This window comes from Calonectris borealis, chromosome 1 (assembly GCF_964195595.1).
Source record: "Calonectris borealis chromosome 1, bCalBor7.hap1.2, whole genome shotgun sequence".
Classification (NCBI taxonomy): Eukaryota; Metazoa; Chordata; class Aves; order Procellariiformes; family Procellariidae; genus Calonectris; species Calonectris borealis.
This window is the reverse complement of record NC_134312.1, coordinates 73,520,808-73,809,165: the sequence shown is the minus strand read 5'-3', so window position 1 is coordinate 73,809,165 and position 288,358 is coordinate 73,520,808. Positions and strand designations below refer to the sequence as shown.

At 40.9% G+C, this 288,358-nt stretch overlaps 5 protein-coding genes across 16 annotated transcripts in view; 1 reads left to right on the top strand and 4 right to left on the bottom strand.

The window, feature by feature from the left end:
- SOX5 (SRY-box transcription factor 5) overlaps positions 1 to 44,833 on the bottom strand; it is a 651,312-nt gene extending 606,479 nt beyond the window's left edge. The window contains exon 1 of one of the 3 annotated variants that reach the window (XM_075160498.1): positions 44,758 to 44,833. The gene's annotated coding sequence lies outside the window, so the exon portion shown is untranslated. Of the gene's footprint in view, positions 1 to 43,072; positions 43,198 to 44,757 lie in introns of those variants that run through there. The other 2 variants (XM_075160507.1, XM_075160488.1) reach the window with 2 other exon arrangements.
- Positions 44,834 to 144,617: 99,784 nt separating this feature from the next.
- Positions 144,618 to 236,761, bottom strand: BCAT1 (branched chain amino acid transaminase 1). Of its 3 annotated transcripts, none has more exons than XM_075160413.1 (11): positions 236,692 to 236,761; positions 193,973 to 194,044; positions 175,516 to 175,716; positions 172,096 to 172,206; positions 171,030 to 171,149; positions 168,579 to 168,742; positions 166,760 to 166,902; positions 159,967 to 160,052; positions 157,904 to 158,044; positions 156,675 to 156,749; positions 144,618 to 152,113 (listed from the first exon to the last, which is right to left on the bottom strand). In XM_075160413.1, exons 2-11 carry the CDS (start codon positions 193,988 to 193,990, stop codon positions 152,072 to 152,074), a joined length of 1,101 nt encoding a protein of 366 aa, XP_075016514.1. In that variant the 5' UTR covers positions 193,991 to 194,044; positions 236,692 to 236,761; the 3' UTR covers positions 144,618 to 152,071. The 3 variants fall into 3 exon arrangements, with proteins under 3 accessions (XP_075016514.1, XP_075016496.1, XP_075016504.1); XM_075160395.1 differs by lacking the exon at positions 236,692 to 236,761 and adding an exon at positions 212,848 to 213,173; XM_075160403.1 differs by lacking the exons at positions 193,973 to 194,044; positions 236,692 to 236,761 and adding an exon at positions 188,624 to 188,698.
- On the bottom strand, positions 222,563 to 236,824 carry GOLT1B (golgi transport 1B). 3 transcript variants are annotated; one of them, XM_075160426.1, is made up of 6 exons: positions 236,692 to 236,824; positions 232,051 to 232,142; positions 230,040 to 230,218; positions 226,671 to 226,752; positions 226,362 to 226,518; positions 222,563 to 225,313 (listed from the first exon to the last, which is right to left on the bottom strand). In XM_075160426.1, the coding sequence occupies exons 1-6, from the start codon at positions 236,714 to 236,716 to the stop codon at positions 225,303 to 225,305; spliced, it is 546 nt and encodes a 181-aa protein (XP_075016527.1). In that variant the 5' UTR covers positions 236,717 to 236,824; the 3' UTR covers positions 222,563 to 225,302. The 3 variants fall into 3 exon arrangements, with proteins under 3 accessions (XP_075016527.1, XP_075016536.1, XP_075016546.1); XM_075160435.1 differs by lacking the exon at positions 226,362 to 226,518; XM_075160445.1 differs by lacking the exon at positions 222,563 to 225,313 and having other exon boundaries at positions 226,406 to 226,534.
- A 176-nt stretch (positions 236,825 to 237,000) lies between these two features.
- RECQL (RecQ like helicase) lies at positions 237,001 to 265,383 on the top strand. Of its 4 annotated transcripts, none has more exons than XM_075160327.1 (16): positions 237,001 to 237,086; positions 239,275 to 239,341; positions 240,729 to 240,926; positions 242,389 to 242,568; positions 243,458 to 243,564; positions 244,518 to 244,716; positions 245,864 to 246,030; positions 246,581 to 246,662; positions 247,699 to 247,847; positions 247,933 to 248,050; positions 249,584 to 249,722; positions 250,564 to 250,655; positions 252,424 to 252,643; positions 253,532 to 253,661; positions 253,868 to 254,115; positions 264,822 to 265,383. In XM_075160327.1, the coding sequence occupies exons 2-15, from the start codon at positions 239,326 to 239,328 to the stop codon at positions 254,054 to 254,056; spliced, it is 1,986 nt and encodes a 661-aa protein (XP_075016428.1). In that variant the 5' UTR covers positions 237,001 to 237,086; positions 239,275 to 239,325; the 3' UTR covers positions 254,057 to 254,115; positions 264,822 to 265,383. The 4 variants fall into 4 exon arrangements, with proteins under 4 accessions (XP_075016428.1, XP_075016438.1, XP_075016419.1 ...); XM_075160337.1 differs by lacking the exon at positions 264,822 to 265,383 and adding an exon at positions 256,902 to 257,776; XM_075160318.1 differs by lacking the exon at positions 264,822 to 265,383 and adding an exon at positions 256,636 to 257,776.
- PYROXD1 (pyridine nucleotide-disulphide oxidoreductase domain 1) lies at positions 260,138 to 280,685 on the bottom strand. 3 transcript variants are annotated; one of them, XM_075160362.1, is made up of 12 exons: positions 280,413 to 280,685; positions 275,856 to 275,936; positions 273,509 to 273,628; positions 271,986 to 272,114; positions 270,089 to 270,162; positions 268,995 to 269,155; positions 267,902 to 268,002; positions 266,454 to 266,583; positions 265,443 to 265,555; positions 263,115 to 263,237; positions 262,684 to 262,821; positions 260,138 to 262,155 (listed from the first exon to the last, which is right to left on the bottom strand). In XM_075160362.1, the coding sequence occupies exons 1-12, from the start codon at positions 280,491 to 280,493 to the stop codon at positions 261,907 to 261,909; spliced, it is 1,500 nt and encodes a 499-aa protein (XP_075016463.1). In that variant the 5' UTR covers positions 280,494 to 280,685; the 3' UTR covers positions 260,138 to 261,906. The 3 variants fall into 3 exon arrangements, with proteins under 3 accessions (XP_075016463.1, XP_075016473.1, XP_075016482.1); XM_075160372.1 differs by lacking the exon at positions 280,413 to 280,685 and adding an exon at positions 280,036 to 280,335; XM_075160381.1 differs by lacking the exon at positions 280,413 to 280,685 and adding an exon at positions 280,190 to 280,301.
- Positions 280,686 to 288,358: the final 7,673 nt, after the last annotated feature.

Below are 288,358 nucleotides of genomic sequence, written 5' to 3'. Positions count from 1 at the left end.
CTCAAACCAATCAGCAAATTGAAAAATCTACTTTTGTGTAGTGTTCTGGATCCCTTTGGGATGAAGAGCAGTGTAACAGCCCTAGAAATAATCAACCAACATTTAAGGAATGCAAAATGAGCCTCTGCATCACACATTAGGCCTTCCTACCTTCCAAACACTATTAATGTTAAAGAAACTGTATCTGTGACTCCAACGGATGACAAATCACTGTCCTATTTCTAAATATTTCCTGGCCACTGTGCCATCCCTTGATCTACTATCTTCCCACCACCAACACCCTCTCCCTTCTTCCAGGCGTTTATTACTTCTGTGACGGTGACATCTTTTCCATCATCCCCTTGACAAAACTTTACCCAACTCTCTGGAAGCATCTCCTAATGCCCACCTCCTTTCTCCACCCTTTTAGGAAGCCACAGCACTGCATGGAGGAGAGCTGGTGCATCCCTACTCACCATTTTCTCCTCTCCTCCCTCAGGTGTCCTCCCCTCCCACACCAGCACACTGTACACTTCCCTTTCTTCCACCACGTTGTCTGAGCATGGGGCTGAGATCGGCAGCTGGCTGAGCCACAGCCTGAGCATCCCCAGCAGAAATCCTGGTGTTCCCACCCTCGTACAACCGGTGACGCACTTTCAGGTCCTTCAACAAGTTTGTGCTTTGGCAGCTGGCTTAGTAACAACCCAGCCTGGAAACCTTAACTGAAATAAAACATGCGCACAGAGAAGAGTGCCGGCCCTCCATTTCCCTGACAGAAGTCAACATGCCAACATCCATACCTCCTACCTTTACTGATGTAAATTGAAATAATTTCACATTTAATTTCCAGTCTCATTTCTCACTTTACGTGCTACCAAAGCTCAGTTAAACAAACGGCATCCTTACCAGCTCTTAACTGTTTGTCCCTTCGACTCCCTTTCCTCTGCTCTTGCAGCAGACATGTCTGGTGATGCTCATTAACTATCCCCTTCTTCCCTCACAGACACCCTCCACCCAGCCCACTTTGAGCAGGTGAGTACAAAATGCTGTCCCTGAACAGAAGGAAATTTACTGTATAGCCAGTAATTATCAGTGAATATTACCAATCCCACAGAGGGCAAAAAAATCTCTCTTACAAAATCAAAGCATGAAAGTGCAGTCCTTTGTGTAAAAGGGAGAAGGAAAGGTAACATTTCTAATTGAAAATTAAAGCAAGAAGCACGATACTAGCAAATATATTTATTGTGTTAACGTACCATTTGTCTTCTGGGCAAGTTACTAAAGGTCATGTGTTCTTCATGGCAAGTGTTGAAAATAGTTTATGTTGAGGGTCTAACTTAAAGGAACAATGTCAAAACCCTCAGGCCCAAAATGACCTTTTTATGCCAACACAGAGATCTAAATCTCTTACTGAGGATAGTGGTGATGTTTGCATTTCACTCTCTCCCCCTCCCTTCTCCTTCTAACCCCCCCTCCCTTTCACATGAAATACCTCACCACAGAAGACAGCACGGACCACAAAGTTAACGTGCCCACGCCACACCTCATGCTGCTCATCCCTTGCCCTGCCCACCCTGCCAGACACCCCAGACAAGCAGCTTGCTGATGCGCGTGGTTCCCAAACCGCCCTCCAACCAAGTGAAAGGTAGTGCATTTGTGAGAGAGAGAAAAGGGAGGGGAAGGTATCAGACCTACTCTCGCCTCCCGGAAGAAAAAGGAGCATATGCTGCCATGTGCTCTAGAAGGTAGGACATGGTGACATGGTCGGTTCTTGTTTCAAAAACCTACGACGATGCTGTTTTCCTGCCTAAACAGAGCCTCCTGGGGTCACATCTAGCTGCTTCTCTCAGAAGGGCCTGGCCGCAACAGGGGGAGGATCAGTGTTGCTAAGGTGCTGCCAAGGAAATAAAAAAATACACGCACATATGATAGACACACAGAGAGGAAGACAGATAGATAGATGGATTTGAATATGAAGTTCAAGGCTCTGAATGGTTGCAGACTGGTAAAACACCTTGAGCCTGTGATAATTTAAAACACAGCCCATTTTTACTAGCACAGATGTAGCTAGCTCTTTTAAGTGTTAGCGTAAGATCAATGTGGTGGCCTCGTCCTCCTGCTCGGTGTTGTCGTATTATCCTCAAGTCTCTTCAGTCTGAGCATATTGCGAGCTCCTGCAGATGTGGGACACAAAAAGACACTAAACAGCGCTTTAGAAGAAGGAACTATGATATACGCATCGTGGAACTGTAAACACCTTGTCACTTCCAAGGAGACAATCCTGCTACACTGGGTGAGGCTGCACCACTGCTGCCTGCGTTGCTGTCGCGCTCTTCTGCGGGTGAAGACTTTCTGTCTCCACAGCCATCATTCCCATGCTTGTGAGCCACACCTGTGATTTCTGACGTACGATACATCACATACATGAGACATATGACAGTACAGGCAACATGTCATGTTCTCCTACCCCACACATTCCCCATCTGCCTCCATGTAGGAGATATGCCTTTTCCAGGCTGAATCCCGCAAGGTGAACACCTCCCGTGAACTAACGCTGAGCAGGCTTAGCATAACCTTTCAGAAGGCACTCAGCACTTTGCAGGATCTAAATGCAAAAGCCTCAAAAAGGCAAAGCTCATTTTCCTGAATTCCCAGCTCTGGCTGCCATTTGTGACAGACTTCACACATTTATGTGCTGCCCTGTCACATTTGGGTGGCAAAAAAATGGCAAAGTATAGATGCCGTGACAAGTAGATGAGACATGTTTTTCCTCTTTAGTGTTCTTAGGCTCAGATTTCCCTTCAACACATAGAGGAAGAGAAGAAAAACCCTTGGGGCAGACAGAAACAGCTTAAGAGTTTAGTTACTTGGTAATTGTGAAAAGGATTTTAAAAAATTAAAAATTAAAAGATTATGAAATACAGAGCAACCTCGGCCTTTCTGAAATTCTAAGTGGAAACTTTCGTATCTGTAGACTAATATAATAAATAAAAATATGCACAGGCATATATTCTAATACATATTTTTATACACAGATCTTATGAGTGAATTTCTATATTAGATGCATGAACTACATTAACAAGTTTCCTGGATACCTTTATTTTTTTTCAGTTGGTTGGAAAGACTTGTAGAGAAAAATATAGTAACAATTCAGACAAGATTATGGTTCCTGATTATGGTTCCTACGAAATCCAGTATTTATTTTCCTTAATTTGCTCCAAGAGCAAACTAGTTACCTGGCTATCTAATAGGTCCTCTTGGAAGGCGATGGGAAATCCTACTATATTTAATACTAGCCATACACTTTAAAAAACAAAAAAAAGGTGCTATAGTTGAGGGTGGGAGATTTAAGCAGGATACCGTACCCGCATCAAGTCCTAAATAGTTGTGATTCTTGTTTTGATTTTGCACTTGATGGTGGGTATTAATGTTACAAGAGAAATACTCGGCTCACAGATGGAAAATCTCTCAGGGCCCCCGGGAAGCCGCTACAAGAGCAGTCATCATCAGACTTTTTAGGGTTCATTGGTTGGCTCACAGATGTATGAAATATTGCCCCGTAAAATACATATAAATAAATAAACCTACAATTAGATTTACCCCCCCACACACTGTTTGTTTCCTTTTTGCAATGAGTATATGCACTTTTATTAGTCAAAAGCAAGTATTGACACACAACAAGATTTAAAGTCAGAGTTACCACTTGGGTGGTATCCCCTTGATTCAAACGTGTCGCAGTACTGCCTTTAATGGGCAAATTACAGACTTCAGTAAATTCTGTCCTACACAGCTGTAGTTAACACCAAGTATCTAATAGTAACTCTGATGTTAATCAATCTTCAGTATGGAAATTTTATTTCACCTCAATCTCCTGTCTGTTTCAAACCAGAATGACCTAGTCAAATCCAAGGGCTGAAAACAGGTTATTTTAAATTGTGAGATATTAAATATTCTAGCTGAAATCCTCGCTCCTTGGAATTCCACAGCAAATATCCCATTCACTTCAATACTGCCAAGATTTTTACCATGGAGAATCGCCTGGAATTCAGTTTGTAAAGGTGAAGCAATAAAGAGTCTGAATCAACTCCCACTGAAGTTGATGGACAGACTCCTATTCATAGCAATGGAGTGGATCAGACTCTAAGCCTGTCTTGGCAGAGCTAGGAGCCATACCCTCACAGATAGTGAAAGAATTGTTGTAAATGCCAGACAGAATTAGGAAGTACAAGAACACCAAGTACTTTATACGGTGTTTTACAAGAAGTTCAAAGCTCTCAACTGGACATAAAGTTAAACAAATTGCAATTAGATTAAGAATCGGTCATTTCAATGTATTAAAAACCCAAGCTAAGTTTTCCTGTAATGCTTGAAGTAGGCAGAGCAGAATAACAATTTACTTAAATGTAGAAGTAAACCCCTAAGAGAGAGAGAGACAGAGAGAAAGACAGAAAATAGAATAATCTCAGGGGAGAAAAAAAACAAAACCGTAAATTAAATAAGAAACTCCAGCTTTCAGTGATGGCTCTACGATTTCATCTATGTTTTTGGCTTCTATGTGCATTGTAGTGAACCATTCTGTATTGAAAGACGAAAAATACTGGATTAGAAAGAACAATTCATAATTGACATTGCCATGAAAAATGTTTGCAACACAGAACTAGGTTTCCAACCTTGGCCTACTAATTTAATCTAAAGCATAGAAACAGCTATCGAGAATATTTCAATAGATTGGCTTTGCTTGCAAGGTTTCCCTGTGGCAAAGTAGACTCTGCTGTTGTGTGATTTTGTGGGACTTGCCCTTTCATGATATTGATAGGACTGCATTCAACCCTGACCAAGCAAGTGGCCACACACTTGGAATTTGTTTATTGCTTTTTATCCTACTCTCCATTACAAGTTAATTGCTTTGAAACAATGCATTATAGACAGCAATAGCTACAGTATGCAGTTTAGACATGATAGCAATGAAATGAAAGGAAAAGAGACGTGTGAAAGGAGGATGGATTGAAGAAAGGCAGAGGGGCAAAACACTACGAGTACCAAGTCTATCATTTGTATCGTATTAGGAAATACACGATCCCTATAAAGATCTAACATGTACATGCAAAGAATACTTCTTCTGGAACGTGCTGTAAATGGCACGTAAACTCTTCCAGCTGGGATCAGTGTGCTGGTTAAAGACCACAGAGGGACCATAAAGTCAAAGCAGCCTGCAGGACAGGGAAAGCAGAGATCCCACTCACTCCTGCTGCACTGAACAGCAACGTGACCCACGCAGAGCCCTCTGCAGAAAGACTGGTGAAAGCCCATCCCATCTGAGTGAAGGCAGAACAAAGATGTAGTACAAGAGGATTTTTCAGGGCTAGCGGTATAGGTGGGGGTTAGGCTGTCAGTCCTCACATCAGCTTCGGAACTATTCGTGGAATCATAGAATATCTCAAGTTGGAAGGGACCCATAAGGATCATCAAGTCTAACTTCCCACTCCTCACAGGACTACCTAAAACTAAACCGTATGACTAAGAGCATTATCCAGACACTCGTTGAACTCTGACAGGCTTGGTGCCGTGACCACTTCCATGGAGAGCCTGTTCCAGTGACCGACCACCCTCTCAGTGAAGAACCTTTTCCTAATGTCCAATCTGAACTTCCCCTGATACATTGCAACAAAAGAGGAGGCTGTGAATACAATCTAGAGGTTTATTTTATTGTTTCACCCTTTTTGCTCGTAGCTTGGTTTCCAGTTTTGTAATCAAGAACGTTACCCATCGCTGCATTAGATTAAAAGGACACGTTCTTCCTGTTAAGCTCATCCAACATTTTAAAGCAAGTGTTGGTCAACCTGATAATTTGGATACTCCCACTTTCCTTAAAGGTAGGAAGTGCATACAGAAGCACCATTGCAGACAAAACTTTTGAGAGCCTGAAGCACGCGACAAGTGTAGAATCTCAGGAACCCGGTACATCACCCACTCAGCTGAGAAATTCAAATAAATGCCCAGCACTATCAAGTACCACAACATAGAAAGAAGTCTCCTCTGGCACGCTTTCATCAGCAGCCCTGGTTAAGGCAAGGGACAACTTTGTACCTTGATTCTCCACGTTGACTCCCTACAGGAAGAAGGACGCAAGCACAATTTCCCATGAAAGAGATGATAGTACACACTGGTACCCAGAGTGAGATAGATGTAGGCGGCCAAGAATCCCGTCTGAAGAATCCACTGAAGGACAAAAAATGAAAAATGTAGAACTCCATAAAAGGAATGTACCACGCTAACAAAGTCAACCAGAAAGGGCATAGGGGAACTTTAGACAGCTAAGAAGGAATCTGAAAAGTACATGTTTGGAGAGGTTAAAAAAGGAAAGAAAAAGGGTAAGCCAGTCTTCAATTAGGTTTAAATATTGAAAACATTTCCTTTTCCCAGTGACAAAACAATTTTCAAGAAACATGTTAGTCTAACAATTTTGAATTAAAAAATGGCAAGAGGAAAAAGGTAAACTTAATTCAAAATGTAAGCACGATTTTCAATTACAGTTATTCAAAATTCCAACCTCTGGACCTGAAAGAGAGTCCGAATGCATTTTGTGTTCATTTTTCAGAATGCTGATATCCAGCGAAGGCAAGGAAGGGTACTCTCTCAGCTGCTAAGTATACTTGGCAAAAACAAATGAAGACACATAAAAGAAAACAGAAAACTCCTCCCTGTGCATAATTAAAGAGGAAATGGTGAAGGAATAAGTTGTTTATTTGGGGACCTGCATCTTCTGAGCAGCAATCTGGCAGCTGTTGTACTCAGTGCTTATATTTGAGACTAACTTCTACTGTGGCAGTGGTGGCTTGCATATGGGGCTCATCATTAGACTTCTAGGCTGGGGATTTCCAGGCATTCAGCCTGCGGCACAGTTCATCTGCCTCTGAGGTAAACGAGAGCGTTAGCATTTAATTCCATAGCAGCAGAGATAAATCATGAGTGCTTTTAAATCACTACCCCCTACTACAAAACAAGACCAAAAAAAGCCTCCAATAACTGCTCTAAAAAAATTGCAGAAAAAAGATGCCTGCATAAAACCGCCCAAAGGGACTGGTCCAAGGTTCGGACTATTTCTTTGATGAAATAGATGTCTAATCTGTCTTTAACAGCTCTGGGAGGACATTTCTATAGACCTTTCAGACTTCCAGCACTATCTACGGTGGGATCCTATTATCAGACATGGCTGGGAGAAATGAAAATGATGAAAAAATATGAAATGCAATAGAGAGGAAATAAATGTGAGCTATGCAGGCTCTCTCCACATGTAGTCACTACACATTATTTAGAAATAGAATATTTGAAATAGATCAGATTACTGGCTATCAGGACCTATTGACTGAGCATCTGCTGAACGACCAATGATATATCTGGAAGAAAGATCTAGCTGAAGGATGCTGATTTTAAATTTCATTGGCCAACTTTGCTGCTTTTACATAATAGGGAAGGGAAAAGGGAAGAGGACTGTGCTTTACATGAGGACCCCATCACACAGAATTGTTTTCTTAGGTCAAAACCAAAAGGAAATGAGGATAGATTCCAGCATCGATACCCGTTATGTATCTCTTTCAGCCGTACATATTTTCTGTTATCAGTCCTATTTTCAAAACATACTTTTGCCATAACTAATGGGGGCAGAATGTATTTTTAATTAATTAGGGGTAAGAAAGTAAATTCTAGGATGATGTTATCAAAAGCAGTCACAGCCGATTTAGTTTTGCTAGCATGGAAGTTAATGGAGATTTCAACACTGACTGCAGACACAGCGGAATTCAATTAATGGCAAGGACTTTTGAACAGTACATGAAATACATTCAATAGCACCCACCCTCCTTCGTAAGCAGTCCTACAGCAGTTAGTGGAGCTAACAGCAGTGTATGGTGCTACTCAGTCTGTATTTCGGTAGCACAGCCTGGCCCTGAGTTAATAGTAATAAACAATAATTCTTCGTTAAGAATTCATTATACGGAAGGTTCCAAATAAAAAAGGGAAAGAAAAAGAAGCCTCTAAAACATAGCCATTCACAGTTGTGCGCCGTTAAAATCACACCTGGTAAAACTGCATGAGTTAAAGCAAATAATAATAATCATAATCTGGATTAAACAAAATTTGTCACAATGGAAAGAAAACAAATCCAAAGCCTTGAAAGCAACATAAAACCAGAATTCTGTCCATTCCCTTCATAATGGCTTTTCTATTGAGCTTCGTTCTGACCTTTTATTACTTTCCCAACATCGAAGAATATTGCTTTTCAAAATTCTTTATGTCTTTGCTACCCCTGCCATTATTCCCGCTCCTATTGTTAAAAGCTGTTAGCCACTGTTGTTCCAAGGTGCACAGTAGTGTTGTACCTTAAAAAAGAGGCAAGAACATAAGTATTTTTTGAGGGGAAAAAAAAATCGCAATGTTTCCCACTCTTCCTTCTAGAGACCAAAGCCACATTTTGGTATAAAATTAAATAATACAGTAACTAAATGAATAAATAATAGTTTAATAAATATGCTGGGAGATTGAAAAGCATGAAATCAATTTCCTGCTGGAAGGGAGGGAAAAAAGACACTTTTATATGACTTGACTGAACTTAAATAGACATTGTCCTGATCCTGTAATTGTTCCATGCTCAGAACATCTATTGAATTCAATGGGAGCTCAAAACCAGATCAATTAGAGGATCAGAATTGTTTGGGAAAGGCCTGCCCATCACTTTGAGAAAACAAACCAGACAGACATTGAAAAAGAATGTAAGCCCATAACTAGTCCACAAGATTAAACAAATGAAGCTATGCAAATCCTACAGCCCATAAAGAAGCACACATGATGCCTCTTAAAAGGAGGTCTTGCTCACAGTGAAGAAGGGCTTTCTCACTAACTTCAGTGTGAGTATGAACTTTAACACGAGTATGACCAGGCTTCAGGAGGAGAAGTCAAAGCGCTGACAGTAAGTTAGGGATACTAATTTAATTTGCACTATATGTTTAAAACCTACTGGATCAGCATACAGCCCAGCAGTTCTTTGCACCAGCAGAAGGCCCCTCAGAGTACAATCTTGCCCTTAAGCAGAGGCAAAACTCTGGCTCTGGTCCAGAGCAACTAAGACCAACACACAAACAAAGCCTGCTTCCAGGCTTGCAGCTGGATCCTAGTGGACAAAGCCCCGTGCTGCTGTGGAGTCCTGCTGATTTTAGTCCTGCAAAAGCACAGAGACCTACTGCAAGATTTGGACCCTTAATTCCTATGAAATACTGTAAGAGCTATTTTTAAATGGGGATCATAAAGAAGATTTATAAAAATATTTAGTTTAGCTTTTTTTCCTGTTGTTTACAAGTGGCATAATCAGTAATCCCTTGTCAGTATTTCCATGCTGCACAGTCAGTCTTGTGGATCAGTTTTACACAGCAGGAGAGTCTCATAAAGTCTCACCTAGTTTTTTGTTAAGGTCTCAAGAGGAACAGTACTCATACCCAAGCATACTTCAGTACGACAGTAAGCAGCCTGATGTAGGATATTCAGTCTTTAGCCCATTTTAATGGCCTCTAATTTAAGCAGTCAAGATCTCGATTTGCTTTACAATGACAACTGGTTCTGCAAACATAAGTCTAATAACAAAAGATAACGATGATATTTAGCATATTGGGTTTTTTTAAAAAATGGTAGTACAAGTCATCAAGTAGTTCAAAGCTATTTCAACTCCAAGTAGCAAATTCTCACCATGAATAGTATCACCAGTTTGGCTACATTCCCCAATTCTCACATATAAAACAGATTTCAAAAGGACTTCAGGGGGTGGTACAAAGAGTCATATGCGATCAGGAAAAAGGCCCATCCATTCCCTTCTCTGGCAATAATGAGGAACATACACCCAGGGAGAGACTATAGAAGAGAGCCAGATATAGAGTGATTCTTTCTCCGGTATATCTTCCCAACTCCTTGCAACCTATAGCTCATAGACTTCCCAAGTGCCCCAAGATAGAGCCTCCAGGCTGTAGGTACATCTTTGTATTCAACAGCCCCAATGGACTTTTCTTCCATCCACTTGTCTGATTGCTTTCTAACACAGTTATACTTTAGACCATCCATAACCTCCTGTGGCAAAGAGTTTCACAGTTGCATAAAGAAATACCAGTCCATACTTGGCCCGAAAGTGGATCCAACTACACCTGTGCCATTCAGGACAGAATAAACCCCCACAATGGGGCTCCCCCAATGTCTTTGCCTTGTATGTCAATGCAAAGCGGGCATTCATGGCTCCTGCTGGGCAGCTCCAACCACCGCCACTACCTACAGTCTCAGTATATTCCCCATATACCACCAAGCTGCGGTGAGGGCAGTGATGTAGCAGACATGAAGCCACGTCACGTATACGCAGGACAGCCGCCTTCTCCAAGAAGCAAATTGTGCAAGCAGAATCCATGGTTTTATCCAACTGACTGCCAAACAGAAAATTCCCTCCTCCAGCTACTTTAGACACTGCAGCTAGAAAAAGAAACCAAACAACTGAGGTATTTAAAAGAGACGCTGCAGTTCCACAATCACTTCCATAGGATCATAGAAAAATTCAGGTTCAGAGGGACCTCAGCAGGCCTCTGGTCTAACCCCCTGCTCAAAGCAGGGTCAGCTGTGATCAAAGCAAGGTCAGCCAGGAGCCAATGCAAAAGCCAGCGTCTGCTACAAGAGACTTTTCTCTTTTTCCCCTTGCCCTTCAACCTGATGTTCCTGCTACATCATTAGGACAGCTGCTGATGCTTATGTGACAGGGTCATTAAAAACTAACTAAACATTAGTTTGCAGCCAGATCAGTCCCTTGCTCTGGCTCCCCGCACAACTGCCAAGCACTTAGAAAGGATGTGTGACCAGCCTGTACTGTGACATCCCATTCTGGTGCCACTTTAAAGTGGTTATACAGGTACAGTTCGAGTCTTTCACTTTTAGTCCATTGATTCTAAGACAGATTAGTAGTTAGCAAAATATGTTATGACCTTCATTACTTTGTAGAAACCTTACAACTTCCCAGTAAAAACTCAGGCCCCTGGACAACAAATTCAAACCTATTGAGAACCACTTGCTTTTCCCAGCTACCATTCACAGGCGCTTTGAAGTGGTCCACAATCATTCAGCATTTGTTGAAAAGGCTGGAAAAAGGACTCCAGTAACAAGATTGTACCTTGCTGAAATAAAAGAATTGCCAGAACTTCCCATCAAATCCTCTGTGGACTGAGCCCTCTATTTTAAAAACAGTGGTGCTAGTTCTGATTATTCTGTCTTAAAACAGACACATTGGGAAGAATCTCTTTCCTCTTACTCCCATACTTAGAAGCATGGGATACGTTTACATGACATCCTGAAAAAAATACTCTGCGGTTCATAGAGGGCATTAATGCGAAATGGTAAATGGTGCAGAGATCATTTTCTCTTATTTACCTCTTTCCTTAACACGAGACACAGAGTTAAATGGCATACAATATATTTAAAATTAAAACACTTTTTCAAGAAATATAAAAAGATCCAGACACTCTGTAACATATAATTAACTTGAGAAACTAGCTAAAAGAGCTTGGCAGGACTCGAAAAGATTAATGCATGTGTGGATGAAAACATTCGTATTTGCATTCAAAATAAAGTCTCCTCCTACAAGTAAGTTAGACCCTACATTTCAGCTGTAGAGTCTCTACTCCACAAAGTCGCCACTGAAGAGCCTGGTTCCGCTTGCCATCAGCCGCAGAGCGCTTGTGAGACCAGATGCAGAAGCCCTTGGTCCTCGAGCCCTCGCAGCCCTTGCAGGGAGCAGAGAGAGAGCGTGCCAGCGTGTCTCTGGCAACTGAGGAGCCCCCCTTCAGGGTGCCCATCTGAGGTGTGGGTGCTGGAGTTCACACAGCCGGGCTGTGTGGAGAAATCTGTACAACCATACTTTTATGTGTTTGGTGCCTAATCCTCAGCGGTGCTTGGCATGATTGGTGACCCGAGCAACCTGATTTAACTTTAAAATAGGACCTAATTTCAAAGCTGGCCTTGTTTTTAGTGTGGGGTTAAGCCATACGCCCTCCGCAGGTCCCTAAAATATTCTGTGATCCTATAAGCATCAAGAAGCCAGCAAAAAAAAAAGATTATTAAAACCAAGAAACAGAATGCACTGTACATGTTAAAGCAGGGTAATAGAGGATTAATGACCGAAATGTTTGTGACTCACTATTTTATTTCCACCAAAATACTTATTTCCAGAAGAGGTATAATCTTACGAAACGTTCACAGGTATTCTCAGATATGTTACAGAGACATAACACAGGAGGGATAATAAGAGGTCACACAAGCCTGCTTTGTAGCTCTTAAAAGCAAGTAACGTTCACTGAGAAGTAAAAAAGAATAACCTTTATTGTTTAAATAAGCATATTGGACAAAAATTCTTTTCAATACTACCAGACACAGAGAAGTGGAAGAATGAAAATTCATCTAAAAATATGCACACAGTTTAAAAAGGGAGCAGCTTCTCTTCTCCCCTCTCCCATCACCACTGCTTAATGGTGTGAATTTCGTTCCAATACAAAAAGAGAAGAGCAAAATCCCTTCAAAAAACACAGTTGGCGTTTCATTTCTCTGAGTTGGTATCCACCTTGATGAGTGGATTACAAACCCAAGCGAACTGAGCCTAAGGCTAATCAAAATGCAGTGGAATTGCAATATAGCTAACCAGCACTGCTGTTCCTCTCACTTCTTTTCATTCTGCACTGAAGATAGGATTAAGTGCAGGTGAGAAAGGGGAAAAAACCCAAACCTGTGACTGTTTAAAGTATTAACTTCCAGCACAGCAACTTGCAGAATATCTGTGCTCCAGAGGATGATTTATATTACCACCAGCAAGAGGGGGGATGAAAAAGAGGGGGGAAGAAAAGAATGGAAGCAGAGTATCAGAAGTAAAAAACTGGCATGCAATTGGGTCATCTGAAGTGGTAATCAGGCACTTTAGAATTTGAATTTACTAATGTTTATTGTGCACATTTCTGGGGAAAAAAGCACATTAAAATAGTAAAAATAATTTCTCAGAGTATTAGCTCAGATCAATAGTTGCATACTATCTGTAGCAGGCTAGACCTCAGCTGAAAGATCAGAACGAGGAAAACTTGAGGTATATGTGGCACAAGGAGACACCACAGAAGAAGACACAGTAAGGTGTGGGCTGGTTAGGTGGGCTGGAGGGTGCGATAGAAACTCACACATTATGTCAACGGTGGTCCAGGAAAGTTTTCCAGCCCTGACCGGAGTAACACTCAAGCTCCTTCAAAAATCTGATCCTTCATTCCTTTCTTTGGAGAAATGCTACAAAATTTTAATTATCTATCATCATCTCTAAGTATATAAGGCAGGATGTTTAGAAAATAATAATTGGCCTGACCACACACTGTTTTCACAGCTACCAGTGTTTTCCTTTAATTTGCCTCACAAATTGGGCCCTTGGTCTGAGAGCCCATATTGAACTCATCCCACTCATAGTGGCATCAATTGTAAAGCAACACGTGCTCTTGGAAGAGTAGACGTAAAAACTGGCCAAAAAATTGAGCACTCGTCTTCCCCACAGGCTCCATCATTGCCCACCTCCAACCTACTCGCCTTACTCCAGCTCCACTGAGCTCTGCAAGAGGCACACAGCTCAAGTCCTCCCATGACTACAAGGATGAGGAGCAAAGAAGCTGTGAGGAGAAGGCTACAACTCTTCCAGGCCTGTTGGTTTTATCAACCAAGAGATGTCCCCTTCGTCTGGTGCTCTGACATGAGTCCCACACATGCTGCTTGCTTCCAGCCCCACTGCTCTTGCTACTGCCACAGCCAACACTGGGCACCCCCTGGCACCTCCCAGTGAGACAAGTTTTAACTTCCTTTAAAAAGGAAGTGCATTGTTTTTCTCCACTCATGATTTACTAAAAAATTAATTTGAACACCATTTACCCACCGGTGACGCATCCTGGCCCAAACACATTTTTGTGTGAGAGATGACAAAAAGATCAACAGCAGCAGACCTCCCCCTTTCCTTACGTGACCTTTCTTTACGTGCGGTTTAGAAACAACCAGGACGCAATCCTGCAGCTATGCAGGTGGTGATCTGAGACGAGGAAATTGTTGTTGCCAGCGTTATTGTGAAGCCAGCTGCCACCACGGAGATCTCGGACAAAATGCAAGCGCTGTCGCCTTCATGGCAACCCAGTGGTGACCAGCACACCAAACGCTCCCAGGATCCACACACAACAGAGTGTGCACCAAGCGCCTTCCCCCGGACATTTGCCTCTCTTCACTTGCTATGCCTCTGCATATCACAACCATTTACGTGGTGCAAAGCAAAAGGTAATACAGGAAATTACAGCAGTTGTCCACATTCTGCCGAAGTACAGTATCATGAAATATTCTGCATGATGGCAAAGAAAGGGTGAACAAGGTTCAGAAAGATATGCAAGTCCATAACGAAGTTTCAGTCCATGAGCTGTCCTACGGATTCAAAGATGTGTACTTACATACTGGAAGTTGGATGTCTATCTCTGCTTCACTGCATCAGTGCCAACAACCCAGTAAAACCTGGTATATGAAAATCTACCGTGTGGTGTACTGGAGCTATATATGGTCAAGACTTGTTAGGACCTGCTAAGTTCCAGTGATATACAATATGCACACTTCGAATTTCATCCTTTTTCAAAAATAAATTCTTTTTAGCTCTCCCTTGTTTAGTAACAATCAGTGCTTATGCTAAATTTAAGTCAGACCAGAAAAAGACTATCTATTAGCCAAATTTTACTTTTAATGGTAAACTTATTGACTTGAAAATTTTAAAAGAGCCTTGAACTGCAGCAACGTGCCTCATTTTTGCTTTGGTTTGTGTGGTACCTTTCAAGTGATACAACTTTTTTTTTTAAATAAGGCTCATTAAATCATTATGAAATATAATTATATAGTACCAAAAAGCTCTTTACCACCATAAAGTATCCACAGTGGTGTTAAATATTTTATCTTATTGTCAGCTTACTATAAAAAGATTTTAACTTTCAGCTGATCTGTCCTCACATTTGATTGTTATCCACTGCGGTGCATCGCAAGGAGCCAGGGTTTCCCTCTGCAGTACTTTCCTTTCTAAGCAACGCGCCTCAGACTCCACCTTAGTTCCTCTGCTGTTTTCCATGAAACAGATGTGTGAAGCTATTCTAATATCCTCCAAAGTCAACAGCCAACACAGAGGAATATGAGCCCCATCACTGTAAGGCTTTAGCTCCAACATTTTTAGTGTGTTTTTTTGTTTAAATTGGGCGTTTTGGTTTAAATCCTACTTTCTGACTGATGAATTTTTCAATTAATGCAACTCATTTTCAGCTTGGTATTTTGCCTAGTTCCCTTCAAATTGAAGCAATTATAGAAAAAATTAAGTGCTCCAATAATTTTAAACCTCTCTACACTCTGCAATATTTTCAGTGTACTTCACTTTTTTTTTTAAAGGTGCAAGCTCTTCAGGAGTGCTTACTATTCAAGCACGCACAGTCTATGAACTGATTAAAAATTATCAGACAATTTAAAATCTTTATGAGAGCTTTGGCTTTCCAACATTGAAAGCAAATGCTGTGCTAACCTCAGATGATGCTATGACATGGTATGCTCCAAACAAAAGAAATACCAAAATTATTTTCAAACAAAGACAATCTCAGGCTTTATATTTACAACAGCAGAAAAAACAGCCTCTTCACAATTGAAGGGTGAACTCTTTCTTCTCAGATCACGAGCCAGAGAACTTCGGCCAAAGTCCTGCCAGACATATGTGTAGACCGCTGCATGCAAAGCCTCATCGACTTCCACGCTGCTACAAGAGTACCAGAAAAGGTCCTTCTCTTGCAAAACAATTTGTATGACTGGGGCTTTAATGAACACATACTTTGCTGTGAAGAAAAACCCACCATAGGTAGACAGAAACACTCATCTGAGAGGCTGCAGAGGTTTGAAATTACTACCGTCTTCGCAGTACAGCAGTCAGATTTCTGCCACTCTTCTTATGTCAGGAGTTCATACGTATGATTAAATGAGCTCTGGAGCAGGAAGTTATCTCATCTTACACACTTAAATGCTATCTTAAAGAGTCCACTTTTACAGATCTACTGCACTTAATCATAATTTTAGTGCTCTTTTCATGTAAGGTTTTCAGAGTAGATATAGAGGTGATAAACCTACACACGGAAACATTATTATTTCTTTCTACTAGATGAAACTGAGACAAAGAAAGAGTTTGTTTTGGCTAATATTGTTAAAAGAATAAAACCCAAAGAAATACACAGAACATCGACCAATGAAATCAGTGCTTTCGGTGCAAGGTTTGGCCTTTTCCCATAGGTTACACTGCATTTATAATTTCAAAAAATACTGTATTACATATGATGGTACATGACTACTGAAAAATAGGCTTACTGCATCCTCTAACTTACCTGTACTAAGACTATCCCTCACATGATTTTTTAAACCACTCAGTTAAAAACTGTAACATAACCTCAATATGACAGACTCCTGCCAGTGTCAAACATCCATTGTTCCTTGCTTAAAGAGAGGGGAAAAAGCAACACAGGTTATCTTTTTTTTTTTTGGTCCTGTTAAATACCACAAAAGCAGTTTGTAGGCTCAAGGGTAAGTTTTTGATTGCTCAACAAATGCCATTACATTCCACACAGATTTATCCTGATTGACCTAAAAAGCAGTCCCCTGGAGATGGGGCAAAGGCTGATCGGCCTAATCAGTTTTTTGTCCCACATACCACAATTTTTTCCCCACATACCATGAGAACACCACTCTATTGCAGTATGTGAGAATACGTACTGTCAGGCGGACAAAGTTTGCAGAGGTAACTTCTGACCCCACCCGCAGGCATCTGTCTGAATATGAATTCTCCAAATTTAAACCCATCACCTATTGCCTAGTTCAAAATCAGCACTTCAACTGTTAGACAAATTCTTTTTACCATGTATTTCAATAAATACTTAATGAATAACCTGCGACAGGGAGAGGAAAAAGGATGGCAAGAGAGGAAGGGAGAGATTACAAATCAGCATTTACAGTGGCATATTTTGTGTGTTCTCCCTGTAACCATTTTCAAACCTGTCTTCCCTTTCTTTGCTCTTTGGAGTCATCTTTCAACCTTGACCTTAGCAGAGTGAAAGAGATTAGCTTCAGTGCTAGGATAAGCAAGTCTTAGGTCTAAATAGCCCTTCTACACACACGTGTATCCGCCATTCATGTTAGTGAATGTCAGACACGGATCAAGGGAGAGCAGACATCACAGTGTAAAGGTCTCACCACGGATCAGCCTGTCAAAATGCTGTAGGAAAGTAAGTGTTCTTTCTACATCCCATGCCAAATGCATGAACTTATGAGGGGTATCAGCCTTCAGGTGGACAACACAAACGGGAATCCAAAGAGCCAAATTCTTCTTATTTGCAGCAAATCATGAGCTCATCAGTAGAACCACTCTGGATTTTCTTGTGTCAGAGAGGGTGGACTTTACTGATGATGTCTTCTGGGAAGGAAAGGTGCTCAAAGTCATAGTGTCATACCAAAATCTAGTCAAATCTGTAACATACATTAACAGCAGTCCCAAGCCCCACAGCTGCCCCCCAGAGCCTCTCTGACAGTTGTGTGGTTTCACAATCACAACTTGTCTTTCTTAAGTACTATTTTCTCCTTCTTGATCTATGTAACACCCACAAAAATATCAGGGAAAACAATGAAACTGACTGTACACTAGGGACAGGGTTATAAAAAAAGCACTTAACATCAGTCTCATTCTGCTCCCATTGACGTCAGCTATAAAATTCCCATTGCCTTCCTGGAAGCCAAGAGATGCCACTGCGGATCACTTTTGAAAATAGCAATCCAAGAGCAGTCAAATGCAAAAAGATAGCAGACTGACAGATTTTTCTTTTCCCTCCTGTTGCTTCTAATTATAGTTTTATTTAACTGTACCCCATCATCTGCATACTATTTCAGGGAGGGGGTCCCCAGGACCAAATGGTCAGGTCAAGGCCCTCTGCAAGTATGCGTAAATTGATGCTGTCTCTCCAACCCAGCTTTCTCGTTTAGCCTTCAACTGGAAGGGTGGGTGTGTGCACATGGTTTATTTAGTTCGCTTCCTATTTCATGCCTGTACTGAGGTGCCCTGATCGTCCACACTGCAAAACAATCTAGTTTTCTCCCTGGCTCCCTTCTGGAACAAACTGTGAGGACCCTCCAAGGGGAAACAGTCTGACAGGAGAGTTCATCCCAGCATGCATGCTACACAAGGGGTATGTCTACTTGTAATGCCAAATTTGGCTCCTTCAACCTTTCTGGCAGACCTCTCATCCTCTAACGCCCTCAAACCAACAACCCAGAACATGAAACACACAACCCAATGGTATGTTATAGAAAAATCACCCCCCACCATCACTCTGCCATGCTATCTGCTCAGTATTTCTGCCATTTTGAATTGCCAGAATTCAAAAGGTGCCACAAAACCATCCCAGGGCCACCACAAAGACTAAGAAAAAATACAGGCCCAGAGCTTTGCAATACGGAGGTGGCTAGTTCAATGCAGAAGGCGTTAGCCCTAAGCATAATGGACCTACGCCAACCCACAAAGCTGGTGTCAGGGCCAGGGCTTTCTGCCTGGTACAGCCCACGCTGCAGTGCAGACGCAGTCGGGTGGGGAAAAAGCTGCAATCTTGATATGGCAAAGTCTAGTCAATAATTACAGGTGGTGGTAAGAAGAACACAGTAATAGCCAAGTTGAAAACAGGAGAAAATAGTTCTTAACCACATATAAATTAGTGGCCCAAGTAGGTACTGAGCATTTTAATTGGTATTTTAGATAGAGGACTTCATATTCATCCTTCCATCCCTCCCACAACTACAAAGGCAGAGGAGCTTTACAAATGAAGCTATTTCATAGTATTTTTTACTAGCCATCACATCCTCTTCATTGAGTCCTCAGCTACCTCAAACAAATGGTAGCTCTAAGATACTAACAGTGTGAAAATATGACGACATACAGACACACACTCTAAACCTACGAAATAGAATTTTAAGAAGGAAGGAAAAGGGGGCGTAACATCTTAAAATGCCACACTGGTACCTTGATTGGATCCGATTATGAAGAGGAGGTAAAGATGATGAAGGAACAAATGCAAGAACTTCAAACAGGAGTGTAGTAGAGGAAATTAAGCCTGAAGTCCAGATCCCCTGAACCCCAGAGCTCTGTGGCACTTGAATCTAGCCAGGACCACAGAAGTGCTCAGTAATGAAAAAGAGAAAAAAGATTGCAAGTGCCAATGTCAATGGATGCTTTCTGAAATAAACAAGTCAAATCCCAAGGGTCAAAGAATCCATAGGTAATACGCACATGAATTTACTTGCATTGTTTAAACCACACACCTGCTTTTATAAGACCAAGATGCTTCTTTCCCTCCAGAAACATGATTCTTTGGGTCAAAGCAGCCAGGGCATGCCTGATTTTAGAAGCTTTTTTCAGTGTAATTAACAGCTGATGTTAAGAACTGACATCTAAGTCAGCTCTTAATGTTGACTTTCTAATTTACTGTCACAAAGCTTACTTAGATGAGACAAATCTTTCTTCCTTAGTTCATGTGTATGCACCAACAAGAGAAGGCACAGACCTAGAATTCTGCATAACGTGGAGAGACCCCGCTGAAGCTGAGCGCCATGTGGAATTACACAGGCAGGACTGCAACTACTGTCATGTACTCATCTCTGTAATTAGCGAACTGATCAGAGCATCTTTCACACAGCCCTGCAGTTTCTCACAGGTTGTCTCTCATGCTCACAATAAAAATATGGATAAATCTTTGGGAACATAAAGGACTAACTTTTATCCAGGCCAAATCTCTTCCCATACTGACAGCTCAAACTTGATTTATTCATCACTAGACCATTGAACTCCAAAACAAACTAAGGGCTAAAAAACTTTCTGTAAGTACTTTTGTAATACACTTCCCCTCTTCTCTCTCTCTCTTCCCTTCCCTTAAAAACAGGTAGAAAAATGCTTGGAGAGATCACACATTATTTACATGCAGTATTATTTTATGGAATTTTTCAAGGTGTTAATTGAAAGTTTTAATGAATGTTAATCATCTGTCATTTTCATTGGCAATCTCCGCTCTGCCATATGCTTAACTTTTACACCTGTACAGATTTTCCAACCAGTTCTTTTAAATTGTTTTACTTTTTCAGTGTAGTATTAGTATTAATATTTAGGAAACAGGCCAGCTGCAACCAAGACTGCAATTGTCTGCAGTTTATTTACTACATATAATCCCTAGTCCTGGTGAACTAGAGTAATACATCATCACTGTACTAGCACTAGTTTTGAAATATTTGTATTAATCCAGTACTTAAAGGAGATGCTGGACTGACACCCATGAAGACCAAAGTACTACACAGCAGGGCAGCACTCACAACATCTGCATAAGCCTCCCAATATATTGTCCCAATTTTTGTCCCTTGGCTTCCTCCTCACTGTCACTCTAGATCACCAGGCAATGGATGCAAACTCCAGCAGTCGTGTTTCAGTTCTGTTCTTTTTAAGTAATGTGGAGATTAGTTTCTGAAGGGACTGGACTGAGGAAGCACAAGCATGCAAGTTATGAGTTCTATTTTTGACTTGACTGCAAATATTCTATGTGAACCAAGTCACCCTCAGCACACATGGCACACATTTAAAATGGACATACCTACCAGCCTCCTCAGCTTTTACCCTTTTCAACGGGGCTCTCATCCCCTCTACTCAGTAAAATAGCCTGATCTTCAAAAGAGGACTCTTTTTCTTGTACATTTTAATCAGCAGTAATATAACAGTAATACTTATCATTGAGATTTAGCATTAAAATAACACAGAGATGAATGAACGTAGCTTTAAACTCTTGTCTTTGCTTTTTCATCCGTCACTACAAAATGGTTTCAGTGCTAAGACAAATCAGTAAGATCGGAGCAGTGTCACTGTTGCAAAACTGGCAAAAGTGAGAAAATGGTGAAAAGCAAGTTTAGGTTTTTAAACTCAGGAACAAGTAACAGGCAGGCTATTGTACATCTTGCTAATTGGGCTGAGGATGAGACGCACAGAGGTGAAGGAACAGCCTGGCAAGGACAGCAAGCCCCAACATGACTTCAAGCTTTACTAGCAATCACCAGAAAAGGGGTGGGGGAAATTTTGGTGTTATTCCTAGGAGAAACTTGTACGCGCACAGAAAATGTTACAGAAAAACAGCAGAGAAAACTATTTCTGAATAGAGTTATATCAGAGACCTGAGTATTTTAGATAGGTAACAAAACCCAGAATACAGACGATGCCTTATCCACACTGGGAGGTGAAGAGTCCCGCTGGCTGAGCACGGCTGACTTCTGCGGCTCCTGTAAGGCAGGAAACAGGGAAGTAGGAGAGAAGGGTCTCTGCTCCCTGCCCTCCTGACGATACAAGCAACGAAGCAAAGACCAGTGGAAGGGGCGAGAGTCAGAGCACTGATGAGGAATACCCCTTTCAAAGGCACAGGTCTTCTGAGTCTGTCAAAGCGGCCGAGCAATGCCCAGTACAGAAGTTTGTGCAAATATGCACCTCTCCTTCAATTAAATTTTGGGGAAAACTATTCCTCTGATCATTTTACCTAAGCAGAAAGAACAATCTGATGGTGTTATCTTCACTAAATGCAGTTCATCGTTCTCAGTATTCCTCCGCTCCCAACTCTACTGTACGGAGAACAGGGATATGAAAGACACAGTCTTACCTTTTTTCTTTGGATATTACGCACCCCATGAAGCACCACAAGGTGCAAGATCTTCTGTGTGGGAGGAACACACAACCTGAGAGTCTTTGCGGCCCCTTTTAATCATGTATTCCAGGAAGTCCAGGTTTGCAAATACCCATGAACTTTTTCTATTGTCTCGGAATACCTGGTGCTTTCCTGAAAGCCTCAATGCTTGTAATCATATGAAAATCTCTGCTTCTTTTTTTAAAGCGCTGAATTTTACTGTTGTAAAGTTAAAGACCCTGAATATAAAGGCTGAGAACCAAGGCTAATAAAAAGGAAATCAGAATCTATTACTTTTAAAACCCCACGATGCACGAGGGTTCTGACAGTAGACTTTTTAATACTATGGATGGACAGAAACACTATGCAAATTATTTTGGACAAAGAGAGAATGCCAAGAGAACAAAGCGTACAACAGTATCAGCTAAGTCTGGCTTTCCTCTGATGAACTGAGTCAGAAGTAAAAACCACAACCTTTCCATCTGTAAAATGGAGTAACAATACAGTAGGCAACCCAGCGAAAGCCCTTCAAAATCTATCCATTCAAACCACTGCTTCTATAGTATAATTATTAATAATGGTAACACAGCACCTGAGGAGTCTTGAATTGAAGCCTGGCATAGAGGTACTCTGTTAGGCCAGATACTCCCATGGAGGTACAGAGATTAGATTCCTTCTCTTACTCTCCCTTGTGAGTCCAGCTAATGTACAATGCTCATTTTCTATGTACCCTCGTTCCTATTTAAACAGCTGTTCATTGAAGAAAGACTGTTTAAAATCATTTAGAAAGAGAAAGCTACCTATTGCAAATATTAAATAAAACTGCTAGCAATTTCCTAGAAATTTCACTAAACAGTAGGAAGTTCTTTATTTTCCACATCATAAGCCTAATAACACTAACAAAAACCATGCTCATTGCACTACTGCACATTTTACAATATGAATTTAGATTGCTGAAAAGAAAAACAGACGGAGCAGAACTGCCGAACGCTCTGGAGATCCAGGTGTCGTACACGTGGCACTGGGGCCTGAACTGAGATGGACTACAGGGCAGGTTCTACTAGCTTTCCAGAAGCAGCTTCCACAGTATCAAAAGTGGAAATGAATTTGCATTTGCTCAAATGTAAATGGTATTCATGAGAATAAAAGAAAATCTCAGAAGTTAAAGCTTATATATAGCATATTCATGAATCTGAAAGGGGTATTTTGACATCTTGGTTTTTTGAGCGTTATGTTCCTGTTCCGTTGATTTGCAATGGGAAAAAATACGTTCTCACTGGTTTCAGATGCTGATGACCAACTAGTGAGGTAGACCAACAATGTAAGTGCTCGTGTAAGTGCATGCAACGTAAGCATGCAGCAGAGACCAAGCTAATGATCTTTGATGCATATATTAGCTTGGGCTTTATGCTGGAGCTTTCAGGGTACAGCAAGGAGGAAAGGGTGCAGCAGAGAAGTGTCTGGGCTGCAGCAAAAGCTGGGGAGGAGAGGGAATAGGAAAGAACAAGGAAGAAAAGCTCAAGATTCAAGGGAGAGAATAAGAAAAAACTTCAGCACAAAGCTGAGAGGAAGCCTGGATCTCAGCCTCATACCTCCCATCTTTCTTTCCTGCCCCCTGGCCCATGTATGGAACAGTAACACAAGCAACTAAGATGGAAAGGTAGCTTTGCTCCACTGGACATAAGGCCACCATGCGACTCGTCCAGTAATGTTTGCTCTCAAAGCCAATACTCGCTGCCTCTACAATGATTACTCTTACTTTACATTACTACACTCTACATAGACTATTACTACACTACACATAGATGAGGACTCCACTACGCTACATCTTATATAAAAAAAAAAGATATATTTTGCTTTTATGCATCAGACTTAAAAATCACAAACTGTCAATTGCTATGTAAGCAAAAGGAACAAGTTACAGCCATGGCATGCTGCAAAATACATGTATTTATAAACAAATCTATAATTCTCAATTCACTTGTGAAAAATTCTCATGAAAAACTGGTCATCTCTTTTAAAAAGAAAGGCAATAAAATGTTTATAATTTAGATGTTACTCTACTGAGAGCTTGACAGTCAGTTTTGGACCAAAGGATAGCATGTTTCCATTTTGCTTAGACCACAGCAAAATCCTTCCTAACTCTCCATTGTATCTTCAGGGCATGTATGTATGAATGCTGCCTAAAGGTAAACTCGAAGAACTAGTGGAAAAAGTTAATATAAATAATCCTTAGGATTTTGAACTCATTTTATACCAACTATTTGCCTCCCGACTCTACTTTGCCAAAACATTCTTCTGTGTTAAGCCTATGATGGGAAAAAACATTTCCATCTTAAATGATATCAAGACTTTTTTTTTATTTTAAGTATTTTGATAAGCATTGAATTTTCATCAAGTATTACAACATTTGCAAAAAAACCTGACATATAGTAAGTCACTTGATATCCTCTGTGTATATTGTGTATATTCAGGCTCAAGGAACCACTGTTGCTCACCGTGAGCCGGGCTCCTGAGACAAGGACATCACCATACTAACAGCTTTTTTGTAACCCGTACAACCTTGTAGCATTTCCCTGAACAAGGAAAGGGATGAAAGGCTGACATTCCCTACGTCTTCCTGAAGATATGCGGGGGCTGCTCCCCAAAGGAAATGGATGCCACAAGATCCTGGATTTTGCCTGTCTGGTGTTTTCATGCGCAGGGACAGGCAACTAGAAATATTTTTATGGTCCCCAAATTGGAAGACACTTCATAAAAATGATCTCTTAACAGATTCTGCACAAGGAAGATAATCCTTATACCTCCCTGACTTTACTGCAGTTTGGCCCCAAAAGAAATCACGTTTTCTCGCAAGAGCAGTATTTCCCACAGGAATGTTCTCTGTCAGCAGTGACGGGGTGCTGAAGGTGTAAATCTCAGTAGACAGCTACTCAGCGGATTTCAAGGAGCATCATTTCTGCTATTTCTGTGTAATAGCTGGGGAAACTGAGGCAGAGGTGTGCTAAGGAACACGTCTGGGCCACCCGGTAGATCAGTGGCAAAGCTGAGATCAGACCAATCACCATGATGGAATGGCAGCTGAGGAAAAGAGAAAACAGGGGAGCTTCAGTGCTTCAGATGACAGGAAGAGAATTAATTTTCTGATGTGGTGTTCTGTTGACTCTTTCGTCCTGTCATGTACAGCAGAAATAATGTTCGAAGGATTAGAGTAAACTCACAGCGAACGACTCTTATGATTATTAAGCATCTCAGCTTCAATTTGATGTTTCATCACCTGCCAACCTTCCACATCAAAAATGATTTTTGTGTGTATTTGAAACAAAAAATTTCCAAAATACCAGCCCAGAATTTAAAACACTTCTTAAACATGTTAGAAAAGTAAATTTAAAATGTCACTGAAGCTAGAAAGAGGAAAAAGCCTGTCCATTGCTCTTATGCAATAATTAATTTTCATCAGGGTCCTTATTATGCATTAGTCTTTATGGAGCGACAAAACACAACTGCATGCTATTGTTTAAACACATTTGCTGCATATGCCAGAACGGTAAAGGCTGGAAATATGTGTAAAGGATAATACACAAAATGTAGCTAGATGTATTCTATATTATGGATCCATAATACAGAATGCAAATGATTCTGACTAAGCATTCACAGGAGACAGTCTTTAGGGTGCATGCTGTGAATGTATATTATGAATAATGCATAAAACTTGGCTAAATCTTAATGAGTCCATTGACATCCTATGGGGTCCACAGGAGCCTCAGATCCCAAAGCATGTCAGTGGCATATTACTCTCCTCCCCCACTTCATTTAAAAAAAATACTTCCTTAAAACAAAGGAAATTAAAACACAAAAGACAAAACCCTTAGCTCTGATTTAACTCCCTTACGACGGCAAATGTGGAGACAGTCACGAAGTCCGACTTCTTTCACCCTACTGTGCCTAGATATTCCACGTTAAACCAGGGCACTGTATGGCATTTCTGTAGGGTTGCATCAGGTGTGGGACACGAGTTACTCCTCCTTCCCAAAGCAATATACTAAGGGGCTTCTCCACACACAGAGGAACGAGGACAAGAGGTGACAAGCATCCCTATTATATTTTGTTTCCATCCTCCTTCCCTAATTCCCAGATTCTTTAAGTGCAATAATTAATGTATAAGGAGACTACAGAACATATGGGAAAAAAAACACGTATAGTTTACTAGTTAGTCAGAGCTACTCCAAAGGAGTAAGTTCACATGCTAAAGGACATTGGCAATGGGTGCAGTCATGAAGACAAAGAATCTGACCAAAGAGAAGCGCCCGGTATTTACAGCTTGTAGGTACAAAAAAGCAGTAAGAAAAAAACTTCCACCTCCTGAGTGAAACTGTAAGGTTGTACCATTCTATCTGAGTGTACAAGTATACCATATTCACTAGGAAAAAAAAGTGTTGGCATCGAGCCCCAGCTCCACTTAGAAGTGTGAAGATAGTTTTTGTGTCATGCGCTTGGAAATAAATTAGTAGATTTTTCCTATAGTATAAATACGAAGAAAATTAACTGATTAGGTTCTTGTTTATTTAGAGTTATAAGTCTTCAAAACCATAGAAATGGTAATTAATTAATTCTTGCAACACCCATGTGTGATGGTAAGTCTGTACATCCTTAAACACAGGAAAACTGAGGAACAAAAGGTCAAGAGACTTACCCAGCACAGCAGAGCACTTCAGCGGCAGAGTGGGGCTGCAGCTCGTGCTCTCCATGCTCTCCGCCATGCACTCATCCACTACACTCGGGATGGCGAATGCCAGTCTGCTTAAGGACCACTTTTATGCTCAGCCAGGCAACTGCGGGCCAAAGCCCATACAACCCTACGTGTGCAGGGCTGAAACCAACTGAACAAATCCCACCAGACCTGACCTGGCTCTGCCCTCTCTATTCCCACAGCACACGAGCCAGTGCACACACACGCACCCGCCCAAGCACGCTCACCGTCCGTCCAACATGGACGGCCTACTGCTGGCCAGCACGCCGAGGCAGACTGCGTCAGGGACTGCGCAGGACTCTTGTCGTCTTCCCACCGGAGCCCACCACTGTGCCCAGCTGGACCTCAGGTGTAAGACATTGTGCCTAGGCTCGTTGGAACTGGCAGACCAGCTGAGCGCTCTTCACCCCACCCACATGTCAGCACCCAAACCTGCCAGAGTAGAGCAACGGGGAACCCCAGGGACCCCTTATTTCCAGAGACCGAGCAACGACAACGGCATCCCCGACAGGAGCTGCTCTCCCACCCAAAGCAGGTGTCGGGGAGAGGAGAAGGGGGCACGTGCCCGCGGGCTGGGCAGGAGGCACGCTGCGAGGCAAGAGCTCCTCCATCCCTGAGGGCATCTGCAGGGGCAGAAGGAGGAGGACAGGTTTGGGACAAATTCAGTATAACCAAGTTTTGTACAAAAGGGCAGGAAAAAATAGTAACTGCCAGGAAATTCAGAAACACAAGTATTTTTTAGGTTTTGTTAAAATCTTCCTTCTCCTCCCACATGTGCTTTCAATGGAAAATCAATACCAGGGAGGAGGAAACTATCTGGGTGTTCAGTAAGCATTTCTGATCTCAAAAAAACCTTCTTATTTAAAATCCAGCTTTTGTTTTCCTTGTTTCTACTTCTTACAACAACAACAACAAAAAATCCAAACACGATTTTTTGTATGCGAAAACATTCAACACAGAGATCCTTGAGGAAAGTAACTTACGAAAACAGTTCAACTGGATCTACAGCAGAATCTGGCATAAAGCGTACACAGAGAGAGCAGGGACGCACGCGTGCCGATCTTTGAGCGTAGCTGCCTGCGTATTTAAGCATGAATACACAATCTCATTTTACTCCGTGACAATATTCTTTTCTTTTAACGATAGGTGAAATTTTTGTGCGGTTACAAAATAAAACTAACTTTTTTTTCTTGTTGATATGTAAATTTGCCCTACATCTGAAAACACATATATTTACACACACACATATATATTCTAACCAAGAGCAAAGGCCAGGCTTTCACAGGAACGATCCTGTCAAACCATTTTACCTTTGCTACCCATCCTGCTACTATTTATACTTACTGCTACAGATACCAGCAATTGTTTCCTTGCCTCCTCACCCCTCCCGGACACCGTGAGAATAACAGAGAACGAAGTCTCTCGGTAGCACTTTCCTTCTCAGCAGGAAGCTCAAGCGTTTGTGATATCCATTTTGATACAAAACCTAAATTAGGCCTCTGGAAATAGGTAATGCATAAAAAGAAGCGTTTTTGTGCCACAAGATTATTATTATAGGTTACTGTTAACCCTCGGGAGATGGAGGTCAGCCCTGCAGCTCCCCACTGGGTTGAATATTTGCTGAGAAATCACAGGCGCTACCTAAGCAGATATTTCAGGTGTGCTTCATGATAAAGAGAACGATCCTGTTGACCCATCATATTCTGATAGCTAGTTTGAGTGCAAGGGCATCACCAGTTAAACAAAAAGGATCAGCACAGCATCCACATGTTGCAACCCTCTTGCGCTAAGAGAAGACTTCAACGAGGCTGGATGCAAGGACAACTGTGATATTACTAATGCAGAGATCGAACAAAAAAACCAGTACTATATTTGGGAACTACCCAAAACACATTCTGCCTCTTAGCTCCCTAAAATTCTTCCTTATTGCAAAGTTTCCACTGGGTCACATATTAGTGAAAAGAATATATCGTTCAAAAAGGAAAAAAAAATCCAAATCTTTAAACAATTTGTAGTTTTCAAGTTTCAAATCACTGCAAATGAAAGTACCAGGGCTGGAAATCTGTGTGATTTACCCCAGCTTTACAATTGTGAAACATAAACTTATACAAATCATAAATGAACTTTTTTTCTTCAGAACCACCATCATCCCTGAAGTTAAGAGAACTGGTCCATAATTCAGATTCAGTAAACCACACCACCTTGCACTAAAGCTACACCACCTCCTCTTGTGATAAAAGTTGGCCCAGCATTAGTCATTGCTTGACTTATTTCCTTAGCAAAACGAGCCATACAGCAAATTCAATCTGTTATCTGCCTACACGATTTAATTCAAGTTCAGCTTATCCTAAGCACTTCTTTTTCCTTCAAACATGCAGACTTCAAAGGGCTATAAACTCTGATCTTAAATGCAAAAGCAACTGCATGTCAGTAAGTTTCCCCTAAATTTAAATAAATATTTTAGTAAACTATGGTAGCTACTTGTTAAGCCTGAGAAAATTGGAGCCATGCAGTAACCTGGAAGACAAATTGGATCTCAGAGCCTCACACATCCTCCCATTCAAATCCCCATGCATTGTATACCTGCGGGAATACAAAGGAGAAGCATTCCAATAACTTCGTGTACTAGGAAGGCAGACTTAGGTTCTCCTAATAAATGTTAAGCTTTATGGCTCCTTCACTCAAGAAGCCACATACTTAGCAATCGCTACACCTCAAAGGGGAAGTCCCGTGGAATAGGTATTATTTCGCAGAGCGGTCTGGCTATTGGACCGATGACCAGAGCACAAACCCTTGCACACGTATGTGGGCAACCATTCCCACAAACATCCTCCTACCAACAGCACGGTTCGCGCGAGCTACAACTCACTACCCAGAATAAGGAGCCTTCCATTTGGCCTAGAGGTTTGCCTACAGCCACGCAGAGGCACGGGGAAGAAAAGGCGGCACAAGTCCTAGCTGCTGCTTCTCCACGCTAGCCATTAGATTTGGCATGGCTTTTCTTAGACAGCCCTCTTTGTTTTAGCTGTTCTGACATCTGCACATTGCATTTGCCCTGTTGTGCAACCACGACTATTTCCTAAGAGATAAACAGAGATCACCAAGCTCACAATGCCTGACACAAACAGAGTTCGGATTCAAGCTTCCCTAGGTAGCCTAGACCCCATCCTTTTCACTTGCAAATGTAAAGCGAACTCTGCAAGATCCGAAGGGAAAAAGAAGGAAATCGTCTCAATAAAGGAATGGGAATGAAAAATCTCCCTCACTCTGTTTTTTTAAAACAGCTATTTGAATCATCCCTGCTTATAGACAGCCCCACTTCTTCAGCAATGGAAAAGCAATACAAGCTTTTTGTCATTTGATCCCCCCAAACATTTTGCAATTTAATGTGAGCAGGCTCCTCACTGGGCTCTCAGACAAAAGTTTGCCCACATGCCTTTTAAAGTACATACCTGATTTTGCCTTTGTCTGCTAAGTTCCTTTTGCAACTGCATTCCCACGAAAATGTTTCTACAGCCACTTTCCCCTGTCGTTTCTATAGTCTGCTCAGAGGTGGATTCATTGCTGGGTTTCGGCAGTTACATTTCTTCCTCAATTGATGCTTCTTTTTATTTATTCCGAAGTTTCCAATGTAAAACAAACAGGAATACCACCTTTCTAAAATTACTACTATCCCACTGCCCTCCAATGTAACATTAACAACAGGCAATATTCTCCAAAGCTATGAAGCATATACTGCCCTAAATTACATTGCAGTTGCTGCCCTGAGCTCGCACATTTTTGAATAGGAAGGCTCCCAGGGATCTCTCTCTCCGTTCTGACTGCATTTACTGCTTTAAAATATTTTTAACCCAGACACTGAAGTGCCAGCCTAGCAGCCCTTCATGCTAATCCTAGCCTGGGTGGCTGTTCTTAAGGGAAAGCATTCAAAAATTGTAGCAGTGCATCAACTTTGACCCTTTTCACTTAAAACATGAGACTTTTTTTTTTAAGGGAAAAAAAATTAGATTCCAGAGGGAATCACTGAACTCTGACCTGCTTAAAATTAGTTTTGTTTTAGTGCCTGTGTGGTGACTCAACAGGCCAATTTTCCAGACACTTAAGACTTCTCTGCTCCTGAAGATTCCAGTTCAAGTCCTGGACTCGCTGCCTGGGGTCGGATCAGAACACTTTGTTCCATGGCTTCAAGCAGTGAATTCCCAGATCGCCGTACCCTTGCCAGATGCTGGCATGCTTGGTAATAATTAGGGCTGTAACCAAGCTAATTATGTATTTTTTTTAAATCTGTGAAGAGTTTTGCTTGCAATACATATGTTAGACCGAAAGAATTTCCCTTCAAAATTCAGCAGTCGAGAAATGTTTATATGGCTCTGATAAACATTTCATGATAAGCCGGATTCTTTTGGGGGGGAGGGGGAAGATGTGTACTTTGGTCTTAACAGTGCAGCAAATAATTCTCAAATAGGGTCTGGCTGAGTGTATCCGTCTCACTGGGAGTAACTGATTTGATTTTTTTTAATCTGTCACAGGCATTACGAACACTAAATGAGTCACCATAGACTCCTATGCTGCAAAAAATAGCATCACAACGCTTCATTTGCTCTTCAACAGGACTTCAAGTGTAGTGCCTGGTATCAAAAAGCCTTGTCAGATAGCAAATGAAAAAAATCCCAGGAAATGAAACCCCAACACAGTCTCGGACCAAATTATTTCCTGCAGAAGGTTAACACTGCCCAGCAAAGCAAAGCTCATCTAGGAGCAATAATTTTCCTCAGTCTCAACGGAATTATTCTATTTAATCTTATCATTAATGCTATTGCATATATTTCATATCTTTCATCAAAGAACCTCAAACGATTTAACAGACAGCCTCAGAAATCTCCTGTAAAGTGAGAGAGTACTATTATCTCCATTTATAAGTAGTGAGGAATTAAAGCATAAAAGATGCTAAGAAACTTTGGCCACGAGGCAATAAAGAGCCAGGCCCAGAAGCAGAACCTAGGTGCTGGTCCATATTAAATGGCATCTGTTACATTTCCATCCCTGTTTCACAGCGATTATGGAAAGAAAAGCTTTGCCAACGTCTATAAGCACTTATTTGACAGCTGCTAACCCAACGAACACGAAGGCAATTTATACACCGTGCCCTAATCTTCCTGAATTTGATCATGTATGAACACAGCACTAGTACTTGTTCCAGTATAATTTCGGGTTTTTCTTAGAAAGAATGTAGCTTTCTTCCTTTTTCGGAAAGAAAACGAGCCACTAAAAGACAGAGTTTTAACACGCAGTCATCAATATGCTGTTCTTACAAATGCAAAAAATGTAAAACAGTAATAACACAAACAACGATGCACACTGTTCTGTGTCAAAAAAATGACTCTGTCTTCTGCCCAGAAAGCCCTTTTTCAACCTATACAAGAAACCTCCCAAGACAGACAGGCCTGGCCTTACACCCCGAGAGACACCGGTCAGGAGAACCAAAGCGAAAGGAAATTCTGTGACAACAGAAAATGACATCGCTTTACGAGCATCCTCCACATATTTAACCTCAGGATCTGCATGCCTCTGGTGATCACAATTGCCACAGGACCTTGAAAATATCCTAGGTTAAAAGTTGCGAGCCTGCTTCACTAGAAGCCAACCTGCTGAGCCACATTAAAGAGTAGTCTCTAGCGTAAAGAAGTAACTACTGCACGGTGGTCCACGGTAGATGGCTGACAGCATGGTTTCTCTGGCTGAGAAAACCTACCAAAGAACCACCAGAGCATCTCCACTGTTGAGCCTGAGCATGGGTATGTTATTACGAATTACCACCGTGCCTTCTCAGAGAACTGTCACTGCATTGAAACAATGTGAGCTAACTAGGTTATTCATCACCTGCAAAAAATTATGCTGCTCAGAGCTTTTTGGATACAATGGTGAAGGTGAAGAAGGCTTTCTTCACCGCCCACGCAGCCTGGGCTCAACTCTGCAAAACAAATTTGAGCCGCAGTCAGACTCGATGTCAGACTTTTGCCAGCTGAGCTCCCTCGCACTTCCTCAGTTTCAGGTCATCTGAACACCGTGACAACCTGTGAGGATAAATCAAGCACAGAAGGTGTTTAGGAACTAAACATACACGTCAGGTGTTTCTATAAAACCTACATAAAGTTATATCAAAGTATCCCAAATTCCAAATCCTTAACAAATGTATCACACATTCTGGAAATGGTGGGCAGTGACTTAAAATACAGCCGCACTGGTTATGAAAAATAAAAGGAGATGGAGTAAATCTGGGAGGAAAGCGGGGGAGAATGCACATGCTGACATTTTTTCCTCTGGAGAACGGATCAGTTGCATGAGGCTTCCACCCACTGGGGCTCACCTGGACGGGGTCCACTCTTCGAGTAGCTCTGATGTTAAAACACCACGTAGCAACACAGTAATACCGGCAATCACTGATCTCTTGCTCTCCAGGCCAGAAAGGACCATTAGGACCTGCCAGTCAGGCCTCCCGCCCAGCACAAGAACCTCACCCAGCAACTCCTGCAAAATGCCTGTAACTTCTGGTACAGCACAAATCGATGGCCAGAGCCCACGCAAAGCCCCTGCTGGAATAAAGGCCCTGGTCCTCATCTTGCATTGAGAGCATTTTTAACCGAATACGTTTTCGCTTCCAGCCTGCCCGTCCTCTCCCAGCCACACCAGCTCAGGACCGACATGCCAGCATCCCAGTGAAGAGACCTGTGGCCATAAGCCATTCCCGCCGATGTCGCATGGTTCTGTCCCCAGAAACATCGCGCTGTATGTTATACGAAAACTGTGCATGTTACTGATTGTTCTTTAAGAAATTATTCACACTGGCTCTTTGATCTTTTTCACCACCAGCAAAAATAAAGCTCCAGTTCGGCAAAGGGCTTAAAGCATGTGCCAAATTTTAAGCCCTGAAGGAGGCCCGCTGGCTACGGTGGGACCAAAGGGCTTAAAGTCAGGCACATTCATAACCACATCAGGGCCAAAATCCCTGCACAGCCATTCAAAATGCATCCAAGACTTACACTTTGCTGCTGGAAACTTTATTCTCACTTTACATATAGTCAAAACCTGACAAGAGCTCACTGTCGGATTATGCAGGAAATCTGCAAGTTTCACCAAGGTGTGATCTTATGCTTTTTCACACATTATTGTATCATGCCGCGCCAGAACACTAACGTATGCACAGTTCTAAAATAGCTTGCATTATTACAGCCCAGCACGAAGAACGGCACTGAAAAGCCAACACACAGACCTCCAGAGATTTGCTCCTCAGTCACTTGCAAACTGATAAGGGGTCACAATTACCTTTCTTGCCAAGGGGAAAAAAATTTTAAAAAAAGAATAAACAAAACAAACCAGACTCGGCATTCCAAAACCTTTTTCCCCATTTCTCTCTCTTTTAAATGAAACTGTCAATTGTCAGATTTGTCTTTGGTCATGTCGGGGTGGGAGAATGGGATTTAATAACATTTAACTGACTTGCTATCAAGAAGGAAACATATTTTTCTTCTCTCAAATTTGAAACTGACACTTTCTTTTTTTTTTTTCCTGTTGGCCTACTTTCTTTTAAGTTGCTTTTCAATTATTTATGAAAATGCTATAATGCATTACTTTGCTGTGCAAATGTTTAGAAGAAGGCGATAGTGTCTTTCAAGTGAAAAAACCCCATACATGGTTATATAGGGGATTATTTAAAAGCACTTTGCAGGTGATACTTTATAAAAAACAATATACTTTCATTTGCCCCTCCCACCCCTTCCCATTTTCTTTAAACTGTGTGTTTGAGTCAATGAAAAGAAGTCCACAGCTCCACAGAAACACCCCACTCATTGCTCTCCAGAGCTGGAGCTGTAACAAACAAACAAAAGCTCTACACGGGAAACTGTACAAGGGGCTGAAGCAAAACCTATTAAGACACTGAAAAGACTCCACACTTTCTGAACAGCAAAAAGAGGGTAAAATCTTGTCCCACTAAATAAAGGAAACTAAGAGCAAAACACTCAATGTTTCACTCAGAGTTTTTGAAAGTTGGTTTTTTTTTTGAAAGAGCTGGATTTGGAAACAGCTGTGTTCCCAAGCCCATCAAACACCAGCGAACACTGACTGCTGAACTTCTTTACACAATTTTGGAAATCCCATGTGGGTGCAGGCTCAAGAGGCTATAGCTGCCGAAGGCTCACCACCCCGAGGTTTTAGCATCAACACACTAAAACAAATAGCAACGTCTGCCCTTATGGTAGCGGATAGAAAACCATAATGCTGACCTCCCATGTCTTAAGCTCCGCTCTCACACAGGCAACTTTGGTCTAGTGAGATGACTCGTCCCTATTACAGTCAATGGTGATACGGAACTTCTTGCTATGCAATACTTTCTACAGAAGCCTCTCTCTCTATATCGACAGAGGAAGCCAAGAAGGATCACCTTCACTAGGTTAAAGCTAGCCTTTGGATGTAAACTACAAACACAGATCCTATACACATTCACATTATTGACCTAGTATCAACCAGGAAAAAAAGACCAGAAAGTATCATAAAATGATCACAGATGTACATAACAGTAACATAACACAAACTGAAATGTAATCAGAGAAAGTCAACACATTAAAACAAACCAAAAGCTGCACAGATAGGTTTTGGCACCTCCATCCATAAAGGTTTTCAAGCCTCAACTAGACAAAACCACGGTTGAGCCAACCTAGCACCTCTCCTGCCCCATGCAGGTGGCCTCGCCAGATGACCACCCTGAGGTCTTACCTGACCAAGATCCCTGGTGCTATGAAAGAAAACAAAACTGTACAAGAACTTAGAGAAGCCAATCTCTGCTACTATTAACCATTTAAAATGCCCTCGATATCATTCCTTAAAACTGCAATCCATGTAAATCCTGCAGTCTCTGGAGCTCCTGGAAGACAACTCTCACACTCAATTGTCACAGTCCCTGCAGGCTTTCAGAACAGACAAGTAATGTTTAACAACACAAGTAGCTTAGGAAACCAACCTTTTCCTTTTTTCCCTTCATTAGAGTGACTTAGGCACCTAAATCACCCTGAAGGTCAGCAGGGCACTGTCTGCCTTCAAAATGGGACTTTGGTTGTATTGAAATCTTTCTTTTCTAACTGAACACTGCAGTGCACTCATGTTTTGCTGAATTCAAATGAACTAAGCCACATTCCTAAAGTTAAGCCTATATTCAAATATTGTTCTTAATCAGGGCTATAAACCACACCTCTACAACTCACATGCCATATTCTGAGTTAATTACAACTGGACAGTGAAGACACAGAAACATTTCTAAGCACTTTAGGCTTAGAAGGAGCAAAACTTACGGTGTTGAGATGAAAATAATTATATAAAGCTGTGTAGTTACACAAGTAAATATTTTCCTTTTTCTCATACATAAAAACACAGAATTTAAAACTAAGCAAAGCAAGAAGAAAAACCTTGCATTCTTAAAACTTCACACTCTTGTGCAACGGCATTCTTCTTCCATGTAGCCTCTTACTGCTACTTCTTTATGCTATATTTCTGTGCATTGCAGAGGTGCTTGGGTATAGAACTGCTGCTGCTATTCATGCTGCTGTACCCACACCTTTACCTCCAATATACCTTTAAGGATTAGAATCTCTTGGTTTCTCCATTTTCTACCCCATTTCAGCTTGTTACTTCTCACTAGGAACCACTTTCTGTACCAACACAACGCATTAGTTATTAAAAGAACAGCAGGACATGTGGTAGAAGGTGCAAGACTGTCTTACTTCCCTCCCCCCATTACTCCTCATAAAAACACACATATTGCTATCATTTAAAGATAACATCTTATATAAAGCGAGATATTGGCCTAATGGCATTTTACGACTGGGGGAGGAGGTAAGCATCCACGTAAAGTTCGCAAGCGTGCATTTTAAACGTGTTAGTAACCTACTACACGCGTGCTTACAGAATCGCATCCCCAAGTGTTTTACTGAGCGGGCCACAAGTGCGTGCAGACCTGACTCCCCTCCTCACCCCGGGAGGGGCTGCCCGCAGAACACACCCCGCGTCACCCTGGGGACGCACCGCACACATTTTTACGGTGCTGCTTTCCTCTACGGCACTTTCCTGGCTGAGAGAGGCCTTTCGTTTCCAGAACTGTCAATTGCCTTTCAGAAGCACTAAATTCACATATACATATTTGTACATATTCATCAGCATTTACTCATTTGTAATCTCTCAGGAGAATTAATATTATTCCTCTACAGTCGCAAAACTTCCATCATCCCATGCAAACTGCTACTTACCTACGGCAACCCTGTTTATAGGAATGCCTCATTATATATAATTTCAGGTTTCAAATGGAAACTGTTTTACAGAAGTGACAAGTACTTCAGTATTTCTACTCCAGCTGTCTTTTCTGACTATCGGCAGGAGGCACGAAACTGATCTCAGCAACAAGTTTCAGCGAGAACTAAAAAGCTCACCCTACATGTACACGTACTGACCGAGTAATCTATGCATGACGTGCAAACCTGAACTAATTAATTGTCCTACATTTGTTAATCTCAACCACAACGCATTTAATGCACCATGGTGCCGCTAAACAAACTCGCATTCCCAGGAATCGGAACAAATCATTTCGTTTTCTCAGAATCAGACTGTCCTGCTTCTGGCGGCCGCCTGCATACAACTACAAATATAAAATCAATCTGAAGCACAGCAAAAAGCACAGTATCTCCTACTAAACACACTCCTCTTCCAGATTTGAATTCGTAAAGTAGAATATTGCATTAACACATGCACTTTTTTGTGACTGCATACGCTTCTTATATATTTTGCATATCCTTCATAGCAGATGCATTCAATTTATTATTAAACAGAAGGGTAATTGACACATATATTGCATTTCTTGTTATTATTTATGCATTTGCCTATATCCTAGCATGAGAAGCATGATCTTTAATACCATGGCATAAGGAGCAATGTCATTTCCATGAAAACACAGTTGTATGTTACTGGATGCACACGTAAGGACAGCCAGATGAGCCACAACGGCTGCCTTTGCCTGGGAACCTCAATGTCCCCAGGCTCCTTCCAGAGTCAGTGAAGAAGAGAGACTCCACCAAGAGAGACTCCACCACAGTGCGATTTGGTGGGTGAATCACTGTTACAGAATAGGTGTTTTCTCTGTGTTTGTAAAGAATTCTTTAATACAGAAGTCAGTATCTGCCTTTAATTCAGTCTGCTCTGAAATCACTTGAAAACCACCCATTTTCCAATTTTCTTCTCTTCTCTAATGGTTTCTGAGTATCAACCTGGTCCATTAGGACTAATCTCCCACTAGAAGGTCAGTTGTGACATTAAAATGGTGTTCCCAGCTGAGAAAAGCAACTCTTCCAATCACTGACCAAAGGCACTGACTTAGCCATATAACCGGTATTTTGCTTTCTTTTTTTAAAATGGACTGTAAAATAACTTTTAGATCCTTACTAATAAGTAAATATTTAATTGGTTAGCTGAGGATTACAGCTGTGTCCCCCAGCCCTTTTCATTACACTGAAAGCTTACTCATACACAAAGATTTTATAGCAGTGTAAAAGGTAGACTCCATAATCCTAGTGTAGAAATTGAACCAGTTTAATTAAATGTGTCTTTAGACTGACTGCCACAAAACACAGCATGGCCCTCAGCTGAATTTAAACCTGTTGTATTCACTTACCCCCTATAGAAACTGCAAAGATACTGCAAGCCATATTTACATCTGTTCCAGAGCCAGCTCAATGCTTCTGAGCAGAGCAAGCTTAACAGAATTTTGTCCCCCAAAAACGTGGGCAAAGCAACTTCTTAGAGCAGGAGGAGCCCTTATTGCCCAGCTATGAGCAGGCAACCTCACCCAGTTCTTTGCTGTACTAGCCAACCTTCTACCTTGCCTAAGCCAAAAGCCAGTGCTGAAAATCTGGTTTCAAATTAAATTAAATATATTAACATCATTGCCACTAAGAGCACGACCTTAAATACAATTTTACTAATACTCCAGTATACCTCAAGCATCTCCCTAGGCTTTGACTAACAAAAGCAAATACCCTATGTAGCAAATCTAAGCCTACTGAATAAGATGTCAGCTTTCCCAAGACCTTTTAGACTCGTCTCAAGTAAAACCGAGACCACCCTGCCAGGGACCAGGAGACTACAATGGAAATCTCTCCTCTACGGAATGTGATTTTATTTGGGCTGTGTTCTGTAAAACTATGCTCCTTGCAGAAGGTACAAAATGTCATCAAATTGCACTTGCCAGTTGAACCTCCTCAGTTTCTCTCAGGACACGCTAACAAACAAAAAAGACAGGTTTAAGTGTTCAGTGTCCTTTATCAGACTAGTACAGTATTAATACAGTACAGACTCTCCCATGTATTTTAATTATAACCATTCAAAAGATCAAATATTCGTACATAAATGTATAATATAAATAGTATGAGATTTTTTTCTTGAGGAGATTTTGCAGTAGTGAAGAATACTATCTTTATAAAATAACTTTGACCTGCAATTTTCAGGCAATTCATTTCCTTGAAATATAGGTAAATACTCTTTCTTCAAACAATAATCACAGAATACACTTTAGCTTTGTCATCAGGATTTCTTTTTATTTAAAAGAACAACAGGAAATGCGGAGAAAAGAAAAAAAAAAGACTTCTGTTAAAGGACAATTCACTGAAGGGTCTTTTAGCTGGCAATTGTCAGCACTGCTCAGGGCCAATGGATCAAATTTAACTCTAAAAAGTGCTGATGGTTGTATGAGTCATCACAGTAGGAGCTGGCGCTCTGGGCCACTCAAGTTCAATTTTTGGCGTTACCATGGGGTGTAGGAACTGGGATCTTGGTGAGCAAAGATTTGCTCCGTAGTTGATGCACTGGGTAAAGTGGCATTCTTAAAATCACCAGCCTCCCAAGCAGCTAGGAAGCCAGCAGGAGGTTAGTAGGAAGAGAAAGTAATTGTCCTTTGTGCCTCTGAAAATAGCCAATATTAAAGGATCCTCTTATGTATTACCCGAGTTTCAATCTACGCTTGCAGCTCAAAGGAAAAGAGAGAGGCTGGAGAAGACAGAAAATAAAGCTGTCAGAAATATTAGCGGAGACCCTCCTCAAGCTGTCATGAAGCATATGGTCTCCTCACCTAGAAATGTGTGCAACTAGAAAGGATGTGTGTTCTGTAAGCAACAAAAACTCGTTCAGATAATGCACTTTACGTATACATATACGTAATGCGCTTACGTAACATACCATGTATGTGCCCGTGCCTCTGTGTGTTCACCACGTGCTTGAAGAGGCCGGAGACATGGGGAAAGGTACTGCAAGAATGATCACCTTACACTTATCTAGGATGTCCACCAGTGGAGCAAGCAGCACACGTGGACTCGAGCTGCTTTAACAGACTGTACGCAAGTCATCAGAAATCCACTTCACCTGTAGCCTCCGCTCTCCACACAATGCCCAAAGAAGGTGTAACTCTAGCCTAACTAGCAGTAGGAAGTGAATCTAACGTTTTGGTCTTGACCTGAATGTTCTTACCTGTTACTAAATTTCACAAAGGGAAACAGATCTGGCTTCAAATTCCCCTAGTCCTACAGTTCGGTCACAAATCTGAAAGGAAATTTTCCTGATTGGGTCTGAGCACACCACGAAAAAGGACGAAAATTCCCAAAAGCCCCAACACTTCAGTGCCAGCGAAGAGGAGCTCATTCTTGTTTCAGGCTTCAATTCGTACGCTGTCTAAACCGAAGCTGGATCTGAACTTGACTACATCATAATATATCGTGAGTGATGAATTGGACCATCTTTAATGTCTTGAAGAAATGGAGAATATAAGCAAAACAGATTATTAAAAACACGAATTTACAGTACAGGAGACTTTAAGGCTTTACAAGGGCCACTCCCAGGGTGTAGGGCCCAGTTGCCCACCTCCTCCCCAGCAACACTCCCGCCGCCTTCAGTGCGAGCACGGCTCTGCCCATTCAGGGCATCCTTATGTAGAAAACGGGAAAAAAACCTTCTTTGCTAATAGGAAAAAAATTCTTGTAATAATACTAATCTATTTATAATGGTCAAAAAATATGACAGCTTACAACAGCGTCACAGCAGTGCTTTGGCAATATTTTAGCATACTGTTGTATTTTTAGAAGGACTGTTCATTTACTTTCTCCTAAATGCCGGAATTCTTATTTTTCAACAAACGCTCTATTTTTTGGTGTATCCATATGCCAACATCACAGTGTTTTGTATCAGGGTAAGTACAAACTGCAGGCAGAAACAAAGCTCCTGTATACACGTTGCATTACAGCAGCACTGTCAGAGATGCCAAGTCTCAATCCCCTCCTATGCTTTATGCAGCGATAGTTAGCTACGCCACTTACAAACCTTCTTGGAACACAGCGGTACGTTTTTACAATGAGTAACAGAAAACTGCTGTTTCTTCATCCTGAACACTGAGGAACTATCCCATTGTAAACAATACATCTGACAGTTTGATGATATTGCTCAACCTAACTGGTTTTGGCAAGCAGCACGTAAGATAAAGGTGCAGCAAGATATATGTTTAAGCACTTTTATATTTTCTCAGCAGAGACCTCAGAAGGGTACCTTACCATTTCAAAATTCATTAGCAAGCTACCTGCATACTTAAGTGAAAAGCAATAAGCTCTCTGTTAACTCTCACCTGGTACTACAAGACCACAACAACAGGATGATCACAGTCCCCAAGAACCCCTACTAGAGCTGGAGCTCCAACACGTATAGACAAAATTCACATGCTTTTATTTTCTTTCTGAAAAGCATGTATTAGCTTCCATCGCTTACAAAAACTTATACTAGGCTAAATTAAATACATGTGTACCCACATGTTAACTGAATTAACTCGGAACAGTCAATACATCTCAAATGTCCATCTGTTTACATAAGACACTTGCAGCTTTCAAGTCTTGTACTCCTTATAGTGTAACTCTCAACCAAAACAGTTTAAGTTCAAGCAGAAAGCTCTGCTGCAAGATTTCCATGCATAATGGCCATGTGTTTATTGGGTTCTCATGTTCAAATCATGTCAGACTAGACATGCTATCCATTCGCAAAACGGAACACATCGATGCCAGCCTTTCCCTCTTCAGCTGGAGCAGCCTCATAAAACAAAGCTGGCTATAACCTTGCCAGATATTACAGCTAAATTAAAAAAAATCTCCCCTTGCAATCCCAGTTTAATAGCTGTAAATAGTGTATTTTGCAAGATGAAGAATTCGCTTCTGAGGCAATAATGTATTTCCCAGTGCTGGGAAGGATTAAGAGGATATAAAAAGCAGATAAAAGTAGCTGTTCTCAGGTAAGTTTCAGGTGATAAAATATTTTCATGAAGGACTTTGTACTAGCTCCTTATGTATAAGATGCTGCTTTTTAGTGAGTGGTTCACTTCAGCAAGGCTGCGGACAGCTAGCTGTATTTAAATTGGGAGGAGAAAAGCCAGGACACATTATCTTACAGTTCCACAGCTGGACTCAAACTTCCTTTTTTAATTTGAACTAAAGTTAATATTCCATTCTTTGACAGAGATGGAGCAAAATGCATCTCTATTAAAAAAACCCAAAAACATTTCCTTTCTAATTTTAGGATATTACTGGCTTTCCTTTTACAAGAATTAAGTGGTAGCAACAATAACAAAAGCTACCTGTACCAGCGAGCGATACCAGCCTCTCAAAGAAAATAGTTCTCATCAGACACCGTCCTCCTGGACGCCCCTACTGTATTGTTGTTGTTGTTGATGATCGCGATGTTGAACGCCTACAAATCTCCCACGTGCCTATTTCGTTGGCCTGCTGGTTTAAAAAAAAAAAAAAAGCTAGAGGCCATTATTCATGAGCAGTAAGAAAACAAATCACTCTTAGACCTACTCCTCTTGCAGATTCCCACACTTATTACCCAAAATCCCACAGCTTGCTATTGGTTCTACCCTTGACCAAAGTACAGGGCTGAGGCAGCATGCCATCCCCAGGGAAAAGCCGAGCACGTTCCTCCCGGCAAGCGGCTCCGGTTATTCTAGGATCGCAGTCGGGCTGGAATAAAGTCCCTTAACTTTTCTGAGAAGGCAGAGCTCGCTCCTAGCTCCAGTGCCTGGGCCAGCCCGACTGGGGGGCGGCGGGGACGAGCGCGGCCGCGCTCCGCACCCCCACCGGGAGATCATTTCCCCCCCCGACCCGCTTTCTTTTTGAGGGCAAAGCATCCGAAACGAGCGAACCGAGAGCCTTCAGCCCCCTCCTGCTCCGGCAGAAGCGAGGAACGTGCCTCGCAGAAATATGTCAACAGCCTCTTCCCGCTGCCCCCCCGCCCCCGCCAACCCCCCGGAGCCGGTGCCCGCCGGTGCCCCCCGCGCCCCACGGCCGCAGCGCAGCCCAGCGCCCGGCTCGCCCCTGCGCGCCTCCCCGGCAGCGGCGCGGCGGCGGCCGCCGCCGCTTTGCACTCACGCACGCACGCACGGAGAGGCAATTACAATAATTTAAAGCTTCCTGTCCGCCGGCTCCGCCGGGATCCCGCGGGCTGAGCCATGCCCGGGCAGGGCGCGGAGCGGCGACTCCCCCGCCACACACGCGCGGGCACCGCGGCCGGCCCGCCCCCGCCCGCCCCCAGCCCCGGCCGCAGCAGCAGCAGCAGCAGCAGCAGCAGCAGCAGCAGCAGGAGGAAGAAGAAGAGGAAGGGGGGGGGCGTGACAAGTTGTGCCAAACTTCGGGAGGTGTGCGAGCGCCCGGGAGGCAGCCGGCCGCGCTGACAGCCGGCCCCGCCGCCTCCCCCGCCCCGCCAGCGGCGCCCACCCCCCGCGCTGCCCCTCGCCAGGGCCCGCCCGCCCGCCCCCGCCGCCCGGGGAGCCCCGCGGGGCGCTGGGCACTGAGCGCCGGCCGGGGAGCAGCCGCCGGCGGCCGCAGCGAGGAAGAAAGTTAAAACGGCGGCGGTCGCGCACCTACCCGCTGTCTGTAATGTCTCCTCCGGGCGCGGGATGCTAAGTGAGACACTGGCGGGGTGGGGAGAGGCAGAGGTGCGGGGAGGGACCGGGAGACGGGTGTTTGGTGATCTCTTCCCTTCTCTCTCCCTTCCTTCCCCCCTTCCCCCTTCTCTCTGTCTCTCAAGGACGAGGTGAAATCCCTTTGCTGGTCATGAGGCGGCTTCAGAGACAAACAACACAATGAGAGTGCAAATAACAAAAGGCAAAAGAAAAAAAAAAAAAAAACAACAGGAGAGGGAGAGGGAGACCGGGAACAATGGGGGAGGAGAGCCTCGTCGCGCCGCGCCGCGCCTGGCCGCCGCCGGCACCCCGGCAGGCAGAAGGAGGAGGAGGAGGAGGCGGCGGCGGAGGAGGAAGGCGAGGTGGCGGCCACGGGGAGGGGGCTGCGCGGGGAGTCCCCCCGGCGCGCCGGGGCTGCCTCAAACCAGCCCCGACCTCCTCCCCGCCGGGTGCCGCCGCCCGCCCCGCCGCGCACCGGGGCGGCCCTGCGCGGCGGCGGGGCGGCCAACGGTAAGTGACGCGCCCGCCGCCCCCCGCGGAGCCCGCGAACGGCCATCGCCGCCACCATCATCATCATCACCGTCCCTCGGGGCGGGGGGGGGGCGGCTGTCCGCCGCTGGAACGAGCGGTGCAAAGCGGCGGGGGGCACCCAGCCCTTCCCGCCTTTCGCCCCCCCCTGCCCGCCCGGGAACTTCTTCACCGAGCGGGGCTGTCGCGGGTGCCGGGGACGTCGCTACCGGGTCCCTTCCCGAGGAGCAGTCCCCCTCCCGCTCTTTGCTAAAAGTAAACACCCGGGAGTTGCGTGTTCGTGGGCGTGTGCGTGTCCGCTGGCACCTCCTGCACCGGCTGCCCCTGTCAACCGGTGCGATCGTGCGATCGCACACAGGCACAGCCGCCCGTGGGGACGCCCGCCGCAGCCCCTCTCCTCAGCTCCCTCTCTTAATTTCCGGGACCTCCGGCCGGGCGCAGCCCCCACGCGTGCGCAGGAACCCGAGGGGGAAGCAGAAGTTTGGGGTCTCCCCGCGCCCTCCCCCTCCGCGCTCTCCCCAGCGGTCGGCGAGGAGAGGCCGCCCCGCGCTCCTCAAAAAGCCGCGGCGGGTTGGAAGATCACCGCTGTGTTCTCCGCGGCCGCGCCGCGAGTGGGGTCCCGCGAGTGGGGCGCGCAGCGGCGGGGTTACCTCAGCGGCGGGCGGCCTGCGGGCTCCCCGCCCGCCCGGGGTGGCCGCCGCGGGGCCGGGAGGGCTGCGGCTCTCCGCTCTCCGCCCGGCGGCCTGAAACCCGTCCCCGGGGCGGAGGGGCAGGGGGAGCCCCCACCGTCTCACCGCTCCCCTAGGCAGGCGGGGAGCGAGCCTTGCGCCTGGCTCAGCAGCCCGCCTCTGCCCCGGACCCCCTGGTTACCTCCTCCTCTCCGCCAGCACCCCCCGCCGCTCCTCGGGTGAGCACGGCCGTGTCCCGGGCTGGCCCCGCGGCCCGGCCGCCGCCAGCGCCCGGGGACCCGCACCCGCCCGCGGGGACCCGGCCGGCCGCTCCCGGGGCTTGGCGTGTGGGTGGGGGTACGTGTGTGGGTGCGGGGGAGTTGTGTTTTCCTCTCAGCAGCCGTTTGTTCTGCCTGTACTTAATACAGCTGTTGGGCAGCAAGTCCCCCTGCCTCGGGGTGCGGCGCGCCCCGCTGCGCGCCCGCCGTGCCCGGGCGCGGGGGGAAGAAGCGGCGCGATCGGGGGCCGCAGGCCGGGGCCGGTGGGAGGGAGCCCGCCTCCGCTGCTAATAAAGTCACGCTCCGCAAGCGAGATGTCTCCTCTCTCTCCCTCGTTCTCTCTCTCTGGTTTACTTACGGGGTCTTTTATTTTTAATTGAGCGTTTTGTACACGTGCGTTTATGAAGCGGTGAAGCCGACTAGACGGGGTTTGAGCCTGAGAGTGGGAAACACAGAACTGCGCACCCTGAGCCAAATTGTTCAAAGAAGAGCAAGTTCAGTTATTATTCATCTCCACGAGGGAAGTCTTATCTTCTACAAATATTTGATACTGGGACAAGTCCAATAATTAACAAGAACAATCAAACAATTTCACTGCCTTCTCGGGGATTTAAAAAGTCATCATCTGGAATTCATGAGCATTACAACCTTTTTTTTTCTGCTTGGATGCATTATTGTATATGATCTTTTCAGTGTGTGTGTGTCCCTAAGTGATTTTACCCTTTGATGCAAAAAGATGCAAACCATTAACAGCACAGATAATGTTCACAACTGCTGATTCAGTGAGACTTCAGACCTCTCCGTAGGAGTGGGGAGGGTGGTAACCCTGACGGGGAAAAAAAAAAAAAAAGAGATAGAGGAATGTTTCTTTCTTGGCTTCCTCCCTACCTCTGTGGCAGGAACTCCCACTGGAGTCCTGTGGGTGGGATGGGAGCAGCGCAGATCTAACGCACCACCGCCTGGCACAAGGCTGGCCAGCACTGCCTAGATGAGAGCATCAGCCCTCACAGCCAGCCCGGTAACTCCTCTTACCAGAGAAAACGTCAGACTGGGAGAGGGATGGGACTCCTGAGCTCTGCAGTGTCATTTCTGACACAGCGCGGGCTTGCAGTGCCGGGGGGCCAGCATGACTTTCAGGACCCATTTGCTGCCTGGCTGCAGTGAGCCAAGCAGGCCGGATGGGTAATGGCCCATGGCCCAGTTGTATCCAAAAAAAAAACCCCTCCCAAACTTGCCTCATCTGGATCAAATTCAGACATTTGAGAAAGGTGCCCACACACCGAATAGCAAAGTTTCACCCTACACTGCCCCAACCACCAAATTCTGCACAAGTTCTCATACTGGTCATCAGAGTCGCAAGTCCTCAGTCCCCACCCGCTCATGCAAACCCCCCTTCTGATGGCTGGCAGCCCCAGGTACTGGCATGGGTAATGAAATATGTTGTATAAAGCTCCACTCTATCTCAGGTAATCTCAAGCCTAGAGACGTACAGCTGGACTTCTCTGGGTTAGGCTGACAGGGGTCTGTGTGTCCTCCCCACATCTTTCAGACCTCTTTTCTGTTGGTACAATTCCCACCCATTTTTTTCCGTAAGCACTGCCCCCCCCCATCACATCTCACTTTATGCCAACTCCTCCTTACAATCATCATGAAGTTCCCTTGCAGTTCAACACAAGAAAGGAATTAGGGTGGTTGGGTCCAAAACTAATCTGGAGCAAAAAGAAAAAGCCAAATGCGGGTGCATTTTATTTAAGATCAAAAGTGCAATGGTGTGAGATTGTATTATGCTCTCCACAGGCGCTGTATTTTTCTACTTCTACAATAGGATTAAGGTGTTCAGTGGAAAAGAGAATTAAAAAAAAAAAGCCCCATTGGACTGCTACTAGCTGCATTTGTGTTTTTCTTAAATAATAAGGACATTTCGTCCCTCAAGGATTCTATCATCCTATTTCCAAACACTTTTTAAAACAATAATTGTGAATACCAATAATCATTTAATTTTTACTATTTATTGCTGAGGATTCATTCTGCTTTTTTTTTTTTATTATTTAAAGGAAGGATGTTACCATTTCTGCATTGACTCATCTCAAAATTTTCAGTCAACCAAATGCTTTTTAGTAGAACCTAAAGACTTCTCCTTATTTAGCTCTGCATATTTGAGAGCACAGGATGTTGAATGTTAGTACACACGGGCTGGACACAGCTGGGAGCACAGCTTCGAGCCACTTTTCCACCCTGAATAACTAAAGAAAGCACAAAAGAAAACTTTTGGCGTGACTTACCCAATGCAAGGTAGGCTACTGTGCAAAGATTGCTACCTATTTGAAATTTGAAATTTGCAAAGCTCTGGCTAGCTTTCAGGTTCCCAACGCCAGGGAAGCATGGCTTGAGTCTGATTCCGTTCTAGCTGAGTTCATGAAACATGACTGTGTCTACATGAAAAGTACCACCCACCTTTAGAGTGAGCAGCGTGCGTCTGGAAATCAATTTGTGCATACTTAGTGAAGGTGGTTTGTAAACAGGTCCACTTTCACTAAATTGCCCCCACCTCTGTACCTACAAGTTCAACAATTATGTTTTTAGGCATGATTCCATAAGAAAAAAACATACGGGTAGATCCCTTTGCTTGCGCAGAGCTGATCTGTCTTCAGTTCTCCCTGACTTCGTCTCTTCACTACCACTCTTCATGAGCCACTGCATGTGTGGCCTTCTTGCCTCATCCTCCTAGAAAATTCAGAGTTTTCTAGTACATTAAGTCTTGGCACACTCATTTTCACAAGAGCTGGTGTAAAATGCTACCTTTCCCATATGGAAATGTTTATTACTACCTTTCAGAGGTATAAATGGCAGCATTGAAGAACAAAGCCCAAGTCCTATATAAAACAACATTATCTTTGGGCCAAAGTAATCCAATTATTGAGGTACTGCGATAACCTTAGAGCCATATCAAAATGAAGAAACCACTTAGGAACTTACAAACATCTGTTTTCGTATCAGAGTGCATCAGCACAAGAACACCCTTATGTGGTCCTAATCAGTCAAAGTATCGCTCTTGTCTTTTACATTCAGCATGGCTTATCTGCTTCTCCATAATAAAATCAGGGTGATACTTGCACTGATTTCTGTTAGCAGGAAAAGCCTCTGTTACTAAAATTGAAGCAATTTGCTTCTATGCAGGTCCTGTCTCCTTTCCCCCAGAGGCAATAGAGAATCCCAGCTATGATATTTCAAAAAGACAAACAAATAACTTCCTAGGGAACATAAAGCATGCTGCTGTTGTGTCCCTGAATAGGGCGCTCTATCCAGTTTCTTGTTAGCTGGTTCCTCAAACTAAATGATAGTCATGTTTCAGCAGAGTAACTGATGGTCTTAAATGCAGTTTGGATCCCACATTTAGGTCCTATTAACTAAATAAGGAATATATTTATTTTTAGTAGGAGGTGGGTACAAAATCTGTAAGAAACAGGAAATGTTGATTAAATTAAATGTTGATTAGGTGTTCTGTAATTTAAACTATTGCAGGCATACGGAACGATAAAAAGAAAAGGAAGCCAGCTGAAAAAGTTAAGATACTTGCTTTTAGTTGTCCATGCTGAGCAAAAATTAAATATTACAAGAATCTGTAAACAGCTTTCAGTTTCCATAATGGATTAAAGGCCCAAGCAACACTCATCTATCATGCTACCATTAGTAACTCTGAGATTTCAATGAGATTACTCACATATATAAAAATAAGCATAATGTATCAGGACACACAGATGAATAAAGACAGTCACAAGGATGGATTTAAGAAGCAGGCTGGAACTTCATTAACACAATATTTTCACATGTCAAGCAGTTAAGTGGGCCCAGTGCAGGGATTACAAAGCTACAATTTAGGGCAGATCCTCCCTAATCTCTCTGTTATAAAGAGCTCACATCTGAAGCCCACCCCTCAATCCTTCCCCAAGAAAAAGAAGGAGCGCCTACCCCTAAAACACTTCATTTAGGTGTTGATTCTTTCCTAGGCACAAATCCAATTGCAAAGTTCCAGATTTCTTTTTAATTTCAGCCTTAGTCCACACTGAACATTATCTAAAATTTTCCATAAATACCAACAGATTAATAAATATGTATATTCTTATCTATTCCATTTCCAAATCCAACTTCTCAGCCTACCTGTGGCTCCATTGTGCTACAAAGGCCATGAAAACATCCTGTGCCTCCCCCAACCATACCCCGGTAGAAGAACATACCTTTCTTGATACCAAAACAACTAATCGAGTGGCAGCATCCCAAGACCATAGTTCATATGCCGTGCCACAGAGGGAGAGGAAATGCTGTAGCTGAAGGCAGAGACCCCCAAACCCTGGCATCACTTACACGCCTACCAAAAGCCAGAGAACCAGTCAAAGATCGCAGCTGGCGGTTTCATGCATATATTCTGGCTGTCCCCTTTCTTTCTTGGCTGTTTACCCCACCACCAGGTTAATTAATAGTGTTTTCCATGGAGCCTCCACTGGAGGCGGAGGAAGCACTTGCAGGATGAGAAACCATGTGGTGATGCTTACTTACGTATGGAGACCACTAGGAATGTGTCTTGCATGGCTCAGTGGGGGTCGCTGAGGACTAATTAGTCAGGGCAGACCATTAGGACAGTGCAAGTGTGGTGCTTCCAGACCCCCAAGTAACGCAGGTATGTCAGCGTGGCGCAGCATTGTGCACAGCGTGCACATTAAACTCAAGCAAGGACTGCAACATAAAGTTTTCAAAGCCATTAGGAGTTTTGGGTGCTCTACGAGTCCAAGAAATTGTGGTGCCTCAGGTGGCACAGAGTTTTCCAAAACCAGGTGTCTTTCATTTTTTAAACCTAGCCCCATTTTCTAAAACTGGTGATCGACTGAAAAAGGGAGGTAATCAAAATCATCTGTGACTTCTGAAAATAGAGACCAGTTCCTGTAAGTAAGTTTTAGCAGGACCGAGCACTCAGTGTCTTATCAGTAGCACAGGAACAGGGATTTGTATATACTGTTTTATTAAGATCCGTATCTCTACAGTGCTCCTTAAATGAAAACAAAAGGAAAAAATGCCGTAAAAGGACAGAAAAAATGACTCAATTTCCCGTCGTTGCCAAAAGTCTCTAATTTTGAATATAATCAACCTTTGTGCTCAGATAGAGTATTTTTTTTATATTAAGGTGCAGTAAATAATATTAAAATAAATCTGAAAAAAATGGTGTGACCCTGTTCAAAATTTAGCACAGTTGCTGTAGGTTTATCATCCAGCGTGTACGCAGTAAATAATACCCTCAAGAAAAGCAAACAAACATAACACCATCAAACAAAAAGTAAGTAAAGAAGTGGCCAAATCCCCAGCCAAAGATACTGTTCCTTACAAGAAAGTTTGTTCTGTTAATTTGTGATCTTAGTTTGAAAAATCATAGAGCCTGTACAGTTTTTGCTACAACATTTTTCATGTAAAGCTGTTTTCTCGAACTACCATCTTTCATGGAGTAACACAGCTCCTAATCTCACTAAATTACTATCATAAAAACAAAGAGGAGAGGAGGTTGCAATGCAACGAGATGTCATTTGTATTTGTAACAGGGCAATCACTGATTTAAAATTGGCATTGGAACTCCTTTTCTGAAATGATTGCTAGGTTCGGAAAACAACACTTTAAACCAACGAGCGACATCTGAATTTCTGAAGAAAGGCTCAGGTTTAGTACTTGTCCTGGTCTGTGTTTTGACTATTAGACCTGCGCATTTTTAAATGTGTGCGTGTTCTGTTGCTCTGCAAGTATCCTATAGTAATGCTCGTAAGAGACTGGCTAGAAGGCTCATACACCTTTATATTTTATGTTTAAAGAAAACAAGGAGTCTTACAATTCCATACGAATAAAATTCTCTTAGGAACTTAAAGCCTGTTTCCCCTCATACATCTGCTCATGTGGTTACAGGTATGCAGTAAAGGATAAGCAGTGCAAAATATTTTATATTCTGCTTTTACAGTGTGTAGGCATTCAGGCTGTTCACTACAAATGACTGCGCAAGGTGAGCGGCACTGGAGAATCAGGCCCCAAAGATTTTCTATACTGGATCAGATCACTGGTGCATTAAGTGTGTCACCTCACAGCTGGATGCTCCAAAATGAACCTCGCTATCTGTGTAGTACTGTGGGAACTACTCTGGCAGTCACGTTGCGTCCAGGAGAGGAGACTGGGTTTTGTCTTTTATTTTCTTAGTGTATCTAATCAGAACTGTCCTCATTTGTGATCAAATGGTTCAGACTTCCTTAACAGTTAAACAAGAGTATCTGACTCTTGTTGTGAAACAGGATGTAAGACATCGCATTAGAAATTATAAATAATAGCATGAGGGGAAAAAAAAAATCAACAAACCCAAACACATTACTTTCTTACTATTTTCATATGCTTCAGTGGTACAAGAAAATAATCCACAATATAAGAAACACATAATAAGTATGCCATAATTTACATTGTGGTATTTTACACTGCAGAGCTATTTTGTGGAACTTTACAGCTCTATATAATGATCCATTTAAGTCAGAAATGTAACTTAATATTATATAAACAATAATTATATACAATATGCAAATATCATCTAGCTATAGGAAGTGCCAGATATCAGCACCATGAAGTAGCAAAAATATATAAACACACAAAGCTGTCTAAATCTTTCAGAGGTTTCATATGCTGAACCTCAGTGAGAATCAGATCGTAGCTAATCAAGTCAAAGGCACAGATATTCCTAAAACATTTCAACATGCTGATTTCAGCATCCAAAAAATCCAAAGCTCGCTCTCTGCAGAAAAGCAAAACTTTTAGTGCACGTGTTAAATACATTGATCCTAATTGTCGCATAACTGATGCAACTATTCAAAAGCAATTACATACCTGCTATCTGACTGAAAGTCAATGGCACTTATACGTGTCCCTAAATAGCTTCTCTGGAGCTGAGAAAAACACAAGGAAAATGTATATGCATACATTCACAAAAAACCTCTTATGCTACTGGTTTGTATACTGTTTTTTAAAAGAGTTTCATTTCAACAATATTTTTAAACATATGCCATATGACTGGTGATCCAGCTTCCCCAGTTCACGTCGCAGCACACAAGAGCTTTCAAGGAGAACATGCGTCCCACCATCCATTCACTCACTCCATTCATTCTGACACATAAGACTTGATTGCAAATCTTTTGCCAAAAAATGAAGGTCATTCAGGAAAGTCTTTTTTTATCTTTTTTGATTCCCATAGAACTACTTTCCTCCAGACAAAATGCAGTAAAGAGATGAGTAAACCAACGATCTATTTCTGAAAACATTTATGTGAAGAACTGTTATTGATAAACTTGAAATGTCACTAGTAAAAAAGATAGCTTTTGTTTTAGGTTGGCTTAAATGGGCTTATTTTCTCTTCTGACCATGTAATTGAAACACCTGATTGTGTGTGGTCTTCTACCGTAGGTGAGGAGCCCAGGGCCCGCGGCATGGCTGAGCATGGGACTGTCCCAGCATTTGCTGGAACAAAGGGCGAGCCCCTGGGCAGTGCTGCGGGGCAGGGAAGCCTGAGGTTTAGCCACCCACTGGCACAGAAAGTCTCCAGTGTGGACTTTTGTTCAGAAAAAAACTACAGTAAAACTCTATTGTATTCATCCTCCAAGCCAGAAGCAGGGCTGGTGTTTGTAAATCCTGAGCAGGGATTAGAAGCCAGGTTAGCAAAGAGCAAATCCAAGAGTTCACAGCAAGGACTCTCCAGCTATAATATTCCTGAAGTCCTTCTCACCCAGACACCAGCTGTTTATATCTGGAATATCGTTTTCCTTTTCTTAGATTCATACTGACACTTTAATAGTAAAGGCCTTCATGCAGCTGATTAATTAAATTTCCTTTTCGGGTGAGGAGGTCTTCAAAGACAAAAGTGACTGAGATAACTAGTAGCCAGAAGGAAGCAGAGACTGAATTTTAATGGTGGGGGAAAGGGTCAACAACAGGCATGGGACAAGAGGAAGAGGCACCAAGACTCACAGGAGCCCTGAACAGCATCAGTCATGAAGTGGCGAGCTTTCACACTGCTTATGGTCCTTAGGCTGCTCCCAGCCTTTTGGGGCTTTGAAAGGCTCACCACTTTCAGGATCATTAAATAATTAGTATTTGGTTTATAGCAGGTAACGGTGTTTTACTCAGGAACGGTTAGCATCTCTTGAGGCACTCAGGAGCTGGAAAAGCGATCTTTTCCTATTTTAGCTTTCTTTGTTCAGAGTTACAATCTATTTAGTCGCTGAATAGTTTGAATGACATTGAAAACTAATCACCATCCTACTCTCATGTTACCTTCCTCTACAACCTGTTTACCCTCCTCACCCGCTGTTTTCCTAAAAAGCAGCTTACTGATAAGTGGCAGGATTACCATTTCTGTGGTGACACAGCTCATCAGAGAAGAATGCACATAGATGAACGTTATTTTTGTAGCAAAAGGAATGACTTTTTTTGGACAGATTTATTCCACAGAGGTGGTAAGCGCGATCCTGCTTGTTACTGTAATTCGCAAGCTCACATCTTCACCCCTCTTGGCGTCATCAATTCCCTGATGATCAATGCCCAGCTGGTGCTTGTGTACGCGTGCGTGCGTGCGTGCCAGGCAACAAGTGTGCAATAGAGAGCTCAAGTTCACCCTGGTCCGTGAAGCATGTGAGCATCCTATGACTAAAAATATGCTCCCTTGCATAATCCCGAGATTAGCAAATTTCTAGTAAAGGATGTCAGACAGAAATGGGAGGAGAAAAAATGCTTAAGGTAAGCGCAGAGGAAAACCCAGCGTAGGAAAGTAACCAACAGGATTCATGCCCAGTTCCAGCTGCGTCTCTGTCACGGATTCCCGTGTGACCTGGAGTGAGGCACGTCAGCTCCTCTGGCTTCAAACCCCTTTCTGAAGAACGAGAACAGAAGTAGGTGAAGCTATTTTAAAGCTCCTTGGCTGGTTAGAAGACGTGTTGTATGAGTGCCAATTGATTATAACCAGCTTCTGACAGATAGGGGGGAGAAGGGTAGCGGATCAAAAAATAGGCTCCTCTCAAACTGTAGCATTCATGAAAAATGTCACTGGCTGAAAGCGATTATCGTCTTGGCAGCTGTGTCCAATGGGACCTGTGATCGCACAGGCAAAACAGCTGAAAGGTGCTAACTGGGCCTTCCTCAGGTATGCTGCTAGCCACTGGTATTTTTAATCCTAAAATGGGAGGAGTTCTTCAGAGATGTCCCTGTAGGAAGGTGCTGTGGGCATTTTTAAGAGCTGCATTTCCACAGCTAGTGTTGCGGCTACCGGGCAGGGTAGCAGCTGGAGTTTCCACGTGCTTCTGCATCTAATAACTCATCCCACATGCTTTGTGCAACTGGGAGGCTTCTAGACAGGATCTAGTCTTCCACTGACACAGTACATAGATAAATTGTACCCACTGTAAACTGAATCCATAGGCCAAATCCTTGTACTGCAGACTGAGGGCCAAAGTTAAGCTATTTGGTTTGGGATTTCTTTTTTAATGGAAGATTCATAAGTTTCAGGGTTACAAAGTAAGTAAATACACATAGTCATGTGATATTTTGCTTTACCATTAGCATACTCTTTTTGACAAAACCAACTGAAATGTCTATATACGAATGAAGCTATGGGGCTTTTGAGTTCAGGTACTGGTAAAATAATTTTCCATTAAACTGTATGTTTCCATGTGTGAGCAGACACTGGATATTTCAATTCGTACAATGAAACCTACTGTCAGAACTGCCCATAGCAGCCTCTGTTAAGTCCAAAAGAGAAAGCAGTGTCTTACAGAATTTGAGCTGAATATTTGAATTGAATAGCAAACCCAGCTCCGGCTCTATGGCCAGCAGGGTTCTTCTGTTGGTTTTATTTCTGAAGGCAAGCCAGTTCACTACTAGAGGTTCTTCTGCTTGTATAAAGAGAGAAAATAATTTCTACTCAGCATGTCTATCTGTCTGTCTAGAATCCATACAGTTTGCTAATGTCTAACTGGACCAATGGTTCTTTCTTGTGTGATGAACCATATTTTTGGTAGGGAGCAGAGGGGAGAGAGGCAAGCAGGCAACCAAGAAAAAGCCTAAGAGAAAGTCTCGGCTGGCGCACACAGAGGCATTTCCCAGAAGGGATGCCCCCTTCCTCCTCCCCAAACCTGTCCCTCTGCCCCCCTGCTCGGCCTCCCCCCGAAGCTTGAGAAGTGGCGGCCGCCCGGCAGCTGTGCGGGCAGCTGGGTACCTGCCCGGGACACCCTGCTGCCGCGTGAGCTCGGTGCACCCTCCCCTGCATACCTGGCAATGGACCAAAAAACCATTCTAGTCTTTAGCAAAGATTTTTTTTTTTTCCACCATGATGTTTTGAATCCTTTCTTCAAGCCTTTATTAGTTGCGCTTGGAAGAACTCCAGGCAGCCCAGAAGACAAAACAATGTAATACTTCAAAAACCACGGTTCATTTGTGTGTCAATAAGGGTTCACACACATACTCACTCCGTGAAGGTACGAGGCCATTTCTTTCAAAGCAATATCGCTTCCCTCCCGTCTCTGCCCTGCTGCTTTGCAGCAAGGTGTAACTGAGATCATCCGCTGAGGTTATGTAAAAACCCAGTGTCCCTAAATTCATTATTAGTATTAGTTAGGCAAGGAACAGAGCCAAAAAGCTAAGAAAGGACTATGTATACATACTGGAGGCTTCAGCCCACCTTTTGTATGGGGATAAAGAACGCTGTACGTTTACAGACAAAAGTAATGAAACCTACAAGATTGTTTAAACCTTCGTTCTTAATAGGTATAATTCTGGTTTCTTTTCAAGCTGAAGTGATTATGACTTGAAATCCACATTATCACAACTGTCTGGGTCCCAGTGATCCCCTTCCTGAAGCAAGTTACTTGTTGCAGAAGTAAATTACTCCATGTCGTTTTCTTAAAAGATTACCAAAAGACTTTCTCGTAGCATTCGGGTTGCCAGTTTGAACTGGGTGACAAATAAGCGGCGGCAAAGTAATTAGCACCTCAGAAATATAACAGATTAAAAGTGAATATTTCTGTCTCATTTTGAACCCACTCAAACACAATGGAGCTGTAAATTCAGCTCAGACTTGGAAGTTGTTGGGAGTGAATTCTGCTGAGAAGAAATTATGTTCAGAGAAGACAGAGAAAGCATTGCAATGAAGAATAAAACACAATACAGAACAGAAATCTGTGAGAATGAAAAATCTAAAAGATTAGATGGAAACTAAACAGAGATAGAAAGCTTTTTCTAAAAAAACCCCGCAACATTACAGGGGCCCAAATTGTTGGAAGTCGTGTTTCCATGCATAGCATAAACTTTAGTTCTCCTAGAAAACGAGCTATGACAAATAATTGTCATTGTATAAAGGAGAGGCTTTCCGTTACTCAGGAAAAAGTCACAAGCCATGTGAATTATTTTCACCCAGTAAGTAATTCACGAAGGATCTGATTCTGCAGAGTAGTTATCTGGGTAGTATTACTGCTACACAAAGTGCCAAAGATATGGTGAGAGTCCGTACGTATGCAGATCACCCCACCCAGGTGCAACCACAAGACGTGGGAGGTGGAAAAAGCGAGGCTGGGTGCAGTCCACACCAGCAACCTTCAAACTTAGAGCCACAAGTGTTCACATATCTGCTAATGGAGATTAGACTGTCCATAGCCTTAGAATTCAGTAAATAAGTAGAAATACTTAAAATACGAAAGAAAGATAAGTTTGTATAGCCATTTTTCCCCTCTCTGTGTGCGAGTTTCCCCATCCGCATAACTCCGCTGGCTTGAACGCCGTTATTTTTAATTTGCCGTACAAGAGGAAAGGCAATCAGGAAAGTTCATGTGCTCACATACACTTATACACATGCGTGCATCGATATATCATACATAATTTCTCAAAGTAAATATGTAGTGATTAATTTAATATAAGAAATAATTGCAAACAGCATACTGGGTCATGGGTGACAAATCTAATCATTTACTGAGAGTAATATATGCAGAAATAAACAAGATATAGCTTATAACCAATGTGTGGGAAGTTAGCTGTGATTCAGGCAAGCGTTTGGATTTCTTGTTTGTGGACAGAAGGTTGCAAATTTAAGCACTTAGCAGACACCGCTCTAATTTCCTGGTAATTAATGATTTTTGTAATGGTTATTAAGGCCTCAAGTCCTAGTACTGTCAGCTCATTATTGTATTTATGAGTTAACTGTATCAGTTAAAAATATAGGTGGACAAGAGGCAGCTCCATCTTACCTTGGGCTGTTGTAGCGCTCTGAACTAGAACATGTAACCCCCTCTAGTGGAAAACGTGGAAAGTGGAAAAGTGGCTCTAAAGAATTGCCCACGGTAAGACACGGCCATCCTCATTGCCTCTGCGATTGATAAATGAAACTTTCCGTGATCACACATCCCTTCAAATGCCCCGGGCTCGAAAAGATGCAGCGTCACTGATATTTTACTGCAGGATGCAGGAAAGTGCTTGTAATAGAACAGAGTGAAATGAAGGAAATAAGGTTTGGGCCAAGCATCCTGTTTCACTCCAACGAGAACACAATTAAGCTGAGCCACCCTAAGAAGTTTCCTTTTAATAAACAGCCACTTCAATTACGAAGTTCTTTAGAAAGTGGATGCTGACACAATGCAATTAACAGAGAAAAAGAAAAAAAAAGATGACTGACAGGTACGAACTTAGCCTACCTTTATTTCTTATGACAGACATTTCAGTGGGATGCATTCCCATTCCAGGGAAGGGGCCTATTTAGTTATTTGAATGGTCTCATTTTCCTCCATAAATGGGAATGAACCGAAACATGCTGTTATTGCAGAGTGCTGTGGCTGCGCGGTGGGAACACGGAACTCTAAGCCTCACAGTCCTGAGCTAGCCAGGACTTCCGTCCTTATACAAGCCATTGGCTTTCTCCCATCTCAGTCCCCCCATCTTCAAACTAGAGAAAATACTTACCCTCGGAGTTCCTCAAAGGTGAAGTGTATACTCAGCAGCAAAGGAAAGTTATTAAGTGTATATACACAGCATGAGTGTGTAAGCACACAGCACGGGCCACCTGGGTTCCCAGAGTCCCCGCCTTTGCATGCAGATGAAAACTGGCCTGGGTACACTAAGCAATGGCATCTTAGTTGTGTGCTCCTTGTCCCGGTCAGGAATTCTTGTATTGCAAAGACAGCCACTCCTTCAACACTATGTCACCTCCATATCTAAATGAAAACAGGCAAAAGCTTTTTAGACACACTACAAAAGGGTCTCTGAGCCTGCAGAAGAGGTCATTTGTATTTGGGTGAGAGCACAAAAATAGATAATTTTTTTCATTAGGCAAAATGATAATTGTGAAAGAAAAGCTTTAATAAAACATTCTCTGCAAAGTTAGGTTAATCATGTTGTGCCTCTGCACAACTCTAATGAAGGTAGATTTGTAGGGTAGATGTAGATTTCCTGGTGGACAGGGAATGCCGCAAACTTGTCACAGCAGGTTTCTTTCAGAAGAAGAAAAGTGAAGCCCCCTCACGGCTGAGCTCAAGTCTCCAGAAAGTTCCTGAACCCCTTCCTATTCCCTCTGCACAGCAGTATGGATTTACTGAATTTTAGGGTGGGGTGATGGATCCATCTTTCAAATGCAAATTGGCAATATGCCATGGTGGCCTGGAGCTGGACAACTGGTTAGATGGGAGGAGCAGAAAGCCCTGTCCTTGTCCATTTTTGGAAAGCTGAGGAGAAGCAGAAAACAATTCTCCTTTCTGTGAATCTCTCTTGCACTTTTTTTTTTTTCCTTCTCCTGGAAACCGAGGGTAGCATTTTCCTTTACATTTTTTTAAATTGTTTTCTCATCTTAGAAGATTAATATCAGTCATCAACTTGGTAGTTGTGTGTATATAATTCTGTATTCTTCACTCAGTGTGTAAGCTCAAAACTCTTCATTGATTTACAGACTTTCCAAGTGCTGTTTGCACCATCCTGTGATACATGAGTATGTACTACACGCTTTTTTTTCATTTAAACGTTCATGTTTACAGGTAATTTTCCAGTATTCAGAAAACATGGTAAAAGTAGAAGTGTGAAACAGTCGTAAGATGCTAGAAAGTGTCATGCCAGATTCTAGAAAAGCTTCTCGGAATCAACACAGCTGGCCAGGAAATACCCCTGCCTGCAAGCCATGTTTGGTTAGCTTTTCAAAAAGGGGGTTTTAAGAGGCTTCATTTTAGTGTTTTAATGTCACAGCAGATTGTGGTGCCTTACAGTAATCAATCCTTAAAACTGATTAATTCCGAGGATGCGCTAAAGGGTGTGCTGTTATATAAAAAGAAGAGAAAAGGGGATTTTACCCATTTATTATTTGCATAATGATTGAGGACTCCCCTCAGTTGAGTGCTTGCTAATTTGCAAGACAAAAAATGAATGCTCACTTTCAACATGCACCTAGTTAAGTCCCAGTGGAAACCCACGGCTGAGACTTCTCTTTGCATGTTTGCATACAGCTGAATCTGTACCTTCAGAGCATTAAAGTGCTACTATTGAGATTTTCAAAGCAGGCTGTGAAATTCAGTGGGATTTTCACATGCGAGCCTCTATTTTGAGAAGTTGAGAGTAAGTGCAGGTGCAAACAAAGATACTAATATAAATTCTAACTCGAAGTTAAGGAGCCAATATAAAATAATTATTTGGAGGTCATAAATCAAATGCTTGTTATCTAGTGTATACATGTTAGCAAAAAGGAGAACTGTATGACTTCCTAAATAACTTAAACAGCACACACAAGAACTCATGCTCTGCTAGTGTCATTCGTTGCCTGCATTAAAAGAAAACTAATCATGTAGGAAATGACCACTTGATCCTAATAGCAGATCCCTGCTCAGTACTCTGTGAAAGATCAAAACAGCAAGGCAGCGCTTACTCCCCTCTCAAGGAATTCCTTCTGGGACTCAAAGCTGGCACCTGACTGCAGAAAATCACCGAGGTTAAATACCCAGCCCCACTTACACATCAGGCACTATCCTGCTTATTCACAGGACAAGCCCGTTTTGTATCCAGATGCATTTTTAGCACGATCAGACCTCCGACGGTTCCCACCACTGTTACTTTAACTAGATTTTCCTGTGCTTGGAAGCTTGAATGTTTTGGCAGGCTTTACAAATGGAAGTGCAGCTTTTGACCTCCGGGCATTATCCAAGTCCGCACCACACATTTATCAGCCTGAATGTAGTGTTAGTTTTATGGACGTTTCCGCTATCAGTTCATGAAAGTTTCTAGTCTGCCCAGTTCTCCTTTCAGATCAGATGAGCACCTGTTAGTCTCAGGACTGGGCAGCCCACATTAACCGTTCACACACCAGTGCAGCCTCCGAGATCGCCACCGACAGCACAGCGCACCTGAGCACTCTCACGTTCCCGTTACAAATCCGGTAGTCACACAAGGCTTATGTCAGCACTGAAAAGCTGAAGAAGCAGGTCCGCAGATGCAAAAGGCACCGTGCTCAGCCAGCCACCAGCCGCCCCGCGTACACCTGAAAGGGGGCAGGTAACATCTGTAAAGGAGCACTTCAGAGCAAACAGGGATTAGAATTCTAACACACCTAGTCAAAAATAGGCTGGCATTACTTATTTTCAGCAAACACCATAGAGGACCTCTGGTGCTGAATGTTCTGCAACAATGTGTACAAAAATATATAGGTTTGTGCAGCTCAGTGCACATTTTATAAGACCTGGCTCTCGGTCCGTCTGTAAAACCCGAGAAGTCTGTGTAAGCCCGAGCGTCAAGAAGCTAGCTGCACGGGCTTGATTAGCATCTGCCCTGCTCCATCGAAGAGCAACAGTTAACTTGCTGCTTCCCTTGTCTAACTACAGATGCACTGATTTGATTGAAAATATATAAATGTAGATTTAACACCTTCCCCATGTCATCGTTACAGCGTTTTGGAATGGCCTCCTTGTACACGCAGCGCGTGACGTGCTCATGGCCACAGCTCTCCAAGGTTTAGTCAGTGAGTCGATTCTATCGTCCGCGCCAGATGAACAGGATACTTCGCTCTGAGGAGAGGTCCCTGGACATTTGCAAGTGAAACATTTCAGTTTACTACATGGGATAATGTCTCTCTCTAGTGGCTAGGTACAGGCAGTATAGCAGCCTGCTTTACTTGCAGTTTTGAAGGCGTTTTCTAGTTAAACAATCACTGCCGGAGTCAAATTCTGTGCTAAAGGTGCCAGCACTGTATTGAGCACATCATCGACATGCAGTCCTGACTTCACTAAATCCAATTAGCAAATGTTTATTTTGCAAGGATTGTTAGCTGTTTAATTTTACAGAAAGAATATTGCTTAGAAAGAGGTGAAAGTTGGTGAAAATACCCAAGGTTTGATAATTTGTTTCTGGCTAAGTATATCTCAACCAAACTCAAGCTTTTGGCACTGGGAGTCTCAGGACACTTCTGAAATCCCAAGGATATATAACGTTTAGACAGAGGGCGAGAGTAAGTTTTTCTCTCAACTCCTGACGTATTTCAACTTCTTGTTCTCCTAAAAGCCAACAGAATGTTCAAGGAGGGGAAATTCTAATAAAAAAGGGTGATATTCAAGTGTTAAGAGGCTGCTAACTTGATATAGGTTCTCTCTTCCTCTCCACTTGCTCACAAACAACAGTTCAGTTCAAGTGATCGGTGACCAAAAGCCAGATTTTTAGAAGTAACTGGATGCAAAAACGATAACAGTTACGCACCTAGAAGGGACTTCTGAAATTCTCCGTTGCACATATGAGAAAATGCCATTGAATGCCTGCCCTTTTGAAAACCCTGTTATACATCCAGTTTTCTCACAACAACGACTGACCTTCACCATTACTGATATGCAACGGTTGTTTGGTAAAAATAAAGTAGGGATTTCAATCCAGCCTTTAGTGTCCAACCACCACCAGGGTCATTGATGTTGACTGGGGTGGGAACTTGTTACAGTAAGACGCTAAGGGGAGGTCAGTACTGCCACTGTCAAGGTTATGTGCGTAATTAGGAGATTTCCATCTCTAAGGCTGCCTGTCTTGCACCAAGAGTCAGTAAAGCCTCAAGACTGAAAATCTCATGATGCTGTTTTTAAGCATGCCTGTCCAGTTATACCAGCACAGAGTGTAAGTGAAACGTAATCCCTTTGCAGATGTCTTGCCAGAGCATCATTCCCTGGAACAGCAGGGCAGCTATGTTGGGGATGGGCACCCAGACTTTCGGACACGTTAAGGTCTCTCTGTTGGGACAGTTGCCCCCCACAGCACTCAGGTGAGGAGGGCAGCGAGGTGGCAGCTGGGAACAAGCCCATGTTCTACCCTTGTTCTTCCCAATGCAGTGCAACTTTGCTGCAGTGAATGGGAGAGACAGGAACTGCAGGAGAGAAAGAAATGCTGGCTAAGAGGGGGAAATGTTCTAGTGCTAGCAAAAAAACCACTGCTCTTGCATATGGCTAAGCCAAGAAGAAGAGAAACTTGGGGACGGGAAACAGCAGGGAAAGCTCTTCCACCAAATTATAAACAAGACAGTAATTGGGGCTGGAGAAATAATATCCTCATGTTCTTCCAAGGCTGCAAACAAATCAGTGGCAGAAAAACAAGATCTAAGACCTCTTTCCAGTTTTCCAGTCCTACCCTGCATTTCCTAGACCATGCTATTTTTTATTTAAGGGAAAACAAACAAACAAAGAAAAAAAAAAGGAAAAAAAAAGGAGATCCTAATCTGAGATGAACTTTGGGCTTGATATTTGAACACATAGCTTGCTGTATCTTGTAGGCTCTGACACTGCATTTATCTGGGGGAAGCAAACATTTTTTCTACTCCGAAGCCCAGTGAAATGGCAGAATTTGAACTTGGGGTAATTTGCAACTGTCTGAAGCCTCCGGTCTATGCTGAAGCATTATCACACATAGGGCAGGTTGCTGCCCCATCTCACCCCAGGTGACAAAGGCAGCCCAAACACTGGAGAAGAATCAGGCCGTCCTCTCCTGGAGCAGGACAGCGGATGCACCTAGAGCGTGGCCAGGCATGCCTGACTGCCGCTAGCAGGGGTCCGTCCCACTCTCTGCAGGTCGAGCCCTGCTGAAGCTAATGGCACATTTCAGCAGGGAATAAGGCCTGTGAATTGCAGCTGTACATGAATATTGATAATAGCCGCCAAACGCTTTTCTTTCTCTCCCCTCCCAGGAGGGGTGAAGTGCTTTTTCAGCAAGGGTGGGACAGTGCTTCCAGTGAGGCAGGAAGGGGAAAATTGTCTCCTGTTTCTGCTGCCTCAGGGCTCGCTATTGATCCTACAAAAATTAGTGGTGGAGCTGCCATTTACTTTGGAGGAGGCAGGATCAGACCCTCATTTTCCTGCCAGACAACACACCCTCATAATTATGTATTCACACCATATTTTGATAATGGTTCCTTACAGACTAATTAATATGAATGTTTAAGAAGTCTAGTTTTAATAAGTTAGTACTGAAGAAGGGACTGCAGTCCTGTGAGAGATTATACATATTTCCCACTGATGAGCACCTTAAATCTGAACGCGTATGGAAGAGGGGAGCATATGAATCTACAGAGCAAGATATAGACACTTCTTTTACAGGATGGATTTTATACAATTAAAAATCAGTTTTCCTGGGAGCAGTGGAGAAGATTATTTTCAGTTTCTAATAGATGTGTCTCTGTTTGAGGTCTAATAACATGCAAACTCTGAAGCTTTTCCTGCCATCTAGAGGTGTGGATTCTCTGGTGACTAATAGAGTGAGTTGCCTTTGTGGCATCTCTCTCACCACAGCACTAACAGAGTCTTTTTCTTCTATCCAGACAGCTATTTTCATGAAGATTGGAGGGACTTAGCAACTTTGAAATTGCTTTATTTCTATCAATTCTTGTTGATGGGCACAAAAGCTCCTGAGAAAGGAAAGAAGGATGGGCAAACAGACATCATCATCCTCTAAGACCTATTTCCTTAGGAAAGCAGCTTAAAAAACAGTTGTAAAATGAAAATAACTCCCTTTCTTAAAAAACAAACAAACAAACAAAAAAAAAAACAAAAAACACAAACCAAAACAACAGCGAGAGCAATGGAAATGGAAATCAGTGCTAATGATCTGACTCACAGGGGTCTCATCATTAACAGGAACTGACTCATTGCATTTGTTAGAAATTGCCATGATGCTTTTTAATCTGCCCTCTGTGTCTTGGGAGCAGAGCTGAGAAGGCCAGAAGAGGCTTACCCCAAGCATAGACCATGGTGGCAGGCTTGGCTGGTCCCTTATAACATGACGTGGTTCCAGTGAAGAAGCTGTATTTGGCTTTTTGCATGCCTGATTGATTTAAAATTGTCCCTGATCTGAACACGTATTACCATGAGAGCTAAGGCACAGTGAAAGTCCTGGAGGTTATTTCTAATACCTATATCCGTTCAGGGATAGTTGTGACCATGCGAGTAGCTTGGCTCAGAGTGTTTACACGACAGAGGTCTCCTCTGCTTCCTGCCACAGAGGAAACAAAAAATATATCTCAGGCTTTATGGTTTTTGCTCTGTGGGGCAGAGTCTGCAATATACATCTGAGCTATATGATGGGCTATAGATACGTGGTACATGATACTAGCACATGGTACTTGAAAGGCTGTCACAGTACACTGCAGTTAAGGAGCATACCTTAGAGCAAGGTGAGGTGCCACCAGGTGACATGCACCCTGGCTATCACGCTCTACCACCACTTCTCTCCTTCCAGGACAGCCTCTGCTAGGCAGCCACAGCACAAGGACCAGCCTCATCTGGTGCTGAGTATGCACCGGTATACCAGTGCAAAAAGTTTGCAAAAAGGTGGAGCCTGGAGGCAAGACAGCATGATTTCTGATCCCACTTACTCCTAGTGCTCAGGTCATGGTTAGTCATTTTTTCTAGCCCATCTGCTATTCTGTCCTTTTCAACAGCTGACAGCAGTGCAAGGACATGAGAGCTTCCATGTGATGGTTGTTTAAAAACAAACACACACTGTACTCTGTTGGCAAATATTTGTATTATTGAAGAAGTCAGGAGCCTTGGCCATGGCTGAGAATCCATTGTTTGAGGTGCTACAAGAGTGGAACAAAAGGACAGTGTCTAATTAATAATAAAACAAAAAGCCTAAATATAACTCCAAAGACAAAAGATGAGGGAGTAAAAGAACACAATAAGACAACATATTTAACTTTAAAAGCGGAAGTCACCTAAGCACAGTCAAGTCTTTTTGTAGGCATCACCACAAAGAATAGTTTTAATCTGGAGCTGGAGAAAGGTAAAGAAATAATTATAAGGATATTTAAAGGGTGTTCCATGGGACCACAGGGGGAACATGGGAAAAGACAAGGTAAAGATGGTGGCATCATGGGCTGACCAGAGTAGAAAGTCCAGCTTGCTGGTTGTATTGTCTGGCAGCTACACTGAAACCAATGAAAATCATCAAATGCCCCCCTTATCTGACAGCCTGTGAAGTCAGTCAATGCCAAGAAAGTGCAAGTTCTGGTATTGCATTCAGCTCACCTACTAGGTAGTGGGCACTAAACTCAGCAGCCCCTGAGAAAGGGGAAGTGTCAAGTAAAAGTGGAAAATTAACTACTTTTCCCACCTCTCGAGGTAATCCTGGCAGATCAAAGCTGAAGCACAACGGAAGGCAGCTTGAGGAAAGTTAAACTCCTTTACTACTTATCCTTTACTTCTGCGGCTGAGATCTGGGCGGCTGGCAGAGAATTCCCCATGAACACCACTTCCCTTTGAAATATGTGCCCCCAGTTAATCGGAGAGAGTCCAGATCTGTAGACATTCTTAAAAGGTCCATCTTTGGAAGGCGTATCTTTAGAAGGGCAATGCTGCCTCAAAAATGAAAGCTGATATAGGAATAAACCTTCCTTCAGCTTTTTGCTGCAGTTACAGAAGAATGATCTTCCGCCTAACAGATGAGGTGTTGTACCATTTCTAGCTTTACCACCAATTTCCCACATGCTTTAGGCAAAGCACAATTTTTGTTCATACATTCCATTATATATATAACCATATATATTATATTATTTATATATATTAAATTTATGAGATAAGTGTTTTATTCAGGTCATGCATTTCATATATAGGTTCATATACATTCCTCTCACCCATTGTCTTACCTGTGTAGCCCATGATTTCATAAGGATGAAATTCGTAAAGACGCCCTTACCATAAGGTTTTTCGACTTCAGTCTGCTCTGGAATTGCCACTAAAAGTGACAGCAGCTGCTCCTGGCTCTATGCTGTGACATGCCTCAAATCCCACCCTATCTATAGCTATAACACAAAGCATTTAGTCTCTGTGAACGGTATGCTGAAGAAGAGGTATCCATGACTAATTCTGCTTCTCCTTTTCACCAAAACAGAGGCCACCTCCACAGAACTGGCCTACTTACCCCTTAACCCGTAGCTCGGCAGTCAGGACTGACGAGCCTATCTAGAAGGAGATCCTAGCCAGCAAACAGCAGAATTTGGAGTTGCTGCGCCTGCTGCGTGACACAGTAGTACAAAAGCCAGGTTATTCATTTTATCCCGTCCAAAAACCTGCCTGCCTTCAGACAGGTAACTGTGCAAAAGAGCAAGTGCCAGATCCAAGTCTGTGTACATAAAAATGTCAGGGATTCTGCCTTTTCCGATTTATTCTTGTAGATTTTATGCATGGCCAGGAGCAATAAACATGTATGAGGTAGCCATTTGGGGTTGATAAGTTAAAGAAAATCAATCCTATAAATAAAGCAAAATTTTTTCAAAAGAATGATTTTCAGGTGCATTTTAACAGTATAGCTAAAGGTTACACAAAGATTATTTTGAAAACTGTCATGGGGGACCGAGAAGGAAGAAAATTCCCAAAGCCTTCAAGTAGAGGGTGGAGTTCACCCTAATGCAGCACTCATTTCAGAGACCTTCAAAGGGTCCGTTCATAGGGAATAATTTTGCCACAATATAGTTAGTAGTATGTAAATTGAAGTTTTTTTACTCTTCTCATTCTACTTCGTTATAAAATAAAAGGGACCAAGTGGAAGAAAATCACACCCTCAGGGAGAAGCGTAAGTGCCTCAGGAAAGACAGAAGGGAGGTTGCTCAAGCCTTTGTTTTCCTTCCATGGACTGGCACCAGAGACTGGCGGCTCTTCTTTATGAAGGGGGTGGGGTGCTCATGCAACAGGGCTCTGACCTATTATTCACCGAGCTGGTACACCTCTCGCCTCACGCCTGCTTCTGTTTGGTGAAATTATTTTGAAGTTTTTTGGAATCCCAAAATACTGATGGCACTGCAAATTTCAGCAGTTTAATAACTGAGAGGGACATCAGGAAGTTCCTACTGTGTGCCAGGACATGTCTGACTGCAAGGTGATTGGTGGGCATCACTTTTCACAGTAAAATAGGTCCAAATAGAACATTTTCTGAAAGCAACACAGTTAAAGCAGTACCAAAATACAGAGTTTCTTGCATTTGTGTTCGTCATCTAGACTAGATAATATGGCCCGCATCCTTAAAAGCATTTAGGCATTAACTTATACCAATTTCAATGAAAAGTTAGCGGTGGGCTCAAGTGACCAAATTGTACCTATCCAACAGTTCTCTTCTGGGCAAGATGAAGTAGATTTAAGGATTTCATTCTGGGTCTCAAGACATATCACAAATGCTGCTACAAAGAAAAGAAATACTACAGATAGAAGGAAAATTCTTTTTCACATTTATGGACAGACAGATATTTTACTTTTCAGTATATGTGTAAACTTTATCTGCATTGCTTGAAAATTCTGTTTTCCTTTTTGCAGTAAAACGACAAGTGTACTGTCATAGGTTATCGCATCTGAAAATGTCTTGAGGGAGTTTGGGGTTTTTTTTGTTGTGGAATCGCTAATGTACAGAACTACAAGGTAAGGTAAGCAAAGTAAAAAGCAAAATCCCAATCCTTTAAATCAACAAAACACAGTTTTCAGTAGTGTCCATCTCCAAGTAAAACTTCTACTCTCTTTTCTCCCATTGTACTGTACTGTTACGCCTACCATGATCACTATCTGGAGGATTGTTAGGTTGACACCTCACAGAAACAATAAACCACTGAAAAAGAAAAAAAACCCAAACACCATACATTCAAAAGACTAAATTCCCTTTTAAGGAACAAGGTAGAATGAACCTGCTATTTGCTTTACCTTCAGCTTGTACCTATTTTATATGACGAAGGATGTCTCTGTAAAAGTCAGCTATAACCATCATAATTGTGTATCCACCTGACAAACACTGGTATCATTCAGAAGTCTTATTTGATTTGATTCTCAAAGTGTCACACTAAATAATTCATTTTTATCTACAGATATGCTTTATCTACAGATATCCTTTTCTTTCTAGCAGGCAGTCTTATTTAAAGCAATCTTTTGTTTCAGAGCTTAAAATCATTTGATGGTGAAACATGTAGATAAAATTCTAGGATAGTGGATATATTACATCCCTGAAAAGGGTAGATTTTAATTTCAGCTGCAGTAATGTGTACTGGCATTTTTTGCTATCTCTATCTTCATCTTACTTGCTAAAACCTTCCCTTTGACATCTCAAACAATAATATGTCCTCACACTCCCACAAAATTAATAAATATATTCTCCTGATGTTAAGGATATGGGAAATGAGGCATGCAAAATTGAAGGCCTTCTTTCTTTCTGAAAACACTTGCATGTATTGAATATATAATACTTGTATGTATTAGACTACTCTCATTGAAGTGAGTTGGGTCATCCGGAAAGCATGTGCTTAACAGTTTGCAAGATGAAACTTGTATGAGGACACAGAGAAAATTAGTGGCAGTATGGGGAATGGAATCCATTTTTTCCTGCTTTAATCATCTGTGACATTTTCTGAAACACTCCTTTGTTCTGCACAATGTAAATAATGACACAGCCATTTTTCAGATATGCTGTATAATGTGCCCAAGTCCTTGAAATACTGGATATGGTGCCTTAGTATCCATCACCTCTCCTAGGATAGGGATTACTGATGAGTAGGTTCACGAACAGATGCACTACTCTGTTCGTGTTTGCAGAATCTCTGTTTACCTCTGCATCTTTTTCTCCCAAATGACTTATGTAAAATTAAATTGGGGGGGGGGGGGAAAAGTTAAATGTTAAATTGTTTCACTGTTAATGAGCAGTAAAATTTTAAAGTACAAGTCTGAACTTGGAGAAAAATATATTCATAGACAAGCAGATTTCAGATGTAAATGTTGGAAATAACGCATTACACAGAAGACACTTTTTTTTTTCCCCCTTTCTTTTACAGTCTGAATTACCATTCTGTTCTTGGCTGCAAAGACACCGTACTGTCACAAATACCTTTCCCTTGAGAGAGACGCAGTCAAATCTCTGGATATATGAATCAGTTTATTCTTTTTAATGCCTCTAAAAGTGCTAATTCTTCAGGTTCAGTGTAATTGTTAGCCTTCAGAAGGTTCTTTTAAGCTCTTGTCATGGACTGAATTGCTTGGAAAAAATGTGAACTGGTTCACTGGTTCAGGCTGAAGTAGACTCCCGTGAGTACTCTGCCAGCTCTTTTTGCAAGCTCCGGTTTTGAGAGCTGTTGACAAACACTTTGGACAATATTCTGTCCTGCAGTAATCCCATGAATTCCTGTCCTTCTGTTGAACATGCAGTGCTTTGAATAAAAGCAGTTGCATCCTGGAGGACAGAACCACAGTTCTAGCATACAACACAGACCTTCACATCATGTAGTACTTACTGTGGCATTTGTATGTAATTCTTTTACATGGAGCTATGGAAAATTATTGCTGATAGTGCATTTCATGTTATTTTTCCACTGACCTTTCTTGCAGAGACTAAATGTCATGCAGCCTTTGTACCAAATCTTATGTATTTTAAAATAAGCATACCGGTAGTTCACAGACGTGTAAGTAGAATTTCTTCATTCATTGTTGTCTAAGCATGAACCCCAGCAAGCTCTGACGACAGGATAAAATTTAGCTGGCCATTATGCACCCTTTAAATCTTTGTCACTTGAGACTAACATATCCCTTGCAAACACACTGGGGATCCCTACCTGGTGAAAACACTTACTTGGTGTTTTCATATAGCATAGTGTAGCCTCTTTCACTGTATACACCATCAAAAGGCCTTTCCTGTAGCAGTCTCTGTGTATTCACTTCAGAAATTATTTGCCAGCTATGTCATGCTGCACATGCATGCACACTCCTAAAGCAACCTCTTTGGTTTTGGCCTGCGTAAAACACAACAGCTTTCTCTCCCCCTGGGGTTAGGGCCCCAGAGAAAAAGGGCTGGAGAGATATGTATGAATATACAGAAGCAAAATTTAGTCCATCAACTTACCTAAGAGAGGGTCAACTAGACCTAAAAGATGAATAAGCTTGATTTTCCTAATACCTTCACTACACAGAAAAGTTGTATCCCTTTGGCTGCTCCAATATGGGAGAAGGAACACATGTGCTGGCAGAAGCGTATTTATACGCTGCTAGTGTTGAGCTAGAGGAAAGCTAGAGAGTGCAACAGACACTTTTTCATTTGGAAAAAGCATAAAAAGCAAATGAGACATGGAGCGAAGAATAGGGACCACTACCACTACCACCAACAACTCCTCAGGCACACAGAAATGCAGGAACAGCAAGTGAACCATATGGCTTCAAGGGTTTCCCTGAGGAACGATATAGCAAATGCTGGAACTGGGGCACTGCCGGGTACCCCGAGGAGATAAAGAATGCTAACATTTTCCTCACGTAAATAGAAGTTGTGACAAAACAAAGAGAACTATCCTTCTGTCTTTTCCTGTCTTCCTCTGCTAATTCAGGCTGTTAATCTTAGACGCAAACAGTGCATATCGCGTGCAATGGTACTCCTGTTTTAAACAGTTGCGAAATGGGTGCAGTCATCATTTGAAATACGCTGAGCACGTCCACACATGAGACCAGCGACTGTGGTCCACAGATTCCCAAGCAGGGCACGCAGAGCCGGGGGAGAGGCTGGTGTGACACCATGCCGATGCTGCTACACCAGGGCTCTGCATGGCACCAGCCTCCCCTCACATGCGTCACCGTGGGGTATGGTCGAGCCCTCGCTCCTGTGTCACACCAGCAGTATTTGCACCAGCCTCCACTGTTTCAGTGGACAAGCTTTCTTGTTTCCTTCACCCAATCTCAAAAGCAGAGCTAGGATCACTCACTTTATATTTTCTAGTGTCAGATCTTGCAGGTGCATCCGGACACAACTACGAATAAATTCAAATGTGGTGTGCTGGGAAAAGTGCTGTCTTCCGATTGCATTTGCACACCTAGAGAAATAAGTCTTTATCCCTGGCAAAGGCTCCAAACAGCATCACAAATACAAAGCATGCTATGCAGGAAGACAGTCTTTAAAAATAAATACGTTGTGACTGCAATGCACTTGCACTTTCAGTTTTTAAAGATTAACAGGTGTGACTAAAGATTGCAAAATTTCCCCTGCTTCATTCCACTGAGAAGTCCTCACATTTAACTCAATGCTGCTATATATTCCCAACATGTTTATTCTCCATGCCAGTACTTTCTTCCAAGGGATACAAACCTGAAAATATGAACATTTTCCCAACAAGCTCCACCGGTTTTTATACTCATAAACTGAAGCTTGAAGTATGTCTACTAATACCTTGCCTAATCATTTTACTTATGCCATTCATTAAATGACATTGATACTGCAAAATAGAGACAGACATTGCTAAAGAGGAAAAAATATAACTAATACAGTGATATTCAAGTTTTATAGTATGATGTCACTGTGAATAAGCTTGCCTTTTCAATATAACCTTTCTATATAACTCTTCTTATGGCATCTTCTTGGAAAAATGAAAACTTTTTAAAGGAGGTAAACAATAGCATCTGAAAACACATTTATATATTTTTGGAGTGTTTTCTTAGCTGGAAGACTAGCTTTCGTCTGTCTTGCAAGTAAAAGATGCAATCCCCATTCTTCTGATTTAAGGAGATTACAGCTTTGAGCAGTGATGTACCGGTTTTCCAGACACTGAGTTGCTAGGATTGCTGGGCAAATTAGTTATCCTAGACAAATTAATGTGCATGGCCAGTGGCTAAAACATGTCTGACCTACTGTACACTTGATGCATAGTTTCTGAAAATGAATTGTTTGTACTCACCGATTAGGAATATAAACCCATCATTATGGACAGATAATATGTGGGTTTGAGGCATGAAATTAAAAAAAAAATATATATAAACCAAAACCAACCAGAATCCACAGGTATTTTTGCAAACCCACAACACATAGCTCTTAAACGGCTCTAGAAACATTCAAATCCTTGTATGGATCCATTTGGGACCAAGGGGCAGCTGTTTGTAAGCCTTTTTGTGTGTTTGCCCCAAGAGTTCTCTTCGGTCCTCACTCATTTTTTCTGTTTATATCACTTCCCCTTTCTTCCTCTTTTATCCTCGGTCTTGCATAATGGTCAATTTACTGGAAGAGATGTGCTGCTCATAGTTTGCAGAACAATTCTTTTTGCTTCCTCTCCTCCATAAACCTGGTATCTATCCATATTGCCTTCCCTGCTTCACAGGCCAGTAGGAGGGCAAAATGAATCAATTGACACCCCAGGTTAACTGCATCATCAGCCACATCAACAAGACTGCAGCCAGCAGGTCAAAGGAAGTGGCTATTCCCTTCTGCTTGGTATTTGTGAGACAGCTAGGGTGCGGTGTCTGGTTTTGGATACTGACAAACTGGAGAGAATTAGCAGAAGGCCATCACGATGGTCAGGGGCTAGAGCACCTGCCCTGTGAGGAGAGGCTGAGGAAGCTCGGCTGGCTCAGCCTGGGGAAGAGATGGCTTCGGGGGTCCTAACAGCAGCCTGCCTGGTCCTACAGGGAGGTTACAAAGACGACTGAGCCAGACTTGTCCCAGAGAGGCACAGAAAAAGAACTAGAAGCAATGGATAACAAGTTGCAGCAAAGGAAAGTCTGACTGGACTCAACAAAAAAGAAAAATCTTCCTTCTGAGGGTGGTGCAGAACTGGAAAAAGTGCAGAGGAGCTGAAGGAGCTCCATCCTTGGAGATTTTCAAAACTTAAATACAGCCCTGAAATCCTGATCAAGCTGGCCTTGCATTGAGCAGGAGGTTAGACTAAATGACCTCCAGAAGTCCTTACGACCTGAATTGTTCAGATTCTCTGACTCTAATCTGCCCCAAGAAAATCTGTCCCAATTTCCACCCCACCAGCATGCAACAGTTTCTACATCCTAGGCACTGCTTCTTTCTGTCTTACTAGTACATGGCATATGAATGACATCAAATGAACTGTGACATCTCTAGAAATTACAAGGTACTTGTCACAGCATTATTAGTGCTATTTCAGAGCCACTGCATCTGCGTGCATTGAAACATAACTCCCATGTTCCTCTAAGTTGATTTTAATCTTCATTCAGAATAAAATTACCGGGTAAGATGGAAGACAGGAATAGGAGAGTGGAGATTCTCTTTCCAGGTGACTGCAGGTGAGGAAGTCTCTGCTTTACATAACCGTAGGATGAATAGTCAAGTGTATAAGCATGAGGGGTAGTCAGAGGTAGATTCAGCAACCAGTTATTCTAACCTGAATCAAACTAAAAGGGAGTCACAAACAGCCATCGGATTTCTGGAACTTGAGGAAGTGTCCTTCATTTTCTCATGTAAGCTAAATTCCTTTATGCATCAGGGGGAAAAAGCCAGTCTTGATTGAGTCAAGTTGATTTTACTTTTACAAATACAAAGAGTCAGCTGAAGAGAAAAGATGACCTTTGTTTGGTGAAAAAATCTTCGACACCTGTTATTCACTAACAGCAGGTGTCTTGATGCTAGCTTTTAAAACAGAAATCCTATTGTCATTTCCACTTGCTTTAATGATGACATTTAACTTCTAAGCTTCAGCGTGAAGTCCCAGGCAATGACAGTTCAGTACCTTTCATACTGTGTCTTTTTTTGTGGGCCCTAATATTTTGCTGCAAACGGGGGAAAAAGCCAGAGGCCTAGTTTGCTAAATGCACGAATTAGAACAAATACAACATCCTTAAATGTAACAGCCTTGGTTCTGAGTTTGTGTGTGGCTTTGATTCTGAGAGCTGGACTGACTATATATTATATCCATCCTTATTCAAATAAGTCCTCTTACTCTGTATAGGAGAAAGAGGGACGCTGCTGTATGGGACATACCATACTGAGGATAACAGAGCTTTTCACTCAAGGAGGGCTATTTGGTTTTGGTTTTACAGCCTTATTCTACAAATTAGACCACAGCAGATGAAGGGCTTTTCTATCTCGACTGAGTTGCAGCATTTGTGCACCATGGTATCAATGCGTGGCATGGCACAGGATGATCCTGTAGGCTTGCTGATCACCAAATAACCTGCAGAAATATTTCCTCTGCGTCCCCCTTAGTCCGGTATGCTTGGCAACCCTGACAGCTGCTTCTGCTTTGGCTGGAGTGTGGCAGGGATGTGACACACTCTGGTTCTGCTAGTACTACAAATAGCAGATTCCTGACAGGAAAATTGAGTTACATTATCTGTAATTACAGTCTCTGGAATACCATGCCAGGCAAATGAGCTCTCAATGAGAGCGGCTGCTGTTGCATGCGAGGGATCTGTTTCCCAGTCACCCAAACAGGAGTCAGACACCACGCAGTTTCTTGTCAGTGCTCGTAAACAAGAAAATACCTAACTTGACTCAAGGACAGCAAGGCAGTCTATGTATCATGGCTCTCCTTTGTTGCCTGGCTGGGAATTTACTGCTGAAATTTCCTAGGCTTGTGATTGCAAGCCCTTATTCTACATTGCTTCTGTATGTCTACGCAGAAACCTTTGCATAAACATCCATCACCAGTATGGTTCCTGCATTTTCTTTGAAACGCATCAGGCTTCATATCCTCAAGTATTTTGATGCTTCCTACAGACTACCATTGTGCTATCCGCTCTCCACTACCAAATTGTCATGCACATATTTTAACCCTTCGTTCATTTGTAGATACCCTATTTTATGTATTTGAACTCCAGATATTCCACACACTGGTATGAATCTCCCACAAAGAAAACCTAATTTTTTAATCTACTAATGATCCTGGAAGAACACATCTCAGCCTATGCTGACAATTTCAAGCAAGGGATAACGAAATCACTGTCTTACGTTCTGCAGGTACCATATACAGGGACAACTTCTTACTTTCTGTTATTTCAGAAATTGCAACACAAAGATACTGATGATACAGAGTTTGAAATCTTGACAACCTGCATTCGGTACCATCCAAGAAGTCAAAATCCATGCCTGAAAAACCGTTATATAGGTTTTCTATTCCAGCACAATTTTACGGTCTTGTAGAAAATACCACAAAATTAACTGCTCTAAGTGGATTGCTTTGTTGTAATGCTGCTGCTGTTAGCACCATAATGAAAGTTTACTGGTCTTTTATTGATATTTCAAAATAGCTTGTTCCTTTGGACTTCACATACCAAATACCACCTAGATTTGTTGGCCTGTGAAGGCGATTGGAGGCTTTGAAGAGAGAAACTGCACGGCAGCATTGAAGTCAATACCTAAATATGCTAAAGAATCCAGGCCATGGCAAAGACCATGGACAGAAAAGGTTTGTTAGGTCCGAGATGAATGAACAGTAAATACAGGTTTAAACCTGGCAAATCCAAAATTGTTTGAACTTTCCCAGGATCTGGACAAGACATCTGTGAGGCATTTTGAGTATCAAAGTGCCAGCAGATAGAAGGGTAGGAGGTAGGGTTTGTTTTGGGGTTGTTTGTTTGTTTCTTTCTTTCTTTTTTTTTTTCTTTTTTTCTTATTGTTGTTGTTTGTTTAAAGCCACTTAAACAATTTCAAATCATTTCTGTTGATTGCACTTACTGGACATCTCTCTTGCTGTCAGTTCTCCTCCTTGCTGGCTTTATTTTTGGTATACTTATATTTAAGCATCCCAGACATAAAATATCTTTAGCGCAGTTATCTTAGCTACCATGAGCTTGACAGATCAGGGAACAAACTGAGGAACTTCTGAATTAAAATCAAGAGCTGTTACAACTTAATGAAAAGAGCCCTGTCTTCTTAGCTAGGGCTGCAACAACTTATTAGATCAGTACATATGGTACCCTGGGAGTTTGATTATATGAGGCTATCATGGTGAACACCACTGTCATTTTCACGAAATGCTCTGCACATAGACATTTTTCAGCAACATTCATGTGCAACTCCTTCAGCGTTTCACATCAGAGAATTTTTGCTCCTGAAGAATGTAACAGTGCAAATACAACTGTCTGAGTACAGATGGGAATTTAGAAGATCATAAAAAAATGTGTTTCCTTTAAACAAATTTTACCTGCCAGGAATCTTTAGTGAATAAATTAAAAGAAACCTTTATTCAGTAATTCTTGCTCTCTCACACTTCCTCTTGCCCCATTTTAAAGGAACAGCTTTCCCCCTCCCTGCCCCCCCCCCCCCCCCCAAAAAAGAAAAGGCCAGTTTGTAAAACAGAGTACTAATAATTTAAAACTTTGAGAAGCAAGGGATTAATATTTACAGCTAGTCCACCTCACTTATTTAAATGACAGTCTGTCACTAATTTAGTCTATGGGGAGACTGACTTTATTTCTTTATAAATAACCCCTTTGTGTGTCCATTTTCCAGCTCCCTCTTTAAAAGGAACTTTCATGTTGTCTGATGGTTGTATCAGTTCCACTTCAGATTTGATTTCCAATTTGTGTTTTCTAGACAAATGCCTGAACCCTTTAAAAAACATCTTATCATGACCTAGTTATTTGTTCCATTCCTAAGGACAGTAGGTTGAAACTGGTACTGGTGGTGTGCGTTGCACTGCTCACCACTTGCAGATGTTTTGAGTCCTGTTTTGATGAATAATAGGGAAACTGTGCAGTTCAATTTTACATTATCTTGTACAGTTTTATCAAACTAGAGATACAGTTATTTCCTGACTAGAGAAAGTGTAAGTCAGATTGCAGAATTAGTGAAAATGAGTGCAGAAGGAACAGCTATGTCTGAAGCTTACTTTTTTGTTGTTTTTTCAGTCCATAGTATTTGAGAATGGACAACAAAATCTTTAGAGTTGGGGGGGGGTGCATTTATTTATTTATTTATTTATTTGACACTGTTCCCACACACACATTTAAGAACACATTATCCTGAATTATTTTAGAGAGGTATTTCAGGAAACTTTCTCAATGTGACTGACTTTATTCTTCAACTTGATGCACTAAACTAATTGCATATTAGCTCACCCATGATCTAACACTTTACATATACTTCTCTCTGGAGTGCAGCCTCAGAAGCAGCTAGTTATATTCTGTCTGTATTTTTTTATAGAATAAAATGAAGGAGCATGTCCTGACAACACAGTTCATGACTTTGCTAGTATCGCCTTCCCATTTGCAACCCAACACAATGAATTTCTTAAAATAGGCTGTCTTTTGTGCCATACAAAGACTCAGGTTCCATAATGCTAGTCAATGAGAATTCAGTAGTGAAAGCAAATCTTGGGCTCTGGTCAATTGCTTAATAACAAGATGAACAACTCTCGTTGGTTGAAACTGTCCAGAAAAGTGAAGGGTGATGAAGGTCTATATCAGAGTTTCTCCCTGCACAGTATCTGTTGTATTCACAAAGCAAGCACATTAAAAAAAAAAGAAAAAAGAAAAAAATTAACTTCCAAGACTACCTTAAATCTGACAATTTCTGGTTTTGAAAAATAGTGCATTAGAGGCATTTGAATATTGCATTCTACTTCTACCTACAAATGTCTTAGAACAAGGTATAAAACAGGAGAAGTAACAGACGAGTCTATAAATGATCCAAGACTGAAGAGTAGATTTATAGTTTGCTCTTTTTTTTTCTTTTCCCCCAGCTGCAATGGGGTGATGTCAAGAAGGGAAGAAGAAGGCCTATTGTGACCAGGTCTAAGCTGTGAGACAGATAAAAACGTCAATTCACTTCAGAGAGAAAATTAGAAACCCTTGAAGTAAAGAAAACCATAACAGAACAATTAGACTTTGCAGCATGCGGAACAAGGTTAATAGAAAGGTTTACAGAAGAAGATCTAGCCACCATCACCATAGTCTCGCAGGCAACATTTATATGATCTATTTCAGTAGACTTTATGGAAAATCCAAACAACTGAAAGAAAAGAGACCTGGGTAGAAAGGCATGTGAAGCTCCTAGCTGGGATTTCAAAGGAAAAGGAAAGCAAGGTGAGGAGCGGGGAAGGACAATGCAACATACAGCTGAATACTTTGAAGCTACCACCACAAATCAAGACACTGCCTAGCATTTGCAGCTGCACTGGACTGTCTCTTTGCCAAAGCCAGCAAGCTGTGCAGGACACAAAGGTGACAAACACAGGGCCACTAGCTCTTATGAATTCTTTATACAAGCAATAGTTAAAACATCAACTTACCCTTTGCTAAAATTTCAACCTACAAGCAAATGGGATGCTCAGTAATTTTACACTGAATACAGGAACACGAGCCAATTGCATATCATGAGCTGGAAAAGACGACTGACAGAAAAGAAGAAAGTGGTAAACCTTGGGGCTTGCAGGTAAAATCTTATCCCCATGAATTTTATGAGTGAGTAAACTGGAAGGGAAACAATTTGCAATACCACTGGGGGAGGAGGTGTTAAAAACAAACACGTTAAACATTCAATAAGGTGGACTTATTAGAGGAACCTAAAACTAATAAATAGATGCTAGAATCAAACTTCTAAGGTGGCTTGTTGGAAGACAGGGTAAAAGCAATTAACCATCCTCAGCTCAGGTACCTGGGAAAGACGGAGACTAAAAAGAAGAGCTGGATGTGTTCACTGTGAGGAATGATAGAGCAAATAGGAAGAACTGAGGAGGTAAATTCCGTGAAGATCACAGTGGGGAGAAAAATGAAGCCTTTCACATACCTATAGGCCCAAAAAGAATTATATAAATATGTTTAAAAAAGGGAACATTTTCTTCTACCTACAAGGGGGAAAGTTTCTGAACAGCTGTCCAGTGCCAAATATTTTCCTATGCTGAAAATGTCAGCAAGGTTCTGGCAGGTGCCTTGGAAAAACAGAGCCCACTTTTATGCACACTCAGCGTCCCCTTTGGGAGACTCCATTTCCGCAGGCTGCATTGGGGTTGTATTTGGCACCTGAGGTGTTTCACAGGAAACGACAACAAGTTTTTGATAGTATAGAGGGTACTATAGTCTAAATAAATGTTTTAGTATGGTGGGGGGGGGGAGGAGTGGCTGTGGTAGAAGAGCCTCTATGCAGGTTCAGAAAGAGCCACAGACCTGCTGGCCTAACCCTAAAGAATGAAAAATAAATTCAATGTAAAGCATTGGCAGAGGAGGGATAAAAATTAGAATATGTAGGATGTGCAGGAATACCCAGCAAGTCTGAAGCCCTTATCAACATGCCTGCCCCAAATACAAAAAACACTGAAACAATATCACGTAATGGTGAGCCACCCCAGAAAATTTGTGTCTTCTGCAGTTTTGCAAACCCTATAAAGGTCCCAGCCCTAAGACTGCGTGACACTAAGTGCAAAAGAAAAGGGAGGGGAGATAGGCAACTGTTTAAGTTACCTTACTTGCAGGGCAGGCATCCCAGAAAGAATGGAAAGAGAAGCCTTCGTTTCCTATCGCCACCTAGACATGAATTGCTCCATAATCAGTTATGACTCATTTACCCCATCCTAACGCTAAAATATTACCATAGCATGTATATGTAGCCTGTATAAAACTATAAACTCTGCTGCTATCAACTCAATTAATTTACTCTCAGAGAAGAAATGGACTGGCAAATTACAATCTACCATACTGGCATTTCACAAATGAGCAAGTATGTACAGGTGCTTTCTGGAACATTTCCAAAGAGAGGAACACTGCTACAATGCATAAAAAGTGGAGAAATTAGACATGTAAAAAGAACCCTGTGCATTGCCAAGTCTAGGAAAAACTTTGCCTTTGTTAAAGCAAATATTTGATTTTAAGCATGAAAGATGGATGTTGAAATGGGGCAAATACACCTGGGCCCCCGAGAAAGTAGGACTGTCTGTCTGTCTGAAGCAAGGAGAGGACAACCAGAGACTAAGGCAGGACGGATGCCTAGGAGCTGGATGGCACCAAAAATTTCATGATGGTTCTGCTCTTCAAAAAAGGCCTCTTGGGCAAGGGGTCCTCTGGAGTTTCCAGGACTACGAGAACGTGTCTGAAAATCTTGACTCAAATATTTGTAAGTATCATTGCAGATTAGGAGTCTTGGGTTTAAAAGTTAGATTCACAATAAAACATGGGCAAGAATACTCAACACACTCAAGGAAAAGGAGGGTTTAAATGTATCAATCCAAGCAACAGTGCAAAAGCATACGTGGTTTGGCTTCTCAGTGTTTCCTGGTCAGACTAATAAGTATTGGTTTTATACTATGTCTACATAGGTGGTGTTGGACGCAACTGGGAATATCAAACCCAGATCACTATGGCTGCAGTTAGTTAAGGCAATTTTCTTCTATAGATATTCAGCATCTTCCTGAAGTTGAGACATACTGCTTTTCCTTCCTTCTTCTGTGGAGAAATCCCACCTACATATGTACCTACCAATACTTTAATGCGTGCATCTGTGTGGATTCCCTTGCAAACCACTCATTCTATCAAAAGTATTCGAGATTACTTACTTGTGATATTTAAGATTAAGGTTCTGAAAGATCTTAATTTTTGTGGTTAAATAACTTTGACCCTTTGCTATCTGTATTTTTGATTGTGTGTGTGAAATCAATGGCTTTTACCTGATTTTTCCCTATAGCTAGCTCTCATTCTCCTCTAACAGAAGCTAGTAAGAGGGTTTTCTGTTAACATCAATGGGTGCAGAATCAAATCCTTTAGCGTACCACTCAGGAAAACTTCTGTTCAGCTTCTGCTCCTGAATTCATTTGGATCGTACTTTCTAAGCATCAGTAAAGACTGATTCTTAAGTGCACATGGCCACCAAAACCGTATCATGACAACTCTTGACATTTGCCTTTGTGTAAGTAAGTTAAACCTTGCACCTAATCTTGGTTTTAAGCTTGTAATTTGTTATCATTGCATCTTGGGACTACCCGTGTGTTAAGAAGATAGGTGTGCATAGAAATATTTGGAGAAGCGATGTAACTTCTTCTGGATGGGACAATGTTCTCCGGCTACATCTGTGTTGGTAAATTTAGCAGTGCCTGGGAACTTTCCCAAGCCCAGGAATGTGATCATCTCTGCTATTAAACCAAAAGAGCGGTGATTTCAGCCCATGCCAGCTGGCACTCCCCCAGACAATTCCTGGCCATGGTCTGGGAGCTAGCATGGATATGGACCGCTCCCAATAGGCACTTTGCATACAGACACCCTGTTTTTGGAAGCTAAGAGAAGCATAGAAAGAATCCATTATCTGCCAGGTGGTCTCAGTGCCCAAGTACTAGCAGACAAATGCAACTTAGAATTATAGGCATAGGTTTTGTGTCCTTAGGGGCCACTTACCTCAATGTGAAGAGATAAATATAAATTTATAACACTGTTCTGTGTTCTAATGATTTAAAATGCATTTCCATACCAGTTTGTTGTAACTCAGAATCATTATAAGCTTATCATTCTTCTTCTTTATTCGTTTATTATTTTAAAAAAGGAACCCAAAACTAACCACATCATCTACTTTTATTGGCTTAAGTGAGTAATTTTTCAGCTTCGAGTTAAAATCAAGGGGAGAATCAATATGGGCATCGCTGTAATTGAAAACCAGTGGGTGATAATTCTGTACTGAAAACAAGATAATAAGACTAGAGATGAAACACTGGCAGGGGAAAAGAAGAAAAGATTAAAGATACGATCTCAATTAAATATCAACTATTATTAACATTATATTAAAAACTTCCCCGTGTTCTTTTCATATGCTGTATATTTTTTCCTCTTTTCCTCTAATGGATGTTAAAGGAAAGAATAAATGAAATTATGTGAAAATATTATAAAACAAATTCAGACAGAATCAATCAAGTGTGTCCTTAGCTGGTAATTTATTCCTAATATCATTGAATAGCCCCCAAAACATGAATATTTAAATCCAAATCTTCTTTCTTACCACTCTCCTTACATAGTCTTCCCTTCTACCTCCAGCTAACAATTCTAGCAATAAGGAATTATCTCCCCATTGCTCATAATGAAAGAAAAAAAGAGAGGATTCAGCTTCACTCCTTTACTCCTTATTTCTAACAGACCTGCTGGTTCCAGCTCTGGACTTTAATACTCAGGAGAAAGGAAGAATTCGTTCTCTAAATAAATGGCTAGCAGGCCAACAAAACTATTTTTTCTCTAGTCTAATCTGTATTTCAAACAACCCAGTGATAGGAGTTTAAGAGATAACCCATTTTGCTTTCATATCTTTCATATTCAAAGCCATTCCTAATGGGGGACTTCTAAAAGCTCACTCAGAACAGACGGTGACGTGGCCTGAAAATTAGTTTTACTCAAATAAAAAAAAAAAGTAAAAAAAATTAAAATCAAAAACCCATCTCCACAATGAACACTATCATTCAACTTTTAACAAGTCAGCTTCCCAAGAAAGGAAGTCATATATTTTTCACTACTACTACTATGTGCAACAATATAAAGAGAAGGTAAAGAAAAGAATAATTCCATTATTTAATGAGGGAGGACAACAAACAGTGGATGATGAAAGGCTGACACATTCTCATGTCTTTTCTTGCTCCCATCTTCACACAAAATGTTAGTTATGACAAGACACACCCACAATATTAACATTAATAATAGAATAAGGGTAAAGATCAGACTAGGGAAGAAAGAGTTAAAGAACACTTAGGTAAGTTAGAAGTATTGAAGCCAGTTCTCCAGGTGAAGTTTGCTGTGACACACCTAAGGATCTTACTACAGTAGTGTCTACCTTAGAGACCTTGTGGAGGATGGGAAGAAAGAAGGGGGTCCCAGGTGGTTGAAAAAGACCACCCCCTTGCCTCTTTCCATTTTCTATGCCTTTCTATACCTTTCCATTTTCAAAACCTTTAAGGAGAGCTTAATCCTCAGTTCTTCTGCATATATAACTCACAGTGAAATCACCAAAAGCTTATTAGCAGCACTGTTAAATTTACACTGTTGTACAAACGGTTCGTAAATCCTTCTGAAAGGCACAAATTTTGGTTTTGAAGTGCCTTTCATCCACAGACGGCTCCAGGTGTGTCAGCGATAGTTCAGTATAATGACACCAGCAGACTCTGCTCTTGCAAGAACAGTTTGTCATTCAGCCCCAAGCAGGAGAACAATTCCCCAAATCCCTGTCTAGCCACACTGCCTACCCAGATATTGTATGGGTTACAGTGGAAAATGCAGATATTGTTCTCTTCTTTTGTGCCTTTGCACATGAATGGACACTAAGAGGAATTTGCTCATACCATGCTTGCCAGGGGAACCATAGACAGGCAGGGGGAAGTAAACGGCACCTTTTTTATGTTTTCTCTGGATAGACAGAAGAGAATGGGACAGTATTGTGACTGAGACAAGTTTCTTTGTCAGCATGCCTCCTGGGACAGTACAATGGCATATCGTCCCACATGCAGGACTCAGCCTACAGACGCAGAGGCTAGTCTTCAGCAGGAATGGTCATTAAATAAGACAATGGTGGTATCGATATATCTGAATATGTTCTTAGGTACTATATGAAGAAAATAATCTCTCAAATAGAGTTCAGGATTTTAAAACGTTCAGTACATATTACTGATTTTAATTATAGATTCTTTGAAGTCTCAGTCACTTAGGGTAATCTGTGCCTTTAGAATACTAGAGACTTATCACTTCGAATATTACTCACAAAATTGCTATTAAAAGTGCAATCAGCTTTTTAATTTTTACAAGTTGTGTCAAAATGGTTTAAGCATATCTGAATTTATGAGGGTTACCTTTACTTTTCCTCCTACAACAATGACATAAAATCAGGTGTCACACTATTACCATGGGAAAAAATGACTGAGCCAGCATGGAAAGAGCAATGAGTAGCTACACAAAACTCATGTTAAGGTTCCGAGCATGCCCAAGGTAAACAAAATACCTGTAGTAACTTAGTTGAGCACTACACTGAGCCCTCGTAGAGTTAATTAGAATGCTACACCTTCTCCCTAAACGGGCTGATCTCCCAGTATTAACTATGGTGTAGTTGTAGCCATGATAGTCCAGGCACCCAAGCAGATACAGCTTGCAGGATGAGATAATGTGTCTTTTTTGATTGACTAACACCACTGTCAAGTTTAAAAGCTTTTGTTCAGCTAAGTGTGCATCACAGTTCAGACTCATCACAAGAATCCCTTTTTTAATTTTTGCACAAAAAAATGGCCACACAACCATGCAGAGCTGAAAAGATGAATATTCCCTCCCATGCAAAGAATCATAGAATCAAGAACCCATGCAAAGCTCAGAGATACTATTTCACTTCCATCTAAGCTCTTTGCTAACGGCTAAGGGTACGCTGAGCACTGTAAAGATTCCTGGTTTAGATTATCTCACCAGCAGCGAACAGTCTTTTCAAAAATTGCCACTGGAATTCATGCCATGTCACTGAGTGCCTTCATCCCCACATTGTCCACTGAGGCACAGCGGAATATTTCTTCTCTTTACAAGTGGGAAATGGAAGCCTGAAGTGACATTGTGATTTACACCCAACAACCACACGAATTGCCTGTGGGACAGAATCTAGACCAGTTCATGATTTATCCTGTTCTGGGGAAAGGGTTACGATTTCAGGTGCTCTGCAGGAGTCCCTCAGACAAGACCTCCTTGCAGCCGGAGGAGGCTGGTTCAGCGCGCAGCGCTGTGCGCGAGGTGCAGAGCCCAGCGGCCACAACCAGCTGGCGTCTCCCCCGCTGCTGCCCTCTGCAACTACAGCCACAGAGCAGCGGGACGTGAGAGACTCCTTCAGCTGAAACGGACTCGCATTATTTTTCTTGTTACATACACGAAATACCTGGACACATTTCTACCATTAAAAGCAACACTTCAAGACTGGGTGAAAATTCTTTTTCAATAGTCTGTATTAAAATATTTATTTATCAATGTAAAGCTCTCCTCTGAACAACTTTTGGTGTAATTTACATGAAAAGCATCCTTATAAATAATTTGCTAAAGGGTGTTTTAAAAATAATTTGTGAGATAATTACTGGTTCCAGCAGGACAATTGCTGTAAATCATAGGCAGCTAATCTCTAGCACCTCCCAGTAGTTTCTGCCCATGCTAATATGTCTGACTATATTAGCCCTTTCTTAACCATTTATAAACACACATAAATATTACATTATAGAATAGAAATTTTTGCTGACAGAGTAGTGTTGAATTAAGGTGCAATGTTTTAGAGTTTTTTCAGGTAGAGAGATCATCTTAGCATGGATACAATTATACCTGCATAAAGACACTTCTGTTGATACAGTTTTCTCTCTCACACTTTCTCTCTGAATACTGGAATAAGCAGTCCAAGCAATCAGTTCTTTAGCTAATACAAGTTTTCCTCTATTCTACGTAACAATCTAGGCAAAGCAGCATCTTTTCCAGGTAAAACTAATGTTCATATATACCCATAAAGAGGTAAAGTATATCCATGTCTGAAATATCACCCGTGGCCTACAGAACTATGGTGCACTGCAATGTCCCCAGCAATTAATTTCAGTGTGTACTCAGATGCTTTGGAGTCAGACAGATCATTATGGACACATACCCTCAGGAAAATCAAGCAAATGGAAACATATTTCAATAATTTTACCTTACGAGACCTCCCCCCCTTTTTTTAAAATTTTAATTGGAAGGTTTTAAAGTGATATTGGTTGTTTTTAAGTGCCTAATTATCTTTATATAAATGGCACAATATCATCCTTGAAGTTCTGTGCTTGGTGCCCTGTGCTGTTTAATATTTTGCATTACAATTATCATGCAAAGCATAGAAGGTGACTTTAAGCAGCTCATTTGAAGTGCTCTTTTCTTAAACACAGTATCTTTTTGAGGCTATTTACATAGATGTTTATCTCCTGGTTTTAAGAAAAATCAGCCCAATTATAACTACACAAAAGTTTTTATGATGGGTTTAATCCTGAAATGTGAATGGGCCATTGTAAAATCCATGCTGAAATTTTAATTTGTGTTTTTATTTGTGTCTGTGGATTAACAAACCATCCTGTGTTGAAATTAATTATACAGACACACAAAATATTAAGTGATAGCAGAACATATGTGGCAAAATAGCTCAGAGGTTTGAAGAACTGGAAGTTCTTTTGACCTGTATATCATGGCTGTTGAAAAGAAATGCATGCCTGCTGCCCAAACAAACAAAAAAAACCCCAATCTTGTGCAGCGGATATGTATTTCGTTTAATGTTGCTTTCGGTTGCCATGGCTATGATAGCCTTAATATTGTAGGCTCACAGCAAGGTTGCAATTAGTATTTGGATTTAGAAGAGGGAAGATAATGATTTCATATCGAAACTTCTCGCTTAATACTCTTATGGACATAAAACTGCTTGCGGGTTTCAAACCAGCTATTCCTATGCTAAGAAAACAAAATGAAAGAAAAGAATCTGTATTATTTGGCTTTGAACCTGGCACTTCATGGAGTTATATGGCCTGGCATCTTCAGAACTCATCTACAGTTCAGTTCACTCATACATATGTGTATATATACATATAAGCGTATACACACACTTACCCTCACACGATGAAAGTTTATAACTTTATTCATTTACCTTGTCATAGTTCTGACATGAAACACTTGACACTCTGGGAAGTGTCTTTACCTGGTTCTTACTAATCCCTCCTCTTTAAGAGTAGTGCACTTCTCATTACCTTGAAGTATTCTGTGTCAAGGTGCCAGAGTTTGAAAACTATTCCTCCAAACAGCAAGCCCTTGTCTCCCACGCTGAAGTGGATTCAGTTGACTCAGACCGACAATTTTAGTCTTATGTTGCTGGCAGACCGATGTACAAACTGAGAATAAGCTCTGATGGAGAAGAAAAGACCTAATCCTTTTAATGGAAGCCTTAAGTAGACCCTTTGGATAAAACCGGTTTACTTTACTCTCTAAACATCTACCACTACTTGCCCTTCATGGCTGGGAACATTTGTTTTCTGATGTTAGCATTACAAGCTGCTATTTTCAAGTATTAAGCCATTCTACTGGGTTTTTAGCTTCATGACAGAGCTTACAGCAGTACTACTTCTGCTGTCTTTGACAGCAGTCCTACTCTAAAGCTTCAGAGGAAAGGGCAAGGAAGCCCTTGTGGACAATTACAGAAAGATTCACCCAAAAAGGAAACATCTGCCTGTTTCTGTCAATTTGTGCTTAGATTTCATCTTCACAATGCTGAGTGCAACTCTCCGTGGTTCTGTTTTAAATCTTTTAATCTTCCCATCCCTTTAAATATGCCCACTTCTCTTTTTCAAAATCCATTAAAATTCAGGGCTCATAGTTATCCCACAGCAATGACTCCCATCAGTTGGCTACGTTATGTTAAAACTAGCCTTTCCTCTTCCCCTTTTTAATGTATTTTAAAAGACGTAGTAGATTTACTCAGAATATTAGGGAGAAAAATAAAGTAATCTGTTAATCTTCCCGTATCGTTTTGAATCTTTGTCATCTTGCAACTTGCTTATTGTCCTTCCAAACTGAATACTAAGGGAAAGGATTTGACTCTTGAGCAGGTCTGGTGACAGAAGTCTTATGCCTATGCCATTACTGTAGGAGTTGTGCTTGGCCGCGGTCAATAGAGTTGTTGTTGCGGTTGAGCTTGATTCACATCAAGCTCTCCATAAGGGTTTAGTATAAACAGCACAATGCCAAAAGCGAAATCTGACCATGCGCACTTTTGGGCAGATTAAAGCATAAATCCCACTTTTTTCAGGGAAAAAAGACCAATTGATTTGAATTGTTTTACCAGTTCTGTTCTGGCACACATGGGCCTTAATTTTCTTCTTTTCCCCCTCTCCTTCCAAAAAAAAAAAAAGACAGTACAAATTTCTAGAGTGAAACAGCAACAATGAGAAGGTCAGATACTAATGCAGCCCCTCCAAACCCAGGCAACCACAGTCCACCACAGGTTTCGCTGGTGCTCTGACTGCATGAGTCGTGTACACAGGGCACCATTCAAAGGTAGCTCTAGATTAGTAGGAGGGTATTCATGTGCTTTAGCACTGGTGAATTTGTGAAAGGCTCATGTTCTGAGGATGTATCAGCAATTCCTTCTCCACAGCTGAGCTCACACTATGATCTGGAGGAACCTGCTGGAGCTGTTCAATTCCCTGCGTGCAGACCTCTGGGATCCTTTCTCAGCTATACCCAGTGTTTACTTTCCTCACTTCTTAAAACAACATAATGCGAGGAGGTCTTGCTTTTAAATGACTAGTTATGATGTCCCACAAGAAAGGAACAAGTGTTCTAAATCTTTTTCTCCAGATCATTGCTATGCTTTCTCTTCTTCTTGCATGACATATCATTCCCCACCTTTTCCCTGCTTTTCATGTCATAGTTTTTCCCTCACCCTTCTAGAAAGGAGTCCTCAGGTCTCATATCTAATGCTTAGCTCCGTCATATGTCTTTATATCTGGCTGTAGGAGGCTTTTGCCACTGCCCCTGCACTAACTTGTGTAGAATCGACACTTCTGAGAAGTCATCTTGGAAAGAAAGTCACAGGTAGATGAATCTCAATTTGAGCAGGAGGGAGAGAGTGTGAGAAAGAACAAATCTTGCTGGACTTTGGTAAATATGTTTTGTGGAGCACAGAAATATATTCAGGCTTTCTCTGAACTCGCTAAACAAATGTTGCTGGCAGTACGGATGCAGAAGAACAGAGCACATCTGAGTTGTAAAACCCACCTGTGAATCAGGGTAGACACCTGGTACCTGCTGTTCCTGAGGAACGGGACATGAAAGCTATCTGTCTGAGCATTCCCTTATTTGAGCACAGTCTTACAAAGACCTTGTTCCTAGAAAAAAGATGTAAAAGCAACTGCTTGTATATCGCTATTAGCTGCCCTCAGTAGAAGCTTCTGGCAAGTCCTGCCCAAAGCTTTCTCTTGTGAGAGGCTTTGAAACGCTTTTCTAGACATCTGATTTTTCCACTGACTGCACCTCACAGTAAGTAACATCATTTGCTTTTACTTTTGCTTCGTCCAGCTTGAAACAGCATGTAGCTATGCAGCAGCCTTGATCAGATAAACAGCTGGATTTCTCCTTCTGTATGCAGTAGCTGATGAGCAGTGACCACCTATTTAACTCCTGCAGTCAAAAATGTACTTGTCCTGCACACTTGGTTTTTTCCAGGAATCACCAAATTTGGATCCTTTGTCCACTGTAACCTTTTATCTGTCAATGTCTCCAGACACATAATAGCATCGGTTTAGGGGTAGCTGCCCACACTGGGGATACTAATTGTTGCTAATGGTGACCTTACTGCATTAGCAAATTTTAATTTCTCTTATGTGGCCTCCCCCTATTCAGACAATTCCATTTCTAATAGCCTTTGCCTCCACATTTTCTGCAAATGTCATCTGGCCTGTGATTCCTGGGAAACAGTCTCTCTCATCTGACCCATGGGACACCCATGCATAGTCGGAACTTGGGTCGCTTCCAATTTACATTTTTTTTTTCCCCTAATCCACATCACTAGCAATTGTTTTTTGAAATACTGCATCTGGTATAAAGGAGTCACCCAGAGGCTAGGAACGAACAGCTGATGCTTGTCAAAAAGATGCATACTCTGATCCACAGGTTATCACTATCTTTGATTCAATCAGCTGTGCCTGTCTCCAAATATGATTCTTCCCATGGCTTGCACTAGGCACAGGTCCTTATCTGCCTCTACCAGGGCCAAGTTTAGATTTGGCATAGCAGATTCTCCCTCACTTGAGCCATGTCCAAGGTACATGATGGAATGAAAGCCTTCATAAACAGTCTCCTCAAGGCTGTTCCTCCCCCCACTACCATCTGATTTGCTATCTTTGCCATTATTTTAAGAGGGCAAGTCTTCCCTCTGTCTCCTTAGGAATGGTTATGAAAATAAAATGCATACACACACACGCGTATGTGTGCAACACAAAAAAGAAAAATGCTTTTTTTTTAATATACATAAACATTAAAAAAAAAAAAAAAAAGAGTGCCTGTAAGACCCAAAATCTGTAGTGGGAAATTGTTGGTAAAGACACTTTGGTCTCCAGCTAACATGCACTGCCAGATACCAATATTTTCTTATCAGTTTAGCCATTTACAGAGAAAGAAGTGCTCAGAGCCCACCCACTGCCCCCAGATTCCAGGCCTTTTCTGCACAGCTAGTAAATTTTTCCTCCACCAAATATGCTTCTGCCATTTTAAATCTACTTCTACTAGCTGCAGTACTTGTCTGTGGATTTCAAAGAGTGATTGAACCATTGCAAATAACTAAAGCCATGTCCTTCTCTAACTTTGTTAGACAAAACACAAGAGATCCATGACAGGACAAAACAGATAACAGGACTATCTCCTTGGGGAGAAGCTGTCTGTGCTGCTCCATACACAGTATTAGGTGCACGCCTAATAACCCGACTCAGACAGATGAGCATCAGAATTTAGGAAGGTAAATATTGAAGATAGGTGTACAGCATCTCATTTCTAGTCCTTTTAGCTCTAAAGAAGAAATTGAAGTGTAATGAATACAGGGTCATTTGCCTAAATCTTCAGACATAGCATTAGAGAGGAAGCAATCTGGCTCCCTACCTACTTCCAAAGCAGACCTATCCTCTTCTGGTTCCTCAAGTGAGGTGTGGGCAAAAATTGTGGGACTGGAGCTCAAAAAACCCAATGAAACCAATCCATAACAACTTTCCCCTTTGTCTCTACTGGCATTGTAATGGTGTTAGATACCCATGTCAAATTCTTGCACAAAGAATGCTTCACTTTCAGCACAAAGGAATATTTATTGCAATTATTTGGCAAAATAACTTTGCAAAAACAAACAGCTGAAAGAAAGCTTTGATATATTTGCAGACATTTTATGAAACAAAAGGAAACGTAAATTCTTTGATTAAATCATACATAATGAATTATTCATCCAGCCCTTTTCTGCGTTAATCAGTTAACACAAGGTGATAACATGACTTTAGAAAAAATGAAAACAAAACCTAAGGAACTGTAGGGAAGTAAGCAAAATCTGAAATGTGAACCAGAATAGAGCATGCATAATGAGATAATGAAGATTCCTTTTAAGACAGGGGTAAAGAGGCAAAGCCAGTACACCTTCTGAACAAAGAACAACAAATTCATCTTTCATGACCTTGATCATGTCGATTTCAAATGAGAAGGCATTTGCTGGGTACATGCAAGAAATCTAAGCCGTCTGAAGTTGTCCCGAGAGTTATCTTCCCTGCACTATGCTCACAGCCACTGCAAAAGAGCCTGTTTTAGAGTCTGGAGAGCCCAGACTCAATCCTTTGATCCTGCCTCTTGGAATAAGGATTCAGCCCTGGGACTGACTAATAGACTCAGAGCAGAATGTCGTATCTGCCTTACTGGAAGGTAGATTTGGACTGAAAAAGTAAGAATCATGCTTTGAGCTCATCATAGGCTTTCAGGGCTGTGAACCAACACCGCAGGACCAGAGAAGAATCAAGTCTTGCTTACTCATTGTGGGAGCAGAGCGGATCCAGACCAGAGCAGCACTCCCCAATGCACCAGGACACATGCAGAACTGAGATAAATGGGAGTAGCTGCTGTTAAAATCTGTTCCACAAAAGTGGAAAACCCACAACTAACCACTATTTATCAGAAGCGTGGAACCTGTTAACATGAGAAAGAAGGAGCGAGAAAAGGAGGTGTAAATTTTTACCTATCAAACAGCTTGGGCCCAGAACGTAGAGAAGGCTTAAACCCAAGTTTTTGCCAAAGCAGCCATATATAGCCATACCTAAGTACTTGAGCCGTGTACTCATCACAGAGGTACTGAGGCTCTAGCACTGGTCCCATGCAACATGGCAAAACCTATGCACCATTTAGATCAAGGCTGCATCTACTCCTGGTCAGGGCAAGAATTCATTCACAGTACTCTGTGGGGTTCCCCTTTGAAAGTTAGGAGCAGCACAGCACAGTGGGAGCCCTCTCCACCTCCCGTTGGCATGCTTTTGCGAGCCAACCCTTGCTACACCGCTGGACCAGAGAAGGAGCAAGTCTTGCTTGCTCCTTCAGGAGCTCTACTCCAGAGACATCAGCTACAAGGCTGACTTCACCATACATAGTTTCCCCACCCCTCATCACATTAACAATAAGACTCCACATTAGTGCAATGCCCGTCACATCAGCATGTAATTTCTTTCTCAGAAAAGCCCATATTCATTGACATAGAAAAAGAGTAAATATATGTTTAATTGAAGTTTTATATACTAAGAATACCAACAAAATCTCAAGGTAAATGTAAATTTTTCTCATTTTATCATCACACAAAAAGTTCTACATATGGATTTAGCACTTCATGTATTCACATTTCTTTAAAAAAACCCCACACTTCCATGGAATTTACCATATTGGTGAATATTTATCAAGAGCGTTCTGTGATTTTTCCAGACTCCTTTTCCCTTGACCCCTAAATGTCTCAGCTTGAACCTGCATGAAATATATGCATACAAAAATATAAAGAGACTCCAAAGACAGAAAGAGAAGTGGTATTTGGAATTCCAACCTGCTGAGAAATGTTTATTCTTACTTCACTTGACTTAAAAGTAGCTGAAGGGAGTTACTCTGAACAGTAATTTTATGCCTTGTAAAAGCTATCAAAGTTGCACACAGATGCATTTTACAGAGACTCGAAGGAATGCTCACACTTCTTGGCAGGTGAGTTAAGCCTGTGGCACTGTCTGGAGACAAGGTTGCACGGGTGAATCAAGCAGTCCTGAAGATCCAAATCATTACATGAATTTAAGCATTTTCTCAGCATCTGTATTCCCCAAGCCACAAGTGTGTTTTTGTTGGTTAAACCTTTCAAAATGCTAATGCTCTCTGAAAGGCTACAGCACTAAATCCTGTGGTGCCCAAACGAGCTCCAACGCAAGCTAGTCTGCATACCTAACTAGTTCTGTTTGTGGACTAAGCAAAGGCAGGTGATTCCTCTCAGTAAGTTATCAGCCTAAGACCTAGAGTATTATTTCTGGAGACTAGACAGGAAATATGCTAAAGAACCTCACCTACTTTTTTAAAAAACAAACAAAAAACACAAAAAACACAGTCCTCTAAATAAGGTGGTAGTGGTTGCTAAATTAAATTTCTACAAGCTGTAAATAAAAATTACTGTATTGATGCAAACACAGTACATAGCAATGAAGATGCAAGCCTTGAAAAGATTATAAGAGCCATGCTCTTTTGTAAATAGACTATTTTAATATGTTTTCACTTTAAAGTCCTACCTCCTGTTACTGCTAATCCCCCCAATCCAAAAGAAGCAACTGTTAGTTGCTAGAAGTGGATTTGAATGCACTTACTGTGAGATGCCATGAATATCGCCATCAGAAATTACGTACTGTGCCTTCTTTCCTGCCACCTTTGCCCTTCAGTTTTGGCTTTTTAACTTACGTTGCAATAGTTTCTTTTATCTGATACAGCATTATTTTGTGCTTTATTTCTCTGCTGAATTCCAGAGGTCAAAATTAACCTGTAGCAAGAGAAATAAAATAAATATAGGTCAATCTATTAATTGGATGACCTAGTAAGAACTTCACAATAAAATCTGAAGGCCAAGATTTTTTCAAAAGCAGATGGAAATGAGATTTTTTGCATGGATATTAGTTATTGTAAGAAATCACCACTTTAATGCCTTCAGTCAGTTCTAACCTTGAGTTTACTTCAGAAATAAATAGATAACAGCAAGCCAAACAATAAGATCTGCATGAATGTCTTTAATATAAAACGGTCCCTTCTAAGAGGTGGGTGGACAGCAGTAAGTTTTCAGGGAGGCAGAACTAAAAAATAATGCTCTTGAAACTTGTGACTCTAACCATCGTTGTCTAAGAGAATCAAATGGGTCACTGAAGACCCTTCATAATTAGATGACTGACTCCCAGTAATATCCACAGGAATTCCAGAACCAACTGGCAGCACAAATTAATAGGAAACGTTTCTCCAAAATCCCCTTTTCATTTTCTAAGATGTCAGCCAGGCGCCCCTATACCCAGTTGTATTGCAAATGGTTTGGTTATTCTTTCATAATTATCAATTCATCTGAAGGTTATAGTTAGTTCTATAGCGGCATTACATGCAACAACCCCATATCAGAAAAGGCGAGACTGTGATTCTTCAGTTTTGCCACAAAAATCTTCCAACCCATGAGAACAACCGAAGTAAGTTGCACACCTTACTGCAGGGGCCACCATTTGTGCTCAAGGTAGAAACAGGAGCGTGGCTTGGCTCAGCAGGCTTGGAGCTTCTGCCCTCCATCAGCTCCTTCCTTTCCCTTACCTTAATTGGGCCAGGGAGGGGACTGCACCATTGCCCAAATGTTAACTGGCAACAAGCCGTGCAGGTTGGGTCTTCCCTGCATGAGGCAGGGGAAAGCCTGTTGGGATTCCTCATCAGTCAGAGCTTTGAACTACATCTTCCCAGAGCTTTTCCTTGTAGTGAGCTCCCTAAAGATGACCAAACTCAAAAAAAAAAGAGCCAAATTTAATTAGATTATAAACTAATTAGCTGGTTCTAAATGGAGAAAACTCAAAAGAGGGTAGGTAAAGCAGAACAGAAATAAAAAAGGTTTATACCCAAGTCTTCCCCTGTTAGCTATATTCTTGCAAGTAGGTCATTGCTTCCAAGCATGGATTCAAACAAATTAATGGCTCTGCTTTGCAGCAAACTGCACAGGTACTACGATCTCCTCTGCTGCCTAGGAACCACTCATTCCCATCACCAGAGACCTGGCTGTGGGTTTTACACCCTGCTCTCTACAACCACCTCTTTGCCCTGTGAGCATCAGTCCCAAGCTCCTGCTCTTTACACTCACCTTACCTCCACCTGATCACAGCAGGCTGGAAACTTCTCTCCCCTCCCACACTCAGCTGTTCACCGTAAAAGGAACAGCCCCACCTGAGCCACTTTTAGCTTAAAGGATATAAATACCAGCTGGATGCAAAAAAGCCAGATATTGCCCATTAAGACTTTTTTCTACACTCTTTTAAAACATTTTTCTGCCTCTGTAATAGCTGGCTTTGTCCCACACCTACCACATGGACACAAGTATTCACCAGACTTGCAATCACTGCTCTGACATGCTCCTAGTGCAAAGCACTTCAAAGGGAATATTTTGGAGTGGTTTCTGTCTTTGAGTTAGTGCTTTATTTCTCTGCTGAATGTCTTTGCTTCCATTTGGGAAAGTTGCGTTTGAGATAAAAAGGGCATTGACAAACACTAACGAAAAAAAGCACTGGCCACAGCTTCCTCCTGGGTGCCCAAAAATGTGGCTAACCCATGACCCACAGTTATGAAGAGCAGTTACCCTCCTCCAACTACTTCCAGAAATCAGAGAGTTCCCTCTCGCCTCACTAGCACCTTATTGCCCATCCTGCTCTTGTCTAGTCCATTGTTTGTAAAAGGTATCTACCATATAAAATGGAAATGAAGGCTGGAGATTATCAGCTCACCAAGCACACTGAAGCATATTCCTCACTAAATCTCACAGTAAAGTCACAGAGAATACAGAATCTGCCTCTTCACCAAGACAAACTTGAAAGTTTTCAACTATTGCCAATCTCGACTTCCTTCTGAAAACCAGAAATAAACTCAGCTGCACAAAAAAACCCAGCTGCACAATTCAAGTGGTCAGCTGGGATTTGAAGAGTTCTGGATTTTTGTCCTTCCTCTGTATGATTAAATCCAGGCATTTGAATTTGGATCTCTCCCATTCTGGAGGGGTATTTTAAAAAGCTACCTCCTAATAGACTGTGGTCATGTCTGTTATGGCATATGGATGCAGAACTACAGGTGGGAGCAAAGCTGAGGAAAGGGATACTTGGTTTTCCTTTTGAAATTGTTGCATTTTTTCCCATAATTAAGAAGTCATTCATAACACTGGAGACTTGGTCTCACATGTCCAAAGTGCACCTAATTGCTGAAATGTAGTCAGTTACTCTCTGAGAAAAGGGGTTATAATTTAACGGATTGAAATGCAGCAGCTCCAAATAGCAGCAGTAGAGAGGGATGCAGAGTGTGCAGATATTGGAAATACTGGAGAGCTTCCAAATGCTTGGCATTAAAAGAAAAAAAAAAAAAAGCCACATGGCACAGCAATATAAAGCCTCCTCTCTGTAGGTCAGAAATACAATTTTTTTCAAAGCTGCTTGCAACTATGAAGTTAAAAGCTAAAAGTACTGGAGGAAACTGGATAGGTCAGTCCTAGCAAGATCACGGCTCTTTTGTGGGATGGTTTTGAGAAGGGCAGCTGCCACAAATGGATCTGGTTTCAGTGCCCTTTAAGGAGCTCTGTGGATCCACCTCCCCTTGATGGATTGTCTACCTCAACTTTGTGGAGGAATTGCAATGCTTTGATGAAAGCGAAGCCATTGAATTGCTTTCGGTGATGACTTTGAATGTTAGACATTAAAAAGAAACAGAACAAGCTGCAAGAGGCCTTCCCTCTAGTATCAATTTTCCATTTCCTTATCTATATTGACTCTGACAAAGAAGTTTGGATTATATGTTGTCTTATTATCTGCTGTCCAAATACTTTCTGCGGTATCCTGCAATTCCATCATGATTATGCCATCGTAATGGTGATGCTCTTGTAAACCACATAACAGAGATATCTTATGTTGATGCTTATCTTCTTACTATACGTTTTCTGTCTTTACATAGGCTGAAGCTCATAACCATAGCAACTGAATTATTCTGGAGTACACCAGGTTGACCAGAGGAATTCTTCCTGACCTGAACTACTGTATTTTTTTAAAAAGCAAAGAAAGGTAAAACAAAACCTACTCTGAATTCTGCAATGTAGCACAGATAAATTTGCCTTTGGATAGTCTGAAAAGCTCAATTAATGCTTGCATAAAAAATTGCTCATCCAAGTAGAGATTCAAGGCCTATTAAAAGAATCTCGGTAGTCACAAGAATGAAGCCACCAGATGACCAAAAGGGAAAATGAATTAAAAAGGGTCTGTCCCCTTGTGGGTAGAGGGGGATGTTTCAACTACTCCAGGGCACTTAGAATACTTTTCAAAATGACCTCTGAAAAAACAAAATGTTTCTATAACACACATCCTAAGCACATACCTAAAAAGGCAGCTATTTTAACTAGAATCAGAGGGACTGGTTCTAGCTTCTTCGCATAACAACTATGGTATTTGGCCTCTAATCATACAAGACAGACTAGAACAAACATAAAGGGCTCTATGTGGCCATCTTTCTGCAAGTAGTAGTGTAGATGGCATGGTGAAGGGGGACTGGGAACTCTGGACAATCACAGCACGCTTCATGACTGCTTTAATTTCTTTTGGGAGAACTCCTTAAGCTCTATCTGTGGACCAGAACCCAGAAGACAAAATATTACTTAGCTTTTTATGTATTTCTTTCCTATCTTTCTTTTTCCTCTGAACTTTACAAACTATACCAGAGTCTAGATTGCTGCTTCTACTCCAGAATCAGTGTGAAATAATTTTTGACCTCCTCATTTAAACTTACAAAAATAGATAAAGGATGAGGGTAAAGGTAAGGAAAATATTTTTTCCCTCTGGTGTGACAGACGATAGATCATGAGTATAACAATTATTTTAAGACTTGCAAACATAAAATGGGTAAGTACCATATATCACTAGTGTCGTGCTTGTAACAAAAGTTACTGTTTGGTACGTCAGAAGAAGAAAAAAGCTTCTCACGATGCACTTCGTAGCATCCTAATACTGAAGAGACTGAGTCACAGCCCCAGATGTCAAGTGTCCCCTGCAGAGAAGCATAGTGACTGGAGTCCTTCTCTTTTAATCCCAGATACTCTAATGCTATTTGTACTAACAGAAGTGCTTAATCTATTTGTTTAAAAAATAAAATAAAATCTGTAAGCTATTTGTCTCTGTGTCATCCCACAACAGCGAGCTTTTGAGTACTTGAACAACTACACCCCCTGTGCTTCTTTAACGGGAACCTAAGCAGAAGAGGGGGGAGAAGAAGAATGTCTATAAACGTTGATACAGAACTGGCAGCAGGATCAACAGGAAAAAGCTGGCATGGGAGGATTAAGTATTTTCAGTACTTTTGGTGCAGCAACTTCTGTCTTTTGTTGTAAAATAATCAGAGGAGATACAGACACATCAGAAGGTATGAGAGCAAGGCTTATCCCGTTAGGAAGGAATGTTTTGTCATTCTGATTTGGCAAGGTTGCATTTGGACATTTAAAAGGCAGTCTTTATAGCAGCTTTTGTAGCTGGATTATACAGTGGAAAATGTAGAGTATATAACCTTCTAGTCAAAGCTGCAACTTGATAAACTAACATCCCTGTAGTTTTCCAAGGTAACAAAAATAGTCCTACAAAATTAGTTCTAAACCTGCTTCTCTCCTTGCTCAGATTTATACTAGCCGAGCTGTCCAGTTGGCTGCCCGGGAATATGAACATTCAGAAAAGGGTTCTCAAATATAAGCAAAGTCTTCGCATACTTAAAGATTATTTAATTTAATTCTATCTATCTGTCAAGTGAGATGCTTTTTTTTTTTGTTCAAACTAAACAACTTTTCTCACCATCATACATGAGTTACAAACATTGATATAAGGAATCAGCAATAATGTTGAAGAATGTCACTAAGTGGTGTGATTTTTAACCACCAAAAGACAAACTGGTCCTAATTTTCTAGAAGAAAATCCCATAGGGAATTGGCTATTGATTAGCCAATAGAAGAATTATTCTTTAAATATGGTAGCACTCACTTTAAACCCAAGATAATTTTAAAAGTGCCTGTCTTTCAGATATCAGAACATGGCCCCATTTCTGACAGATTATGGGTTTAACGCATCTCTGCCAGCATACTTGGGGAGGTTTGGAGGAGATGTTGTTCCTCTGGTAAATGGTTTTAACCATATATGGGTTAATTTTTACAGGGGGAATGCTGGCAGGGGTTTGTTTGGGAACGCATTTAAATGTGGCTTGTAAGAGTGGGATTTGACCTTGCTCCTGACAGGGTGGTGCTCGGCTGCTCTGTGTGTGCAGAGGGCTTTGAATGGGTACAGAGCATCTGCCCAACGTCCCTTCAGGATCACAGCTTTGGGACCTAACAGCTATGAAGCAGTTTCACAACTTTACCCTGCAGGGATTTGGGTTTGCTTTTCACTCTTTTCTATGTGCACTTAAAATGAGAAAGTGTAAAAACACAGAACAAGCCTCATCCAGAACTCCTTGGTTTTTACCTGGGAAAATCAAGAGTTTGGCCTAAGTGTGTAAGCGACTCCAGGCTGAGCAAATATTGGCCGGTTTGTAGGGACCAACTTGAACTGGACCCTCTTTGCCTTGAAGACACACACTGCACAGCTTTACCACTTCCTAGGCATGTTTCATAGGAAGTTATTTAAATTTCTCATTAAAATTTGGAGAAACAAAAGTAAATGTCAAAGTATGCATCTTATCTCATTTGCAATGTTGCACTGAGTTTATTTTTAAAGCCTTGCAATCAAGGAACCGAAAGAATGCCATGTTCTCTTCGAAGCACACGTAAAGTGCACATATTAAAAAAAAATATTCTGAGTTCTCTCTAATGAAGAATTATTTACTGCAAAAGTTAGCAGAAGACTTTGATATTCCAAGAATTGTTCAGTTCAGTAGGGGCAAGTGACTAAAAGAAATCGAGAAAAAATAACCATCAAAGGTCACTCTCCGTTTTTCACCTCTAGACTGGAACCTGTACTGCTGTCTTTTTATTTCTGTGGCATCTATATAGTGCAGTAGCCAACAACACATAATTCTACAGGAAAGTGGTGCCTCAAACCATATATAGCATTAATAAAAACCCCACTGCTGGACATCGGTGCTTAGAATTTATTGGGTTTTAAATATTGATTGAGTTTATCTTTAAAAAATTTACCATTTCATTTAAGAAGTGTCACTGCAAGGCTTAATACTTGCCCTTACAGGACACTGCATAGCAACATTAACACAGACGTCTGAAATAGCCATTTGGGTAGTTAAAATTTAGACTTCGGGGCAGGAGACATTTTTGAAAAATGATAATAGTTTTGAGTGTCCATTGCTTTTGTCTTAGGAGCAAGGAAAGATAACTCAATTTTCCAGGGGAGTCTACCTCACAGGCATTAGCTGGGTGCTTATGGCAAGACTGGGAATACAGAGGTATGAGTGTCTGCTCCAAGTGACTGAGTAGGGAGTGGGGGTTTGGCTCCGGTGTTACACAGTCCAGACCTCCAGCAAGCCAAGCAAGCACTCCCTCTGAACCCAAAAGCCACCCGAGCAAAGTTTTGCAGAGGCTAACGTTTCCATAAAATGATGAATGTGACAAAGTTTTGCTTTACCAAAGTACTCCGGATGGCTCTCTTGGGAAGCATTAAAGGGATGAAAAGAGGTAACGCTCCTAGGAGGTGGAGGATCCACAGGACAGATAGGAGCCTTTTCCCTTTTCCTCTACCAAGTGACGTGACTGGTGCCACAGTATCAGAAATGCTGCAGAGCCCCCAAACTCCCACTCCTATGTTTTCACTGGCGCATACCATTTAAAGATTAGGCTCCCTTCAAGGCCTTTCCTTTTGTAGTGCACAATTTAGTCATAAGTATCCACTAAATCTAGCGTAAGTGTCAGTTTGAGATAGAACAGCCAGGGTTCTGCAAATTTCTTTTTCAAACAACTTAAGGCTGTGCTCCTAAAGGACTGACAGACTGTAGCATTAAAGAAGCTCCTCTACCCTAACTGACTTTGTAGAAATCCAGAGAAACATATTCCTGTATAACTTTGACCAAAAGCTTTGAGCTGTGTGATGAATAGTTTCCCACCCCCACTGCAGATGTAGGCAAGAAAAAAACAGTTAGAAAGAATAGCTTTATAGGCCTGTCACACTAATCTTATCATTTTCATATGATGCAGTCAAATTTGAAATAGATTTCAATACAGACTGTTGGGAACCCGACTATAAAACTTTTTTTTCTTCCATAAGAAATTCCTTAATTGAACTTTTAGGAGAAAAAAAAAAAAGAAAAAAAAAATCAGAGCCTTTGTCCTGCCATGCAACCCCCCTCTTTTTAAAGCCCTATTTCTCCATCTCTCTTTGCAAAAAACAATAAATACATTCTTTCACACCAGGAGTTAAGAAGTATATTATTTACTGTAGTCAGGAGTTCCTTTCTTGATATCCTGGATATGAGCTCATGCCATATCAACAACCAACAATAGCTATTGTTCCTGGAGTTTTAAGGAAGTTTCTGTACCCTGTTTCCTGAACACAGTATGTAAACTAATACATACAAAAAAGGTGTTTCATATTATTCCAGGTACATTGGGCCCCCTCCATGTCAGCCTGCTAGCAATCTTTTTCCCAGAGTTGGAAGAGTAAATGTATACTTGTGTTTATCCATTTGTGAATGGAAACAGGTACTTCCATCACAAACTATACGGAAACAGAACCCAAAGAAACACAACAATGTGTTTAATTTGGAAAGAGCACTTTCTAGCTCTTGGCTATTAAAAGTGGCTCCCTGATGGGTTAGTTCCTCAGATAAATCATCACTTCTATGGTGTACTTGATTAAGAAGACTAAAAACCTCCAGGTTCATACACATCATAAAGATTGATGCTTGTTATCATGTAAAAGCAATATCTCCCAGCAAAGAAGGTGTCGACTAAACTCAGTGACTGAGCTGTGACGTATTTCTCCATCAAACCCTCAAGCCTAATATTCATATACATGTAGATATACATGTAATACATGTATGCCATGTTCTGCATAAAATTTACAGTTGTGCTGGAAAGATGGGGTGAACATCTCCAGGGTGCGCAGAAAACACATGCACCTTCTCAGAACGCAAAGTCAGAATATCCCAGTGTGACAGGGCAGACACGCCTTGCAGTTTTACCTCTTGCAATACTACTGCCTTGCAATAGTACGTATTTCTGCCAGTGAAGGCAAAATCTGTTGGACTCTGCTTCCCTGTTACATAGGCTTCTCTTTATCTTCTGGAGGAGGGCAAGGCATCCCACTTGCACCAGTGTATCTGCAAGTAGTAGACGTTACTGTCATTTACTTATCCTCCCAAAATGCTGGCCAGTCCTCAGGCCAAACAAATTAGGGGTATTTCTGTGGGTCGCAGTGAATGCTTGCAATCTCAAATCAGGTCTGGCAGGCTTTATTACATGCAAAGCTATGCAGATTGCTCTATGTAGTCCCCACACAACTGTCCCTCCTATGCAGTGTCTCCCTTATACATTCAACAGTTAGCCATACCACAGCAACAGACTCACAGAAGGGCTGAGGTGGGAAGGCACCTCTGAGGATCATCATGGAGACTCGACACCCTTCTGGGCAACCCCTTCTAGTATTCAACCACCCTCAAAGTAAAAAAGTGTTTCCTTATGTTTAAGTGGAATTTCCTGTGTTGCATTTTGTGCCCAATGCCTCTTGTCCTGTCACTGGGCATAGCTAGGAAGAGTCTGGTTCCAGTTTACTAAAGCAAAGAAGATGCGGATTTTACTGCTACGGTTCTGCTACACACCCCCACATGCATTTCCCCACCGCCTGCTGGAGCTCTGCCCCCTCGTGTGAGATGCCACAGAGACATCCAGTAGAAAACACTTCACATCCCAAAGACCCCGCCACATTAGTCCTGGTTATGGTGCTGCTGGAGCACCACAGTGAGCACAGCTCGTGAGAAGGAGAATAGAGGAATATCCCCCAGTGTTAGGCTGAGCAGAATGCCATAGATGCAAGTCCCTCCCAGTGACATTCCTGTCTTTACTTCAGGGAACTTCATCCAGACCCCTCCTCCCAGGTACCAGTTATCATGGTAACCCCCTAGCCTCAGTCCGCCCAGTTTAATCACTGCTACGTTTACAATGCAACGCTCTAGGAAAGGAGACTGTTTTCTGGTGAGGATTGATGACTGTGATCTGAAGCTTGAAATGGGACAAGAAATAAAGACATTAACAATGTATGGTTTAATATATCAAGGCTGGGCAAGCCAATTAGGACTGAATAGAAAGTAAGCTAAATCTTTTCCCACAACTCTAATCCTTTCTGTAGGATTTGAAAGAGAATAAAAAGCTGCTACTGCTTTAAAAGTTACTTTCATGGTCATTTTTATGTTTTTATACTAATACTCATGCTCCTGCCAGGAGCACAAATGAAAGTGCTGAAATACCCCACAGCCTTTCCTGTGAGATTTACAGACTAATTTTACAGATTCAACAAGTTTGAATTATTGGGATAGGATTCAAATAATCTTCTAAATTTGGGGATATCTCTCTGAATCCAGTATGGGACCTTTACTATTTGAATTTCCCTCAGCCCTATGGGAGCCACAGTATATTGTTGTGCTTTTACTGCATGTCCTATTTGAGAGTTTAATGCTGGCTCTTAGATCTTTTATTTCCAGGCAATCTGTTCAATTACTAACAGTATCCAACTGATTCCTCTGACTGCTGCTATTCTCAGAGCATGAAACAGTCAGTGAACTGGGAAGAGCGGAGTGAGGGCAGGCGGAGGTATGTACAGCCCAGTGAAGTCTGGGATGGCTTGTCTGTACTTCAGCTGCACTTCCATTTGAGATTTCTGAGAACTTTCATAACGGTCCACTGGTGAGAAAAAATGAGGAAGGGAAAGGAACAAAGGGAGAATCAAACAGGAAGATGAGACCACGTCTCACCGCCGGCAGCCTCTTCAGTCCTGTAGCGCGGGATTCCCTCTCAAACACCCACGCAGGAAGCACGATGGATGGGACTGCAGTCCCTAGAACAATCCAGGAAAGACATTTGAACGTAAAAACTGACTCTCCCCAGTGTCTAAATTATGCCAAGGATCTCTCTACTCCTCCTATACAATTGGAAGAACAAAAGGCAACTTAAAGCCCCCTCTATCCTTGAACTGAACTTCCTAGTTTTAGCTCATCAGGCTAGCGCTGAATTTTAAATGAAACATTTAATTGTCCATTTTCTCATTCCACCCAAAAGTGGAAGGAAAAAATCATCAGTATTAATAATCAAAACCTACACAAAGAGAAAGTTTAATACATATATATGAATTGTGCCCTTGTAGACAAGGTTGCTGCTATCAATTGCTCCCTGGCAATGAATAACAAATTAACCTTCTGATCGTCATCAGCTATGATTTTACTCTGCGTATGTCATGAATTCTGTTCCCAAAGTCAGTGGGGACCTGATCCTGCAAACATTTTGGAACAATTTAAGTTTTGACCCTAAATATATATTACTTAACCCCCATGATTCCATCTTATTTGAGAATAACTTTAATGGAGTAGCTTCAGAGTATCTGCAAATGTGGGCGTTTGTGGTATTAGTGTGCACGTTTGAAAAAAATATTTATGTTAATATAGATATTTCTCAAGTGTACGTGTTGAAGTTAAGGAAAAATATTTTTAAAAAGTTCTTAGATAGAAATACAAAGAAAAAATACTAGTCCTCGTCACTCTTAATGCCCTTTTCACTGTAGGTTTTAAGTAACAAAAACCGTAATCTTATTAACTTAAAATCATGGCTTTTTTTTGTCATTTAGCAAAAAAAAACCCTGAAAACATCTTTTGGGGGCCTAAGCTTAGAAACCATATTTTTACATAGGCTTTGAAAAGCAACATCTAAAAACATTCCAAAGGAAAATGGTTAATGAATAAGTAACTTCTCCGTTTTTGCTCTGCCTCACCACCACGCATACACACAAGCGCACACACACGTGCATGTGGACACGCACACACACACACAGAGTTTAAGGACTGACTGGCAGCTGAAAGCAGCTATTCCATACAAGAAACATTACAATAAAACCTATAGAAAAGACGACTGCAAGTGAACTAGAGCTTTGGGCTTAGAAAGGCATTTTAAAATATTTTCCATTCAGCTATTAATATTGTATTAAAAAAATAATAGTTTTAGCTCAAATTCCCATGTTTCAAAGCTCACACAGCTCTAACACTGAGGTTATCTTGTTTGGCATGAGAACAGCTCATGTCTACATTAAAGCTGGAAGCTTAGAAGTGACATAAACAGGCCTTTTTCTATAAAGATAAAAGGCTAAGCTTTAAAGAATTTTATATTTATAGATAAACGTTTCCATAGTAATCATTACAGTGAAACTTGCTGGTGTCAGCAATCCTTTGCATACAAAAATGGCTTATATTCAAATTAGCAGGAATCACAGAATCAGATCCCAGCTGCTACCTGAAAGAAGGGCTTCCAGGAAAAGTGTGAATGGGGGTTTCTGGGGTGGGCAATTGCCCTTATTTTGATCACCTCTCTGCTCCTTTCTGCCCTACGTCCTGATACATAAAACAGGAGATACGTTGTAGGAGGCAACTTTGCAGTGCACAAAAACAATTTAGGTGACCCAAGTGTCCTTTCCCACCTCTAATTTTTAAGCCTCAATGATATAAATACAGACATATTAAAAAGCACAAGACGGGCAACAAGCAGAAAGCCGGTCAGGTGGCAGCGGTATGGTTTTCCCCTCGCCTATTCACTGCGACCTGGATCCTTTCACAATACGGTACAAATTCAATCCCTGCTTTGGGAAGATGTCCATTTCTTGTTGCTTAGGGCGACATGTCTTTCCCATAGCCCTCAGTGAAGCAGGATGTCCCCCCTGTGCTCAGCAGAGGCCTATGTAAGTATTGTCCCATTGAGGAGCCTTGCTGGATCGGGACTGCCTTCTTATTACATCCCCTGCGACAGGCAGACTAACATTTAAAATGATGGAAGTTATTTAAAGCAACGAGGCTACAGTAATCATGTAAGATAAGACTCAAACTGCATGTTTCTGGAGGTTTCTACAATGCCGTGAAGTCAATTAGGTTTTAATTAAAAAAAAAAGAAAGTGACGTGAAGGCTTTCAGTCTATGAATTTTTAAAGCGCCGCTAGTTAATTAAACAAAGGAAGGAAAATATCGCAGTCCCTTTTTTACAGTGGCAAGATGAAGAGGAGAGGTGAGGTGACTTACTCGGGGACAACGTGGTAAGTCAGTAGTGCCTGGCACAGAACCAAGCCTCCTCACTCTGAGATTGCATCCTACTCACTGCTTGAAGTCCTGAAGAAGGGAAAAGAAAAATAGCTAAGAGAGCTGTTCAGCTTTGAAATGAGAACGCTCTGTGTGTGAGCCCACAGGCGTATGAACATATGCCATGAGAGAGATGCAAGTAATACTCCCTGATCAGCAATAATAAAAACCTCCCTCCTCCACCTTTTTTCTTTTGAGGAAGGGAAAAAAAAAAGGCAAAGCAGGGAAGGGGGTAAGTCTGAGTGGTTTGCAATTAATATACAAATGTTTCCATTGTAATCAGCGCACTAATGCCTGTCACTGTCAGCACCTCTTTCCAGAGAGGGCTCGCTCGCTGTTTCTCTTGGCACACGGTGCTCTGACACTCACAGGAGATTACTTTCATAAGGTGCTCCGAATGCGCATTCAATAGCCATTTTACCCAGGTTTTTATGATATCTTTGGAGGCGTATATCCAGTTGTTTGGCTCCTGCAAAGCTACTGAAGTCTGGGACTCAGCTGGCAGAAAAATAGCCTCCAATAAATAATGAAACTTTTCTGGACGGGGAGATGTTTGTGTTAACACCTAGCAGAAGGGAGGGAACGGGGCTGGGAAGAGTGGCTGCACTTCAAAGAGGTTGCCCCTGGCAGGCGCGGGCGCCCCGCAGCCAGCCGCTGCTGCCTGCGGTTGGCAAGCTCTGCTGGAGCGATGGCTGCCTTGGCTGCGAGCAGCTCCGAGGAGCTCGGCAGAACGGCTCGTGGCTGGCCCTTGTTCTCAGGTGCTGTCACGGAGCATTAGAGCCCACGTTAAGTAGAGAACAAGACGGGAAATGTTCAAAGAAAGCGGAGGGCCTGTGCTCCGCTCACCGGCGCTTTCGCAGGTTTGATGCAGCCGTAGCCCCCCGTCTCTTTGCTGCAGGAAAATACTCTTTGTTGAATTACTTCTTTAAAAAATACCGTGTCCCGTGTGTTGTGCTACACTGTCTCACTCACTTGCAAGACTCTCTTTCAAAACAGACTCTCTTTCAAATCTGTTTTGCTACGCAGGTTCCCTGTGATACAGCTTAGATTTTTATCCTAGTCAGAAGTGTCTCAGTGGAGATCTGCATAGCAGGTTGCCCCCGTCCAAATGCCAGTTTTTCCTACGAGATGTTCAGCACCAAACCTGAAGCGTTTCTTCTCCCTTCTGCTCCTTATCTCCCCTGTGTAACTGAGGATCAAAACACCAGGGAGGCAGGGTAGTATTGCAGTGGATTGGTAGCACTGCAAATTATTTGACCTGAGCCAAGATCTAGGGAAGTCAGTGGGCTTTGGATCAAGCTCTACCACCGGACAGCAATGCTAATTACATTTTTTGCATTTCTGCAGCACATGCCATCCCAGCATGCAATGTTTTATATGCAGCAGTTAAGACCTACAGTTTTCTGGTGAGGAAGAAAACCAGCCATTTTTATAGAAGAGGAATACATGCTCAGGCAGATCTTTTGCTGTGTGCTGCTCAGGAGATTATAAAGAGCAATCTGGGAATTCTCAGTCTTTGCCGTACTTCCACTCTCAGTGGCCACCTATTATGCAAATCCACAGTGGATGTCAAAGCGGTTCTCTTGAAGCCATCCCCCCCTAACACACACATTCTGGGAACTACATGCCTTCCTGGCTGTATCTGTGGGTGTATTGTCTGTGCACACCAGCAGCTTCCAAATTCATACCGCAGATGCAACTGTGCACCACCTCTGTGAGAATATGCACATACACTCATAATTTTAAAAATTAGATCTCTGTTCACCAGCCATTATTTTTCACACAGTAGGGTCTGATAGACCACTGTTTCCTCTCAATTGCTTTGAACAGGAGATCAATGCAATGGCTTGCCCTGTCTGTTGGCAAATGGTGATTTTTGCATTGTTGTGAAAGTTCTCTTTGTGTGTGTGTGCGTGTGTGTGTGTGAGAGGGGCATAACTTTGGAGAAGAGCAGGCGCTTTAGTTACATACTCTGAGATTCCACTCTAATCTCGTGTTATTGTGAGTTTTATGAAATAAATTCTGCACTGAAAATTTCCGTGTGTGGTCTCAATGGAAGGTAACTTACGTTATAGAAAGTTTGAGAGAAAGTCTGCTTAGACATTTGATGTTGCGAGAGTAGGATGGAAAACACTTTCACTGTAAGTTTCAAATGTCATTTTTTTTTTAAATGGCCAAAATTAGAAACTTCAAACGCAGTTTCCTTCAGTTTTTATAGCCCCTATTGAAAAAACGAAGTCTGAGGCAAATTGGCCAAGGGGTTTTTGAATGACCACATTTGCAGATGCTGATTGTAAAAAAATTATGCCATCCACATTCCAGAACATTTCAGGACTCTCAGACAACATTGCAAGGGAGTTAAATGGACTCATTTCACCACTGTTTTTTGATGGAGCAATGCATAATTAGGGATAGGATAACAAAACGCTCGACTGCTCTGAAATACCATCTTAAATTATTTGAATAAGAGGTGAGCCAACATAAAACTTCACGCAGCACTTCGTAGTGCCAGAAATGCCGAGTGTCCCACTCAAATATAGGGAAAGATGCAATTCCCCCTTATGTTCTTTCTATTTCTTGATTTTTCCAGCTCCTTTTTTTTCCTCCCCATGAATTGCCTGTCGCCCCCACCATCCTCCTTCACCTTCCCACACAGATCCTTTTTTGTAAGTAACTGTGGAACGTTCCAGCTACGCTGTGAGTTAATGCAGTGCCATAGAGGGAGAAGCAACATCAGGGAGTCAAACATTTGAAAAGTTAAGGGGCTGAGTCTCTGGCTTCAGTTCAATCGATAATCGCTGTGCGTCTGGCCCCATGTTTCTCCTGCACAATTAACTCAGCCACATTGCGCATACCTTGTCTTTCACATCAATTTGCGAAAAGTAAATTTACTGTTTGCAATATTGAGTCCTGATCGTGCAGGATGGTGAAAAAAGTCTCACTGATGTCAGTATAGCCAAAGAGATATTCAGTACAATGGGCCCAAATAGACCCTGGGTTACAAAGGTTTCATTTGCAATGCAGCCTGAGATCCGCTAACAGTTGCAGTAGGAGCTTTTTTTCCCTACTATGACAACTTCGGGCCCTGCTGGGAAGAAAATGCTCATAGCCAGCAAGGTTGAAAACTAGGCAAATAATACCAAAATGAAAAGTGCAGGATGAGTGGGGCTGGGCTGCTTCGTTTGTTGTTGTTTTGAGAAACCAGCTAATTAGAGAAGGACCAGGCACTGCCTCAGTGGGTTGTGTAACTGTGGAGTAGTTTCAGCTGCAAAATAAGTAGTTTTCTCCCACCCCAGAAATGACCACAATTCTTACAGAAGGCACAAGTCCTTTGGTATGGAGGTGCTTTATGCTGCTCCAGGTTATGCCCCCAGGCTAAAGCAGCATAGGTAGTGTTGGAAGTGCTCAAGGCATTGGCTTTTCATGCCTGCCCTCCACTTTTCTTTACATCACTAATCTAAATGCCAACCACCCTAAAACCTTACCTGGGCTAAAATTAAAGCAGTACAACTATTTGCACCCAGAAGAACCTGACCAAGTTTCAAAATACACCAATTTCTCAAAATGTTTCCTTGCCAGCTCCAAGTCCCACCCCACGTCACGAAACGGAGCCAGCGGGAAGTCAGCAAGGCTGAGCAAGTTCCTTCCCGCCTGGGGCAGCTTCCCTCTCTCTCACCTTAACGTGAGCCAGCCGCAGTGGCAGTGCTGGGTTGCCTATAGCCCCCTGGCACGGCAGTGCCACCAGCCCTCCTGTGAGGCTGAGCAGCCCCTAAGCCATAGGACCAAGCCCGGCGCGTGCCAGTGAAGCCACCCTTTTCCAGCACAGCCTGCCATCAGCCTCACCCCACCGTCCACGAGAGCTCTGCAGTCCCAGAGCTGCCAAGGCTTGGTTCACTCGTGATGCTGTAGGACAAAAGGTTGGTTAAGGATATTTAAGCTTGTTTGGTTTCATTATCACTTCACAGCACCAAGAAGTGAGTGGGGGAGCTTCGGTTAGTTGACATTTATAGCATGCTAAATTGCATACCCAGCGTTAACTTCATCGGTTGCTGTGATCCATGATGGTAACTCTACCGTCTCTTTTTCTCTACCAACTTAAGGCAAAAAGATACATAAAGCTTTGCAAGTATAATCAAAAGCAGGCTGAAGGAGATTTCCCAGTTCTAGCTTGAAGTACTAAAAAAAATGCACATACCTGTACATACATACATACAACTCGGTTCTGACTTTCCCTTATTTGTTCCCTCCTTTGCCTTTCCTTACATCAATTCTACCACAAAGGCAAAGTTACGGTTCACCTGACTTTCCACATTCCCATGAGATTGCCAGTACACTAGAGTCAGATGCTGTCTGGTATCCATCTTAACAAATATTCTAACGGCCTTTTGCCTGATTTTGTTCCTCATTAAATGTTCCTGTACACATTGCAAAATCATGCAGAGAAGGATGGAGCAGAGGAAAACAAGCAGTGAAGTTTATGACTAAAGTGATCTTTTACTTTGCTGACCAAAACAAATACGGTATTTTCCTCTAATTTTACATTCCATTTTTTCCTCTAATTTTATTCTACCTGAATGAACCCTTCCTTCATTTTTTTGAGATAATTATTTTTTAAATTATGAATGTAAGTAAAATTTAAGATAACAAAGCAAAGAACTTCAAATACAGAAGTCAAAACATTTCTTTTTGAAATTCAAAATTTCAATTTTTTTGACAGATTTGTGAATTTGTTTCTTCTGGAGCTAAATATACAGAGCTGGTAAGAAGTTTCACTGCAAAAATTCTGCCTAGCTCTGAAGAGAAGTGTTTTTGTGTGTGCCTGCATTTTTGCATGGAAAGAGGGGCCATTTAGCAAGCTAGGACAATGCTTAGAGCTGCCAGTGCTGCCCCTCTTGATTGCCAGTGTTGGCTACTGTCTGCTGCCTGCCTGGAATCGTTTTGCTGTCGATCATATAATCTCCGAGTGTCATTGCCATGGGCCCCAGGCCTTGGGCGTCTAGAGCTCAGTGCAAGCATGAAACATCGTTCATACTCAGTTTGTACCAGTCAGTAGCAGCAACGTTCACGCAGAAAAGGAAAAACATTTACAGACTTGAATAATAGTCTAGCAAATCCCCATTAGATTCTTTTCCCTCCCTCCCCAAATAAATGAAACCAAACAAAAACTGATGTTGATCACCATGTGTTCAGAGTCATGGGCTACTTTCTCAGCTGGAGCGCAGCAGAGCTCTCCTGGCTCTCAGTGCAATAATGCTGATTTATACAAGTGAGGCACATGGCCCACAGTTTATGTTACACATTCAAAATCCCATATAGACTTAATTTTGCTCTTCAAAGCCTACAGAAATCCACAAATTAACACCTTTTAGCATTATTCACTTCGAGTTTGTCAGTCTTTCTGCAGTAATCGATTAACAGTTGTTTTCAAGTTAGGGTTTATCTCTTGTTGGCGGGTATATATATTTATGACACATGATTACACCTACAAGAATACATTAAAAGTTTTTTGAGCAACTTGGAACTACAAAGGCAAACTAGTGCCTTGCAGTTGCTATAATCTTTGATGTCAGTGGGAGACTGCATTTACCAAAATCAAGCAAGAGAGTTCTGTTTTCTGCGATTAAAGCAATCCAGGTTAAACTTTTAAAGAAGCCGAGTCAACGCAGGTAACTTTAAAGTACACTTTTGAAATGTTCAGAAATATTAACAGAGTGCCATGCATAAAACTTTTACCTGTATATCTCCCCCTCGATTAACTTCTTCTTCTGAGAGAATGCTGTTTCTTATATAGCATCCAGCTGAACAAAGGAGAAACAGAGCCTGAACTGTGCGCTCTGGCACCAGAATGTGATGCAACTCACTTTCATCTCAGTGTAGCTTATCTGGTAGGCAGACCAAATGGAAGCATGAATTCCTAAGGATAAGTTATATTATACAGCATGTGACTGGATTCAGCCAACTCACCAATGATGAATTTGCCTTCTCTTCCAGAGTTTTACTTGCTTTTAAACAGAAACCTTCCCAAAAGGAATTAGTCTGTCAGTGTAATCTTTACCATAGTTAGATATGATGCAAAAAAGGATACAAATATGCAAGTTACAGACCCACAGTCCAGCCTGCATGTCAAACTACACAAATGTGATTGTATTCATGCATATATACACATACCTAAAACACACATGACCTGAGTGAGCTTATCTTTAATGACACAGGATTGTGACTCAGGAAAACAATTCGATTCCCAGCCTTGCTACTGAATTCTTCTGTGACTTGAGGTAACACGTGTAATATCCTAGTCTCTCATTCACTTATGCAGACAAAACAGTCCTTTGGGGGCAAGGGCTGTCTTCACTGCATGCTTGTACATTGCCCAATGAAATAGCTCTGCTGTGAGTTAGAATTTTGTCATGTCACAAATAAGTTATTGATAGTTCTCTTTTCTATTGCCAAAAATGGATCAGAATGAGGGCAGTGTTGGGCAAATACTATAATTAAGGAACAACATGTTTCTAGTTTATTTTCTCCTGTTGTAATAAATACTGCAAACACTTGTCTTACAGTACTAGTTCAAAGCATTCCAGGTTGCAGTGAGCTACTTTTCTGTTTGGGGGATATCAGTATAATATATGCTGGTATGTTATAAGGGCTTTCTTCAGACATGCAGAAATTTGAGACAGAATTCATCAACACCTTTTCTCCGACTGCCAACGCAGAGCTGTGGCTGGGAGATGTGAAATATTCTGTAGCAGCTAGGGAACAGAGGACCTAACTGGGGAAAGCAATCAAAACTGCGTAGCGGTGCACAGACTATAAAGTCCGTGCCCGGTTCACATCAGCCAGTGTTCGTCTAGGTTGCCTTTGAGTCAAGTGGCGTTATTTTAATATTTCTTCTGGAAAGGTAGCAACTTCATTAAATGTGACACTGCACATTATCCACCATCACTCTCGTCATCCTCCTCTAGGATACACCCACACCCCCATACTACAGAAAGCTGCAGAGCCAAAGACCCTCGTCGCCCATTAACTACCGAGAAGAGACCAAGCACTACTTTCCAAGCTCTGTGTCACAATTATTTACCGCACAGACCTCTGCTTTTTAATATGTGTTTTAATTTCCTATAATCCCAGCTCCTACCATGATTATGTGGAATTCCATTTATTCTATTTGTTCTATTTTAAAAGGGATGAAGTAATCCGTGCTGGAAACTATGACCTGATTGAGAGTACTGAAATGCTGCAATGTCTCAGACACAGCTCTGGCACATGAAGAAGTATAAATTAAACTCTTCTGCAGACATTTGATCTCCTGCTATGAAAAGGGATATTGTGCTTCCTCTGTTTAACAGTATTCTCTGTCCACTGTGAAAAGAACCCTGTTTGCACTTTTTTTTTTTTTTAATTGTGGCATTTTTTTCCACTCTAAATAGGATTGCAAATTAAGCTTCGGCATGTATACACACAGAGTCTATATATTACTGACTGCTGTGAACTAAGGGATGCCAATGCCAGATCTCACAGACTCATTAACCAACTGATTCAATCGTTACCAGTGAATCTAAAGCTTCTGAGCTCCAGGACTGTATATAGTGCAAGCACTCCACAATTGCAAACCATTTTTGGTCATGAGTAAACAGATCAGCAGAAGGCAAGGCAGCATGTTAATCCAGTCAACAGTCATTGCTTATAGTTATCTACAAAAATTCCAGTATCCATGCAGACTCTGCCCCTCTTAGCATAAGGTCACCAATTACAGACACCATTTCTTTATTCAAGGTAATTCTATGTCCATTGCAAACTCTAATATAGTTCTGTGCAGAGGAATCTTCTTACTCTAGAATTCTAAGTAAATGTGTATAAACCTGGATTCATGCAACATGAACAGCATGTTGTGCTGTAAAATAATTCAATAAAGTTAACCATCTCATGCTGTACATTTGCTACAGAATTAGCTCAACTTGCCTACTCACCTCTAGAGCTAGGGAAGCTTAAGCAAGAATAGCCATATTGAAAAATAGTACTTGAGTTGCTGCGGGGTTAGCAACAGATGAGGTGTGTGAACTACAGCAAATTCCCCCTCTTTTCCTCAACAAGCCAGACAACTCATATTAATATTTAATTGTTTTTGTGTCAGTAAAATTTATGTTAGGGGCAACACTCTTGTTAATACTTCAGTGAAAACAGGAACCCTTAGTGATTTCTGTATCAAACGCTTTCAACTTAAAATACTGGACAAGATCTTGAAATGCTCAATACTGACCTTCCTTTGATCCCATGAAAATTGACAGGGAAAAAAAAAATCTCACTGCAGGCAGTGGAAGCAGACTAAAGGAAATGGAAATATTTCTTTTTACAAATCTCAATAATAGATTCTTTTAAAAATACAAGCCCTGCAAACAGCAGCCCTATGCTGGTAGCTGAGTTATTTCTGTGCTGTATGTGGCTATCAGCAATAGCGTTTTCCAGTGTGGTGTGGACCCATGGCTGGGCAGGGCAGGGCAAGGCTGTGGGGAGCTGGAGACCAGCCCTGCTGCGGCTGCAGCGTTGCTGGAGCAGCAACTGATGGCCCCAGGGAGCGCAAATGGGGTCCTGGGCTGTGGGTGGGGGTGTCTGGGCAGCCCCCCCTCAAGGCCCTGTCACCAACATAGTGAAAGAGACAAATAAACTCCTTTAACTTATGATCTTTTGCAAGGTGCACAATATCCAGTTGTAGGAACTTCTCTTCTAGCTGATGGCACAAATAACGTCCTCAGAGAAAGATATCACCTCTTCTATTTTAATGCTAGATACAACTCAGTCTCCTCTCCATGCCTCAATGCAATTGTACATCTTTAGCTAGCCAAAAGATTTCTGTCGATACCTCTATGTTAGAAGACTGATTTTTTGCTAGCCACCATTTTTAATAGCATGCTCTTTCCTTTAAAAAGAATCTGAACTTTGTTGAAACAAAAAGGTTTTGAGTATTTTAGCCACAAATATTTTGAGGTTACCTCTACTAGTCTCCACTTTTCCCTATGTTTTCTACTGCTAAAGGAGTCTTGCAGCAAAAAAACCCCTTCACTATATATTCCCTCCTTCTTTCATTTCACAATAATATGATGTTCAGTCATTGCTCTTTGATGTTCCTTTGTGCTGGGATTTTCAAAGGAAATTAGCTTCCAAAATATGATGACACTCAGCAGCAGAAGCTCAGTGCCTAACTTCAGTGGGTCTCACTGAGCATTCAGGCTCAAGCTCTAATACTGAACAGATACGTGTCACCTGTGAGCATGAGATTGACACCTTTTGTGGCATTTAGTCCCGTCAGAGATATGTGGTAGTGTGAAAGAAACGAATGTCCACTGGAAAACTGAAAAACTGCGATATATAACACATATCTCTTTAGGTTTTTTTCAATCAGAAGTCCTTATGTCATCTTCGGACGCTTCAATATAAAATAAAAATCACCTAATACAATCAAAATAGCGTAATATACGTTGGCTGTGCAACTTGTGCTTCATATTTGCAGGGTCATTCCACTAGAATTGAACACTATATTTGAGTACTTTATTCTGAGGTGGCTGCTCTTGTGGAACAGCCTTCAGCAATTGTTTGAGTGCCTTCAGCGCGGCTGGATTTGTTTTGCTTTGGTAGAGAAAAGCATTTTCGGTTAAGTTGAAGCTTTGCAACTGGGCAGTTCCTTAACAAAGAGGAGAGTTAGGATCTGGTCCCCACTCAGGGACCATGTTTTACCCCTAATAATCAGTCAAGGAAAAGGACATTTTCACTGGCGGTCAGAAGGAAGGAGAAACAAATGTACTAATCAGTAAACTGCTAAGTAAAAAAAAACATGCGTGAGGGTCGTCTTTAAAGACAAGCTCAGGGAGACTTTGCAAGCCCAATCAGAGAGTGAGTGGGTGTATGGCAAGCATCTGACCCCCAGAGCACCCAACAGGCCAACTCCAGGGACCAAACCAGGCTTTCCTGGAAATTGATGTCCAGTTGCTCAGCTTGAAGCACTTCTAGCAACACACCTGAGCTGAAGTACTTTACTTGAAATTTAAATGTAAATAGCAGAAGGTATCACCAGAGCAGTTTCCTATGATCCATATTTCCTTCAAACTAAAATCACAGTCCAGTTTCCCAGGCTGCTTTTCTGTATGTGGCTGGTACAAATGGCTTCCCCTGAGCACTGCAGAAAAGGAGGACCACTAGCTGAAATATACTCATCTCTTCATTAGGAATATGAACCCTTATGAGCTGTAAATTCCAAACTGAAATTTAATACATTTAATGAATAGATTTCCAATTTTTTTCCCCAGGGCTCTAACATTCCTACTTGATGAAGAAGGCTCCTCCCTTTGCTTATACCTTTGCAATTAGCCATCTAGTCCTCAAGACGGTGACAGCAGCACTGTGTCAAATCACATTACTGATTTCAGGGTAAGAGTTTCTCTGAGTGCCTTATTTCCTCCAGTGTCCTCTTTGAGAACCCTGTGGATGTTCTCCAACAAACAGTTTCCCAACTCTTACAGCTACCCCTGGTTATACCATCTTTGTCACTCTCCTGATTTAATGATGCAGCCAGCATCCCAGCTGCGTCCCCTTTAGTGCTAATGGCTGGGAGGCAGGTTGGGAAGTAGTATGCCCATTTTTGACAGCCATCCATCACGTGGCATCCTAGAAGGGAGACTGCAGAGGCATCACCTGAAGATCTCTAACTTTATAACTCAAATATCTATGGAGAAGGAGCGTATGTCCCCATAGCTGGGAATACATTCATTAGATTTTTCCAGTAGTCTGCTGCTTTAATATCGTTTTAGCAATCTGGAGCACAGAGCCACAAAAACTTCCCAGAGGTACATTTTTCCTGCTAACCAGGCAGAGCATCATGTATCTCTCCATGAGGACGAGGAAAAAGAGAGAGCCAAGTCTTCTCACCAAGGATGCTTTGGATTCAGTGCTGCTGAAGACTTTATAGCTTCCTGAGCTGGAAAACCATAACAATTTCTCTGAATTTCACTGGCATTCATCCCATATGATGTTTGACTCCCTCAAACCACCAAAAGAAATAATTGTGAAGGTAGGTATTTTCTGATGTCTCTAAATCCCATGTTGCGCATGTGGCTTTACTCCATCTATGTCCACATGAATGACAAAGGGACCACATTTCTCTAGAAAGGATAATCCCCCCAAAATATGAGCAAAAAATCTGCAGAGGGTCAGACTGTCTGGCTCACTATCCTGTCTCCAACTGTGGCCATAAGTGGTTGCCTGGGAAAGAGTATAAAAATAGAACAAGAAAAGGATATTTCTCAAAAATACTTTCTCTGCTTCCAACAATTTCTTACTCAGAAACGTCCTGCTCTGGTGAAACCATGTCCCCTCTTCCAAAAACCCCAATCTGTCTGTCCTCTCTCCACAGTGTAAAGCCATCACTGAGCCTAACAGTTTGGCCCTTCCCGTTCTTAAAGCAATCAAATGGGACTACACGTAAGTGTGCTCCTACCAAGTCTTTCCATACATATCTGGCTTTCCTCCAGCCGCACTACCGACCATTAGCACGAGATGCTGAAAGGCAGAGCCCTCCCACCTCCACAGCTGTTTGTAGTTGTTCCTACCATAAGTCATCCTTCAAAAGGAAAGAAAGAAATTGCATCAAGAGAAGGTGAAGCATGTTGTGTCCTCCAATTTCCCTCCCTTCTCAGGAATGATGTGGCAATCAGGTTGGCTTTGCCCAGAAATACCAAGAAGTTATTAATAATATTTATTATTCCTCAGTGTTTTTCCACTGTCCCAGCAAAGCTGCTAGCTAGCTGCTCTTGAAAACTGCATATGTAAAAAACGTGTCATCAGACTAAGAGAAAAATGCTTAGTATCTAATCTGGACATCTAATCTGAAAATACAATTTTCATCAAAATCTACTATAAACACTTCATTTGTCTTGGTATTTGAACTGTGATAATCAAAGTTCAAGCTGTGCTTATTATTCACTTGTTGACTGGAAAAAAAGAAGACATGACATTATTTCCATTCCCTGATTGGTTCCAATGACCAAGTTTCTGGTGCAAAAGGCTCAAAGAAGAAGAAATTAAAATTCACATTTGTTAAAAATTCACACGTCCAAGCCTAGAATTCATTTCCTATGAATGCTTATTAAAATTCAACTCCATGGATGTTCATGAAAAGAGTACAGTGGTCAAACTCTGGCAGTGTGGATTACAGTTTCAAATGAATATTAGCCATCCTTTTAAGAGCATTCATTAAACCCTATTTTACAGTATTAATCATAAAGGCCTCTGAGAGATGTCTTTAAGTTCAATAATGAAATTAATCCATTAATTGATGGAATGTATTTACCTTTAGACAAAAATATAATATTCCAACTATTATTATAATGGTCATTATTATTTTATTTAAAAAATTTGTTGTACCTTTTAGAGGCACTTCAGTAACCATGTTGTTTCAGGATACAAAGGGCTATAGAGCATTGCCCACTCCGAATAGTCCTGTGAATGGGGCCTTTGTTTTGTGTGCTGTTTTGGTAGGAAATGGTTGCTATTTAGGTCTCCAAGAGGGAATATAAAACTATGCTCACCTAATCAAACAGACCAGTAAATACAGCAGTTAATCTGACAACTTCAAATTCCTGAATTGCATTTGGAGAAACAATTTAACACAAACAATCATTTAAAGCCTGCATTAATCATCCACCTTGGGTTACTAAGATGCATAATTTGTTTTAATTATTGCAAACTTGTGGTTCTAAGTGACATTTCTAGCAGTTGGATGTTTTATTAAAACCAAAAGAGGGAAAAGGTACTGTTAATCTTTTATATCAACAGAGCTGTAAAATAAAAGCAGCGTTATCGTACGTATCAAAAGATAGACCTATCATAACTCTATGTCTAAGGGGAATACAGTTGCTGGTGAACTAAATAAGCTGTTGTTCTCCATGGTGGCAAAATGTTCCTTTCTCAGCAACCCTGCGTGGTGAACGTGAATCTGGAAGTATGGCTTGTTTTGCTTGAATTATTAACATATCTACAGTAGCTTCGTAGTTACCTTGAACAGGTTCAGTGGGCACTTCAGAAACAAAAGAGAGAAAGGGAAAAGCATGTGCAACAACAATTTCCACCTGGCACTTCAGTGTAACACGGAATGGCACTTTAAAACAACAATAGAAAAAGCCTTTCTCATTTGGATAAAGTCAAATATAAAATATAACTACTCTATTTATGTCTTGTGCCTCTCAGAACAATAGCAATAGCAACCTTTTGCTTGTCTGTCCTTGCAACGTTACAAGGTAGTTTGGCCAAAGCTGGCTGTGTTTTTAAAGCATTACACAAACTCTTTCTTCCCTCTTAAAAAAAAAAAAAAATCCTGGCTTTTAAAAGAGCCATTGTCACTTCTGGTTGAATGTTTATTTTACTGTCTCCTGCACAGCAGAGGGCATTCCACCTATAAAGAGCAATTATATAGCACTGGGACAATTTGAATACTCTAATCAATGCTAGTTAAAGCAGAGATAAATAAACTTTTATAGTGCCAGGGCTCCTACCCTCCATGGAAATTATTGTTAATTTATTGAATCAATAATCTTGGAACAATAAATTATAATGCCTTTTGTTTTACCAAACCCATCTTGCAGCATGTTTAAAAAGCACAGCTTTATAAATATTGCAACAGGCGAGGGGGAGATTTCCAACCAAGGCTTTGTGTCTGTCCCATTATGTGAAAGATTAAATTGTAAAAGCAAAAAAAACCCACCCAACAAAAAACTTGAAGGTGCAGAGACACTGCAAAAATAAACCCTTAGATACAGAAACTGCCTGGGTTATAGCTCAGCCCTTTTTGGGGCTGTATTTTTTAACTCCTTCATTACCAGCAATACCTTTATCAATTTATTTTGCATAAAGTGGAAAACACTAGATTTATAAGAACTCAGATGTTTTAAAATACAAGACCAGAGACTGATCTCCACTACAGCACAACTTTGCAATAGCTCTATTAACTTCAGCAGCAGCATTCTGGATCTACATCAATGTAACTATGATCACAGACTTACCCAACAACTGAAAATATATTTTATGTAGAAGCAACTTCACCCCAAAAGATGCCAGCGGAATTAATTTAACCTTTAGAAAATATCACACTATTCAGGCTAGTAGATATCATGTAGATAATATTCACTTCTCCATATATATTTTTGCAATACCTACTGCAAGGAAACCCACGTCCTTGGCTGTTAAGGTGTTAGAGTAATACAGTTGATCTTATTTTGGTCTGGTCCATGTGAAAACGTTCCATGCATCTGTGGCTCACTGATTCCAATTTGTATCAGTTCAATAAGACAATCAAAGATCTTCTTGTGAGGAACTGGCAGTTTCTATTTACCTGTTCCATATAAAATGAGTTGGAGCAGGAACTGCTGGCTGTTCTAGTGGGAACAATTTCAGGACAGGAACAGGGATATACAGCAGTCTGTTTTTTACTTTGAATGGCTGGTTGTTCTGGGGTAAACTAAGGGCTTATCTGGTGGTAATGAGAAAATTCCCCCCCGAATTTAATGCGTCAAAATTTCATCCTAGTTCTTTTTGACTAGTCACTGTCAAGATTTCAACACTGGGACACTTATTGATGAGAACCAGACCTCCAGCAAGGTGTAAATTAGCTTAGCTGAGTAGGAATTAATGATTCTACACAGATTTGAAACAGCTGAGCATTTAGCCCAAAGACAGTTAATTCTGTATCCGCACTTAAGAAAAAAGCTACACGAGTTGCTATCCTGCTTCTGATCTCCTATTTTTGATGAAGGTTTTTGAAGCTGGAGCCACAGTCCCTAGCTTATGTAAGCTTTGCTTATTACACAATGCGCTAAACATAAGTAAAAGTAGGCTGAATCATATGGGGATGCAAACCTGGCCAAAACCCCCAGAAATCTCTGAGGTGGGTGTGAGGAAAATCAGCTGCTGTAATTATGATGGTGGTTGTGGGGGATAAGGGAGCAGCCAGATTTGGCTGAGTTTGAAGCAGTACTTTTTGATTAACAGACAGGGAGTGTATTTTGACTTGTCTTCAGATTGTTAATTTTTAACTCTTGCTGTTTGCAAGGTTGCCAGTGCCCAGACGGGAAGCATCACTTCAAATTCTGCCTACATCATCAGACAGCATCCATCCATAGATAATTTTAAAATTACTCTTTTAGTCACTAGTAGGCTGTGGTCATTTTGTCTTGGTACCTCTAATCCAGTTCACCACTGCTCTTTTACTGCAGTCTGCCGTAAGCCTCTAGTATACTGCAGCTTGAAGCTCCATGGCATCATGCCTTTTTATCCCCATACCATGTGCTTCTCAGTCCTTTTGTTCTAACTTATCTCACCACCCACAAAGGAAGAATTTCGATGGGAGACTTTCACCGTGCATATGACACACCCACCTATCTTTTTTGAGAAAGTTGTACACTTAGCCTTAAGAATTGCTTACGGTGCTGAACTTGGCTCGTGAAGTCTGGGATGTTTCAGGAATCTTTGGATGAGAGAAACTACATAATGAAAGCCATTTCAGCAGGAGCAGCATCTATTATTCAGGGACTTAAGACTGCACCATTAAAATCTATGGGAGTTTTGTCATTGATTTAATCAAGAAGAGGAAGCCCATAGTTGAAAAGCTACATCCAAAATATAAATATCTATAATTTTTTAATAAAATGTGTAGGACAATGCACGCTTACAGTAATATCTGCGCATAAGAATTCACAAGATAAATGGTGGTCCGAAGCTACTATTCTAAGCTTTCCCTAAACTTCAGATTAAGCTCCTCTACTGTCTCTGCAGCAACTGTATACAATTATCTTCTCTCTAACAGCATCCCTAAAGCAGATGTAATTAGGGATCTTTGGAGCCAACATATGCATATCTTAATTACAGAACCAATATGGGATACTATTTGTTCCAACATTTATAAAAAAAAAAAGAATCATGGATATCTAACTTAGGAGATATAGTTATTTTTATGCTAACTTTGATTAGAATGCACTCAGATAAACTGGTCACTCTAAATATGTTGCTGAATTATTACCAGGGGAGAGGAGGGCCATACAGAACCTATCCTAGCAATGCTGGGAGAAGACAGAAGACCAGATTTTTCACCACAGTGCACACTGAACAATTATAACACAACAAAGTCAGCATGTAAATATTACTGGATCAGAGCTGTTCATAGCAGTTGTAAGTTGCATACTAAGATGCTAACTAAGGTAAGGGAGAAGCAGACCCTTAACCTGCATAATTCAATTAACTGTTTGACTTCTTGAGTTTCAAAAATATTTTCAACAATTTAGTTAGCCTTAGTGTATTACATGAGAGGAAAAACAAAGAAAAAGAGTTCCTGGGTTGCCAAGTACCTGGGTTGCCAGGATTCCAAACTTTTCTCATGAGTCGAGAAACTAAAAACAGACATCATAATGTATTGAAACATTACATACATTCATGGGATTGGATCAATATTTATGAGCAAAGCAAAGTATGGAAAATACTGGATGTGTAAATACTTACTGCTTACAGCATCTATATATTTCTTCTTTGAGCTGTCAACAACAACTTCTCTGGAACTCTTTTTGCACCCTGTATTTTCTGTAGGGAAAAGGACATCTTCATTTCATGGGCTAACGCCTGTGGAAAAAGACAGAGGAAGCAGAAATGCTGGTTTTTCAGTCTCTAGTCTGAGACTAATCTCCTCATTCTCCATTTCTCCCTGTGATATTAGGAAATATTAACACTTAGTTTCCTCAACAGGTGGTGTTTGTAAGCATTATAATTCAATAGTGATCATAGACTTCACAAATGCCTTGTAAATTAAAAAAACCATTTTTACAAATCAAGTGGGCTTCTGCACAATAGTTATTTTTGATAGAAGTGAGAGAACAATAATACCCCCTCAGTTAATTCTTTCTTAGAATAAATGAAGACTTCACAATTGATACTCCAAATCTCCTTATTTGTTTTCCAGTTCAAACTCTTTACCCTGTACTTCTCATCATATTTCATACCTTCCTTAACCTAGATACTTTTGTAACAGCTTTGCTTTCTTCAGATTTTTAATGCCACTTATTACAGATGACCTCTGCCTCCCGAGGAACACTGGATATCTCCTGTTTATCTTCAGTGGTAGAAAGAGCAATCCTTTTGGATATTTAAGTGTGAAGACCAGAGGGCTGCGCTAGAATAATGTTCACTAGTTGATATGACACAGGTATTGGTGCATTTCTTGCATCCTGCTTTAATTTAACTGTAGGCTGTGGAGGACAAAGGACAAGTGGACAGCTTCAGTTAAGGGATGAACCAGTGAGTGCTCTGGGAGGAACTGAATCTGTCTTGATTTCTTGGCTCAGGCAAGTTATACTGCCAATTTTGCCAGTCTTGAAGCCCAGATGACCAACTGACCAAGAACAGTTTTTCAATTTTTTTTCCACCTGAAGAAGAGCAATTGCCTGATAACTTTCCATGAGGAAAAGACTGATACTCAGAGAGATCCTCTCTCTCATTCAGGTGCTCAAGCTCATGTAAGCTGTGTCAAGCTTTTCTTCTTTTAAAATACCTTCTGATTAATTGTATGGGTTTTGTTAGGTTTTTATACTGACTGGATTAAGCAAAGTTTTGTCTTACGGAAATTGCATGAGGTCACTTGGATTATTGCTACCCACATTCTAACAGGGCACTTACTGGGTAAACAGTAAGCATCAAGGTTTGGGACATTTCACCTCAAAATCAGTGGCTGGACACAACAAGTGGACGTGACAACTATGAAACATAATAAACAAAGTGGATGTGACAAGGATAATTAACCAAAGCAATGTATTAAATCCCAAGATACCTAACCTATGTATCTGTTGTTAATGGTATTACAGAACAAGGGTAAAATGTAAAGAATATGTTGCAGTTTTTAGTATTTGTGAAGTTCTAGATAGAGAACAATATTGTTTTCCCCATCTACTTTATGCCACCCATACCAGTCAGCATATGACTGAAGAAGCAGATAGGAATGTGACTTGCAAACGGTCACCTACCAGGACTGCCAGAACCACAACTGCGTGCCAGGGACACAAACTTGCATCTGAAATCAAATGATAACAGCAATAGCCCCAACCAACCGCTCAGCATTTTGCATCTTCAAAAGCACATGCAAATCAAAATTAAGTACTGTGACTGATATCTAAGAGGCAATGGATAAGTGTCCAGTAAGCACATCTCACTGCTCCGAGGGCAGGCTGCCGACACGCCTGCATGCTGACTAGGAAAAGCAGAGGAAGACCTGCGGAAGCAGAGTATTTGAGGGAAAGGTGATTTCTCCAGTGACACGGTACAACTGCAGTAACAGCAAGAGCAGTTTGACTGCACTCTAGTTCATTGCCAGTTCTTAATCAAAGCCTCAGGGCATTATTGAAATAGGAGCATTAAATAATACTAAGCAATAGTGAAGGACAACTACGATCACAAATAATTTCCTTCCAACTGTGAGGGCAATGCATTTCCCTCAAGAGCCCAACATCTCACTCTTGACTGACATGGTGGGCTTATCTATGTAAATACAGATCATATCCGGCATAGGACTGTGTCTGAGTGCTGCCTAGGCATTTTTAATTGGAGAACAACAGCAATCCTCTTCTCTTTTTACCACCTTGGTTGGTAGGAGGAATAGCTTGATTGTTTTGGAGACCATTTTTCTGTGGCTTATGTTTGCCTGTATGAATATCCTGCATATTTCTCTGATCTGGGGTAGTATATACATATTATAAAACTTGTCAGTATCAGCTGAATGAGGAAGGACTTCAGCCCAGTGCAGGTGCTTCACATCGGACCTGAATGTAAGGGGACTGATGCTGGCGGGGCTCCCCAGTCTGTGTCGGTGGGATCCCCAGCTTAGGTTGCTCACTCAAAAAAATCTCTCTCCTCGGCTGGCCGTTTCATAATTCAGGTGAAAAGCAGATCCTGTGGCATGTTGGATGACATAAAGGAAGACAATCTTCAGGTACTTCATCAGTCATTTACTTGTCAGGACTGAGAACTGAGCGGGAAAGTGCAGTAATGTCAGATATCCCTCTTGTGCCTTTTTTCTAAGCAAATAGGTTGAGATATTCTTCACTTTATTTACCAGCCAAAGAAGTTTTTCAGGGTCAGCTCAATTCAAAGAGCAGTATGGATCCCTGCTGCACTGAGATTGTGAAAGCCAGCAAAGGGACAGTGCCTGTTTTTCAGCTTCCTACTAGCACTGTTTCAGCCTTGAGCAGATTTCAGCCATTGCTTGCGAAGCAGCTAGGGTTGGGGCGGCGGAGGGAAGGAGCCACTTCCCACAGGGCTCTAGCCCAGGCTCAGGAAGGCTTTCTCCCCATGGGGATGAGGTGACACTGCGGCACACCTGACCATCCTGACCTGCCCCCCCAACGCCCCCACCTGTTCGCTCCAGCTCTCAGAGCAGGCAAGGAGCCGATGTACACTCCTCCTCGGGCTGCCCCCAGCCTGCCCCAAAACTGCTATGGCTGCAGACAGTAAGCTCTCTCCAGCCAGGCATGCCAAAAAGCCAGAGGTGGGCAGGGCTTCTGGCCATGCACGAGCATCCAGCACAGCCGAGGGGGCTCCGCTGCCTCCTTCCCAGCTGTGCCCTGGGCAAAGGGGGCCCCAGCGCCAGCCCCAATGATCCATCTTACCATGTCATACATTCCTCTCTAAACCACCAGCCAAGGTCTCTTTTTTAATACAGCCTTACATAAGGGGAGGGAGGGGAGAGGGCAAAGAAGTAGGAGCTCATGGTGATATTTCTTGCTTAATATTATTGTGTTAATTCCTTGTTTGTCCAGCAGCTGAATCATCTGTGCCTCCTCTGGGACATGGCTCCAGCTGCTGTGAAACCCAGTGGCGAAGGCAGAGCTGATTAACTATGGGGTCCCCTGCTGCTGAATCCAGCCAGCAAGCCATGTACGGGCCATTTCCCCAGGAAAATTTGTCTGTTTATTGAAAATCATAGATGGATTTCCTCCTGCTTTCCCTTCCGCCCTCCCTGCCACAAGGAAGGCTCACATAGCCAGGATGCTCTTTGCTACTAGGGAGAGCAACAGCGGGAGCTGGCTTCTGCCTGCGCCCTGCTATAGGTGCCACAAGGCTGTAGGGTAAGGGAGGAAGAGCGGTATGGCTCGCACCTACAGTCTGTGAGGCGTATATTTGAAACTGTCAGGGGAAGAGCCCCAAAGGAGACCTGTTAAAATCTAGATTGCCTGGAGAGTGATAAAGCACATAGTCTCGAATGACTGATCTGTAGACAGACACAGAGGCTACAAGCAGCCAGCACTAGGACACACCGAGTTCAGTTGCTAAGTGCGGATGACTGACCAGATTGCTCAGCACTGAAAAACAAAACAAAACCTTACAGATTGCTGCTTGATGACTACTACACAGCCTCTCCTTTCCTTCACAGGAGGAAAAAATCCCTGCGTGATGCAATTGTTTTCCTTTGGCTTCTACAGCTGGTGGCATAGCAAGCTTCCTTACCAGATACAGGCTGCACATAGACAAGCGTGACCTGTGCTGGTCAAATTGGAGATCAGGGATTGCTCTATTACTGGGCTATTCAAGAGGGGCCTTTTTATTGCTACAGGTAGATCAGAGATTGTTTTGAAATCTGACTGATCCATTGACACAATTGCCCAGAAGAGGCCTTTGAAGTACTCAGCCCATTGGTTTTTGAGGATGGACTTGCCTGCCCGGGAGAGGTGAGGGGCAGCCTCAGATTAGAAAGATTAGAACCGTCACTTTGTGACGGTCATTATTTTCAGCTGCCTCATCTTTAATCAGACAAAACGCCAGGTCAAGAATGCAGCCAGCCGTGTGAGAAGACTCTGCATTCACCAAAGACAGTTTTATAGTTTATTATGGTAGGCAAGTAATGCAGAGCCAGGTCAGGGAAGTCAGCAGCAACATAGATAGCAGTGTGGTAAAGCTGGTTGCAATGTTTTGTCTTGAAGGCTGCTTTGGTATTTAAAAAAAAACACCTTTTTTTTTCATTTAAAAACATAAGTATTTTGCAAATAACTGTTCTCCTCCTTAAAGATTCTTCAGTTTTTCAGTTTAAAGCAGTTTTGTTGCCTGTTTGATTTCCTCCCTTTTCTTTTTTTTATTTTCTTCACATTTTCTGTTTTTCATTTTTGTGCTGAAAAAGAAGGAGGTAGGGAGAGGCTGGGGGACACTTATTTGCCAGTTAAAATTAATAAATATGTCTTTTTTCTTTTTTGTTTGTTTTAAAAAGTGATAAACAAATGACAAAGAAATAAACATGGGGAAAACAACCAAATTTCAGCCAGCTCTACTTCAGAGATGCCGACTGAAACAGCGCAATAGCAAACTAGTACACTATTTCAAAGCTGACAGAAGCCCCTTTCCAAAGTCTGGTATCTTGTTTCTTGAACTGCGTAGTGACAATCTACCTTCTTTGCTACAGCTGGATCCAAAAACTCCAATACTGTTCAAAGGGGAAAAGGTGAAGAAGCTTTCAATGGTGGAAAAAGGTAATGGCTCGTTCCTTTTACTTACATTGGTTTATGTACAAACATATATATTACACTAAGCTATTTAGTTTGATACTAATGAACAGTATAACAAATATATACCCATCCAGGAGCTTCATTTAGTGCACAACAACTACTCCACAACTGGTAGCATGGAGCATAGCTCTCGCTTTTTAAGGACAAAGTCTAACGGAGACTGGCTGTTGATGCTCAGCCATTTAGGGCAGTGCAAGCAAGTCATGTGCACAAGCAAAGGATAAAGTTAAACATGTCTAAATCTGTCCACTGAAGGCAATTGTTTCATACACACACTAGGCCAATACATTATGATGCAATTTGTACATCCAAAATACTTAACAAAAAGAAGTCTCTTTTTAGTATGATAGCAGAGAACAACAGTAACAGCTGCTCTTCAGGTAGGCTGGAGATGCCACAGGAGCCTATACACAGAGCCACATCTTTTTGAAATGACCAGCAAAACTGAGGAATTGGTACAGCATCAGGCCTCAGCATCCAAGCTACCATCGCTCAGCTGGTGCACAGCAGCTTGTTGATCCAGGATGACCTGATTGTGCACCTGAACCATTGCATTCAAAGCCGAATCAAGGTTCAGGCTCTAATTCAAGTGCACTGAAATCACATAGCCAAGCAGCTGAAAGTCCAACCAACAGCAATGCTCATGACACTCATTATGTCCCTAGAGGTAATAATTTGTGGGGCCTATAACAAGCAAAAAGAAGGGAGGTTCCTGTCTCAAAAAGCTGTACCTAATCTCATGGCAGGACAATAGGAGACCACTGAGAATAAATTACAAGAAAAAACCCATGGCTGGAAAAGGGGAATTGGGAATGAATCATTTCTATTCACATCCTTGGTGTGACTTCATGATTCTTGGACATCTTGGCTTCTCTGACATACTTCCGTGTTTTCCAAAGGGGAACAAAATCTTAAATCGTACAGTTGTTTGTTAATGTTTGCAAAGCACTTTTAGCTAGAGGGAAAATCTTGGCTGACACTATGGAAGCACAAAGGGACCATAATAAAGCCTAGCTGACTGCTCAAGGTTCCCCTACTGCAACATAGTCTCTGATGAGTGCAGGTGGCTCTTGTTCACACCTTTGGCCCCTGGCATTGACAAAATGCCACCCGGGGAGTTTCTGGAGCATTTCTGGAACATCTCGAATGCCAATTGCATTCGAGCAGTTGGTGCAGAGGCCTCTGTAACACCTGAGACACAGAACAAGCCACCAACATCTCCAGATACCTGGCAAGTATAGCAGTGGCACGGTGATATCTCAGTCCTTAGACTCAGGCTGAACACAATCAAACAGGGCCAAAGTCAAAAGGCAGTAATTTTTAAGTGTTGTAGTCATAGAGAGTTCTGTATCACAGGGACAGAAAAGTCCCAGTTCATCTGTGGTGGATCCGTGGTAGAGGTCCTTTGTTTTTTATATGGAAGAAGGGTAGATGTTTTATTCACAAGACCTTTTAATGTTGCTGTGGCCACAGGAAATTGAGAAGTTTAAACGGAGGCCAACAGGAAAAACAAAGTGTGACATGTTGTGTTGCTTATTCAAAGCCAATGAAGATTGGGAACAACAGTTCTATACAAAGGACTGTTTATATCAACCAACACATAATTTTAAATTTCCTGCATGAGTCATTTTTTGGTATCTTTTTGTCCTGTCTCTTTGTCACTCTCCACTGGACTGAAAAACATTAGGACAATCATGTTAAAAATATTTTTTCCTTTTTAAGGAAATCTTAATGAATCTAGATCCCTGTAAAGCATCACCGTGTTTCACCACTAGCACGCCAGCCACCAAGAGCTGAAGCTGAAGGATCACACTGAGGAATGGTTTATAAGTCATCTGGAGCTGTGAAAAATAAGGGACTTGCCAGTTCTGAACAATAATTTAACTTAAAGGAGCCACCTTTGGGAACATTTTATGGTTTTACACACGGAACTGTTGAGCATCCATATAGACAATCCAGCTCTACCTGGAACGGAGCTGGGTACCTGAACACCAGCCTTTGCACTGCATCAGTCTCTGTACCCACACAACACTTGGCTTCTCCCTGAATACTGATAGCAAACAAAGCAAAACCCAGGGGGCTTCTGTGATGCCTATCTGGTGGGGAAGGGACCTCAAGAGAGTACTTGTGACAGGCAAGCAATACATAATGGTCCAGGAAAACCAATCTTTCCCCTTTATCCATAGAGAACAGCTCTACATCAAGGTGCTACATTCACCCCCCCAAAAACCCATAGAGAATTCACATGCTTAGGCTAATGGCTTTTTTAAAAAAAATCAGGGTTCTTGCCACACAATACAATGAAAATGCATGTTTTTCTTCTTAAACACATTTTAGCTTTTGTGAGCTTGTGTGAAAAGAGCCCATTATTAAGCCTGAGTTATTTAAGCAATATTGGAAATGCCCCTGCCCTTTTGTTAATTTGCTTGGCTTGGTGCACACATGGCATTTGTTTTATGTCATGTGTGGAACTGGCTTCTTTAAAAAGTCTGCAGGTTTCAAATTCCTCCGCTTTTGATAGATGTACTGTATGTACTGTTAGGTTTAAAAAAAAGTTACAGGTGGCTGCTATTTTTCCCAATTCAGTCCACAAAAGCCCCTTTATTAAAAGAAGTCCTTAATGAGAAAGAAAAGTAGAGCTACTGTATGTGAGGTTGCAAAGATCTCTGGTGGAAATATTTGGTGTTTACATTTTGCCGAACTATTTATACTGTGGACACATACTACACTAAAGGCTCTCTTTTCCCTGCATAATAGGAATCCTTGTGACTGAATTCTATATACTTAGTATGGTTTACATTTTTTTATCCAGCCTCACCACATTTTATTCCACCCTGCTTTCTACACGACTTTGTGTGTCTTTAACAGAGCTGTATAATAGCAACACCTTCTGGAAGAAGGGAGACACTGGAGAATCATTTCTGCCTTTTGCAGCTTGTTGCACTCACCAGCCAGCATACATTACTAATAAGGCAGAAGTTCAGAATAATAATTAGCATACATCACTAACTATATGTGCGTTTATTGCTTCATTTAGCAGTAATTGAAAACTCCATGTTTTTTTAATAACTCTTTCAGAGTCTTTTTGTTTGGAGTACTTTTAACAGTATTTTAATTACACCGGATTTACGGGTCTAAGTCTCTGCTCTATACACCCTTTGTCTGATGATATGAAAAAGCAGAGGAACGCCCCTCTGCTCAGTGGCAGCAGCCACCTCTTCTCCCCTCAGAACAGCACGAGCCACCAGCGCAAAGACCAGTGTTTCCAAACCCTGCTGCCTGCAGCAGAGCTTCCGAAGCCACAGACCAGCAACTGAAGTGCAATGGCCTACATTTAACGTCATCTGAGTATCTGAAAGTCTCACAATCTTAGATAAGCACCACAGCCTTCTTAGTGTCTTTATAAACAAACTTCTGCCAATGAAGAGCCTTTAAGAGCCTTGGACATTGGGGCTTTTAAGTTTTTGCCAGGGAGGACAGGCAACCCTTTCTCCATGTTGCTACAAGACAGCTTTGCGAGCGCAGGTAGGAAACGGTGGGTTAGTCGCAGGGGGACTCCCTTAAATGTCTTTAACTTCAATCTATGGCAATATTTTCTTTTGCAAAGTACTGCAGAGAGATACGGTTGTTGTTGTTGTAGTAGCAGTAGTAATAATAATAATAATAATAATGATATACTAATACCACCTCTAATTAGATCTTTGAACAGAGATGCAACCACCGCTGTTGTGAGGTGAGTACTACTAGAGGAACAGAGAGAGAGAACTTAAGTCCTTGGTGAAAGCCTCTATTGAGGGATAAGAGGTGCGGAGAGGAGCTGAGCACAACTCTGGCTTCCACGTTTAAACCTCTAGGCTACACATTTCAAGAATCAAATCGACTATACTTTGCCTTAGTGGTGCTGAACTGGTGAACAATCAAATTCTAAAGCAGTGGGCATTATTCAGGAGGAGGATTATTAGGTCCTGCAACATTCAGTTGGCTTGGAGGATGCAGGAGTGAAAGTCCAGATGAGCCTCATAAACCTGGATGCCTTTCCTCATACAAGGCAAGTCACAGTCTGGTTCTTTCTGATGGGCAACTGGATCTAGGGTCAGATCTGACAAATTTTGATGATTTTGCAAAGTTAATACAAGATTTCCGTTTTTGCTTTTCATTTTCGCTTTTCATTTTCAACTGTTAATACAGGTGTGTTCTGAGCAAAATTTGTCTGTGTTCTTTGCTTTGAGACCATGTTTCTGTATCTTCCATGCCCAATTCACATCCTTGGTCAGGATTTTATTTTGTGAGCTATTCCTTTTCTTTCTGCACACCCGTACTTGTGTTGGTTCCAGCAGTGCCACCTCCTGCCCACCTAATAAAGAAGTCAGTGTACTGCAATGCAGCCATCATCCACAAGGCACTTTAACTTTGCTCATCCATTGTGCAAAACAACTCTGAGGAGAAGCCTTCTAAGAAATGCAGAAAGAGATTTTTTCCATGATGGAAAAAAAAGCCCTGCAAGTTATGTTTAGGTGTGTCTGTGGGGGGAAAACTGTTTAGGAAAACAAGTTTGTGAATGGTCTTCATGACACGTCTCAGTTTGGCAAAGCATTCGAGGGCTACCAGTACCCACAACTGCCTAGCAGCATGCAATACCTACTCCTCCTAACTATCCATGGCAAACACAGCCTCCTCTCTCCACTCCTCACTTCTCTAAGTAACATTATGCCTGTACCTTAAAAAGCGGGGATCTCGGGCGTGATCCTGCATGAGGGCAGACTACGCAGCGTTAAGAAATCCACGAGGGGGCTGCAGGCATCTGCTCGGAGTGGCCAGGTGAGGATAGCTAACCGAGCAGTATAGACAAGGCCATATGGCACCAGCTGTGCTCTGGCTCCCAGCAGGACAACCTCTCCTCTTATGAATATAATTTCCACAGCATGCATGAGAGTGAATCGCTATTGCAATAAGCTCTCCTGTCCTTTTCCTCACCTATACCTGTCACCTTCAGGATGCTGGGCTATCACACAAAAGAAAAAGCCAGTGCAATGACAACTGCAAGCACTGAGCCTCACACTGTGGAGGTGCTCCCTGCTGTCGCCAGAAAACGAGCAGCCTTCCCTCGCAGGGAAGCCTCTTCCCTCTCCCTTCTGCTTCATGTGAGAAGTGACTATGTCTGCTCCCCACACCTGTAAGCGCCAAGAGCCATGGGGTGATGAGCTAGCAGGACTGTGAGAACGTTTTTGAAGCCCTTCTCTCTGGTCCTGCCAGCACAGCCTCGCTCCAAATGACACAGCTCAAATGTATCCCCTGCGCTGGGGAACGGGTTAATCCCATTGTGACAAACCACTGACTAGACTGAGAATCCCTACTGGGATTTTAACACGTCTGGCCTGGGATCCTCAGTCGCTGATAATGACAGGCATTACCTGACCCAGCCAGCAAGAGGATCGCGATAGCTCTTCTCAAGAATTTGCAAATCGTTCTCCAGTTCCTGGCTCCTTCCCTTCGACTATCTTGGCAGCCTGTTCTGGCAGCCAGACTATCTCACCTAAGACTTCTCCAGCTGGTGAAGCATCTTGGCGCTCCTGCCTCTCTATGCCCACACACTTTCATCAACTTCAGCAGTAACCCTTTTAAGTGTTATCTTGCAGGCCTAATTACTTCAAATACATTTTCTGGCTGATGGCGTTGGACAGGTGGAAATTTAGCGCCATCTATTGCTAACTAATAAAACACTGGTTTGGCAAGAATGAGAGAAAGGCCCTTTCCCAACAGGAGCCTTAGCTGTAGGATTCCTGCAATCCGGCAGAATCATCCCCGCGGCTGTCAGAAACTGTTCTACTTTGAACTGATGGTTAAAACCTTGCAGTTTTCTAGAAAATACATCTATAAGTCTGGGGTGTGACCCTAGCAAATTTTTTCAACCTGGAAATACTGTGAGGACCAGCTTTCTTGTTCGATTTCTGAAATTTCTTCATTAAAGTTTGCCCTGAAATACTGTGGCACTAATCTCTCTCTCTCCCTGTCCCACTGGTATTTCGGCAACAGTCCTCTACACTGTACATCTACCACAGACAAACTATAAAGCTGGTTTCTTTATTCACGGTTTGTAGGCCCAAGCCCTTGGCAACACTGGCTGTACCCCCTTTCCTACTGTGAGCAAATGAAGTGAAAGCAGCGAGTAATCTCGATGCCAAGTGGCATCCTCCCGAGCTCAGCTGCAGCCAAGGAACACCCCAAGCACCTGAGAAGGAGACTAAGTGGCCAGCATTGCTGGCTGGCGGGGAGAGGACTGTGTTTCTGAAGAGACATTAATGAAGCTGAAGGCTATATTCTTGACAAAGGTCTTGGGACTTTTACCCGCATGGGATTAAATAATTTACAAATGCATATCCCCAATAAGACAAGAACCCTGAAAAATCCTATCAAGAGACAAGGGCTAGAGAGTGCCAATTTCCACGACAGGAGCAAAGGCTGGATCTTTTCACAGCCCCATATATAACGTTTGAATGCATCTGAAGTGATGTGCGTTAGTTGCATGACATGTTAGCACCAGATTATAATGCTGTTAATCTCTGCTTCTCACTGTAAGCAGCTACTGATATTGCAATCTTTTTCATGAAAAGGTAAAGACTGTTTGTGGTGATGACAATTAAAGTTAGTAGGATAGATGGGTAGACATATGAAAACACTTATTAAATCAAAGTGCTGCTATACACAACCTGCAAAGAGCAGAAGCATGTTGTCTAACTCTGTGATGTCTCCAATAGTATGGCTGCAAAGATTCCTGAGAAAAGGAGAGGTAAGAGATGACAAAAAAGATGAGCAATGCTACTTCCAATTGTCTGCAGCCATAAAGTAGGGACATCTTAAAAATGTTAGAAAAAATATCCGATACAGTGTAAACAGCTGTCTGTGTTTTACTGCAAGCTCCATAATACCTAGTACTTTTTTTTTAAAGCTCTACATGCTGTAGACAGGAAAAAATTATTTTTAAACTAAAATTATTTTTTAGCACATATGATAGAGAGGAAAGGTGGAATACGTGTATCAGGCAGTTTAAAAACAGGAAGGCCAAGAAAGAGAGAATCCAAATGTTTGGTTCATTTTGCAAAAGATGCTTGGGATTTTTAAGGTTGTCTTGAAGAGTTGTAAGACCTGACTCATGATTTTGGGTTAGGCTATACTACTGATCCTGAAAAATCAACATGAACTGTGCAGTCAACATGCTAATGACTTCTTGCTTTTTGTAAATTAATAAAACCCCCTTTTCCTCACAAAGAAACAAGAAGATGAACAAGAAATAAAAATGAAAATAACTTAAATTCAAATGTGTTCTCCTTGAGACTCTCCCATTCCCTCAGCTTAATTTAATGTAATAGCCCAGATGATAATTTCTCACTGCTGCCCAGAAGTCAGGAGACCACTTTCATTTCCCACTATGTGTTTAGAGAACAGAGCGTGGTTCACGTGGCCCTGACGCTGAGCCAGTCCTGACAGCTTTGACTTTGACTCTCTATTTTATCCCCATCTCCTTTCCCTGTTCCCCAAAGCTTTACATCAGCAACGGCAGCAATCAGGTTGGCCTGCCAGCATTGCCAGGAGGAGAGAAGGGGAGAGTAAAACTTTATTATGGACCAGATCTGGCCCATCCACTGGCCAGCTCTAATTTAGAGCAATATAAAGGACAAGGCAAGACAGGCACTCAGTAAGGGGCAATTTGTCCAAATCTGTTAGGGGCTGCTACTTCTGCTCAGCAAATCAGCAGCGGTCCTTAGACGGATCCCCCAGCGGGGTGAAGGGACACCGAAGCAGAGGAGTGTGTGCCTGACAGGACACCTACCTACTCGCTCAGCTCCGGCACACGGTAGGTACAGCCAGGGTACAAAGCCACTTGGCCAATCCATCAGCCCTCTGGGAGACAAGCATGGAGGGTTCAGGAGCAGTAACGCTGCCCTGCATCTGCCGAGGGCATCTCCCGCCAGGAGAACGTAACTGAACAGAACAGCATAAAGACTGAAAAGTGAATGGCAGGCTGAAATTCAAACAGCAAAGAATTAAAAATTACTTTACTATGAATCTGATTTACTACAGGTAACGATCTGGGGTGTATTAATGGAAAAGTAGAGAATGTGAAGTAAGAAACGAAACTTGTAAGGTAGCGCTCATGGGATGATGATGGTGGTGATTGTGGTCCATTCTTAGGCAGACTCTCCCAAATCTCCCCTTTGTACGTTATTTCAGCATAAGAGGGATTTTATTTCAGTTTTTGTTTGGTTTGGAAGGCACATAGTACTAAAGCTTTTAAATAAGTACAAAATGAATTAATACTGTTGTGTTTCTTGGCAGGACTGATATAGAAGGTTTCGTGTTGAAAAACACTCTCTACCTCTGTTCTCTATATTTGTTTTTGCTTTCTTTTTTTGAGGGCAGGGTGCTGGAAGGCAGGGGAAAAGGAGGATGTTATTTTGTGTGGAGGGTTGACCTATTTTTTTCCTGCACCAGATTTAAAGCTGGAACAAGATCCAATTTCCCAATCTATTGGCAAACTTCTCATATCAGGTAAAGAAGTGGTTATGGGTTAAAATAAAAATTGTTACAAATTATCTTCCAGAGAAGGTAGTATAAGTATCCTATAAGTAATGTGGTAGAAGTAGTTATGGGTGAAGGAGGGATATTCTAGTTTAAAACACATCGCAGTACATTACAAAAGCTCTGCGAAAGCCTGTTCTAACTTGCAGTCTCCCAGGGCTGTCAAGAAACCACCAAAGACCTGAGTCGCCCGGGATCAGTAAGTTTAAAGGCAATCTGTTCTTCGTGAGCTATGAGAGTCCTGTGAGACTACGACTCCGTTCCAAACTTCTGCTAACAGCAATGCCAACTAGGAGCATGGTGAACTGTGATTTCCCCAGCAGAGCTGTGCCAACCAAAGCCCCAAATGACTCTGTTGTTGTAGCAAAAATGTGCTTTTCCTGGTACAGCTTTTCCTGTATGGGGCCGTGGCCAGGTATGGTCTCACTTTATAAAGAAAAAATGCAGCTTCACTGGTAGAGCTGCAGCTGTATGCCTGCACTGATAAAATACACCTAAGCAGAGGCATAAGAGCACAGTGTATCATCACACTTAAGTGGTAAGCAGGGTTGGAGGTTGATTACGTATAGCAGGTCTCCGTTGAGACCTCAGGTATGAGGTATTCATTGATACGTCACAGAGGCTTTACTGTTCTCTTTAGCAGTGTTGTGTTTACTCAGAGGAAGCTATTGCGAACTGAAAATATGCAAGGCTTTTTTTTTTCCTTTTGTGCATGAAAAACAACACCACTTCTTGCATTCCCTGCAATTTTCATGGGAGGGGAGAACTGCATGTATCCCTCGATGGACATCTTTCTTCAGGTGAGAAGAAAGATCCAATCATGCATCTCAAGTTAAAAGAATAATTTGCCTGGAAAGTTAAAATTGTGATAAACAACCTAGAGCCGTTCTGCTAGTGGAAATCAGAGGGGTCACAACCTGACTGCTGGAGACAAGGCAGGTTTTAAGCGCAAGCTAAATGAAGAAAAGTTGGGAGCCCTGTGTTTTGTCAGGGAATGAATGTTCCTGCAGTTCAGGCATTTGATAATCACATTAACTTGGAAAAGCCAAAGCAGGGACAAGATATGTAATAGATACTGACTGCAGGGGCTCCAGGACAGATGTCAGCTCTTACTTCTGCAGTGGAGGTCATGGAAGAATCTTTTTGGTACTTTTTTTCTTTTTTTTTAAACTGCACTACAGAGCGCGTTTAAGCAGCAAAAATAGTTCACTTGTGGGCAGGAAGGAAGAGGCCAAACATGGGTCTTACTTTCTATGGCTCAGCCACCTCATCTTGTACACCAAAGATTATCTGGTCAGCTAAATAAATGTGGCGCTACCCAAAGGAGCCAGAAGGCAGCTGCAGAATAACCTCCTTGTGGAGGGGACTCTCCTGCAGGTAGAGCGAGCAGAGCCAGCCTGACCGCATCCTGCCCTGGCCTGGCCAGGCAAGAGTCCACAATGCTCAATTCTTCACTCACACGCAGGCACCAAAGGGCTCTTGCAGCTATGAACTGCACATGCAGCCAGGCAGTTTTGGAGCAGAAAGGTCTCGGTTAAGTCACTGAACTGCACTCGAGTCCATCTTTTCTCTCCTAAGCAATAACCAATGTGTTGTTTTTTCCACAGATGGCTGTGGGGTTTCCTAGTTGTGTGGGCTTGGGTCAAGATCACAAAAATAAACACAGTAAATGTTTCAAGTCTCACCTGTGTGGATTCTTTTACTCCATGCTGGTTAGTAATATAAAAGAACTTTGTACTTGCAAAACATCTGGTCCTCAATTAAGAAAACTGTGTATGCAAAAAATATTGCCACTAAACACGTAGGTGCAGAAACTTGACTTTCTGTTGCAGACTCCAAAGTCCTTCCTCTTGCAACTTGCCTCCCTCCTCTGAGGTCCAAGTTGTGTTTGGTCCCCATGCACAAAGGAGAAGGGCTTAAAATTCAGGTGGCCAGGCGCTCTTTTGAAAAAACATAGCACTGTGCCTAGATGCCTGTTGTTGGTATAATTAATTTGCTTTTGAACACTCACAATCCCAGAAGATATCACCTGGGATTCAGAGTGGAACATTTAGGCAACGCAAACTCTTCCAAGGTTAGGTGAAAATGAGCTGGGTGTTTATTTGTTTAAACCAGAATCAATACCGTAGACTGACAAAGCCTGGAATTATAAAAGGTTTGGCAATGCATAAGCTTGATTTTCTTGCATTTAAATGTCACTGTCAGCTGTAGGCAACGTTCCAGCTTGCGAAGTTTCACTGAAACTGGAAGCAACACTGAGCTTGGCAGAAATGTGATTGTAAGGTTTAATTGAAAGAGTAAGCACACTATTACAAATTAATGTGGAGAAGGCAGCCATGGTAGAATCTGTCTTCGGGTCCATATGGCCCTCCATTGCTCATTGATCGTACAGCCTGTCATGCATTTATCCTCACAGGAGTCTCTCAGTTTGCTGAGAACTATTACCCCCATTTTACAGCTGGAAAATAGGAGCTAGGAGAGTTACCTGCCTTGCTCAAAGGCCCAGAAAGGAATTGATCAAGAGTTACTGCTAATCTATTCTTCCTTTCCAGATTGCTTATAATTTTTCCCTAATGAAAATCACCTCTTAGCTGATAAACTTATATTATGCACTGCAGAGGAAACCAAGAGAAGCAGTGTCTTTTAAAAATAAATCGTTACAAGCCAACATGGTTTTAGTACTTCACTGTAATTGCAGTTTGATTTTCAGTTTTCCTGTGAAAGATCTCAAACTTATCATCTTATGACTGAACTAAACAGTAATTGTTAAAATATACTTGGTGGATTACTGATGATCTGTGGGTCATAATTTTCTTTTTTCCCCTGAAAAATTACTTTTCATTTTTTAAAATTAAAATCATACATTTTTCTGGCTACCAGCTCTAAACAAACACAAAATTATTTTTCCTGACAATATATACTTTATCAGAGAAAAAAAAAAATTGTTGAAGCAGGCTAAACAACTCTACAGCAGATGAATTTTGCCCTGAACTTCATATGTGACTTGGTGAGAGTCTCACTGGGTCAAACATTGTTGGCTCTCTCTCATACTGCTTAAATCATAGTAACAGATAATAAAACCTTGTTTGCGTTACTTTCTCTTTCCAGGGAAAAGTTGCGACAAAGAAGCGGTGAGGCACATAGATGTTCAGAAAATAAAGTTTGTGTTTAAACATGATCTTATCCTGTAAAATTTGGGGAATTTCCCTTTTGTCAGCCTGAACTTTGGTCTTATTGACAGCTTTCTTAACTTTTGAGTCGATGTTATCTTAGTACTGAAAAAGCTTGCCTATATTACACGTATGCAAAAAAGGGGAAATAGTACAGATGTTGGTATCTTTTTTGTTGGAATGTGAAATGAAATGTGGAATAAGGAGTTCTCCTTTGTGCTGCTTGGATGTAGCAGAATCTAGACTAACAAAGGGAATCCTTTCAAGGGACTCTGAGAGTTACACAGCTGTAGGAGGTACAATCAAGCTCTTAAGATTCACCTTACTAGAGGTCAGGAGTTGCAAGGTAGGAACCCAATCACACTGATCTTTCAAAACCAGAGCAGCCATCTGACCTAAAAAATCTGCTGATTGGTTATGGTTCATACGCATAATGCCAGTATCAGTTACAAGGCTTTCATGCACATATTGTTAAATAAGCCTCTGCCGAGGCTGCCAGGCTGTAGTCTGGTCTCCCTGAATTAAAAAAAAAAAAAAAAATTTATGCTTTGCTACTTTTGGAGGTCATACTGCACGAGGGAGAAAGTGCATCGGCATTTGGGGTCTTACCAGATTCTTTCCATGACAGCAAAAATACAGGCAATGAAGTTAGGTAATATTATTTCTTTAGCTTGTTTATTTGTTAAAAAGAAGCTCTCATTTCAGGAATATGATGTGACCAAACACCAAAAGGTAGATTCCTCATTCAGGAATCCTCAAGTGTGCCATGCAAGTAAAACCCTGCATTCCCAAAACGGTGTTTCTTTGCTCCTTCAGAAAATCAAACGCAACACTACCTTTCTCTGCTCTCCACCTTAACACACACAGAGGCTACAAACTCTGCAGTCTGAAAAATCCTTGGCACAGCCATTGACAAATCTGAAGGTCTTTGGATTAATGACTCACCTGATAGCAGCTATTAGCACTTCCCAGCCTAACAATATCACCAATGGTAGATGAAGATACCAAAACAGAGCAAGAGAAATTATAATTTCTCTTAGTAAGGCAACGTATCATGGGTAACCAACTCTCGTCTCACCTTCACAATCCTCATAATGACTTTGCAAGCCTGCACAACAGCATGAAGATTGCTGCCACCTGCCAACTAAGTAGGCATTTTGATTACATCAAGTACAAGACAGATGGGGTCTCTCCTCACCAGTGAGTTACTGGCCCTACCCCTTCAGGGGAGAACCCTCTGTAGAAAACTGATTGGCAGCAGGGGTTAGGGAGGATTTCTAACTTTGAGTTTAGCTCCGCCTCAACTGTTTTTCCTCAAGAGCCATGCAAATATTCCACCTGCAAAAGGAAGGAATAGCAAAGGGAACCTGTGCTATGAGTTATGCTTAGAGGTTGGTATTTGTGGGAGTGCATTTTCAGGACAGGAATGTAAGCAGCTGACAAACCACTCAAGTTTTCAGTTCTTTGCATGATATAAGTTAGGGCAGACTCCGTGGTGGACGAAGGGAATGATGTTAAATTTTTAAGCATTTAGGAGCAATGTGAGCCTTAGCTGGTAGGATCCAGAGCAATGGGATGGTCAGAACCCCATCCGTAGAGGTAAAAGATGCTGGGACAGTAGTCTGATCTGCAGCATTTTTCTTCAAAATTTTAAGCACTGAGATTTCCTAAAAAGATGGGAGTATTTTTCACTATCTTTGTTCTAATCAGTTTTCAGCCATGACATTATGATGAAGATACAAGAAGTTCCTTTATTTTCCAACCTGGGACTTCACAGTAAAGCAAATATTACAGTCTTTGCTCAGGCACAAGGCTTGTATGAGCTAAAGGTAAAAAAAAAAAAAAAAAAGAACCCAGAATTCAGCAATGACTTAAGCAAGGTCTGGTGCATAAAAGTTTAAGAGCCGTAATAAAAGTGGCTAGCACCTGGGAGATATTCAAATCCTAATATTTCATATGGGCGTGACTTCTTAACTGGCTTCGGCTCCTTAAAAACTCCGCCATGGCTAAAAGAGCAGTCCTACTCTTCCTATGCATGGGGTCTGTGCATATGCTTCTGCCTTCCTGTAGTCAAGCAGTGATCTGGTGACTCTGCAACTGCTCTAGTGCCACCAGTGCCACAAAGGGAAGGTCAGGGATAGAGCAGCTGGAAATAAGAAGAGTGGAGCCATTCTCTTCGTCATGCTCAGATCATGAAAGTCACCTCAAGTTAGGGTCTGAGCTAATACCAGTTGAATTTGAAGTTTCCACTGAAATTAGTGTTTCTACTGGCTCTGCTTGGTGGTGATCTATGTAAACGTCCCTTAAAAGGCAGGCAAGTCACAGTCTTTGTTTTCAGCTTAGGTGTGGTACACTAGATGAATTTCATCTCTGTCAAAATGAGAGTCAGAACAGCCCTAGCTGTTTTACAGGTGATAGTGTTTCTGATAGTGGCAGCCTCCCAGCATGTATTTAATTTGTGTATCTATAAAGGATGGGTATAAAATCACCTCCCTGGCACATACAAGCCTGTGAAGCACACAATTCCGTATCATGATACAGCTTCAGCTGCATAGGCCCCATCTAGACCAGGGCTTTACCTACATCCGCCTTTGGGCAGACCCAGAGGGGTCCTTGAATATATGCTGCGTGCTGAAGATGACTGGCCTGCTCGCTGAGCATGTACAAAATGCCTGCTTCATAGATATTACTGCATACCAAATCAGTACTGACTTGATCAGCCTTTTGTTTGAAAGGCATATGTGCCTTAGACATGCAATTGTTATCTCACCCGATAAGAAAACAACTTAAAATATTTCATTATTAAGTCCCTTTGATAATCGGTAGAGTGTCTAAAATTAAAGTGTGTGTGCAATTTGCACAGTCTGTGGTTAGAACTGACCCATTTTAAACATTTGTTTTTCTGTTTATCCTTTAGAGTTAGGTGTTTATCTCACAAATACTGAGTTTGGTTAGGATACTTTCTTTGCATATGAATTTTCTTTACTTCGCTCTAAAAAAATGTTAGCCTACACTGCCATCAAAGGATAAATGCCTATATACTACTAAGAGCATGAATTAACCAACGTTGAACCTTCAAAAAGAATTATTCCATGAGCAAGATGAAAAAAAAAAGTTATAAAACAGAGGTTGTTCTGAAATCACTTCAGAAGAACATAATTTCTTTGAATGACCCACAAGAACTTATATGAGTTAAGAAGAACTGTTTTGTCTTGCCTGGCATTGGCAACGCTCAGAATTTAGTATCCTAAATTTGTACAGATACAGTATAATACCACCAGCAGGTGAAGCAGGACAAACACTTTTTTACCTGGCATTAAAAATCGTTCCCTCAGAAGAGAGAGAAACAGACACCTTCCACATTCTTGTATTTTCTTTTACAAGTTCCTCACTGGAAAAGCATTCAGAACAACACAGGTACTACTACAGAAAACCTTGCTTTTCTCAGCAACAGGGTAATTCTTTAGCAGCTCTGTTAAAATCACCACTGTGATGCCACAATATCAGAACACTGAGCAAAAGGAAAGGAAGAAGAAAACCTGAAATTCAACACTTTGTTGATATACCCTCAAAACTGGCATTTCTACTTCTAATATTGACTGCCTACATTGGAATCCCCAGCTTTGTTTCCTTGCCCTGTTTGTATGTACAGAATGCAGTTTTTTCCTTCTGCTTTGTCCTCCCCCTGATTTATTTTAAAACTGAGTTTTTTGTCCCATCAACTTTACATGACTATGTATCCCAGATCAGAGTCCTCAGAATTGATACTCTCCATCCCTAAGAACACAGTGCTGGTGGTGGTACTGTAAGTGCTTTATTGAACAGAACTATTGCCAGCTACTGAGATGTTTCAAATGGGAGGAAACAAGGGGTCTTTTTAAGTTTTGCTAAAAGGCACAGGTCTGTCTGTCTCTGAAGCCTCATCAGCACCTTGTAGGATCAGTCCTCAAATTATTACTACTTGGGATAAGCAAAGCTGTCTTACTGAAGCTTAAGCTAGAGCTACAGTTAAGAAAGGTTCCCTTAGGATGAAAGTGGAGAGGCCAAAATACAGGAATGAAGTCTGATTCTGACATGTTAGGCTCATTCTCCTAGCAGTAATTAATTAACAACTCTTAGTACTTACCTGCCTACAGCTTCTTTAAAGTGTCCTGTATCCCTGCCAGCTTTCTCTGAAGTCCCTGAGAACCAAACCAGATGGAAAATTTACCCTGACGTGTACTTTACCGCAGCAAGGATCAGTACTACCTTTAATCACCGTATTCCCTGCACTGAAAAGGGGGAATACGTCAAGTATTTTGGTAAATATAGCTACTACACACGGCAAATGTCAAGATTTTAATGACACTTACTTTTCAGTGCTTTCCATCTTCAAAGGGCTTCCCATTGGTTGACATACCTTAGAGTAATGACTATTCAAAACTGCCCTGTGAAGTCAGCGCTCAAAGTATGAAGTGGTTTTCTGGCCGCCTTCTCTCCCTTGAGTTCATTGCCCCAAACCCCTTAGAATGGTGGCTGTATTCAATCACTGCTACATAGTCCTGGCATGTTAAAAGCTGTTTCATGACAACCTGGTTAGCAGGTAGGTAGTTTTGCTGCTCGATTTGTCCAGCTTTTTACTGGGAGTGAAACAACTGGCTCAGCCTCCAGGCTTGGCAGTGTAGATGCATGTCTGCCGTTGTTAAGGCCTCATTCTTCCCCGAGTGTCACGTCCTCAGACTTCAGTGGAACTCAGAAGGCAGAATACAGGCTTTGCATTTTGACTATAGTGTTAGCTTATCTCTCACCACTTGCGTCTTGCTTTGCTGTTCTTAAATGCCATACTTCATTCAGTAATTCTTTTTTCTTTTAATCCAGCCTTCAAGAATGTATTTCATAATAGCTCCCATCTATGGGATAATTATGCTTAGTTAGCTGTACTCAACAGTGATGATTTCATAACATGCCACAAACAGGTGCCCATTAAATTCCTTTATTGGAGACAGAAACATTGCATAATTACAGATTTGATGAGGAAAACTGCAAATAGTGTAGACTATTTCTACTGCCAGCAAAATACAGTTATTACAGGATTTATAGACATACAAATATAAAGTGTTTCTTTCATGCCAGATGGTCTGTACGTAACAATGCCATTAGGAGCGCTTAATTGTGCTTCTACAAAACCTTTAGAGAAGAATGAGGTAGAGTTTCCTTTAGTTTATCCAGTATTTTTTCACACATCTGTCCTTTACTGCTTTTATATGCTCAGATCCTTGTAAAATACCCAGTTAACTTTAACATTTGAGAAAACAGAGACCCTTCAGAGGCGTTTACTTCTCCCTCTTTAAGTTGCTAATTTCCCACTGCTTATATGCTACAATTCCAGTAACTACTACTGCACCCTTCTAAATGCCTCGAAGGTCAGGTAGATTGGGGCATCTGTCTTTCCAAATTTACTGCTTCAACAGAAATTGTTCGCAAATAGCTTCAGATAAAACTCCTACTTGTCTCCATCATGGCAAAGAACCTTTTACATTCTGTCACCCTCTACTATAGGGGCCAAGCTAAAGTCCAAGCCATCTCCCCAGGAAATGGAGGAAATAGATTCGCTCTTTGTCAACATTCTCGACTATGGAATAGAGTTAGTGATATATTTATCTCCCACTTGCAGTTCCAGTCAGCTACTGGGCCATTAGAAAATGAATATAAATTATGGGAACAGAATAGGCCACTGACCTGTAGAAAAGAGTTTCTCACTGTTAGATAATCTGGAGCATTACCTGTTTGTTTTGATCTAATATTTTACTGTTTCATGACATATAAGAGTGTATTGCAGGTTTCAGTTAAGATACTAGGGCCCAAGTTATGAAAATGTAGGGACTGATGTAGGTATTTAAGCAACTGAATAGGAGCATTCTTAAATAGCAAAAGCAATCTACCATCCTGCTAGACATTTGCTATACCTGGGTAGTCTCTGTTTTGGACTGCATGAGAACGGTAATCATGTTCTTCTGACCTCCTGTCTTGACTGACTTGATGGGTAATTTTACTCTCATTCCTTAGCATGCCTGTTCTGGAAACAGAAGACTCTTCACTTTACTTTTTGCTCTGGCATTTGCTGCAAGCACTTAGTACTTACTAAAAACCCAAGAGTGTGCTAGTAGGGTACAATAGAGAAAAAACCCTATTATTTCACCTGAAGAGGTCACAATTCTAGCAGTGACCTAATCATAACGAAGAGGGGATTTGGCATACAGGAAGAAGGTGACTACATAAAGAGTAAGAATGTTTGCTTTCTTCTTATAACCTACTGAGACATGATAGGTTAAGATAATAGTTCAGTGATACTGTATCAGAATTTAAAATGAAAAGCAAAATTTTTATAAAAAGGTGCAACATTTACAATATTCCATGTTCATATCTTGATCACTTTGATTATAAAATTAAAGAAAATCTCTTCCTGCAAGATAGTACCGCCTGAGATAACTTCTGAGCTCCTCCATCTCACACTTAAATGACTGCTCTAAGCCTGACAGAATCAAGTCCTATAAAGAGTTAGCATTATTAAGAGAACCTGCTCTTAGAAACTTTCCCAACACTTGCTTAGAAAAAAAAGCACTACGCTTATCTACTATTCCCTGCATACCTCTTTGGTAAAAAGCAAAAATGACCAGTGTCGGAAAACCATTTGGAACACTGTAACTAATTACTTTCACAAAGTTGTCTTCCCTTTTTTGACCTTAACTTTATCCAGCCGATATTTTAAAGACTTTAAAGTTCTATATCAAGGTCTGAAATCTTCTTTAAGATCTTCCTATGAACATGAAATTTAAGATTCTTTTTTTTAAAGCACGGCATGAGAATTCAGGATTGTGGTAAAAATCAGACACAATAAACTAAGTTTTAAGATAAGCAAACAGTATAAATTCATGTTCAGGGAGAGGGACGAGGATCTAGCCATGCTGTTATTACTAGTGAATTTAAACACCATTATTGTTAGTAAATTTGGGCGTGGTTAACCTTGCTAGTGTGGTTAATGAGATTTATTTCTATCTGAGCTACTAATTCCAAAATTTTGTTCCAAATCCAAGGCTTGACTATTCTAATTCAGTACTGTTCCACACCTGTTAAGCCCTAATGTGCTTGACTGTTCTAGCTCAAGGTAATGGCTAAGTTAGTTTTGTCTATGGAGTTGGGGATATATTTGCCAACTGTGCTATAGATGGCACTCAGGTTTTGCATAGTCAGGGAAAATATCCTGGAATTCCCACTAATAACCATCATGCTTAAAGCAAGGCATGGACGGAAGGATTGCTACAACAGTATTTTTCACCAATGCAATACCAGTACTCTTTTTTGCTATTATAACTACAGATACAGATACTTATTAAGAAGTTACTTAGCTTAAATGATTTAGGACCTATGAATTATTTTTCCAAATCTTGAGGATAGTGACAAAATACAGTAAAACACAGCTCCCTGACACTTCCCAATTGCTAAATATTGCAGTTCAGAAAATTTGTAGTCAACATTGATATAAAGAGGCCTGTCTCAGTGCTACATGACAAAGTGGACCTCTAGAATAGTTGTAATCTATTGACTCTACATTGAGAGGTACAATGCTTCCTTCAAGCATCACTTTTAAATAAGATAGCACTGTTTGAGAGGTGGAGGTGAATTCTCTTTTCAAGATCTTTCTGTATGCTACTTTATGTTCTGACCTACATATTTTACTTGTTTATGGGTTCATTCAGCAAACCTTAAATATATTTCTCATTCAAATAACATTTTTCCCCTGCATAATCAAGATACTTCTACTCTAAAGCAATCATTGAAACACTGAACTTTACATGGCATCTTTCTCTGTTGCTTGAAAAGCTTTCTGGAAAGCTTATTTGATCTGTAGTAAAATTACTTTTTATGCAAAAGTTTGGATTAGAGTTAAAGGTGGTATAAGTGGCAGTACTACTACTCTGCACTTACAAAGAGGTTAGATAACTTGTCCAGGGTCACAAAGTCAGTGGCAGTCTGTTCAGGCATTACATGTGCAGGTGGTAAAGTGCAATTCTGATCCCTGAACACCGGCAAGATGAACAAAATACTTTTTTTTTTTTTTAAACTGTCACTACTGCTAAAAGCAGAAAGAATGCAAAATTTGCTTAAATGGTCACTTTTAGATATGAGACTAAATGGCATCATGATAGGAGGCCAGGGAAAACGGGCTGCAAATCTGTGTGAAAGGGGGAGAAAGACAGCAAGGAACGGCCCACCTCAGGGCATGCTCAGCCGTCATTTACACCTGCCCACCTCTCGGTATAGGAGCCTGCCACTAGAACATTGAAACTAACCATCAGCAGGGTGAATCCCATGCAGAGAGAGCCAATGTGCCATAGTCTGGCAGGCTGTGCTACCATCTTCTGTATTCTATTTCATAGCAAGGCACTATCAACAAACAGTTCACACTAAGCAATCTGTTGAGATTATGCAGATTGTTTTGGAGAGGCCATTGAATTCAAGAGGGTTCCTCCTCTAATTAGACAGCTATGAGATCAGTCCCAGCTGTTTTTCTGTCTACATCCTTGGAAGACCATGTATTAGACAGACATTTCAAATAACTTGCACTGCAAATGACTCTTTCAAATATCACATTTTTCCAAATTACCATTCTTCATGCCTGAGGAAAAATAAGTATAAAATAAGTATACAGGAGAGGATCATTGATATCTCTCTGAATTAGGTAAACCCTAAACAAGAGTTTATCTAGAAAGAGGAGGAGTGAAGGACAACTGCTTTTTGGCTTGAGATAGTTGAACAGGTGTAAACAATGGCTGGGCAGAGAGATCTCTCACTATCTTGCTTTTGTCTTATCAGACTTCCCTTCTATATCCCAGAAAAATCATGTTTGCTTTGCACTGCTACAGACTGAACAGATTATCTACCCTAAGCAGGAACCTTTATTAGCATTCTCACCAGAGTGTGTCACCGTAAATTCTCAGCGAATTTGCCCTCATTGCAGTTAAGAATCTAGTTCAGTAATGCCAGTTGCTGAAGCCATAACTCTTGGCATCAGAACAGCTTGTATGAAATGCCAGTTTCATGAAAAGTTCTCTCATTTGAAGGACTTCTTTCCTATGCATGAATCATGCTCACCAAACTGAAAATTAAGGACATGCTCAATACTGAAAATAATAATCAAAAGAACGAAGGGGAGAAGAAAGAACATACAAAAATTGGAGTTCATTATTATAATTTTAAAGTACCAGTGTTTGTAAAACATAAGCATGTGAAAGGCTGTATCTCATTTGATCAACCCAATTAAACATAAAATAATTGCAGCCAATTATGCAAATATCACATAACAATATTAATTTGTTGATCTTTTTGAACAGTCTCAAATTCTCCTAATGTTAGACTATCTTATGTCTTAAATTCTCAATTAGCAGAACCATAACTAAGTGATGAAGAATGGATAATTGCCTAGTTATGATGTACCATACTCTTTCTATGTAAATCTGTTGCAATTAAACAAATAGGGCACATGGAGAAAAGATGTGCAGATGTTCTTTTACAATCTATTATTAGCTCAGGGAATATCACAGTTCCCTCCTAAATTTTATAGGCAAAAATAGGGAGAATGCAATACCAAATACTCACTATTATTTACACATATTATTTCTTTCCTTTGGTTAACAGGATAAAAAAGCAGTGGCAGAATGCAAGGTAGGACAGAAGAATTTCCTGTATTATACAGCCCTGTCAGCTCCCTTATTTAGGTTTTAAAGTTTAAAATCTAGAACCTATTCACCTGGATCCCATTGGAAACAAGCACAACTTTGAGATGACATAGCCAGAGTAAAGCAAATAACCAAGATATTAAAGACAACAGTTAACATACACACACTACATGTTTTCATTCTTCTCTGCTAGAAAAGACTACGCATTTCTGTGGGTCATTCCAGTTTCAACTCTCATCATTTTGAAGTCTCCACCAGCTTAAAATGTGCAGTAAAAGGAAAGGTGTCTCTCTGGTCAGGGCAGAAAACAGTGCAAACCACAATAAATGAAACTGCCTAGTTTCCTCACATTAAATTACTTGCATCCAATTTAACAAGAGTTTTACACAACTTTTAGGTTTACCCGCAGTAAAATAATTCTTCTAACTGGTCCTTATTCATTCTGACTAATCAATAGATTACTGCTGGTATACTGATGCCTTGATTTTGATTTTTGATATATGATACCTGCCAACTCTATCAACATCCTGAGATCTTAAGGTATCATACAACCACTTTGCCATGCATCTGAAGTTAGATTATTTCCACTTTTCCTTTGGCTGCTATATTTAAGATGAACATAAGGGGACAGATTAGATAGTTCAGTAACAGGAAGCCACATGTGGCTGCTCATTACATAATCTTTAGAGAGCTCCATGCCACGCTCTAGTTAAAGGCACTCTTTAGTTACGATACTTGTCTCTACCCCACATTGCATCTTGACATATTCCCCATGTTAATTTTTCCACCCATCTAATTAAATAAAGAGTACCAGCAGCTTATAATACATAGTACGATACTGAACAAAGACCAGCACACGATACAGATTCAAATGGTCAGAAAAGCAGACAAACAATACTATTGCTACTGTAAATGAAACAACATTTTGTGCTTGCAGTTGTATTTTAAAGAGAAAACTATCCAACAAATTTTAACAATGGTTACATTGTCAGAGAGAACCTTCAACTGTTCTTCATTAAAAGATCAGATTGGACTGCAATGAAAGATAGTAAAAGTCATGATTTGAGGGAGCAAAAGAAAGTGATGGCTAAGTAGGGGTTGTCTTCAAAACCTGACCAAAAATAAACAGGAAAGCCATAAGGCTACTTTTTAGCAGTTGTGTAAGGCATGGATGGTCTATTACAAATTATATTTTGCCTTTTTAAACTATGTTAACAAATGCCAGTAACTACAAAGGACTTAAAAAGCATGGCAGAGATACTGTTGGGTCTTAAAAAAAAAAAGTGCTAAATATTTCCCTTAATACTGGTGCATCTCTACTGCAAACTATGGCAATAAAGGTTTCACTTTTACTTCTTATAGGACTCCATCAGTGTCAATAAAGTTCCACCAGTTTTACACTAAAGTAGCACTTTGGAACATTGATACAGAATACGGTGGTCCTTTTTGGCAAGAGATATCTTAAAGCTGTTCGACAAAGCTGTGTGCAAAAAAAGAAAGCTAATAAATATTACAGTATGATTGTTAGTGAACAGTTGCAGAAGTTATTTCCCTAACTATGGGCTACATGCTCTATATTGCTTCCAAATAGTATCAAGACTGCATGTGAGAGAGTAGCGGTATATGAAGAAGTATGTACTTAATCAGAATGAAACCATGGTTTGAATGAAATCTCTTTCCTTTTTGTGCTAAATATTTTCTGTTGACAACATAGCTTGTTCCTTAATAGGAAGGCCCTATTAAAGTACATGTGTGTCAATGGAGGCTGGATCCATTTCACAGCGAGTGGTGAAGGGGACAAGAAAAATATTTTGCTGATCTAAATTATGTGACTGGATGATGAAAGAAATTCCTCGATCCAAAGGTTTGGTTGCTGTGAAGAGTGGTTTAACTTTCACAGCCACAGTCGTCTAATCTTATTTTCTAGACTTTCACCTGGAAGTCAACACTGTGTCTGCAGCACCCAGCTCTGTGCTAGGTGAGACAAAGGGTAATTCTTGTCTCAGCAGGGCCTGAGTAAATCATGTATGGAAGGATGTATTCAACTATTAGAGATGTATGCACTTCCCAAGTAGCCACTGCACATCCCCATGGAGGGAAAGGCAATAGGCCAACGGGGAGCATATTGCAGGCTAGATCAACTCAGAGAAATTTGGCCTAAAGGACAGAGCTGTTATTTGACAGAGTATGCATGAGGGGATCTAGAGGGCTATGCAAACTCAGGAATTTCCCATACAAGCAGAGTATGAAAGGAAAGAGCTTATGGCTAAACTTAATTGTTTCCCGAACACAGAGCAAAAGGCAGAATAATGTCGACAGAACCCTGTGGCCAGCTAACAGGCAACGTCTTTGTGTTATTTGAGAACGTGCTCTGCTGATGATGTCAGTTAAAACAAACCAAACTGAAGAGCAGTTGAAGAGCATTTTACAAGTTTTCAGACTGTACATAAGACACAAGGAGGCACTAAGAAAACCATTAGGAAAGTTCTATTGCTAACATTTAGCACCTCTACCAAGAAGACAGGCTTCTACCAACAGGATTACAGTAGAAATCAACATGATTGTGTTCACATTTGCCAGATTGTGGAAACAATCATCCTGGGGAGCAAATTGATACAGAAACTATGCTACGCACAGGCAGCTACAGAAGTTGTCATTATTCATGTCTGTTCTGTCTGGAGGGTCTGAACTCTTCCACCTTCACGACACCAGCACTACCCAATCGCTGTCTTCTCTTCCATACTGAAACAAAGTAAAAATGGAGCTTAAGAATAAAAGTTAAAAGTAACAGTGTACAATTATGATAACTTCTTAGGTCTATCCTCAGAAAGATTCATATCCACCACCCTGATAGTAGCTTACATTACTTCTTATGCCTTTACTTCTGTCTTTGATTTGAGCAAAGCCTAAAGGCAGCTTGAAGCTTTATCCATCTTCCAATAAGTAGACTAGGAAGGGGTGATACTGATACTCACTAGAGATGATACAGAATAGTCCTGCTTCACTAGAGCTTTCCATCAATTTAATACAGTTATTCCCTGAGGTCAGTTCACTAATTCATTCATAAATATGCCCCTGCTGAAGCTCCAATAAACAAACACATTTGTTTTTATTTCTTTTTATTTTCAAGGTGGCTTTTCATTACAGCATTCTGATTGAATGTGAAATAAAACCCATCACAAATACCACAGAGTACAATTAGAGAGATTTGTAACCCAAATAAAACAAGTTGTCTTTCCATATGCAAACCAACAGGATCACCAGGCAGAAACAAAGGCAACCTACCCCATAGAGCTGTATCCCTTCTAGGAGGGGGATACAGTCCCAAGGCACCACTTTTGGTTGTTAAACTGGCTCCAAGTTCTAAAGCTCTTTGTCACCAGTCCTGTAAACAATGCTCCAGAGAGCCCCAAAAACACACATAGGGCTCAAGTATGTAAGTAAAGTAGAGGTGGACAGACTAGTGGCAGATGTAAGTTGGGAGCCCTTTCCCTCATAGTACCATGTTCAGGGAGCTTGAAAACACTTTTCACCAAGGAATAAAGACTGGTTTTAGAGGCTTTATGTAGGCTGAATGATAATTTCTCTTGATGATCTCTTAACTTGATGATAATTTCTCCAGAGAGGATAAAAGGAAGTTCCTCCAATGCAGGTCCTGCATCAGCAGGAAAGGAGATAAAGGGACATTAAAGCAGGGAAAAGACAACAGCTCAAAGTCAGGATGAGGCAGAAAAACACCCTTCTAGATCCACAAAGGAATGATGTTCAGTGCGCTTGTGTTTTACTCCAGCAGGTAAAGCCTCTAAATGACTTCCACATTTATCACATCTACTTTTTCATTTCATTACTAATTCTGCTGCTCCTGTTCTGCAGTCTGCAATGCGGTAGACCAAACACCGGTATGGTGCTACACAGGACCTTGGATGAATTACTTGTTCAAAGGATTTCCAGCTTACATTCCGAGATGTCAGTGTGGTTGCCTTGGAAACTTTAACCAAGGAAAAGCAGATGTATCATTAGTTTAACCACAAAGCACTGGATAACCCTCATGTGAGGCGATTTTGTTGAGGATGGGGTCAAAGGGAGAAAAAAGAGATGTCTTGGACCTTCATATCACTGCTTCTCAGAGAAAAGATGGTACCCCCAAATCAGAAAGCAGGCAAAGGACAGGAGATTACTTGTAAGTTTTGCTGGCTTTAGGTAGTAGTATCATCTAATGCTCTGATGCTGACTTCAGAAATTGCAAGGGCTGGTCTGAGTTGCCATTTGACTATGGTTTGAACCTGCTTCCAGAATTAAAAGGGGAATTAAGATGTTATACCACAATCAAGATGTTTTAATGCCGGAAATAAAAGCAGATTTAGCTTCCTTTTCTGATTCTGTCAAAGACTTTGTGACCTCAGGCTAGACAATCCCACTGCTCTTTTTCCCCTTACAGGTCCTGCTTTGTAAAAATTCAGACACCCATTCTCCTTCCCTGGTTGTTTTCCACTGGCCTACCCATTCAGATTGTGCAACTTTGAGGAAGATAGGGTTTTTGACTAAATGTCTGTTCACTGCTGTCTTGGCTGCAGTGTTTAAATGTATTTTATATCATGTAGTATAAACAATATATCTTACCTTCTATCCATCCCTTCCAAGTTGCATCCTGATCTACACTTTAAAGGGCATAGCAAAAGCTTGTTTATTCTCAAAGCATGGAATGCAAAACCACAAAAACATCTGAGTGGTATTTCAGTGACTGTATTCCCAGAGAAAAGAATCTCATCTCTAAATCTTCTAGCTCAAGCAGTTATAGAAGACAGTGTACTGTGACTAATTCATTCATAAGCACACCATTATTGTATACAATGTAAATGATTTAATCTAAAATCTTTATTAGCCTTTAGTAATAATGATTTCCACTCAGTGATAGGAAGGGAAATGTATATCACAGTGCTACTAGTGTCTCTCTCAATTGGCATGAGATATGGAATCAGTTCTGCCCATGAGTTTCTAATTTGTCACTCTAGCTCTAGTTCCACTAAACAGCTGTTCAAATCCAAAGAAATCCTGTTGAACACAGAAGACTTGCAAAACAACGAGCAGCATGAAAACAGACTTGGAAACACAATAATGAAGATAATCTGAAAATGTTAAAAAAGCATGTATTGTACACAAAGGAATCGGTATAATGATATTGGATATGGAACCTCTTAGTCACAGGTTCAAATGCAGGCCAATATTGGTACTGAGAATTTTTACTTTTTTACAAATGTCTAACATGAAATGGATACATTGCCCTAGTTCAGGCAACACCACAGCACAAAGACCAAAGCTGTATTTGGCTGTAATTTCCATTGCATTTTATTCTTCAGAACTTGAACGTTCTTTGGAATAACAGCCTTAGACTGTCCAAATGATATGACAATAGTACAATGATACTGCGAAGAGATCTTTTTTTTTTCTCTCCTTGTAGAATATATAAAAGATCTTTGTGAAAGATCCCGAAAACTCCCCTGACATTTTAAGAATATTTTATGTTTCATTTTGTGTGTTGCAGCATTGTTTTCTATATAACAACCTGGGGTCCATTTGGATATGAGCTCATCTCTCACAGATAGAAAAGTGCAGAAACACAATCAGCAACCACTGATTAACTCTTAAAAGGGAAGCAGTCATCATTCTCTTTAAAACCATGTTGCTAATGATGAAGTGTTCTAACACTCCTGGCTTTTTTAAAGAAGGAAGAAAACCCAGAAGTAAACATATACATAGCAGTCCAGCGCTTTTCCAGGAGTGATGGATTTACTCTTGGCATGTAACTAATGAACACATGGTATGGACATAGTTGAAAGGCGAAAAGGTCCATATGCATAGTTGTAAAGTGAAAAGGTCCAAGGAAGATAATGGTTAGAAGCAATCCACACTTTCTCAGCCTCCTCCTGAGGCTTGGTTGTGGGTGGTAAAGCAGGGTGATTGGGGAGGGCATGGGAGGAAGCCTCAGGGAACTGGATAAATTTGTCTTAATAATCCACTCACTATCTATTGGCCAAGGGAGAAAGACACATATTCCAGTGTTGTCTTCTGAAACAGAATTCTGGATTTCACAAGCCATTCTTCTACAGAATGCACTTGCTTGTCTCATGACACAAACTGCTAAGACAGTACGTATTCCCACACATAGCACTCAACAAGGTGCTAGAACTGGCCTCAGCTCTTTCTGATGCTGAGCTGTTCCATGACTGCAATTAGAAGTGATCAGTGGAGACTCAAACTTATCACAAATTGTTGAAGGCCCTAACATATATCGCAAAAGCATCACCTAGACATCAGAAGGTAACACAGGAGTTACACAAGTGCTTTTAGACATTATAGATACTCGACATACTAACAAGATGGCTTTAATACAGAGAAAAGCACTATGGAAACACTCATCAGTATGTATCACAATGAAAAGTGTGTAATAAATCTGGACATATGACAACAAAAAAAAAGGAAGTGATGGACACCAACTGTTATTTTAGATAAGTCTATCAGGCATTTCGGATGAGAAAGAGGAAATAAAACTGTGGTATGTAGTGGCATTCTGGAGAAAGGCTACTGTGTATTCTCATATAGTAAGATGATAAAAATGTTATGTGTAACTGAGCTGGGAACATGGAATACTAAGCCTCTTCTTCCCCTCAACAAATAATAAAATTTAGAACCAAAGGTGCCTATGCTTCTTCCTAGCTATCAGTTCTACTGTTTGAAGAGAGGCCATCACGTGCTGCTCATTGGCTTTACCTGAAATGGTATCGACTCCTATGCCCAGACATGGAGGTCAAGCACAACTTCCAAATACACTTTGATATTTAGCAAATCACAGAGGAAGGAACTGTTTTAAGAACAAGAAGTGACCATGTGATTGGAAAGATGCTGAGAAACAGAAGTGGTGATCAGTTGGCTGCGGCCAGTGAGTGCTTACTACTTCACCCATCTCTTTATTGATTAGCCTATATTCATTTGTGATCGTGGCTATTAATGCTATTTTTTCCCTTAAAAAGGAACCTATAACAACACTAATGGATTTCACTGATAACAGTAACATCTTACAACTTTCATCCAGTTTCCAGGATGAACAGGAAAAAATATATCACACAATCCATATCATACTTTCTCAAGGGGAAAAAAAAAAGATAGAATAACTGCACTGAACAAAAGAGCCTATATTATTATATAACGGTGCCTATAGCACCACTATTAAAAAGATTATTATCTGATGTTTTCAAATGTTCACCTTTTATTATTTTATCTGGTTAAAGAAGAGGAAGCACCTTACCTGGATATCACTCAGCTTATTCAGGAAACGGGTTGTTAACTGAGGTCCATTCTCCATAGTTGGAATGTGCAAATGCTGACATTGAATAAAGAAGGCAGGGGGAGGGGGAGAGGGAAAATAACATGTAATAATAGCTTTATATACATATGAATACCTTAGGGTCACCAAGAATTTTAATAAATATTTATCAAGCTTCCCAGCCCTCCTTACAACTAGGCAAGGATTGTTGTAATGTTTTTTATAGGAGGGCATGCTGAGCCCGTGAAAAGTTAGATTAGTTGAACTGTTATGCTGCTTTTAAACAAAGGCTAACCTAAGCCTTCCAAAAGATCTGTCCAAAATGGAGGGTATATTGTACAGGCAAGAATAGTAATACTATATAGAGTATTTCATTTCAAAGTATATCATGTAGAAACACAACAGGTACATTTATAGTACTTATCATCACTCAACACCTTGATGTCTCTCATATTATCTTAGCATCTGATAATATCAATACATTTATTCTGTCTTACTAATTCAAGAAGTATCACCTAACAGACATTTACTCTACTTGTCATATTTAATGGAACAAAGCACATCCATATATGCAGCTGCAATAACCCAACCTTCTCAACTAACTTAGTGCTGGCTTAATAGCATCGTCAGCTTAACAGTCTGAATGCCTGTGGAATTCCACCTGTGCAGGAGAAATCTCCCATATGGTGTATAGTAGGTGGAAGCAGCTGTGCACCCTCCTGAAACAGCTCTTCATCAGAGCTGGGTTCCCTGCAATGAGGAGTGAAGAAGAGATGAACTTGAGAAGGAAAGAATGCAGTGGCTCAGAAATTTGGTTCCCTGTGAAAGTCTTTTCTCTCCTCACCTTTCCTGGGTGCCTTAACTGTGGAAAAAATGTTCAATAAAAAAATGTGGGAGAATGTATTTTTCTATATTTTCAAACAGGCTGGGAGCTGGGAACTATTTTTTTTTTTCCTTTTCCCAAGAATTGAGGTTTTATGATTTTAACTATTAAAAAACCTCAGAGGATGAGAGGAAAAGTTCTCTTCTGACAACATAGCAGTAACTCACTTGGGAGACAACATACTGACTCTGTTCATCTTTCCAGGAGCCTCTGGCAGCACTCCTTTTCTATTTCACTTGTTTTTTGCTTCAGCTGCAATTAATTATGATAAAATTCTGAAGAAAGAAGGAAAGGGAGGGGAAAAAAAAACACCCAGACATTTTCTTACCTTGCCCTTATACAAAATTTTAGAGATAGGACATACAATACAAGCTGTTCCAGCACCAAACATCTCCTTTACTCTGTTCTCTTCCAAGGCAGCTATCAGATCACTCATGGTGATGTATCGCTCAGACACTTTAAATTCTCCCTGCACAAGAAGAATCAACCATAAAAATTGTAAAAAGTTTAAAAATGGCTTGTATTTTTGTTTTCCATGTTGAAACATCTCTAATAGAACTATTACCCTAGTGGCAATCAGTCAAGTTTCGGCTGTGATCTTGTGATCTTTTCAAATCTCCCAGTATCACACAAGATAGACTCTAATCAAAAGAATGACCTTCAAGGAAGCCAGTGGTTTGCCAGATACAATGATGATTAAGTGGCACTTCCCTCTGATTTGGTACAGAATATCAATATTGCATTAGGGAATAACACAGCAGAATCTGTCATGGGTTATGTGAGACAGGATCTGACTACTTATGGTCTCTAGCATGCTAGTGCTTATACAAAAATTACTCAATTATGTCAAGAGAGCTTTGCATCCCACTCTCAGACAATTCCTAAGCAAAATACATTCTGTTAATTCCACCTGCAATGCCAACTAGATGTGATATATTTCTTTAATCCCTGGTGAAATTTCACACTGTAGCCTGCACACAGCTGTCACATACAAAACCTAACTGTACTGCAGGTATAAGTAAAGAAATTCACATTGGACAGTCTTAACATAGGAAGTGTTTTACCTTCTACAAGTGTTGAAGAATGCATAGCAACTGACTGAATGCATAGCAACTGATTGAGGGGATGTGTTTAAAGAACAAAAATAAACATCAAACTTTGAAATTTTCATTTCATGGATTTATGTGGACTTTATTGTCCTATCAGACCAAACTAAAGCTTAGTCCTTGTTTTATATGCAAGCTTTTTAACATGAAACAGAGATGCTTACAATTGCAGAAAACATGATTAGCTCTGGACAGGATAGTATTTGGAAAGAGAGGCAGGGACACCATGTAAGCAGAATTTCAGATAGGTTAGTGAATAGAGGTCAGGAAGAAGAGAACAACCTTTGTGAGAGTAGAAGATACCTAATTATTCAAGATGACTGAGGTGAGAATCTGGTACCTCACAAACAAGCCCTATCAACTGGGAATATTCGTCTGTCTTGTAAAGGAGATGGGACTGAGAAGTGTGCATGCATATCTGCACTAGGGGAGTACCGATACGAATAAAGATGCATAAGAGTTCAGTGCAGTTCAACAAGTGGCACACATGCACCACAAAGTATACCCTAGCTCTCTTCACTGCAAGTTAGATTTCAGTGATATAACTGTGAACTGTGTATCAGGAAGTCTTTCAGCTACAGGTGGTTGGAAGCTGAGTTAATACCAGGAGAAAAGTATCACACGTGCCTGTGTTATCCCTGTTACTCCTCCCTAAACATAAGACTGGCCAAAACCAGGAGACAGGATACTGGGCTTGATGAGCCTTTGGCTGCATAGTATTCTTATTCAAGCCGCAATAAAACCTTTAAACACAGTACAGGCAGAGTGAACAGTTTGCTGCATTTCAAGATATGAGGTAGTCCCAAGTATCCAAATAAGTACTTGGATGTCTACACTACAGAACTGGAATCTGGAAGCAGACAGATGACTTCAAGACTGTGGCTAGATTTTCGGCTGCGTGCTAGTTATTAGAAATAAGGGTGGAACCATGAGAACTAAGTAGAGAAATAGTGTGCTGATGACTGAAGTATAGCTGTGGTCATGCATGGTAATTGTTTGTTTCCTTGTTTTAAGTTGCTGGTACCAGTGGATTTAATGAGAATTTTCATGTTAAATACTACACGGAGCTACTTTAACAAGCTTGGTATTGTTCTGTGTGACAGGTGTGGGTATTCTGATGATGTTGCTGGAAATCTATGAATTAGCATGCCCTTAGTTCCCATTTAGGTTAAGGGATTCGACCAGATCAGTTGAACTTCAAGATCCTGAGCACCAGGAATGCTTACTTGCGTCGATGTTATAACATGATAGTTGAAACCATTACTGCCAAGGTCAAAACACTAACCCAGTTGCGTGCCAGATCCAAAATGCTTTGTCTTGTCACTCCTGGAAGGATGATGCCATCTAAAGGTGGGGTTGCCAGTTCATTTTCTGTCAAACACAAAAGAAACAGAAACACTGGTTGAAAAACAAAGAAACAAAAATAATGTTTACCAATATTACACCAAACATGAAAATTAAAAAGAAGTCGAATGATATTAGAAACATTCCCTACCCAGTAAGATGCAACGTTTATCAGAGTTCTACCAGAGCACAAGTTACACAAATTCAGTTCCAATAAGTTGTTTTTGAGTGTTTGGAACCTTTTGAGTATACTTCAGTGGGTGGGGAAGAAACATATTTAATACATTAATAAATACATGGCTGAAGCCTAGTAGTAGGTTTTATTCCTCAGTGTATTATGGATTCACTGTATAACTACTGGGAAACATTGAATGGCTTAGTCTTCAAATTCAGAATAGAGAGGCACAAGGGAAAGCCATGCCTAATAATCCCAGGGCAGATCATGACTTTCCCTGACCTGCTTTACTTAATTTAGGAATATGGGGTTCAGTATACCTACTTTGTAGCATTAATATGAAACATCTACCAGAAATTTTGAGGCCCATTTACTGAACAAGCAAAGCAGTGGAGACCTTGCCAAATGCATCTTAGAATCATAGAATCATAGAATCATAGAATCATAGAATCATACAGGTTGGAAAAGACCTCTAAGATCATCCAGTCCAACTGTCAACCCAACACACCATGTCCACTAAACCATGTCCCTAAGGGCCTCATCTACACGTCTTTTAAATACTTCCAGGGATGGTGACTCCACCACTTCCCTGGGCAGCCTGTTCCAAGGCCTGACCACTCTTTCAGTAAAGAAATTTCTCCTAATGTCCAATCTAAACCTCCCTTGGCGCAACTTGAGGCCATTTCCTCTCGTCCTATCGCTTGTTACTTGGCAGAAGAGACCAACACCCACCTCACTACAACCTCCTTTCAGGTAGTTGTAGAGCGCGATGAGGTCTCCCCTCAGCCTCCTCTTCTCCAGGCTAAACAGTCCCAGTTCCCTCAGCCACTCCTCATCAGACTTGTGCTCCAGGCCCTTCACCAGCTTCGTTGCCCTTCTCTGGACACGCTCCAGCACCTCCATGTCCTTCTTGTAGTGAGGGGCCCAAAACTGAACACAGTATTCGAGGTGCGGCCTCACCAGTGCTGAGTACAGGGGCACGATCACCTCCCTGCTCCTGCTGGCCACACTATTTCTGATACAGGCCAGGATGCCATTGGCCTTCTTGGCCACCTGGGCACACTGCCAGCTCATGTTCAGCCAGCTGTCAATCAGCACCCCCAGGTCCTTTTCCTCTGGGCACCTTTCCAGCCACTCTTCCCCAAGCCTGTAGCGTTGCCTGGGGTTGTTGTTGAGAGGAGACTTCCTTAATGATCTTTTGTCTTACTCTAGACATCTTTTTTTTCCCCTAATTTTCTCTTTACACAAAAAGAGCAGTCCTAATAAAATTCCAAAAGCACAAACAATTCAAATTGTTCAACTAGTTTGGTTTGTTAGCTTGTTTTTCTTGTTTGCTTTTGAAAAAGAACATTAGATAAATGTTCATCTAACATAACTAATGAAACAGTAGATAAATGGTAATCCACACTTGATAAATACTTAAATTACAACACAGAAGTTTGTATCTAGTCTTTGTTTTTCCATCTGACCTTTGCAGCAAATCAGAGTTAATCCTTTTCATTTTAAACCATCACTTTCATTTTAAACCATCGCATAGCATACTCAGTGGTTTCTATTATCAGAGAATACCGAGCATTTACTCTTTCAGACAGCCAGGCTTTTTTAAGACAGTCTCAAATTTGCACTGAAAAGTGAAGACATCCACAGTCTTTCAGTAATATTCTTCATTTTTTTTTTCCTAACCATCTTCTCTTCCCAATGAGAATCCATCATCTTTCTTGATCTTATAAGGATACTATCCTGCTCATTAAATCCACAAACCATTAAGGTTTCTGATTCATTTTTACCTAGGTCACATAAAAGAACAAGACATATATCTTCATATTTTTATTACACCCCCTTCTCCTTACTCGCAAAAGATCACTGAATCTAGGCCTGTTTGAATCAGTCTCAAAGGAGAAGCTGTCTTAAAAATGTTTCTATAGGTCCTGTGAAAACTTGCAGCTGGGTAGAAGAGAGAAACACAGTATTCATCCTTGGACTGAGAGAGCAGGTTGAGCTCAGCTGCTTCATACTCTGTTTTCAAGAGTCAGCTAGATAATTCTGTGCACAAACACTGCCTGCCAGCCAGTGCATGCACAGCTCCAGACTGACTACAGCATGGACTCTCTCCCGCTCTGTGAGAGAGGGCTTTGGGAGCTGGGGTGGGATAGGGGAGGTGGAGGATAAATAAATGGAATTGTTCAGTGAATCTGCTACTCACTGTCCATTCTCTCAGGAAGTGTCTGTTACTTTTTAACACAGCCATCCCTGGATTTATTCATTTGCACTGGAAGTTTTTCCTACCTATGCTTCCATGTTCTTTTTATGACAATCCATACACATGTAAGTAATAGATGTAAACCGCCATGCCAAAATGTATAAAAAAGCTGCCCTAGAACAGGCTATATATTCTGCTCTGGTTTGACTAACCAATAGCGCCATTCCCTAACCTATTCCAGACTCCTAAGTACAGCAGTGGTCTCTTCTTTCTCATACAGTCAAGAACAATAGCTTTCCTTTTTTGGAGTCTGTCTAGCATTACTCCTAATCATGATGCGTGTCTGGTCCTAATTCTGGCAAAATTACCAAAAGAAGAGGACTTAAAAATTTCCATGAGCCACAGGGCTTACCTGATTCTGAACACTAAAAACCTGATGTTCTGCATTTGAGACCCAGTCATACACAACTGCTCCCCTTTCTCTAACAGAAACTTCAAATAATGTGGACCTTAATAGCAAAGATTGTGACTACGTACCAGATACTGTTCTCTATTTGGTGATCTTGCCACAGATCTTGGCCAGGACCTGTTTAAGCTCAACAACATATATTAATTGATTTGAGCTAGTTTGAAAAGGTGCCAGGCCAAACCAACCGCCAAACAGCATTGAGCAGGCAGGACATGGGACTCTCTAAATGTTTCAAACAGCCTGCTCTGTAGAATTTTGTCAAGTATACATATGATGCCTACCAGCCTGAGGCCACCCAAGGAACATCTGCTCCCCTGGTATCCGGCAGAGATGATAACGCTATACAGCACAGCATGCCAAAAAGCTCATGCTCTCTGTGAATTGATGCCAAACCAGGCTCCATATGACATCCGTTTGTCCGTCTCCAAAAAAACAGACTGAGAGCTCACAGACTCCATTTGCCTTCTGAATTATTTTGATGGGCTAGAAGCCTTAAAATGTATAGTAGCAAAATGGGGGGGAAAGGCATTTGAAGGAAAATGTCAGGGTTTCTTTTCAGTTGACTACTGTTATTGTTACAGTAGTAGCACTATCAGTCCAGCACCCCATTACACCAGGCATGGTATAGGCATGCTGTAACAATGGAACTCCATCAGAGTGTTTAAAGGGATTTTAAAATGAGGTCTTGCATATTACACAGCTTCAAATTTTACACACCTGTATTTATGAACATATAGCAGATAAGATTCCAAACATGGGATGCCTTCAGTACTAGTCACACTACAACAATGCTGAGAAATTCACCACAATACATTTTACCAAAATGGTAACAGACACCAAGTGAACTTCAGGGTCAAGGAGAACCCAGGAAACCCTGATTTCACTATTATTAACAGCTGACTTCCTCTCACAGTTTGTTCTGGACCTTTCTATTTCTTTCTCCTTATTTCCCTCAGGCTTTTCTTCTACTCTGCCCTCATGCAATCACTCTGTCTTTGCGTTTCTGTCCATTTACTTTCCTCAATTACTTTCCCCTCCTTTTCTTCATCTGCCATCTCATTCATCTGCTGCTCTCCCCTCCATGCTATTGCTATGGCTTTCTATTAGAGCAGAAGATACAATCCTTATTTTGTTAGTAGTCTACTTGTACAAGATACTTCTGCAGCACAAATAATCCTCCATCTACAGAACACTACGCAAACTTGCTTGATATTTTACCTGACTGCTCCAGAGAATCTTTCAACATATTTATTTTTTAATTTATGTAAGCTATTTTGAAGTGGGCACTATTAATCCCCATTCTAATAACAGCACAAAAATATTAAGTAATGCCTGAATGCTATTCACAATGCCTTAAAATTAAAGCTAGAAGTAGAGCCCAGATGGTTCCAAATCATTCTAAAGAAACTGAATTTTTGGAAAGTGCACACAGATTTCATAGTTAGCAACCTTCAGGTTGGACATATGTTTAAATTTTAATGTTTTCCATAAAGTCAAGCCTATATTCTAGGCAGAAGAACAGACATTATTAAAGGAAACAACTTTCAATGTTTAGAGCATCTTGGGATTGTTATGTGCTCAGAAGAGGCAGGTAGAAGGGACTGTAGGGTGACCAAAATTTTCACTTTGTGAACATAAACTGTAAACGGTATTTGATGAATGAAATATCACACTACTGTATTTATGCAACAGCAGGGATCTGGTCATATTATAATCTTCAGCCAGAGCAGCAGTGGGCATACAAGAGCAGCATAGAGCACGTCATGTTATTTTACCAGAAATTGAGTTTCCTCTCCTACTCCCTCCTCGATGTTATAAACAAAACATTTTTCCAGGCTCCTCCTGCTGCCCAAGACAACATGTCATGTTTAGTCACAATGCTGTAACTGAAAATATATAGCAAAGGCTTGCAAGAAAAGCCTACTTTCATGGAAGCATACATGTCCTTTAGACTTTACTGGGCTGGGTCTTTGATTTGTTATAAACCAAGGAAAGCAGTTCAGACTACTCCGCAGTGACCTCTGAACACACAAAGAAGGGCGTTTTCCTTTTGATGATGATCTGCAATTTCTGCCTTACTATTTTTATGTTAGATCCCTCTCTCAGCTGCAGAATTTGCATAACAAAACAAAACCACAGCCTAAGTAAGTATCCTTTGTGAAGTGACAGAACATAGTGGCAAACACTTTTTAAATCACAATGTAAAGCCATAGGCAGGTATGTGATGACACACATTGGTAGCAAGAGTGATTCTCAACCAAAGATATCATAAATTAAGCATTAATCAACACACTGGGAGACAGCAAAGTGCTCCAATGATACTAATGACCATGTTGTGTGAAATGGCAGGTTTGCCAGTATACAGTTAGCTTGGGTGGCATGAATTACAAGTTGTTTGCTACAGCCACCTCACAATAGTACTATTCAGTAGTGCACTGGTAACACAGTGATTGGCAGATCTTTGGAACAGTACGGTGCTGCAGCTGGATAATTCCAGCATATTCCTGGTTTAAGCACAATGAGAACATTGAATTCTAATTATGTCCCCCCTTCAGTGTCCTTTCCCTGGGCAGAATGAGCCAAAATCTGTTTTCGTGTCTCTGCAGCGAAGTTACACAAGGCGTGAATTTGGCCATCTAGCTACACTGACAAATCTACTGCTGCTATAACAACAACAACAACAACAACATTTCTCATATTTATAGTTCGATTCACAAGACTTCACAGATTCGTTCAACACTGAGGGAGTATCACCCCTCTTCTTACAAAAGTGGTAAAGATTTTGCAGAAGAACAAGTAATGAAACTGGAGATGGGAGTCAGGTAGCTGGATTCCCATTACCCTACACTATCCAAAGGACACTGCTGTCCCCACAGAATGTTGCCTCTGAAATGCAGCTGAGCACTGTCAGAAAAACATCAATTTTCAAGGGTACCCATGGCACTATGACAAAATCAGAGTCTGATCCCTGCATCTGCTGCCATGCAAAAATTCAATAACAATTTTCATGGAGGGCCAGCACTCATGGAAGTCAGGAGGTGTCCTTTTATTCACTTGCTTATACATTGTCTCAATCCTTTAAGAACTCAGAGTCATGTAGTCTTCCAAACCAGTTCTCAGGTGCAGCTATCAGTTCTCAAGCACTGAATACTTGCATGCCCAATGGGTGTTTTTTGAGATTCCTAAAAGTTGGCTACTCATTAATTAGATAGTTTTCTAATCAACATGTACATTGCTCAGAGATGACTGCGGATACAAAGAGGTAAAAATGGCTTCAAAAATGATAGTGTATCTTGAAAGCATCATTTGAGCATTAGTGATGTGGAATGCTGATTGACATGTTTCACTTTCTCTGCCTCCACTGGACAGAACTTCAAATTCTTCAAAGAAAGAGCCAAGTTCTTCATCAGTTGGGTGCTGAAATACTTTTGGCTATGCTTCAGGAACATTTGACTTGCCAGAAAGTGGTAATAGGAACCACCCATGCCCAAAGCCACAGGGTTTGAAGAGTTACACAGCCATAAGGTGTCTTTAGTATGTCTGCATTGTTTCTAACCCAACACCTCCTTCAAAATCAAGCACGCTGCTAGAGCTGACACCAAACCTGCAGTGTGACCTTGTGTATGGCTAGACTCTATCCTTCTGAGCACGTGGACTGGCCCAACAGTTTAGCATGTTGTCAGTAGGCAGTACTCACAGCTGCTCCAGAGTCCCCTCTTTCACAATGGTATAACTAACAGTCACCTATAAGTTTTCAGAAGAGAATAGACATTTCCTTTGTTAAATCACCTTCATTAAAAAGTTTATGATCTGCACTTTAATAATAATTTTGTGGATTACGGTCCCACCTGTCTACTCTATTAAAGTTTTAATGTTTTGTGTTACTATACCTCCATCTTCATTTATCCAGTAGAGAAACAGATTCATTGTTCCAACTTCAGTTATTTGGTGATCTTCTCCATAGAGCCACAAAACCTGCTGGCAGCCTAACTGCAGGGCTTCTTGCTGGGCATAAATAGAAGAACCATAATTCCTTCCAGAAACAAAAAGAAAGAGCAAACAGTTACGAATATCTGGTTAGGTATTTTCTCATTTCTATGCAAGGTTTTGTGCACACCTACCTTACAAGCAAGTGCTCTGCACAGTCACTGCTCGTCCCTGGAATATTTTCATTGGAAGTACTCTACTAGTATTTTACTAGATCATTTGTATCTACAACCCAAAAACTTTGAAGGGCTGAACAGCATCAACAGCTCAAACATATCCATCCAAATTGTCTTAAAAACACCTCTTGTTCCATTTTCTGGACATTCTAATCATTGCAATTAGACACCTTAGGAAAGCATTTATCTTTATTTAGCAGCTGGCATCCTGGAGAGAGAGCAACAATTCCCATCCAGCTCATGGTTTTAAAAAAAGCAAAACAAAACCATCTTCCTCATCTCATATATGTCAGATGAACAGATGGGTCATATATATCAGATGAACCTCTTGGAACACAAAAATCACCAGAGGCGAGTTATTTCTTTCCCAGTAAAAGACATTTGCAGAACTTTTAGCTTCAGGAACTGCAGATGGCCCTTGATGAATTCCATCTCCTTGAGGAGCAACTGTTTTCCTAAAATGCTACCTACAGAGTGAACCTGACTGAATAATATGTGTTTACTTTGTAGCTGCTTTGAGGGGAGAAAAAATACCTTTCATTTCTGATGTTCGACAACCATCAAGACCCAAAGTCAGCAGCTCCAAAGTGCTGACCACACTGGAGTTAAGTTCTCACCTCTGGGCACAAATCAAGTAAGTAGTGACTCCAGACTATTCCTTTTTTCACAGCTGACGTTTGAAGGATGCACAGGAAACAATTAATATATTTCTAAAACTAAGCAAAAACTCACAAACAAAGAGCAGAAGTCTCAGAACATCAGACTGAATGAAGGAAAGCTGTTTTCTTGCCCTTTGATTATTCTGCTAGCTCAGTTGAGCAGCACTTGACAACTACTAACTTCCTGCCTAGAAAAGAAACTCCCAGGTAGAGACAATAAGCTTCGTTTAAGCCAAAGACCAAGGATGTATAATCGAGTCATTTATTTAGCTACATCCAAGTTGCTTGCTCCAGTCAAGTCCTAAGCAGCTTCACTCTACAAGTCAAGTACTTGGACATTAACAATTATGTTTCTGCGTAACTAGTGCTTTGGCCTAGTTCAGCAGAAAACTGCCAGACTGTGGTCAAATCAATGCAGATAATTGTCTCACGTTTTCCCTTAAACACCCATACTCCCCTAGCTAACTGCAGATGGCTTGTCAGGACAGTCTGCCAAGGAAGGAGGTCAGCAGTCAATGCTGCTCACTGCCCAGTTGGCAGCAGGCTGCTATACTGAATGCTGCATCACAGAGTGATATCTTTAGTGTCAACTTCTGCAAGGGGAACAGCCAAAGTATTACATGGACACCTTCCAGGTCCAGTTCCTCAGCTTGAGATGCTGCAAAATTGTCTCTGCAAATAATCCACTTGGCTGTAATATCCAAACAAAAATATGCAACTGAATTGTATAAATAATACTTGCAAAGTACAATTTTGAAATATTTGTTATAGTACATTGTTTGTTTAACTGCTACATTTAATACCTTGACTTCTGCTGGATTAGATACTTCACTAAAAACCAAATCTCCTTTGTGAGCTATGTAGAAGATGCAGTTATGTTTTCTTACCCTCCCAGTTTGCAGTCCCCCGTTCCTCCTTTCCAGGCTCTTACATATTTTGGATCTGCCCATAAGGATATTGGATTAAAGCTTCCACTTGCAAAGTAAGGGCCCACAGGGCTCAGTATGACATACAGTAGGGCTTTAGTTGGCTTCTTCACTCCAAGGGAAGGCTGAAAATAAGGAATGTAAACAAATCAAAAGTTACTGGTATACTTCACTCCAAACATCAGATGCTGCACAATTAGCTTTTGAAACACTGCTTTCAGAGGAACAGCAACACGAGTGCTTTTACCAGGACAATGCAAAGTGCTGCAATGAAGAGAAAATATTTATATAACTTCCTCCCCTATCCAAGCAACCTAACAACCCTAATTTTATATACAGTCACCATTCACTTACAGCTGTTTCATTTATCTATACATTATTCTAATCTTCTCAAATAGTTTCAAGCTTTTGAGAATTCAGATATTAGCTTAGTAAGATACTATATATGAATTAATCACAGCAGAAGCCTGCAAAGCCTTCTGGGCGGAGGAGTGGCAAGGACCACTGCTAGCAATAACAACAGTGGAGGAACCACTGTCAGCTGCATTAGTGATGAGAGTTAGCCAATGCCACTTAGAACTGGCATTGGCAGAGTTGAGTGCTGGCTCTGTGAATGGCTGTGTGGCAAGCTAAAATGATTTGCCTGGTGGAAATGGTTCACACAACAGCACAGGAAATAACCTGGAATGTGTAACTTTTTTGTTCCCCTTCCTCTCTGAGAGATGGCTTCTCACACTTCAAGTCATTACCATCAATACTTGAAGATGGAGGTGAAAAGTCTGGCGCTGGTCAATGTCTGAATCCTGTGGTAGGAGACTCAGCTTAACTATATGATTCTTTGCAAAGCTCAGGCCTGACCAGAGAATCACAGAATGATTGAGGTCGGAAGGCACCTCTAAAGATCACGTAGTCCAACCCTCCTGCTCAAGCAGGGCTATGTACAGCTGGTTGCCCATCATTCTTGGGATCTTCTATGCAACTGAATGGGTTACTATTTTCTCTCCACTCAGAGAAACCAGTCTCACAAAAAGAACAAGCTCATCCTTGGTTTCTAAGATTAGGTCTCCATTGAAAAAACGTTATTGAACCTAAATCTTTAGCACCAAAGGTCTAAGCAAAACACTGTGCACAGAGCACATGAAGCTAAATTGGGAGGTGGGAGGGAAAATAGTAGTGTAGTACTACTGGAAAATTCAAATAAGCCTTCCTCAGGTGCTGAGAGGGTTCTTTTGATTTCTGTCTACCTTTCTCCTTCAGCAAAACTTCTAACAAGATGAACTAACTGAGATCTTGATATTTTTCCTGATTCTTACATGATCATTCAAAAGATTGTGCTGACTGGGTTTCCTAATTGTGCTGATTCATAAAAGATTAGCAGGACATGCAATCCAAAAACAACATATGACATTGCAGAAAGGCTGGGTATGTTGGCTAACCTGAAACAAAGCTCAACAGCAAAAGAATTTCCAAAAACAAAAACGGGGAAAAAAAAAAAACAATTTTTAATATTAATACTTTATAGTCACTGAGTGGAGATCCTTCCATCTGAAAATCTGCAACTCGTTTACAAGCATTAAATTAATGGAGTCCTAAAACATATGTGAAATGTATAATGCTCATGTATGGTAACTACTTACAGATGTGGATATTGCAGAAGAGTAACTTGCCTACTTGGGAACCATACATTCTTTAGCTTCCTTGCCCTATGCTCTACCATTATAGGTTTCTCTCTTGCCACTGCTAAAAAAAACACCTTGAAGTTTTAATTAAATAAAATCCTTGTTTCTAATTCCCTTTATAAATACTATAGGCTTGACGCACACCCACCAGAAACTCACAGAGTACACACTAATACTAGTTGCTAAAGAGCCTCTTATAAGGTCAGGTTTATCTGGATTCAAGAACAAATTGACACAAGAACTTGTTCTTAGTTCTGTTAAAAGTCTCTCTCAGAAGAGCCATCTTAATTTACTGGGTAGAATCTTCCAAAATCTCCTCACTAAGGTCAGAATGGAGATGTGAGATGAAATCACAAAATCTACACAGCACATTTCTGTTCCCTCACATTTTTTCCGGGTTATTGGTATTTTAAAGGCATACATTACCATGTCACAAATAACTATCCGTTTAGTACAAAACCAAAGTTAATCTAAACTTTGCCGTTACCACTCAAAATCGAAGTTTACTTTCTGTGATCTGAATCAATGTGTCCACTAGGTGGTGGTGTGGTCAACATAAATTTGTGAAGTAGAGCTACAGGTGACTAACTCAAAAGTAAAAACATAAAAACAATTTGCCCCTGAACTGTAATACTGTTGTCTAGTCACTGCTGCGTATTTCCCTTTATGGATGGAGGCTTTTGCCTCGTGCTTAAAAACACAAAAGTTAAGAAGGGAAAAAAATATTTCACACCTCAGTTCCAATTAAGGTAGGACGGATATACAGGCTGGCAGAGGTTGAGTATGGGACCCACTCCTTTTCCACTTCCACAAGCTTCCGGATGCACTCTAACAGCTCATTCTGGTCAAAACACTGGGAAGGAAAAGCAAAGGGAGAAAAGCAAATGGAGAAATATAGCCTGAACACTCTGTAGTCTTTATAGATCCATATGCTGAGGGGGACACTTCATCAGGATATGTAACAGCGACAGTCCGTAGAGGGTCATAGGACTACATCACCTTCCTCTAGTTCATTTCTTACAGAATTTAAGATCCCATGGTCTTTGCCACTGTGCCTTTTTATACAGTATCCTGAAAGCTCTCCTTCTGCTACTAAGTATCCTCCTGAGACAGTAAAAAGGAGCCATTGACCTGTCTTGCCTTGTGCAGCCAACACCTTCACTTTGGCATGCTGCAAGCTATGGCACCACCTCTTCTGCAGAGAGTGCTTTGGGTTATAACTCCAAGGGGCCCACCAAGTCCCCCAGTTTTACAAAGTTCCAAATTTCTTACAGTAATAAAGCTACTAAGTTGTGGGACGGAATTCACTGGCCAATATACAACTGCTAAAAGCAGTATTAAGTTGCTAGCATGACAGGAAATGAAGGCACTTAGAGGCTGAAGGACTTAACTGAAGTGGAAAGAAGAAAAGGAAGAACATTAGTGCCAGAACAATTTCATCAGCTGTCTGCATGCAAATAGCTGCAGAACAGCGCTCATCCCTCAGAAATAGACTCTGCACATCTGACACAGTAGGGAGACAATAAAGAAAGATTTAAAAGAAAAATGTGATTTAAATGAAAATGTGATTTAAATGTGATTTAAAAGAAAAATGTGATTTAAAAGAAAAATGCATTTCAAACAGTTGCCTTCACTGAATAAGATCTCTTAACAAAGTTTAACTGAACTATTCAAGAGTTAGGGTGTTTGATAAATGTTATACTATATTCAAGAGTTAGGGTGTTTGATAGATGTTTTCAGACATTTGAAAATGAAAATACGCTCTGACTTAAGGAGAATAAGGTGCCTTGGCTACATACTGGCAGAGTTGCTCGTCTTGCTGATCGCGCCATCCTGTCCATATTGAGGGTTGGCCGGAACAGGCGGATTTTGCCATCCACTCCTCGGTAAGCCTTCATTCCTTCAAACAACTACCAAGCCAAAAAGAAGGGAAAAGAAATCAAAAAATAATTGAGACATGTTATCCCATGATTATCTGTGCAAAAGCAGAACACACCCTTTGGAAATAAAAGAACTTCACTTTCCTGCTCACAGTACTCAAAGCATAAATGCTAACTAGTTAATCCTTGCAACACACTCCTGTGAGGTAGCATTATGAAGTTTATATTACAAAGACGACCTGTCTATGCTTCAGATATATCATTCTCTGTCAGGTGACTTAATGATAATCACTTTTTTCATAATTTGGTTACAGCAATTAAAATTTGTAGCATGTGTTTGACTTAACTATTCCCTCACATCCTGACTGATACCTAAGGCTGAACCAAAACAGTATTGTCCCTTACAAAAAAGAGCTACAGAATTTAATTATATATGTTAATCATTTTTAGGGCTCTGTCCAAAACTCATTTTGGTAGGAAGCATAGAATAAGGTAATTAAGGGAACTCTGTCGCAGTTCTTGCTGTAGTTGTAGCAATATCTTGGTAACTTATTTCCCCCGTATACTAGCTAGCATGAGAGACAGATGCATCAGCCTTATGCTAGAGGAAGAATGCATGCATATGTTTTATCTGTACTTTACAGGAAACTTAAATTAGTCATAATTATCCCATCAAACTGCAGAATCTGGTTGACTGGTGTGGACAATGAATTTACCAGAAACCCTTATCCCACCAGTGCCCTTCCAGCAGAATGCTCTACAACATCTCCTAACCACAGCAAAAAACATATGCTCACAAAATATCCATAGTTATTTTCAGCTACAGATTGTTAATTTCCAGTTATATCTATAGACAGAAAACACAGGTATTGTATAAGCTCACATTAATATATACATATATACAGGTATTATTTAGATTAAGTATTAAAGGATCACTTATGCTTATAGACAAGAGTTCAGATTTTTCAAATTTATTTTCTAAAGCATTTCTTTGTACATCAAATTTCAGTATAAGTTCTATGAATTTAACTGCATCACTGCTGTCAGTCTCCTCAGACATCTCCTCTTGACTGTTCCACAAAAAATGGCTGGAAATACGTTCTATGTGGTTGGAAGTCTACATATGCAGGTTTTTTATTTGGACAAAAGAATCCTGTATTTGTGTATAAGTAATTTTAGTAGAATACTCAAGGTTTCATTATTATTAAATTCTGTAACATTTTCCCATAAGGATCAGTGGAATGCAATGTTTAGAAAGCTTTTGTGCAGTCCCATGACAGAGCTAGGTCCTTCCACATGACAAATTTTAATTGGGTTGTAACTGGGTTGCAGGAATCCCGGCAATTTTCCTTAGGCTACATGCCAACTATGTAGCAGAACCAGAATTAGAACCCAGAACTTTTTGTCTTCAAAATTTATCTTATTCCTATGGCAATGCCAACCTTATTAAAAGCTTTGTACGCAATTTTGAAAAAGAAACTGTTCCTAGGATAGACATTGTAGCTACAAGAAAAAAAATTTGTATCTTAAATAAAGGATGGCATAGCTGGTGATATGGTTGATACTTTGATATGATTTTTATTGGGCCATTACTAATAACACATTTCTGTAATGCTCCTTTCTTATCACAGAACAGTTGTTTCCCCCCACCCTTATCCCAAACACATTCACAGAACTTTTAATGAGAGGGAAGAGGAAGGAATGTTACTACCGATTTGATCAATGGTTTGAGAGAAGTAAGAATCACATCATTACTGAAACACAAAGCCTTCTCAAGCTGTTAAATCTTTTTCTCCAAAAAGAAATAACCTTTCAGAGCTCAGTAAAACCTTTCACTCATTAAAAAGGGAGACAGTGATGTGTTCCAGAAATGCTCAACTTGAATAAAAGCAACTGCTGTGGTTGCTTGATGGTTGGTTGCTACAGTGGTGTGCAAATAATATTATCTGACATCTGTACATCACAGGAGATGGATCTGGAGTTCAGCAGATCTGGACTATCACAGTGCATCATGGAGGGCAAGGAGAAAGGGGAGGGAATGCCAAATGCGTCATTTTTATTATACCCACTGTGTATTCATTGAGCCACAGCATTGGCACCAGATTCTCCTCTGTCTGTCCTCTTGGCTAGAGGAAACGTGATGCAATAAGGGTAAAAGAATAAAAAAAAAAAAAAGGAAAAAAAATAAGAGCATATTCATATTAGCAATGATTCCAGACTGGGCCAGAGGCCAAGCATTAAAGCAATGTGCTACTAAGACAGAAATATAGATTTGGGACTCCAGCGTGGTTTCTTACTTCTTGGGCAGATCAAGAGCTGCAGCCTTAGTCACAGGGGCCTGTTGTAATTTACACAGGACCTTTGGAGGCTTGGTGACTAGATGGGGAAAAAAAAATCAACAACAAAAAACGGTGAAGGCAGGAGCTCAGGGACAACAAGCAGGGAAAAGCTTGATCCTTCCCTTATACCAGTGGTTAAAAAAAAAGAAAAAGAAAAAGAAACAGAAAAAGAAAAAAAAGAAAAAGAATCAAAATTATAAAAGAAGCACAAGCAACTCCACTAACTTCAGCAAAGACACTCCCACCTACCCAGAAGCGGGAGGAGAAGCAGGCTTCCATTTCAGCATTTGTGCCCTACTGAGGCTCTCACACAGATGTGAGTATAGCCAAAGCTGCTCTGGAGACACAAAAGGCAGCTTTAGACGGTAAGCAGCTAAGCTCGGAAACTGTTAACCACGCTGGTTTCCGACTTAACATTTCACTTTCCAAAGTTCCTTGCTGTATATTCTCTGCTTAAATACACTTGTATATGCTGAATGCATCAGATCTAGTTGGGAGCTCTCCAGACTTGTTCAGAGTTGCAAACAAGCATCTGTCTAGTCTGTCCTGCAATCCAAGCTATGAACCTTTAAAATAGCTTAAAAAAACTTTCACAAAGTGCATGTTCAGTCCCCAAATTAAAGCTACTCTTGGAATCTCACATGGTCTTATCCAGTGCTTCATTAAGTTACATCAGAGACGGTAATTGGACCAATCCACTGTCAATGAACTAGAATGCTTTCTCAAATGAATTTGTCATCACACAAGAAAGGGTTCACCTTCACTAGGCTAGAAAGTTAAGTGAGCTGGAATCCACAGGCCAGAGTTGTTTCTGAATTATACTAACATAAACATAACCCTGTTGTAAGTAATCGAATTATTCTGGAAGGACATCAGTTAACAAAACAAAATGTAACTCAATACTAATAAACTTAAGACAGTAACAGTCCTTGCATTACAAAGCTATGGCTTCAAGAACAAAGAAACAAAATAGCAGTTTCCAAATCGATTCAGTACTCACTTCTACAGCATAATGCAGAGACGAGGAGGCTGGATGCAACGAAAGGTTCTCAAGCGGCTTAATATAAGGTTTCTCCCATCCTGAAGCCAAGGACCATTCAATTGTCAGCATATTATCAGTGAACACAGTTCCAAATACCAAACCACTGGGATCTGGTTTTTCCTTGAAAGTCGTAGCTGGGGTGATAATCAAGTCTGAAGCCTGAAGGAACATGAAGACAAAAATGAAGTGTATAAAAATAATTAAGTCAGACTGGTTTAAAAATTATTCTGCATCAGTGAACATGGACAAATGCAATATTTTATCTGTGGGGACATTTAATGACAGAAGGGTTAAAGGTGGCTAACCTCTAAGTAGCAGGCAAAGTATTCATACTGCGTATGCACACATATAAACAGTGCTGCTTATACCAGTAGGTAGCGTATTTTGAAGCACGGTTAAGTGGAGGAAGCAGTACAAGGTGTAAAACCAGAAAATTAGCAGATGAAAATTTCTTGGACATTTAGATTAACACATCTATACAAGTTCCAGAAACACCCAATTGCTGCATCTCAGAACGTAAGCTGATCATCAGAAATTAATCCCCTCTCACAACTAAGTAGGTACGTTACGCTGATTTTCCTTTAATGCATAAAACCAATATGAGATCAGAGCCAGCAGTCAGCAGATTACTTGAGTCACACTAGCTTGTTCATTCACATTCATATTTTCCTAGAAAGATCCCATTAGCAAAGAAGGCTAAATGTTTCCCTGCATGATGAACTGTAGAGACTTTCTCTTACAAGCCATGACTGGCTGCAGAAATGCAGCATAGTTTTTTGTACTGGTTTTGGCTGGGATAGAGTTAATTTTCTTTATAGTAGGTCGTACGGTGTGAATCATCCAGAAGAACAGCAGAGGAAGAAGGAAAGCAGGATCGCTGGCACGTCACTCCCCTTTTATACACAGACAGGGGCTAAACAACTAGAGAGGGCTATGAAGTGGGCAGAGTCTTGATCCACCCTCTCCATTCTCTTTCTATGCCATCTGAGCATTTAAACTGTGCTGGTCAGGGGCAAGGAAGAATTCAACAGAGAATTGTATTCAAAGCTCCATTTTCCTTCCTAACATCACTCAGAAAGCATTGACCCTTTTTACAGACCCCCAAGTGAAATCTTACTTCTCTACATTGGGTACATATAGAATAGACTGGAACGCAGGTAGTTCAGACTATTGTTCAAATTATTTGCATGTGCACTAAAAAGGCGGTTCTGCAAGAGATATCACTGACTTTGACTTCTCAGACTTAGCAAACATTTTGCAAAATGAGAAAAAATTAGTCCCAAGCTTTTGAAAAAGAACACATGCACCCCTGTCTCTGTAAACAACCTGATTTTCAAGATGTCTTTAATGAACAATGGCCTATTTTTTATTGATTGGTTGGTTTTTGTTTGGGTTTTGGTCTTTTTTTTGCTTAATGGCTTAGATGTGAAATTAACTTAGAGCTGGAGCACATGAATAGCTAAAAGCTTGTTTCAAACTATCTACAATTATAGGGCTTGTCTAGATATTACAGTGCATTAGCCTGGTTGAACTAATACATAATCTGATGAAACAACAATTACTCTTCTTAACTCTTTATAGTACCCTTTATCCTGCTGACAGTGAATGCTCCAATGGGAAAAGCACTACTTAATGATGTTCTGAAAATAAAAATGAATTTTACCTGACAACCTCTCATCATGCGCTTTGGGAAAAAAGATATCACAGAACAACATGTATCAAAATAAAATCCACAAAGGAGTGTTTGTAATTATCCACAATGCAAGACTCAGCTCAGGAAAACACTTATGCAGGAGCAGGACGTCAATGGGGCTTAAGCGAGGATGTAGAACACGGTTTTATACCCTTGGCTTTATCTCTGGACAGAATCACATCTTCTAAAGAACTCCTACTGCTGGTGGTATTAACAGCTCTCCCTGAAGTCAAGGCTTCTGTCTCATCTCAGGTCATTTTCATTAAGGTAATTATCTTTACAATAAACTGGCCTGGGGACCAGAATTATCATATGGAGTCTCATCCCTGAGAACTCCCATCGGTGTGCTGATTTCTGATTTTATGCCTCAGTTTGCCACTTCCTCAGTTGTGGTAGCACAACTAGTTGAAAGGCAGCACTATCAAACTGTTTGCTAAGCTCATCGGGGTTAACAAATAGCTTTTACTTTAAGGATGGGAAGGATTTTAACCTGGCTCTTCTCACAGGCTCACAAGCACATGTAGAGGGAGCGGCAAGCTGCAGCCACAAGTGAAGAAACACGCTCACTTGGGACCAGTTTTTGACCCAATTTTGCCACCAAAGGTATTTCTCCATATTTGGAGACCTGGGGTTCAAGAGAGCCTTGGACAGAGTCCCTGTCATGTGAGCGATAATTTAATAAAACTATGCTGATCAAATACAAGCACACTGTTATGCTTTAATGGTTAATACAAATAGGTCCCAGACCCAGAGTCACTCCTATGCTGGCTCATTAGAGATAAGAGGTGGGCCAAGCGCTCACTCCTGCAAGTTCAATAAAACGGGTGCTGCTGTGTGATGGGCGGTCACACAGCAGCGACTGTGGCTCAAAGCAGTAGCCCACACCGCTTAGCTCTCAGCCCCAAGGATTGGGGACTTTCTGCAGTCACAAACAGAAATCATTGGACTGAATTTCAGGTTGAGTCACTTGAAGGCAGAAAGCCTAGAGAGGTAGGTAGCTGTGATGCTTATTCAGAAAAGAAGCGAATAGTTTCTGGACCACAGACCTTTCTGGAGCCGCAGACTCTGAACAAGGAGCCCACCTGCTGTTTCTCACCTCCTTCAGCGTTTAGGGAAACCAGCTTTCGTTCAGGCATTTTGCAAACACCTGACTTAACAATCTCAGGTACAACACTTGACCCATAACACTTCCTTCAAACAACAGCAGGAACACCCTGCAGAAGACCTCAAATATAGGCTAAACTGCACAGACCAGTAGGGCAACAATCATTAAACAGGCAAAAAGGCAATTTTCCTGATCCTTACAATCCTGTTAAGCTCTCAGGAGATGCATTTAAGATTTTTTTTGGCCATTACTTTCTTAAGATCCTTTCTTAAGGCTTTTTCCCCTTATTTATTCTATTGTATTTTTCTTCCTCTTTTTATCATGCAGCGAGTAATGCAAGTTCACAGTGTGCAAAATCACCTGAATCTTTCAGAATCCCAATGCTTTTTATGTCAAAACACCATCAAGCGCTGCAATATATTCAATCTTTTTTTTCCATGGAGGGGGATGCAGGGGGGGCGTTGGGAGAACCCAACCTTGGAGTACTCTCTCCCACAGTGTGGTCTGCAGCATGAAGTATTGCCAGCACCCTCAACCTCTTCTAGGTCCCTGAGAAATAAGACCCCCTACACAACATCTCACCTGGCCCACAGACCCTTTTGTCTTAACTTGTCTCAAAGTCCTGTCCCAGCATTTCGTAGTGCTGTTCAAGCAGCACCAGCAGGAGGGAAACCAAACACTCAGAAGAACCCACACAAAGAGAGTAGAGCAAGGCCAGGTAACTAATACCAGGAGTACTGATTAAGTATCAATGCCTATTACTTTAAAATCATTCAAAAAATTATCACAGTGCTACCATGGTATCACCTATGACCTTTATAAACCGCAATTTATTTCTTTCCTTTGTCAACATTCCCCCAGCCCTGAAAGCAGAATATTAAGGATGCATTAGGGATTGGCATTAACACCATCCAGATTTCCGCTGTTTGTACTGCCAAAACAAAATTGCCAAAGGGCAATTTTCAACTAGGTGTTTGTTTTGCTTGCTTTATTTATCAACATTCTTTCAAGCACCTTCCGATGCTGCTGCCTAATAAAACCATTAAACTGGAAAGAAAACCAGTAAATGCAGGAACAAAAAGGATAAGGGAGATAAAGAAAGAAACAGATGTGGCACACAGTCTACTGAGTGCAGCTATTTGGCCCCTGTTGCCTAAAGTAAAATGACAAAGACGTAGTCCCAGCTCTGCAAACTCTCCATGTTGCAGCAGTACAGTACATATAAGATATATGTGCCTAGGTCCCGGCCCAGGGCACTCCGGTAAGAAATAGCAAGAACCAGATCACGCTGCCTGTGATAGGCAAAAGGGAGTGGTGGGGAAGCCAACTGGATACTGTTGATTTGCAGGGCTTATATAGCAACACTACACCTACAAAGAGCCACTGTCTCGACCAGACATACTTTTTTGAATAGCCCCTCATCTGAAAAGTGCTTGCTGATTGCAACGCAACTTCTTCCAGAGCGAAGCTTTACCCAGCCCAAGTAAACAAGACATATTGTGACCTCCTGAAACTAAAATTCATCATTTGATCAAAACAGATCTTGTCAATTATCAGCTAGGTCAAATTAAAAGTGACGTGCTGGTCAGTGTCAATTTTAACCAAAGCTGTAGCAAGACATTCTGGTGCCCCTAGCCAAGATGTCAGTTTAATGCTTATGCTACCCAGCCTTTGCAATAGCCTTAAGTGGATTTGGAGCTGACAGCAGCCTCTGGCCAGAGCTGTTACTCTCATTACTACATTCCTACCTTTCTTACTCTAGAGAGCTCTCTCGGGTAGGTGCAGATGGCAAGTGCATATTTTGTCCTACTCTTTCCATCAAGTTTTGCCAATGCCTTCCCAAATGATCCTTGGCTGTGGTTATTTTCTCTGCACTGAAACTACTAGACCATAAGCAGTAGGTTGAGCAGCTGTAACAGGTGCAATCCATTTGACATACATAAACTTTTCTAAACACTGTGCTTGGCCAAGGGTTTCTATCACTTGAGTAAAAACAGAACTGGCAGCCTCAGTTGTAAAATAGCTTACGAGTTACCTAACTATAACAGCAAGTTTCAGCAGAGATCTTCAAAACATTAACATCCACTCAGTGAGACTGACTGTAATCTATTCTGATGAAATAAGTAACCTCCCTGACTTCTAGTCAAGGTGATTCATTCAAGATCACAAAGCAACTGCAATTATTATTTTTTATTACTTATGCTGAGTTTGTAAGCATATCTTAGGAAAGATCAGGGCCTTCTGATGCAATAACAGACATGGAAGCATAGGCAAAATTGATTAACTTGGTTTGCCCTTGCACTTGTGAACAGCAAAATGTGATTGCGGTAGCAGAGCAAATTTTGAGAAGGAGATAGGTTAGAAAGAGCATGAGGAATTACTATAAAGGGGAAGGATAACAAAAGGTAGCCAGGGGGAGTTGGAGAGAACAAGGCTGGGACTAGACAGAATGGTTTTGAGGAGGATTCCAGGGATGAGGATGTCATTTTCCTGCCATTCAGTCCTTATGGCTATGGCACCCTCATCATTGCTTTTGGGCCCTCCCCAGCACACACATCTCTATCCCAGGAAGCCATTCTTTCGGCTGGAGCAGCTACTTTTGCCCCACAACACCTTCTGCCTGGCCTCCTGAACCTGAGGCTCCTCCTATGTGACAGACAGAGGAGAAGAGGTTTGCACTGCCAAAGAGAAGCAGTGGTGGGGAACTAGGTTGAAGATACTAACTAGGCTGAAGAAAGTGGCTTGTTAATTCACCTTTGGAAGCTGAAACCCTCTCTTCTCTTAAACAAGTATTTTTTTGGCCTTATAGCCAATGAGCAAGCTACCACCTTTCTCCTATAACTCATTCAGCTCCATCGCTTTCCAGATGTCGAGCTGCAGGTGGCAGAGGATTGCCCCAATTTTCTTGCTGACCTGAGCAGTGATCTTAGCTGGCTGGAGGAGCTCATCCATTAGATATTGCAGCCCAGCAGCCTCATACAGCAGGGTTCAGGCTACTATATGTAGCACATAACTGCTCCTGTAGAGCAGCTACTACGAGCAGCCCACAGGGAACTGCAGCCTGATCCAGGAAAAGCCTTCACTACATGCGCCTGCTTTCTGTAGGCAGACATCATGAATCATGCTTAACAGCTACTACTGCACAGAAAAAAAAGGCTTGTGCCAAACTATTGCCAAACTCTGAGAGGAATCAGGGATGACACACCAACTCCTCCATCAGTGGCATCAGAGCAGACAGCAGCAGTGCTAGGCTATGCAGCTAGAAAGTAGGAAAAGGTTATGGAGGCTGTGTGTGGTGTTAGGGCAACTGGTACTTTTCTTCTCCATTGGGACAAAATAAGCAGTCACCTGTTCTGCCTGTTCCTGTGAATCCTGTCTTAGAAATAGAAGTGTTGAATACTGCTCCAGCAGATAAAACCAACTGCAACCTCTTCTAGCAGGTGTTATTTTTGTCTAGTTTGTCTGACTTATTACCTCTCAGCTCTATCCACACTAGCTGACACCACAGCAGCATCTACTTAAGTAAAAAAGAGGAGATTTATGTCCTACAGGCCTTGGGTAAACCAAGGTCTGTGTTTTTGTTTCTTTTCCCATCCCCACCTTCTTGGAAAAGACTGCTAGTTTTCTGGGGCAGAGACCATCGCTTTCTGTATAGGGCTAAGCCCAGTGTGGCTCTGATCACAATAATAAAGTCTATAGTAGAAACAATAAGAACAATAAGAGTTCTATCAACTCAAAACAGAGTAAGACAGAATTAAATAAATTCTTAGAAATCTATTACTAGCTTGTAAATATAAGAAGTAATGTTAATGTAAACTATCCTATAATCCCTTTACCATCATTACTATTTCAAATTTACAGCAGAGCCTGAGGTTTGAGAATGGAAAGTGTGCCAAGATATAATAAGATTTGAGCAGGAAGAAAGCCCTAATTTTCCTACTATGAAAAAATAAAGAGAAACAAAATATCACAAAATATCTTCTGCAGCCCCAGGAAGAATACCCAGAAATCTTTCAACATAAAGCTTCCCTGAGACTTCATCTGAGAATACGTTAGCACATGTAATTGGACTGGGGCCTGAAATCATTGCATCAGGTTGACTGTACACTGGGTTATAAACCACAGAACAAATGACAAAGCAAAAGGGAGTCAATGCTCTGAATCAGTTGTGGGTCAACCATGGTAACAACAGAAAATATGGCTGGAAGGACTTTGTCTACTCCATTCTCTGCAAGACATCTAACCTAAACTATTCATAACAGATATTTATCAAATATTTGTCAAACCAAAGAATGAGCTTCTGCTACACTCTGCAAGCAATGGGAAGAAAAGGAGAAGGGCACAACCTACTGTTGGCTTCTTTAACCTTTCCCCTGACCTGACGGATGCTCCAACTCTGATGCAGGAATGTTTGATTTGGAGCAGTAGGCAGGGAAGTAAACCTGCTCTGACAAGACAACAGAAAAGTGGTTGGAATTGACATCAACTTTTTGCCTTAGAGAATGAAAAGGGCACCTAGGGCAGCAGCACAGATGAAAATGCAGTCTGAAGCTCCCAAAACACACCAGGAGGGAAATAAAGAAGTTGGAAAGCTACAGTCCGGCTAGACTGTAGAGAAAACATTGAAGAAAACAATCTTGCCCAGCAAAACACTCAAGCACATGGATTAATGCATAATATTGTTGATTTCAATAGCACTAACTAAATTTTAAGAGTTTTTCCATATGTGCTAAAATGTTGCCCTGCACCAACTCCCATTGTTTTGATCCAAAGCCCATTTAAGTTAATCAAGACCCCTTCCTCCAGCTTTGTAGGAATTTGGATTGTAAGGGAGACAAAACTACCTGAATCTTTATAGCCTCACCCATTTCTACTGCTTCAGGAAAATTAAGTGGACTAGTAATGGTTTGGGTTTTTTTTTGTTGTCCGTTAGTCACTACTCTGTTCTCCACTGACACAAGTTTCAGAAGATATATATTTTTAAACTTAAGAAAGATGAGGGAATGGGGTTCCTACAGATCCTAAGGAAACCTTCTACCTGATATTAAGGAAATCTTAAGGAAAGCATCTATTTGATTTTATGGGGTCTATCTCCTCTACTCCAGCTAATGGTATTTTCAGATCTGCAAAAACCAGTCATCTAGTAATCTCGTCTATCAAAGAATTATAGAAAACATTTCAAATATGACTACCTCTTTAAAATATAAACTGCCAAGAAGCTGATAAGACTATTAAATACAGGAATAGAAACTGGACACATTAATACGTTTTGGTCATATAAACTATTTCTGTTTGCTAACAGCTGTTCCAGTTAACGAAGTGGGGTGATCAGGAAGTGTGAATAGGGAGGAAGTATGAGCAGACTTTAATATAGTCATTGCACTGGACTGAAAAACACATTGCTGTACCTCACTGGTACTGCAGCTCACTGTTACTGCTGGTCAGGTTAGCTATACAAAAATCCTCTTTGGCTGTGCAACTGCACTTCATGTCTGCAACGTAGATATACCTGAGCTTTTGATTAGAAAGAAGCAATTCCATACAGAACAATAAGGGAAATCACAGACTGCAATTCTGTAATAGCCCAATTCCTTGCACAGGAAGTCCTCTCATAGACTCATACTCAAACATTTCCATAATACAAAACTAGGACCATTCTTCACTAATGGAACACATTAACTAATTACACTATTCTTATTATTCACTATTAGTATATACTGCTTCTTCTCAAAAGATCTGACAGCTTGGTTAATGCAATTCCTGATGCTGTGCTTCTCCTTGCCTCACAACCACTGTATTTCTGCAATGTAGCATAAACACAATGTTCCATTTTTAGAAAGTTTGCCTGAGAGAAGATTTGAGCCTAACACAAGCTGAGGGCTCACACTGGCCTGTGACACAAAATTGGAATAGAGAGATCTGTGACATTTCACAGATACCACATTTTTGTACAGCGGCAGTGTTTTAGATGTTCAAATAATGCTGTATGAAAACAAAACTTACAAATTTGGTCCACAAAGACTTAAGACACTACTGTCTCCTGGTTCAGGAAACACTATCATTTCTATTTCACACAAAGAAAATGAAACAAAAAATGAGATATTGACATCTAAGCTTTTCTAAAAAAGTAGCCATATTGAAGGAAGAAATGAATTGCAAATCTAAATTTCAGGCAAACAAGTTGGAAATATTTAGCCTAAGTAGCCTGGCGAGTCACAAACATGTTATGTGGAATAGCCAAAAATAGAAACATAATCTTACATGTCCAAGTCCTGAGCAGTTACAATTAAATCTTCTTACCCTGCTTTTAATAAGCTTGCAGACATGCAGGGAAGAGGATTCATGGAATGAAGGCATTCAGAATTTATAATTTCATATGGAATTTCAAAAATTTTTGGGAATATAAAATGCTTTCATGGTACAGCCTCTTACGTAGAGGTTACGGGAATAATTTCAAATATTCAGTTAATCACACCTGCCTTTTTCTCTAAGCCCATCTCCCCCTCACACTGGTAGACAGAAAGTAAACTTACAATTTACCATGAATTTCAATGTTTGATCTGCCACTGAAACTGCCACATTCTGCCAATTCATTCCATTCAGTACTTTCCTAGAAGTGGGGACTAAGTACAGGATTAACATAAGAATCTTCCAGCTCTCTAGGCTGTTAGCTCATGGGAGTTACAATACAGAGATAATTTCAAAACCAAGCAGAAAGACCGATAGAATACTATGGAAAAAAAAGACTACATTTGCTTCCTAAATTGTAGTTCCTATTCATGTGTGTCCAGCAAAAAAAATATTTAATATCAAACCTAGGGACTTGATATCACAATGACATTAAAATTTAAAAATTCTTGGAAACAGATAGGGACACAATGGATTTTATACATTTTGAAGTCATATAGTTTCCTTTGGGAATCATTGGCTGGTGCTAAAGCCCTGCATTTTAAAAGCAATTCTTCACCTTGGTAAAAATAAATCCAGAAAATTATACAAGCCAAATGGAATTTCCAAAATTCTAGTACAATTTCTGTGTTTTTACAGACACCAACTATATCTTAAGCTCCTAGTTAAAAAGAAGATAAAGCATCACTTTCTTTGTGCTATAAATCAACTCAGCCAAATTGTCCCCTGGCTGTTTTTCTAGCATCTTCCTTTTATCTCGGCTAAAAGCTCCTGTTACTTGCTGAAGACAGTTAGCTTTATTTGCAAATTCTACAGCTTCAGATAGTGGGACAATCAGTTTCTTTACTACAGCTTAGAAAATCTATTTGCTAAAAGCCTACAACTATTTGAAGGACATTACCCACCTGAAGAGAAACACAGAACTACTTGCCACCAAGATAAAACTGAAGAAAGCTGCCACAGATCTCAAATGCCACCTTATGGATGGGTTCCCAATGGCATGAGAAATCTACTTGCAGACTGTTGGGAAATCATCCCTTAGCATATCATAAAAGAAAGCCACTTTCTCCCAGCAACAAGCAACCACTGAAACGTTCATTAACACATAATGGGCTTTGTTCTCTCTTTCGTCAAAACAGGACACTCAACTATAAGCGCACTGTGTGTTGGTCATTACTGTGACCTAGACCCATCCTTTCCTAATAACTGGAATGAAAGCAGCAGATATGTAAGTCAGTCTTGCCCAGCTATTATTAGTAATATCGAAAAGATTTTGTGCAATGCCTGTGTGGATGCAGAGTACCACAGAAACCACTCAGCACTCAATCTTCTCTGTGCTGTAGCTGGTTTCCCTCTAAGCCAGTGAAGATGAGGGAATGGATTTGATTGTAAATCACCTGAAGTAATTCTGCAGCATATACATACCCTGCTAGGAGGCATAATCAAGTGAAATAAAGGCACTGCGATCTAATAATATTATTACTCACCAATCTTTTCTGATTCAACACACGACAAAAAGCAAATCATTTTATTGCCATTGATGAAAAGCTAGAGTGAATAGATTCAGCTGAAATCTAGATAAATCAGAATGACCTTTTCTAAAGCAATGCCCAGTCCACAAATGCTAAACACTATTATGACAACAACAGAATTGGTCTTTAGCTTGGCATCATGATCTAACAGTGACTACAGCTATGTACTTCCATGGAAATGATATGGAGATGACCTACCAAATGGTAACTGACACAGTTTTAGCTTAGGTGATTCAGACTGGACATCAGAAAAAAACATTTTCTTAAAGAAAGTAGCACAGCACTGCATTCAACAGACAAAGCCACAGCTGACCTGGTCTGGTACTGAGGAGAATCCCACTTTCAGTGGGAAGATGGACTAGACGGCCTATGGTTCTAAGACACAAAATATTTGGAGATGCCTTATTGTGTAACAATATATACACACAGAGGTACATATAGATATCCAATTGGTCGTCTTTCTCTTACTGCTTCAAACCTGTTTATATAAAAGCAGCTTTCCTATATACACATTTTGGGGAGCTACTGCTCATCACAGCATCAAGATATTCGTAAATTTCTATAATAAAATTTTCTTCATACAACTTAATATAAACATGAAGGAAATGTTCTATCTGATCGATCAAAATTTAAAATGGGGTCTAATATAGACTTTAAAATGGAAATGCAGGGCATTCTCCTAACATCCCCCCAACCCCAAACCACAGAAGAATCAACAGCTGCAACATGACAAAAAGCCTCACTGAGTGCCCATATGCTTTGGCAGGTAAATAATTTATTGATGTCAGTAGAAAATGACAAATTGAGAACAAGCTGGAGAGGAAGAGATGTGAAAACATATAAACCATGTAAACTGCTTTATATTTGTTAGCCTTGTACATAATGTGGTAACTATAATGCATATATGTTCTCATTCCAAAAACATTTCAGCGTTCCCTTGATCCATATGCTCCGAGCATGTCAGAAACTTTACCTACTGCTCGTATAAAATGAAAACACAAGAGAAGTGCTATGTACTTCCTAAAGTCTTCAAGGAGTGGAACTTTCACCACGTAACTCTAATGTTGTGCCAATGTGATACAGTCAATTAGTTCAGATTTAAAAAGATGTTTCAAAAAACCAGACTATTCTGTATTTTTATACATTGTTAATCTTTGCATTGGCTGGGGAGGAAGAAAATATGGTGAAGAAACAATTTTCTTCTTTAAAAAAACGGGGTGGAAAATTGTTTATTCTTTATCTCTGTCAGCAACCTTTTCACATATAAAATAGTTTTCTAAAATAAAGCTTAAAACTGTCTAATATCTCAAAATGGATTAGTTCCTCTCCCAATTCCCACAGTAAGGAATCCTACATCCCGCTATATTTGGCACAAATTATAGACGCACTTGAGTTTCTTTAGTATAAACATGGTAATGAATTACGGTAATGTAGTTTCATTAATGTAAACATAGAAAACGCAATAATTAGTCAGATTTTCCTCTGAAAGACTGTTTTGAAATTAGGCATATTTTTCTCCACAGAAAAAAGGATTTTTTCCAACTCTTTCTAATGTACAGTATATAACAAGAAATGCTGCATACTGCAATAACATCTCATCTACCTCTTAACTGCATAGATTACTCCTGTAATACTACCTTATTTATAATGTTAATGTTTCCAGGGTAAGATATAGAACTGTTCTTTATCTTTAATGCTATTGCATTATTTGTCAAGAACGTGAAACAAGGCAGAGAATCGGAATCAACACAGTATGTTTTGCATAGAGCCAACCAAGTTCACAGTCATTTCATGCAAAGGCTACACATTTTAAAACATACAACTAAAGGTCCTATTACAAGGAACAACTACATTTGTGTGAAGAGACCTCCAAGAACAAGATCAATGTCTGTAAAACTTTCACTGGCAATCTCTCAATTTGAACCACAAATGCCTGCATTGGAAATAAATTTTCAGTTTCTTCATACTTCATCCAGAGGTAAAATATATTTTAGATTCTGTGGAAAAACTGTCAGAGATATTGGTTGTTTACTTGTAAGTTATACCTCTAGCATGGAAATAATCTTCATGTTCTAATTTGTACAATATCTACCTCAATGTCAGCTAGTTCACAGCCTAGGCTCTAAAACATTATAGCAATGCGAGAAACAAATACTAAACCATACATCATTACAGAAAATTCATTATATCCAGCACCTCACACAGCTAGATATCAGCTAGCTTCAAACTGGAAGCCATGCAAACATATTAGCATAACACTGTATATTCAGTCTAGCAAGTTCAAGATCTCAACAGGGATTATTAGTTTGGGCACAGCACTGCACTAACCTGCCTATATAGCTTCCAGTCTGCCATGAGCTCGCATCCCACTGGCTTCGAGCCTGGGAAGGTTGGGTCTGCTGCAGAAGACTCTGTGGGAATACTCAGAGTTATTTAGAGTAACATGAGGATCCAGGGAACTACAGGCCTGTCAGCCTGCCTCGGTACTGGGGAAGATTATGGAGCGGTTCATCTTGAGGGCGCTCACAAGGCACGTGCAGGACAATCAGGGGATCAGGCCCAGCCAGCACGGGTTCATGGAAGGCAGGTCCTGCTTGACCAACCTGATCTCCTTCTATGACCAGGTGACCTGCCTGGTGGATGAGGGAAAGGCTGTGGATGTGGTCTGCCTGGACTTCAGTAAAGCCTTTGACACTGTCTCCCACAGCATTCTCCTAGAGAAGCTGGCGGCTCATGGCCTAGACAGGTGCACTCTTCGCTGGGTAAAAAACTGGCTGGACGGCCGAGCCCAGAGAGTTGTGGTGAACGGAGTTAAATCCAGTTGGCGGCCGGTCACGAGCGGTGTTCCCCAGGGCTCAGTACTGGGGCTGGTCCTGTTCAATATCTTTATCAATGATCTGGACAAGGGGATCGAGTGCTCCCTCAGTAAGTTTGCAGATGACACCAAGCTGGGTGGGAGTGTTGATCTGCTGGAGGGTAGGAAGGCTCTGCAGAGGGACCTGGACAGGCTGGATCGATGGGCAGAGGCCAACTGTATGAGGTTCAACAAGGCCAAGTGCCGGGTCCTGCACTTCGGCCACAACAACCCCATGCAACGCTACAGGCCTGGGGAAGAGTGGCTGGAAAGGTGCCCGGAGGAAAAGGACCTGGGGGTGCTGACTGACAGCTGGCTGAACATGAGCCGGCGGCGTGCCCAGGTGGCCAAGAAGGCCAATGGCATCCTGGCCTGTATCAGAAATAGTGTGGCCAGCAGGAGCAGGGAGGTGATCGTGCCCCTGTACTTGGCACTGGTGAGGCCGCACCTCGAATACTGTGTTCAGTTTTGGGCCCCTCACTACAAGAAGGACATGGAGGTGCTGGAGCGTGTCCAGAGAAGGGCAACAAAGCTGGTGAAGGGCCTGGAGCACAAGTCTTAGGAGGAGCGGCTGAGGGAACTGGGACTGTTTAGCCTGGAGAAGAAGAGGCTGAGGGGAGACCTCATCATGCTCTACGACTACCTGAAAGGAGGTTGTAGCCAGGTGGGTGTTGGTCTCTTCTCCCAAGTAACAAGTGATAGGACGAGAAGAAATGGCCTCAAGTTGCGCCAAGGGAGGTTTAGACTGGACATTAGGAGAAATTTCTTTACTGAAAGAGTGGTCAGGCCTTGGAACAGGCTGCCCAGGGAAGTGGTGGAGTCACCATCCCTGGAAGTATTTAAAAGACGTGTAGATGAGGCACTTAGGGACATGGTTCAGGGGGCATGGTGGAGTTGGGTTGACAGTTGGACTGGATGATCTTAGAGGTCTTTTCCAACCTTAATGATTCTATGATTCTATGAGGAGCCATTCAGATACAGAAGCTCTACTTAAACATTTTTCATTCCACTACCGTAAGTCTTCATATTAGCCAGTCAATCCAGATCCACTTGTAAACCGCAGGTACTTTATTCTGCTTTGGCATAGCAGACTAGCCAGTATTCCCTAGAAGGTCTGCACCATTTTGGTACACTAAATAGGCTGTTAAAAATTAAAACAAAAGAACTGAACTTTGCTCCATTAAGATGCCCAACTAATTCTTCTTCTACATAGCTTCAGATCATTAAAACACAGAGAAACACAGTAGGAGTAGATAATACCTTCTTAAAGTGTTCCATGTATCAGTATCTCAAAGAGTATTCCATGACAAAAGGTTACATAAAAATTAAAATCATCTTTCTGGATATGGATTAATAACATGAGGGAAAGAAAAGGCAATCATAGATGCCTTTAGTTTCTTAAGACCAAGTATCATGAATTCAAAGTCAGAGCTAATATACACATTAAAAGAAACCAATTTAGAATTACATATGGAAATGGACCACTACATTATCCAAACAACATTCATTCTGCCTTGTGACAGTACAATAAGCAGAATGAATGCATTAAAGAAATTACCAGATTTTTAATCATAAACATTAAGTGCCTTAGACATAACTGTGTGCTATTTCACGGTATTACTGAATGCAAAAAAACATGTATAAGAGCAAAAACAGATATGTGCATTTCTTGATTCAACATTCAGAAATACATTTAGTGGTAAAGAGGATGACTGCACTTTCCGTTACTGGTTTTATACTCCCTTTCTAGAGATCCAATGCTAACAATAGGCAAAAACTACAAGTATAACTTCTTACGTTATTGTCACAAACCACAACCAGTTATTTAAATAAATAAATATATAAATATGTGCATACAACATTTGGGGGAGGGAGGAAGATTTCACTCTAGTGGAAAGAGCTGGGTAGGTAAATCCTGGAGACTTCACATTTTCAACAATACAGGAAACTCTAGCATAAAAACTATTTCCTTCGATGTTTCTTATATGTTCCAAGATCGCTGGTCATGTGTCAACTCTAAATGTGATACATCAAGTGTCTTGTAAATCACAGACCTGTCAGGATGAGATTTTTAACTGCAGAAGTGAGTCAAATTAAGGTAGTTCAGTAGCAGTTAAATTAACAAGGTGCCAATTCTGACCTATTGTCTTAAGAGAAGCCCATGAGAATCGAAAACAACGAGCAGCTAGCGGAGGGGCTCACTGCTTGCTGAAAGCTGTAGGTAGCATTTCATTCCTTCCCTCCCAGTGTATAGGGACTCTCCGAGTCCACCTTTCCAAGTCAGGCAGAAATTGCAGTAAAATTCAAAGAAGCACACCCCACCTAAAAAGCACAGTACTGCATTCTAAAAAGAAATGTCTTCAGAGGGCTAATCTGGCATTCAAACTTTGGCCATCATCCACTTTAAACAATATGTTTTATGTAAGCATAAAACAAAACCATACCCTGTTTCCTACATTCCCACAGTCTTGGACCACTTAGGTTACTGGCACAAAATTGCAGCTTTCTTCAGCACAGTCAGCTCCATGGGTCAACTTGATTCCTTTGAAATATTATTAGCTATAGTTTCTGAAATTGTAACCGTAACTGTCTTCCACAGAAATGTTTGTGAAGTTCCCTAGAGTGAGTCCAAGCTATTTTATTTGTCATTGTCTGGTGTTATTTCTTCCTTCATTTATAAAGTTTTTCTTTTTAATTTGACAATGAAGTTAAAGAGACTGCAAATAATTATTATAATGCATGACACTGCAATCAGTGCCTGTATTCCCATCATAACTTCCATACCCACCCCCTCACAGTACAATATTTTCTAAAAAACTATTTATTTATTTTTCTAAAGTCACCCCTTTCTGGTGACTGTAGCTAATCTTCAGAAACAGAGCCATAAGGCAGGAATGGACTTACAAATTAGACTTCAGCCTGAGCCAGCTGTTTTTTCCAGTATTATTCCCTTTATGACCATCTGTCCCACCTGCTAATATATTTTTCCCCCCATACAGACTCTCCACTACAACGATTTGCCATTCTGGCTGACATACAAGTATCAATGGAAAGGAAATTGGATTAAATCCAATTTTGTGCCATCCAATATTTGGAGCTTTGGTAAGGCTCCTGCTTGACTGCTGGTATGATTAAATCTGCCTTAAGTCTGCTTTAGTTTATGCCCAGTTCACCTATGACCCAAACACTATCAGAGTTTTTTGCCACTCTGTCTATCTTCCTTCCAGACTACATCAATGAGTGGAACGAAACAGTACAGTGTGGTTACACAAGAGTATCTTCTCTGTAAAGCAATTTTTGTTTTTAAATACACTAGCACACTCTACTGAATGAATCTACTGAGATCTATCTTGTTTATTTATTAAAGGTGAATTCACAAAAAAGCTCTGCACTCCATATTTCTGAATTCTTGGTGTTTCAAAACTGGTTGCATGTCTGTTTTTGTCAACATTTTCCAAATCAGACCTTCCGGTTGAAAAGTCATCTTCCTTCTTGGGCAGAATTGCCAGAGAGACACAACGCAAAGAAATGAGGAAGAAAAGAACTGGGAAGGGCTGAGAATGGGGAAAAAGAAATTAAATGGCATGTTGCTACATGGCAAAATTCTGTAGTCATGGACTCTCAAGAATTCTTTGCTGTTTTCAATGAGACCAGCATCAGAATAAATCTTATCAAGGACTCCAGCACATTTTCTGCAGCATTTATTTTCCATATCTGGTTAAAGCCTGGCAACTAAAAGGGAAATAACTACTTAAGCATAATTCAGATGACTGCACAGCAGTGACACTGCCCAAAAAATCAGGAAGAACATAACAGTTACAAAGTGTATCATTATAATTTCATCTCATGTACTGCTGAGAACAGTCAGCAATAACAGGAAGGGAACTGCTGAAAAAGCACAAGTGACGTTGCTTTTTTCTGGGTACTATTTTTAAACATCTGCAAAATTAGATGAGGTTTTTTAAAGATTGTAAAGCAGGGAAAGAGAGGAGGAGAAAGAATTACAGATGTGTGACATAAGGAATAAAGGCAAAAGAAGTATGAGAGGCAGAAAAAAAAGAGAATGAGGACAGAAGGTAGAATTCAAAGGAGCACATGCTGATGGGCTTTACATTTCCAACAGAAAATTAAAAGTTGACATCTGTGTCCATACAGTGTTCAAAATGAGCTCTTAGTTACTAGCACTGCATTCAGGAAGGAGGCAGAGGAAAAGAGTGACATCTTAACTGAGCTCAGTTCTAAGCATAAGATTAAAATAAAAAAAGAGGGATTCAATTTCATGTCAGTTCCTGGCAGCTGCTCAGCATTCCTTATTATCATAGCCCTGTTTGCTTGTTGAGTGCTGATAATGTGCCAGAGCTGTGGTGTACTTTGGAGTCCCTCTGAGATCTGCAACTTTGAGACCAGATGGAAAAACCTACTATGAATACCATTCATAATGCCAAAGTTTAACAAATAATAGAGTGTTACATAGACTTTGTTTGGGAAAAAACTTAATGGGGGGAATCAATCTTTATTTGTATTGCTTTTGAAGCAGATAAGAGTTAAAAATAAAATCCATTTTAATTTTTGCCTAATGACTACTAGCCTTTTAGCTGGTACCTGAAACTATAATAAATCAAAGTTCTTCTTGTAACATTCCTAATTTCTACATTGAAAACATTTTCAGCAAATGCAACTTACAGAATTATTTACAGAATTATGACGTTCAAGCGTGTCAGTAGCTATGAAGGCCTGCACAACAATCACTACAATGTTACAGATGCTGTCTGGCACCATCTACTGAAATGCTTCAGACACTTCTCTGTTAACAAACAACATACCTTGAAAGATTCAGTCATACGCTTTGTTGTTTCTCCCGAACATCCTCCAGCTGTGCACTCATTTTGACAGCCCTAGAAGAAATAAAAACAGAGGAAATCAAAATCAATGCTCTTTGCAGAAAAAATTATACACATTCAGTTAATTCTTTTTAGGGACAGATTGTATTGAATGATCACTCAGACTTCGTCATCAGGTCGTCTACCTGGACCTCTGTAAGGCCTTTGACACGGTCCCCCACAACATCCTTCCCTCTAAACTAGAGAGGTATGGATTTGATGGGTGGACTGGTCCTGCACCTGGGTCGGGGCAACCCCCGGTATCAATACAGGCTGGGGGATGAAGGCATTGAGAGCAGCCCTGCCGAGAAGGACTTGGGGGTACTGGTGGACGAAAAGCTGGACATGAGCCGACAATGTGTGCTCGCCCAGAAGACCAAACCGTATCCTGGGCTGCATCTCAAGAAGTGAGGCCAGCAGGTCGAGGGAGGTGATTCTGCCCTTCTGCTCTGCTCTGGTGAGACCCCACCCGGAGTACTGCGTCCAGCTCTGGGGCCCTCAGCACAAGACAGACATGGGCCTGTTGGAGCAGGTCCAGAGGAGGGCCACAAAAATGATCGGGGGATGGAATGCCTCTCCTATGAAGAAAAGCTGAGAGAGTTGGGGTTATTCAGCCTGGAGAAGAGAAGGCTCTGGGGAGATCTTACTGCAGCCTATCAGTACTTAAAGGGGGCTTATAAGAAAGATGGTTACAAACTTTTTAGCAGGGCCTGTTGCGACAGGACAAGGGGGAATGGTTTTAAACTAAAAGAGGGTAGATTTAGACTAGATATAAGGAAGACATTTTTTACAATGAGGGTGGTGAAACATTGGAACAGGTTGCCCAGAGAGGTGGTAGATGCCCCATCCCTGGAAACTTTCAAGGTCAGATTGGATGGGGCTCTGAGCAACCTGATCTAGTTGAAGATGTCCCTGCCCACAGCAGGGGGGTTGGACTAGATGACCTTTAAAGGTCCCTTCCAATCCAAAGTTTTCTATGATTCTATGAAATATATGAGCAAGAACGTTTTGGTAGTTTCTTAGCTCAACTTTCTACCTTCTAGGTTTTTAGTTTTACTTCAGTTGCATTATTTTGCACAACTGTATTTTAGGCTTTATAGGAGAGACAACGTCTTAGATTAGATTATCGCTCTGAAGTGTGGAAGGGTATGGACAACATCACAAGTCTTTCATTCAAAGCTGAATAAATAGTGTTTTTACACAATTCCATCAGATCCCAGTTTCTCTACTAAGGCATCCACCTAACAGATTTGCTTTTTCCTTTTCTCAGAGAAGCCTAACTAGGCAGAATGGCAGAAAAAGGGAAAGATGAAGACAGCGATAAGGAATGCCCACCTGTATAAATACATAACCAGAGTATTTTGAATTATCTACTATATTGAACTTAAAGGTTCTGCCACTCACCATGCTAGAAAGGAACTGAAAGGAAAGGAGTGATAGTTCTAGGCATCCTTCTCTTCAGCAACAGAAGAATAACACAGACAGGGGCAAGCCATCTACCTAAAAGCAAGATCCCCAGTTTCCACAGCATCAGGCTAGCATCTTTGTGGACCCTCGTGCACTAGCTAGACCTTCCTTGCCAGTGGCCAGTAAATGCATATTATACCCAACAGCATGGAGCGAAGGAGACAAATACAGCCCTGACAGCATTTCTTGTTTCCAGCAGCCTTTAAGAAAGAGCTGGAAAGGTGAAGTGGAGGCAGAGGTTTGGGAGAGGGAGGAAGGTGCCAGGAGCAACACTGACTGGGGGATGGGCCATGAAGGGGATGGCTAGGAGGATGGCTTAAGGGAAGCACAACTGGCAAGATGCAGGGAATGGCAGAAGGGATGGCTAGCTGCTGAGATGAGGCCAGGGATGGGTGGGCATGGGGAAACAGTCAGGCTGGTCAGAGGGGCTGTCTAAGGGGGTGAAGGAAAAACAGAGGCACTAAGGGATGTTGTTGCTAGGGCTGACAGGCAAGGGGCTTTCAACCCTACAAGGGAAAAGCCCTAGCAGGAGCCTGCACTGGCTGCTCACCACTTGGTGGCTGCCTTTCCCCCTGCCACCTCTCCCTCAACCTTGCTGCATCTTGGGTGAGAAGTCCCAGCCCAGGCAGGAAAGCCCCAGGCCAAAGGTATAATCCCCCGAAGGAAAGAGGCGCACATGAAACCCTTCATGGTCAGCCTGCCCCAAGCTCCTAAACAGAGAGCAGCCCTCACCCTTCAAGGAGGGCTGTGTGTAGGGTGGATGGCAGTGCCAGGGAGACACCAGCCACCAATCTGTGGGGCCAAGGCTCACGGGCTGTGAAGCATGACACACACAAGGCAAATAACATGATTTTTTCCCCTTTTTGCAGATCTTGGGGATACAGCAAACGGGGGCGGGAGGGGGGTGGGGCGGGAAAAGCGTGGTATCTTCAGTGAGCCTTTAACAGATAGCAGGCTTGCTACCAACAAAACAAAAAGCAAACTCCCAGCCACAGCAGATCTCACTTCCTCTCCCCTCCCCCCCAATGCCCCAGGGAGGCCATAACATCCCTCCTGCCTTTTCTCACCATCAGCTTTAACCCTTCCGTTCCTTTTTTTTCCTAACCCTCTACAGCGAGACATGCAATCACGGCTACAGGCTCCTTCCTACCAACTAGAGGAGGATCTGCCGAGAAAAATCACAAATCTCTTTACAATGTACCAATATGCTTTACCCTAAAACCTTATTAGAAATATGTTTTATTTGCCTTAAAGCTTACGGTTTTTTACTCCAGAAAGACAAGTCTTTTTGGTAAAGTGTTCAATGGCATTTAGTGTCAGACCCTAGCAGGACTAAAGTGTTACCCAAACTGAGGGACAGTCTGAACTAAGGACTGTATAATAGGTCCTTGCTTTCCCTCTAATTCTTCAAATACTTCCAAATTCAGTGATAAAATCCCAGAAGGCCTTCATGACACCATCAGTTTCTAATAGTTAAGTATTCTGCAGATGAATTAAGCCAACTGATTTTTCTCTGCACTGCAGTGAATTAGGATGGAAACTGTGCTGGTTACCAGCTAACAGGATGGGAATTGCCAGCTGTAGAGCAAGAATTTCTCAGGCAGCTCCAGCTCCATTACTGGCTTTTGTCTAATATCTAGTATGCAAAGTTGCATTTTCTAGTAATAATTACTGGTGACAGCAAATACTAACAAATAATCAATCATTATGCTTCAGTTTCTTCCCATCTCTGCTTTATGAAGTTGCCCTAAAGCAAGTGTTGGCATCAACACAGAGAGGACCAAAGCTGGATATAGTTTAATATTCTCTTTCACGATCTTCAAAAAGATACAAAACTTGTATGTGAATTTCAAGTGTGGACCATGTGCAGGAAGAGCTCCTAGGGTCTCGATCATGTTGCCCTTCAGTTCAAGGTTCCCATTCAACTCAGTGAAGTCCACAATCCATTTTCTGGGCATATGGGGCCAATCCTGTTCTCCATGAAGTCATTATGTTTTACAGATTTAACTCATATTTAAAGCAAGTAGCTAACTGCCTTTGTTAACCACACTGAGATTAAATTGAGTTAATCCCTCAGCATTAGAAAGACATACCACAATTACTTTCTAATTGATGGAGTAATATTTTAATGGCTCCATGGCTTTTAAATCTGAAACATGTTGTTAAAAGCAATAGGGAAAATTACTCCCTGGTTTAGTGCCAACATTGCTAAGGGAGATATGCCAAGCATAAATTTGCCCTTTGTGTTTAATAGTATGGTAGATTTAAAACTGCATCCATTAAAACACTGATGTTATCCTAAAGATACATTTGAGCCACTGGGTCAATGTCTCCTCAAAAGTCATCCAAGTCTGTACCAAGCTGCTATGCAATTACGCAAGCATGACAGTATTTCCTATGTTGTAGTGTTGAGCTAACAACATTTTCTTTATGGTATATGTAACCGCTTTTTCCAGATTGGAAATAGGACAGTATTTCACAGTTTTCCTTCAAAAATATTGAAATTGCACATTGATTTTATCATTGCTGTAAAACCTGTGTGAGAAAAAAAGTGTAAAGCATTATACTAGATTAAATTTTGTTTAAAAATGGGGTTTATATGTCATTGTATCACTGAGAAACACTACTAAAATAAAGACCTGGTGATGAGTAATTCTGTTTTTACTTCTATAGAAGATCTCAATGCTATAATAATCATTGCAAATCCTTTAGCATTTACAAAAGTAATCACAATATACTCAGTTGGTCAATAGTGCTCCCTCACATTAGTGCTTACTTCCAATCTAACTCTTATGTAAAGGAGAGGTAAGCCTTAGGGAAGTTAGTCTCCTCCCAACATGCGAAGGACCATTGTGTGTGTAACACTTAGCAGCAGTTTTGGAAATTTTATACTTAATAGTTGTCACCTGCACTTCTGCTAGAGCCTTCCCAAACTTGAGCATCCAGTTCCTGCATTTGGTCCTCAGATGTTAGACATATGCATTTTCAACATCTTTTAGCATCAGGATGCTCCAATCAATGCCTCTTGGCTTTCCCTGCTGTCTTTGGCACACCTCCTCTGACTGCTGTTCTGTTGCAGGCATGAGACCTCGTAGCCAAAGTATTGACCTGAGAGAGCACTCAACCAGCTTCACTATTACCATTTTGCCATGCCTCTAGTTATGCTCATCTTTTAGGGTATCCTCCTGCATCTCACAGCTTCTTCAAAACAGAGAACCTACCTCTTTATGCAGTCAGATCACTCGTCCTTCAGCTCAAAGGACCTTCTGCTACAAAAACAGGTTCATCTCCTCCCTAAACTCCCTAGACTTCCTAGACTACATGAGTCTGCCTTAGTTTTTTCTGTGCCCTCACACTTGCTGGCTTTTGAAACCCAGTGGCAGCACCAATGTCTTTGTTCTCATTTGGGATTATCTGTTCTATAAACTGCGATTCTATCAGATCCTTTGTCGAACTGCTATTCTTAGGTTTTACCTCCCCATTATCCCATAGGCTCATCCTCAGTTATGAAATAGGAATTGAAGATTATCAGAAGCTTCATCACTGTAAACTTAAGCTGCAAACTGCATTTCTTTAACCTATGGTGTATGACATTATTTAATAAAAAAAAGGCACCAGTTCTCAAAAAAAAAAATTTGCAGTTACCTCTATATGCCATGTACTTTGTCACCCTTTTTCAAAGCAATCTAATTCTTTAATCAGTTCTGTGCTCACTTAATTTTCCCTGTTGTTTGATAACTCTGCTCACCACTAGGGAACAGAAAACTTTTCCTAGTGGAAGGTAGGAGTTAAGAAATAAATTGCAAATAATTTCTACAGAGTTCACAATTTCAGCTAGGAAATCTTACTGGCTGCTTTTCAAAACAACTCAAGATCTGCAGTTTCACAAAATCCTTAGTCATCTTTTTGGTTTCACCACTGCGTGCTTATCCAAGTCAGCCCACAGACAGCTCTGATGTTCCCACTCTGAGTGAGAATTTCGTCAACAGCACCAGTGCCCTGGTTAGAGTACTACCAGTGACAGGGAACATCTGAAAACCCAGTTTCATGCCCACAAAAGAATTGTAAACACACTGTGCTTTGTTGGCAGGCATTGGCTATTCATGGAGGATGAGAACCTAAAGAAGCAAATAAGCCACAGATACACAGCTGTGCTGCCTACAGTTCCTTCTACTGAGACAACACTTTCTCCTGCTATGCAAAGAAACTTAAAACCAAGACTATCTTGTAGCAGTCATCAGGCCCCAGCAAAGATGGAGTGGGAGTTTCCTCTCAGTCAGAAGTCATATGAAAAACAGTTTTCAATGCAGAAAGTCCTTTCTGAGACATTTCTCCAAGCTAAAACAGTGTCTCACTGCTTTTTCCTGTGCTTGCTTCTGGCTACTAAGTGTCTACGAAATATTTCATGCTCTAATTTACACTGGAAGGATAATGAAATTAGAATACTTATCAGATTCCAGGAATCTAGCAGATCAATAAATTCAATACCTGACTTATACTATGGTACTGCCTACAGGTGAGCCAAATCAGATGTGTGATGACACATACTTCGGCATTCAAAGCCATACAAATCAGAGTTGCCTTTCTGTTCCAGGTATAAAATAGAGTCCAATGTGCACAAATGCCACATATTTTGTGTATTGCCACAGTCATATAAAACACTTCCATGACTTCAAAACAGTTTTAATCTGCCCCTAGGAAATGTTAATACAATTTGGCAGCTACATCACATAAAAGATGAATTTGCAGAAAAAAACAGTAATGATGCTTATAGCTTTAAAAAAAAAAATCCACCCACTGTCACACTGAGAGAGAAATTCTGAATATTGCTGTAGGGCCAAGTCATATAATACTATTTTTAATATCAGCTAAAAAGATGTTTACTTAACGACATTTATTAAAGACTTCCAGAGCTCAGGAAGCTCATTTATGGAATCTAACAGCCAGGCATGTTCACCTCAGCTGCCGTAGGAGTAGTTGCATGATATAAAAATATTTTAATACTGTCTTTATATTGTATGTATGTGAACGTGAACATACACATACGTGTGTGTTACCATGCAAGTGTCACCAAGTATGTTCATTGGGCTGGGTCATTTACATGATAGCATGGCACGCCTTATCCACACAACTTCTTTTAAATCTACTCTTTTCAAAATCAAGACAGAAGGAGTAAGAAGATTAATTCTTAAATTGTATTTCTAACCACTTATCAAGCCAAACAGAGATCTTTGAGTTATCTTTGTTTGGTTGGTTGGAGCATTCTCCATGTGCCTTGCCAGTCTTCAATAACAAATTCAAAGAACATGTATGGCACAAATCCCAGAGCAGCTCCAATGATACACCTCAATGTATGCACAGATCAGCACTGGGGCTGGGGAAGGGGGGAACACAAAGTTTGGCATACACAGTTTCAGTGCTTAGCTTTTTACTTAGTTTGCCAAGAATTCTCATTTGTGTTGATTTCTGCACTTCCAATATGTTTCTTTAAGACTACTCTTACCTAACATGTATCTGCCCTGATGCCTTGTCAGCTAGGCATTATCACCTTACTGTGGCTGCTTGTTCAACCTTGAGCCGGCGCTAATGTTGGTTAAACAGTGAGACAGTGTAATAACAGTATACAATAAAGAAAAATACAAGGCAACTAGCATAGCAGAAAAAGAAAGCTTCCACATTATTTAATGATAATTTTGCATCAGAGTGAAAGCATCAGGGCTTAGAACATACAAGAGTTTCTTTATCTAAGAAAGCTGCATTGCATAAAGTAAGGTTAAATTTAAACAGATTATCATTAAATTAGTCCAAAAGACTGTGCAGGCACTTATGTTCTAGCTTGCGCAGTTTATTTGGTTTAATTTAAAGCAATTTAAGTAGTTTGAATAAAACTGAAATATGCTCCTTTAAAACAAGTATCACTGTTTTTATTATGTTTAAATAAAAGACAATTCAGATTATATGAGCACAACTTATTGGTTAGAAAAACCTTAAAACAGAGAACATAAAGAAATGGAAATACTCAGCTAGTCCATCCAAGATTCATATTTAGTAACATTTATAGCTATATCACAACTCTAAAAGCAGACCAAGCAGGTTTCACAAGATTAAATAAATGCAGGACAATGTTGCCAAAGTAAAGTCATTGCAGTCAGCACTCAGGCGAGAAACCTCTCTAGGAAATAATGCCATTTTTTTGATGCAGTGTTTAAATTAATATTTGAATGAGTTCAGTAACCTGTTGTACAAGACAGCTTGTATCAGTTCACCTGAAAGGTAGCAAGGCAAGGCAAGGTGAAGGATAACTACTTCTGAAATCCAAAAAGAACGTGTGCTTGACAAACTGGATTATCAAGAAGGCTAAAGGGAAGAAAAGAGTTCACTAGAAATAGAAAATAGATTAATTTGTTGTAACTAATTCTAAGGAGAACCTGACCAGGGATCTGTTCAGCTTCAGGCTAAAATTATTTTGCCAGATATTTCAGAAAATTTACAACATGAGCTATGAATTACATTCATACAACATGGAGTCTCAAGTGTTGACTCCCAACTGAAAAATATTGAAAACCTACCACCAGCCCCATCCAATACAGGACACAAAGCAGCTGCACATCTCTGTGTGGTGTCCTTTATTCAATAGTTTTTTCGGTCTTAATATATTTCCTGCACAACCATACAATCCTTCTTCCTACTTTCTTTACAGAAATAGGCAAGTACTCTAAAGAAATCCTCTTCGCGAATGACCTCCAAATGCAATGTGCTTTAACCTTGATTTCTAAGCCACTGCTCATACTGTTCTTGTTTGTGTTCCTTCCTATGACCCTTTTGTTACTCTGTCACTCCTCAGTGCCATTTCCTCTGTCTTTGCCCTCTTGCTTATTTCACCGACTCTTCCCTTCTGATTGAGGAAAACAGTCTCGTACTATTAGGGGAATAAGCAGATGACCTAATGGAGCTCTTCCATCTCTAACTCCTATGAACAGTGCCTCTAAGTGCCTCTTTTGTTGGTTTGTTTGTCGGCTCTAGCATTAATTAGGTTTTTAACAAGTGCATTGTTTGCTAGAATGGCATAAAGAAAAACATGTTAAAGCAACCAGCTGGATCTAGTTGACCTATAAATTCATCTGCCTGTTTTCTAACTAGATAGTGTCTCACGTGATATGTGATACGGTTATTGCTCAAACAAAATAAATGAAAATTCTGAAAGTCACCCTGGTTTTATTGTGTTTAGGCCCAGTTCTCATTGATATGAGACCTTTTACATCAAACTGGCAACAAGAAAGGGTATAAATGCTATTACATACTTTCCCCTACAACTGTAAAAGGGCTTTGCTGTTAACCACAAGTAAGCTTGTGTTCATTACGTTTTCTCTAACATTTCTCTTTGCTCATGTATTCTATAATGCCAGGTACTAAATTAGCATTTTAAGATTTTATAGTAAAGTTAACCAGGGCTATGGGATACATTTTTAACTGCACTGTTATACCAGCAAAGATGAGCATAAGCAAAATAAAAATTATTCTGCTTATTTACCTCAGGGATTCAGTTACACTGGCTATATTTTTTACCCTGAGACAGCTGTACATGTAAAGTACAGATCTGATTTAAAGATACATAAAATATAGCTTACAATTTATTTGTGAAACTCCCTGATGGTGGAAACTACACACATATCCTGCAGCTGATGACCAAGGCAAGTGGCTTGATGCAATTACCAAATGATAATGTGAATAACATGAATGCATACACAGCAGAAATAAATAAAATCATTGTCTGAAGAGTTACTAAGGATTTAGAACTGGAAGCAGACAATTTAGTGCAGGAGACCAAAGTTTCTGCAGTTTGCAAATAAATCATTGTAGACTCCTAGGAAAAAAAAAAAAACCCAAACTGCAGCAGAGACAGTGATGGATTCCAAAATGAGAACTGACATGCTTAAAGAAAAGAGCTAGCAGACAAAAACCTGTATTTAAGGACATACTCCTGTTTGCAAGCTCCCTCATAACTACAGTGGAACCAGAAGAAACACAGGGTCAGGCCTGAATCACTGGCCTGTATAAGGGGTCATTTGTAGCTATTCTCAGAGTGCTTAGACTGTGTCCCATTTAAGTCCATTTTGCACTGGAATAAAGGTTTACATAAGGCTGAGCAATGATGAATCACACACTGAAAACAAAAGCTCTGGGAGGAAAAAAAAAAGCTTTTGGAGGAGAAAGGAGTTACTTTTTTCACCACAAGTCCTGTATACAGTCCCCTGTATACTCTCTCCACTAGAGATAATAAAACAGTAACTTACACAGCTGGCTCTCGAATAACACTAACTACAATAAAACATTATGCAACTGTGCATATGGTTGCTGGTCTGTAAAGGGCAGACATATGCTGGCTTGATATCACATCTAGCTCTGATAACTTTGCATGGCCTATTTAATTCATCACTGAGTATCAAATGCCACTGGTGCAAAAGCATAAGAAGCATGACTTTCTGTATTGCATTAGGCTGTTAGCGCAGTTATTGCCTGTTCCCTGCTTCCTAAGTGGTTTGTTTAGCTGTTAAGTGTCCAACAGATGAAGTTGATAAAGCATGGCAGCAGCTATCTAACCTGGGGATCTGAATGGGCTCAATACTGCAGGTACACTCTGGCTGACTAGTCAGAGGAGTACTCCTTTTAAATGTGCTTCTCTACTATGTTGGTCTTTTCAAATGGCTGAGCATAGTCCCCGTTTTTTGCTTGCAGGCAGAACTGTATTCACCTAGAAATGTGTTCTGCCTGGACATCTGGCCACAATGCTGCAGAAGGACCCAGATTTGAGCTTTCAAGGCTTACAGTGGATTGAGTGATCTAGTACATCTCTTTCAGCAGGTGATGAAAGCCAGGGTATTAAAAAAAACCCAGAAAGACAGCAAACTTTGTCTAGAGGTGTTGCAAATACTGTGCTTTCTCTTGAATTCTGATGGTGGGCTGGTCTGTATGATGCTTGCAGTTATTTTACTGTTTGTTCCAGATAAAGAAATGAGACCTTCATTATTTATAAGCTTTAAATTAATCTTCTCATTGTAATACCTAGAAGCCTTAAAAATTAATACTGCTTCTAGAGTTACAACACCTAAGTGAAGGAAGGCAGAAATATCTGTCTCTTCTACAGACAGGAAATTTAGGCATAGATTGTCCCATCAGCATACCTCACACTGGTTGGCAGTTGCTTCAGAGAATTCACTGGGAGGTGGACAGGTGCCAGAATAGGGCGTGCACAGCTCCCCAGGAACTAAATCTACAGCTCCTCTTCCTTATAGAGACATAACCATCAGATCCATTACAGTTCTTCTTACAGAAGAAGAACAAGTGTAAATGATTGATGTGGTTTTGGCTGTGTATTCTACTCACAGCTATGCCCTGTGCAAGCTTCTTGAATAACAGCACACAGGTGATGGCTGCAGAAGACCTGCCTATACTAGCTCCAGCAGGTTGTAAGCCTGGCATAATTGGTTTGAAGTAATGGCAGATCTCTCCCTGGCTTTTACCAAAGCCTGGGTTATATCCTTGTGACGTGTCTTTTGCTGTGTGTTCAAACACTGCCTTAATTTGATTTAACTGGACACAATTCAACAAAGTAGAAAGGAAGTTGAAGCTTTCTTCTTGGTGTAAAAGGCACTAGGAACAGAGCTAACCCGCAGAGAAAATCCTTGGAACCTGTTTGAAAACAGAGCACCTACAATGATGTTCGTGTTCTTGTTCAAATTAACAACAAACTACAGAGAGGGAACATATTTGCATGATAGACATCCAGCTCAGAATATGCTAGGAACTTCCCTTGCTTTACAGTCTTTATGAGTTTCAGTGGGTGCAACGAAAGGTAGTGAGCATAATCCACCACAGCAAGCAAATGTAAATAATCCCATGGAATCTTACTGACAAGCCAAGAAAAGCAGAGCACAACTACAGTGTCACTATACAGTGTCACACATTACTCCCTTGAATGTGGAAAAACACCAAGAAAACAGCCACAAGAAGCTGCTTTTCTTGATGATATCTGCTCAAAAGAGGTAAAATATTTTACACTAGTGACAAAGCCAGATATTCCACCTACTTAGTATATATTCAACTGTATAACAACTCTAAGACAGGGAAAAATCACGCATTATAACGCTCCAAAATTTTGGAGTTACTTTAAAGTTACCCTGTGCGTCCTTTCTAAATCCCCTGTGAGCAAGCCCTTCATCTGAAATCCCCTATCATTTGTTGACAATGCCCAGAACAAACTGGATTCTGCCCAGGGAATTTGAGAGCAAAATAGCACTCAGCACATTAAAAGCAGCCTTGAAAAAGTATGGTCACAGATGAGGTATTTGTAGAGGTGTCAGCATTAAGCACGCATTAAGCACACAAAACAAACAAATTGCCAAAATTATAGCATGGCAAAAGGTCATCACAAATCAAGAATGATACAGTCTTTATTAGAAAAATGATATCTTTGAAATACTAAGAAATGGCACTAGTAATGGAAATAATAAACAGACCTATAACAAGTAATGCAGGCTTGTCCTCTTACAGTTCAACATCTGTATCAATGATCAACCAGCCCTGTTCAGCTCAATAAATCTAACTTGACAAATGACTTATTTATAACACCCCATGAACCAAGGGTTTTGCCTAGCTTCAACCCACGTGACTATCGATGCTCTTGACTGGAATGACTCTGTCATCTCTGAATTTATGAAGCTAATCTTAAGCATCTTCAAACAATTTAGAATTGGATCTGATTTGTCCACTGTTGAGATCCAGTTCACCTGGAAATGGCAGGACAGAACATAAATTTTGTATGTATGTCACAATAAATATTTTGCCCAATTGACATGACCAAAACATTGCTGGCTACAGCAAAACCGCTTAAAAGAAGATCCAAAAGGAAGCAACTGTAATTTCAGCATTTTCAGCTCAATGGAGAAACAGAAAGAAAAGCTGATGTCACTGAACTTCTATCTCCAGTTGTCAAGAAGAGAATCAACCTGTAAATGCCAAAAGTAATCTCTGAAAAGGTGTTGAAAGGCAAAGGATAATATTAAAAAATGAAGCTATTCTAATGGTACAGACACTTGTCAATATGAAAAAAGCATACACTATAGAATTTGTCTTTGTATTCTATAAAGCACTGTGTAATACTGAGGATGAAGCCTGCGCCACAGCACAGGATCAGATTTAGAAAAAAGCACAGCTGTGTTAGAAGGATATAGAAAGAAAAAAAACTGAACCGAACCAAATACAGTCGAACAATCCAATGGACTTGCTTTATGGTTACAGAAACAAAACACTTCCCGGCATGGGAAACTTTGTTTTGTTTGTCTCGAAAACTGCACTTCTGTTTCTAAAGACAGTTTATCCATTTAAGGCAGAGTCTGCAATTTAGTTCCCATGCATGTATAAATAGGTTACAGCATACCTAACCACCGTACTTGCTTAAAAAACGAATGATATACTCACGATGGGTAAATGCCTCAAATATATGAGCATGTGAATACAATATGATTTTTTTTTCTGCGTGCATGTATGTACAACTGTGGCAAAAATTGTGGCCATGCAGCCAATGTATGCTATAATCCCTATGCTACAACTACTACTTCATGTTGTGTAAGGATTAAACTTGGCTCACATTACACTTTTATACCAGTACATAACTATTCATTTTTTATAGCTTTCACCCCCTATACACCAGGCAATACTTTCTAGCAATCAGGAAGGGTTTTTTTTGAGTTTGTAAGTAGGCACTGCCACAATATAAGGCAGGATTCAGAAGGACTTACAGTTTCGACTCTTTACACTAGCACTGACTGTGACCTTGATAATTTAATGATCTTAATAAATCTTGATGTTCTGTTCTCAAAAATTATTATGGTACTTCTGAATGTTTTAAAACTATAGATCCTATTAAAAAAATGACTTATGCTTTTATTCATCCAGGATCAAAAACTTAACCTCTCCACCTGTCTCCTCAACTTTAAAATCAGGGAAATAAAACCTGCATCATGCAGGTAAAGAAACTTACTTAACAACTAGCCTGCTAAATACGTTGAGGATACTGCAAGTATTAAAATTTGCTATAAAGTTTTATTCCCCACATTGTTTTGATTAAGAATTTCCTTTATTTTACTGGAGGATGAGTAACTCCATGCATTGACAGAAATTATACTATTACTGCTGATTTTAAGTTGATGTGTTTTTTTGAAGTTTATGTGATTTTTAATGAATTGCATGATGATATACAGTTGTATAAAACCTTGTGAATTAATAATTTTGTTGCAAGAGCAGAATATGCAATTTTGGATGGTATGTTTATATATTATATTTAAGATACAGTAATTTAAAGTTCACATTCCAGAAAATCAAAAAGGTGTCCTTTTTTCAGTGCTTCATATAGTTTTGCCAGTGTTTTATTTTCCGCATATCACAGGAAAAATTACACAACTGAGAAAATTTAGCATCAAATATTACAAAAGTGAAAACTACTAGACAGAACCTTTTCAAAAGTTGTAAGAATTCTAACAGTGCCTTGAACTTTACTTGAAGTCAGTTGCATTGAGAAGAAGTAAAAAGAAGACCTCGTGAATTCATTTCAAAACCAACAAGAAGCTGTTATTTTTTAAAAAGCCAGCAGTATTATAAAATTCCAACCTTAAGAAAAAGATGTTTGAATCCCTGAGGTATCCTCTTAACTTTCCCTTGACATTAGTAACTTCCCTAGGAGTTTTGACATACTTCTTCCCTTCCCCTGGTCAGTGCCGCTGGCACAATGATCCTTGTTTAAAGAATTATTCTTAAAATACATGGTAAGAAAAAAAAAGGATTTATTCTGATCATGAGAAAAAATACTAGCTTGGCTCTCCAATGGGGAAAGGAAGTACAGTACTTGGAGGGAAGGTGTTGAGAGTGCAGGAAGGAGGTACAGTCCTCTTTCCTGACTCAGCGGAAGGCACACTGATGGAGTATTGATAAACCTTACCATGGATCCTAATGAGGTAATTAAAGCAACAAGGCTCCCGGGGGGGGGAGGGGGGGAAATGACCACCCACCCCCACCCCAAAAATCCCCAACAAACTCCAAAGGGTCCAAATAAAGTAACATTCTTGTGAAGAGACTTGCACCAACATTACTGTTCAACCACTTCTGTAAGCACTTGGAGTTCCTCAAGATAGTAGAGAAGAACAAAATATTACTACTATACTGACATGTTAAAGAAATTACCTTCTGCAAAGAAATCTGCCTATACTGGTGGCTTTCAAGACCATCTTTGAACAGAGGTCTTTGTACCGTTAAAAGCCTAACAAGCAGAGCTCTGGCCAAACATGTACTGATCCACACTACTGTGTGGAAGACTAAGACTGGATTGAAAAAAAAAAAAAATCTTAGTTCATAAGCTTTTTTCCAGGACCATAGGAAAATCCAGGCTAAAAGGGGCCTCAGGAGGTCTCTAGTCCAACCTCCTGCTCAAAGCAGGGTCAGCTCTGAGCTCAGACCAGGCTTCTCAAGGCTTTATCCAGTTGGGTCTTGAGAGCTCCCAAGGATGGAGACTGCACAGCCTCTCTTGTCAATCCATTCCACTGCCTGACTGTCCTTGTGGGGAGAATTTTTTCCTTATATCCAGTCTGAACCTTTTTCATTTCAATTTATGCCATTGTCTCTTGTCCTCCTACCATACATCATTGCTGAGCCTAGCCCTATCTCCTTGATTTTCCTCTAGATTTTGGAAAGCTGCTATTATGCCACCCCAAAGCCTCCTCTTCTCCAGACTGAACAAACCCAGTTCCCTCAGCCTCTCATTGTCAAAGTTTAAAAAAGTTCATTCTCAGTAAGGGTAATGCAGATTCAAGCATTTATTACAGAAGGGATCACCCCTAAGACAACAGTCTAAATAAAATTAAACAGGAGGACATGACTTGTGTGGCACCGATCTCTCTGAATGCTAGTGGAAATTAATACAATCAGAACCTTGTGGAATTAAACTCTGTTCATATACCAGGAAAAACAATATATTTTCTGTGCTTACTAAGAATGTTTTTTAACAATATTGTGTGAAATGCTCTAATAGGCAAACTGAATTAGCAATAGCTGTGTACCTGCTGAAAAGTCATATGCTGCACTTCATTAATGCATCAGGTATGCTCTAAAATAAAACATGGAACAAACTGCAGACCTCAAGGGAAGAAAGTAAATGAGTAACTCTGTTGCAAGGGTATTATGACATTAGTTTGTAAAAACAGTAATAAACTAAGGGCCAAGATGCACAAAAGACAGACAGGTAAAACTTCTTGATTGTTCTAAAGATAGTTTCAATTATTTAGTTCATGTTAACTCTTTTGGATCATTTGACATACACACCAAAGGGCAACATTAGGACTTTCCATAAGCATAACATCGGATTTTCACCTGCAATAGCATATGGTAATATTTGCTAAATTGCCCTTCTACAACAGGTGCTCTATTTTATGAGGTGATATTACCTGTCCCTTTAATGTATAAAGTCATAAAGTAGTGAAATTGTTTCCAAGGTAAATGGGACCACCCATTCACTTCATCCTCTGTAAGAATTGGAGGTATCAAGTTGCAAGCATGTAAGTGACTATGAATAACAAATTAGGGTCACGTACTACTTTGATTTATGCCTAAGTATCACCAAAATTCAGACATTCAAGATGAAGGTTGTGCATTTAATCTCTACATTACGGCCATCGTGGCAGTTGGATAGCCACAATTTATTACCAAAAGCCACAAACAGTATTGAGTGGCTTGAGATCATAGAAGTCTCTGATGAGCTTATCTAGCAGTGTGCAATACATAATATGTCACTGTAGTGACATGAAGATGCCAGTCCTCACGTGTGTGGCCTAAGAAGGCTAATTGTGAAAATTTTCCAAACAGAATTTTCCCCTTTAGCTCCTTCATTCTAACACTGAAGGTCCTGCCTTCAAACCTACTAATAATCTGCATTTTGCTATATATTCAGCTATGATTATTCATTCAAGAAAATGTCATAACATAAGGAAGTAATGAAAACAATGTCTGTTTTGATTCTTTAGCATGCCCACACCAAATAAATTATTTTAAAATGGCTGAACAAATTCAGAGTAACTGAGTGCTTACACAATTAATGAGCTGATGTATCCTAACATTGCCCTCCCAGGGATAAATTCATCACTAGTGAATTCCATTTGAATTATCTTCATCTGTCAAATTAAACCAAGGATATGGTCTATGGACTGGTTTAGAAAAATATCAACTGTGTTAAAGCTACCTAATGATTTTGCAATCTTCTTTTTTACCTATGACTTTGCAGCAGATTTCAATACTCAATTTCCATGGGAAAAATCAGAACATCCACTGGATTACACAATGCTAGGAGTGCTAGGCCTGTCACTTAGAATCAGTGCAATAGGTGGACAAGGCAGGACTGCAGAAACCAGAGGAATAATTCATTTCTTATACATAACATTCCTTTAAACAGGCCAGAAAGAGAGGGTTGAGGTTGGGCTGGAAATGGTTGAAGGAGAAAGGGAGGGTTGTGACTAAAAGCAGGAAATGATGAAGGGGGAGATGAAAGGATAAGGAGCTGTAATAATGCTGTTGCTTACAGATATCTTCGTAAATTTACTGGGTTTTGCATAAATATCATGATAAACAAATGGTAATTTTCTGCACCTTTGATACATGCTCTACAAATACACAGTGACAACCATAACCCTGAATAGCTTACAGTCTGAACAGATGAGGCAAATAAAGGGTAAAGGGCTCAGACAGAACAGACTTGCCCAAGGCTACACCACTTGCAAGTGACAAGAGTGTACTTTTACTGCTGCAGCTATTGCTTCATGCTGTCTTTTGTACAGAAAAAGCAAAGTTATGTTTCGTGCAGGTGAGAAGAACCCAATGAGATGTCACTGCTGCTTTGAGCAAACAGGCAGGTAGGTCTATGGCTTGCCTGCTACTTGTTTTTTGCATGGGCATGCCAGAGCATTACTGCCAGGTGCTGGATAACACCCCAGAGACCAGTGTCATGCCCTCTCTCCTAGACGCACAACAGGTACCTCAAAAGTGATATAAAACATGGCAGTCTGTCTCATTCCTTGACACGCTTGTATTCTGTCCCAAAGCATTCTGGCTGTGGACAGCTGCTTGGGTATTTTCCCCGAGCGGTTTCAGATCAGTTTTCTGCCATGGCTGGTCTGCCACTCGGCAGTTGCAGAAAGTGCAAATGGGACTAATCAGAGCCTCCTGAGGCTCCTCCAGAGCACTGACCCATTCTAGCCCTGCCATCATCAGTAGCACCTGCACCTCTGCTAGACTCACTCAGGAGAGAGCAATGTTGATGAGACCTAGGATGGGATGAGTAACACTTAGCAGCAGCAGCAGAGAGGAGCTGGGGAGACACCTGCCAGTCACATACCTGTTGAGCCCATATTCCATCTGTTATAGTTACCCAAGGAGAGCAAATAACTCAGTCTGGTTTTTCCTCAGCTGTTGACTTTGGCATCAGGCTGCGGCTGTGAAGTTCACAGTCAGCCCGGCACAGACCTTCTTTAAAACCCAAGAATTATTCTTAGTGCAGCTGTGCCATAGGATATAAAGTTGCTGTGATGTTCCCTCAGTCTAATTGAAACACCCGTGCTATCTCCATGCTCTTTGTCTTGACAAGGAAGACTTCTTTTTAATCCCCAGATCAGCCTCACTAAGCAGAAGAACATAAACATGACATTTATAAAAGGATACTTCTCACAGATGCTCATCTCTCACGTTAGTGTTCACTATCGACAACTCCTCTTCCGTTATCTAAAGTTCTTTCTGAAATTACTCAAGACCTCTAAATACACGTTACTGGGTTTTACCCATAGTCTATTTTAGTACAATGGCAGACATAAGACCTGTAATAAACTCATAGGCATAAAAAGGCATGATGCCTGACAGGAGACCATACGCTTTGCAGTTTTTTTTTCTTTTTAATCATTAAGAGTCCCATGTTACAAATAAACAGTAAGATATCCCCTCCAGAGGAAATTATATGCCTTCCCTTCCCCCCGCTTCTCCCTCCTGACTCATTATTTCTTTTCTACACATGCTGTCTGCAATGAAAGAACATGGAAAGGGGTAGAATCACACACATCCTGCTTCTGAATCTCAAACCATAAATCTCTTGGGGACAGAAATCTCCTTCGCAAAGCATAAATAACAAATGAGAGCATTAAAATCTGAAAATACAAATCAGTAAACTACCGCTTTCCTTGTTTGCCAAGGAAAAGTCCCTCTGCTACTCCGCATCCCCCGAAGGATGGACGAGGATATTTTGGCAGGAAAACCGCCCCGCTTACCTGGATCATGCTGGCGAACGCAGGATACTTCCCTGCCGCGGCGGACCGGGCTCTCGGCGGGCCGCCGCTCGTTCCGGGCAGTGCTGGTGCTGGAGCCCCGCGTATCGCCGAGACCCAGGGTGCGGCTACGGCGGCGGCGCGTTGCGCGGGCTCGAGGCCGGCCGGTCCGCCTGCGGGAGCCGCCGGGGCTGCCGCCGCTGCTGCTGCTGCTGCCGCCGTGGCCGCTGCCGCCGCTTGCGGGCTCCGATTGCATCAGCGGGCGAGGGCGGCGCACACGCCGGCCGGCGCTGGGGAGAGCGGCGAGGGGCTGCGGGCCGCCCCGCCTCGCTCCTCCTGGCGGGCACGCACGCCTCCCGCTTCGCCCTCGCCCTCTCCCTGGGGAAGCACCGGCAGCGCCCCAGGCGGGGACGAGGCCGGCGGGAGCTGACCCACCGCCCGCACCTACCCGCAGGAGCAGGTCGGCTTGCAGGGTCAGTCGTGGCCGGTGGCTTGTCCCTAAAATGGCCCCACATCATGTGCCTACCAAGCAGAGACAATTAAATGCTTTTCCTGTAATTGATACTGAGGATAACACGTTCTTCTTACCCCTCTCCCTTAACAAGCATTAAGAAACTCATCATTTTCAGTCTCTGAGTCATTTCCTCCTTCTTGCGTCCAAGTTGTCTGACACACCAAACACCTCGCAGTTTATCCCTCCCATCGCCAGCAAGCCCTTCGGCTCTCTCGCTGCAAGGCAGGCTTTCCCCAGGCCTTCTGCCTTCCACCACTGCCTGCACAACTTGTGCTAAGTCCTCCAGCACTGGCCATGAACACAGGAGGGGCCCACACAACCCATTTTATTTGGAGCTAGCTGGGATTACCAGATGTTTCACAACAGGGCTCTGGGTCCTCCCCCTGCTAACCAGTGCCTAGTCCATGCTGAAGTCCGTGTAGCTACACCTTCACAGCTCTTCATACCTCAGCTGGCCATCTCACAGGCCGCTGGCACATACTGCTGTGTCTCTGAGTTCTGTGCGTAGGTACCCGGCAGGCAGGCGGCCGGCACCTGAAGGCAAGAGAATAAACATCAGAGGCCGGTCCACTCACTTCTATCAGTGCTGCTGGCAGTGAAACCGTACAGCAGTAGTTGAACTTTTTAGAAGAAAACCCCAGTGTAACCACAGTGTAATGTTCACAATCTGCTTATTTTCATCTTTACTGATTTTACGGTTAAGTCTTTTCTTCCTTTACTACTGTTTTCGTAAATGTTTTCCCCTTCTGATCTGCTTGCGAGTAGTTATAGAAAGCTGTTTCATCTCGATGCTACTGTCAAAAGTGTCAGGTTCTGCTTTGCATGATGTACGTGAATTATTCTCTCTCGTATAGTGTGCCAGAGATTCATTACATAAACATAAGTATATCTCTGTTCCTGCCACTCTTCAGCCAGGTAAGAAAGTGCTATTTAATGGAATTACAAAAATTTGGATACCAAAGAAACACGGGTAAACGATGCTACCCAAAATGAAAGTTCATGTGAACAGTGATGTTTTAGTGGCTATTTAGGAGAGAAGAAAGATGGAGCAAAAAACAGGAGGCAGAGAAGGCAGCAAAGAAGCATCAGACAGAATTCATCATCAGTGAACTACTACTAGGCGCTCATGAGAGCAATTGAATCCATTCACGATGAATTATCTTCAGATTAAAACCACAACGTAGGAACAACCATGCTGGGTCAGGCCAAAGGTCCGTTTAATTCAATATCTTGCCTCTGACATTTGACAATAACAATGCCTACAGAAGAGGCACAAGAACAGAATAAGCATGTGGGGGCACTTTCCTGATATGCTCTTTTTGCCTCAAGGGGTTTGTACCACAGCAATTTCCTGAAAGATGGATTCTTTAGGCTTAACAATTCTTCGTGGATTTTTATTCTATTAATTCAATTGTCCCTTGAACCCATGTAAAATTTGGCATCTATAAGATCTTGTGCTAATGAGTTCCACAGTTTAGCTCTGTTCTCTGGAAAAATACATAATTTTGTTTTATTTTGAACTTGCCACTTGAAAATTTCACACCATGCTCTGATATTGTGAGACTGTAAACACAAAGAAAGATCAAAATATTCATCCCCTCTATGTCATTTGTGATTTTACAGACTACTTTGAATCCTCTGTCAGCCATCTCCTTTTTCCAGATGAAGAGTCCTAATCTTTTTAGTCCTAATATAAAAACAGTTCCATACTCTTGATCATCCTTGATTTAGGATGGGGACATGAACTGCACAAAACTCTCAAAATGCAGGTCGCCATATTTACTTTTAATTTGCTTTTTTTCCTCCGTTTCTTTTCCTAATAATGCCTGGTGTTCTGTTTCCTAATTCTACTATTCCTGAGCACTAACCTGAACTGATATTTTTACAAACTATCTAATTCCAAGATTTCTCTCCTGAAGTAACAGGTCATTCATAACCCATCACTGTTTACATAAATTTAGCATTTTTTTGGCCATGTGTATCTTTTTATACTTGCAGACATTATTATGTTATTTTGACAACTGTGTACTCAATTTCATAAGGTCTTTCTGCAACTCTTTGCAGATAGCTCTAGTTTGGCTGAATTATTTAACACCGTTACCCTGAAGGTTTTAATCTCATCAGCAAACTTTGTCCTTTCTCTATTTGCCTCCATTTCCCTACCATTTGCTTAATTGCACAGACTCTCTCTCTCTTCTGTTTCTTATCTTTTAACCAATTAATGAGAGCAACCATAAAAGCACCCTTCTTGTGGGACCTTATTTTCTACGAGCCTTTGGTAAGGGACCTTGTCAAGTCCTTTGGAAATCCAAGTAGATCGTATCAATTGGACCTCTACTGTCTGCATGTTCATTGAATCCTTCAAAGAAGTTTCTAGATAGGCAAGTCAGGATTTCCTTTCAGAAAAGCCATGCTGAGTCTGCCCCTCAACGTGATATTTATATGTATATCTTTTTGCATTACTTACTACAGGTTCTACAGTTTCTCCAGACTTACTTCAGTATCCTGAATCCCTCTAGAACAAAAGCTGTGTGAATGCAGTTTTACTGTTTCCAGACCTCAATTTGCCAGCCTGAACAGTATTGTGCCCTTTTTTCTCTCTAAGTTGTCTGCATCGTGCTCCACCATAGAGATGCATTTCAAGTTATCCTTAAACTACTGCCAACTATTGAGGTATGGAGCAAAATCTATAGCCTGGGCATAACTAAGAAATAGGAGAAGGAAAGGAAAGGGAAAGGAGAAATGTTATCTGAACTACAGAGGATTTGTGCAAAGCCAAAACACCAAGTTATCTGGGATATATATTAAAAAGAGATCTTTTTATTGATAGTCAAGCTGCCCCTGAACTTGCAAATAAAAATCAGAAAAAGGAGACCAAAACTCAGACAGGCTACACAACTTACCTCAAAACTTGCATCTTGCTGCAAGACCTCAAAAACTGAAATTGCCATTATTAAATGTGCCATACAGATATATTTCTGCAGCGTTGGCTTGCATTGCCTCAACCTAGCTACACTTCCTTATAACATTCTGGAGTAACACTCCAGAAGTTACCATGCAAGGGACATTACTTTATCTTTACCTCTACTGATTCAATCAGTTGTATTGATCCATCAGTAACAGCATAAATTTTCTACATTCTGAATATTTCATTTTCATAAACCAGGCCATTGTTCATTTCTATGCTAGTTTTTCCATTAATGCAAAGCATTCTGTGAATGCTTGACAGCACTGTTAAACTTCAGAAGTTTTAATCAGTAAGTTTTTCACAGATATGAGAGAATTAGGTAATTTATGTGCTTTGAGTCCAAAGTGTTTCCACAAGTTCTGGAGATTCACAAAGTGAATAGGAGCGTGATACCTGGGGCCCTAGAGGCAGATGATGTTTGTAGACTGGCCACAAAAACCTGTGGTTAGTATGTTCCATTCCTTTTGCTGGTCTGCACAGAAGCCATGCAGAAGAGCACAGCATTCCTTCTGCTTGCTGTGGGCCCGTGAGGGTTTTCAGTCGTGCACATTATCCAAACCAGAACTGAATAAACTCACATTTTAGCCACAGAAATATGAGGAACTACCGTTGGGAAAATGAAAAGGCTCTATGCTATAAAGCCAAATGAGGAATTTTGAAAGAGGCAGCTTGTGTAATTCCATAATTCTACACAGAATGAAGGGCAGAAGCCCATAGCTTGATACACTTTCAAAGGTTTCCTCTTCTAACCCCGGTCTGTATAAAGAGGATATGATGGAGGTGGGTAGAAACCAGGTTTTCCATTTAGAGAAAGCTGGGATTCTGAGATTTTTCTCCTTCTGAAATGGAATGAAAACTTCCTGTAGTAAAATGTAGGGAAAGCAATTTTGATTCAATCAAAAGGTATCATTTGATTTTGATCTTTTAAAATTTTCAAACCTTTTTGTAATATAAGCCCTTTTGAAATCTGTTCCAAAGTTATTTTTAAAAAAACCCAAAAATAAAAATGTATCTTTTTCAAAAATATCAGAATGGTATGTTTTGATCTTTCTGAAATACTTTGCTTCTACTTAGCTTTTGTACTAAAACTTAGTTTCTGCAACTGCATGAAAGTGCATTGGCACAAATATTTCAAATAAGGAAACATCAAATTTCATCTAAAGTATTCTTCAGGGAAAACCTGTGGCTGATTTCAGTCCCAAAACTAAAACTCTTCGGAACAATTAAGAAGGTAACTGCAGGACATGATTTCCATATAGCTGCTTTGCAGAACTGGGAATACAGTTGTGGAAAGTTTTTAAAGTCCTGAAGTAAGTGAGGGAAAGAGAAACCTTTGGATAAGAATCAGGTTGGTGTTGTAGCAATTTCCTAACAGGAAAAAAAAAAAGAAAAATATATTATTGTGTAAATATTATACATATATATATGTTCATATATGTACAAAATATTAGGGTAAGATAATTTTTAAAATTATTTTTATTTCTGAGAAGGACAGGTCATTTAGAGTCTTGTCATTTTGGGCTACAACAGAATGATAGGAGAAGCTGAAATAGTAAGCCTTATACACAGAAAGTGATGGTTGCAATTACCAGTTTTCATTTTGGAGAAGGAGAAGAAACAGTTAGGATTCTTTGTAGAAACGGAAAGATAAAGGCACAGTGGCCTCTCTCACAGTCACAGGCACATATCACCTCACAGAAGGGCTCGAGTGAGATGCAAGGTTTCAGTGGATGTTGTTTTCAGAGAAGCGAGATCATTTTGTGGCAGCACTTTCTCCTGGTGCTCATTTCCTCATTTCCATCCTCATGCCATTTTTCCACCTCCTTGTGCATGCCAACTCCGCTGTGTGCGGGCTCTGTTGTAAAACGGGTTAATAAGAGTGATCCGGGTTTAAAAAACCCAGAAAAAAAAGCACGGGAGTAGGAAGTAATTGTTGTCGATGCTAAAGGGCGGGAAGCATCTAAGCTGGCATCCTCACAAAGTAGTAGACTGCATAATTACACTCTTAGAAAGAAACATTAAAAAACAAGAGTCGTGAAAGAAGATAAAAGGGAAAGCAGCCACAGAACACCTGACAACCAGGAAAACACTAAGAAAAAGGCTGAAAGGAAAATGCCTGCATGTGTGAGGGTAATTGGAACCAAATAAACACAACGTCTCCTGCCCTTTCATTCCCACCCACTCAGGGAAACAGCATTTTACGCATTCTTCCTAAATAAGCACTTTGTGAATGTGTCACTTATTTCTGCCCTGAGAGGCAAGAAAAACATTACGCTCTGGGAATTAACCAAGAACAGAGCGTGTTTCCAACATTTCTTCCAGACTTCTGTTTTCTAGCTCCTCTCCTCTCCCCTCCCTCCTCCGCCTCCTCCGCCTCCTCACAGCCTCCTCAGCGGCGGCGGGGCGGGGCGGGGGCGGCGCGGGGCCCCTCCCCTCAGGTCTCTTCCAGAAGGTTCCGGGCCGCCACACCTGCCTCGCCCCACAGCCCTGCTGGAATGGGGCTAGCTTCCTTCGGGTCGCAGAAGGTAAAGTGTCAATCACGCTTCTGAAGCAAAGCCTTCAAAAGGCATTTAAAATGAGTTTAGGCGCACCAGAGGTGGGAATGGGGGCATAGGGAGGTGCTGCAGCAGCACCTCAGAGGCTGAGCCAGCAGCAGAGCCCCCCTCGGCTGGCTCCATCCCAGGCTCTAGCACCCGGGCCGCGTGAATCCTGAGTTCTCATCGAAATCAACCCACTCCTTCACCTTTTAATGGAAGCGCCATGATTCCTCGCCAGCCCATTTTCCCCATCCAAGGCAACTCCCAAGATTTCATAACTGCTAAGTTGTTTCTTTTTCCCCACCCAGGCCTGCTTAAAAACTGTCAGAAAAGTAAGAGAGGGGAAACACTTGATATTTTGTGCTGTTGTGGTTTTTTCGGGAGGGGAGGGATGTAAGTAAGTTGAGAATAATTCTCCACGTAAGTTCATAGAATCATAGAATAATTTGGGTTGGAAAAGACCTTTAAGATCATCCAGTCCAACCGTTAACCTAGCACTGCCAAGTCCACCACTGAACCATGTCCCCAAGCACCACATCTACACCTCTTTTAAATACCTCCAGGGATGGTGACTCAACCACTTCCCTGGGCAGCCTCTTCCAATGCTTGGCAACCCTTTCAGTGAAGAAATTTTTCCTAATATCCAATCTAAACCTCCACTGGCCTAACTTGAGGCCATTTCTTTTTGTCCTGTCACTTGTTACTTGGGAGAAGAGACCAACACCCACCTCGCTACAACCTCCTTTCAGGTAGTTGTAGAGAGCAATAAGGTCTCCCCTCAGCCTCCTCTTCTCCAGGCGAAACCACCCCAGTTCCCTCAGCCGCTCCTCCTAAGACTTGTGCTCCAGGCCCTTTGCCAGCTTCCTCTTTGGACATGCAAAATTAGATGATTAATGATAAAAGCCACTCAGCCAGGCCACCTGGAAGACTCACTACTGGACTTTTTGGTTTCAATACGAAAACTAAATCAAAATTTAAAGACTGACCTAATGTGAATTTTTTGGGTGGTGTAAAACGCTTTGGGCTAAAAATGCCTTTTATTTCAAAGCAGTAGAATTAAATTGTAGAAATCAGTATGAAATCTTGATTTCTCTGATGTTACTGGAAGAGCTTTTGAGTGCCTGGAGAAAAGGAGGCAGCAAGGAAGCTGGGCTGTGGCAAGCAGAAAGCCTGCCTTCCCAATCTCCAAATTACAACCTGACTGCTTCAAATCCTGCCAGCCGAGAGACGGGCCCACGTGCAGCGTTTCGACACGAACGGCTCTCTACAAAAAGCTCAATATCCGCTTCGTGTTTTAAAGCCACATTGCGGTTCCCCAGTGTGACGTAAATCAAGCTTAAAAAGACTCCAGAAGTGCACAACAAATATTTTCAAGACATTTTTCAGGTCCCACTTCCCAGCTGTCGAACTCCAAACTGTTGGCTCGTTGCGTGGCTGATTTGAAAAGACGACAATGGAAAGTGTCTTTTGCCCTCGACCACGCCAGCCCCCGGCTTTGCCGGTGTAACTCCCCTCGCTGCCGTAGGGACCCTGGGCAGCATAGGCTCCGCGCTGCTGCTCACAGGCAGCCGGCGGACCCCCCGCACCCCCTGCCCCCCCCCGCCGCCCCAGTGGGGCTCCGCCGCCGCGGCGGCCCCCGGACGTTTCTCTTCCTCCTGGCTCCCCCTGGTGGCCGCGGGCAGCCCCGCGCCCCGCCGGCGGCCTCGGCACCTGATGTGCCGGTTCGAACCCGATCCCGGGTTCAGAGCCAGGCACCGAAAAAAGGCAAATAAAGAGGTTGTGAGTCACCTACGTTTTGCCCGTGGTCGGCTCCACCGCCAGCTCAACGGTGCAGGAGGCCAGTTCTCGGTTATAAACATCTCAGCTCCTGGACCTCAATGAGATCTATACCCCTGTACTGAACAGTGGGTTAAACACTCTTGCCCTTTCGGTGGAGAAATTCCTCCATGTGGTAAGTGAGCTAGGAACACAACGCTTTTATGAGCTTTCGGCATCATATGCAGTAAGATACTTCAAAAACTATATATATTTTTATAGGAGATCCATTACCCAGCAAAGGGGTACTACTACTACAATGAAAAATGGTATCTGCTAGAAAGTATAAACACACTTTTCAGCAAGTATACCTCCAGATATGCGCTACTTCAGCAGGTGAACTAGACACATTAATGACAGGTAAAAAACACACAAACACATTTCTATAAAGAGATCTTGAGCAATATCACAAATTATCAGTCATAACACTTATTTTGAGATAATGAATTCCACACCAAATTACTCCACATCAGCCCTGTAAATTGTCATTTTTCTGTAAATTGTTACATAATTGAGGATGCTTTAGCATATAATAATTGTGCTGAAATTAGGCTTGGCGAGGGATCTCGCAGCTGCAGAATCTCTTTGTTGGACTGAGTGTGAGATCCCAGTCTTCTGAAAGATGCTTTAATATGCCAAGACCAATACCAGAGGGGTAAAGCTTAGAACAAACGGGCCACGAAGGCCAAGTTCTCCTGGGTAAGTTAGTCTGGTAATGGCACGCTACTGCTGTCATAGCTGGTAATGGCAATCTGAAGGGTAGAAGTAACAGCCAAAGCAAGCCAGGACACGGCAGCCAGAGAAATAGAGGCAGGAGTCCGAGGGTTGTCAGCGACATCTGAAGAGACAGCAGGAAGACATACATACTCCAGTTGGTTTAGGGACGTGGACTCTACTTCCCAGCCTGATAATCAAGTGAACCAGAAAAGCAACAATTAGATGAGTCTGTACCTTGAAATCTGGCAAAGAAACAATTGTAAAGTAATCCAATAAAACCTTGCCTTTGATGTCTACTGCAGAGAGAAGATACCTTTTTTTACAGTGTTTTTAACACAGACTCCAAACTACAGTGGTACCATATTGTGAGCAATAACAAAATCAAAGTATTCCTGGTTAATAAATGGCAACTGTTCATTGAAAGTAACTGGCCAGATTAACATTGTACCTCTCACAGTTTAACAAATATAACTAGACGTAGCTGGGCCTTTTTTTCCTTTTAAATTAGGAAGTGATAATTCTTTGGAATGATTAGGATAGAACCAACAGGTAAAAATTAGTTGAGAGGCTGGAACTTCAGTCAAAGTAAGTTTTTAGGGCATTAACTAGCACATAGCACCAATATAACACCTCCACAACCAATTAAAATCCCTGCTTTGCTGTTTCGCTCCCTCTGAAAATCCTCAACAGTGGGCTGCAAACTTGCAGAGCACCACAGAATAGTAAACCCGCTTATCAGGCAACTCTCCAGTATATAGAGAACTCATGCTCATATCCTTAAACTAAACTGAAAGCACAGGGACTAGAACCTGCTCTAAGTTCTAGACATGTGCCCTTTTTCTCCCCGAGTTTCAGAGTTATTTCCTCAGAAAGGAAAGGAGGTACTTTAACAAAGAAACTATTTCCCATGTAACTAATTTCCACATTTTGTTGTGATGTGTTTGAACCGGGAACCTGAATAACTAGGGGGATGTTTATGTCAAAGGTTTATTGTAACAAAAAGAGAAAACCTTTCAATTTAAGATTAATCAAAGACACTATTTACTACAAAAGTCACAACAGTGTAAGGTAGCCAAGCAGTAACAGCATGCACTCCCTAACCTTTGGAAAGGAAAACTTGTCAAAACACTTTCTTGAATCATGCACATAAAGAGACACAAAGACAAATTATAGAAAAAGGTACCCCTTTATTCAAGGTATGACAAGGATATTTACAGTATTCATTTGCTCAGAATAAGATCCATCCTTACGATTTTGAAAGCAGCAATTATAAATTACATTTAAAAGGAGAAATGTTCCAAGCATGTTTCTGTTAAAGATATTTTTACGACAGAAACACTTTAAGGCTAAGTCATTTTGACCTTTGCTGCCATCCACATTTATCTTGGCAAAACTGTCTCAAAGACAACATTACCTTGAGGGATAAAGACTATGCTAAATTCAACATACAATTTTGTTCCCTCAGATGCTTTTCACAACAGTTCACATATGACAAAAATTGAGTTTTGATTTAAAACAATAAATTAAAGTGAGATGAACCGCCTACACCCTGGCATTTCAGAGGGCTAAAAGATCATATACAGCAACACATTCATCACCTCTGAAAGATTTAATCAGATTTCTTGTTGATGAAGGTATTTCAGCTTACCGAGCAATTTGCTTTCAGTCAGAGCTCTACAGTCACGTGGTGCAATCCACCTTTCCCATCACATCACTTTTCACAAGACAAGAACAAAAATCTTCAGGTAGCTGACTTCTAATGTAAATGATGAACAGTCTGCTCGTTGTTTAGCCCCGGCCAGCAACTAAGCACCACACAGTGGTGCTCTCGCTCGCTCCCCCCTACCCCCACAGTGGGATGGGGGAGAGAATCGCAAGAGTAAAAGTGAGAAAACTCATGGGTTGAGTGAGCACACAGCTTTAAACAGTAATTGATTCCCACAGTACAGACTAGTGCTCTACCAAAGCAAACAAGATGAGTTTGCAAAACTGCTGTAGTGTTATTCTCTAGTCATTTTAACACACAACAGATCTACAGGAGCAGTTAAAATTGGTTCATCTCTTGAGGTAGAAGCCACAAGTCATATATAGTTCTGTCTGTAAACTATAACACACATGCCATCAGGCAAATATAACCATTTTTTGTCATTTATAAAATAAAACCACCGATTTTTTCAGATGCTATTCACTGTAAATATAATGGCATTTTTCATTGAATCATTTCATTGAATCAGTTTGAGAAGGAAGCAAATTAAACCCTGGGAATAGTAGATTGTGGCTATTTATACAGTTGTAATGAAAATAAAACATGTCTTATACAAACAAACTTTATAGCAACTTCCAAAAGAGTTGGTATATGACAATTGTTCTTAACTTAAAAGTTATTTTGGAAAATACCAATTTTAACTGCATAATGAAGGAAAAAACCACGACACTGAATAGTCATTAGACCTTTAAGACTACATAGCTACTTGAAATACTACCATTGCATTTCGGTAATTTTTTTAGGATTACATTTAAGGGAAAAGAAAGTAAAAAACAACAAAAACCCCAAAGCCTCCACAAATACAATTTACTTACTGATCAAATTTTGTTAGGTGAGGATACTACATAACTAAAGTATTGAAAGTGCACAATGTTTAACATTCCAACAGAAGCAGAAATGTGACCCTTGCGTTAGTAGGGGAGATTTATTCCAGGTTAGCTAAGAATCTCTGTAACAGCGAAGTTGTTGCTGTGACTGATAGAAGTTAAGTTATTAGAAGATAACCCAAGCAACAAGTTAAAAAACATATGGAGATTGGCACCTAATCTTTAGTTAGCCCCATTAGCTCAATTTTCTCCCCAGAGACTCACATACACAGAATTTTAACTTTTCATTTTATTACTGTAAAAAATAAAAGTCAATTTGTAGTTCCAGAGTAAACAAAGAAACCTTAGCTTCAAACTATTTAAAAACAAAAGTTCAAATTTTGATAAGATACATTTCACAGGGTTCATGTCAGCACCTTAACCAAATGCATTTTTCTGTGAACTAAGCATATTCCACAAAGTTTTCACGTTAGTGACAAGGGGCTACATTCTCATCCAGATGCACATGTAACATGACTCAAGGAGAACAAACTGGAAGGAGTGCAAGTCAGTTTCCAGAGTTCCCTGTTGAGCTCTACATGTTCAGAACCAACATTTAAGACTGAAGTTAAAGATTGACCTTTTGCATATTCCAAAACAGAAGGCAAATACAATCAACTTACATTTGGCTTTGAAACATTAAGATAACAATGTTTTATTTCAGCCATATATTTACAAAAACGTTTACAACAGAACCGTGTAGGGTTTCTTTTTTTTTTGCCATAATACACTTAAAGATGAATAGTCATCTTAACCTTCATGCAAAGACGCATCTCTTGTTACACAAGAAGTTTTCTGTTTGGTTTTTTTTTTTCTGCACTCTGAGGATAGCAAGCAGAGGGTTGGATAAGTTAGGGTCACCCTTAAAAATGTAGGCCTGTTTGCTCTACTGCACCTTCAAAATAAGGAGGTAAGTACAGGCTCCATTAATTCCACGAGGGTTCATTGCCTCTAGCATGTTTTCCAAAAACAATAAAAGTAGTCTTGAACAGTTGTAACATGGGTTATTCCACGACTTTCACCTCTTCAGTTTACTTCCTGAACTCTGGAGTTACTTTCCTAGAAGCATACTTGCTGAGCTTCTTTTCTAATGTATATTGTTGACTATACACTTTAAATTAAACTGTTATGTAAAGAATGTAACAAGCTTTTCCTTTGTACACAACTTAATCTTTGTGCTGAGTATTCTTCAAAAGGATTTTATAAATAATACAATAAGTTTAGAATCAGTCTTCTGCCCTCTTGTCATTATACCATGTTGTTGCTTTCTCCAACTTTATCTACAAGCTGTAGAAAAGGAAAGAAAAAGGTTTTAAACTGCATGACACTCATGTACAGTGAAGTTACTCTCAAATACTACTTGCTACTTGCACAGTTAGTATGCGACTGAAAATGAGAGTCAAATAGTACTCACCAAGGTCTCATGATTTAAGTTTGTGAAAATTAAAAATCTTACATTGCAACTGTGTTTCTGCATGACATGTTTTTCTCATATAGACATTAACAGTGCAACATGAAGATGCAACAGAATGAAAAAGGAAATAGAAGAATGCAGATAACACTGCTAGCTTAATGATTAAAACAAAACAATACAGTATCAGCCACACATGCATTAGTAGACCAAGTAAGATATTTCAACTGACCATTACTGTGGATTCTCTTCTGAGCCTACGTAGGCTTTGAATAAAACATTAACAATTATCTCTTTAAAACAAGATTTAACCCCATTATGATCAAATTAAATATGACTAAGTAAGATCAATTGACAAATGAAACATTCAATTGATCATGAATTATAAGCCAGAACTTGGCCTAACTAAGATTGGTACAGATGATCTTGAATGCTATTTTTTAAAAAACAGACTCTATACATCTAAGTTTATTAATTTTTTAGTAGTAGCTATTAAAACTGTTGCTTTCAAAACTAGGGTTAGAAACGTTTGCGTTAAAATACATACAGAAATTAGCACAGTAAAAGTAGTTGACTGAAACACCCTAGATTAACATCTTTCTGGCACCTGTTAATTGTCTTCAAATCCCTGGCTATTTGGTTAAGAAAATGGAAAACTGCATTTGAAAAAATACAAATCTTAGTAAATAGCAAGACGTAGTCTGGTGCAGTGGACCTTAATAAATATATTTGATGAACGATTATGCATCATGAGAGTTTCTGCAACTGCATACAAGCTGCAACTTAACATTGAACTAAACCGTTTGCTTTTACAGGCCACTTTTCATAAATATATCCAACTACTACACAAAGAACAGTGCCCTCCTCATCGTACAGACAGGAGAAGAGGCACAGAACAGTGGCACAATTCAGCTATCTAGTCACCTAGGGCCAGCAGTGCAGCAGGAAGCAGAACCCCAGCGTTCCGAGTCACAATCCAGGGCTTTTTCCACTTCACAACGTGTAAGCAGGGGCAGCTTCTGCAAAGGTGTCCTTTTGCTCCTTTTACATCTAGAAGTCTCTCACTGGGAATGAAGGTGATCTGTATGGTGCAAGAACTATACAGGAATATACTCAAAGTTGCTACTCTAAAGTTATATTTGCTTTATTTCTGATGCATTTCTACTATTGCTATAACAATGGAATAAAAAACAGTACAAGCTTCAAATTTTGCATGAAGTACTGAACACTTACCGAGCTTATACCAGGTAAATTCAAGAGATAGCCAAGAACTGGAACTCTTCTAATAAAGCCAACCACCACAGGAAAGAACCCCCTTTAGGTAAGATGCCAGAAGACTGTATTAGTTTTTATAATTAAACTATACTCATATTGCTATAAAATGAAGAAATATGAAGTATTTTTAAAGCAAGATTACATAAAATCTTGTAGCTTGTTAGCAGCACATTAATTTTACCAAATATATCAATATACATTCAGCAGAGAAAGGAGAAAACCGGGAACGAAACACCTTATTTTTAAATGGACTTAATTTTCTTCATAGCTGGCAACCCTCAGTCAGCTCTTCAAAAAATAACTAAAGAAAGAATACCCAGCTTAGTCAACAGAACTGATGCTCGCAACTCATTTCTCAAAATTACCATACATATTTTGAGATAATTTCTTTTTACATTATAGGAAATACATTCTTGCAATACCCGATGTAAAAACTATTGAAGTTAATTCTGAGAAATCCCCTTTGAAACCATATATGGTACTCTTTACATAAACTAAAGAAAATTAAGCATGAGAGTTGTGTATTCACTTATTTGACAAATTCATGTAAAGTCAGGGATTTGAATCATGAGCCAGCTGCTATGGTGTAGCCCCCTGCACTGTCCACTTCATCTCTGCAGCCAGTATCTCAGCTGTTTGCAGTCAACTGCAGCAATTCAGCTGGTGGTCGCATTCTGAGTTCTCTCTTGTTGAGCTATACATTCCCTGTGTAGAATAAGGATTAATGTGTAATAAAACCTCAACCTCAGTGAAACAGTGAAGTTTCACAAGTCATCATTCTCTTCACTACACTGGTAAGAACTATATCATCAATACCAGCAAGTTTTTCCTGGAGATCATTTTAGTGGTCCAGTAAATTGCAATGCAGGGCATACAAACCACTTGCAACAGATTGAAATAATTGGTGTAGCCAAGAATAAGGAATAGTCAGTATAGGCAGGATAATATTATTAGCCATAACTTTGGATGCCTGTAATCTGAACAAGGCTCCAAAGGCAGCTTAGAGTACAACAAGAGATACTGTCCTGTAACAGCCTTCTCCAGTGAATGCAATCTGAGCATGTGAAAATATGGCAAAAGACTAAACCTCTGATGGGAAACTTGTGGCAGCACATTAAGGGAAAGATATTCTAGATTTAAACCAGACTAAAATAATAATTGTGTCTCTCTCTCTCACTTCAGTCAGATGCATCTTTAAAAAAAAAATCATCACCTTTGCAATCTTGTCTTTTGTTTAAGTGTTCTTGGTCACCAGTACCTAACCGTTGCTTTGTGGACAACAGGAGCTCTGCAATTACTGCTACAGGGCGTATGAAAGGTGATTGTGTAAAAGTAGTCTAGACATGCAAGACAACAACCTACGAGCAAAGATTCTAGACGGATCTGAACACTCAGTGGAACTGGATTAGTGGTCTGAAAATCAAGAGAAGTACAATACAGTGGTTTACATTTGTACTATCTTAGTCTGAAGTAAAGTTACTAGAACTGCTAAATTGCTCTTGATAAATATAAAGGTTTTCCATATAAAAGTCCTAGTAATCCACACGACTAGAACCATTAGGATACACAGAAATGCCCATCCTCACAACATACTGCCCTAACAAATTCAAAGGTGCATAAGTTGACCTGGCATTCCTGGTGCCTAAGAAATTATGTACTTCAGAGACCAATGATAGCCAGGGAAGTTTTCTGTTATGCAACCAAACAGCAGGATCCTGAGGAATCATATAAAGTGATGCTTGAGGAAAGGCTCCATTTTTAACTTCTTCAGAAAGGAGCAAGTTGCCAAAAACAGGACAGTGGTTGAAGTGAACAAGACTGAAGCAAAACAAAAAGCTTTGTCTGAAGTAGTAACTAGCTAACATTGTAGCAAGGGATTCAGATTCTAAGAATTATTAAGAACTAGAAAGGATGGTCTAGAGATGTTTTAAATTAAAACAGATTGGATAAACATTCACACCTGGAATTATCTATCCCTTGTTGATACTCTTCTGGCTAAGGGATAGTCCTAGTGACCTAGGGATAACCACTAATCTTGTACAATGCCTTCAAAATCATTGTACCCTGCTAGCCCCTGGCTAGCACCAATAGATAATACGTAACTGTACCTGCTTAGACATAGTAATTCATAACTCTCTCTCGAGATCTTTTAAAAGAAGGAGTGTTTGGTTGGAAACACACTCTACATGCTTTGTACTGGCTGATTAAACCCAAGTGCAAGAAGTGACAATGTATTCAGTAAAATACTGTGATTTTCAAAACACCTGCAGTGATAGAGTTCAAAGTAATACAGGGTAGAACAGTAAGGAGCATATATTAAAAGCCAAGTTAAGATTTTTTTCTAAAATATTTAAACGTTTTATCTAAACTAAATACAAGATTAACATACAATTTTACTGAGTGGAAAAAAGAGCGCCATGAGAACAGTGGTTTGATTTTGATTAACAGGAACTGTATTATTTAGCCAGCAGCTGAACACTTCAAAAATATTTTAGGGGTCTGTTATTAGATTAATAAGCATTAATGGAAGAGTCTTCATCTGAACAGAAGTCCAAGAACAACTAACAGCCTCCCTTCTTACTTATTAGCATATTTTGTACTTTGTTCTATACTGAAGTATGGAACTTCAACCATGGAAATAAAAGATAAAATATAGATATACAGGCTGTAACAAGTCAAATTCTTTCACCAATTGCATTTACGAAGTTAAATGACACCTTGTGAAAGCTATAACATGTATTAAGATTGCTGTTCAAAAAAATAAGAATTGTCACCTTTCCTTAACTCAGTCCAGATAACACTAGCCAAAACTAGCAGTTCTGACTATACTAGGGCACAAGTGTAATGAAACATGACAGAAAACACCTTTTCACTGGGCTACCATAGTAATGAAATGGTAAGGTTACAAACCTAGGACATTTGTAACGAAGTATTTTGCCCCATTTGTTAAAGAAAAGAACAAACTCCCCACCAAAAAACACTAAGTATCTAAGTAGCCTTTTTTTATGAGGAAATATTTAAACTTTGCACTGCCAACAATTTGGGCTCCCAGATATTTTGAAGCTTTACAATTCTTTGGTTAGACATAAACAACATTACCAAAATCAGTTTGGTATATTCTGCAAACATCAGCAGATTTGAGTCTTGGAAAAATACTTACAAACTTTCCACCTCTTGCAAATGTAAATCAGCAACTTTTTATATAAAATCTATCAAAAGCGAACATTTAAAGCATGCCACTTTGTCAGCTGTAATGCAGCAACACTAAATTAATACATTTATTCCTAGATACACTAATACAGAAAGGTATTTTGAAACAAGTCTTACCTGAATAATAGGAAGAACCCATAAATTTCAAGAATCATTCCTATTAAAGGCCAACCAATGAGAACTATGAGCACACCACCCAGGAAAAAGCCCGTTGCTTTCATTTTGTGTTTTTGAAAGAAGAATCTAAATGTTCTTTCTAAACCGATAACAAAAGACAAGCCAGCCACAAATAAAACCTAGAAAGACAAAAACCAAGCAAAGAAAGAAAATAGCTAATTATATTCCCAAGTTTAGGAGGTAAACATATATATATATTCTACAAAGTTAGATTGCATTTCTTGCACAACTTCTTTTAATACCAAAAGATGGACTGTGAGAAGGAATTCACTAATTTGTGAATTCCTTAAAGCATTTGTAGCTAGCATTCAACACATTTCTCTCAACTGCTTAAAAAGTAGAGAGTCTACCTTTGTGGCCTCTGACAAACACAACCATGTCAAAAGACCTGGTGACAACAGTTATCTGTCCTGTAACATAAGTACAATCATTATCCACAAGCAGTGCTGAAGCTTAGTACCACTGACATACAAAAGTTCCTAAAAACTGAGAACAGACATGTTACAAAAGCACTTCTGTTCTATTCCATGGACATTTCAATAGCTTGTACTGATCTAATGAACAGTGCAAAGTCAAAAAAGGAAAACAGCTGAAGAGCATTATCAGTTATCTTCCTTGGGGTTTTTTTTGGGTTTTTTGGTTGACTGGTTGATTTTTTTTACTGTGTATAGTATTTCTACCACTTACTAGTTCCAGTATACACTGAACACTATCACACTAGTCCCAACTAGTTAGAACTACTTCTAGTGTATTTTAGCAACAGGACTTGAATTCTTTCAGGTAGTAAGCATGCATCTGGGCAACATTTTTTGCCCAAAAGGGGATTTTACTCAAGATTATAGATGAAATTTAAGTTTTGTGTGTTATTTAATAAACACTTTCTTACCACCTTTTCCCCTTTCTGATATCTTTTTTTTTTTTTTAAACTTTCTGAAGGGATATAGTACCTTTTCTTGCATTATCTTTGGTTACCATATAGCCTGTCATTATCTCTTCCTACTTATGTTTTCATCATTTTCCCTAATCAGGACATCATATTTCCACCTTACATTAGGAAAAGAAAAAAATAAGCATTATTGTATTTTTTTACTCTTCCACTATGCACTTTATTGATGGTTCAGAACAATGCTTCAACTAATGAACCCAAATTCAAATATACATTTTAAAATTTTCCTTCAGTGAATCTCAGTATTTGACTCTGCTGCCACAGAATGAAACTGATCAGTTTTGACCACAGACTTTTAGGCATCAGCAAAAGAGGATGCGAACCTCTACCAGGCTGTGCTCTTGGCTGGCTGGCAAAGCAGAGAACAGCAGAGGCCCAGAGATTATCACATTCAGAAAACACCCTGTCATTTTATATTTGCTTTGGATTGGGAATTTTGTGTACCAGAACTAGGATTTATTTTCTATCATGCTTTAAGTAAAAACTTTGATTTTGTAAAAACTGAAGATATTGCATCTCTCTACTATGAAGGGTGATTGGCTCTTTAAATTCATACTTCTCTATTTCCTCATAAAGCACAGTTAAGCTACATTCGCTAGCGTGTACAGAACACTTCACTATTCTTATCCAAATAGATACTTAAATTTGACAGTTATCTTACAAGATCACAAAAAAAGAAAGCGTTAGTAATGACAGCCAATCTAAAAATCTTATTTGCAACAGCATAACAACTGTTGAACAAGCTGCTTCTTGTCTGACCAACACACTGCAGGCCTGATCTGGAGGTACGATATTTAGATTGATGTGAGCTGCTCTAACTTTAATCAGAAAAAATGATTCACTCATATCACTGAACATAACTCTTCCTTTATACCAAATTGCCACAGTATTTTTTGTGATCCAGTTTCAAATTGATAACATTGTTCTATATTTAGTTTATTTTTAATATATAATATATTTAATTCTAAGCAGTGCAGAATCTAAGACTAAACAGCAGGCACTTACATTTCCAATAGCCAAAAGAGCTTTGTCAAAGAAAAGTATCATTCCAAAGAAAAGGAAAAACACTCCAAAGCCTGTTAGTCCCATTCCAATTTCTGAAAAAGAAACAAATTTAGGCACGTAACAAAACATGGTACCAGAAAAAACTCATGCATAAAACTTGTGAAAAACTTAGAATGTAAATTGTGAAATAAACTAATTAGAACGTCCAATTTACAGCCATTTTAAATTTATAGAAAAACTCAACCTGTATTATGACCACCTAAAAACTTCCCTGAGTGTACAAATATAGTAAGTCTTGTAGACACCAATTACTTCAATAACAGACAGAGAGATCTTTGGAGGCTACTTATCCAAAAAATACATATTTGCAACTATATACTGAAATTGAATGCAACAAAAAAAGCATGCATGCATAGACACATAGGGCAAAGACATCCCTTTTGATTTACTGCTAGTACGGAGATTTACTGCTATTCTGTGAACAGATAATGAAACTTTGTTTTCCATTTGCAACTTTTATCCCATTATGTTTACCACAGTAACATAAGTACCCTGGTCCCTTCTATCCTGAGACCTCACATTCCACCTCCCATAATCTTGCATAGCAGTCCCGCTTCCTCCAACTTCTGTATTGAACACAACTCAGATTAATGCTGTAGGCTCCTTCCAAGTTACACATGCACTGACAGCTATTAAACACTAGCTTGGGTCTCCAGCCAGTTGCCAGTTTTCACAAAACTAGTAGACATTAAATATCTTTGTGTTCTGCCTGTTTGTAAAGGTTACTCAAGAAATACTGGGAAGGCAAGAGTAGGATGGAAGATTTCTTTGTCTGCGAAACTGGGCTAGAAGTGTCAAGCTATGATTAAAGCTACCATTTGACAATAAATTCCGAGGTAATCTTGAAGTCCATACTTAGAAATAAATCCTACTTTTAAAATTAAACCTCTAAGGTCCTTCCTTTGACTCTTACACAGACTGAATAGGAGAGAAATAACAGGAACAGCAGCAACACGGCTGCAAAAGATCTTTGCATTTATCCATACACTCACGCTTACATTATTGCTATCCCTATGAACAGAGAATTTAGAAACCTACAGGATACATAAAAACAGCTAGCAATAACAGCTGTAATACTATAGACAGGCTGGCAGCCCAGTTTGTGTCTGTGTGTATATATATACACACATATACTTTGAAGATCCCAGTAGTTTTGTATAGTCTAGCCTGAAACAAACAAACAAAAAACCCCGCCCACACCATCACAGCCTTCACTGCTACTGTTAGCCAGATCTACCTAAATGTATTTTAGTTGCACTTTTGACTGCAGTGTAGAGCTAGTTGATCATTTACTGCTGCTTGAAGAGCTCAAGAGTAAAGGAGTATCATTCTGTGTATTTCAGAACTTCCATTTAGTTACTGCAAAAAAATTTCAAAACAGCTCAGAGCAAAGAGATTTGTTACAGCCACATTCAACTTCCGTAACTTCTGTAAGGGCTAATCTTTCAGCAAGGTTGCAGACCACATGGTGTTAAATCTGTAGTTCTACAATATCACTTGCCACTTTAAACTTTTGCTATGAGCATTTTAACCACGCAGAATTAAAACTACTAAGTAAGCTGCTACAACTGATTTACTGCAGACATTCTCAATACTCATTTACAATGAAAAACGGAATTGCAGATTGTATTTTCAGTGAATCTGCTGACTGAAGGCAATATAACAATTGCAATCTGCCCTTTTCTCTAGTACTCTTTACTTTAGAAGAGCAGAAACAATCTGTATTCTGGAATGAAAGCACTTGGAGGCAGGACTCCAAAGGAATTACCAGCTGCCAATAAGATAAATATGCAGTCTTGGGAAGCGAGTATTCATTCCTCCCTCAGACACAGCACAAAGTAGGGATCAAGCAAGAAGGCAGAGGACAACTCCCAACAGCTGCTGCAATTACTGTTCTGACATTTCCCCTGTATTCCCTTGAAACATGTTTGTAATCACCTACTCCTACAACGGATTCAGATTCACTTTAGAAGTCAACCATATTCTCTGATTAGTGGAGGGAAAAGGAAAAAAAGGAACACCATTCTCCTTGTCCCAAGATTACCGCTGAAAGAACACGAGTAGTCCAGACCTATTACTCTCTGTTGCCAATATCTCAGTAGAAGGTATTACTGACTTGATTCATATCAGAATTTGGAAATATATTTGACTAGCATTCTTAGAGGAAGAAAAAAAAAAGCACTGACATTTTGTACATAATCTTTGCAACAATGAACTAGGAATTTTTATAGAGGGTGTGAACTATTTTTAAACGCTTTCTCCTGCGCCAGAAGAGCCTTCCCATGTTACTCCAATACAACATTTCAAAGCCTAGAAGTGCAGAAACACATACTAGCCATATGACATTTACTCTGGATTTTTTTAAATGATTACGATTTACAGAGAGGAGGGAGCAATGCTTTCTCAATGTTTCTGCAGAAATCCCATAAGCTGTGCAAGAGTACTGCAGCACTGTATCAAAACAGCTTAGTAAATATTAAGACTTAAAATTAAGATATATTGCTTGCGAAAGTTCAGGGAAGACAATGCACATCCTTTATCTTTTGTATACAAAATAAGAATGGAATCCTGCACTATAGGCTCTCAGAAGACAAAAATTAATGCAGTTTATATATTATGAAAAGTTTCAATTTTTAATTATTATTATTTTGCTAGCAGTATTTTTCAGTATTGAAAAGTTAATTTGTTTGGGAAAAACTAAATGCAGTCTTTTGCAATTACTGGTGATTTATAACACCATTCAATGAATCATTTAAAAAATACTCTAGACTACAGCTGCAAATTTAACTTTCCAAACATCAACTACTGCAATGGTCCTCTCCATTCCACCAGTGACTCTACAGCAAACTCCAACAGCAGTGAGTTTAAAAACATCTGATGAAATATCTTCAGAATTTCAGAAAAACAGTGAAAAAAACCTAAAAAACCCTAAACTCCACAGTATTTTACTTACTACTCTTGGCTCTGACAGTTAAAACCAACGGAGTCAGCACTGGAGTTAGCTGAAGGTCCCAAAAGAGGAACTACAAAAAGGAAAAACAGTGAACGGATCACCTCTTTCTGAAGAGATTTTTCTTTTTTTCCAATGAATGCTCTGGACAGGAGTATAGGAGAATGGGCAAAAGCAAAGCCCGCAAGGGTTTAATCAATCAGAAATCTAAAAATTAACCCCAAGGGTTAGTACCCATCAGTAACAGAGCATGGCACCTGAATTTCTCAAGAAATCATCGACCTTGAATGTAGCTAACCAGCTTTTCTGTCTGTCTTCATCCTCGGCCTTGACTGGCTCTCCAACACCTCCAGTATCTTTCTACCTTTCCAGTATCTTGCTACCTTTCCAGTACCTTGCTATCAAGTTAAGCTTAGTTCTTTCAACTTACTTTCCTACATCTTTCACACTTACCCTCCTTCATAACTGACACTACGGTGCTTATCAAGCAGACTCATTTCCTTTCATGCCAACCATACCAGAAACGCATCATACACGAGATGTTAATTTAAATCAAAGACATTCTCCTTTACCTTGCAGTTTAAACTCTTATGAGCCTCTCTACTTTGATTTCTTTGTATTTTCCCTTTCGGCATCTCTATTTCCAAGTATTTCTATTCAGCGAAAACAAACCTATGGTCACATGCAAGTCCTTCTCTTTTTCACTTCAGATTGAGTGTCTGGTCCTCACCTTAAAACCCCCTCAGTGTCACCTGCAAACGTTCAGCGCGATAACGGCAAGTTAAGAGAAACACAGTAGAGCCCCTAACGTATAATTAAGTGATTCCCAACCACTAACGTCCACACAGAGGCATACTAAAAGACTTTAGCTAATTGTTACTTTTGTTCCCCATTCAGCTTTCATTCATTCTCGCCACGGCCACATCGCAGCAGCCCCGCCAACACGAAAGCGCTCGCATCCCCAGACAAGCGCTACCGGCAGCGGCGCTGGTGACAGTGCCCTCCCAAGGGCAAGGGAGCCAGCCCTGCCGAGCGCTCCTCTGCAGCCCTGCAGCCCACCTCACTTTTCGTTTCACCCGGCAGCTCACGGCACGGCCACCAGACCGAGGCCGGGGCCAGCGCCGCTCTACAGCCCCCAGAAAGCGGCGAAGCCAACAGGCGCGACCAGGTGAGCTCCACCTGCGTCCTCCCGTTCCTACCCGCGGCTGGCTTCCAGCCGCGGCCCGCCGGGGACCGCCACGGGGCGGCAAGCGGGCGTGCCGACGGCCCTCCCTCACCTGTACAAGCCGGACCCCTCCCTGGCGACTCCCGCCCCAGTGCCAAGAGCCGCCTCTCTGCGCCGCTCCCAGCCAGAGCGCCGGGGCCGAGGAAGAGGCGAGCTCTCCGCAGGGGCGCTCCGCCATCGCGGCCCGGGCCGCCATCGCGGCCGGCAACCGCCGCGCCGCGGAAGCGCGAACAAAAGGCGAGAGCCCGGTAAGGTCCGGGACCGGCGGGGCAGGCCCGTCCCCACGCTGCTCGGCCGCCACCGGGGTCCCCTCCCCAGCCCCCGCCTCCCCGCTCCACAGCTCGGCCACCCCCAGCCCCGCAGCGGGCGACCCGCTCCCCCGCGGACTACGGGTGGCGCCGCTTACTCTGGGTGTCGGAGAGGGAGATCATGGTGGCGGCGGGGGGGGAGCGAGCGCGGGGCAGAGAAGCGGCGGCGGCTGCTACTGCTGCAACGGCCACGTCTTCCGGAAACACGCAGCCCCCTTCGCCTCGCCGCCGGGTGAAAGGGGGCCGCTGATTGGAGGGGCCGGCACCAATCAGCAGTCGCGTTGTTCGCGCCGCCGCGCCCCCTCCCGTCTCGCTGCCCGCGTCTCTGCTTTCATTAAAGCAGACGGGAGCCTCGCGGGGCCGCTGCTGATTGGGGGAGAGGGGATGCACGTGGTCACCCCCGCGCTCGCTCTCTCTTGACGATTGGCTGAGGGAAGCCGGCAGCGGAAGAAGCGGAAGGGGAGGGTGCGGGGCCTGAGAGCGGCCCGTCCAGGTGGGAGTGGGGAGCAGTCGCGGTGCCGGCGCGCGGGAGGGCGGAGCGCGCGCCCCGGCACTAACCGTTGGGGTGGGGGCGGCGCGCGCCAGGGCTGTCACTGTCGCGCGGGAGGAAGGGAGTAGTGGGGCGCGGCGGGGGCCGAGGCCGTTGGCGGTACGGGTCTGCCGGCCTCCGGCCCGCCAAGCCGGTGGCTTCCCTGCCTGGTGGTGAGGGCTCCGTCACGGGCCGCCGGAGCCGTGGGGCCGCCTCGGTGAGGCGGGCGCTCCCTGCGTTTAGTGCCCGCGGCTCGTATTCGGCTTGCAGGTGACGGATGCTGAAACGGCCAATGTAAATATATCTCCCTGCTATGAGTTTGGCTTTTTTTTCCCTCTCTTAATGAGTTTTTTTTAAGGTGGCTTTCAGGGTTTTATCGCTGGATGGTGGATTTTTATTACTGCTAAGATGGCACATCTTGCTTGTGCAGTTATTATTGGTTTTATTCCCTAATTTAAGGGTTCTTGGTTTGATAATGCTCTATTAACATCACTTATTAGACTTAGGACTGAAAAGATTTAATTTGGAGGCTGGATGGCAGGTGGCATAAGAAAGCTTCCAGTGCTGGGACACTGATTTAAATCTGTGCAGGGTGGAAAGTGAGGCTGGTTACTAACCTGTCCACTTCAGGCATGGCCGGCGTGTATCTGCTTAGAGGCCACTTTTTCCTCACTAGTGGACTGTTTAGAAAAGGCTGTAATGGGATGAATTCACACATTCACTGTTTTTACAGTGGGGTAAGACTGCCTGATGGGCAAGATGCTTCCACTTGCCTTTTGTCCACTGTGGTTTATAAGCTATGAGTTCATCTTTATTCAGCTTCTTGAGAGCTGCATTTTTGAGGAGCCAAATGGTAATTTGGGGTCTTTGTTGGCAGTGGTGGTATAGAATTAATTATAAGGTATGCCGAGCTACGTCTTTTAGAGAACGGGAGCTAAATTAAAGACTTGTGGAGCTTTAGCACCATATAGGGAAACTTTCATAGGTAATTTTCATGCTCTTCCCACTCGTTGGATAAGAAAATGTCTTATGTTTCCTGAGCTATCAGCCTAGTGATATTTGTGAGGTTTGTGTTTACTGGGGGCAATAGAAGTAGTGTATTGCATTTACAGTGTGTCTGTTCCATACCTACTGATTTTTCTGGATGTTCCTGCTTGCTCTGTACTTTGAGGAGACTAATATTTCCAAATACTTTTGTGGAAGTGGCAGGTGGTATAAAGACAGAACTGTGTAACTCAAATTATACGGGTGACGTGGACACTGCTGAGTTATCTTACACAATAATCAACTTCTTTCTGAAGTGTGGGCCTTTAACTTATTTTTAATTGTAACCTTTTCTGCCAAAGTCAGTGTTTTATTCACACATTCTTTTTTATGTATATTTCCCCCCCATTTATAGGAACGCAGTAAAATATTCGTTATGGTAGAATCAGCTTATGGTGAGGGTCTGCTGAATTTGTTCCCTTTCGCATTCTATCAGATTTGGCTTCCATGTATATAGTAAATAGTTCAGAATTCAACAAGAGTGAGAGAATATCAAGTTTCTTGAGTTTTGTATTGTTAGCATATAGTATGACAAAGAATGTTGTTCAAAAAATCAGCCAATAAATAGAATTCTAAGTTCATTTCACTGATGATCTAATCAAAACCAGTCCCCCTTCTCTGAATCAAATTACCTTTGTACTTCCTCCTAGAAGATCCTTTAGGTGTTATGGTGGCTGCTTTTCTAAGAGGCACAATATAATTTGTTCAGAGTTTTCTGTAAAATAGTTTTTGAAGAGACAAAAAAGAAAAAAATAGGTTGAAGGTAGGTGAATGACTGGTCTATATTAGACCATGCCTCTCGCAGAAAATTTATGACTTGGTCAAAATTCACTTGGTTTCATTTAGAAGGCTGGTGAGCTATAGCCTTAGGAATTGGTTGTGAATTGGTATCTGTCCCTTTTGCAGAAGGGAAAAAGTGTGTTGTCACCTAGTTGGGCGTATTTCTCTAGGCTGATTAAATGAACCAGTACTTAAACTGTTATATTAATACTTCCTATATTAATGAAGAATTTCTTGTAGTAAATTTGTTCTAAGTTTAGAAGGATTACTCATGAAATAATTTTTCTTTTTTTTTTTTTAATTTATTTTATTTCATTCTTTGTGACAGTTGCTTGGTTAAATAAGGTCTCCTGAGGCTAATATTCTCTAATCTCCAAAGATGACAGCTGTTGCAGGTAATCCAAAATTAGTATTCAATATGTTCATTGTGGTATGTTTTAGCTAACAGACACAATCACCTGATGTTATTGATTGTTATTTATATGAATTTAATGTATGCAGAAAAGAGTTTGTGGGGTCTGTTATTGTACTTCAGATTTGAAGAAAAAGTTCTTTTACTAGGTAACTTTTTGTTTCTTGGATAAACTAAAACAAAAGCAGGTTTGGAAATTACTTGGTTTTCAATATTTTGAAAATATGCTTCATATTTTAAGATACTTTCAACTCTTTCCTGCTGAGTAACAGTGGACATTTAGGAAGACATATGTCCCCATTTTGTGCCATTTGTAATGAGGATATCTTTTTCCGTATCATACATTTTTGCTTCCATAAGCAGATTATCAGATCTGCTATGCTTGGACCAAAATCTCTCATTTTGCGGGGCAGGGCGGGAGGAAGACATTTCTTCTTATGCTTTTCTGACCTGGCTCTGAAATATTGATACACGCTTGGCATGCTGTGGTATGTGTTAATTATTCTTTTAAATCCTGGGGATTGGATTCTAGAACACAATCCGTAATTCACACAGATGCATATGAGGATGTAAAGAGGCAAATTCCTGCCAGAGATTCTCTTACATAACCCAGGCTTTTGGGGAGTATTTGCTTCAGCTTTTTCAGATCTGAAGAATGTCTTGTGTTCGCAAAAACTTTTGTCCTCTCTATTCAAGCCTGGATGTTCAGCAGATCCTCTGGTTCTGCATAGAACAGAGATTTGGGTGCATGAAATGTAGCTTTTTGCTAATGACCCTATTTCCATTTTCCGACGACCTTTACTTGCTGAGATTAATGTTGCTTCTCGCATGTAAATGCTTTCTATTAAAAATGATATAATGTTGTGCTCACCTTGGAATTGGCTGGAGTGCTCATCTTCATTGTAACAGCAGCGTTAATATCAGGGCAGATGCAATGTGCTTTTCACTGCTTAACATGTATCTGCAGAAAAGAAAATAATTTCAAGTGTTTCTCTGGAGAGGCACCACTTTTGAGAAACTGGATTGTGATACATTTTTTTCTCTATTAATCAACACAGGCAATGGTAGTGTTGCATATCTCTCATACACCGTATCAGAGATGACAACTTACAGTATTCCTGTGTATATATGACCTACTAATATAGGAAATATGTTGTTAAGCCTTGCTAAGTATTTTTACATGGCATATACAATATTAGATGCTATAATCTTATCAGTGGGCCTGTCAGGCTGTCTGTTTCTCTAGATGCTTTTGGTTTGTGTTTAATGTTGGTTGTTCTCAATCAGCAAATGAAATACAATATCCTTAAAACTGGGATTAACATGTTGTTGTATTCTCTGTTCTGCCTTCACCTTGCTTTTCTCTTCAGTGCTAGAGGAGGTACTGGTTTCCATTGAAAATGAGCTGCAGGCAGTGGAGATGCAGATTCAGGAGCTTGTGGATAAACAGCAGGAACTCATTCAAAAGAAGATGAGGGTAAAGAGCCTGATAAAGCAGTCCTCAGGAGACTTGGAGGCAGGTGGAAGTAGAGACACCGAAACCTCAGCCGAGGCATGGAACAAAAAAGGTTTGCAGAGTCAAATTCAAATATTCTAACATAGAATTTAAATATTCTAACATAGAAGTAAACTAATTCAGTAGGGGGAAAGTGTGTTCATGCAGAGTTTTGTTTGGATAATGATATTGTCCTATTTCATTTTGTTTAGCTGGGTGATCTGCCATCTTAGTTACACAGGGTAATGTTTGTACTTAACTCCCTGGATATTCCTAAATACTAGTCTGAGTTATTCTGGGCAGAATTATCACAAGAATGGTCTGTTGTAACTACTTTTATTCTTTTCTTGTTGCAAAGTGACCACTTGATTTGATTTGCTAAATCCAGAGTAAATCTGCATATATTGCAATGCTTATATTCCCTGTTTATTTATGTTCTAAAAATAATTACTCTGGATCTTTTCAGGATTTGATAGTAAGAGTCTTGCACTCTCAAAGTTACTTCTTACTGTCTTTGTGTTTCTTCTTGCTTGAGTGGGTAGGACGTTGGTTGTGTCTGCCATGGGTTATGTAGCCTCACTGTATTACCAAATTATGCAAATTAGATGGAATGCTGACTGCCAAAAATAACATAGAATACATTAGTATGGTAGAGTTAGTCCAAGTGGCGAGTGCTCCATGGTGGTGTGAGGGCTGCTATTCTTTTGGAAATGCTGTCTTTGAAGTTAAATATTAAGTGAAGTCCTGGATAGCTGGTGGGTCTTGACCATGTTATGCCTAGCCAAATTCAATTCAGATCTCTTTACTATTTTTTTTCCCTCCTGTTTTACTTCACTTGCAATTTTGAAATGCATTGTTAGTTTCTGCCTGTATCTATTGTATGTATTCTCATTTTTGGCTTTTTAAAAAATGAAATTAATTTTGTAGTCTAATCCGTATTTGTCTGTGTTTGAGAAAAGTTTTATGCATATGTAAGAATACTGATACTTTATAACTGCAAGTTGATGCTATTGAACAAATCAATTTGTTTTGTGCCTAATTCTCTCCTCCTATGCTTTGAAAACTAACATCTTTGCAATCAGATGCAGTGTACGTGTTGAATAGCTACGTTTGGTCCCAGTACAAAGCTCACTGAAGTCAGTGGGAGGCTTTTCTTGGTTTCAGAGAGCCTCGGATCTTGGCTGTGATCTCTGTAAATTAGGAAGCAATGTCACCTCAAGTCCCAAAGTTAATTCTTGCATTGCATGTGGTGTGGAGTTTTTAGCATTATTCACATTTACGTGCAATGAGAGCCTTTAGTCTGGAGGAGGATTGTGTTTACATTTCATAAGGTTTTCAAAAGTCCACCTTAGAAATTAGTTTATACGGAGTCAGGTTGTGTATAGCTTTTTGTGTCTTATTGAATCTTTGAACACTTTACCAGATCTAAAATTGTATTGCTACCAGATTTAGTTATTGTGTATGTAAATTGCCCTTCCTTCTTATATTTTAACAAACTTGGTTATGAAACATGTTTGGTTTTTTTCCCTTAACAGATTTTCCATGGTATGAGAAGATAAAAACTGCACTGCAGAGCAAGTTTAAACTCCAGAAGTTTAGGTCCTTGCAACTTGAAACAGTAAATGCGGCAATGGCAGGAAAGGATATATTTCTTGTCATGCCTACAGGTGGTGGAAAGAGCCTTTGCTATCAGTTACCAGCTGTCTGTTCTGATGGTATGTAAGGGAAGAAAAGGTCACATATAAACAATTGGATTTATTTTCTGCCTTTTATAGTTATTTGGAGAGTGAACATTATATTGGTGTCTAATATCACAGTATGGGGAAAAAGAAGCAAAGATATGAGAGAACAGTTTACTAGAAATATTTGCTTTGCTCTCTTACTTTGTTTTCTCTGAAGCAGCAATAGCAGCTTTAAAATAGATGTGCCTCTTAGATGTGATTTAGATTTAAATAATTTATCTAGTTCCTCTCAATATGTTATGTTATAAAACAGTGAAAGAACTTTTAAAAAGTCTGTCACAATTTTTTTTCTTTCTTTCTCTTTTAATTCAATATACAGACTATAAATTGCTAAAGTATGGATATCTGTTATTTGTCTGTTCCACTCTAAAGTTTTAGCTTCAGATTATTTGGGAGAGACTTTGCATATTAAGTTTTAAAAATAAGTATCCAGTTCTAGTTTTTAAGCTTTTTTTTTTAAAATAACCCATCCAATTGGAAGTTTACTTATTTACAAAGACCGAATTTACCAATACCTAGCCTTGCTTCGTTGTGTGGTAAATTAGCACCTCACGACACAGATGTGAATCCAGCTTCCTTTGTTTTGTATATTGCTTCTTATACTCTCTTTATTGCAGCTCCATGGTTTGTGGTCTAGATTCTAAAAGAAGGTGCATGTCACAGGCAGTTGATCAGAAGTATCCCTATGTGACCTAGCACTCATTTATCAGCTATCTAGGAGGGGAATCTGCTACTGTGTATGAAGCTTAAGCTCATGTTTGGCAGTTCCTTCAGAACAGGGCTGATGCGTTAGTAAAAAGTATTAGAGGAGATATTTATGACATCTGAACTGTTCAGGTTGCACAATGATTGATTGTTACAGGTTTCACGCTTGTGATATGTCCTTTGATATCACTTATGGAAGATCAGCTCATGGTTTTGGAACAGCTTGGTATTTCTGCAACTTTATTAAACGCCTCAAGCAGTAAGGTATGTTTAACTGCCAAGTCTTCATGGGTTTTGTGGTGTGTGTGCCGGCATCTTGCCTCTGTGTGTGTTATTTATGAGTACTGAATGAATGGCACAGTTTTATCAGCTAATGCCATTCTATCAACAGGATCTTCCCAGCTACGTGCTATGATATGGATAACATGAATAAGTATCTTGCGTTCTTGTTTCAATGACAAGAACACATGTAAACCAACACTTTTCATGGAATAAATAGATTTCATGGATGTGAAGTACCTTTGGCTGGTGTGTGTTGTAGATTTTTACTCCGTTTCTAGATTTAAAAGAAGATTGGAGTAGGTGATTTTTGTCCACTAGTAACATGTTGAGCAGTGCAGGCTTTTACATGTAATTATTTATCTTATTTTAGGATGGTAAGCTGTTTGATCCAGAGGCCAGGAAGGAACTTATTTCCCAGACTGTTATTAGTCAATTGCTTTTTACAGTGAAATATATTTTCCTGACTACCAGGAGGCCATGGTCATTAACTTGCACATGACACTGGATTTGATAGGTTAGTGGCTTGATGCAACGTGCCAGACTTGGAGCCTGCTTTGAGGTAGAGCGCTTTGAAAACTCAATAATAAAGACTACAATTGTGTGTAAGAAATTATATTACACTTGTAGTGCCACAGGCATGTTTGGTACATTATTGGGAAAATACTGATACCACATGATGAAGTAAAGACAAATATTCAATAGTTTGCTTTTTCAAAGTTCTATGACAGATTTTCCAAGTACTAAAATGAGCATTTTATATATGATGATCTTCTGCAAAGATTTGTAGTAGTGGTAAATACTATGTAACAGTTTATCAGTCTCTGTTAATTACCTCATATGTGTTGTTAATAACCTCTTAAGAATCTTAGCACTAAGCAACTTCAGTGTGTTGTCCTGGTTTGTAAGTCCCTGATTTCTCCTTTTGTTTTTAACAGGAGCATGTGAAGTGGGTTCATACCGAAATGTTAGACAGAAGTTCGCAACTGAAGCTCATTTATGTGACCCCGGAGAAGATTGCAAAAAGCAAAATGTTCATGTCAAAGCTAGAGAAAGCTTATCAAGCAGGGTGTCTCGCTCGCATTGCCGTAGATGAGGTCCATTGCTGTAGTCAATGGGGCCATGACTTCAGGCCTGGTATGCTCATCAGAAAGCCAGTTTGCAGTGTTATTCAGGCATCAATAAGTAAAGCCAGGTGCTTTCTTCGTGTGTTAAGTAAATACTTAGTGTATGGGAAGTACCTGTGTTAGTTCAAGGACTTTACATGTAATTCAGAAATGACTATATCCTTGTCCAGGAGCTAAGTTCATGCAGATGGGGGCGATTTCAATGTAGATTTTGCTGTCAGTATTCTGAAAAACTCCTAATTCAATTTACTTTAATTGGAGCTTAATGGAATGAAAATTTTTGGCAGCCATCTTTAATATGGACAATACAGCTATCTTTAATCTACTGCTACATGAAAAAGTGTCACTCTGTACACTGCTCCCTACTGTTCTGGGTGACAGAGGTAGATCATTTTGTAAATTGATGAGCTATATTTTAATCACTTCTAAAGCAAGTTGAAACAAATGCCCTTGATTTGCAGGGAAAGAAAGTGTGCTTCGATCTGTTTCCTATCTTGTCAGTTGTAGAAGACTCTTACTTACTGGTTACTGTTTCTTTGCCTTTGAAAGAAAATCTTATTTGAAGCAATAGGAACTGTAAGTCAACCTTTGCAGTTTTGTTAAAAAGTGGTGGAGCAAAAAGCCGTGCCAGTTAAACAGGCAATGTGGAATTTGAATGTGTAGCTCTGATTGCATTGCTGTTCTAAGGAAGCAAGTGATTGTCAGCACTGAGCCTTTAAAATCTTTCCTTAGTACAGTCTGGCCTATGTATCCTAATTCTACATTGCTTGTTTATTAGCAAAACTGTGTTTGCTGAAAAGCTGTTTGTAAAAACAAACCTGCAAAATAACCTGAATGTTGGTTAATGCGATGCCACTTATATTTTTCTAACTTTTTAAGACTTCTATTTCAATATGTTTTGCTTTCTGAATTGTGGCTGCTTCTGTAAAATTCAATTAGAAGAGAAAGCATCTATTTTGATAAGTGCAACCTTCTTATTACTTCATTTGGATGTATAAATTAGTTCTGTGATAAATTGATCAGTAATGGTAAATCAGCGGTAAATTGATTTATTGCAATATTATCCCATTGAATGCTATCTACATGAATACCTTTTTTAACTTTGGATCTGTGGTATGATAAATCTCTTTCTTTCCCCTTTTTGTTTTCTTGCTTAGACTACAAGTCTCTTGGTATCTTGAAAAGACAGTTTCCCAATGCTCCCTTGATTGGATTGACAGCAACTGCTACAAATCATGTTTTAAAGGATGCTCAGAAAATTTTGCATGTTCAGAAGTGCATTACCTTTACTGCTTCTTTCAACCGGCCCAATCTTTACTATGAGGTATGTCTTATTACCTGTTTGTTTGACTGCATTGCAGTCATTTTAACTTCTGTAAGTTACAGTTGATTAATTTTAGAACAGATTTTCAATTATAAGTTTTAATAAAAAATAGCTTTTCAACTGAATGACGGTGTTCTTTCATGACTTCATCTTGCTGAACTTGCTGTCATCTGCGGAGGAACTTGGGCTGCTCTGTCTTTGTGAGCAAGGCTTAGCAGATAGGACTGTGCATGGGGGAGAGGTAGGTAGCAGGCTCAGACTGCTACAACCTGTTGGAAAATATGTCATGATTACAAAAAGTTGTGAATTATTGTATGGTACTGTATTTTCAGTTTGGCCATAGGTTCTTTTATTGTTCTTCATGGGAAAAACTTGTGATTTTGTTTTTTTTAATATGGACTTTTGAGATGTAATCTGAGTGCACACAAAGAGAATATAGTAATTTTGGTTAAATGTGTTTATTGTACTGGAAGAAGTAGAATAATAGGATTGTTTGACAGAATGTGTGCTCGCTTGAAGAACTCTGGCATGTGTATGTTATATTTTTGAGGTTCGGCATAAGCCTTCAAATAATGAAGATTTCATTGAGGACATAGTTAAGATCATTAATGGAAGATACAAAGGACTCTCAGGTAAAAAGTGTAAAAAAAAAAAAAAAAGGCATGTTATTTTTTATAGTCTTAAGCATTACAGGGATTTTTTCAAGTGATCCTGAAACGTGTAGAGAAATTATACCTTCACCATACATTAAGCAACCAGCATTAAAAGAAATGAAATTTAATAAGATCTGTACCTTGAATAATTACTTTTTTCATTCATTAGTTTTTAAATGTCTTTACAGTTTACTTATATCTTCTGAAATATTGAATATAATGTTGATGTATGTCAAACAATTTTTACATAGATAAGAATAATAGCAATTTTTAAGATTGTAAAAACAAGGTTCAAAAAAAGTTATGTGTATGTTTTTAAATCATGCATATGTTATTTAGTATCTATGTGTCAGGATACTTACTATCTTTAACACTTTTTCATATTTGATCGTAAGATTTATGTATTATTCAATGCTCAGAATGGGTATGTGGTGGGGTGAATTGCGCTTTTGTGATGAAAGCAGAACTGTAAAAGTTGGACTTCGTGTAGTCAATAAATTATGTAGTGCAAAAAAAGAGGAGAGCCATATTACAAAGGCAACAGAACCCAGTTTTCTGGAGCAGCAGTCTGTCCCTGTCTCTGCTGTGGAACTCTGTGGCTGTGATGAGCAGCTCCCTGAGTACAAACTGTGCTAAGATGATCACAAATTGCATGGCTTTGTGCGTAATCCTTGACTAAGCTCAGACTGACTAATGACAAAAAGCAGATTTATCTGAAACCTCAGGTGAGATGTCATAAGGAACAGCACTCCTTTACATAAGCATTAATAACCATTGTCCTCCTTGAACATTAATAGAATACTTCGAAGATTATGTGGATTTGTACCTGTATTTTCTCTTTAGCCTACAAGTCAAAGCTGATAATTGAAGTTCCATTCATGGCTACCGATACTGCAGACTGAATAAGCACAAAGATTGTTTACTGTTTTTTTTTTTTTCAAAGTTGTTTTTAAGAATTGGGGATTGTTTGTTTTTTTTAAGACATTACAATAAGTCATCTTTCACTTTTGTGCAGGAATCGTTTACTGTTTTTCTCAGAAGGATTCTGAACAAGTTACTGTGAGTTTGCAGAAACTGGGAATCAAGGCAGGGACTTACCATGCAAACATGGATGCTAAATGTAAGACCAAAGTTCATAAAGGATGGGCAGCAAATCAAATTCAGGTTAAGTGGATACTTTTGCTAGACTTATGTCTCATTTAAGCAAATTGTGTTTTGGTACCTTGATGGTTTCTTAATCTCATTTCAGGTTGTAGTGGCGACTGTTGCTTTTGGCATGGGAATTGATAAACCTGATGTGAGGTTTGTAATTCATCATTCTATGAGCAAATCCATGGAGAACTACTACCAAGAGAGTGGACGTGCAGGTATTGTGGGAAATGGCTTTTGCAAAGTAGCCATTTACATCCGTTAAACCAATAAAACTGTACTTCCATTTCAGGCATTTGTGCAGTGTCTTTGAGACAGATTCCGAAGTGTATAATGCCATTCTGCCTCTGTAAAGAGGCTTTAAAGCAAATATAAAGTACGTTCATGATCTCAGGCCTCTCTACTGCAGTGTGGCAAAGAATAACTAAGTACCTAGCCCTTCACTCAGCATTTTTTTAATTACTTGATTTTTGTGACATCCATGGCTTACCAGAATGATGTCATAACATGACATTGACTGATCAAATGTATGTTACAGAAAGTATTTTTTTTTCTTTGCATAGCAACTGGGATGCCTGATTTGTTCAGACTGTCTCTAGATGATGTCTTATCTCTGTATGAATTTCACTGGACAAAGAAATACAAGTAGGATCTGGAGCAGGGAATATCAAGGATTGATCAATGTGTAGCAGCACTAAATAGCTGTTATGGCTAAAAAAAAGGTTTTGTGGTGGTGTGGTTTGGTTTGGTTTTTTTGACCTTGTACATTATTACTTTTTCAAAGACAGATTTGAATCTGTGTGGAGGAAGTCTTTTTAAGGACCCTGAGGGGCAATTGGTTGAGATTTTAACTATGCTTGTAGAAATTGGCCTTAATGCTGGCCTAAGAAATACAACAGTCATCAAAGTTTGTGGGAGTTTGCATCTGCTTAGGCTAGAGAGATAAGGGCTGTATAGGTGCTGAAATAGTTGTTTCACAATGTTTATCAACTTGAGGTGATTAGAGCAAGCTTTTGTGTGTTTCTTTTTCATAACTCGATTTAAATGAGATTCTTTGGGGGGGGGGGGGGTGGGATTAATTAAGCACTGCTACTCATTTGCCCAAACATACTACTTAGCTTATGAAACCTTCCTTTTTCCCCTTGACTGCCCATCCGAGTGAAGTAGTTCCTTTCTGTTGCATGTTAAAGTTTTTAAAAGTTTAGGTTTTTTAGACCTTTTCTGCTCTCTGGATCTTGTAAACAGCCGGAGGGCACCCATCAGCACATCATTGGGAGGGGTGGGCAATGGGAAGGAAGAGATGATCTAAGTTCAGCTAAGAAGACACAGTTGGTTTTAAATGGAATATTTTGTTGAATCATACCTGATTCTCTCTAGGCTTCAAGATGTATTTGGCCAGGATTTTCCAAGAGGTGTTAGGGTGAGAAAATGGTGATTTCCCTGACTTTCTGTATGACATTAATATTTTATTTTGGTTGTTAAAGAGTAAAAATCTTCATTGTGTAGTATTTTCAGTTTGCTTGATTCTGTAGTTGTAGAAGACTGTTCTAAGTCTATTTTGTATCATGCTATGTTCTATTGGCTGATATGTTATGCTTGATATTCTGCTAGAGTCATGCACTCTTTATATAGGGGCTGCAGAAGCCCATGCAGATAAGAGTGGAATTTGTAACAGAAAATGCTATACTTAAAGTAAATTTCTTCTAAAGTTTCAAGTCTAATTTTTTTCTTTTTGTTTTAATGCATTGCAGGTAGAGATGACCAAAAAGCTGACTGCATTTTGTATTACGGTTTTGGAGATATATTCAGAATCAGCTCAATGGTAGTGATGGAAAATGTCGGGCAAGAGAAGCTGTATGATATGGTGTCTTACTGCCAGAATATGAACAAGTAAGTTACTGTGGTGGCTTGGTTGCTTAGTTTTTAAATAGTTAGGCTACTTTTGTTGGTTTTTTTTTTTTTTAAGAGGGTATTTTAAAAAAAAGCACTGAACAAAAAAAACGATAACACAACAACAACAAAACAAGAAGAACCCACCACACTGTAGAAACACTACCATTTTAAAAGAGTCTTGAGTTTGGAGTTTGTGGTTTGGCTGCTCAGTAGGTGTACTCTTGCACGTAACTGAATGTTGGTGTGTTGCTTGCCAGCTTCAGGGTAAAGTTCTGGAAGCAGTTATGTTGAGATAAAATATCTGTCTACAAACAGTGCTTGGATTTCAAATCCCATTCAGAGCAAATACTGGAATGCTTTGTTTTTTACTCTAAGGTACCAGTGTTTCATGGCCATACAGGAATCTGCATGTGTTTAATGCTTCATCTGCTGCACTGAGTTGTGTTGAATACTCCATGGAAAACACTTGTATCTATGTTGTGGACAAACTCGTGCATTCGGTATAGCCTTTGTTGGCCTCAGTCTAAGAATTAGTTCATATTCTTAAGGTTTTTCATTCTATTGGAATTGCAGATTATACTTACTTTTCTGCTTTAATCAAACTGTTCCTACGGCAGTATTTAGTATTGCTGAAAGCTGCTAGTTACTCCTATTAGTGTAACTGACACTGAATACTGTGTTGCAGTGTTTGTTTTCCGATTTTTCCTGAGATAATTCCTCATGCTTGTTTTGAGATACGAGCTGACCCAGGGGACCTTCTTTTTGCCACTTTCATGATTTATGACACGGGTGTATACATTTATGTTCTGTAGTCCCTCTTTGTTCTCTGTCCTTTCAGGTGTCGCCGGGTCCTCATAGCCCAGCATTTTGATGAAGTATGGGATTCTGCAAATTGCAACAGAATGTGTGATAACTGCTGTAGAGAGAATTGTAAGTAAATTGTTTTTATAACCAAAGACAGAGAACATGGAGAAGGTTGGCTTAGAGAAATACCTAGTTTAGACAAACTGTGAGCAACTTCTGTAAAGTGTGCTTGTAATACTGCCTGTTTCCAAGGTTCAACTTTTGTTATGAACATCAGGTTTTGGTGGCTTAGTGTTGCCAAATTCAGGGTGTTCAGCAGGATATTTACTGGCTTGGCTTTTTGCCTGAGGCCAAACACTTTGGTGTCTTTCAGACTCAGCTGTTCCCAAAAGTGAAGCTGGGGGCAAGGGGAAGATTGCCTTACCTGTTTTAAAAAGATTCTAGTATATGGTGGGTTTTGTTTCAGGAATTTTTTTTGGGTGCGAAAGCTTTATTTTGAGAAGGAGCCTCTTGCTCTCTGCATGCCAAACTGTTCACACTTAGGCTCTGAGAAGGCACAGTTTGCGCGTGTCCTTTTGCAACTTGCCTGGTAAAATCTCTGAGGATTTCAGTGCCAAATGCTCACGAGACCTACCTGTGTCAGGACTGCGCATGACAGTTGTGCAGAACAACTGAGCACACTAATTCGGGATTTTGCCGTGTGTTAGCTCTAACAGCACAACGTCCCATATAAAGCTAGAAAGCTCTGAAAAGAGTGCTGAGAAAAAGTTGGTGTTGGGCATCTCTCTTCGACACACAAAACCACCTTACATTTCTTTGAGTAACAGGTGGATTCTTGTAATATGTGGAAAATACCGTCTTCTCATACCTCATATCTGTTGCAAAGCATTTGGATAATGTAGTGATCAGCACTTGAAAAACTTAGGGACAGCTCTGTATTCAAAACTGTTCTCATAACTAGACTTTATTTCCCTGTACATTTTTTGGGGGGATAAAGTAGACAAAACAAAGATATTTAACCTTTTTTTTTTTTTTTTAATCAGTTGTATCTATATAATGAAACTGTTTTGCAAAAATCAAGCAAGTAACAATGTCTTGTTATATTCTAATTGGAAATAGGGCTTAGTTGAAATTTATACCGGGATCAGAGGTTGAGAAGAGTATGGAGCTTCCTTGCACCCAAGACTTACAAGAGCCATGTGATGAAGTATAGTTGAAATATATCTTGTTTACTGCTTTGGGCCTTTTGATATATAAGCAAGGTCTGAGGAAACCTAGCAGTATTACTAGTTTTGCAGTTCTTAATTCGTACTGTTGGAGGAGACAGTTGGGTAATTCTATGCCATGATCTGATCATGCAGTAGAAGCACAATCCTTATGTATTACATGGATGTGTTAGTGCTTGGAATAATCAGTCATGATGAAACTAATTTGTATAATGAAATTAGTAGTTTTTTTCTGTCTCATTTTGAGAGAAGAAATGTCTTGCTTATATTCTTCAATTCCTCTTTGCTGCCTATTCTTTCCATAATAAATATTATGGGTGAAGAAAAGGAATCCAGCTTCCAAGTAACATAGTAGCTACCTTACAAGTTTTATGCTTTGTAAATGCTTCTTTGAAATAATTTGTGTGGTTTGTAATGTTAAATACATGTAAAAATGTTGGCAGAATTGGAGTTCTAATAATGAAGTAGAAAGATAAATGTAAGTTTGAGTACAAATACATCCTAATTTGACAGAGGGAAAGTTACAGCTTTATTTGTTATACATTTATGTATTTATAGATATATATATAAAAATGCATATATATGTATACACCTGATGTATATATGGACACTATCTACATAACTATAAATAACTTGCTATTTAAATATTACTTCATTTTTATTTGTAGCATGTGAGAAAATGGATATTACAGGATACTGCAGGGATCTAATAAAGATACTTGAGCAAGCTGAAAACATGGGTGAGAAACTCACCCCACTGAAATTAATCGATGCGTGGTCTGGGAAAGGTGTCTCAAAATTCAGGGTGGCTGCAGTTACTCCACCAAAGCACCCTCGAGAGGAACTGGAGAGAATTATTGCCCATTTACTGCTGCAGCAGTATCTGAAGTATGTAAGATGACTCCTTCTTTTTTTTAACATCTAGTAGTCATTTTTCTTTGATCTTGTGGTAATTCTGTATAATATTAATGGATACATTCTGTAGTCTCATTTTTAGCCTTTACTTCAGATGCTTTTAATGTATTCAAAAAACCTCAAAAGTTTACTATATTTCTACTTCAAAATGTTAAAACAAAAGTTGGAGGAACATTTGAAATGCTGCTTCTCTTGCAATTTTAAAAAGCTGAGGTCTTCTGTACTCAGATTGAACCTTTAAATCTGCAGCAGGCTTCATTTAGGAGAAGTCTGCTGTTTATACGGCATCTCATTTACATTCCATGGCGAAGCGAAGCAAAGCAAATGGGGTGGCCCAGATGAAGTCTACGTCAGGACAGGCTGGCTAATGTGGAAAGTGGTACTCAGAAAGTTTAAGAAAGCATAGCGAAAATAACAAGAGTGCTTCTCTTGTAACCTGGCCGTCTGTGTGGTGTGTGGTTTGTCTTTTCATGTAGTTTTAGAAGTTCCAAGAATATGTAGAAATCAAGTATTTAATCCCTTTATTTTTGTCTTAAACTTTTTTGGCATCTGTTTGTACAGCTGACTTCTTACACTCTTAAGAGGGTGAGCAGATGATTGATTACATCTTTCTTCCTCATTTTCCTCCATGTATTCCAGCAGATTGACACGTGTGTGTGTAAAGGTCCACAAACTGAACTATGTTAAGTGTTGGCCAGACTCGCTCTAAATTAAGTGACTATCCACTTGCATAGATAAAGCAAAATCAAGCTGCTATTTGGAACATCCATCAGAAGGGTTAATGTGTCCCATTTTTCCCCTGCATGATCTAGCCTGTCTTTGTCTCCAACCTTCTTTATAACACTGATATTATTTATGCAGGGAAGACTTCAGCTTCACGGCATTTGCTACAATATCCTACCTAAAGATAGGACCAAAAGCAAGTCTGCTGAAAAATGAGGCACATGTCATTACTATACAAGGGACAACAAACAAGCAAAATGTTTACAAGGTATTTATATCCGTGCTGACTTGCTATGTAGACATCTTTTCCATTATAGTTTATTTTAATAGTTTGGTATCTGCTCAATATATTTTTCATAGTAATGCAATCAACAGGATTTAAAATAGATCTCATTATCTTCTCTCTTGTGTGGGAACACTGAAAAAGAAGGAAAACAATGTTAGAATTTTAATAGAATTGTTTATAACTTACAGGACAAACCATCTCAATCTTCAAATTTGAAAGGAAGCAGAGAAAATGCTCAGACTATTTCAAAGACTGTCCAAGATTCAGCGGTGAAGAATTCACAGGAACGTAAACGACCTAACTGTGGTTCTAACTTAAAAGCAAAGAAGCTTAAGCTTGAGGCAGGTGGAGATGACCAGCCAGTGGTTCTTGACTGAGCTTCACAGACTACATTTAGGATCTAATCATGTTTGCTTCTCCATGGACAATGCAGTGTGTAAGTTCAGTTTGTGTTTTAGTAATGGTATTTTTTGTGCATTTTTTTTAATTTAAAAAAACAACAGGGAAACAAGTATCTTTAAAACCCTCAAATCTAGAAAAAGTCTAGTAGTCAAGGGAAAAATGCTTCATATCAAAATAATTGGTGCATATCTTATGATACAGCAGTGACTACAAAATATAAATAATTACCATGTTGCCTTTTTAACTCTTTTGGAAGCGTAGTGTATAGTAACACTATTGCAGAATCACGCAAGACTTACAGGACCCATGTGATGAAGGCTGGAAGGGACTTCCAGAGATCATCTAATCCAATCTCCTGCTCAAACCAGGTCCAGTTGGAACAGGGTGCTCAGGGCTGTGTCCAGTTAAGTTTTGACCGTCCCCAAGGATGGAGATTCCACAACCCCTCTCAGCACCTGTTCCAGTATTTGCCTGCCTCCATGACCAAAAAAAAGAAAAAAGGATATTTCCTAGAGCTAACTGTTATCTCCTGTGTTGCAACTTGTCGTTGCCTCTTGTCCTATCACTGTGCTCTTCTGAGAAGAGTCTGGCCCCATTGCTGCTATGCTCTTCCATTAGGTAGTTGAAGACAACAGCAAGATCACAACAATCACTCCGCCTCCCCCCTGGCTTTCTTCTTTTTTAATCTGGAAGAAATCCAGTTCTCTGTTTCTCCTCTCTAAGCCGCTGCTTCTCCTCTCTGAGCACCTGAGCAACTTGGTAGCCCTCTGCTAGACTCAATCCAGTGTATCAGTGTGTTTCTCTTACTGGGAGGTGCAAAACTTAACCCAGCACTCTAGCTGTAATCTCACAAGTGCTGAATACCCAGAAAGAGTCATTTCCTCCAAACTGCTGGTTATATTCTTGTTGCTGTAGTCTACTATGTCATTTGTGCTGCAAAGGCACTCTGCTGATTCACGTTCAGCTTGTTATCTACCGGGAAGCTGGGTCCTTTTCTGCAAAGCTACTTTCTAACCAGTCCAGCCCCAGCCTGTGCTGTTGCATGGTGTTTCTCCATCCCAGGTGCAGGACTTTGCTTTTGCCTTTAACTGAGAGGTCCCTATCAGCCCATGTGTCCAGCCTGTCTAGGTCCCTCTGAATAGCAGCCCTGCTCTCCAATGTATCAACAGCTCTCCCAACCTTGGTATCGTCTGCAGACTGGCTGGAGCACACTCCATCCCTGTATCCAGATTGCTAGTGAAGACCCTAAATAATATTGGCCCCAGTATTGATCTGTGAGCATTGCTACTAGTAAATGGCCACCAGTTGGACTTTGTACCACAGATCCCAATTCTTTGAACCAGGTGGTCCAGACAACTTTCTGCCTACCTTGTTGTACATTTATCCAGTCTATATCTCACTGATATTTTTAGCTGTAAGGAAATTATAAGAGATCATGTCAAAAGCCTTGCTAAAGTCAAGGTATACGACACCCATTGCTACCCCCTTATTCACACAGGCAGTTATCTCAGTCAGTCTGGTTGATCAGGCATGCTTTGCTTCTGGTAGATCTAGCTGGCTGTTGCCAATCACCTCCATGTGTCTGAAAATGTCTTCCGGGAGTGTTTGCTCCCTAAGTTTTCTGGGGGCTGAGGTGAAGCTGACTGGCATGTAACTCCTTAGACCCTCCTTTTTGCAGATGGGTGAGATACTTGCCTTTTCCCAGTTGTCAGGAACCTCCCCCAGTCCTTTCAGAAGTGATAGTCTTGCACTGACCTCAGCTAGCTTCCTCAGCATCCCTCAGCGCCGCCCATCTAGTCCTGTGGATTTGTGTACCGCCAATTGGCTTAAGTGATCTGTAACTCCACCTTCCTCTACTGCTTTACTCCCATGGACTGTTAGTAGGCTTGGGGACCTGGGAGGTCTGAGGGCAAACCTTACCAGTGAAAATGAGGCAAAACCCACGAGTACCTCAGTCTTTTCCATGTCCTATGTCACTAGCTCCTCTACGCCTCTGAGCAGTGGGACCATGCTTTCCTTGCCCTTCCTTTTGCTGCTAAGGTACTTACAGAAGCTCTTCTTACTGCCTTCCACATCCTTTGCTAGTTCCACCTCCAGCTGAGCACTGACTTTTCTAACTCCCTCCCTGTGTGCTCAGGCAATGTCTCTATTTGTTCTGGATATCTTGTACCTTCTGCCTCCTTTTTGTGTTTGAGCTAGCTGAGGAGTTCTCTGTTCACCCATGCTGGCCTTCTGCCACCCTTGCTCTACCTTCTGCACATAGGAATAGACTATTTGTGTTTTGAGGAGGTTGTGGTCTGGAAATCAAGCAGCTCTTCCTGAGCCCCTTTGCCTAGGGCAGTCTCCCTGGGATCCTGACAAGCAAATCCCAGAACAAGCTGAAATCTGCTCTCCTGAGGTCCAAGGCAGTGGTTCTACTATGTCTTCCTCACTACTCTGTCGAGTTTAAAATTCTGAATCACACTATCACTGAGCAACATCTGGGATATGGGCACCTAGTAAGAAACAAACCTGTCGATGTCTCCAAGTCACTGAGGGCCTCTGTCCCCCACAGGAGGGATTCTCTGGAAACTCTCATCTTCCTTTTCTTCATGGTGTGAACACTTGGCTCTGCTTCAGCTGGCATCAATGCATTCCTTGGTGGAGTTGTCATCCTCATCTATCTCAGGGCACTGTACCTACTCTGCAACGGCAGAGCTGCAGGTGGAAAAGGAGCCCTTTTGTGTTGCTGGAAGCAAGAGGTTTCTGGCTTTCCCTCCTGTGGGAGTCTACATCCATTGCTCCTGTGAGGATAGTCTCAAGGTTTTCCCTCCTTTGCAGCAACAGGGCTCGGGTGGTCCTTAGCTCTGCAGCGTCTCTGCGAAGACCCTGCTATCTCCTGTTCCTCCTCCTGGCTGCTAGGCAGACTGCTCACCTCCTCCTGCAGCTCCTTCACCCAGCAGCTCGGCACTGCAACCAGAGCACAGCTCCCACCGGTGAGGCTGCTGTCGCCAGCCCCAGGGAGAGACATCAGGCATCCGGAGACCTGGGCTGCTGCAGCACCCTTCCTCTGGAGCTGTCTGTGGGTCAAAGCCTCTGCGGTGCCAGGGGCAGTTGTTCCAGCCCAGGTGGACATCGCCATTACTGCAGTTTTGAGTAGAGATGTGGCCCTTTTCTGCAATACTTACACCTACTACAGCGTATTTGAGTACTTGAGTGTACTTTAGAGAAGAATTTCAACAGGACATTGTTACAACATTGCACTACTGACTTGTAGAGATTTTCGTGAAATATTATATGTGTTTATCCCTTTAAAATGTGTCTGTTGCTCTTAGAACTGAATTTCTCTAGCTTGTTATTCAGATAGAAAATTACCTCTTCTGTGCTTTTTGGAAGTACCTAAATTTATATTTAAAAACAAGAGAACTTTCCTTGATCTCAGCTGTTCCTTTTGTAAAAGTTATACTTTATATGGGAAATACAGCAAAAACGCCACTCAAGAGATACTCCTCTCTCCTCTTTTTTCCCCTCCTTCCCCTGTCTTGCACTGGTTTATATTCCAGCTACAGATCTGTATTCTAATTAGAAGTGAATCTGGTTGTCCTAAGAAATACTCTTCTGCTGTGTAAGCACTAGAACATGACTGCATTGGGAGTTGCATACTTTAAGCCCTAAATGTGGGCTACATTAAACTTAATCTTTGGGATGTTTCTGAATTCTCGTCTCTTAACTTTGCTACTCCACCTATCCATTTGCTTATGTTCCTGTTGTTTGTGGAAACGGAAAAGAGAAAGCAACTATAGGAGACTATCACTGCTTGCCTGTGGCTTAAAATAGTATGTCTCCACCATTTTAAAGAGCAGCCTGTCTCTTGACTCCCTGCTGATTCCAGTCATTATATAGCATCTTGGTTCTGTCAGGTAAGGGAGAGCCAGTGCTTACTGCTGCAAATGTTCTTACATTAGCGCATCCCACAAAGCTGAGCGGCTGATGGCAGTTAAATACCTGGCTGAACACTGAGTGTGTTTCTCCATAATACACGAGTTCAGTGCACTATCATAGGTGAGAGAAGAAAGATGATACAAATCAATCAGGATTACAAAGTAAGAGTAGAACAGAAGTTGTTTTTAAGGTGTTTCACAAGTAGTGGGAATTTGATAATTCAGAAATTATGGTAGAATTTTAATTTTGATGTTTGGAATTAGATTGAAACTGATACTTTTTTTTTTTTTTTTGCTAGTAAGGCAGAAAAATTGTATTAAAGTTGAACCCTGTCAGGACCTGAGATGGAACAGGGGAAGACATTAGTGTACTAGGTGCAAAGGGATAGATGATAAAAAGAATGCTTGAGCCATTAACTTGATGAGTTTGGAAAAACATGAACTGTTACTGAAATCCTCGTGTTTGGTAACCAATAAGGCCTTTTGCTGCTACTGAGAACTTGGAGCTTTCAGTTCCACCTGTGTTTGTCTCAAATGGCTGGGTTGAGCAAGGCCTCAAGAGCAGCCCTGTCCACACTTTCAGTTCCTGAGTGGCAACAACTGCTGGGCTGTTGTTTTGTTTACGCTTAACCTTTAAGCAGGGCTTAATCTCAGAAATGCAGATATCATGGTTATGCTGTTAAAAAGAATCTCTGAGCCACATGGAAGTTACAAATAAGAGTGCGTGGTCCTTTCCTTGCCCCTCAGGGTTCTGGATTTCCCCTCTAATTTCTTCTAAACTAGAAGATGATGTATATTGAGCCCCTAATTCCAGGACTGTAAAGTGCTGTTGGGATAAATTCAGTAACCAGGAAATTACCCTTATTAATTCCTTTGAGACTGATCTTGACCTAGAACCATGTGACCTCCCTTCTCTCACACATACTACAAGAAGTTGCCAGAACACTATTGCCATCTTAATATTTACATTTGACTAATTATATAAAAGGAAAAGCTTCATAATAACGGAAGGCTCATTTTCGTACAGGAAGTAGACATGAGGAAAGTGATACTCTTTTCCAAAGAAGGAGCAAACCACGTGGCTTAGCACTGTTCCACATTCAGACAACACAGAATCACAGAACAGCCCAGGGGGGAAGGGACCTTGAAAGATCTGGTCCAACCTCTGGCGAGATCATCAGCACCCTGTCCAGCCGTGTCTTGAAAACCTGTGACGAGGACTATACCACTGCCCTGCAGAGGTTGTACAAGTGATCGATTGTTCTCACTGTAAAAACTTTCTTTCTTGTGGTGAAATGAACCCAAAGGAGTGCTTGAAGAGTTCAGAACAGCTGATGTTTTTCAGTACAGGCAAGTGTCAGGGTACGTTAAAAGCACCTGTTCTTTTGCAGCGGAGGGCTTAGTGTAAGCTTTTTTCCATTCCTACTTTTCCCAATCAAGAAGTACTTACAGTTATATAATCAATATCTCTGAAATTGGTCATTTAAAGTGCATCAACATTGTTTTATTTGCTCACTTCTGCATCGTGTCAGTAAGTGCCACAGTGTCTTTTTCTTCCCAAGGTAGGACACCGCATCCTGCTAGCTGAACTGCGGCCGTTCTACACCCAGGGTCACAATCTCTTTCCTCAGCAATCTCTATGGTCTGAAGAAAATCTTTGGCTATAGAATTTTTCTGCCTCCCAGTTCAGCAGGGAGAATATCTAACTGTATGTGAAGTAGAAATATATACCTGCTGGCTTGCTTTGATGAACATCAGTGTTTCCAGAAACAAGTAACCGTGCTGCCAGAGTGGTAGAGCCCCAACAGCTGCTGCTGACTTCAAGCATTGCTTTGGCACCCGTAAGGTTGAATGCTACATTAGATTTATGGGGGTTTTTTTGTGGTTTTTTTGGGTGTTTTTTTTTTTTTTAAGATCATAGCGGCCAGTGATCAGTAAGGTAAGTTCAAACTCTTCATAAATGTAAGTTCTGGTACGCTTCATTTTGGATCCCCCCCCCATTCAGATGTATATAACTTAAATATAAACCAAACATGATTAAGAACATGCTTTTCATCTTTGTTCTTCTGGTAGAATCTTGTCAGTGACTAAAGCTTAGTATTTCACCCATCATTTAACTGAAACCTTTGCCAAAAGTGGAATTAATTCATTTAATTAAAACAGTCATTCTGTTAAAAAACAGAGTGATTTTCTGGGAGAAGTCTCAATATGTACTGCCAACTTTACATTTAGTGGAGTACAACAAACTGCTCCCAGTTTGACCCTAAATAAACAGCAACTCCAAAGTAGCAACTGTAGAACAAAACCAAAAGCCAGTATGAAACAACTTGTGTCCATGGATGGCCCTATGGAATAAAGAGGACATTAAGGAATAGCTTAAATTGTTGGGCTTCATCGCCTAGGCACTAAATTACACCAAGCAACTAAAAAAGAAGGAACTTGATTGAAGCAAGCCTGTACGTACACATCACTATTATTAAAGTGCATCTTGCGTAACTAAACATACAGCCAGGGAGCTAGTTACGATTGAAAACAAACTGCTTAAGCCCCCGTTTGCAACTTAATAATAGTAGATATTTTGTCACTAGTTACCACAAGTCAAGTTGGAGTTTAGTACCTGCAAAAATTCCTTCCTGGAACCAATATACATCACAGGGGAGATGAGAAAGTGGCCAAGACACATAGTCCCCATGAATGTTTTCATCAAGTGACTGTAAAAGTTGTCTATTAAGAATCCCATGGAGATACAGGACTCGCATTCAAAATGGCATCCAGTACCATCCACCACATAGTCTGGATGCAGCAGCCTGCTCCACAGGCGCTTGGCAGGGAAGATGGCTGCAGGTGACATCCACCAGTGCTGCTGTGTTAGCCTTTCCTTGGAGTGCGCTGCACGTTGATCCTGCTGAAGATCAGGCAGGCTGCACCAGTGCAGCTCTACCACAATACCTGAACAGCTGAAGTGACAAGCAGTAAAAAAGCTGCTCTCAACTGACATCTCACCCTGGCTTTCACTGTTCAAAGTTTTTGTGTTCTGTACTTAGCCGAGTAGAAAATACCTTTATTTCAGAAATAAACTTATGGGGGGGGCGGGGAAACCATCCATCTTGCTGTATATTTGCCGATCATTCCAGGTAGTGAGAGCTCCGAGCATCCTGTGCCTTCAAGATGCCCTCTGTTAATCTGAGCCAGCGCGACAGAGCTGGTACCATTAGCTGCAACAGGAGCCTTGAAACCCGTGGGGAGTACTCCCAGGCCCGAGCAGTGGAGCGGTGCTAGGGGACGGCAAGCCACCGCCTGACCACCTTGTAAACGTTCACCTGAGCAAGCGGTTTTAGGAAGCAGGGCTTTCCCACCCTAGCCAGTACGTACACCGCCCAAGTGCGGAGGTAGCTTTAGGCAGGTCAGGCAGCACCATCACATCAAGGCATCCTGGCTCACAAGGGTGGCTTACTGGCCGAGATGAGGAACATGCATGGCAGTAAGCCATGGGAAACGGGGCTCTGGTAACCATGGCATGAATTATGCATGGTTTGGGGAAAGAGGGAGCATGGGATTTAGTATGTTTTATTTACTTTTAAAAAACAAAGGCTGCCTCACATTCAAGTGAATGCGGTACTATCTGAACAGCAGAGTGAAGCCCACTTTTTAAGACTGTTACAGCCCTGTTCTCATCTGCTCATCTAATCTAGATGAAAACGCTTTGCCAACACTAATCCGCTTGCTTTCATTGCTGCATTTCTACACAGATTAATTTAATTTGCTGGTCAATATTTTGACAAGATCAACACAAAATCTTAATAAGGAGTTGCATTTGTCCCTCATTTCTGGTAATCCTGAGGACAGTTTTATAAGACATACTACTTGGTGTCAAAACTTTATACAAAATGGAAATGGGGTTTTGTTCAATCAAAATAATCTTCTATATCAATATCTGGATTCAGGAGATCTTCACCATAGGCTGAAAGATCCATTTGATTTAAAATTAAGTTTTCAAAGGTTTCTTCCAAGTCCGTTTCACCAATCAGCACAGCTCCCATCATTCGGCCATTCTGCATCACTACTTTAACATACTCTTGTCCCTTGGTACATCTCAGCATCAGTTCATGGTCTAAACCCAAGCCTTGAGCATTGTATTTTCCCAAAACCACCACCTAACAGAAGGAAAAAGAAAAAGCACTCATAAGGTCACTGGAGTGGCTTTTAGTATTTCTGCTGATAACAGTTCTAAGCTTCAAAAGACTGATGTAAACAGAGCAGTATTTGTCCCTAGGGAACCTCCCCCCCTCATTGGCTTTCAAACCCAACAGAATTAAAAATCTTCACCTTGAAACATCCTACACAACAACCAATAATGAACCAGTTACTATGCTGAACTGTGTTGAATTTATCCATGAACATGAAATGGAATATATACAGAGATGCAAAGTAGATCAGTTGCCATTCACCAATTAAAATTTGTAATGTATCTGTAAAGATCTTGGCCCTCTTCAGTTTCAGCATTCAAAGTTAGTTTAGATTTTCTCCATTCATACTAAGATTAATCATTATATAGAGAAAGCTGTTTTGTCAATATTAAAGCATCTGCTCAGTGCTGGCAAGTGAGTATAAGCAAGCGAGTATAAGCAAGCAGTATGTGTGTTACTCAGTGGTTTAGGACTATTAGACTGTATTTACTTTACCTTGTAATTGAAAAATTTTGTTACATGAGCAAATAGTTCAAAGCTGAAATCCATATCAATAGATTCCCCTACAGTATCTGCTACCATGCATTTTGCTGCATACCATCCCATCTGCCTAGCTTGAGTCCACAGTCTCATCTAAAAAAAAAAAAATTAGAGTTAAAAACGCAGATACATGTCACTGTGCAGTGACCGACACTTGCTGTTCTCATCAATGCACATTACGTATTTTCATTATACTCAGAAAGGCTGAACACAGCTTGGCTTTCAGCCACATAAATAAAATTATCTGTCATCAACACACCAGGATTAGCTACTTGTTCACTGATTTCTGCTTCAATTAAACTTTCTTTTATAATCTGTGTACTAGTGCATAATTTACTTTGTACATTACACTGCTGCTGAACGCACAATCGTGTTATTTGATTTACCTGATGCCACACTGGACTAGGTTCCCATGATGCTGTGCAGATATCTCCAGCTGCATATATATCTGGCAGGGATGTGTGCATGTGTTTATCTACTTTAAGACCTCCATCTTCACCTACAGCAAACTAAAGTATTTGCACAGAGCAGCAATAAGAAAAATAATAATTTAAAGTAAGCAATTCAACTTCATCCATGTTAAGCAGTCATCTCATTTGTTACTTTTTAATGGCAGACTCCTAAAAAAATTTCACCAAATTCACTATTCTGCTTAATCAAAACATTTGAAGATATAAAATTGCATGAATAAATACTGTGGGAACCAGCAAGATGCTCTTCTGGATGCCGTGTAGCAACAGAGAAAATCATTCAGTGTAAACAATTTATGGCTATTCATTCTCCCATCTAATCGACTCAATTAGAAAAGACTGATAACCACAAGAGAAACATGGTGTTCAACCCTCACAATCTCAAGATTCCTTCATCTTCAAGGGAAGAAAACAGATTCCCCAAAGAGTGCCAGAATGAAGTATTTTTCACAGCTGTCCACATAAAAAGGTATTACTTACCCCTATTATAATGCAACCCTGCCCCCACAGAATTTATCCTAAATCTTATCAAACCTAGAACCTTCAAATAAGCAAAGACAAAACTAGCTTACAAAAGTAGAATTCCCTAGCAATCTCTGCATTCTTTTCTCACCAGGTTTAAGAACAGATCAGTGTTGCATTTTACAAGTGACCTTCAAATATCCTTTAAAGTATCTCAAACTATGTATTTGAAAGTGCTTAGAATAGCATTACATACTCAATAAAATTATTTAATATGAGATTAGAGTGGCAAGACCTCCGTGGTAAGATACAAAGCATTAACCATTATTTCTAGAACAGAGCATAGGTTTTTAAAATATTATTACTGATACCTAAGCAAGTTACAGAGCTTGCCAAATTTCAAGTCACACTATGTATGTTACAGCGACATCAAGTCTTAAGAGTTTATTCTGTATTTTTGCCAAGGCCAGAAAATACCATTGCAAATACCTAATTACTCATCTAATTTTGTAACATAGGCCTTGAAATATTTCATGGCTCAACATCAGATGTATGTTTTCATAATTTTCTTCTGCTTTATTTAGAGGATAGCGTTTTACTTCCTAATCAGAAGGAACTGCAAAACACCAAATACCCTAATGTACTGGTTTTGGCTGGGATAGAGTTAGTTTTCTTCATAGTGGCTTGTATGGGCCTGCGTTTTGGATTTGTGACGAAAACTGTGTGGATAACACAGGGATGTTTTAGTTGTTGCTGAGCAGTGCTTACACAGAGCCAAGGCCTTTCTTGTTTCTCACCCTGCCCCGCCAGTGGTAAGGCTGGGGGTGCACAAGAAGTTGGGAGGGGACACAGCTGGGGCAGCTGACCCCCCCTGACCAAAGGGATACCCGAAGCCATGCGATGTTGTGCTCTGCAATAGGAGGAGGAAGGGGGGGACGTTCATAATTACGGCACTTGTCTTCCCAAGTAACCATTAGGCACGATGGAGCCCTGCTTTCCTGGAGATGGCTGAACACCTGCCTGCCGATGGGAAGTAGTGAATGAATTCCTTGTTTTGCTTTGCTTGCGTGTGCAGCTTTTGCTTTGCTTAAATTGTCTTTATCTCAACCCATGAGTCTTCTCACTTTTACCCTTCCAACTTTCTCCCTCATCCCACTGCAGGAGTAAGCGAGCAGCTGTGTGGTGCAGAGGTGCTGGCCGGGATTAAACCAGACACCTAAAATGGAGACAGAATGATCTCAAAGGCCTGAAAATTCACATGGCAGCTGTGAACTCCGTGTGAACACCCATATTCAGATGCTGATTCAAAGTGTGACTTCCCTCGATAAATATGAGCACCTTTATAGCTCAGTTTCCTACATGAAAATTATTGGAAATAACTGCTTCCTTCCTTTTAAGACTTGTAAGATAAAAATATGGTGCAGAATTAACACAAAAATTATTCTAAATTTTTGCCACGTTAACCAATTATACAAATGTTTTTCTCTCTTTGTATAGGCTTAATCTTTACAGTGTATATTGTATACATACTGTGTAATTAGTACATACTATGAGTAGCAATACAATAAGCCAGGAATAGTAATGAAATTAATTTTTATCATGTTGGGTATTTCCAGTATCAACATACCTGCCTTATTTTGAAATGCCATACAACATTCAAAACCTATCAATGTTTCATGTCAGAAGCATAAACCAGCTGAAAGAGCTTATTTCACCTTACTTTAAAAAAAAAGAAAAAACCAAAACTTCAGCTTAAACATCAAAAGCAATCACTATACTTACATTATTGCCATCAAGAAATGGTTTAACATTTGGTACAACTCCAGTTGCACTGACAATGAAATCGCATCCATAAATTTTTCCATTAGTTAATTCCACATATACAGGCCATAGCACTGAAAAAGGGGAAAATTTTGCCCTGAGAATGTAACCAACAGAAGTTATTTTATTAATGATGTCTTTTATTGTAAGACATGAAATAAAAAGAAGAAAAAAATAATCTTTTGAGATATCTAATTGATTAGGTGTGTGGGGGGAAAAAACCAAAACCAACCCAAAACCAGAATTTACCTGTAACATTTCTTACCTTCACTCAGGACTAGAAAAATGAGATTTTGGAGTTTAGCTCCAAGTCCTACTATTAACTTTCTCTAGAATTTTCCTAAATCAAAGCCCTCATTTGTAGGGGGAAAATACTGTGTCCTGCCACTGCTTCAGACCCATAGGATGTTCTCTGAAGTACACAATTCCCAAATATTCTTTTACATACAAATTTACAGATGCACAGGAAATGCCTCAAAAGCAAGAAGAACGTCAGAAATTTGACTTCCTAGAATCTTATGCTGAAAGTAACTGGCTATTAAAATAGTATTTTAAATATTAATTTTAATTCAGTTGAATTTATAGATAGAATTATTCATGAAACAAGTGATGTTTTCTTCTACTTTCTTTGACGGATTACATCAGTTTTGCTGCTGATTTTTTTTTTCCTTCTGTTTTAACTCCACTATTAATATATGATTTTATTGGACTGTCACAAGGAGGGAATATTCTACATACAGAATTCAGGTGACTTTGTGGAAAAAGGGTCTGACCCATAACATTTTGTAATTCAATTGTAGCCCATAAATCAAATTCTCAACTAGTATAAATTGCTAGAGCTCCATTTAATTTACAGAAATAAAGGATTTTTTTTCCAACTCTGTATTTGCTCTAAAACAGCAAACAAGATCAAATATGCTCCAGCACTGCTTTGTCTTCAACATGTGATTTCTAATCAGCAGTGGCACTTACCCTTATCTGGTTCTACATTTTTCTCTTCCTTAGGAAAAGTCAAAGAAGTCCGTTGCAGTTGTATAAATTCTTGCTGTAAGTGTATTTTCTTTACTTCACATAGAATTTCAATATGTACTTTATGAGAAAACTAAAGAAAGATTGACAAAATTGTAAACATAATGATTAGCAATATTTTTAAGAGCAAGTATACCTTCACCTAAATTGGCATATTAATAAACTGGGAAAAAAACCCCAAACCCCATATATCCCATCCCAAAGCATGACGCATTAGCTGAGCGCCCACACTTTTTCCTTTTTTTGGCACAGATCTAACCATAGCAAATGGCAATTTACCTGCTTTTTCAGCAGATATCTGATATTCCTCGAAATTTCATGACCATTTAAATTTTTCTGGCATGCCAGAAAATATTCAAGTTCTCCTGAGTTTACAGGAAGAGAATTCAGAACTTATCAGAACAGAAAAAAAGTAAATTCATCTTTTCTATCTTTCAGTATTTCAAATCCTTCATTTTTCTATCATGAATTAAATTCTGACAACAATAATAAGTTTATGTTCTAAAAAACTGTAAAAAGAAAAAGAAAATATATCCTGTTCCATCAAGCCATGTTTCAACCACTTACTTCTATTCTGAGCTCGAGACAGATGTTGGAAAGTTACCCGTTTCTCTAAACTATTTTGTGGATTCAGGCCTTGGATGGATTTATTCTCCACTACACAAACACACTTCCACAGCCTTCAACAGCCAAAATACCCACCGATGACTCTGCTGAATATGCTAAACATCCTTTAGCTGGTATTGTAAAGCCATTTCTGTAGAATCTATGAATGATCACCTTTGAAAGACCTTTCTTTTCAAATGAGTGTAACAGATGCAAACACCTAACAGCTAAGAAATTAATAACTAAAAAACTGATAAAAAACTATGAAATGTGAGGATTTTTACTTTATTTCAGACATGAAACTCTTCACAATGCTCATGTCCACTACTGATTTCACATTTCATTATCTGCTGTGGTAAGAGCCTGATGTTCCCTGTACCTCTGTACAAATCCTACTGTCCTATTTTTTCACGTAGGAAAATGTACATATGGCAGCTAAAATCAGGACAATAGAGGAACCTCTGCTTCTGCTTAAAACTAGGATTGACACCAGTTCTACACAAATACGCAAACCAACATTCATGTTTCAATCTGAAGATTGAAATTGCTAAAATCAAATTGCTAAAACTATGCCAGTGGATCTGATCAGCCACCTTCTTCAAGCAGAAAATTATTTTATTTGTGTTAACATATTTTCCTGTTTAATTCTGAAAGAACAGGAGAATCAGTTCAAGCACATTTTGTTTTTATTTTTCTAATAATCCTGAATGTGACATTTCACATTGTAATCCTTTCCCACTTCAAGCAACATTTAAACAAATGTGTAAGCAAGATTATGACCATACCTCTTTAGTCCCTTTAAGACATAAGCCCTCATGCCAATCGGGGCCTAAGGCACCGCCCAGCTTGTCAGATGCTGCTGTAGGTCTCTCCTTTTCCTCACTTCCTGAAGGAAAGAGACAGGGAATATCAAATTTAGCGTGCATACTTCACTGCCTACAGAATTCAGAACAAGGATTCTCAATTAAGAGAAATATGATCTGGTTGCCGGAAGGGAAAACAAAAATGTGTAATGTCCCAAAACCCATTAATTTGCAGACAAATCAAACTCCAAACCAGTATTTTTAACACCTTTCATTATGCCTTTCATTACTTCACTCATCTCCAAAACAACCATGCCACTGTTAGGTGCCTGCATCGAGACCGACCCCCAACAGCACCAGGGTTCTGAAGACCTCTGGTAGACTTAGTTGCTTAATATCAATGCTAATATTTGATTTGATGTCCATCTGCTAGCAAATGTGCACCTTCCCCTCCATTGCATGAAAGTGCAAATTCTAACATACCATGACACATTTGAAGAACCTTGGGTGCCATTTTGTGATGTTTAGGCTGACCCTTTTACAATTTATTCTTCCAACCTGAAGTCTAGAACCATGCTCTTCTTTTTTTTATTATTTTGGTCATATATATGTTTATGTAATGTTTGATCATGCAGTTCTAGTTAACTGTTGTGATTAAGACTGCAGTTTCACTGCATCTGTAATAACATTCTGTGAGGTTTCATCTGGTCCTCCAATAGCTTATTATGGGAGAGCTTCTTCCTACGTAAGGCTGACATAATTCAGAAAAACATTGAAATATTACAGAAGACAGAACAGGTTCTTCAGCAGATGGAATACAGGAAATGAAATGTAAACTTGGCACAGCTATAAAGCTAATCACATTTTTTACCGTTTTTAGGTAACTATTACATGCTGTCATGTGTCTACAACAATTCTGGATGGGTTTTTATATCGTTTTTTTACTTTTTTTTTTTAGAGAAGGAAACACCATTGATGATAACAGTGAACCTTGTTTAGGGCCTGCTAAATTAACTGATGTTAGGACTATCTTTAATATTAAATGCTGCAGTGTTAGGAGACTAAAACACCATACCTTCCATCGTATACTTGGTTCTTTTGCATTCAATTGGAGTCTCTCGTTTTTCAGCAGTTAGCTTTGGAATGAGAAATTCAGCTGCTCCTGCATCAAAAAAAGTGTTCCCAATGGCTTTGTCTTTGATAGCCCAGATTACTTCACAGCCTTGAATTTCATACCTGTGGACATTTAAACAGCGGATAAAGTGACAGACTACCCAAAAGGGACCTGACTCTTCGCAACACAACTAGAAGCATGCCAGGTTTCATTCCAGAAGCTAGAAATAAAGGATCCAAGACTCTTAAGCCTATCAAATCCACTACTGCTTCCAAATATTTACATAAGGAACACATAAAAAAAAAATCTCTTCAAGTTGACAGGTCATACCTTCTCACCAGCACAACCTCAACTGAACCAGAGCAGGGGGTGAGAGGAGGCAGATCAGATTTATAATAATACTTAATATTTCCTGTTCCCCACCATGAAAAAAATGTGCATTTTTGCCAGACTGCCCACTGCTAAGAACAGGCATTTGGATCTTGTTTGTGCTACCTGGAACATGAACTGGTACAGACATGCAGAGGACAACCTAGTGAAAGTGAAAAAATGATTTCCTGCAACACAAAACGAGACCATATAATATGGATGTTTCTGTAATCTAGCAGACTGCAAGACCACATGGTTCAATATCCTACCTGTCACAAAGGCCACGTCAGACACTTAAAAAGCTCTATCAACTTCAATTAGACTGGGTACAAGATAAGCTGCCTCTCTATTCTTGTTACATCTTCTGTCTCCAGAAGTCAGACAAGTTTTATAACTTAAATATTGCCCTTAATAGTCTTAACAGAAATCTCTGTTGGTGCCAAATCAGAAAAATGCTGTGTATTCTTGGTATCTATGTGTCAAAGCTTCCTCTAAAGCTTCGCGAATTGACAGTAAGAACTGCTATACTGTGAAAAAGTTATTTTAATAAATTTTGCTACTAAATGCTTTAAGAGCTACAATTTTATAAGTCAACCTTCTCCCAAACTCATGCACACTAGATTTAACATAGCATTGTTAAAGATTTTATTTGCATATGTATCTTTAAAACTTAGTCGTTTACTTACACTAATTCAAGTGCAATCCCACCATTTCCTACCACTACTATCCTCTCAGATTGAGCCAAATTCTTCTGAAAAGCCTGCATTAAGAAAGAAAAAAAAGTCCATTACAACTTAGATCATATGTTCCCTCATACTGATAAATTACATTCTTTTCAATATTCTCTTGCTCTCTTAGTCACCTTATTTTTATTTTCTCAGACTACTGATACATATTTTCTTATGCTAATATCTGTTACAGAAGCTAATGAAACCTCTAAGTTCTATCACATTAAGGAATGAAGTTACTGATACAGCCTTACAAGTCTCAAATTGAGAAAGAAGTTAAAAAATTACATTTACGCCAATTTGACAGAGCACTTAATAGAATCCAGGAGACTTTTCTCTGTCCTAGAGACCAGTAGCATTGTGGTATCTATTAATCCAATTTTATCACAACTTGCATAACTTTCACAGTAATTTGCATAACATTAAAAAGGCAAAGATACAGAAATTTAGGAATTTAAAAATTCCTGATTAAAAAAATCAGGAATTTAAAAAATAATTTGTAGCAAATCAAAGAACCAATTTTACTTGTGCAAAAAACTTTCAGAAAGAAACAAGTCTTGGTGAAATAAAAACTATAGCCCAGACAGTATTTTTTTAGATCATAATATAACCACTTCAAGTATTTTCTTTTAAAAAAATCAAGAAGCATGACTATCAGACCAACTATTGCAATTACATGAAAATCTGTTCATCCATGTTTACCTGACTAATTGTATCAGAGAACCTAAATTGTAAAAGACCATGAAAACTGGTCTTTTTTGCCTTCAGAGAAGGACACTGAAGTTGTATCAGAGGGGACTAGTGAATGCAACCAGTCACCATTAAGACAAAAAAAACCCCAAACCAGAAACAAGTATTTCCAGTCTCACTCAAATTTCAACATCAGTTTCGACAATTGATAGGCAGTCTACTCTTTCCCACAGTGGCCAACAGTGGATGCACAGGGAAAACCATCAGATGATGATAAACACACGACAATACTATCCTGGAACACCCTCACAGGTTCCAGACACCACTGGTGCCTCTCAGGTGGCATCTTTCTTTCAATTTAGACACGATAAATTTATTAAGGGCTGTCTTCTTTGTGTGTTTTTTTTCCCCTCTCTTCTTCTCTTTCTCTTTTTTTTTCCTGTTTTTAAACTCAGGTAAAGTTTTAATATTCAAAACAAACAACAACAATTTCATAGTTTCACTTCAGTTTGCTTGAAAAAGTAACTCCTTTTTTATTCTGAACATCAAACTTTATTTGATGAATTACAGTTCTTATGTTATGGAGAAGCAGTGTTCACTTTCACCCTGCCTCCTCTAATTCTAAAAACCTGTAGAAGTGAAACTTCACTTCCTACTTCCAAGCTGAAGTTTTAGCCCATTAAGTCATTCCTCATGTGAAAACTTTTCCACATCTTTGACTATAACTGTAACTCTTTCCTGTGCAATGAGGAGAGGCTACAGTAGAACTAGAAAAAGGTGTCCTTTGATAGTTTTTCATTGTAACAAGTAGCCACCGTGTACCAGATATACCTTCTCAGGGAAGTTTCTACTCGTGCCTACTTTCTGTTTATATTTTCAGATTGGCTTCTGCCTGGAGGGCAAAAGAATATTATTTGTTCTAGATTATCATGTTAGAAATATTGTCTATGAGCTATCGATAAATGTAATAAATATAGTGATTAATTAATTTATTTATTTAATGATATTTTAAGGCTATTTCTCTGCTACTGAAAGTGTTCCTATTTAAGCATGTATAATAACAAACATCATCTTATGTTTCTCCATTTCACTCCGCTATCATTGTTAGTATTTTGCATCAGAAGCAGGAATATATTATACACTTGTAAGTCCAAAACACATTTACCTGTGCACTGTCAGTATCCCGGATTCCCAACACATATGGGTTTCCTTCAAAAATTAATTTTGGTTTTGCTCCAGCACACAGGCAAAGTTTTTCATACATATATTCTTTCCCATCTTCAGTGAAAATTTTCTGTTAAAAATTAAGAGAAAAGAAAAAACGATTGGTGACATCTAAGAGAACATCAGCTTTTTTTTTTCCTTAATGTCATAGTTTTTTGCAGACATTAAAAGCTGTAACTGGCTTCTTAAAGAGCAAGCCTTCATACTCTCATTGACGTGTGTCATTTATTTGCATTACACTCACCACAGACTTACAAGCCTAAATATATGACATATGATGGATAAAATGGAAAGTGTACACTGTACACTCAAAGAAAGATGAAACGTAAAGATTACCACTTGGTGGCACTATGTAGTCACGATCTGTGCTAAAAGAATCGGTTTTCTGTGTGACAATGTCCCCCTGCCCAGTAATAAACGCAGACCTATGCACTACTATATATTAGCGATTAAGAATCTCTTTCAAAACATTTCAACAACAGTAGACCTGTATTAACTTAACTAGGCACAGGCTAGAATACAGTTCAGAAAGACCGCAAATTCTGTTCTTTGCTAAAGAAAAAGGGTAGGCACTAAACACACTACATCATTCTGCAACAACAATATTTAAATTTTAAGATTTTATGACCTTATTTGTTGTTTTCCAAACCATAAGCTAAATAGTTTACGGTGGTTTTGCACAAAGAGAGTTTTTAAAGGTTTTTGGAAAAGAGGCAAAAGATCCTCCAAATCCATATGAAATACTCATGTTCACAGAGACATACCTAAACTAAAACAACATTATAATAATGATACAAGAATATAATTTGATTCAGAATATTAGCAGAATTATAATTTAACTGGAATCATATCTCTGTGACTTAAAATGAGCAAAACCAGTTTTGGATCTAAATGCGAGTTTCTGATAAGTGCTGAAATGAAAAATAACAAGTCGAGTTGACACAGACACTAACAAGGATCTGTATGTGCTGTACACTGCTCATACTCGCAACATATTTCCTGCTAAAAAGAAAGAAGGAAATGTGGAAATGTTATTTCTTTCAAGAATTTTTTTTTTTGTCATAAAGTTGTTAATATTTTGGTCTCTGTAGCAATAAGCAGTAATTCAGAAATCACAGAGATCTCCAACCAAGGATCACAGAAATTTTGACACCTGTATGGATATACAGTATTGGTTTCATTGACTGGTTTCCCTGCTATTCCAATCAGGTATTCAATGCAGTATCTCTAAGGTGTTAAAGATTTAAATCTAAAAGATATGGTTTCTTAATTAACAAGTAACTTTTGATCAACAATTATGTCCCCTGCAAATACTTCTACTTGAACAACAGTGTCAGTGATACTAATAACCAGAATGTTCTTCAACAGAATTTCATGCCCAAAATATTCAGCTGTTCCTTAGATTTTCTTTTTTTAAATAATTTGAAAACCCACATAAAAGTAAAAGAGAAAACATTAGCTTACATGTTCATCACTTTTCAATTGTTTTACTCCAGACTGTATGACTTTAATATTGGGGTATCGTTTTTCTAATAGAGAACTTGGTTGCTCTTCTACATCAAATTCCTCAAGTGTTTTGGAGACCTGTAGGAAGAAGAGAGGTATTTAAAAACATGAATCACCTATTCATCTCTTTTTCTATAGCTTGTAACAAAATGTGTTATGTTCATTTCCAGTAAAGAAGTCACAACATAAAGCCCATACTGTCTCAAAACATGTTATCATGTTACTGCTGAAAGTTCCTTTTTATATACAGAATCTTTTCATGCCTATTCCTGGTAAAGAGTCATAGTAGCACAGAGAATTTTAATTCTAAAGCTAGAGATAAAGCAAAAATGGACAACCCTGATGGCTGCTCTAACTGCTGTAATGTTTTATTCCATATATAGACTATATTATTAGAGTTGGCAAAACTGCTTTTTAACTTACCTGATGCAGTGTTAAGACGCTGTTTTTCTGTTTGTTATAATAAAAAACCTGGTAAAAAACTGGCTGGACAGCCGGGCTCAAAGAGTTGTGGTGAACGGAGTTAAATCCAGTTGGCGGCAGGTCACGAGTGGTGTTCCCCAGGGCTCAGTTTTGGGGCCAGTCTTGTTCAATATCTTTATCAATGATCTGGACGAGGGGATCGAGTGTTCCCTCAGTAAGTTTGCAGATGACACTAAGCTGGGTGGGAGTGTTGATCTGCTGGAGGGTAGGAAGGCCCTGCAGAGGGACCTGGACAGGCTGGATCGATGGGCTGAGGCCAACTGTATGAGGTTCAACAAGGCCAAGTGCCGGGTCCTGCACTTCGGCCACAACAACCCCAGGCAACGCTACAGGCTTGGGGAAGAGTGGCTGGAAAGGTGCCCGGAGGAAAAGGACCTGGGGGTGCTGGTTGACAGCTGGCTGAACGTGAGCCGGCAGCGTGCCCAGGTGACCAAGAAGGCCAATGGCATCCTGGCCTGTATCAGAAATAGTGTGGCCAGCAGGAGCAGGGAGGTGATTGTGCCCCTGTACTCGGCACTGGTGCGGCCGCACCTTGACTACTGTGTTCAGTTTTGGGCCCCTCACTACAAGAAGGACATTGAGGTGCTGGAGCGTGTTCAGAGAAGGGCAATGCAGATGGTGAAGGGTCTGGAGAACAAGTCTTAGGAGGAACGGCTGAGGGAACTGGGACTGTTTAGTCTGGGAAAAAAGGAGACTCAGGAGACCTCATCGCGCTCTACAACTACCTGAAAGGAGGTTGTAGCGAGGTGAGTGTTGGTCTTTTCTCCCAAGTAAGAAGCGATAGGACAAGACGAAACAGCCTCAAGTTGTGCCAGGGGAGGTTTAGATTGGATATTAGGAAAAATTTCTTCGCTGAAAGGGTTGTCCAGCATTGGAACAAGCTGCCCAGGGAAGTGGTTCAGTCACCATCCCTGGAGGTATTTAAAAGAGGTGTAGATGTGGTGCTTAGGGACATGGTTTAGTGGTGGACTTGGCAGTGTTAGGTTAACGGTTGGACTTGATGATCTTAAAGGTCTTTTCCAACCTAAACGATTCTATGTTTCAGAGAGAGTCATGAATATAAATGCCAGGTGGAAGCCCAGCTTTAGGTGTCTTAACTTTCCCTGAGAGGTAAAACCTAACTTCTTACTGGCTGGCAGCTTTGCATCCCAAGTTCTGTGCAATCCAGTCTCCAACTCTTTCCATGCCCTATGACAGAGTTCCCTCAGAGTGGGAAAAAGAGCAGCGCTTTCCAAAATCTGAGCACCTCTGCAAAACTAGCTTAATGAACCTACTAGCAAGAAATCTGAACGCATGCATGGATTCTATTTTCCTTTTCAAACCAGCAGGAAAGAGGTCATTGAATCCCCAGCTGCTGGAGATGTAGATGAAACTGAAGGCAATTTCACAGAAGGTTATCCCTTTTTTTGTTACTTGTCAGAAGTCTGTTTCTGCCCGAAATTCAAACACATTGCTGTATATGAGAACCACTAGCAAGACTAAGTTTCTTAAGTAATTTATTCCAAAGATACCATTTCAGTGCTTAAAATGGAGCATACCCATTAACAAAGCAGTGAAATAAAGCTTCAGTAACTTTGAAAATACTTCAACCATGTAAGTACCCAGTTTAACCTTTGCTCAAACGTTGTGAATATGTTCAAAAATTACTGATGATTATGAATCACTACAAAATATCTCATCAGTCCTACTAACACCACTGCAGTCACACTAATGTGAAAACAAGTTCAATATCATAAGAATTTCAGGATTAGGTTCTAAATTATCTGTACATATACAAACTTCTGAGGAAGTCTTACTGTAAGAAAAATTAAGTCTCTCTTACCTGTTTGAAATTCGTTACCGCTTTTATAACTGGAGAAGCTGTCATTAAAAAAATGTCTTCTGATGGGAATTCCATGGCCAGCTTGTAGAGAAACAGAAATCATGATAAGTGAATACGGTCATCAATAGATTTTGACTTTAAGACAATAAAATTATTGGTGAAATGTAATATGTGTTACTACATTACTTTAGTCTTGTAGAATCCTATTGGCTAAACACTACTTCAAGATTATGGAAGAATAACGACCGAAAGGAACAGAATTTGGAGACCGAAGATTTTAATTCATTCACATGCAAATGTATCTTCAAGAACTGCAGCCATGGTAAAAATGACTAGTCAAAAGACTACTCTTACAGTATTCTAAAGCCCAACTGTAGGAACACACTATGATCATGTGATTTCTGGAGACATCCAGTTGCTGGATGTACTTTTTTTATTGCATAGCAGTGACTAATTGTTCACAGATTTCGTTCTGACAGAGGAAATGCTGATTCCTATTGGCTATTTTAAATGTTATTTAGTAAACTGATAAATGGATTATCATCTTCAGAGTGTTACTAAGCAATACAAGATTTTTATAGGCCCCAAGCCAAAGTGAAGAGTTCCCATTTTAAATGTGCATTGCTCTGCCACAGAAAATAAATCAGCTCTGTCAAGTACAAACCACTCATCTCTGAGGTAGACAAAACCCAGGGTTCCTTGTCACCAGCATTCTACAGATGAACAGAACAGTTGTATAAGCCACCAAGAAGCACATTTCGTTATACATGAGCAACTGAGTTATAAAGGGACTAGCATATTCCTGTACCTCAGATAGTAGCAATCTAACATAGTAATCTGAAGGTGAAAGTGGTGAAACCTTGTTACTGGTTTAAGGGAGATTCACATGGTCATATCTTTGGCAAATACAAATGAATTCAACGAGGCTATGTAAAACTTCATGCAAGCCACACTTTATAGCATGAACCCCTAAAATGTGTTTCACGCATATTGTAGCTGCATGCTTTGTACTGACGGACAATAGGAAGAAAGGTTGACATGTAACATACGGTGCTGCAGCAGTTGCTCCCAGCTGTATCTATTAAACTTCAGAAAAACTACAGAATGCTATGGAAAGCACGTGATCATGTTCAGTATCTTTATTAATGACAGATAGTGGGCTTGAGTGCACCCTCAGCAAGTTTACAGATAATACCAAGCTGAGTGGTGCAGTCGCTCAGTTAAAGGGAAATGATGCCATCCAGCAGGATCCTGACAGGCTTCAGGAGTGGGCTCATGTGAACCTCATGAAGTTCAACAAGGCCAAGTGCAAAGCCCTGCACCTGTGTTGGGGCAATCAACAGTACCAGTACAGACTGGGGGATGAATGGATTGAGAGCAGCCCTGCAGAGAAGGACTTGCGGATACTGGTTGATGAAAAATTAGGTAAGGGCTGTCAACAGGTCCTTGCAACCCAGAAAGCCCATCATATCCTGGGCTGCATCAAAAGAAGGGTGGCCAGCAGGTCGAGGGACCCCACCTGGAGTACTGTATCCAGCTCTGGGGCTCGCAGCACAACACAGACATGGCCCTGTTAGAGCAGGTCCAGAGTAGGGCCACGGTCAACGGTCAGAGGGCTGGAACACCTCTCCTATGAGGACAGGCTGAGAGAGTTGGGATTGTTCAGCCTGGAGAAGAGAAGGCTCCAGAGAGACCTTATCATAGCCTTTCAATATATAAAGGGGGCTTCAAGAATGACGGAGAGAGACTTTTTACCAGGGCCTGCAGTGACAGGACAAGGGGTTAACAGTTTTAAACTGAAAGAGGGTGGATTTAGATTAGGTTTAAGTAAGAAATTCTTTACTATGATGGTGGTGAGACCCTGGAACAGGTTGGTCAGCAGCTGTGGATACCCCATCATTGGAGTTTTTCAAAGTTAGGTTGGATGGGGCTTTGAGCAACCTGATCTACTGGAAGATGTCCCTGCCCACGGCAGGGGGGGGGATTGGAACTATATGATCTTTAAAGGTCCCTTCCAACTCAAACCATTCTGTGATTCTATGCAATAATCATCAGATGTACACTGTAATCCAAAAATTTTAAGACTGGCATCACATACGCTCAAATGCTTACCCCTGCCCTCTTATTAAGATTGAATGGTTGTTTGAAACATTCATTCAGTATTATTAAGGTTATTGCATTTCTTTACCTTTTAAAATACTAAAATTAGAAATCTGCCAGATAGAATATTAGGTTTATCAATGCATATGGAAATGGGTAAGTCATCACAATCCAGAAGGAAATGTTGCAATATAAGCATGAAAGGCAGAAAGTATATAAGACGTGAAACATTTTGTGACAGAGAAAATAAATCTAACTCAGGCTTTTAAGGCAAATTTAGCTTTTAAGACATTTTGTCAGAATATTTCAAAATGTACTCAAAAAGTAACTAACGCTATGTGATTTTTTTTGAGACAGACCTGATGCAATGATTGTTCTCAGACAGCTGCCTGAGAAGTCTGAACTACGGGACACCATATAATGCATACCCAAAATGCAATATGATGGACAAGTTGTTTATTGCCACTATGTTCCACAGAATTGTACTTGCTCAAAACCAGGACTGAGAAAAACTGTGTTCAATCTTCCTCTTATTTAAAGCATGCCCTCGGCTATGGATGTATGACAGAAATCCTTCCAGAACACACAGTGCCACTTTTAATGGACTTGGTGAATAAAACGTATGCTAGAAGACCACTAATACTCACTGCTAACTATGCTTCCTGCAGTACTAAGAGATGAGAAAAAGAGGCAAGTCTCTGTCATCACATAACAATCCGATTTGGGTTTTCCAGGAAAAAAAAAAATGGTGAAGGAAAGGAAAGAGCATAAGAAAAGAGGTGTGAATTACCGCAGTAAGTGGCACTCTCTGTGAGCTTTGGAAGAAAACAAAGCCTGAACTCTGTGGCACTAACACAGCAGAAAGCATTTTCAAGAAAACAGTAAGTTTTAGTCCCTTTTATAGCAATCTTAAAGATTACAGACATCCAATATATATTGGAAATAACTGTATTGTGAAACATGATCACAGCAATTAGATACAATTCTAAATTACTTCCAGGAAAACGTAAAGTCTCTGGGAATATTAAATATTGACCCAAATCTTATTCTCACAAGCACATAAGGATATGCAAAAGCCTTAATTATGTGAATAGTTTAATCAACTTTTAAGGGATTACTCATACTATATAGCATTTAAGTGGCTGGAGTACCAGAGCCCACATATTACATTAACCATGAATAAAAGGGAAAAAAACCTCAAACTAATAAATGGTAGAATCAAACCAATTCCACAAAGATGTAGAACACCATCAATATTTTTTGTCATTTAGTCTGCATGTGGTTTATACAGTATGTCAGAAATGAAATATCACTTCATCACTAGAGAACAGATGCATCTGCAACACAGTCTTTATACTGCTTTGCAGTTTTAACAGATAAAATATTCTTCACTGAACTAATACCCACATCATTTCATTCCACATTATCGTTACAAATTATCTCCAGTTACTGTTACTTTAAAAACACCAAAAACGTTGAAACCAGGAAACAAACAAATATATTTTTAGAGCTTGAGCTCATGAAGAGCTGAAGAGATTGGACAATCTCCACAGGTGTACAGCCCTAAACATGGATCCAATAAAAACAAAAGAAAGAGCAATACTTTTAAGAAAAGGAGCCCATCATAGCAGCCTTCACCTTAGCTGCACTACAATCTTTTATGGTTGTGAGGAATAACGCATGCAGTGGTCCTTCAAGTTTCTTACCTCTAGCATACAGAATGCCAACTTTCTCAAGTTATAGAGTTTTAATTCTGTTTATGAAATGGTCATAAGCCCTTATCAGGTTATTTCCAGGGCAGTTTAAACCTCTTGAGAAATATTTCTAGACAGATAAATATTGTTACGTTACAACATTGCTTCCCTGGGGCTGGTTTTGTTTCATGTGTTGTTGTTTTTTTTTTTTTTAAGAGGAACAAAGTATTTGTAAAGAACTGGGGGGGAAGGGTTAGGACAGAATATGTAATTACTGTATAGATGAAAATATTTATGCAATTACTATATAAATTTAATGAACTGTTTCTACAGAAATTCGTAAGTTGACCCTGAAAACATTTATGCCTGTAAGTAAACACAAATACCTGAGGGGTCCCTATAGTCGGGCAGGCCGGTTTCACCCAGCGTACGGCTGGCGGAGTATCAACGCGCACCCGCAGTTACACAGCCCCCGACACGCTGAAGTTACGATAACGGCACGGGGTCGCAGAGCCTCCTCTGGGAGCCCAAGCGTCTTACCGGCTGAAAATCCCCCCGCCCCCCCCGCCGGTGCCGGAGCCGAGAGAGGGGAGGGCCGAGGCTGGCGCCCCCGGGGCCAACATGGCGCCCCCGGGAGAGGCGACCGCTCCCCCACCTCGGAGCCCGGCACCGGCTCGCGCCCCCGCGCGGGGGGAGGTGGGCTGTCTCCGGCGGCTGGGGGCGCGCGCATGCGCGAGGCGGGCAAAGGGGCCCCGGCCCTTACCTTCTCCGCGCAGGTAACTCCTGCGATTCCTCCGCCCACCACCATGAACCGACTCCGCGCAAGGCCAGGGGCAGCCGCCATTTCCCCGTCTGCTCCCGAGCGCGCCGGCGGCGAAGGAAAAAAAACCGCCGCTCACCCACAGGGGCGATCTCTCACCGCCACGTCCTGGCCAGGGCGCGGAAGGCGGCGGCGGCGGCTCTGAGCCTACGGCGTGCGGTAGCGCCCAAAATTCCTCCGCTGGCGGCGCGCCCCTCCCGCGGGGCCAGGGCACGGCCGGGGCGGGGGGGGTGAGTCACCCCTCGCTCACCCGCCCCGAAACCCCGCCCCGAAACAGGTTTTTCCTCTCATGTTTTATTTTTATTTATTTGTTTGTTTTAATGTGGAGTTTGCCTTTACCCTTTGCCGGGGCGAAGACTTCGCGGGCCTGAACGCTGGAAGATTTTGATGGACTTTGTCAAGGGAGCAAAGAGAACAGATAGCAAATAGTTATGATAAAAATTAAAGAAAAAATAAATCGTTCAGGCCTTTCTTCATTCCTTAACCGGAAATCAGGAAAAAGAAACACCGAAATGCGAGAGACTGCATTTTCCTCAGGCCCCCCCCCCCCCATCAGTTTTGGACACAATACTAAAAGTATAATTTAGACCCAGGTGTGAAGACGAACATCGAGCTGATGTTTCTCAGATGCTCCTCTCCCTCCCAGTAACCCTCCCTTCACAAGGTGTAAGCGCAGGGAGGCACCTGGCGCTTCCCTGCAGGGTGTCTGTTGCTGTTCGGCGAGGACATCACCCGCTGTGCCCGGGTTTGGGGGTGGCGAACCCTCAGTTTTCTCTTCGGTCATTGGAGCAAATGACTTTGCTGTTTTCCTTCTTTGTTTTTGAGGCTGGGATCAGAAGTGTGGTACTACACGGCCTAGACAGGTATGATCTTCGCTGGGTAAAAAACTGGCTGGACGGCTGGGCCCAGAGAGTTGTGGTGAACGGAGTTAAATCCAGTTGGCGGCCAGTCACGAGCGGTGCTCCCCAGGGCTCAGTACTGGGGCCGGTCCTGTTCAATATCTTTATCAACGATCTGGACGAGGGGATCGAGTGCTCCCTCAGTAAGTTTGCAGACGACACCAAGTTGGGCGGGAGTGTTGATCTGCTGGAGGGTAGGAAGGCTCTGCAGAGGGACCTGGACAGGCTGGATCGATGGGCTGAGGCCAACTGTATGAGGTTCAACAAGGCCAAGTGCCGGGTCCTGCACTTCGGCCACAACAACCCCAGGCAACGCTACAGGCCTGGGGAAGAGTGGCTGGAAAGGTGCCCGGAGGAAAAGGACCTGGGGGTGCTGGTTGACAGCCGGCTGAACGTGAGCTGGCAGTGTGCCCAGGTGGCCAAGAAGGCCAATGGCGTCCTGGCCTGTATCAGAAATAGTGTGGCCAGCAGGAGTAGGGAGGTGATCGTGCCCCTGTACTTGGCACTGGTGAGGCCGCACTTCGAATACTGTGTTCGGTTTTGGGCCCCTCACTACAAGAAGGACATGGAGGTGCTGGAGCGTGTCCAGAGGAGGGCAACGAAGCTGGTGAAGGGCCTGGAGCATAAGTCTTATGAGGAGCGGCTGAGGGAACTGGGACTGTTTAGCCTGGAGAAGAGGAGGCTGAGGGGAGACCTCATCGCGCTCTACTACTACCTGAAAGGAGGTTGTAGCGAGGTGGGTGTTGGTCTCTTCTGCCAAGTAACTAGCGATAGGACGAGAGGAAGCAGCCTCAAGTTGCGCCAAGGGAGGTTTAGATTGGACATTAGGAGAAATTTCTTTACTGAAAGAGTGGTCAGGCCTTGGAACAGGCTGCCCAGGGAAGTGGTGGAGTCACCATCCCTGGAGGTATTTAAAAGACGTGTAGATGAGGCCCTTAGGGACATGGTGTAGTGGGTATGGTGGTGTTGGGTTGACAGTTGGACTCGATGATCTTAGAGGTCTTTTCCAACCTTAATGATTCTATGATTCTATGATTCTACTCTAACGTGAGAAGTGTGTCAAAGTAAGGAAATAAATTGGCATGTGATAAACTGCCCAGCAATGCCTATAGTTTCATATGGGCTGCTCAAAATGAGTTGAAGCTTTTGTGGTCTGGTTTACCTTAGAGTTTTCAACATATTAGTAAGTATAATTTTCATTCCAAAACTGACCTTCAATGCTTTTTTTCCTCTTGGAGGAAGGGATAAGCTATAAAAGATAAAACTACTAATTGTGTTCACCACAGAAAATGATGCTGTTTTATGGCCGTTGCCTTTTCAGACATTCCTGTTGCTATCATGACATCAATCACAGTCTTCAAAACAGTCACTTCCTGACGGCAGTTAGTTATAAATACTTTCATTTTGTCTTTTTTTTAAGGAGTAACTTTTTTTCCTAGCATTGAAGGTAATTTCACAGTCCAGACAATTGCTGGCCATTTTGGTCATAAACTAAATTCTGTTCTCTGAACACAGCCCATTCCACTGTAAATTACCTGAGTAAATGGCCTGACCTAAACAGTGCAAGAAATTGGATAGACTTGCGTCATCAAGTACAAGAATACCTTCCAAGGATTTTATTCTGCAGTATATGATAAAAGACGGGAGAAATTCTCATTTTACTTAGAGCGTTTGCTTGTGCAAACTAAGGAAAGCTGTTGCTGCCTCCATTCACAAAAAATGTAAAAAGCCATTTTGGACACAGTGCGGCAAATGAAGATCGTGAAAATAGTTGCTCACGATTACAGCATACCTTCTTTTTCCTAATTGACAGCAAGGAGATCATAAGTGCAGATCTGTAAAAACTTTTCCAGATTAATAACGTTTAGTTGGTGTAGGGGATGTAATGAACTTGGCTTTAGTGTCAGTAACCCATTGCGAATTCAGTCCTGACACTTCTTACCAAGTTCAGTGCCTATGCATTGGAAAGGAGTGGCAGAGGATGAGAGACCATGAAAGTAGATGGCAGTCATTAAGTAGGTTTTATTCTTTATTAAACGAGAACTCTTAATGTTCTCTGAGGAACTCTGAAAATCATTGTGCACCCATCATGGTGCCTATGTCGCTTGTATCAGCGTGTGCGTAACCTTCTATGCATGACTTTGCTTATCTGACACTCACAATCCAAATATAAATGTGACTCTCATAACCACCCCAAACTCCAATAGCCAAATCCTTGCTGCAGTCCATAGATGGAGTGGGTATTGATCTGGATGAGTCCTTGTAGAAATTCTGGAAGAAATCCACTTGTCTGTAAAGCACAATCATTTTTCTATGAAGGGAAAAAAATGACATATACAGTTACAGGTTGACTGGGTCTCTGCTACCCTGCATCCTCTGCTAAATGGCCGCTGTGCTTTGGCACAGAGCAAAGCCTGCTAGATCATGACTCTGTTGTGAAAAGCCGACCGCGCTGCCTGCCAATGGTGATGCACTTTGCATTTCTATCATCCTTCCTTTTCTGCAAGTGTGTTTGGGCACCTCAGATGTCTGTAGGCCTGTGTTGATATGGGCTGAGATGGTAGGTTTTGTCTGGGAATATGAGTAATGTATCACTCATGAATAATGAATTGATGTACAGAATATGACAATAAAGCCTTTATAGCGATACGTACTATAAGGCATTCTTTTTTTTCCATTTTGAGGAATGTCTTCCATTCCTCAAGCAGATAGAAAAATTGTTTAGGCGGCGAGAGCAGAGGGAGGCAAGAGGTGTGCGATCCACTGATTGAATGGTAAAGGTGAACTGAAAATTATATACCATTTGATTGGCCTTTGGAAGGCCTTTATCAGAGAAGTGATAAAGCCTTAAAAGAGCACCAAACATTTTACAAGCTGAGTGACATTAAAGATTCCAAGCAGATTTTTTGTCAGTTAGTACTTGGTTCACATAAAGGCAGAAGATGTAATATCATTGTGGTTAATCTGAATGATTTTTAAAACTACAGACTTGCTTCTGGAAAAACACTTGAATGTTTTGGCTGGTTCATTATGATTCCAGTAAGAAAAGCACTCAGACTCTGTAAAGTGTCACTTAAAATGACGTTTATTGGAGCTAACACTGTAAGAAGAAAGAGGATAGTATAGAAAATCTCACATCCCTCCAGACGCTGGGAGGCTCAAGTTGTGCAGCATTGGATGGGTCTCCAACGAGGCAGGCGCACCATACAGATCCTGTCTGTGGAAAGGATTCCCAGCACTGTGGTCTTTTGAGCTCTTACAGGATTTTCTTACAAGAAAACATTTCTATTCATCATTTCTACTGTCAAACAAAAGGGATGTTCACATAAGAACTCGTTGCTCCGCTCTTAGATAAAGGCGAGGCCACGCAGGTGGTGTAATCGCCAGTGCTGAGTGGGAGCTGACGGCAGGCTCCTCGTTACAATTAGCTGGCTAGGTTCGTCTTGTGGCCAAGGGATGTGTGCCGCACAGCGCGGCCTGAAAGCCAGGCTGTATGTGCAGCACTGTACAGCACAGGCTTGGGCCAACCCAGCTGTCAGCTGTTTTGTGGATCACTAACTCCTCGATGTACAATGATCTTCCGGTCAGGATGACTAACTTCCACCCCTTGATCCACGTACAGTTGACCTTTCCTACAGATACTGTAAACTGCGATTATACCAGTAAGTTTTTTTGGCTACTAGAAAGATTATTTTACAAAAAGCAATTACTAAAATTAATAATACAAGAGTAGTAAAACAAATATTGATTGTGAGTGTTAGTGTAGGATAGCAGTCACCTAGGCTAGGACCATCAGAGAAGTCCTGCCATCAGGTTCCACCCCTCATCCAATGTACCCTAAGACACAGTAGTGCAAATTTCACCAAACAGTCCAGTTATGTGATGTAGTAGATGAAGAGGAGCTTTGGTGCTGCTGGAGGGCAGAGATGTCCGGCACTTCATGTTCACTGCTATACAGCATGCAGGGATCAAAAGCAATACTGTGAGGCTCCACACAGCAGTTCTGCATGAGATAAAAAAAGACTTTTACATACAGCATAAGTTCAGATATGTAATGATGGATGTTGCTTGCTCCTTTAGGATTAAGTATGTGGCTCCTGGTCCATGTGTCCTATCTGCAGGGACGAGTTTCCCTTGAAGAGTCTGGTGTTTGCACTTGCCTCTGACTCTCGAGGGGTCATTGGGCTCTGTCAACATCCTGGACTGCACCTCATAGTGCTGATGTCCCAGCAGAAGACGCTAGGATAGGAGCTATAACCTTGGAAGCAAGCTTTGCTATTCAATTCTTTACAACCTGTAATAGCACTGTTGGCCAGTTATGGAGAGTGTGAGAGGGGAGCCGTGCATGCACCTGCTCTTTTAATAAGGTATTGGTCCGTTCCGTTAGATCAGCTCCTCTGATATACCCTGTGTCCTTCGTGCTCGGCCACCCAGACCATTTGGCCTCTAAAATGAGACCCATTGTCCGACTGGATGCAGGCAGGTGGGCCTGTCCCCTGGCTAAGTAACCGCAGGCCTTTCAGTGTTCCTCTCTGGTCGGCATGTGCAACTGGGGGCACAGTAGCTGGTATATGTATCTACCGTCACCAGTATGTTCTGTAATCCCTGCGCTTTTGGTAAAGGTTCAGTATAATCCGTTTGTCCGGAATGACCAATAACAGGGCCTCACTGAAGCTGCTGGTAAGACTCCTGAGGTAACTTTTTAGCTTTCAGTATTGCACAAACTGCACGCTGCCACATTTATATGTACATCAACACCAAGGTGTCGGGACCTCTCATGTGCCTGCTAAGCAAGGGTTTCCTCATCGGGAAAAGAGTACAGGGAGACAGAGCATGAGGAGATAAAGTAACATTCCTAATTTGAGTGGACAGATCTGCTGTGGCATTGTGGTCCCTCTCTTCCCCAAGGGTGACGTCACCTTGGGTGACGTGAGCATCAACTTGTCAAACCCACAGGTTTGAATTCCCATTTTTTTTTTGCCTTCTGCTTCCATGAGCCCTGACTCCACAATGGTTTCCTGTGTACTGTCCACTTGTCCACTTGTCGCTTACTAACCCCTATGGCTCATCCCTTATACATTGCCCATCACTCTGCACTTGTATTGCCTCCTCTCCCCTCTTTGCCACGAACTCCAAGGTGCTATATCATCACCTGATACTAGGCTTTACAAAGGTTTGTGGGGTTGACTGGGACCTAACACAACAACGTGGGAGACAGAGTGTTTAGCCTGTTCAAAAGCGGCTTTTTTGTCATCTCCCATACAAACTGGTTCTTCGGCTTTGTTAAATTGTTCACGGTGTTTTGCCCCAGGAGAATGCTGATTCTTTTTGGATCTCAACAAGAAAGGCACTAACACTCTCAGGAAGAATTAATAACCCAGAAAAGGTAATAGCAAGTTAAAAAATAGCAAGTTATATTCTGTCTGATGCTGGGGACCCTGAGATGATACAGCATCAGATGGACTCTGACGAGGGCACTACATATATATATTTATACATATATATGAAGAGAGCAAAAAAAAAATGTATAAAGGAGTGTAAAAACATGTCTGTATTTTTTATTTATACCTAGATACACTTTATATATGCATATTCATATAAGTATGTACATACACATATATAAAGATATATAACATACATTAAATATATATATCCATAAAAGTGTTGGTATAAAACATGCTTTAATAAGAGCTAATGAAATGAATATTTAATGAAATTAAATTCGTTAGTGCAATGACCATTTAAATGCCAACAGAAAGGAATTAAATAAAAGTAAAAAGTGGGCTTGGGGGCCCCCACTTCACAAAGCTGCTGAACAGGCTTTAGCATGTCTGGGGAGGGGGGGAGATCAAGAGGGCAGGGGGTGTCACAAGGGTGGGGTACATGAACAAGTTAGAACGTGCCTGAAGGCTACAGACCCATCCTATGTGGCCCTGTGCAAAGGAGAGAGCAGTTCTGGGAGCTGGACCAAGAGGTTCGCTGACCTGGTCCCAGCCCAACAGCATGGCCATGCAGTGTAACTGGGGCAAACTTTGGGTTTGCTGCAAGACACAGGCAACACTGTCGGTGAAAATGGAAAACCAGAACAGAATGCCAACTTCAGAAGAACGTGTGCCTGGGGACAGTAAGGAAAAGCCCCACAGGCATTTCCCAGTAAGACCACATGAAGCAGAAGAACTGGGTGAAGGGCCTGTGAGTCAGAAACTGAGGTTTCATATGGAGAGGGTGGGGAGTGGTGGGGACTTCCCATTGCCAAAGGTTGTTGGGGGGTCTGACAGATGCCTGCAAGACCATTATGGGGTACAGGCTTGTGCTGAATGTGTTTCTTTGTCCTTAGAGCAATGCTGCAAATAAGAGGCAGAAGGCAGAGCATGCAATCAAGACGGCCCTGTTAGGTGATTACTGCAGAAGCAGCAAGACCCAGGCTTTGGGACACATCCTGCAGACCCATGCTCTTAGAGACCACAGCTACTGCAAGACCCAAGAGAGCAGTGAGAGCAATGGGAGTGTTGCAGAGCTGAAAGACCATGATTGTTTTCAGGCATGGAGGAACAGCAGGCAGTGGTGCTGTTAGTTCTGGGGCCTGGAACAGATCCTCCTGGAAGACATGTCGAAACATATGGAAGATAGGGAGGCAATTAGAGACAGCCAACATGGCTTCACCAAGAGCAAATCGTGCCTGACTAATCTAGTGGCCTTCTCTGATGGAGTGACTGCATCAGTGGACAAGGGAAGAACACGGATGTCATCTACGTAGACTTCTGTAAGGCCTTTGGTACAGTCCCCCACAGCAGTAGATGATCTGCTCAGCTTGGTGGCAGAGTATCGAGAGGAAGTGGACAGGTTAAGGAGCATCAGGGCGTCTGAGAACGAGATAGACAGGTGGAACCATGCTCTGCCCTCCCTGAGACAGAAACAGGAACATCAACCAGAAAAAACACAAGATCAAGGGGATCCTGTATCCTCCCCCCACCAAGCAGAAGGCAGTAA

Excerpts from the sequence above, each read along its gene's own strand:
- BCAT1 (XM_075160395.1), bottom strand. Across the intron at positions 171,150-172,095 it reads CAAGACGAGCAACTCTGCCA|TGTTTTGACCAGAATGAGCT; the intron begins GTATGTAGCCAA and ends TTTCCTTCCCAG. Across the intron at positions 168,743-171,029 it reads CTACCTTAATTGGAACTGAG|CCTTCCCTTGGAGTGAAGAA; the intron begins GTGTGAAATATT and ends CCTTATTTTCAG.
- GOLT1B (XM_075160426.1), bottom strand. The coding sequence starts at position 236,716 with ATGATCTCCCTCTCCGACACCCAGA. Across the intron at positions 232,143-236,691 it reads CTCCCTCTCCGACACCCAGA|AAATTGGAATGGGACTAACA; the intron begins GTAAGCGGCGCC and ends TTTCTTTTTCAG. Across the intron at positions 230,219-232,050 it reads CTCTTTTGGCTATTGGAAAT|GTTTTATTTGTGGCTGGCTT; the intron begins GTAAGTGCCTGC and ends TTGTCTTTCTAG.
- RECQL (XM_075160327.1), top strand. Across the intron at positions 246,031-246,580 it reads GGCCCAATCTTTACTATGAG|GTTCGGCATAAGCCTTCAAA; the intron begins GTATGTCTTATT and ends TATATTTTTGAG. Across the intron at positions 246,663-247,698 it reads AAGATACAAAGGACTCTCAG|GAATCGTTTACTGTTTTTCT; the intron begins GTAAAAAGTGTA and ends ACTTTTGTGCAG.
- PYROXD1 (XM_075160362.1), bottom strand. The coding sequence starts at position 280,493 with ATGGCGGCTGCCCCTGGCCTTGCGCGGAGTCGGTTCATGGTGGTGGGC. Across the intron at positions 265,556-266,453 it reads AAATGTAGAACCAGATAAGG|TGCTATGGCCTGTATATGTG; the intron begins GTAAGTGCCACT and ends CCCCTTTTTCAG. Across the intron at positions 263,238-265,442 it reads CATTTCTTGATGGCAATAAT|TTTGCTGTAGGTGAAGATGG; the intron begins GTAAGTATAGTG and ends CAAATACTTTAG.